We start from the raw sequence: 288,358 nt of genomic DNA, 5'->3' as shown, positions 1-288,358 counted from the left end.
CCTCTAAAGCCCTCATTGTGATATTACATATAAAATATTTCAAAGAAGGGAAATTATGCTGCAGGCAGTTGAACAGTAACAATATAATGTAGGTTGCCAATACCATGTAGTCTGTTATTACTTAAACTTACCATTGCTGTCTGTGTGCCTTTATGTCCTGCACGGGGACTACAAAGTGTTTATGTGCTGACGCTTTTGTATTTCCCACATTATGACACAAAAGGGTGCTTTTGTGGTGTTATACTGCAGTCCCTCCACAAATGGTAATATCCTCTTACAAGTTTTTACTTACCTCAGCAACTGAGCAACAGCTGTTATATTATAGACTGCTGAATAAGAAAGTAGAAGGTGGAACTGCAGCGTTGCTGTCGACTGCACCCTGCTGACTTCTTGGTATTAATGCTGACTATAAATTGAACATTAAAAACATCAGGTGCATTTACTCTGTCTAGTGATGGCCCTTTAACAGATATATTGTGTATGAATTATAAAGAAGAACGTGATGTGTGTACATAGACAGAAACTGATAAGATGTGCTGCTGCTGTTGTTCCTCTGGGGTTACCAATATTTATTTATTTGTAGTTTTTCTACAGAATTTACCACGTACAGCCATGTTTTGAACTGTATGATCTTCATCTCAGGAAATGATTTGTCCTGCAATGGTCCCAGTGAGCAATTATTAATTTGAATGCAAATCCTTCTTTATGCAAATAGGATTTGCATTAAAATTAAATAGACTGAAACATTCTTTGGATTTGGTTGCATGGCGTTCCTGCATATACTACAGTCCTTACTCACTAGACAAGTGATACATTTATCAAACATAATTGGTTTTCTTTATGGGAGTGGAGAAAAAAGAGCGACCACAGGCCGGTGAACTGTCACATTTATTATATTATTCTCAGAAACTGTACAGGTTTCATTAATATTTTATTATTTTGATATGATAGCAGAATATTTGACAAGAGGTGAGCTCAAGCATGGAATTTATTCTCAGTTATGAGAAAGTGGTTATCATTCACATCCCTGTTTTAAAATGATCATTATATCATTATTATCATCATTAACTTTTTTCTCTCTCTTTCTTTCCCACCTTCATCTGGTCACGTCTTCTAGTTCTCCAATCAGACGTCATCACACCTCGTGCTGCTGAGCTCACATCACACTGCGAATACTTTGTTGCCCAGTTTAAATCAGGGTTAATCTCAAAGCAGGATATTTTGCGTTAATGAAAGTGGTTAAATATAGCAAGATTTCAGCCCCACTTGAATAGCGCCCATTGTCTGTGAATTTATGTAATCGCCCCACTCATGTTAAACTCTTCTTTGAAAATTAACAGCAGGAAAAAATACTCAATTTTAAGTAAATAAAGCTGTGGTAGGCTGTGACACAAAACATCTAATGTATTAAATTACAAATATTAACCTGAAATGTTATATTTGTAAACAGTTTATTTTCCTTTTTTACTGCGTGTGATTTCTTTGTGTTTTAAAGAAACAGTTGTGTCACTTTTGCTGCTTGTTGACATTTTCTTGTTCTAATTTTGCAACCAGAAATGCTATTCAGAAAAAAACACAGTTGGCCTTTTTACTACTGAATTATGTGTAATATAATATAATGATTTAATGTGTGACACACAGCAAGCTCATTAAAATACAGTCTTTTCACTGAGCCCAACACACGCTTTTATTGACATACAGCATAATCCACTTAAGACCACATAAGCCGGGCATGTTTCACGTGCTGCTGTGACGTCAGGCAGAGTGAGTGAGATGGCAGATGTCTGGCTCTTTTCCCAGGTCTACTATAGTAAAGCGGCTGAGGGCCTTAAAGAATTTAGCAATCCAGCTTAATACACACATGACATATATTTCAGAAAGAGTTCCTCACTGCAGACAGGGTTTCAATCAATCATTTGTCAAACTGGTTATGAGATCACGTATGCATGCACACAGACACTCCCATGTGCAGGTGGAAATATGCATGCAAGTGCCAAAGCCATACACACACACGCACATACACACGCAAACACACACACAAACACACACACACACAAACACACACACACACACACACACACACACACACACACACACACACACACACACACACACACACAAACTCATATATAAGCAGTTAGATAACACAAACAAGTTTTGCAGTTTTCCCTAACTCACATACTGTATATTGTCTATTAAAGGTTTTCACATCAACTGAAAGATTTAATGCTTGATGAAGGGTGCAGATAATTATCTAATGTGTAAGGCTAATATACCCTCTAACGAGAATCAACACCCATGCAGCAGCTCTGTGAGGCTTTGCTTATGGTGCTTTGAGCTAAATGTCAGCTTTAGCAGGTTCAGTGTTAGCTTGTATTAATATTGTAATATTTGGAAATGAGCACTAAACACAAAGTGCAGCTGAGGCTGATGGGAATGCCATTTGTTTTTGCTGATATTTAGTCATAAACAAAAGTACAAACTGAAATTTAAACCATGCTGGATAAAATGTAACCAGAATCAAAGATTACCCCCCTTCTTCTGCTGCCTTTGCTCAGGCCACACTTATCTTTGAGCCTGGCCTTCATTTTGATCTCAACTACACACCTGTAAAGTTTCATGACTGTATCGTGCACAGATGCACCACTAATGCAGCAACCACAGACTGTCATATCCACGCCTGGCAAAAACATTCAAAACTGCTTCTGTGGTAGTTCCCACTACAGTTTACCGTGATGACACAACACACACACACATACACGCACACGTACACACACACACACACACACACACACACACACACACACAGACTCACAAAATGAAAACAATATGAGCGTCATTGTCGCAGCTGAAAATTACAGTTTATCCCAAGGGGGACATGTATGTCTGAACCTATTTTCATGGCAATCCAGATGTTGAGACATTACATTGGACAGCAAAAATACATGAAACCACTCAAGTAATGGGGGAAACAACATTTCTATAACTTCTATGAGGAAGTTAAAACACTCAAAAGGGAATGCAGGAGTGCTGAGAGGAGATGGAGGAAATCAAAGTTAACAGTTCACTTTAAAAAGTGTGAAAAGTGCCATATAAATAAAGATAGATGTGATTAGATTTGATTTGATTTGATATAACATTTCTTAAGTGACACCACACATGAATTTTCTCCTTGTTTCTCTCTCAACAATCAGAATATCAGGTGGTGCTGTATTATTGCCTCCATGAATGCCTTTCAGCAGGGGATGCAATCATCTGCAGGCATATTCTTTGTCTCCATGGAAATGCAGAGCAGCTGTAGGAGGAGTAGGCCAACGGGAGGGGGAGCAAACTGATGTCTAGGAGGCACAGCCTAGCCGAGCCTCATGTGGGTCCCCGAGATGAAACAATCACAGGAAGAGAGTCGGCTGCTTTACAGGCCCTCTGTGCACTCTATCGCTGTGTCTCTCTGTCTTTTGTTTTTTCTGTCTTTTTTTTGGTCTGTGTGTGTTTCCTCCTCACATTCTCTCTCTCACTCGCCCACACACACACTTACACAAACAAACACACATATCCACACACCCCTGGAATGAACTGGACTGCCTGCAAGAGAGTTGAGAGGACAATGAAAACAAAAACAGGATGCCAGAGGGAATGTATCTGTCCAGGAGGAATGATCTTTCAACCTGAAAGCTGCAACTAGACACACTGTAGGGGTGGAGTGAATGAGTCAGGCTGCGTTTACAGTAGGAATAGGACAGCTACAAATGAATAACTCCTGCTGCAGTGCTGTATTAGCAGCGTGAGTTACTTATTTCTGCAAGTGATGTGAGAGCCGCGAGAAGGCAGAAGTAGATTATGTGTGCGATACATACACATTGATTATAGACACTCCTTATATTAATGTCTTAAGGTTCCCATATCGTAAAAAGTGAGATTTCCATGTCTTTTTTAATTATAAAGCAGTCCGAGGTACTATATAAATACTGTGAAACTAAAAAGACAACATTCAATCCACAGAGAAATGCACACAGCCTGTTTTCAGAAAATGGCCCTTTAAACGAGTCGTCAGGACTTCTATATAGCTGTGATGTCACAATTATACTGTATATAGGTAGAACATGTTGCTGCAGTCTACATCCGGCTGCAATGACAGTACAGAGAAGCAGAAAGCGCAGATGCTGAAGACCCAGAAACGGTGACCAATGCGATCTGACTGGGTGTTCATTCATATGAATGTTGCTCAGTGGCGCATGAAGCCAAAAAGGTTCCACTGCCACATCTAAAAATATCTGAATGATCATCACTGTTGAGTGGCCCATAGAGGAGGCGCTCTGGAGACTTCCACCAGCCGAGCCGACTAGTCCCGCTTTAGCGCTCCAGCTAACTTGAATGGGGATTCAATTATTTAATCTTAAACTCTTCTAGAGAACATGGTTATGGGTACATTAAGAAAGACAGTATGAGAGGAAATTATGTGTTTTTTTTCTTTTACATTTAAAGCATGTAATTATATAGTACAAACCCAAAAATGGAACGAATCTACTGTTTCGACCTGACAGTTTTTTTAGATGAAACGTTGAGGATCATGTAAGTAATGACATTTCTTCCTGAGGGGGACATAAATGTCTGACATAGCAATCTAAGCAAACATACAAAAAATTGTGCATTTATTTTTATAAGATGAGATATTTCACAGGATAAGTGGCATTTTTGACCCGCTGGTGGAGTTACATATTTCATCCTCTGGGGACCATGAATATGTGTACAAAATGAAATCTTAGTCCATCCAGCAGGTGTTGAGATATTTAAGGGTGAACCAACTGACTGCATGATTGACATTGCCAACCCTGGAGCCCTGCTGCTACTAGCATGGCTAAAAATAACCAATAATATTGCATTCTGCACAGCTGTGACTGTGTTTAAGGAAGCTGTAGTCCAAACTTGAGTCAACTGGGGCTCTGCATGGGCATGCACCATTTTAAATAGTTCATACATTGTTGATTGTGAGCTTGAAGATTCTTTATTGACCTTGGAAAAAAACAATCTGACTGTCAGACTCTGACTGTGCCAAGAATTTTGTCACATTGTTTTGTTATTGACTCATTTAAGATTTGAGACATTTAGTTCTGTGTCCAGCCACACCCTGACTGTCTGACACCAAGACGCCGGATACCGAAGCACAGGTCCAAAAGGTCTGATCAGTATCCATCCTGTCCTGCTTCATATTTAGAAAGATATTCATATTTACACTTGCTTTCCACCACAACCACAGCAGAATAAGCTCAGTGGTATCGTATTTTATATTTATTTTTAATGAGATCGAATGCATAATGGAACATGTGCAGAATAGAAGGTAGCTTACATATCTATATAAAACTTTTTATACTTCAGAAATATTCAATATAAGAGACAAATCAAGCAGAAATAATACATAAAGTAAGTTTGCACACAATCAGTAGCCTACAGAAGAAGAAAGAAGATAAACTGGCCTAGATGAAAAAAAGCAGTTGAGAACAGGCTTTAAAAAATGAAATCATAGGTTGCAAATGGGAGGATGGTTTAGTTGGGGATCCTCTTAATCCCAAATTATTATTGTTTTTAAGTATCAGGAATGACAAGCAATCATATAACAAGGGTGTGCATGTAGTTGGAGCTGGGGATTTTCATTGAAGCTCCTGTAGACAATTAAAGGACGAGGCTGCTTGTTTATGTGAAATATATATATATACATATGATACTGCAGTCATTTTTCCTTTCCCTGAACATTGCAATATTAAATTATGATAGAGTCTAAAAAGAAAGAGCACTTAAATAGGCTACACAGTTAGAGGAATCAAAAAATAAAGCACCAAATAAAAAGTGAATAAATAAATACAAAAAGAATAATTGAAAGGTAGGCTGTAAAAATACGTTTCTTATTATAAATGATTTGGATATACATTACATAAATTATTTCGAAATTCAGTTTTGGGAGGATTAAAAGGTTGGTCGAGATTTTGAAAATGTAGATTTATGGATGTGACATTAATAAACTGACAATCACTGTTGTTGTTGTTGTTGATGATGATGATGAGGCCCGGCGTGCTGACGTCAGCCGCAAGGTGTGACGGGTACCGAGGACGGTTATCGGAGGAGAGCAGCAGCCTCTCTCATCTCATGAGTGAAGGCAGGGAGCTTTTCTCCCGCCATCTGTTTGCTGTAACCGTTCACAGCACGTCTCATCACTGCTGAACTTCATGGAAAAATCCTCTTTTCACGCTCAGTCGGGTCCTTCTCGTACCGGGGGTGTCGACGGACCTTTCTCAGGTAGGAAGTCAAGTGGTTCGGTCTTTGTTTCCGTTAGTTAACTAACCTTTTACAATGTATTAAAAAAAATATCTGATGAAAAACACCCATGTTATCTTAAACATGAGGTTGTGTGCATTAGAAACAGTGGTAATATGATTTACTTTATGCGGTTTTCTGTTTTGAGTTTCTCCGGGGGGGAAGCGTTTCTGGTTGCTATGGGTGTCCGGACCTGTTGCTATGGGCGTTTTTCTCTCTTCCTGTGTTCACGGTGTTGTCTGCGACCATTTTCATTTAAAATTAATTTAAAGCAAGTGTTTCAGTGAATTCCATTGCAGTTCATTGCTGTAAAATAAATATATATTTCTCTTAAATGATGGATTGTTTTTAACAATCCTCACACTATGGCCCGACCAAACTGACCTTTTGAGGCCCATACTGATATTTGAGATAAAAAGGAAATTTGATATAGGCCTACCAATCCATATTTTTTAATATAACATAAACAAACACTTTAAATCCCTAACATTTGGTTAGGAAAGAACTGTGACCAAAACTGTTCTGGGCAGGACACCATGAAGTGGAGACACTATTTCTAAATAAGCTCAAACATATCTATGGCATTTCTGCACTTGTACATTCTTGTTACTTACCAGATGATGTATGTCGATACCTGCAATTAGTCAATATATCAGCCTGGCTGATGTATTGGTCTACCTCACCTCACACAGAAGGTTTAAATACTTTGTCAGTGAGGAATTAATTAAGGCGATTTCAGCTGCACAAAGTCAGGTAATTAAATTGTCAGTGACTTATATATAAGATTATACCATTGTGTACTATTAGCGGACAGAACGGATATATTTACAGCAGTAATTTGCCTAATATTATATAATGCATAGTTGTTTGCCTTTGTTAAGATATGTCTGACTGTTACTGTTGAGTACTGTAAATTTCATAAAATGAATACATTTCATTTAATGTTGAGTGTTTTCCATGTCAAGAGCCTGCAGAGTTCAATCTTTGAGGAATTATTATAGTATTGCTGAGTTTAACCTGATTTTCTTCTGTTCACTGTCAGTATGTACATTGACAAGAGGCACACAGCTAATATAAATGTCATAGGTAAATTATACAACTATATGCTACCCTGTTATACTAATATAAGCCCTTAAGAGAAAGGGCAATGGTTGTGTGCTTTTAAGTCCAGCTAGCGAATGTCAGTGTAAGTACTGGCCTACTGTTCTTGTAATCCACTTTTGCTCCATATGGCGAGAGAAGAGAAGGTATTCCAGCTGTCACTACTGGTAGTTTAAGCCCTGCACAGCTCAGGTAGACAGCTGCATTGAGTCACGTTCTGTTTACGTGAGGACACATTGTTTGCTTTGGTTGACGCAATATGACATCTGCTTCCAAAAGAGACAATACGGGTTCACACAAAGCTATAATTATGTCATAAATATGAGGAAATCACAAAATAATTGCTGCCACTGGTATGTTTGTAGGATTGCTCTGTGAAGGAGATGTGGTCAAGAAAGTTAGTTTAATTTGATCATCAGGAGAGACATTGTGACATGCTACAGATCATGTTTCAATCATTTATCCTGGTTTTCACAATCATTTAAGTTTAAGTCAGTTCAGTTATAGCTCGTCGGGGAAGAACATGCTCTCTGCCTGTTTTATTGCCTGCTTTCCATTCTCAGTAAGTAATAAAAGTATACAGTGCTGATAATGTTGAGTAAGGCGTGACAGTACTTCTAGGAGTTCATATGTCTGTATGTCTTTTTAGACAGCATGAGTTGTTGCCATCAGACCAATGGTGCTTATTATGATGCTAACTAAACTCACCAGGCGGGTATATTTTTCATACCAACATTAGTGTTATATAGGAGCTGGAGGTTTTAGTCGACAGCTGGTGTCACTGTTGAATGCCGAGCAGTGAATACTTTTGTTTAATTTTTTTAATTAAAACTTTCCACAGTCCTTAAAAAGCTAATTTGGTAACAAGTTATAGACCCAGCCCACTGAATACGATTTCAGTATCTCAAAGCATGCCATTAGAACATTTCTGACGGAAAGAAAAATCAGTGATGCACAGTTATGGAATAGCAAGTTATTTTACCCTTTGCACCCATTGTAGCCATATTTTGATGATACATCAGTATGTTTATATGACCAAAAGCTATTTTCGAGTCACTTCCCATTTGTGCTTTCAGAACAAGTTCAGCTACACCACCCAGATGGATTAATGTGCCAAACTTTGCAGCCATAAAAAAATGATGAGCAGAAACACCCACATTGCTGTGGGTGTGATGTAAGCCTTCGATCGCAAAAGAACAGCCCTGCTTATGTGTATGTATAAGATCAAAATCCCATGCGCATGACCTGTTTTTTTATTGTGTCCCATAAAAAATGTTTGTCTTCCGGACAAAACAGTTTATCACAAATTTACATTTAACTATATTTTCGTTGGTTTGCATGTGATTGTGTGTGGGTCATTGGGTTGAAAACAAACTTGCATCAGATGAACTTCAGCGTCTAATGACAGTTCATCGCACTCACTCATCACTGTGTCGTGCAAGCATATACAGCGTGCTGGCATGCAACCATTTTGCATATTGTGTGTGTTGCGAGTTATTGGCATGAGTGACAAGCTACATCATTCTGGCTCTGTCGCCATTTGCTTGTTAGTCAAACCATCTGGAGGTGTCAGTGAGTCTGCCTCAGCCTTGGACACATTTTCACATTTTTTCCTCGATTCATATTCACATTTTAAACATTTATAATAAATGTGCTGTAATGAATTATGGTGTTGGGGTTTCTTGTCCATGTTCATCCATTCCTCTCACCTCCTGTCCTGTATTATCCCCCTCTGTCTTTTTTTCTCTCTCCTCTATTCTACTCCTCTTTACCTTCCTCCTCTCCCCTCCCCACACCTCGCCTTCACTTTTGCTGCTGTACTTGCTAAGAGGTGGATGAGCTGGCCGTCACAAGCCATCTGTAGGGTCACAGGGTGACATGCCATCACATTCTCAACTCTCCTTTTCCTCTAGGCAAATCTGTGTGAGCTAAGGAGGATTGTCAGTGAAGGAGAGAAAAGGCTTGACTTACCAGGAACAACAGTCAGAGTTGATTTTAAAGATAGGAAACAAACATTTTAAGGAAGGATGTGGCAAGAGGGAAGTAACAGGAGAAGATTGAAGAGGGTTCTACAAAGGGTTCTCCATTGTTTAAGACTATGGAGAAGTCTCAAAGAGAAGTGAGAAATAAGTTGTTGTGAGTAAAGAAAGAGAGCGGTGAAGAAGGCCAAATCCCTGTGGTCCCCTTAATCTGTGTTGATCTGGTTAGAGACAAACTGAGTGTAAGACGTGACTGGGCAAACTGCCAGAGATCTGAGACAGACTACTTATCCCAACAGATAGTTTACAGCGTACAACAGAGAGGATTCCCATCGGATTTCAGCCAGTCCAAATGAAAATGACAGTTGATTCTGTGTTCAGTTTACTAGTTATAAACTGGACAACTCGATTTGTTTTCAAGTTTTTGTTTTGAGATTTTATAGAGGAACACTTTTCTGCAGAAAAACTTACCCAAGAGCTGAATAGATTGTCTTAAAAAGTTAATTGAGGAGGGTTTTATTCTAGTCAGAATGTTTGTTTAAAATACAATTACGTGGGCGTGTTTGTTTTTGACTGATGAGTGAAGATGCTTAACTGGATCAGTGCAGTATTGAAGGACAGTGGATATATATTTCACAAATATATTATTACCTAAAATATTTTATCCTGTCTGCAAATCTGCAAGTAGCTACATGAGGTACGTGTTACCTTTTAAAACCATGCCATTAGTAAGAGTACATACAGTACGTCATAGCAGGACGCCACCCTCATTCATGGCCCTGCAGCATCTAGTTTTTGTGGACGCAGTGAGTAAGGGTAGCAGATATTCTCAATGCCCCAATGGTTTTAAAAAGTTTTTGTACCTAACAAAGTCTGAAATGTCACATAATCAGATTGAACCATTGAGTAGCTTTCACATATATTCCTAGAAACATAGACCTTTTTAAAGATGTAAACATAAACATTCCAAAACTCTCCTAGTTTATTTCCTGTTGCAGTGTATGTGAATGACATCAGCTGACAGGAAGTTACCAAGGACCAAGGCTGTAGCCTAGCAATGGATTTCTGTTGAAAAGGTCTATAAATGTATTATAATGTTAAGATTACCCAACTCCGCTGTGGTACAAAGTCCAATCCTTAGTGCTGAGTTCTCAAGGCTCTCTCTTAATGAGATGCATTTAGTAAATTTCTTTGAAATGTTACTTTGAGGTTGATTATGACGTCATGATGAACCCATCATCTGTCTTAGCTCAGTTCAGCACCGAGTAACTTTTTGTGCACCAACCGACAAGTGCAGAAATTTGGCTAAAGGACCGGTTGACCTTCTCTGCCTCTATCATCTTCAGTAAAAGTGCCCTTTTCAAATGGCAAATCAAAAGGATTTTTCGGGACATATTTGCTGTGTTTGTCAAGTGTTGCTGAAAAAAAAGGCAAGACAATGCAGGGTAAATTTCTTTGTATAGCACATTTGATGCATACAGGAACTTTTATATATTTTATTTAAGGCATATAAAGGCAAAACAGTACATATAATTGCATCCATTCAGTAAAGTTCAACAGCAATGTTAAGGTTAGGTGGGAGATAAGATTTGTGGGTTATCTGGAGGGCTCATATTAAAAAGCCAGTCTGGTCTTAAACTATGTCAAACCAAGTGTGGCCGCCCTACTTCCCCCATGTATTCTTCCTTCTTTAGGCCGAGTCCAAAGTTCCAGAGCCACGGTTACTTCATTCCTACCTTAAAAAAATAGTCTGTGGACAAGCTGAGATCATCTAAAGAGTCACTGATATTCAACCCTGCAGTAAATAAGTGACAGTAAATTGGATCATGGCCTCCGGTTACTGATGACAACCATAAAGACAAAAGACCAGAGGTCAATCAGATTCCTGTGTTTGAGTTTGGGTAAATCAGTAAATGAACAAGTGAGCATGTTGCCACTAACACAGAGGATTTTTTCTACTTTTCTTTGTCCCACTGGTGGAAATGATGAAGCCCCAGCATAACTTAATCCAAACAGTAAGTCAAGATGTCTAGCCAGCCGTCCAGTCAGTCACTCATGCAGCTGTTGGGTCCCTCCAACCAGCCATTCAGACAGTCGCTTCCTTCTGTCTGTGTCCCAGCCCCAGTAAGCTATTCAGCCAGTCAGCTCCACTCTTTCCCAACCCCCCACCCCCCCCAATGCAGGCCTCCTTTCCTGCCCCAGGATGCGATGTAGTGAAGTGCCTACCAGCGCAGTGAGGTTGTCCTTGTTCTAATGTGTTTGTGCACTGAAGAGATTGCAAGGAAACAGCTTGCCGGGGGCAGGCAGCTGCTGTTTCCTACAGCTCGCAGTAGTTTGGGGGGACAACAGCAGGATGCCGTGGGGGAGAAGTGGCCCGGCAGCCCTGCTGCTGCTCTCGGGTAGAGCCATCGCGCGGGCCAAGGCCAGGTAGGATCAGGCCTCTGCTGCCGCTGTCAGACGCAGGGGCTGTTGTGACGTGACACTCATGTATGGATTAAGCTACGCCATGCACTACTATTAGGCGAAACTGGGTTTGGGTGCTGAGCAAGGTTGTTAAAGCTGTTTTCTTCTGTGACTCCACACTTTGGTTTGATTATCATTTTTAGTATCCATGGTGCCTTTTTTTTCTTTTTACATTTTTAAGGGATTTTGTAGGCTGTAGATCTCTTGGTGTTAGGAATTGGACAGATCCTACATGCTGTGACAGGAATTTGACAAGAAACACTCAAGGCTGTGTGAGCAAACTGTTGCATTCTCTGCAAGCTAAGAGGCTTGCCTTGGATTTCAGCCACAAGGATTAAACACTGTTGCTTCAACACGGGCTGCTTTTTCAAGTGGATTACCGTATTTCAGAGTTTTTTGGTTGGGGTTACTTTGTCTTGTTTCCCACAGAGTATCAACGTAAGACAACAGTTTTGTCCATTCTTCTCTCAGAGTGAATGGTTTCCTGTTGATATTCTGTGTTAGTTTGGGACCCATTCAACAAGAATCAATCCCAACAGCTTGACATTTTCTGTAGTCCCTGTTTCAATTGTCTAATTACAAAGTAGCATGGAGCATGCATGTGTTTTGCTTTGGGGCTGAGCTTTATAATGTGTTGGCATTGTTAGAATTATTATTAGCAGGTTTAAAAATAGAACAATGCTGCTTTTCCTCTTGGTTCTTGAGGCTAAACAAGGGCTCTTCCTTGTTGCTGCACAGCAGGTTTCTTTTTAATTTTCATGGAAATGCATTCCCCTTAATTGTCCATCAAGCAGACAAATAGAAAAAAATTAAGTCATGCACTGGCAAGGATGTGTGTCATCCTTGTTGAGGTGAAATGTGTGAAAATGGTGTAGGTTTCACTGAAATGACCCGTGTGTCAAAGCCACTGGAATGTTTTTCTCCGACCTTCACCAGGCAATGGGTTCTGTCTGTTTACATCCTCAGCTGATGTAGGCTGACATCAGCATGACAGGAATGAATGAAAAAATCAGTGGTGAGTCATCGATTTGTTGAGGAGTTGAGTTGAGGGGTTACGTTGCTGCTCACAAACAATCTTGAAAGACCAGTTGCACTTGAGGAACTTGAGACACTTTCTCTCGCACTGCCTTGTGCTCATACACATGCATCACGTCCACAATCACCTGAATTATGTCAACAGTTTAAGTCGAGAGCTCAGGTATGAGGTTGGACAGGCATGAATGTTGCAATAAGTAACTATCATCTGCATATAAGGCATGGTTTGATTTAACATACCACATCATTGTCTGTCACACCAAACCATGTATGTGCTTTTTAATTTTTGATGACTTGATTGTATTGCAAGCTCAACCACAGAGTTTAAAAATGGAAAAAAAAAACATCTTCAGCCTTTGACGATCCGTTTGATTAACTTAATTCTCACAGTAACAGTAAAGCAGAGAGGTGATAACATGCCTCATCTTTTCAACAAAGAACCCTTGATTAATTAGCTCTAGGTTGATTTAGCGTTCACTAAAACGCCAATAAAGTGCCAATAAGTGAGGTATAAGTGTGAGTGTAGTCAACCCTCACCTGTGTGGCTAAAGGCTTCTCTATTTACATTCATTACACCTTTACCTGGACTAGAACAAGTGTCATTTTCACGTTGCATCCCAAAGTGTTTTTAAAAACATTCTTGTTTGAACCAGATTTGATGGCCATCAGGCATGAGGGCAGGGCGTGTCACCTCAGGGTAGTGAGGGAGGGGACAGGTGTGAATTTTGTGTTGATGTTCGGGGAGTCGTCACTCCCGCCTGCATTCCAGTTCCAGTTCCACTCAGCTCTCAAACACACCACACAGCCTCGAGCCTCAGTGAAGTCTTAACACTTCCTGTCACCACAGAGAAACTGGAGCAGCGAACAGATTTACGCTACACTCACATGGTGTCCAACCAACAAGACTGCATAAAGCTAGGTTTTGTGCTGGATTGTAATTCCTGGATTCCTTCAGCATTGTGGATATGGGAGGCAGAGAGGAGGTCTTGGTGAGCAGGCTTGGGTCCACCATGCAGTTTCCACACACCAGGTTGAACCAGTTCAGGCTCCGTCCAGTGAGGAGCAAACGTGTGAAGATATCAAAAAAGAAAAAAGCCAGGTATGTGGGGTGAGATGGGGTTAGAGCAGGATCCAATTCTTATATGTTTAGGTCAAAGTCTGGGTGTTGTTGTATGTGATAAGTCAAAAAAAAACTTGACAGTGAATTGTGACAGCATTACAAGCTACGGGAAGTTTATGTTGTGGAGACTGTTTCCCAACTTTCTTAGTTAGTCACTCTGTTTTGACATTTGTACTCACATTTAAAACATGATAAATGTACGGTGGTTTGCAGGCAAATCTTCATTTGTGGGCTAGAAAAAAAATCTGGAGAACTTTAAAATCATTTTGTAGTGGACCCAGAGTGCACGGCTGTGAGTCAGCTGTCTACCTCTGATCTCTCAGGCTTGATGCATTTAATCCATAAGGGTAGCAGATTGTGTGCACATGTAATGGCTTTGGACAGCTGGGTGTAAGGGATAAAATGAGCAAGATGCTGTATGAAAATAACATTTATTAAGTCTATAGGAATGCATCAATACTTAATTTTCTCTCCCCATACTGATCGCCATATCTATTCTCAAATTATCAGATAATGTTGAGTATTGATCATATACTGTAATAGTTGTTGTCTGATGTTCTTCCACATCACTTCTCATTCATATGTGGAGACATTCATACTACAACATCATATAGGTTTGTCCAGATTTTAATTAAAGATGGTTTATACAAATGAACATAATTAGAGGTGTAACAGTACCGTTTTTTATCTTGTTACTGATTGAATACTGGAACTTGCATAACGGCTGATACCAAGTATTGATCGGCTGATACCAAGATCGGATACCAGTGCGTTACAACTAATACTGTATGTGTAATACTACCATCACTGTTTTATTGATGGGACTTTCCTGTTTAAAATATTGACAAATTGCTAATTTTTTGCCAGCTCTGACTAAAGTTACTCTCTGTTGGCACCGAATATTATTGTTGTTTCCCTGTGTAGCGTAAATGAGCTATCATCGCGTGATCAAACAGACGAAAACCAGTTCTCCTTCGTCGCTCTAACTTGTTGTGTTGGCTACTGTTTTAAAGCTGCAAAGAAGAACTGATTTTTGAAACTTTTTTTCAGGTCTAATAAATTACATTGTATCAGAAGTGCCTTTGATACCGCCTAAAATGCCTGATCAGTGCATTGATTTGCGTACTTGCAGAAACCCGATCTGGCCTTTTAGGCAGTATCAAAAACCCTAATCTTAATGTGACTAAAAACGGTATTTAAATTTTCAGAAAACTTGTCAACAACAATTTGGTAATTTTTCATGCATATATGCCAAACGTGCTGGTTTTAGCTTCACAGTTGTCGGGATTTGCTGCTTTCCTCTATTTTACATCGTTGTAAATAGAATATCTTTGAGTTTTGAGAGTTGAAAACTGAACGAAAGATTGGATTTTCCACTTCTGACATGTTAGAGACTAATCACTTGATAGATTAACTGGAAACCTTACTGGCAGATCTGTCTTGTCTGGCCAATATCTGATGCAGTCAGTAATGTCAGTATCATTGCTGATGCCAATCCAGGAGGTTGGATGTGTGGTCTTTTTTCTTAATTCTATAAATATTTAAGGTCTGGTTTAGTTAAGTAATTTTAAGGTCTTGATATGTTGAAAAAGATGTTGAAAGTCTTTCCACGTAAAGGAAAGGTGGAACTCAACTGTCAAATTTTATCAAATACTATGATATACTGTATGTTGGAATGAAGCCATACTGGTTTAGAGACCAGTAAAACAATAGCACGACCCATTTTACTTTGACAACATTTGACACTTTATGATTAATGCAAAAACTTAAATTAGGATATTAGGGATAGTGGCACAGCTACATCGTGGTCTAAAGACAGCTGTGTCACTGTACCCATTTTTCTTCCTCCAGTCACTTAACTGACATTGTTTCTTGCTTTATATTCTTGCCAAGCCTTCCTAGCATAAGACCCTACAAGAAAATGACAATTACTATTTCCTATCTGTCTTTATTTCTATTCTGTCCTTGCAAAGAGGCTTTTGATGAAAAAAGTATCTATTGAAACTCACAACTCCTGACAGCACCAACCCCCGTCTCCACGCTGAGATGCCATTGAAACTGGAACAAATCTCATCTGGCTACAACTGAGGTGCAGTTGTTGCGGGTATCTGTCAGAAACTTCTCTATAAACTCATTGCATCACACCTGAAAGTATGACAGGTATCTCTGATACATCAGATAGCTATCGTTTTTGTTGTCTCTCCTCGCTCATGTTGGCATGATGATAGCCCTCTGGCATTCCTCAGAAATGAACTAGTGCGGTTTGGTATGTCACTTGAGATTTGCTGACTAGAGGAATGTGACTGAACCGCACACCGATGGAGTGAGTCAGCTGCCCACTTCCTGTGTCTGTGATCACCAAGTTACATTTTAGTGCCTGAGGGAGCAAGCTGAGTGTGTCCCATTGTTGTTAGAGATCAGTACCATCTGTTGTTGAGTCCTGCAGGAAACACAGGATGCATTGTTCCTGCTTGTTTTTGGAAAAGAATCTGAGGTGATTTATGAATTTTTTTTTTTTTTAATTGTTCATTGCATGTTTTGTCTTCTATTGTCAGCGGGTTACATTTGTGTTTCAGTATATGAAGGGGTGTGACCCACAGGAAAACAGAACTTACACTGTTACAGTGACATCTAGTGGATCTACAGGGTACTATGCCTCCAGGCCACATTTTTCAGGAACAATAGAGACCCCCCCCTTTGTGTCCGCTCTCGCCATCTCTCTCCTCACTCCGGCCCTCCCTCCATCCCGCTTCTTTTGTCTCTCCATCTCTCTGGGTTCTCCTGGCTGATTCATCCTCCTTGCATCGCTTCAGTCTTCATTCCTCTTGTGTTTGTACGTGTCTTTGTGTTTTCTGCTCGTTGGTTTGCATGCATGCGTGCAATTTCTTTACATGTGTGTATGTCTGTACCAGAAATCCCAGCCCCACCGAGATGAGCGTGGAGCCCTGGGCCAGCCCGCAGGACCAGGCAGCCGCTGAGCACGCACACAGCACGCACACGCCATCCTCCCAGGATCAGGAGCAACACCCAGATAAACTCTGCCTGGACTCATTTTGGAGTGAGGTGGAGACCATCCGACAGGGGAGTGGCTACACAGACCTGGACTGCGCCAGGAGAGACTCCAGACAGTCAGAAGGTAAATACTGCAAATCCTGCGATGATAGATTAGGAATGGATAGAAAGAGCTTAGCTAGAAGTCACCATGAGTTTATGTGGTAGAATTACAAACCATCGGTGTTTAACAAAGCTGCTACTGAGATCCTTCATGGCAGCTTATCGGACTTCGTTCATGCAGCAAAGAAGCACTCATCTCCATGACAACACTATCAAACACTTTGTGGCAGGGAGTGTTTCATGTGCACAAGCCACATTGTCATACATGCTCTTTAATTATGTCCATTAGATCCCTCTTCTGTTTTAATTCTAATAGATCCTTTTGATGGTATGTTAAACAGAAACAGTAAACACTCTTTTAAATAATCTTTTCTACTGGTTAGTTAAACATATGGAGTCTGGATTTAAGTGTGTTGATGCATCATTATTATTTAGAGAGAGTAAACAATTTTATGTCCTTCCTTATTGCATTTAAATAACCCAATAACTAATGCATTAACAGAAGTCTTTACAAATAATGTTTGTTAGCTAATGTCTTACCTATGTAGAGTGAACCGGTAAAGACATAAGAAGGAATATGGTTGACACATCTGCCACTTGATAAAAATGCTGTTTGATTATCAATCACAGTTCACAAAAGGAACACTTTAACACCTCAAATAACAATAAGCTACATTTTGCTTAATGACTTAATTACATTACTAATTTCATACTACTCACTTTGAAACATATATAAATAAAACAAAATAATATCCACTTTTACTTAAAGACTGGCAGTGAAGTGGAATTTATAAGGTTACAGCCTGTGATGCTACAGTGACTTCCTGTTTGCACAGTTGATCGGAGTGCTGCAGATGTTTCCAAGCAACCAATTTACACATTGCTTAGGCTTTACTAGCTACGGCATTTCTTGAGTTTTATTTTATAAATGAGAGAGGGAGGAGGGGCTTTATGCACAAACATGAGTCATCTAGTCAAAATTGTATATACATTATATAAAAAAATATAATTTAATAATATAATAAATTAATATTGTGCATTTTAAATTGCAATACATATGCATTTTGTGCTGTCATTATTGTGTTTTTAAATGTTGCCTGATGCTTCACTGTCTGTTGTATGTTTGTGTCTCAGAAGGCGAACAGGAGGAGCAGTGGTTGGCCGATGCTGGTTTGTCGACCCTCATCAGTGAGGACAGTGAGGAGGATGTAGACAACGTGGTGCTGCTGTCCACTCTGACCCGGACCCAGGCCGAGGCCGTCCAACGTCGACTGGATTCTTACACGCTGTCGCTGCGCAAGAGGAACAAATCTGCACCGCGTGACGTTCGTGACATCTTCAACTCCCCTATCACTCAGGTCAGGAAATACCCTTTTGAACTGTTTAAATCCCAGAATCAATGCTGGTCTAAAGGAATGTGTCGTGTAACTCACCATGACCTCTGGCATCCTGCTGGAGCAGGAAACATTAGCTGTCCATGCCTCAAAATGATCTACAAATAGAGAAAAAGAAAAAAATATTTACACATTTCAAAACAAACAAAATTATTATTCTGTTAAAGAAGTTTACAACATGTAGTGGCTGTCTGAATCAAAGCTGCATGCACTGAAATATAAATTATATTCAGTGAGGGACTTTCTATTGTTCCAGTGTCCTGTGTAGTCTTGTTCCATGCAGAACAAGGGCTGACCTGTGACAATAAAAGCAAATCACATGTAAAGGCCATGCTTTGTCCGTCCTGTCTGAGAGGGGAATAGAGACACAGCTCCTCTGATCCTAATCAGTCCTTTATCAAAGGAAACACTCTTTGTGTCCATCTCCATCTGCTCTCTGGACAATATAAAACACTACTTCTATTCCCAGTGATGGAGAAGAAAAATGTCAGGACTGATATGTTTAGCTAAAGCATTTTTTGAAGAAGTTTCTCCTCATGCGAAAGGCTATAAATAAAAATGGACTCGACTGGACTTTGATGTGTGTTTGTGTCTCTGTAACCAGACCCTTCTACCTGACTCCCAGCATAGTGAAGACTCTGCCCAACACAGCATGACATCAGTTGGCAAAACACCACTATCAGGTAAGAGCTACATACAGCAGTACTATTACAGCAAACCTAGCAAGTACAGGGAATAAGAGGTGAGAGTACGCTCGTGGCACAAAAAGCAATGGCTTCAATTGCTTTAATAGTCTATTGAGTTAAAACCAGACTTGAGTTAAGTAACCACTTGTGTACTTGAATCATTGTATTAACTGTTTAACTGCAAATTAACTGCTACATGTCGTCATATTTTAAAAAAGACAATACTGAAGAAGAAGTCAGGTGAGCAGCAGATTTGTGAGGTCCTGAAGAGGTCACAGCCCTGGCATCTATCTTCTAATTGGTTCAGATTAATCCCCGGATAATTTGTCGTCTCTGCATGCAGCTGCTGGACAAAGTCCCTGTCCTCACGGTGTTGGGTTCGCTCGCCAAATCTCAGTGTTTTTGAATAGTATTAAGCATTTTGTACTGAGGAAAGATAAACAGGAAATGGTCCGTACAGGGAAACCGTGCAGCAGATCATCTGTAGACAAACAAAAGTGAAATTCACACATCTTAGATACAGTAAAGTGCCGTGCAGTTACTGTTATAGTGACATGTAGTAATGGTGGTAGCATTGACTCTAAGCACTTCCTCTGTTTTGGGAGATAAGAGATAAAGAGAGCGTGTGGGTACATTTCCTCGTATCACACCTTCCCCTTGTTCCCTTATATAACGTGCATTCAAATTTTATTTTTTGTGATATCACTGCAGTTGACCTCAAGTGAACTAATAGATTGAAGCTTGTGTGTGTGCGTGTGTCTATGTGTGTGTTTGTCCCGCTCAGCAATGATGCCGGAGCATCAGCGAGGCGCTCCAAAAGAGGAATTCCTAATCACCGATGTGGCTTACTGCGAACAGGCCGTCATCTTCCTCAAACAGGCCAAACTGCCGCAGAACAACAGCCAACGCAGAAAAGAAGACGGCACTCTGCCTGTAAGCACCAAAACACTTTCCCCTCTCCTCCCCACAACTGTAGCAGTTTTCCACTGCCTTCAGGAGAACTGTGGAAGGTTTTAAATGTTATTTCAAATGGGGACCTTGTTTGATATCCCAGTGATTTGATAAAATGGGAAGACAATTTTCAAATGGGGCATAAAAGGGAAGCCCTGAGTTTAACTGTGTGTATCTCCTACATTTATTTCTTTTTGTGAGTGTGAAAGTACATCTGAAATGTACACAGGACATGCAAATAATCATAGCTTTTGGGAAGGCAAGGTAACAGTCCGGCCCAGAGGAAGGAAATCCATCTCAGTAATTTGGAGCTTTAGGGCTTTAGATATATTCACCAAACTTGACTGTACATTTCAGTCTTTGAATGTTTTTTTTTGTGAGGACACATAAATGTTATTGTAAGCTGATTCTAATCGGCCCCGCTGTTGGTTAGATAACAGGCTTAAGCTCAATAAAAGAATGAGAGAATAAGCTCAAAACAATAGAAGAGCTGTTGTGTCATAGAGTGGAGAGCGGGTTTATTTTTTCTATTACAGGCTAAATACATTTCCTCAGCAACAGTGTTCTTTTAATGTCTTAATTATAAGTGCATGGATCCAGTCTCCAATTTTACTTAGAGACACTGCTTTAAGATTATTAAGCAAGGGAATGATGCACATTATATTACAATGTGTATGTAAATGATTTGACACTGTCGCCATTCTCTCTTCCTCTGCTATTTTTCTTTGGTTTGTATACCATCTCTCAACTCCAATCCTCCCTTTTCTCTACCTCTCCTTCTCAGCGGGTGATCTGCCCCAAGTGCCGTCTGGGAGTGACTCGTATTCAGGACCTCTCCCACAGTGACATGAAGAAGGTGCGTCAGTTGGCTCTCATCGACATGACGGCGCTGTGCGACCTCTTAGAGCTGGAGGTCAAAAGGCACAAATCCGGCAAAAGGAAAATCCCAGGTACGGCAGTGCTCACTCACGAAGGGCACTTTACAAACCCACAACCACTCACACATATGGAAATAGGCTGTGGATGTCTTGTTCATACAATAACATTTGAACCATGTGCAGTGTTTATTTCTTGTCTGTTCTCATACTTTGTCCCTGAATGTGAGCCAATCAAATCAAAGGAAAACAATGGTCTAGCTGGCTCATAACTGGTTGTCTGACTCTAGTTATGCACAAACTGTCAGCTTTCTAATGTCTGCAGCGACTTCCTTATGTTTCCCTGCAGTTTAGAATTTAAATGTATTTACTAAATATTTGACATCGTACTTGCCTCTCTAGACTCAGCTATGGTGACAGTCTTTAGTAATACATTTATCAGCCATTACTGTTTTTGGTTAGTCAAAGTCACACTGCAGTTACTGTATCTGTATCAGCAAACAGAATTACTCGAGCTGTGAACTGGCACTATGGTGTAGGTGCACACACACACACACACAACACAGGAAAATGTCTCCCTTTGCAACTTATGAGTTATGAAACGTAAGGCAGAAAACAACACTTTTGTGTCTTTCACAGAGAGCACGCTCTATGGTGTGCCGCTAGCCACGCAGTTGGAGAACGATCAGAAAATTAAGCCGAACACCTCGATTCCTCTCTTCATGCAGACGGTAAGAACCTGAAATACATCTGTTATAGGACTTTGAAATCTATGAAAGAAGTGTATGAAGAAGTTAATTCCAAGTGCCTTTTATACTTATATATATATATATATATATAAATTTAACTGTTTCAGATACTTGCTCATCTCCCCTGGTCTGACAGGAGATGACAGTGTGCATCTTTTTCACCATATTTTTCACAGCATGTGTTTATCACAGTTTTGCCTTTGTTGAACGTACATATGGTGTCTTCAGATAAAACAACCTCAGTGTTCTCTGTATGTGTAGAAAGCTTTGACCACACCCTTGTATGTAGCAGCAGTTACTGAGAACAACCAGCAGAGGTGTGCAAGAGATTCTTATCTACTGATGCTTGACTCTCTGCTAATGTCTCTCTCTCTCTCTCTCGCTCTCTCTCTCTCTCGCTCTCGCTCTCGCTCTGCAGTTGTTGTCATTTTTGGAGAAGAAAGGTGTTGATTCAGAGGGGATCCTGCGGGTTCCAGGATCTCAGTCCAGACTCAAGGTACAATAATGGATCCACACATTATTTCTGTCACACAAAGCTGACACTGCACCAAATTATTCTACCACAAAATGCGCCCTTTCTCGTAATTCTATGTCTAAAGCAAATAAATATTTCATTAGCTAAAGGGCAGCCAAACTATTGACACTTTAAAATGTCACAAGTGCCTGAACAGCAGTAACTACAATTGACATTTAGAAAAGTCCAATGAAACAAAATCAATAATGTTGTTTGTTTCATCTGCAGTCACAAGAGGGCGCCATCTAGCATCAGGACAGATTACTAGGATTGATGAATAAAGTACCTGCGACTGATAATGGCTTTTAAAACAAAGACCATATAGAGATGATAACCATAACAGTTTAGCATTTATTGTTCCCAAAACTATTTTATAATAAATCCAAATATAAATATCATAAAAATGTTTACTGATTTGATAAAAGTCAAACTATCGATATCAATCAGTATTTTCTGTCCCAAGAAGGATCTACCAAACTTCTTCTATGGCTCTATGGCTCTATGGCTGCCTGAAATAAAACAAGATGATTGTGCTTATAGACTATTTTATACTTTTATAAGGCACAAATAGAGACTGATAATATCACCATGTAATTAGTTGTGACCTAGTGCCTGTGTTTATTAAGAGTTAATTTGATACTAATGAGTTTTAAATAGCCTCTCTGGAGTCATGTCAGCTCTGTGACTGACAAAAACTCTCTATATCTTTACAATTCAAAATAAAGGTAACATTTATGAACACTGGACACTGTATATATAGACTCAGGAAAGCCATTATTCATCATTCTAATTTCTGTGTCAATAAGTCATTTGACTACAATAAAATGACCGAAGGAGGTGGAACTGGTAATCTGTGCCCATGCAGTTCTGAAAGCGTGTCATTGCTTTCTACCAACAGCTGCTGCAGCAGAACTTGGAGACCAACTTCTACTCAGGGCAGGTCAGCTGGGACGAGGTGAGTCCAAACGACGCTGCCGCGCTGCTCAAGAAGTTCATCAGGGAACTGCCCGCTCCTCTACTCACCGCCGAGTACCTCAACACCTTCAGCGCCGTCAGAGGTCAGTGTGCAACATTTTAAATCTTGTGGTGTGAGCATTGAATGGAGAGTGCAAACAGCCTTGTGTCATATTTACACACCCATTGCATTTCAGAAGAACAAATGTCTGTTGTCTGGGTGATTTACTGTATAAATCAGGCTCTTCTTTTCCTTTACACTACTTCAACAATCTGCTGCCCACTTTTCCAGAAAGCTCGGCAGAGTTCACATCATAATTACCTGAGTGTCTTCACCGTGATGCTTACCTTTTCTGCTCTAGCACATTAAGATGAACAAGTTGATAGCCTTTTAAGAGGCATCTCAGCACTGTGACAAAGCAGCTGTAAAAGATCTCCTGTTGTTCACATTAGTCTCACCTTAATAAAAGAACAGACTGATATTAATATGATCTGATTGATGACTCACTGATGTTTAGTTTGTGAGGAGAATCAGTGCAAAATGATAAATGACGTTTGACTACAGAGACATAAGCTAACAAACCTAATGGCCACCTGTCACAATGTCATTAATCTTTAGATATCCCATTATTCTTAGCCAAATGCAGAGGAAATTAAGAATGTGTGTGTGTGTGTGTGTGTGTGTGTGTGTGTGTGTGTGTGTGTGTGTGTGTGTGTGTGTGTGTGTGTGTGTGTGTGTGTGTGTGTGTGTGTGTGTGTGTGTGTGTGTGTGTGTCTGTCTGTCTGTGTGTGTGTGTGTGTCTGTGTCTGTGTGTGTGTTAAACTTGTCTTACCTATTCTCCTTCCTCCTTCAGACATCACAGAGCTGAGGCAGAAACTCCACATGTTGAACCTGCTCATCTTGCTGCTGCCTGAGCCCAACAGAAACACACTGAAGGTACACACGCACGCACACACACACACTCACACACACACACACACACACACACACACACACACAAACACACACACACACAATAACACTTCAACAGTGTACTTATGCAGTAGAGACAAAGACAGTTATCACTTTCTATAGATGAATATACACCTTTCATTTCATCACATTTGGAATAGACACGCTAATGCTTTTTTTTGCATGACTCTTAACCACTGTGTTGGCATGCATTTAATCGTAAAACTTTAGTCGTAAAACTTTGTGTTAACATACACCAACTTTCCTCTATCAGGATAAAAGAAATATGCTTGATTTCTGCAGAATAAATCTGCTGTGGCCACATAAACACTTTGTTTTGACAGTATTCCTTCCAGGTTTTTAAATGCATGTTCAGAGATGGAATATAACTCAAGTACTAGTACTTGACGTACTTGAATATTTTCATTTCATGTGGCACTTTATACTTCTACTCCACTTCATTTCAGAGGGAAATATTGAACTTTTTACTCCACTGTGTTCACTTGCCAGTTAGTTACCACTTTAAAATTTTAGATTCTACACAAAACTAATAATGAGCATTGAATGATTTAACTACCCAGCAATATATAAAATATTTAAAATAAGCTCCACCTTCACTACAACAGCAAAATTCTCCTTTGCACATTAATCCATGAGTCATAATATTATAATATATGATGTATATGCACAATATATTTGATATTTCAAGTACATTTGTTAATATAACTTAATAATACTTGTACTTTAATATTGCAAACATAATCAAAATTAAAGAGTCGAGTTTAAAATGTTAAAAACAGGAATTTTACAGAGTCCATAAATTAACCCAAAAGTGTCAAAGGCCATACATTTTTATTTGACATTTTCTACAGGACCCTTCATGCCTGCCTTAAGGTTGTCATAAATTAATTTACACCTTCATGAAACTCGACATACCAAAGCACTGTTTCATAGTGCATTACCATATTGTTCTGTAACACTCAGCTCTGATATATAACGGCTTGCATTAACCATGACTCACTTTTCACAGACACAAGTGTGCAGTCAGCTCCATTTATAGTATCCAGGAGCATAAAACCCACCTGAACTAATTACTTTTACTCCAGTGGAGGCAGCTGAAACTTGCTGTGCATTAGCATACTTTTCACTAGAGGTTTTACAGATGATACAGTCACTGTGATGATTGACTTTACCCCATTTTGTGCTTCAGTGTAAGTGGCCTCTCAACGTTTACACATTGTTCAGTTGAAGGTGAGCAAATGTCTTTCAACATGTTTCATGTAATCTCAAAGAAAATCGCATTTGATCTGTGTATCCGCCAGGCCCTCCTCGAGTTCCTCAGTAAGGTGGTTTCCAGGGAGAAGAGGAACAGGATGAACCTGTGGGCCGTAGCAACCATCATGGCTCCCAACCTCTTCCTCCATAAGGCCGTCCCCAGCAGACTGACTGAAGGGGCGGAGAAAGGACATGCGGAGAAGGCAGCTGATGTCATGAGGCTCCTCATCCGCTACCAGGACCTGCTCTGGACGGTAGGATCATGCACCTTTTCTACATACAGACATTCTCATAACCAAGTTTTTAAACAGTTTTCTTACTTAGCACCGAAGCTTTTTTCTGGCTGAGAGCTCTGCATAAATCAAGTAAGTTGTAATTATGCACATATGATCACAAATGTGGTGTTGCTTTCCCTTTTTCTTCAGATCCCTAATTTCCTCATGAGCCAGGTGCGTAAGCTGAATGAGAACAGTAACCGGCGTTACCAGTTCTACGATCGCCGCATCAAGAACCTGTTGAGGAAGATCCACGCAGACAGCCGTGACAAACCTGAAAAAAACACTTCAGAGGTGAGCTGGTTTTCTGCTCACAGTACACCTGACCATCAGTAATGTCCAACAAAATATACAATATAGTTACAGACATAAATAACCGTTTTCTTTTGTTGTGCAGACGTGCCGTACGGTGAAAATCCAGGTTGGGGATCAGGTGAGCGGCACCATGGAGTTCCAGCTCAACATCAACTCTCGAGCCTCAGACCTCCTTGCTCAATTTCAGCGCCAGTCGGTCCGCAGCCCCGACAGTGGAAAGGGAAAAATGCGAAGGTGCAGTACTGCAGACTTCAAATGAATACATGCTGATGACAACTCTTTATTTTTATTTTGTAATGTGCACAGCAGTTAAGCTTTCTCTCTTGTAGTAGTAATAGTGTCGCTTTTGAATATTGCCTTTCAGAAAGACATATTATGTGTTTTATTTATCTTTATGGAAAGAAAGGATGCTTCATAGGTGTTTGATGTCTCAACAGAAACGGCTCTGTGGTGTATCCGGACTGTGCCCTGTACGAAGTGGGAGGGAATATTGGTAAGTTGGAAGTGACTGCAGTGTTTTCTGTGATTGGAGCGGCACTGACATTTGCATGTCTTTCTGCTCATTGAGCTGATGAAGGGAGCGAGGTCTTACGTAATGTGCTGTGCGAGCGCCAAAGAGACACGAGCGGTGCATCTGCAGTTATCAGAGCAGACAAATGCTTATTACACACATGTCTGTTCGCTCACAGGAGAGCTCACTCAGTGGACAGTTAAAAGAAAACTTCAGTCAGTTCATCTTTGTGATGTAAAACTTCTGAATCGGCACATTAGTACCTGATATTATTGACTGATAATTTCTGCTTTTTAGTTTAGAATATTTGCTGCTTTTCTGTTTTATACAACCGTAATCTAAATATATTTGACTTCTTATATTCAATAGGTCAGAGAATGATTTGACTAATTGAGACAATAATCAGCAGATGAATCGATAATGACAATAATCCATGGTTGCACTCCTAACTTATATGAAAAATCAGTTCTACATTTATGATTTCGCTCAGCTGCAAAACAATTCCAAAAACGAGGGCTTTTATTGTGTGCTTTCTGCAGGTGAGCACTGCCTGGATCCCGACACACACCTCCTGGATTTGTACAACAGCAACTCTGGAGGAGAGTGGGTCATAAAGCTGAAACCCAACGCCAGCAGAGTGCTGTGAAGGATGGACGAACAGATCGGGGAACAGCTCGGCAAAGAAAGGGAGAGCCTTAAAAAAAAAGATCAAATCCATGCAGCCCTCTCTTCTTGTCCTTTTCATCCTTGGAGCAACAAGAGAGAAGGAGACAGATGGAGGAAGCAGAAACAGATAGACGGAGAATCTGCCAGGAGCAGAGCCTAAGAACTGTCTACAGATTAACACACTTTGCCCTTTTTCTCTTTTACTCTCTCTCTCTCTCCATCTTCTTCCTCTTTTTCTCCCTTCACTCCATCATTCCTCTCCTGCGTTACCACCAGACTGCGACGCTGCAAGCTGCTGATGTGACGCATTACTTCCGACAGAGAACCTGCTGCATAGAAAAGAGGAGAGAGAGAGAGAGAGAGAGAGAGAGAGAGAGAGAGGTTGTCATAATCTCCAGCCATGAGTGAGCAGATGGGGATGCAGAGCACCTCTGGCTATAGTCCACCCCCTTCTCAGGCAACCTGGGCGATCATTTCAAATCATGGGTTGCATTTATCAGTCTTTTGCATGAAGCTGAAACATGATTCAGGTGTCTTATGACCATGTTTTGAATTTTAAATTAATGTCAGGACATTTTGAACACATTCTTATACAAGAGAGGTTCATTCTTGGCCTCAGAAAGTTAGTTCTGGGGCGGCCGGTGGCTCAGTGGTTAGAGAATGTGATGAGGTTGAAGGTCCTTGACACAGCGGTTTCAACTGCTGCATGTCTCCCCCTCTCTCTCTTACCCCATTTCCTGTCTGTCCTACAAATTAAAGGCTTGAAAAACTGCTTTAAAAAGTCTTTAAAAAAAGAAAGGCAGTTCTTGAAATTTTTTAGATCCCTAGAACTGCATCGAAGCCCCCCACATCTCTAGACCTCCACCGGCCAGTAGTTTTTGTGTAATCCTGCTGACTAACACACAAATAAACCAAACTGAAAACATAACGTCTTGGCAGAGAAAATAAATCAGCTGCATGTAAAGAACTCTAGAACCATGTCCTGCTTTTTCAATTACTGATGATTGAAAACCTCGGAAAAACTTAAAATATAATAATTTAAATTTAAAACTAAAAGCTATAGGAACAGAAGCTTACCTGGAAACAGAGGGGGACTCCGACTCTTTGTAAGCATGCAAACAGATCCATCAGTTGATCAACTGACTGATCGCTCTCGTCTATTCTTTCTCTCTCCGCTGACCGTTTTTCCAGCGCAGACAATTTGGTCATGAAGTAAACAAAGACGGAGGATTCTTCTCTGTATCTACTCCGTCTGTGCCATTCAAAGAGGGAAAGACCCAGATGAACTGATATCGTCTTATCTGTGAAACCCTGCGATCTCCTGGGCCTTATAAAAATCCATGGACTTCCAAGGACCCCTGACCCGTACAGAACAGTGCTCAAAGAGACTTTTCTTCTTTTTTTTTGACACCAAGGGATTTGGTGTCACAACCTCAGTGACAGGTATTGCACCTCTAAAGGGAGTTGTTAAGGACACACGGTGAAGCTGGTCTTCAGTTCTCATTTTTAATCACATGAATGGAGCCGAAAGTGCTGAAGTGACTCTTGGGGGTAAACTGGAATTGTTGTTGTTATTTATATGAATGTAATGCCATTGTTGCTTGTTGAGTATCCTGTATGTTAGAGAGACTTTAGGATTATGTGGAGTAGCTGCACTCAGTGTAACCGTATGTTGTGTTAAGTCACCCATACTCAGTGTGGGATTTGCAGTGTTGTTGTACATATTTCTTGATGCGAAGTTGTCTTTTTGATCTCTTTACATCCTAAAACAGTACAGTAAGATAAACGTCATGTGTAAATATCCATTCATATAATCTGATGTGAAGAACATTGCAGTTTGACTGTTTCTCGGGGTATTCCAAACACACGAAGGCAGCAAATGAATGTGCTTAACATTTTTGCGCAGATCGTCAGATGCGAGTCATTTACTCCTCGCAGTCGGAGCCATGTTGGTGCTTCGCGGCCATTTTGTGGGAAGTGTCTCGCACTCTCCACTCAATAGATGGGATAATGACAGCCGGCCCAGCACCAACATCCATCAACTTCTCCATCTCTGTCACCTCCTAATGATGGACCATAATGGCGGTGGGGTGCATGCATCAGAAACATGCCGAGGAATCACATTTCTTTGATAAAGGAGGAGGTAATAAATGGCTGTTATAAATTCTGCTGCCCTGAACCTGACGACAGCAGCAGTGTGTGTGTGTGTGTGTGTGTGTGTGTGTGTGTGTGCATGCAAGTGTGTGATGAGCTTCATTACACAAGTCCAATTGGCCTGTCCCAGGGTCCCAGGCACAGTTCAGTGCCTCGGCACAAAGCGAGCTGATGAAACCGCCTTCTGCTGACAATCAGGAGAACTAGGTCACCTCTGAAGCAGCATCCCAGAGGGCGAGCAGTCTGAGCGCAGGGACAAGTATTGTGTAAACACACATGACAACACACAACATGATGTGGAGTCACCAAAACGGGGACACACTGCGCCGGTTTTCTGTTGTTTGTACATATGTGAATGTTTTTGTGTGGCGTAGATATCTCTGAAACAGTGTTATCTATATAATCACCCAGGGACACTAAGCGACGGTTACAGGAACGTTTGTTTCCAGTTGGGATCAACGTGTGGCTGTGGACCTTTTATTGTCTTCATCAGCCTTTCTTGTGGTGAAGATTTCAGACATCAGTCAGCAGACGTCAGAATGTATATTTATGCCCTTTACACAAGTCATTGTTTTTAATACTTCTGTGAAACTAGTATTTGCTCTAGAGAGACAAACTTTTAAAGAATGTTTTTGTCAATAAATGTGAATCTAATGTTGTGCTAAATGTGATTTATTTGTCCAATATGGCGTAATGGGTGTGTTAGAAAGATGGTATCAACAGAAGCATCGTTCATCATTCTTGTGAATCTTCAACAGCATCACACAAAGCAGCAAACAGACATACACATATGTGAAAACAGAAAAAATCTGTAGTGAAGTATTGGTTTATTCTGCTGCTGTAATCAATAGAGAGATTAACCTTATAATGTGTGCGGGTGAAGAGGCCAGCGCTGCTCAGTTCCTTGATTAATCATCGCCACTGTTCCTGGAAAAACCATTCTCAACTAACTGCCTCATCAACTTTGATTATTCAAGGTCTCAGCGTGTCCAAATGGCTGCTTGAAATACAAAAGGAAGAAAACCGATGTGTGGTACAGCTTTCATTGAGTTTCAAGCTATGCGTTTTAAAATTTTAGAATTCTGGTTGTGAATATTAAAGTTATTGTTAATTTAAGTGTAACTGTTTGAAAATTAGATGATTACAAAATTAATGTGGGTTGTATTTAATATTTTCAGACTTAAAAACAAATGTAATGATCTGTATTTTTTAGATATTGACATAGTGCATGGTGATTATTTATCTAAATTGACAATAACAAGAACATTACCTCAAAATATTACCTGAAATACTATAATATAATATAATCTGAAAATTGCAGTTTTGATTTTCTAATCAAAATCTTCATATTGTCCCGTAGGACTCCCAGATATCTACTATATAGCCGCAACGATATAAAAATGTCTGTATATATTGCAAAAAAACATCAGCCAAACCGTTACAGCGATATTTACGCCATCTGGATGACGCTTTACATTCTGCTCCTTACACATTATGTTCATTTTGTACTAAAGTTCTTCATACAATGAGAAAATCTCTTAAATACTTTTCATTTGTAAATTATTTAATTCATGATTGAACTATTTATTTTTTGAATTATCAGAAAAGTTCTTATATTGTGATATACCTGTATATCCTTATCACGATAAAAATATTATATATCGGGATAGAGGATATTGGCCATATCGCCCAGCCCTCTATTGACAGATGATTTGAAAATGAAAATTCAGAGAATGAATCACATCTATTTTCAAAACGGCTGTTTGTTTCTGAGTAACTACTGTATGTTTGGATCTTTTCCAGCCTAATTCACTCATTTCTGACAATAAAATAAAAAAATCACAAAGCAAACCAAACTGCAGCCCCCCAGACGGAGCAGCAGCAGCAGCAGTCTGCCAGACGCAGGCCCCTTCGGCCTGCTGCAGAGCTAAATTACTGTAATCAGTGGATGAAAAGCAATCAGCAGCCTTATATGAGCTGCTGGCAGAACGCCTGACCCCGGCTCTCTCCACCAATCAGACCTCTGCATCCCATTCACAACTAATCACGACGTGCACTCAGAGCTCACCGCCTCCCTCACATTTGATGGAGGAAGCTCTCGTCTCCTGCTTTTGTCTTTTTGTGCCAGGCTGACCGGAGTCGACCGGCTTGATGAAGGATGACGCTGTGAGCTGAAGCTTTTTCCGGTGCTCTCATGGTGGCAGCCATGGTTTCCCTGCTGGCACCAGCCAAAGAGGCTCCACCACTGATGAAACAGTTTGCACAAAAGCAAAGTTTCGCTTTCAAATTTAGACCCTAATCTTTGCTGCTAATGATGTGTTCAAGTGAGGCAGGAAACGTTTAGAAAGAAAGAAAAACATGATCTGGTATAAAGTGAGCGGATTTACAGGACTGTACTGAGGTAATCACTGATGAACTGTCTGAGTGATTGGAGAGATGGTGCTAGAAGTAAAGCTCACAGGCTTGAATACCAGGTTCACCAGTTCATGTCAATGTGTAATTTACTTTGAGTATAGTCTCTGGAAAAGTGGGCTTTAGTGAGCTGAGGAGGACTAATCTCATCAAATAAGAAGGGAAAAAAAAGAATACAGAAATTTCTCATGTGAAATAACTAAACCTGTTTTAACTTTGGCAGAAAATGTTTCCAGGGCCTCAGACCTCCCACAGGAGAGCCCCAGTGGAGCGATAACTTAGTGTGTCAAGAGCCATTCCTTTATTGACGAAAAGTGTGGGATGGCAGCGCGAAGAACTGATTATTTTTACTTTATTATTCATAAATTACACAATAAATCTGAGATGGACAGTAATTCAAAGGCCTGGAGCCAGGCAGCTGAATACTTTGAAAGAGCCCTGAAACACCTTAAAAGGAACACTCCACCCTCAAAATGATTATTTCTGAATCAATTACTCACCCCATGTTACCTTAAATTCCTGAAGAGAAATGTGTTTTTCCTCCATGGTGAACTAAGAATGTGTCACACGGCCCCTTATTACTTAAATTCATCTTCCATTTTTGGATTCTTCAGAGGCATGCAAACATTTTTCTTCATTATGTCTGGGTGGGATCTTTAAATAGGTGAATGTAAGAATATCTTTATTACAAATAACCTCTTGAGATGTACCATCTCATTTTCAAGGGTATCCACACAATACAAGCTCAACTACACAAAACATTTAACAAGAAACAAAAGTAACAACACAATCAAACAAGACCAAATGTGACAAAACAAACAAAAAATAAATAAAGATGAATGAATATCAAATAAAAAGCCACACAGTGCTGCAGAGATTATGTATTTTTGTCGGCCTGAAAAATGTATCTCCCTGGTCGTTGGAAGTAAAAAGCTAACATTAGGCAATGAATGAACTTCACCGCGCCATGCTTCTGACTGATTGACTACACTTTTGTAGTCTCATTAAGTCTCTTGTTAGCAATAGCCTTTCTAAAGATGCGTACAAGCCTCAGAATTCACTTTTGTCCTTGTAGAACAAGACATTAGTCTTAAGTCTAAGTCTTAAGCTTGTTTTAATCACAGACCTTATTTAAGTCGTCTAATCAAGACACATCCAAAAATCCTTGACTACGAAACTCACTTCTGGATTTAGGACTCATTCCTGCAGCACTCAGTATAAATGTATTACTGCCAGTGATAGCATGAGGTATAAAAGGCATAAAACGTAAATTTAGAGGTGACTAAAATGCGTAAAAACCGGACTAAAGAAGGATGGCGGACAACTGACCAACTTTTGTGAATAACAGACGAGGAGACAAGAAGGATAATGGGGGGTGGACAGAGAAAGGAAAGCTTATCTGCCATGAACGAGGATGCCTCTGTCTTTGTCACACGACCGACCCCCCCCCCCCCCACCCCCTTATCTAGACTCTCCCTTTCGCCCCCCCCCCCCCTCACTCTTTTCCACCCTGCGCTCGCCGCCACGGGTGGATCCCAGTGTTTATCTCAACACCCAGCCCTGGTGTCTCCTAGCAACGGCACACGGCTCATTTAACTGCCCCTGCATCCTCTGTTTTATCCACCCAGTTACATACAATATGCCAACTGCCTTTATTCACATTTTCTGTGCTTTTAAGGTCCTGAAACGAGCCTCTGAGCCTGGTTGTTGGTGTGTATACATGTGTGTAGTACTTGTCTCTCTGGCTTGAAGCACTCAAACCATATCAGTGCCACACTTGAGGCAGACAGACAGGCCGGAGAGGCGGTTCTGTCAGGACGTGTCACTCCAGGATCCAGCAGGTGCACAAAACACACACACACACACACACACACACACACGCACACAATCAATGGGGGAAGACAGGATTTGGCCCTCAGTCTCAAAGGCCCTCACAGAATCAATTAGCATTTAAATTAATGAAGCGCGTAATGAAGAGAGCGCTATCTCTCCTGCAGAAATCTGACAGACAGGCTGATTGTGAATCTGCATCAGGAAAACACACTGAAAGGAACATCAAAGATATTTAAATAGCCACTCCTTTCCTTGCCAATTTAATAGCAGAGCTGCTTTAAATAAACCTACAATGCGCATGTCGTGTTAATGCAATCGAATTTCCATATAAAAAGTGACATTAATAAAGCACATAATTAAAGATAAAATGATTGCATGGAATAGGCCATCTTTATCTTTCAAGATCCATCAGTGCAAATATGCTTAAAGGAGGCTGCTTCCGGTGCAGATAACCCTAAACTGATTTACTCAGGCAGATGTGAATTTGTGCTCATTTCAACCATTCAGGATGGATTTCTAAATTTAGAATAGACTTTATTTGATTTTTTACTAATTAATATGGTGGAGATGAGGCAGACTGGAAGCTCCATTGTATTTTACTCTCAGATCAGTCTGGTAACCTGCGGCAGAGAAAATTTGGAGAAGGTAGCCCAAGCAACAGAACGTTTGTCAGCGTTGGTTTTGAGGCAAGTAGAGGCGTGACGCAACAAGAAGTGCCTGTTCAGTGCAAACAACATGGCGGATGAGATGAGCGCAGCTATTGAGCAAGCTGCTCGCTAACACTTTCTTTTTTGGATCCTACTGTTGGAATATGGACCGGGCACCTGAAACTGTGCCTTTTATCCGTAAATTCACGTTACACATGTTGTTGACTTTGCCTAGGCGCTCTGTTAGTACGCCATATGCTTTGTTGAACTGATTGATTTGGCCCGTCTATCACAAACATAGGTGGTGATAGACAGATGATTTATCCAATCAGCAACCAGTATTTCCGCCTCTTCCCAAAAGCTCTCCAACTGAGACTTCCCAGATGGATATGCAGAGCAAATGAGAATCAATCTATCTGGCGGAGCCAGGTTAACAGAGCCCTAAAACCGACAGATAGAAAACAGATTATCAGAGGAGAAGAAAGTTACCATCAAGAAACCAGACGTTTTCCCCTGTAAATATTGCATGTAACTCATTCTAAACTGTCTCTGAATTGTGTCTGAACCTTCAGTGCAGCGTTTCACTCGACGGACAACGAGCAAGATAGCGCAAGTACTGCTCATCCATCCTGCACTGAAGGTTCAGACACATGCGCAGCTGGTTTCCAAAGTGTTTTAAGAGACAGACGTCTGTTGCAAAGTCTCCCAAATAAAAATAACATAAACAGAAAAATATGTTGATGTTTCGATATTCTGTTTTTATGTGTGCAGTGTTTCACTGGAAAGTGTTGAGGCAAGACTCCAGCCTTCCCGAATCTTATGATGAGAAGAGATTCAACCAAGACGGAAATTCAATCAATCAGAGTTTTATTTAACAAGTGCAGATATATCTGGAGATTCAACAATGCAGAAGCACACAAACCTGTGTCCAGCTGAATCTAACTCAAAAAAGTGTTTCTCTAATTATATGTGAAGCGAATCCCTCCCTTTCTGTGCTCAGTCTTCTCCATCAAACAGGTGTGGGCTTGCATAATCAAGGTCATACAACAATGGTTACCCAAGGTCAGTAAGGCATGAGTGAATCCAAGGCATAAAACAATGTGACACTTTGTAACTGAGTAACATATTGAATTATAAGTGTCTATATATCAACAACAGACAACGTCTGAAAATAGAATTGAATTGAATTGAATGTGCAAGCAGCAGGATGTGAGGTAGTACTCATGCCACAACAACCCGCGCAATTTTTGAAAGTAGTTGGTTTGCTTCTTCCATCTGGGCGTCTCTTCCTTATTGGTCATTGTGCACACTAACACTGATCAGCTCATCGCCGGCTATCAAAACCCATTCAAAGTGCTACGTCACCTCTGGAGACTCGTAAATCCCTCTCAGGCCTTTTTTGTGTAATGGAAACACGGCGAGTGAACGGCCATTTTAGAGGGGGCGGGCCCTGAAACTTCTGAGCAGCCACTCTATGGGGCTGCAGGGGAAGAAGGAGGCGGGACAAAAGCACGGTACGAATGGACAGTGTGAATGCGCCCTTAGTGTTTTCAGGTAAACTAGCTGGACACACTAGTGACAACCCTTGGACCAGTCACTGCTCTGAACATAAACACACCCACCTCATTTTCATATTATATGCTTGTGGAACAATTGGAAATGTGGGGAAGAAAATAAAGATTATGCACCAAAAACAAATATATAATAAATTAAAAAGCACAAAATATATTTATATATATTTATTTATTCATACACATTTTAATTTTGTAATATTTACTGACATATTCACTTTTTTTTCTGACATATTTTGATCTTTTACTGCCTTTTGTCAGTTGCTCTACTGTATTGTAGCAGAAAAATGTTGTTGGTTTGTTTTCTTTTGTGTTTGTGACAGCTGATGATGTTTGTGACACACAAACACACACACCTCTGGCAGCGCTGCCTAACTGCCAACAACCAACACTTCATCCCCTGGGTCCCTACCCACCCATACACACACACACACACACACACACACACAGACACACACAGTGACAGCATGTCTCACACTGAACAAATCTGAATGTAGCACAAACTGATGCTTAAGAAAAGGGGAGTGTGTGTGCGTGTGTGTGTGTGTGTGTGTGTGTGTGTGTGTGTGTGTGTGTGTGTGTGTGTGTGTGTGTCTGTGTGTGTGTGTGTGTGTGTGTGTGTGTGTGTGTGTGAGTGTGTGTGTGTGTGTGTGTGTGTCTGTGTGTGTCTGTATGATGTCTGTGTACATACGCTGACAGCAGCACACAAACCTTATCAGGACGACACACTGACAATAGAGAGCTGTTAGCCTGGAGTGTAAAAAAAAACAGTGAGGGAGGGAGGAAGGCTGTGCTTCACTCTCCATGACTCATGGATCAAGACCCCCACCAACACCCTTATACACACACACACACACACACACACACACATTAAACACCCCCATTTACTGTACATCATTATATAAGATGCCGTTTGTTTTCTTTGAATTGTTTGATACCATGGAATCTTTTTTGTCACCTCTATCCCGACTTTCTGTGCTCTCAACATCTGATGGGTGAGAGGATGAAAGGAGAGGTAGAGAGGGGAGGAGGAAAAGGAGGGGGAATGTAGAGGAGAGAAGAGGAGAGGAGAGGAGAGGAGAGGAGAGGAGGGGAAAAAGGACAAGAGGAGAAAAGTTGTACAGGACGCTTTGTCCTTCACATGTCTCACAGCTCCTTTGCACCAGTGTGATATTTGTTCCAACGTCCAATACAGAGCCAAAAACTCGGCACACACCCTCCGAAACACCACGCCATCACTGCATTGTCCCGGCTGCTTCACTGTACAGCATGCGTAGTAAAGAGAAACACCCACGCTGCACCACTCCCTCCAGGGGGCTTTTCCTGACCGCAGCATGAGGAAGGAGAAGAGAGAGAGAGAGATGTGGGTAGACAGTAGTAATGATGACAGTGGGACGCCGGAGGTTAGCATTAGACAGTCACTAATGTGTGTGTCTCAGTCAGGGTGCAGGACACCCCTGTGATCTCAGTGTGTCAGAGGATGATGATGCTGCTGTGTTGTGACAGAGAGACGAGACAGAGCGCTTCATTCAGCCTCAGGCAGACTGCGACAGGGCCGACAGCAGACGTATACAGAGGGTTACACAGAGCGCTGGGAGACGCAGGGATAAAACACAACTGAGCCACAGGATCTTTTAAAAATAAAGGTATTTATGACTAGTGTGAAAATGGGAAGAAGTGTGTTTTATCCAGCTTAAAGGAAAAGTCTGGTGATTTTCCATATTTTTTTGAGTTTTCAGCGAATCTCACAAATAAAACAACAGTTAACTGATTTGACTGTATCCTCTCTGAATATCAGTCATACCCTGTATGTAAAAATGTGCCTCAACTTTCTCCCACTGTACAAAAGTGAAGCCAAACCACCCCGGATATGGGCGCTGCCATCTTGCATTGGTGACATCCCATGATTAAGAACTACCTGAAATAACAGAAACTGTATTTGGGGGAAAAAAATAGATTGGCCCATGTCTCATCAGCTAACATAAATAATCAGAATTTGATCCTTTCCTTTCAATAAAATTATGAATGTTGGAGCTGCATCATTAAAGGGTATCTTAACACCGCCTGCTGACCTCCAGTAGTTTCATTTCTCACCTGGAGGCAGAGATGTAAAGGTGATATTAACGCAACATTTCTGAAGTAAAACAGCTTTACAGATTGGTGTTAAGTTACTTTTTAAATGTTATGCTTTATATTTTATACCATTTGTGTGTGGAGCAAACAAAAACGCCAAAGCCAGCTGAGATTTCTTTTCAGCAGCTTTGATCGGACAGAATGAACACTTGGAGCACAATATCCTTTTTTTTTTTAACAAATCCATGATGCAGATAAGAGAGTGGTATTGCTTATGACCATTTGGCATGGTGGATTACAGTTGTGCAGTATTGCATCACAACACAGCACAGTGTTTCTATTATTCTGTCCATCTTTTGCACATTGTGTCTTTGTGAACAGTGAGCATTCGCCAGCAGCTGGTAATGTAGTACCGCTTCCTGCTGCTAGTCTGCAGTGTTGCCTCAAGCCTCCTTTTCTCAGAGTCAATCATTGTCTCCCTCTCTTTCTTTGTCTCTGTCTCTGACACACAGAAACACACACACACTTCTCTATCTCTCTCCCTGTGCTGCCTCACGATTATTGTGACCCACAACTACATTTGAATATGGCCTGTGGATAAATTCAGTATTACCAGGTCACTGCCTTGCAGCATACCCCCCCTTAACACCGACACACACTCTCAATCTCACACACACACACTCTCACTCTCTCACACACACACTCTCACACACACACACACACACACAGTCTACCCAGACTCTTTCTAGCTGCTGTCGACTCTAATCATCGGCCGCCAAGGGGGCACAAAGCTTAAAAAAGAGAGGAAAAAAATAACCATGGCAACAAATTTGAGGCAATTTCAGTAATGATAGGAATTAGGTGGCGAGCGGGCAGGGAAGAAAAAGCTCTCAGCTCTGCTTTTGAATTGACAGGAATAAGAAGATGCTGCAGTTTGTGTTTACATTTACAGCAAAAAACAAAGTGAGTTTTATTCTGTTTCGAAGAACTCTGACGCTCATGCTTTGCTACGATGACACTGTTTCTATTTTAAGCAGGATGCCACATTATGCTGGCCAAAATAGGACACACAGTCACTCACACAGAATGAATGTCTGAGCATAAATGGCAGCTGGCAAAACAGGCTTAGCCAAGCATGAAAATCAACATGAATTCCCACTCGGCTGGAACTCGATGCCCTGATGCGGTGCTGCCTGCGACTCGTGTCCACGTCCCCGGACACCCCTTCACACAGTGGAGTGGAGAGCCATGCCACTCCAGGAGGCGGAAATAATGTCAGAGTGTTTGAGAGCGGATCACAGATACGACAGTTTATTGGACAGAGAGATACTGAGATAATCTGAGATCATCTGTTGGGTGTGTCTTTTACCTGAAATATGTTTTTTTTTCTTCTTTTGTTTTATCAATGAATTTGTCCGGACGAGTAGATTACCTGCACAAACTTCTCAGACGAGCAGCGGTTTATTAGTTTTGCTGTTGAACACGGACAACTCCGTGGAGGCCTGTAAAAATACAGGTCAAGTATTCCTTTCAACAACATGGAGAAGTCTATGTCGTTGGAAGGAATACATGAAACATTATGGAGGTACATGGTTTCTGCAAGTGAGCAATGATATGCTGGAGATTTGAAGTTATAAGTGTTATATTGTGTTATTTAAAAGCACTCTACACACATTACTTTCAAGCCAAAGCAAATCTCAAAACTAAAATAGTTATTAAAGCAATTGAAATCAGTTTCTTTCCCTCAGTTTTAATTCAACACCAAAAAGAGAGACTTCTTCCTGTTTGATGTTTGCAGAAAAGGACAGGGAGTCAGTACAGGTTATAGCCTGGATCAGTCTTGTTCCCCTTTCTTGTCTAGGTCAAAGTAAAGTGTTTTTGTTTGTTCTGCCAGTGTGCCATTTTACACAGAGCCCTGCCAACCACTGCTCCCCTTTGCCATTTAAAGCACGCTGTGAGCTGTGCTGCCTTGGGGTTAAAATTGTCCTTTTTTTAATTGCAAGAGCGGTTGTTTTTAATAGCACCTCGCTTTCTCATTGTCTGTTAAAGTGGCTTGAAATACACAGAGGTTTAATTTAGTCTATAAACAACTTGTCTGAAAGCAGTTTTACAAGTTTGTGTTAAAATGTTAGAAATAGCCTCGTAGAACTCTAAAGCCCATTTCAAGACCAAATTAATGTGTAAAAAATTAACAATAACATGGGGACATTTTTTGAGCCAGTGCGCATTTTCATGTCTAACATGATCACCTTCTCTTCCTAAAACATCCTATAATTTCCAGCTGCTGTTCAGAAAATTCAAAATGGGGCATTCAAATGGAGCTGGGTCTTTTCACCGCTCAGAAAGCACCAGCTGTAGGAGGCAGCATTGACAGAAAGTGGAGGAAAGGAAAAAAGAAGAGGAGAGAGTGAGGGGTGCTATTAATCTCTCCCATTCATTCACCACTCTACAATGAATTGCAGCTGTGGCTGCAGATAAAACTTGAGCTTTTTTTTTCTTTCTTCTCGGGTGATTATCTGCAGTCAGGTGCCCGGGTGGAGGTATGATCACAGCAGAGCAGAGGGAGAGAGGACACAGCCAGGGAGGGGAAGAAGAAGAAGAGAAGGACTGAGACAGCAAGGGGAGGAGTAGAGGGGCAAGTAAGAGAGGATGAAGATGGACGAAGGAAGAAGAAAGGATAGTGAGGAAAGAGAAGATATGAAGGAGACAAAGAGCGTCAGAAAAGGACACAACGGGCAGAATTGTTAATGACTGCCGATGGAAGTGAGGGTATACCTGAACTACTAGAAGGACAATTAGGTCACTGAACTAAATACAGCTTTAACAATTTTTTTCGTTGTTGATTAATCTAAAACGAATAAAAAAATAAATAAACATATCATCATTTGGTCTGTAAAACATTAGAAAATTAGAAAATCACAATTCCCTCAAGCCAACAACAAAAGATATTACATTTTCTATAATGTAAAACAATACAATTGACTTTAATCTTTAAGCAGTTTAATTTTCTGTTAATATCTGTTAACTAAAACTAGTTGAGTATAAAAAACACAACAAGACAAAAAGAGTCTCCAGCCAAGCTAACAGATCTGTGAGGCTGCACAGCGATGCTTTGAGCTAAATGTTAATGTCAGCATGCTATCATGCTCACAATTACAATGCTAACATGCTGATGTTTAACAGGTATAACGTTTACCATGACAATTGTCTTAGTTTAGCGTGCTAGCATGCTAACATTGAATAATTAGCACTGAACACAAAGTAAAGCTGAGGCTGATAGGAATGTCATTAACTTTGTAAATATTCTGTCACAAACTGAGGTATTAAACAGATCAAAATGTTTACCAGATGATGGCGCTGGATGAAAAAGTGAAAAGATCCCCAAAGTTATTACAATTCCGCCTAAGGAGAACATGAACATGTTGAATAAAATGTCTTGGCAATCCATTTAAAAACACAAATATCAGCCAAAAGTAGATAAAAAGTCAGGCCCACATGAAAGTCATTAGAACGTATCCACTGACCATGAATGTCTCAAACAAAATTTCATGGCAATCCATCCAATACTTGTTGAGATATTTCAGTGTTGACCAAAGGGGTGGACCAATCAACCATCCCAAGACGACGTCCCCATAGCATAGGAAATACAAATTACAGCAAGCCGCTGGGAGACACCACCACACACAGGGGGGAGGAGGGGCGGCATTACAGGAAAAAATACACAGAGCTGTGAGACTGAAATGCAATAAGGCAGATGTAAGAGTGAGAACTGGATTGTGCACCGGGAGAGGAGGTGCAGATATGGAGGTGTTTAATATTGTTTGCTGTTTATCTTAACTAAACACAAGCACACAATAGAGATGATATCTCGCCCACCTAAAGGGGGGGAGAAACATTTCAGATCATGGTGGAAACGTGATAAGCGAGGTGCAATCTAATAGCTTGACTTCTGTTGCAGCAGATATGACCAGAAGAATATTTCCTTATGTTTACAGGAATGTCAAAGACTGAACGGATTGGATGTAAGAGGAATATTCTGAACAGTGAATTAATGTCAACACACACAAAGCGGATTATAAAGCAGACCACTGTTTAGCACACATTGACCAAGAGCTTTGGATGTACTACAGTTGGGTATTGTGTGCAAGAAAAAAAGAAAATCAGTCGCTTTAGAAAATCCCCAAAAAAGACGTTTTTATGTTAAGTGATAAAGCCTTTCAAGAAATTATGACTCAAGTCCGTTGGAAGCATAGAAGGAAGTTGTATGATGTTGCTATAGAACCGCAAAGTCCACGGAGAGAGGTTAAGGTGGATGGACGTGTCAACAAAACGTGTCTCAGGACTGTGTGGGTGTGTCTACTGTGAATGAATGACGTCTTCCTTAGTCTGCTGTTAGCTTTGCCTCACCTGTTAAGGCTGGACAACGTACACCTGTATCATTCTTGTTGGTAGACGGACATTAATGACCTCATAAATTACCATCAAATTCTCATCAAAGCCCCGCCCACCTTCCACCCAAGCAGAGGTCTAATCAGCCAGAATAACTGAAAACACCTGTGTGGGTGTTCAGGGGCTTTAACACAAGAGGTTGCTGTTTGTTTCAAGTCAGCGTTGGTTTCTTTTAACCACAAATGTTCTAAAAATGTTACAAATGTGTTACCAAGTACTTATTTTTCATATCCTGACCCTGCCAACACAGACACCCAACCCTTTCCTGATATGTATCCAGGAAATGTTTGTGCCTAAACATAACCAAACCGTAGCTTTTTGATGGCATAAAAATGATATCTTAACAGTGATTTGTAAGAGATTTCAAAGGCATAAACAAATGACGTCATCCTGTCAATAGGGGCCCGCAGGGGAGGAAGCTGCAGTCAAAGGACCACATTTCTACAGCCGCAGTCACCAATCGAAACTGGAATACTGCAAAAGCACTTAAGTTAGCAGCTCGGATTTTCATACCATGAACTTGAAAATAATGGCTCCCTGAGTGTTAGGAAATTAGTATGCAAAAGTATGCAAATTCTAGTTAATGGACTAAAATGTGCAAACTTGCTTGCATGGTACTTCAAGTTTTGTTTAATTCGGCCCTCAACACTCACGTGATACTTAAACCTTCACCCCACCAAAACCACATTCAAGGGAAAATGTGGGTGAATGCAGTTCTGTAGCTTCTCACCTTTGTTAACCGTGAACATGGTGCCCACTGGAGAACAAAGCAAGAGGCTGTGGTCAGAAAGCAGGGAGGCTGCTGATTTGTGTTTCTGTCAAACGCAAAAAGATAGAGGCGGCGAAGAAAAATGAGCATGAAACAGAGACGTCCTGCTTTGCATATCACAGGTTGCAGTTATTTTGAGGCAAAGGCTCTCTCTACATATCTAATATTTGCCGGTGGCCATTTCATTGTTAATTTCAGCTGGCTGCAGTGTAAAATGTTTACAATCAAAGTATTAATCAAATGCTGCCATAATAACCTGGCAAACATAAGGCCTATATATCGCATGATAAATCTAGTAAATCACTAGAAGCACTAAAACTCTCAAAGTATAAAGAAAATGCGTCCAACACTCCTGTTTAATTAACTTACATCTTATAATCATGGAAATTTGACCTTGAAAGGACTCTTCTGCAATGTAAAAATAAAAATCCCTGAATATCTGTGTGTTTCCTGTCTGGCCAGCTTGCCCTCTGCAGTCATGCATGTGTTCCTCAATGTTCTGCTTAAAGAGGACAAGGGGGAGATCGGAAAGCAATCAGTGGTACACACAGGGAGACCGCCCGAGGGCCGCCGGCGTTGAAAGGAGTGAGAGTTGAGGTATATTGACAGGTTTGTATGAGATGTGTTACCGTAGTGGCCCTCGGGGACTAAACGCAGTGTAGCACAACTCAAACACCAGCCTACATTAATAACCTCGAGTCTGTGAATAAAAGAAGCGTTTGAGAAACAGAAAACATGTGAGTGATGCGTGGGACATGACTCTGTACTGTTTTAATTTTATTTGAAAGGCTCTGAAACACTATTTTCTCAATTAGATTCTAACAAGGGGTAATGTTATTCTACATTTGAATCCGAACCTGATTGGTCTCTATCAATGAAATCGGATCAAATCTGCGCCCACACACTGATGAAGCAGATTGAGTTTTACCTAAAGATATATATGATTTTCACTTTGATTACTGGTTACTTAGTCATGAATAGTTCCTGTTTTAGAGAAATAGTTGAGATTTGAAGTTTTCAGGAGCTTTAAAAAATGTACATAAAAATAAATCTTTGGTCCCGTCAAAGTGGATGAAAACAAATTGAAACATCTATTGTGTGTGCAAAAAATAGTTGGCGTGACTCTCTGCAGCTTTTTTTTTTTTTATCCTTTAGATAAATATCATTAATCAGGACAGACATAAAGCTTAGGAGGTGTAAAATGATTAAATGAGTGAAATTCAAAGAAAGACCATAAATACAAAGTACATTAAGACATTTTTCTGCTGTTTGGTGTTTGGTGATTTGTCAGGATTAATTTGGAAGAAATGTGTATAAAATTATACGTAATACGAGTCAAATATTTACATTTGGTGGATCTTGTGCAGCATTAATGTTTGACTGGGTGTAATCATAGAGTTTCAATAAATATACTTCAGAATATATTGTATAAGAGATGTTGTAAGAGAGAGTGGAACAAGATAAGGTTCACCATATTCTATGGCTTGTAAAAGCAATAATGGTTAGCCCGTCTCTCCATACTTTCTGACTTCTCTGTTACTCATGCCGATTGCTTCTCACTGAAGACAGGAATCTTTAAATACAGGTCAGGAAAACAGCTTGGCACTGCAAGTTTTAGCAAACTCACACAAGTACATTTATTGGGATTATTTTCATCTACAGATTTATGCACTTATGTGCTGCATTGGTGAGTGTTTAACGAACTACGAGGTGTGTGTGGCATTGACTATAAATAAACTACAGTGCCCTTGTTATTTGCAATGACGGTAAAATATCACCCAGTGCAAGGTTGTGTTTTTAATTGTTTTTGGACAACAATGGCAACAAAAGAACAATTTATAACAGACTCTGGATGCACAGACATTGATCCTACTTGTTTTTCAAGTATTTTCATCGGATTTGTTACAAAACCCTACAGTATGTGACACTGCTTGAGAACACAAACACCTCAGAACATTGCCTTTGTCACATTATTTAATTACATATTATGTATACATTACATCTAAAGGAGTAGGCTCCTATTAGAATATTTGCAGGTGCGAGTGGCTCAGACTAAACTGAAGATTGGAGCGATGCAGCATTTCTGTCTGTTCCACAGTTGACCTGCGGTCTAAATATAGAGGCAGTTATTGGCCTGGTGTGGCAGAACGATTATAGCTCTTGAAAGACAAAAACACCTTTTGTAGCCAGGCTTCTGTATTTGTGCAACGTCTTGCACATCAGCCCAGAAATCAATAGTAACATCCATTCTCCTCGTGTGTATTGTATTGGTGTGTGTTCCTGTGTGTCTGTGTGTATATGTGGGCCCCCGTGGTTGAGCTCATGATAAGTGCTAGAGTATTTTTTCCCCCTGCTCTTGATTGTGCCACTGACAATAGCAGTTAATGACAGCCCAGAGTGGCTGCACAGTTCGACTGTGGGGGGATGGGAGGACGCGGAGGCAAAAACCCATTTTCAAAAGCATACATGTTTTTTTTATTCATAAACCTGTATGCAACATGGCCAACGGTTGCCTTTATTAAGCTCCAAGCACTTTCCATGAGCGCTGCGAGTTTCAATTAAATCAAAGCTGTTTGAAGGCCTGCCGACATCACAGGGACAGAACAAAAAGCTTTCAGCAGGTTGTGAATGTAGTCAATTGCAAACAAGATGTGCATTTCAATGAATCATTCAGGCTGGATAGGGAGAGGAAATGAATGGGTTATACTAATAAAAACATAGGGATACATTGGTAGAAAAAACAAAGCATCAATGCTAATTTGAAAAAAGGGATTCCCTGACTGCAGCTTTTGATCCAGCATCTACTTCAAAGAAATACATCAATTTATGCTCCTAGAATGAATGCAAACAATTCAAGGAGATTATAAATGGGCTTTTGAGAGATGTAAAAAGATATCCTCACATATATCTTTGCGGATATATTGCTGTATTTTGACTGAAGTTTTGCCTGATCTTTGAGTTCAAATATTCCTGTTTGATGTAACAGATGAACGTAGACTTCAGTAGCTACACAAGGTTGGAATTAGCTCATGCTGTTAAAGAAACATCACAAATAGACATTTGGATAATACGCTTATTTGCTTTTTTAGTGAGCTTTAAATGTAAAGATTTATAACTTTCAAATTTGTCTGATAATTATGAAACTGTAGCCGGTTAGCATAGTTTAGGGTAGCGTAGCGTAAAGACTGGAAACAAGGGTAACAAGCCGCCTCTGTTAAAAGACAAACAAACAAAATCCGACTACCAGCGAATCTAAAGCTTAGTAAAGATGTTTTTACACTTCAGTTCAGTTTCAGTTATTGTACTCATTAAACTAATGAGATATGAGTGGTACATTCAGAGGTGCTGGTACACAGCTTTTCCCTTGACAGAGCCAAACTAGCTTTTTACCTTTTCCAGCCTAAGCTAAGCTAACAAGCTGCAGCTTCATTTTTATGTCAGACATTAGAGTGATCTTAATGTTGCAAAGAAAGTAAATAAGCATATTTCACAAAACATAAAAATACTCCTTTTAAGATCTCACCATCAATGTACAGCATGAGACTTCTGTATGTTTAGTCTGTTACGTAATTCTGGTATTATCAGCAAAATACACTTAAAGTATTAAAAGCAGAAGTACTCATGATGCAGAATGGCTCCTTTCAAAGTGTAATGTTATGATGGATTATTATATTATTCTGTTTTATCACTAACAAATACATGTAAGAGCATTGTAATGTTGTAGTGCATCAATGTGGAGCCAATTTTAGATAGGCTACTTTGTATAACTGAGTCTCAGTATATCAGATGTTTTTTATTTAAAAATGACTTGTTGCTAATGTCATATACATTTATTGGTACATTACTTCCCTCTGAAATGTAGAAGTAAGTACCTGAGTAAATGTGCTTAGTTACTTTCCATCACTGCATATCTGATGCATAACCACATGTTTTGTTTGCTTTGTTTGTTTGTTCCCTCTTGTCTCTAGTGTCCTGCACAACTTTGAGTGTATGATACAAAATCAAATATGTAATACATTAATTGAGATTTAAAGTTCACTATTGACCTTGAAACAGAGATCACCCAAAAGGTAAGACTGATTTACAAACATATATAAATTGAAGTGTATTAGAGTGAAATTAGATGGGTTGAAAACATGACTGACTTTTGCATGACACTGTCCACAAACTATAAGCTCATCAGGCAGGTTGTCCTGATGTGTTATTGTGACTGTGTCAAGTGCTGCAGGACAAAACACTGTGGACCTTTAAGCTCTCTCAGTCAAAGTGCAGTCTGATTCAAACATTGGGGGAATGCCTGTGAGAGCTGACACGATGCCCCTGCTCTCATGACATAAAACTTTAATGAGAACAAAACTATTACACATGGGTTAAACAGCCACTGAGGTCTGCTCCTTTATTGACTTGGCTCTGGGTGACAAGACCACACACACACACACACACACACACACACACACACACACACACTACTGTACCACACACATATCAATACTACCAATGAAAGGTACTACTTACTGTAGTAGTGTAGCAGATTAGGCGTGATAGATATTGATGATTTCCCAACATTTTAAATGTTGATCCATACAGAAGACATGTTCCTTGCTTTGCTACTCACTTGCACTTATAAATGATTTCAGACAAAATAACAACTGAGAATAACAGCGTTTCAAGTCATTAGATGCTCATTTAAAACAATAATTAGCTTTAATATCCAATCATTTATCTCATTCGCCTTGAGGCAAGTGTCAGATGTGCGCACATACATCATTTGCAGAATAACAAAGAAAAGTGCACGTCCAGGTCCATGTTTGTTGGTGGCTCCAGGTTTATTTATTTATTTTATATAGTCGTGTGTGTGTGTGTGTGTGTGTGTGTGTGTGTGTGTGTGTGTGTGTGTGTGTGTGTGTGTGTGTGTGTGTGTGTGTGTGTGTGTGTGTGTGTGTGTGTGTGTGTGTGTGAAAAATCGAAGGCATAGCTTTTGTGCCAGCCCCGGGCCGTGCAGGTCCCCGCGGACTGGCTCAGTTTATTGTGCTCAAAAAAAGGCAATTACAATGTTAATGTGTCGCAGCAGGAGAGTGGACCCGGGGAGCAGGACGTCAAAAGGTTGATGGAGAGAGCGCAGTCATCGTGGGTTAACAGCAAAACGGCGTCTGGGGAGCGTTTTATATCAAACACACACGCACATAGGAATGAACTCACCTATAGATACAGTTTAGAGGATTTTGAGGTATAAAACTGGCTTATAATGTTACTAATTCATGGATAGATGATAGATATTTGTCACTTTTGTCCTAAGACAGAGGCCATCATGCAGTACTAATACAAACCCCTCTCTCAGGAAGTCTCTCGGGAGCCCATAATAAGCCATTAAACAGGCGCATTAGGAGTAATGAAAAGGCTCTTAGTGGTTTACCACTGCGGGCCACCTGGATTCTTCTGTGTGTGTGTGTGTGTGTGTGTGTGTGTGTGTGTGTGTGTGTGTGTGTGTGTGTGTGTGTGTGTGTGTGTGTGTGTGTGAGTGTGTGTGTGTGTGTGTGTGTGTGTGTATGTGTGTGTGTGTGTGTGTGTGTGTGTGTGTGTGTGTGTGTGTGTGTGTGTGTGTGTGTGTGTGTGTGTGTGTGTGTGTGTGTGTGTGTGTGTGTGTGTGTGTGTGTGTGTGTGGAAGTGGGCGGCGGCTGTGATGTTGCTGATGTTCTCGGAGTCGGACTGCAGCTCCGCAGTAAGAGGAAGAAGACACTGGAGATGAATTTGATAATGTTTGTATGTACAACAGGCTGTTTTCAGTTATAATTTCCGAGCACGATGGTCTTTGTTCCACTCTAAGTCTAAAATTGGACAATAACAGTCGCTAAAATGCAGCCTGTCTATTGTGGTCTTAGTCAGTGTTTATAGGACTTTTAAATGAGTAAATGAAAGGTAGGCCTATGTCACTTATTTACAATCTTACACGGGATACGCTTGTTGTGTTCCAGTCATCGTGACATACAGTAAAATTGCAGCATTAATGTAGCCCCGTTTTGATAAAGACTTCCATCCAGAAATATTTCTGGACGCACTAAAGCTTCACTTTTGGTAACAACCTTTTATTGTTGGTGTTAAACTCATCATTGAAAGTTTCATTGGACATGTGTGTGATGCTGTTCTCTCTCGCAAAACAGATCTTGATCTCAGTGAGATTACCCGATTAAATAAAGGTTATATTGGATATGATTTTTCGCTTTTAAATGGATTTAAATGGGAAGCCACTCTTAAGTCTGATTCACTGTGTATATCTGTAATTTTACGGTATTGCAGCGCAGTTTTGATTCCACGTTGAAGCAGTTTCTCCTCAAGAACAGCAGAAACATCAATTGAGGTGATAATCCTTTATCTACAGACAGTAAATAATGACACATCTGAGAGCATGACGAGGTCAGTCGGAAAAAAAGTTTCAGAATTACAGACAGAAGCTCCGCATTCACATTAAACTCACTCTAGTTTATTCAGTCGTGTGCTATGCCTCAACATTTCTAAGCCTAAGTCAGTCACCATCGTCTCTCCTGAACTTTTTTCTAAAATGTCTCATCTAATTGTATCACAAACACCAAGTAAGTGGACTTTGTGTGTTGATTATTTTCTTGTTTTCCAAGGTCACGAATGAACCTCATTACGCAGTAGAAATGTTGTTTAGGGTGGATTTCCTCTTTAAAGCTGCTGAATAGAAACAAACGCTGTCCGTGGTGCTGAAACCTGCGCAGCCTCTGAAATGTTTCTCTTTCTCTCTCTCTGTCTCTCTCTGTCTCTCTCTGTCTCTCTCTCTCTCTCTCTCTCTCTCTCTCTCTCTCTCTCTCTCTCTCTCTCTCTCTCTCTCTCTCTCAGCTTTCAAAAACGATTCGCACAAAACTGTTCAGCGCAGACACCACATAATCCAGTCGATAACACACACAGGGCTACCTGTGATTGTGATGCAAATGTTAATGGACTCTGAGGTCCTCTGATTAGCCTGATGTGGGCTAATTCCCCTCCTCTACAGTCCCCAGAGAGCCCAGAGTGCCTTTTCACTGTCCCTTATTAATTGCGGTGTGTTGGGAGGTATTTTTCTGCCTCGCTGGGCTGGCAGACGGAGGCAGCAGCTAGGCAATCATGGGTTAAAAGACAGGTGATGTCGCACAGGATGGATGCTTCGGTTTCCATAATTGTGTTATATGTTCTTTACTAAAAATCCTTTTGAAACATCGCAGCATTCGCACCCCTTTCCCTCCCTCAAATGCTCTTATGTTGGCGCAATGGGTCGTGCGTAAAATGAGTCATGTAACACACACACCCACACATCCACATCCACACACACACACACACACAGTCATTACCCTGTCTCACTGAAACCATTTAATGGATGAGGTAATGATAACCTACATTGAAAGTCATTGTAGACCTACATGATTGCAGTTAGCGCCATGGAAACATAAAATCAGAATTACCCTGTTTAGGTGTAGTGAAATATAGCCTGGATATAATACACATATTGCAACATAAAAAGCAACAGCAACATCAGTATGTGTGGATCAGATATATTTTAATTTGTATGTGTATTGGCCTATTTATTTGGTTGACTGGTGGTAGTTCAAATTTTAGATGGTATGTGTTATCAAAATGCTCTTTCCAGGAGGAATCATCCGCCATAATGACGAAAATTTGGCTTTTATTTGAGTTATTCGAGGAAAATATGGGGGGTTGGGTTGGTATCGGTGGAGGGAGGGGTTACATGAAGGCGGACAACCTCGTGCCAGCTCACCCATGTGTGTAATGTGAAAAGGAGAGCCGGGGGTGAAATACTGAGGGGGGGGGGGGGGGGGGGGTGTGCGTGGGGGGGGGGGTACACTGGAGGAAATGAATTTGAGGGACATAGTGAGATCACAATGCCATTTTTGGCTTTGACTTTCTATCACCAAGAAAGAAAAGGAAAAAAAAGTCTCAGCGGTGGATATCGAACATGCGAATCACAAACACAAAGCAGTGCGAACTCGGTAAACACAGATAAAGAGCTTTGATTGGTCATATCGACAGAGACGAGCATCCTCCTGGGACGTGGCACCTTGAACCCTCATGATGGGTGATAAACTGGAAAATCACTTTCCTCCTCTTTGCAGACGGATGCAGCTCAGAGATCAGAGATACACCGCGCACGTGGATGAAGTAACTGTGATCAAACAAATCATTTAGGCCTGGGAAGAATCTGAAAATACACTTTAATATCGTATGTGTGTGTGTGTGTGTGTGTGTGTGTGTGTGTGTGTGTGTGTGTGTGTGTGTGTGTGTGTGTGTGTGTGTGTGTGTGTGTGTGTGTGTGTGTGTGTGTGAAGTGTCTGAAACCTCCAAACCTGATGAATCCATCACTATGGCACACTTTTTCCAGTATAATATTGGGCAAAAGTAGCGCGTGACATGGTGTAACAGAGGCCTCAAAACGAGCACTTTAAGAGATTGCGTTGTCCTCGTGAACGAGGATGTGTACACGCGCAAGTCTGGGACTCATCCTATTATGATAAACCTAAATAGTATAGTAAACTTCACCGTAATACATTTACACTGATGACAAACAAATGATTTCCTATAAAAACAATTATTGCTGTTATTATCTGAACAGCAGGTCGTGAGAAGGTCCGGGTCGTTGTAACCTGCTGGCTGGTGGTGTCACGGCTGCTCTTTTCATCTTGCAGCACACTCCATCAGACAGCGCAGATCAGAGGAGGGCTGCAGCCCGCTGATAACAGCCTCTGTCATTAACCCTTTCATTCAGGGCTGAAGGAAAGCAGCCATTTTCGTTCCCTACAACTGAAAATTACAACAAAAAACACGCGCGCGGCAGGAGCGAGACAGGGCGTTTTTTTTTTTCTATTTTATGGCTCAAACCCTGTCGTTTAAATAAGGCTTGAGGTTCAACAGAGATGCACAGGCCCGATACAACTCGGCCTGCACTCCCCCAGCTGTAAGAGAAACCATCGTGATGCAGCTTTGTTTCATTAAGATTATTAAATTCATTAACAAAAACATTGAAGTAAACAATTGTTCTTTTATCGCATTTTTACCTGTCTGCATTGAATGAATAATAGCTCTAAAGAGGCTTATTATTATACTTCTTAACAGGATTTTTGTAATAATTATAAGATTTTTTATCAACATTACAGGCAGGCATATATGTGGTGTTTTATCCTCCCTTAAATATCTGACACACAGAGCAAAAAACAACAGACTTTTGTTCCTTGTTTTGTGATGGTCACCAGTTTACTCTTCTGCGTCACTGCTCTTATCAGGTTACAGTCCTTTCAAAGAAACCAGGTTCAGAGCTTTTAATAGGTCATAGTATCATTTTAATCTCAAGTACAAAGCAAATAGCCTGGATGTATATTATACAACATGCAACAGACCGGGTTACAGTATACTCACTGTCTGTTAGTACAGGCTGTTTCAGTGCGCAGAACAAGGCCGCTGCTTTGATGAGTTGTGATACTGCAGCCTGAGGAAACACTGAACATGGTGGACACAAAGCACTAGTGACAAGGTAATGTCAACAAACTGTTTACAGCGCGTTGGGCATCGTTTGCTAAATCACTTGGCTACATTTGTGACTTTTTAGAATGTGTAAACAAGACAAATAAATGGTGACAGTGAACTTAGAAAACGGTTTAACCATCGTTAGCTACTTAGATATATGAGGTTATTCTTCAGTCATGCTCGATTTTTAAAGGATGTTTATGAAGCAGGAAATTCCGCTTACAATATTGCACAAATTGGAAAAAAAATCTTCAGTACCCTCGACTTCCAAATAATAAAATCAAATGCAAAATAAATGTTAGCACATATTCTCTGTCAACAGTTATTTTCAACCAGGCATTCCCAGATTTTTAACTAACAAATCTAGTATCATATACTAATTGTTTTTCTCAAAGGAAACACCGTCGTGGCTCATACTGTTACATCATCACAGACACCGAATGAGTGTATGAGTGATTAATGAATGGATGGATGAGCTCCTGAATGAAGACTTCCGCATGAAAAAAGAGCCGGTGCAATACAAGTAGTTCTTCACGTTTCGATTTATGAAAAAATAAAACAGAGACAACTTTAAAAAGCTAAGATATGTGCAGTCTCACCATTACTTAGCAAAAGAAAAATTCACAAATATACTGTATATATATATATACACAGTATATGTGTGCATATATATTTCATCCTGAACAAGCGCAACGCGGTCTTTAAACCCGATCCATGTACTCCAAGAGCCAACTTGGGTTACTATGTTGATGCTCCGTAATACATAAAAAGAATTAGATTAAATCCTAGTTTTGCATTTTATATAATCTGGTCCAAAGAGTTAAGGTTTTCGTCAATTTCCAGCCTCCTTTTATATGCGTAAAGTTATGCAGGATTTAAGACCCCCGGAATGTCATTGGATGTCAGGGTGAGGTATTATAGATTATGGGTTGGGGAAGGGACGGTGGGGGTACCGCAAGCACCTCCCCTAGAAATGCAGCAAATCTCTCCCGTTTTCTCCTGATGGGGCACTGGGAGGGCTGGAGACGTGCTTGGCATTGGCAGGCTGATGCGGACACGTGTCTCCTCCCTCCCTCCCCCCCGGGCTCCACGGTACCGCATTGGCATCAGTAAAGGCACCTGAAAACCGACAACCAACTCTTGGAAACGCTGCCTGTCACCTTATAACCCAAAAGAAAACGATATTAAAAGCCCTAAAGAAACCTGTGGCTCGCCTTTCTTCGTGCGTAAAGCTTTTGCGCACACCGCCGAACTGCCTCACAGACTGAATAGGTGCGCTAGTCGTCGAGCATCAGAGCGCAGTGCCAAGATGCAGAAACGGAGCAGCGACGTCTGAAGGTGACATGAACCTGGGGATAATCAAGAGCAGCAGGCGTACACTGAACAAGAAGTGGAGATAGCAACTGAAAACCGTTAGTGTCTTGAAACAAAACGTGCGCTTTTCCTCGTGGCTCTATCTAATGCGAGGAACCAAGAGCTGTCATCCAAAGTAGCCTCACATTTTTACTGACTGGAGAGGAAAGACCCTAATTGAGCTGCAGAAAGTTGCGATTTAGGAGAGTAGCGAAAAATGGCGACGTTAATCAGAAGTAAGCTTTCTAATAAACTGTCGAATGCAGCCACCACGGTCTCCAACAAATCCCAGGCGAAGGTGAGCGGGATGTTCGCGAGGATGGGGTTCCAGGCTGCCACCGACGAGGAGGGTCTGGGCTTCGCCGCCTGCGATGACCTGGACTACGACCACCGGCAAGGCATGCAAATGGATATTTTGACAACCGATGAGATGGGAGGAGAGGGGAGCGGAGACGGAGGAGGGCTGGATGGGGACAGCCACTACCAGAGGGACGGCACCGGTCCACCGCACTCAGCCTCAAAAGACGGAGAACCAGCGAACGAGTTGAGCGAAGCAAGACCAAAAATCACCGCTTGGGAGGCAGGCTGGAACGTCACGAACGCAATCCAGGTAAAGACGCGCTTTGTACACGGGCGGTTCCGGCTCTTGGTTTTAATTGGCTGAATAGCCTCCAGAGCATTTGTGAAATTTGAGATAAACACACACCTGCGAGCGCATAAAAAGGTTGATGAAAATGATTCATCTTCAACCACCAGATTCGTCAAGTTGCTGTTTTTTAATGCTGTTAAAAAAAACTTTTAGCTTAAGAATGGAAGACTTATTTAACTCCAACTCATTTGTAATAATAAATATTTCTATTGGAGCAATGAAGAGATTTCAGAACAACTAAGGCTGAAAAAAGGGAGGTAGTTGATGCCCTGTGCATCCCTCCTCCTCTTCCTCCCCTCCTCACACACATTCTTTGTCTGTGATGTCCAGTGTCACAGATGCACGCGCCTGATAACTGCTCACCTAAGACTCCGCATGGCAATGAGTAAATGCATCTATAAAGAAAAACACCTTCATTTGTAGACTTTGAGCATAGAGATATCTAAAGGCTATTTTTTTTTTATTTTCACCATGTTTTGGGTTCTTTTGGGACAATTATGACTATAAGACTATGTGCGGATATGGGTTACGGTATCTGACATGCAGGCCTACTTTTTTATGCAACATATAAAGTGTAATGAGTCACCGTTGTATTTGCAGAAAGAAACAGGTGGTAGAAAATGTGCTGAGATTATTTGATATGAGAGAAAAAAACTGAATGTAAAGTGCGAAGATTTACTCGAGTCCGCGTGTGTGTAGGCTATGCGACAAAAATCCCTAGATGCAATCCTTTTCATGCCTTATCACGGCTGTGGTCAAGGCGGTCACCGTGACGTCAGAGAGTGTCTCCGTGTTGACGTCAGAGGCGGGATGATGCGCTCAAAGCGAAGTGGAAAACCCACAACATGAAAACGGGAGTCAAATCCACTGAAGAGTCAGGCCGACCAAAGCCAAGGCCCACGTTATAAAAAGATGTGCTTCATTAAAATAAATAATGAGTTCAGAAAAGCAGAAATTATTCATATTGAATGCCCCAAACCAGGTTACCCCAATCATAATGTTTTATGCCCTTCTTTTTATGCTCATAGGGGATGTTCGTTCTTGGGTTGCCCTACGCCATTCTGCACGGAGGATACCTCGGACTCTTTCTCATTATTTTCGCCGCCGTGGTGTGCTGTTACACGGGGAAAATCCTAATTGCCTGCCTGTACGAGGAGGACGAAGACGGGCAGCTCGTTCGTGTGAGGGACTCCTATGTGGACATTGCCAACGCCTGCTGCGCGCCCAGATTCCCGTCTTTAGGTGGCCATATCGTGAATGTAGCCCAAATCATAGAGCTAGTGATGACTTGCATCCTGTATGTGGTGGTCAGCGGTAATCTAATGTATAACAGCTTCCCCAGCATGCCAATTTCCCAGAAGTCGTGGGCCATCATCGCCACCGCAGCTCTCCTCCCCTGCGCCTTCCTGAAGAACCTGAAAGCCGTCTCCAAGTTCAGCTTGCTGTGCACAATGGCCCACTTTGTCATCAACATCCTGGTGATAGCTTACTGCCTCTCCAGAGCGAGGGACTGGGCATGGGACAAGGTCAAGTTTTACATCGATGTCAAGAAGTTCCCCATCTCCATTGGGATTATCGTGTTCAGCTACACCTCGCAGATCTTCCTGCCGTCTCTGGAGGGCAACATGCAGAAACCGAGCGAGTTCCACTGCATGATGAACTGGACTCACATCGCTGCCTGCATCCTCAAGGGCCTATTCGCCCTAGTGGCCTACTTGACCTGGGCTGATGCAACCAAGGAGGTCATCACAGACAACCTGCCCCCAACCATAAGAGCTGTCGTCAACCTCTTTCTAGTGTCCAAAGCTTTGCTGTCTTATCCGCTGCCGTTTTTCGCTGCTGTCGAGGTATTAGAGAAATCTTTTTTCCAGGACGGAGGACGCGCGGTCTTTCCAGATTGCTACGGAGGCGATGGACGCCTAAAATCCTGGGGACTCTCTCTCCGATGTCTCCTTGTTGTGTTCACCTTGCTCATGGCGATCTACGTGCCACATTTCGCCCTCCTCATGGGTCTCACTGGCAGTCTGACAGGTGCAGGCCTGTGCTTTCTGCTTCCCAGTCTCTTCCACCTCAGGCTTTTATGGAGAAAGCTGCTATGGCACCAGGTTTTCTTTGATGTCGCCATCTTTGTAATAGGAGGTATATGCAGCGTATCTGGTTTTATCCACTCAATGGAAGGGCTCATAGAGGCTTACAAATATAACATTCACGAGTAGAAACCATTGCTGGAACTAGATGTTAACTGCAAATCCCCATTTAGTGAAAAAAATAAAACACAGGACTTCCCGGAAGCCCCTCTGCTTAATCCATGCGTAAAAGCGCGCACACAACACGCGGACATTTTCGCACTCTCATACAGTCTTGCATCAATTCAGAAAAAAAAATTCGCGCACACGCACACACACACACACAGAGAGAGAGAGAGAGAGAGAGAGAGAGAGAGAGAGAGAGAGAGAGAGAGAGAGAGAGAGAGAGAGAGAGAGAGAGAGAGAGAGAGAGAGAGAGAGAGAGAGAGAGAGAGAGAGAGAGAGAGAGAGAGAGAGAGAGAGAGAGAGAGAGAGAGAGCCGTGGTAGTGAGGGAATCCAATGCATCCACAGCACATTATATGGACAATACATGTTGTATAAATATGCGAACAAACGTACATATACATATTTTCCAGTGGAGTGAACGTTTACAATATTGACCTTAAAATAAAATTGCAAAAAGGGCAGTTTGTCTTTTGTCGCTCTTGTGGTGCTTCCCCACATGAGTCTTCACTTCATATAACGCTAGAGTTTGTGATGGACCGACTTGCGACAGCATAATGTGATTTAAGTTGACTAAACATTTAAAAGTTTAAAAAAAACATTAAGAAATGCCACTTTTATAGGTTATTTGCAAATGATTACAGGCAGTGAATGTGGTATTAAATTAAAAAAAAAAAAAGCCTGCAGAAACACAAGACGGAAAAAGAACACAATGGCAATAACCACTAGAAGAAACACAAGAATGCATAAAGAAATATGTAAAAGAATAGCGAAGTTTCGTTAGATATGAGGAAATTGGACCTTCACCCGAGCAATTTAAAATACTGGAAATGCAAAATATCAAAGTACACAGCAGCTATACAAACTATGCATTGAATGTATGATATTTAAGACACAAAATATAATGAAACTGGGAAGTGGAAATGAAAAATCCTCCTAACTTCGATTCTTCAGCGTGAAGATGTTTAATGCTTTGATATTTTTTCTCCAATTGTTGACATTTATTTTATCAAGCTTTTAAACAATATTCACCTGACCTGAGCTACACGTTCAAAGCCCAAATTTTAGCTAGAAGGGGACCCCAAATTGAAACCCTGCACACTCAATTTACCATAATGCCCCCCCCCCCCCCCATTACATTTGAATACACATGGCCTGTTCTGAAATTAATTTGAAAGAATCGCGTCTCGGAAAAAAAAATCGGTGTCTGAAAATCTAATAGAGAAAAAGAGATCATTAAAGAGGAAAATGTTCATACAAACATTTTTCATTCTGTGCAATCCAATGGGTCCTGTGGAAATGTTATAAAACCGTATGTGTAGTGTGTTATTGTGGTTTCAAAAAGATGGAATGTATATCTCAAAGTCGTTATCATATATCGTGAAATTAATATTAAAGAATAAAGAAATAAGTGAAATTATATTGTAAAAGTGTGTGGTTTAATGTAAAACGAAAAACGTTCAGAACATGTATTTTTTTCTCTATAATAAAAGGCAGAAAATGATTAAGAAAATAGTTGCATTCATATTTTTTTGTTTTGTTAATAGAACTGAGGTTAATTGACACCGTGTAAAGGCTGCGCTGGCCCAGGGGCTGGAAGAAAACCATAGTGTGTGTGTGTGTGTGTGTGTGTGTGTGTGTGTGTGTGTGTGTGTGTGTGTGTGTGTGTGTGTGTGCATGCGTGCGCGCGAGAAGGGGGCTTGGGTCGATACAGGCCTATTCTAAGCCCCTCTACAAATCCTACCATATTGTTTTCTAGATCTTTCTTTATATTTTCAAGTTTTGTCAATTGAAAACATGCATGCTTTCCACCGGGCCCTGCACGCTCAAATTACATCTTGACAGGTGTTCTGCTGCAGGCATGGATCCAGCCTTATAGTGGACCTGTTCATTTCTCTGCGGAAACATCTGGGCAAACCGTTTATTCCCTGAGTGTGCTTATTCCCAGCTGTTGGAACATGAAACTACCTGGTGCATATGAATGCCCGGATGGAGTATTCACCTATAGCAGCTTTAAAGGGCCATTTCCCATGCAACAGCTGAGAAGCACAATCAGATGCATCTCAAACATACATGACTCTGCATGTAGTTCGGCATCTTTAATTAATTTGGACTTTACGCAAAATAAAGCTTACATGGAATAATTCTTCCATATTCCTGATGACACGCATCAGTAATCAGTATTTTCTATCACCCAGTAAGAAAAAGACAATTTATAGTCATCACCGAAAAAACGTACAGCACAGAAAAACAGAGGCCCATACAAGTCCAATCAGGACCTAAATAAAGGAATTCTAACATTACCAGAAAGTAATTAGACGGATGTTCTCATACAATCAACTCCAAGATCGTTTTACAAAATATCATCATGCCTGGAGGGCCACCTAGTGGACAGGAGAGTAAAGATCGCAGGCCTTTTCTTTTAGTACAGCCGCCCTTACAGTGTATGCTGTTCTATACAGCATACATACAAGGGGGAATTCTTCTTAATAACTTTGCACCTTGGACTTTGTGGGTCAGAGTAGTCAGAAAATCATGCTGGCCTGCATACTTCAAATAGGACATCCTGGTATTTTTGGCATACTGCATTTGACATTATTTTTCTGGCATAATAGTAGGGTAATATTTAGATTGTAACATGAAATATGACCTGCAGGTGTACCGTCTAGCCGTTTTAATTGACTTTTGGATGATCTTTTTTGCGTAATTTTACTTGCATAATAGTTGTGATTCATATTGACAGATAGTTGTGTCACTGTTACGCAACAGGTCGGAAAAAAAAGATTCCCTTCAACTTATTTAAAGGGCACTGGCTTGAAGTTGTACTTGTCGATTTGCCAAGAATAATGTCCGTTTCCACACTTATTTGTAATGCAATCTTGATTTAAAGTACTTTAAAATAAATAAAAAAACATGATAAAAAACCACAACGCTAACTTCTTCGCATTTCAACATTTTATTGCAGAAGAAATGAACTCTGTGGAGTAGGTTTATTAACAGTGGATTTAATATCTGTAACAATCTCCCAATCTAACGCTATGGTATGCTGGCTCCCTCTGCTGGCCATTCCATAAAAAGGTTGGTGGAAGTATCTACAGTAGCTCATTGGATATAGTGCCACGTCTTGTTTACCAAGAACTTAAGACGATTAACTGGGAGCTTGAAATGTACAGAAGAAAAACATAAAATAATTTTAACTGACAGACATAGCTAAAATTCCAAAGTTCTTTTATTTCAAGTAATGGCATTTTAGAAAAGCTTAATAAAAATTTCATAATTACACAATAAAACAAATATTTACAGGCGATATAATGCCATTGGTGGGATGAGGAAAGGATGTGGTTATTAAGAAAGGAAAAAAAACATATACAAGTGGCTCAAGATGCCTACAGACAAAAAGATCTGCATGCAGCGATTTCGAAGTCAATATAGTAGTGGCCTACAAGCAGACTGTGATAAACCAGCTGCACACTGGGGTTCATGTTTCACACTCTTCTACAGCCTGTGTTCTGAACTACTTTGCCCTCATCAAATACAGAACTCAGGTGTTGAGTTAAGGGGAACAAGGAGCATCACTGTGCGGACACTTGATTGTTCAGGGTTGTGGGTTTCTTGGTGGCGTTCTCAACCACCCAGGGGTGGGACAGGACTCCCTGGATGGGCAGTCTGTGCATTGGGTTGTGCTTCAGCAAGCTGGAAATCAAGTCTTTGGCTCCAGCACTGATATTGGCCTCTGCAGGGTAAGTGTGCTGCGCCTGGATGACAAAGACAGAAAACCGTTACAAATATTCAACATCAATTATAGACTAAACTGTAGTGCAGGCCCGTAAACTCAAGTGGGGTGTAAAGGGTGACAGTTCTCAAACTACACAGCTCTACAATATAACATGCCAGTTTCTGGGGTGTCTAACTATCTGGGCTTTACCCTCGTTATCTTGCGGAAGGTCTCCTCATGAGTTTTTGTTTCAAAGGGGGGTTTTCCAACCAGGAACTCATAGCAAAGGACGCCCAGACTCCACAGATCCACCTTTTCGTCATGAGTTTTCCCCTCAATCATCTCTGGAGGCAAGTAGTCTAGTGTTCCACACAGTGTTGTTCTCCTGAGCAAGAAAAGAGAAATTGATACAATTAGTTTGAAAGTTCCCAGTGATTTAGAGCAAAAACATCAAAAAGGACAAAAAAAATACTAATAATTCTCAGCAGACACTGAAGGGAATCGCAAGTGCGACAGAAAAAGTGTTTGTGAAAGGACATGTGTGCATACCTGGAGGAGGGTGTGTGAACAGCCCAGCCAAAATCAGCAATCTTCAGCTCCCCGTTGGCCCCGAGTAACAGGTTCTCTGGTTTGATATCCCTGTGGATCACCTTCTTGGAGTGGCAGTAGTTGAGGGCATCTGCCAGCTCTATAATGTACTAGTACAGAGCATGAAGCATGGTGAATACAACATGCCTCACATGTTTCAGGTTTGACATAATCCCCTGACTATTTTGAATGTTCAATAGCGCATTTCAGAATATCCCCAAAGCAATTTCAATCAAAAGCAACTGGACTTGGTTTTTTGTCTAGGAAGATGTTTCCCCTCTCATCCAAGAGGCTTCATCAGTTCATGTACCCATCTGACCAGGCTGGGACTGGTCCAACTATCTGGTGTAACCTCTCACAAGGCCGATAATGTCACTGGTACCCTTTGTGCTCCAAGTGCCATTTGTGAACAGTTGTTCTTTGAGGTTAGATTGTTGAATCTCCTGGGAAGGGATGAAAGGGCAGCACTGTAAATTGGAGTTAAGTGGTGTCTCAGACCTCCTCCTCTGTTTAGCAGGGGTTTCTCTACTTTTGCACAGATGGCTTCTTTTACTTCTCTTTCAAACCATCTGTCCTCCCTGTTCAGGATTTGGACATTGTTGTAATCAAAGGAGTGGGCTTTCTCCTTGAGATGTAAGTGGACAGCGGAGTCCAGGCCTGAGGAGTTAGCTCTCCTGTGTTGGGCCATGCGTTTATGCAGTGGTTGTTTTGTTTCCCCAATGTAGAGATCTTTGCATTCCTTGTTGCATTGGACAGCATAAACGAAATTGCTTTTGTGGGTGTGTGGTGTTCTGTCCTTGGGATGTACTAGTCTCTGTCTGAGTGAGTTACTGGGTTTGAAATAAACAGGGATGAAGTGTTTGTTGAAGCAGTTTCTCTGATAACCGAGCCACATACGGGATGACTGTTGTTTCTCTTGTTTTCTTTCTGTAAGCAGCGGCTGTTTTCACTAAGGTCCAGCTGGGGTAGCCGCAAGTTGTGAGGGCACCTCACAGATGCTTGCGTTCACCCACTTGGGCCTGTGAGCTGGTGGGTACGTTATCAGCTCTGTGTTGCAGTGTTCTGATAACTCCAAGCTTGTGTTCCAGAGGGTGGTGGGAGTGAAACAGTAGATATTGATCTGTGCGAGTGTGTTTTCTGTATACCCCAATGTGGAGGCTCCTGTCATTCTCCATATGGACGTCACAGTCTAAGAAAGACAAACTATTGTCCTTGACTTCTTCTCTGGTGAACTTCTTTTTCTGTTCACAGAGTTTATATGTTTGGTAAAAGTTTGCACCTCTTTGGATTTGATTTTAACCCATGTGTCGTCCACATATCTGAACCAATGGCTCTGTGTTATTCCTTTGACTGAGTTCAAAACCTTGTACTCTACCTCCTCCATGTATAGATTTGCCACAATAGGAGATACTGGTGAACCCATGGCACAGCCGTGTTTCTGTCTGTAAAAAGTGCCATTTAACTGGAAATATGTGGTGTTCAGACACAAATCCGGAAGATGGCAAATGTGGTCTAGTTTGAGATTTGTCCGGTTGTGTAAGGAGTTTACCTGTGTGAGCCACTCTCTTACTGTGGCCAAAGCCTCCATGATTGGAATACAGGGGAACAAGGAAGTCACGTCGTAGGATACCATGGTTTCATCTGGATCCGTTTTTAAGTCTCAGACTTTGTTCAAAGTCTATGAAGGCTCTACCCCCAGGACTCAACCCCCTTAAATGGACTCCCAAAAATCCATAAAGAAGGGGCCCCGCTCAGGCCCATTGCAAGCAGCATAAACTCGGTCACTTATAACATTGCCAAGCACATTGCCAATAGAATCTGTGGTGAACTTGAATACAAGCACCTGAGAATGCAATGCAACGAGGATTGCAAAGATCCCTACATTGAAAATACAAAACAAACCTTTGATGACAACAATGTCCATATCCTGGACAGAGAGGACATATAGTAGAGAAACCATCGCTAAACAGAGGAGGAGGTCTGAGACACCACTTATCTCCAATTTACAATGCTGCCCTTTCATCCCTTCCCAGGAGATTCAACAATCTAACCTCAAAGAACAACTGTTCACAAATAACCTCAAGTCTCTCCAACGACAGTCGTTGGCACACAGTCACATCATCGGCCTTGTGAAAGTTTAAATACCTGGATCTCCACACCAGTTAGTTGGACCAGTCCCAGCCTGGTCAGATGCGTACATGAACTGATGAAGCCTCTTGGATGAGAGGGGAAACATCTTCCTAGTCAAATAACCAAGTCCAGTTGCTTTTGACTGAAATTGCTTTTGGGGATAACAATGACCTGGTCAAATGAGAACTTTCACAGGCGGCATATTTCAGAAGGTTTTTAAATAACAGGCGTCAAAAATACTGAGCACCTTCCACTGACCTTAAGTGATCCAGCTTCTACTGTAAACAGTGTTATAGTTAAAAAGAAAATGTATTGTATTGTGGTTTGCGAGTAGCTTCTTCTAACAGGGCAGACTGGGGACCAAATCTCCATCATCGTGTTTGTGGAGACATTTTCTCACAGATAACAGATCTTTGTCACCAGTAGGACAATTTTTGACTAAATTCTATCAAACTTTCTGGTTAAGCTACAAAAATATAAATGATGATATATCGTTTTAACAGCCTAATGTAGCTTTGCGTTTTCACGAGTCGTCAAAAGGACGTCAACACCGGTGAATTAGCAGTGTGCTCCTCTTGGCCCTAGTTGGACACCCCGATCTCTTGGCTGAACACTGGGAGCTGCTGGTCGTCCAAATTAACATCAATGTTGTCAAAACATCTTAGAACATACTTCAGTCCTTCACAATAAAATGACATGCTTTAACAGCTCCAAAATATACCGTAAAGTCTTAATCTAATTTTTAATGTGAACCGACACTTGAGTCGGTCAGGCTGAGCATCGTCCAAAAGTTCTTACAGGTTTCACTGATCAACGTCACTCTAGTTTACTAGTTTGACATGTAAACGCTCATGTACAAATATGAAATTCCACTTGTAGATTCTCAGGTGTGTAAATAAATTGTACTTCTACTTCGGTGCAGATCACCCCCTAATTCAAGCCATTTACTCTTGTTAAATGACACGGAAGGGCTTGTTTACTAATGGTGCCATCTGAGAACGCGTCGGCTTTTGGAACTACCGGTAATATACATCTTAGGGCGCACTCACACTGTCCATCCGTACCTTGCCCAAACAGGTTTTACAGCTACAGTCTAGTTAGTTTGACCAGTGTGAGTCTAACCGTACCGCGCCTAGCTGCGGCCCGCTTGCCGGCCACGGACCGTTTAAGAGGTGGGCTTTTGTAAAGCACGTTTGCACATGTACGAGCACGCGAACGTGTACGAGGCCTACAGCGGCTCTGACGTCATTTTATGTGTGCCTGTTTGGACAGAGAAAAAAAGGACAGACCATGCAGACATTGCCGGCAAAAGGTTCACGTTGGTGTGATGCAGAGGTTGGCGTGTTTATTGCAGATTTGGTCGGATGAAAATATTCATCAAGCAGGGGCAGCAATAGCTCAGTCCATAGGTGACTTGGCTAGGAACCGGAGGGTCTCCGGTTCGAGTCCCTGTGTGGACCATGAATGGGGCGTGGACTCATGGCTGGAAAGGTGCCAGTTCATCTCACTGCCGAGGTGCTGTTTCTGCTCGGGGCGCTGGTCACTGGCAGCCCCCTCGCTCTAACATCTCTCCATTAATTGCATGTACAGTGGTATGCAAAAGTTTGGGCACCCCTCTAAGATTCCACGATAATTTGTTCTAACTTTATAAGAGAAGATCACAGCAACAAGATTTGATTTCCTAAGATGTAGACATTTCAGTATTTTCCAGACCAAAATTCTTAGAGTAGCATTACATAGTTTTATTATGATAAAATAAAATGTATAAAATGGTATGTGCAAAAGTTTGGGCACCCTTTTAATCGCATTCATTTCAAGACCTGTAGAGATTCATAGCTGACAGGTTGCAGCACAAAATTGCTTGGATTAGCTCATGAGACCTTCAATTACAAAGACAGGTGAAACCAATCATGAATAAGGCTATTTAACAGAGGTAATTTCTGGCTGTGCTTGTCCTAGGTTCTTTCTTAGAGTGTGGCAACATGGGGGCATCTAAACAACTCTCCACGGACCTAAAAACTAAGATAATTCATTATCATGAATTAGGAGAAGGGTACAAGAAATTATCAAGAAGGTTTGGACTGTCTGTCTCCACAGTCAGAAATGTTGTGCAGAAATAGAAGGCCACAGGAACAGTCCTTGTGAAGGAAAGATGTGGTAGGCCAAGAAAAATACAAGAAAGGCACAGGCAGGGATGGTTAGAATGGTCACAGACAAGCCACAGACCGCCTCCAGAGAACTACAAGAACACCTGGCTACTGATGGTGTAGTTGTTCATCGTTCCACAACCCAGCGTACTTTGCACCAGGAAAAGCTCATTGGAAGGGTGATGCGCAAAAAGCCTTTCCTGAGTGTTCGTCACAAGAAGAGTCGCATGGGTTATGCTAAAGCACATCTGGACAAGCCAGAAGCATTTTGGAAAAAAATACTGTGGTCAGATGAGACTAAGATAGAGTTATTTGGTCAGAACAGGAGGAGATATGCGGGGTGAAGAAAACACACTGCATTCCATGAGAAGAACGTATTGCCTACTGTGAAATTTGGCGGAGGGTCCATCATGTTATGGGGCTGTGTGGCTAGCACAGGGACTGGAAACCTTGTTAAAGTTGAGGGCCACATGAATTCCTCTCAGTATCAGCAGATTCTTGACAAGAATGTTCAAGAATCTGTCACAAAGTTGAAGCTACTGTCACAGCTATTTTCAGCAGGACAATGATCCTAAGCACTGTTCAAAATCCACCAAGGAATTCATGCAGAAGCACAAGTACAATCTTCTGGAATGGCCATCCCAGTCCCCAGACCTTAATATCATTGAAAATGTATGAATTTGATATGAAGCAGGCTGTGTACGCACGGAAGCCAAGAAACCTGACTGAACTGGAGGCCTTTTGTAAGGAGGAATGGGCCAAAATACCACCTGCCAGACTTCAGGGACTTGTCTGTGGCTATAGGAGGCGTCTGCAGGCTGTTCTAGCAGCAAAAGGAGGCTCGACTAAATATTAATGGAATTATTTCTTTGGGGTGTCCAAATTTATGCACATGCCTATTTTTGTTTAAATGCACATAGAAACATCTCAGTAGTGACACCATTTTTATTGTTCCAACAGAATATTTTTTGTTTCCATGAGGTATAACATATGTTAAAATGAAGTTGCTGCTTCAAAAGCTCACCAAGTGACAAACGGATGTAATGATTTTCCTAAGGGGTGCCCAAACTTTTGCATACCACTGTATATAGGTCCTGCCTGTGCATGTGTGTATTTCGGGCCTGTGTGTGTGTGTGTAACATGAATAACAATAATAGAGTGAAAAAATCGAATTTCCCCGTTGCGGGACTAATAAAGGAATTCTTCTTCAAAATCTAAGAGGTCTACGGAAAGATTTGTAAAGAAAGCGACATCGCAATGACGTCAATCAATACGTGTTACGGCGTGATGACGTATAGACAGGCAAGAAGCATTTGTGCGAGGCCCAGGCAGTGTGAGTAAAAACGGGCCTGGCCAGCGGGAGGGGGGGACAAGTACCCTAAAGCACGGGGCACGGTACGGATGGACAGTGTGAGTACGCCCTTATACGGATAATTACTTTCACTATTAAAAATTATATATGTGTTTAAGTTGATGAGGTCTATTGCTCATTTGATTCTCAGGAGTTGTCAGGCCTCTTACGCAATCTATATTGCAAGAGCACTGTTGACCAAGTGCATACTAAAGGCGAGTGTGATTTATTTAAAGAAACACAACAAGCCAGAGTGTTTTTTTTACCCTATCCCATAAAGATAAGCTGGTGCAGTCAGTCTAAACTCCAGTGCTGCAGTGATAGAATCGGTAATGCGAGACTACTTGTGTGATAGCAAAGTATACATTTTACAAAAAGGTCTTAAATTGGTACTTACTGTGGCACTAGTGGCCTCAGAAAAACATCCACAACGCTGCAGCTCACTGTACAGTTCACCCTTGGGTGCAAACTCGAGGAGGAGATACACACGAGCTGAATCATGGAAGTAACCGTAGAGTCGCAGGATGTTCGGGTGCCTGCAGGATGGTGAGGCAGAGAAGCATTATGAGAAATGTTGCTGAAATCCGGTAATATATATATTTTTTTAAAAGCAAATGCTAAATGAATAAACGAAGCAAACAATTTAGCGGAATCTGAATCTACACTTAACTATCCCAAAAGGCCAATTTAATTTTGTCCAGTGTGCCCTCTTGATCACCGTTTTTAAAAACACGAGTTAGAAGATATTTAAATGTACGGGTTTATTACTGCCCTGGCTACTGTTTATACTGTGTTTCTGTTGCATTGAAACTGTGAGCAGCAGGTTTGTGTTGCCGGTGATTTGGAAATCAGGTCAGCAGCAACCAAAGTCTCGGAGCCCTTTGATTTTTACTCATTAGGATGACCACTGCCCAGAAGGTTAGCACAGCTACATGCAGGATTCATATTTGGCATATATTTGTATTGCATAATTTGAACAACCCATTACCTGAGGTGGGCCTGGATCTCCACTTCCCTCCTCAGCTGATGCTCCACCCCGGCCTTCTCCAGCTGCTTCTTGAAGAGCACCTTCAGGGCCAAAATGAACTTGCTTTTCCGCTCTCTGGCCTGGTAGACGTTGCCAAATTTACCCTTTCCCAATGGACGGCCAATGTCAAAATTCTCCAGGGTCCAGCGCTTGCCCTCTGGTCTAAAACATGTATAGAGAGACAACAGTTTTTAATCTTACCAAAGGCTATAAGGAAAAAAAGCTATTATTAATCAAATTTTAGCATTAAACATACTTTGATGCAGTGGAGCTTGCAGGATCATTCACGGCAGGTTCACCTAAAAAGAAGGAAAAAAATGCAATTAAGAACACAAGAACACAAACACACAAAATTAGTTTGTCCAATATTTTATCATGCTCACTCTCTGGAAGCTCAGCCTCTGCTGGTTCTGATGGTGTCTCGGCTGGCTCCGCCGTGGGCACTTTTGTCTTTGGTTGGATTTGTTGAGAACCCTGTTTGGGCTGTGTTGCACGAGTTCCTTTATGATCCGCGGGGTGTGAGGACTTGACAGCAACAGAGACATGAGATGCTGATTTCTGGTGGCTCATAGGCCGCGGAATACGCTGTGGTCCATTTGACACACACAGACCGCGCTGATGCGGTTGTGGAGTACCTACAGCCATCTTTGACTGCTGTGACGCCGGAATCCGCTTTGGCCCATCAACTTTTGTCTGCAACTAGAGGAAATCACCAAACATTGAATTTGAAGTTTGAAGGCTTCATCTTTTCTCTATGTGATTTGATGAACTATTTACCCTAATTCTGCAATTGCCTCCCAAGTTATTAACTCAAATCCTGTTGTTCTACTCAACTGGGAGCATGTCTGGGTTTTATACTGCATTTTAAACATGTAAAGTGTGCAGAGACTCTGATGTGCACTTTAAATTTGAAAGCTCAACACATCCACAATCAGTATACAGTAACAAAAGTCAGAAAACTAAGCCCAGAGACAGCAGTTATTTTAGATTTATCAGTTTTATGATCCGGGTAATATTGTGCATTACCATCCCTTCGGTCCTTTGAAGTTTGTCAGTTTGCAGTTTGCATCTGGCAGAATAGTCCATATTCTGAGAAAAGGTAAAGTGTAGGGTTTTTTTTCATAATCAAACAAATCAAACAGTTACAGCAGAAATCTTCAACAGGGGTAAATGCACTTAAAAAACCTTGATAACATGCTTACTGGCTTATAGGCAAGGTAGCCACTAAGGTAGCCATGCACAGATACAATTGAGCTGAATGATTCAGTGTGCCGTCATAATGTATGATTAAAATAAGATGCATAGATATATAAATATGTTAATAATGATCACTGTAATGTCTTAGTATTGTATGCTCCGTAAAAAGCTGTGTGTATAGGCTTTGGGCCACCGTGGTGTTAAGGGTCCTCTTTCAGCTGAGGGGTCCTTGCTGTAAAAAACGTTCAAGACAACTGAGGTAACGCAAAGAGTTAAAAGCAACGACAACAAAGGGTCTTTAAGCTACAAAGACGAAAGTTATATGAATGAGAATGAGCGGACACGCGACAATTTGGGAGAGGACTGAGCACATCCGCCATGTTGGAACCCTATGTTACTAGTTTCCTTTTTTTAAGTTCTTTATTCAAGTTAACACACACACACACACACACACACACATTTGACCCATACGAGCTGACTGACATATTTTGCAACTTGTAATGCTTATTAATGTAAAGTTATTTGTTTTAGCCCAGTAGGTGTCTGTTGTGGACTTTGAAGTGGACAAATCAGGCTAGGCTAGGACCACGAACTGTGTGAGACAGAGCAAGAAGTAAATGTTCTTGTGAGGCTAAAACATTAACGTTGTGAATGCAAGGTGAATGAATTCTGCCTCTGCAAACAGAAACAAAGAAGGCGTTTGACGGGACAATACCAAGATGGCGAATACCATGATATAGGGAGCGGGCGCTGTGTCGTGACATTCTCATATTCAGGTTCATTTTCGTTTATCATCACCTCACCAGCGGTGTAAATTATCTCACACTGATCGCCTTCACTTGGAAAACAAACAATAACTGTAGAGGCTAACACGCGGCTGGTCTTAAAATTAGATTATACGTTATCATTCGCTATCGTGTCGCTAACCGAGAGCGTTAAGTTAAGAGCTACCGTTCATTTTTTTGGTAACCATGGCGTCCAAAACACCCAACGCTTACTGAAACGTATTACTTACCTGAACGTGTTACTGCACGACGACAGAGAGCAGCTGACCGATAATGTATCCGGTAATGAAACTCAGAGCGGCTCTACCTCCTTTTAAGGGTGTGAGAAAGTACAGAACAGATAAATAACTATTCAAAACGAACCATTAAGTCCTGCGAGTTCTGCTGCAAACGTATCCGGTTAACACTTCTCCATCACTGCTTGTGTGATTTCAAACGTCCCTCCGGTTTAAATGCGCCGCCTCCAATTGGCTCTCGGCTCGTTGACCTCTGACGTGTCCGTGACGTCAGAGTGAGTGACTTTTATGTGTTGAAAAAATAAATGGTGGCAGTTAAGACAATTACTTCATCAAAAATCCAAAAGCCATTAAAACTGTAAGATTGTGCGACAGTCTACTGTATGTTGTGCTCCCTATCTAATGTTTTCAACTCATTTATTTCCTTATATCCCCTCGCATCTTTTTTGTTTCTTTGTTTGCTTTTCTATTTTATTTTATTTTTCTATTTTTTTGTGTTTATATATATATATATATATGTATATTTATATATATTATATTTCTGTATATTTTGTTATCCTACTTTGAAATAAATGATGTATTATCGTTTTTTTCTCATATTTGTAATGAATACCAAGTTTAAAGAATATAATAATATAAGTACAAAAAATGGGCAGCAGCAGCACAGCTCTATATTTTGTTAATTACTGTTATTATTTTTTTGCGTTTTGTAAATGTGGTTGAAAGAAAGGCATATTTTGTAAAGTACTGCTATTTATTTAATTTTGTGGCACATGTTCGATCTTTTATTTTTTTCTTCTAAATTTGAACCAGGCCGCTTACTTCATAGGTAGGCAGATAGGAAATTGTAAGAAATCGCTGTCTTCCATAAACAACACTTTTATATACATTTGCCATATATATGACTGAAAGAAAGTTGTGCTCTGTAAATAGATGATATAATAGTAAGGACATTATCAAGTAATTTCAATGACAAAGCAACACGTTTTAAATACAGGAAAGTGACATGGTTTAATCGAAATATATACTGTAGTTATATAATTAATGTGATGAAAAATACTTTTAAGTGGAATTGAACAGACCTAATTACAACATGCCTTATTACCGGTAACTAGAAAGTTGGTACTAACATTTTGTAAGCAATTAAAGAGAAACACAGTCTACTGAAATGGTCACAATGGACAAAATACACATTATAACCTTCTGTCATATACATAGACATAGAAAAATAAAAAGGAAGACCATATAGTTAATCATTTATATAACTTTATTTTCAACCATTCATTTCAATTTTTTTCCAGCCAGTAATTTTAAAATAGCAACATATAATTGAGTTTGGCCCAACCTTTTTTCCTAGATGGCATTACATAAAAAACATTTTTTATTTTATTTCTTAAGAAATTAGAAATTAAAAGCCTAGCATTTGGCCACAGTGAGGCAGCATGTAACATTTGCATTTCATATCATCTAACAAGTGACCAATGTTAGAAGAGTGCAGTTTTACTGGCCTACACCTACTTTAGGTGTTTCAGTGTGTAGACGGGGGAGGGATTGCACAAATATACCTTCACACCTTCAGCTATCCATGACTTCTGGAATGCATTTATTGAGTTTCTCTTCCAATGGCTCCTAAAGGCAGCTGCTATAGCTACTACTATTTTGGCAGAATCACATGCACTGGGCACTCTAAGTTCTCATATAGGCCATATTGCTACTTGAACATAATTCATTTGAATAAATACCCACCCCATGCTAAATATTGCATAACTCATTAAATGCAAACTCAGAAACATTAACTTTTCTGCATTGATACCTTTTTCTTTTTTTTATTATTTTTGGACCTAATTTGAAAATACACTGGCAAATTTCTTCTATTGAACAGCTTAAAATGTTGGATTTTAATGCCACATTCTGCAGATGATGAAACATGTTTTTCAGAGGCACCCAAGCAAAATGCACAGATTACTATTTCTGATAACTACGCATGTTATATCACATTTTTCGATGTTAAACACAGGTTGCGACTCACTACTTCTTTAAATAAATATCCCTATTACATGTAAAAAAACAAAACATATGAAGGTAAATATTTCACCATCACCACGCTGCTGTGAGTTATATAAAGAAAGACCATCTCAAATACAAATTTTCTCTCAAACAATGTCAAAACATTCACAGATTATCAGCATCTTCAGCATGTGTAGCAGCTTTTCTTTGTTAAAATGCATTATTTTGTGCAAATAAAAGTGCAAATATTGTTTTGTAACTGAGGAACTGTTGTCCTATGTAGTCTGTAGTCTACGTATTGATAAAACCGTTTAAGTTCAACAAACCTGTTCAGGTACAGTGAAACTTGAAATCTTACTGAAAGTCTTTACTGTTTTGTTTAGTGTCTACAAATCGGACTGATTAATATCAACATAATACTAACGTAGCATTTGAGAAGGTCTTCTACTTCACTTCAAAAACATAAATATGGCAAATACCTTGATCCCTTCATTTCGCTTAAACACCTTAATGACAATATTAGTTATCACATAATAACAAAATAGTTCATTTTCAGACTTATATACGTTGTCTGGTGCAATGTCTTATTACCGAGGTCCCGCATGAACCGGAGATTGTGTTGTTAAAGTTCTCATACACAATTGAACTTGATGGTGAAATATTTCACTGTCTGTTAACCAGGTTACTCTGACACACAAAACCTGTTCCACGTACCCTCTACTTGTTTTGCGCTCTACTCCTGCCTCAACAAGGCTTTGTTTTTCTGCCATTGTGTCTCAACAGGAGTTTTCTTCACAGCCACTTCTATTCATCATAACATAACTGTTTTTCTTATGCTGCTGTTGCTGTAAAAACTTTGGAGGTCTTTTGCCAGATGAAAAGACAGCTGGCAACGGTGCTTGACCAAAAGCGATATGTCTGCTTTTGGCATTTTTCAGTTTATCCAGTGCATCGGATACCTCTCTGCTACAGGTGTCCAAACCCACAGATAACAGTGGTGTTTTGTAAGTCTCTCATCACTACAGTCCTGCCAGGCAGCATCAGCACAGAATCCCTTTATGCTGCAGTCTGCTGTTAAAAATATATCTAATATAGATAGTAAAATATGAGAACCAAAGCACCAAAACAGCATCATAAAGGGAGGCTGGTTGTACTGGTGTGCAGTTTCTCTCACTCTCCTTGTAAAAAGAGGCAGGTATCATTTCTCAGTGACTGCAGCAGCAGCCATGGGGGTCCGTATGGTCCCGCGTGCTGTGGCGGCCAGCTCCTCGATTTCTGCATTCAGTTTCCTGATTACCCACTCCATGGCTTCACGGCCCTGATCAGAACAAATAAATAGATAAATATAGCATTAGAAGAAAGGACGCAATGGTTAGCACTGTCGCCTCACAGCGAGAAGGTTCCAGGTTCGCAACCCGGCTCGGGCCTTTCTGTGTGGAGTTTGCATGTTCTCCCCGTGTCTGCATGGGTTTTCTCCGGGTGCTCCGGTTTCCTCCCACAATCCAAAGACATGCACATGTTAGGTTAATTGATGACTCTAAATTGCCCGTAGGTGTGAAAGGTTGTCTGTCTCTGTTCGTCTATATGTGCCCTGCGATTTACTGGCGTCCTGTCCAGGGTGTACCCCGCCTCACGCCCGATGGTAGCTGGGATCATCTCCAGGCCCCCGCGACCCCGACAGGGGTAAGTGTTTGAAAATGAATGAATGAATATTATAAGAAAAGAGAGTAGTGGTTCCCAACTTTCCGACAAAATGAAATTTGTGAACTCACTGCCTGTCAGATTGTCAAACAGCATTAACAGACCACGGGCAAAATCTCTAGTGCACCTGTTCTATTGGCCCAACAGTGACGAAACAGTGCAGATCATCGGAGAATTTTAGATGCAGAAGTTCTGTTTTTGGCTTCATGCGCCACTGAGCAACTTTTATAGTAATGAACGGGGCCCTGCCTTAAACAGTGTATCTAGTATCTCAGCCTTTGGTAATTCATATAAAGTGTTAAGAATAAATAAATGATGCTTCGTGATAAGAGAACCTGCTTATAGCGATCAGCCCCAAAAATCTTTGACTTTATGTTTTTTCATGTGAAATATTAGACATTTTTCACTGTTTCAGGGCCCAAACAAATCCATCAAATTAATCAATCTTGCTAAACCACTCACAACATATGTCTACATTAATAAGGGCCACAAGTAGACATACATGCTTCTTTTTAAGAAATCATACTCTAAAAAGGTTGGGAACCACTCAAATAGTCTAAAAGCAAAGTTTGATTATTTTTTAAGTATTAAAAAATATATATCATAAGCTACATTTGACAATTCGGCAGGAATAAGATTATTAATGTTGTCGTTTTTAAGTGCAGAATCCAAAGAATAATCAGTTTAGATATTTCACATTTGTCATATTGGGGACGTCCAGAACTGGGCCTCACACATGTTTTGTCCTAAAAGACACTTCTGACGGACATCTTACCTTTCCAGCATTAGCAGAGATGGTGGACGCCATAACTCCCTCGAGGTAACTGCTGAGACTGACTCCTTTCACAGAGATGATCGCCTCCTGGGTCAGTATCGTTCTAGAGGTAAAAGAAAAAATCATGATCAAATGGCTTCTGAAAGTAACGATTCATCATTGTTATGTAGTAATCCCTGCTATGTATAAAAAAAAAAAACCTACTTGTCTTTATCCTCAGGGTGTGGTTTGTACGTTAACTTTTCATCCACAGACACCATGTTTGTGAAAGTGATCTGCAGAGGAAATATCACAAGAGACTAATCAGTTAAGATGCAGTAAGAAATGTCTTGCACAGTATCGTAGCCAACAGTGAGAGTTGTCAGACGAGTCTTGAAACCACATTATGAACTTTCATTGTTGAAATGTGAGCTATCCAACTGCAGAACAACCAAGACTTCATTCCAGAGATGTTTCACTATTAACATACTGAGCTTATGTGTTCAGACAAAGCCATGAAAAGGGAATCTAGATGGGTTAGCCATGTTTTAGGTTGACACATCCAAAATAAAACACACTACCACGCTGATTGTTAAATCTCAACATTAGCCCGAGGAGGGTGTTGTGACACAAGTACTCACATTTGAGGACCGAAGCTCGAAAGTCTTCTCTTTGGGATCCACAACCGATTGCTCCTGAATATATGTGTATGTTCGTGAGTTACCAATGATCTGAAGACAAAATCAGAAACATGCTTTACTACAAACTGAAACTGACTAATTTATTCAGCCTTTTTACCTTTGAAATGGTGACTTTGTTTATCGATGGATTTACTTATTTGGTTAGCCCAACCACAGGGGGCAATAAGTAAATAAGTAAATCCATCATGTAAAGTTTAAATTTCTTTAAAAAAACAAAAATGAAAATCACTTCTATACTAAAATTTACTTAATTAGCGTTTTCAGTGGAAACACACCAGAGGAGATTAGACTTTATTGTTGCATGGAAAAATACATTTCTACAGCACTGTAAACATCAGACAACAGTGCGTACATGACACCAACACATAGTATACAACAAACAATGGCAGACAACAGCACACACACTCTGACCTGAGGTCTATTATTTAGGGTGGCTATGGCTGCAGGGATTGGGCTTTTTCCAATACAAGTATCTGTTCTAGTAGCCCAAGATGCAATGTAATACAGAGGTATTCTGTCATTTATCAAAGATGAAAGCGTATTAGTTTAGTAGTAGAAACACACACACACACACACACACACACACACACACACACACACACACACACACACACACACACACACACACACACACACACACACACACACACACACACACACACACACACACACACACACACACACACACACACACACACACACACACACACACACACACACACACACACACACACACACACACACACACACACACACACACACACGATTGGCTTTGAGACAATCTGATTAAGGGTTAGGTTAATATGCTATCAATCACTGGGACAGTCTGTGTCATAGACTGTCCTTGGAATTAAAGAGGCTATTCATAGATGTCGTCACCGACTACAACCACATCCTCAGACACCTAAGCAAAGGTCAATGCTAAAGCACAGCAGCGGATTAACCACTGTTTACAGAGGCTAAAAAGTGATACGATCTTTTCCAACCTTATTGTTACTTAATTAAGAAAGTCAAAAGGATCAGGGGGGAAAGTTCAAATGAAATGCTGAATAAATGACGGAGGCCACTACTTATATTCTTGTGACCTCTAGTTGTAACCCAGCAGACAGAGATGGAAAGTTACATCACATGCTGTCATGGGTTACAACTCAGCAATGACAGAAATGGCACTACGGTGTCCTGTACAACACGAGCTATGGCACACAGCCATGGGTTCGAATCTGGGCTTCAGTCAGCAACCAGGTCTGCTGCTGCTGGCCCTGGACAGAAATAGCCTCAAGGGTTAAGGTCATGCTCAGTGGCTGGAAAGCATTAACCTATACGCCATCACCAGTACATAACTGAGTCAAGCTACAACTGGATTATAGTGTCATGTTTTATCATCTGACGTTTAAAGTAATTTTAAGTCAAAGAGAAGCCCCCAGACCACGAGTACAAACTCTGTCAAGTCATGATTTGTCCATTCAGAGTCATGTGTACATTATAAGTGTGACCAAAGTAGCTCAACTACAACGTTACCGCCACTAGACTGCAGAACAAATACTGCGCACAGTTTAGGATTTGAAACTCACAGATTTCACTATGGATGGAAGACCCCACTCTGTGCTGAGCAGTCTTGTACTGTGGAGGCATCCCTGTGTGTCGACACTTCTGTCCAAAACATCCACTCCGATCACACTGGGGTTCATGGGGTTGGGATACTTCTGCATAGCAGCCTTGGTCACTGTCTCCCATGGATGGCTGTGGAAGGAAACACAAAAAAAAAAATATATATATATATATTATTGAGGCACTATATGCACACATGACTAACTATATATTCAGATTAAAAGTGACAAGAAACAGAGCTATGATAAGCAGCTGGACTTATTTGTCATATGTTCATGATAAATGAAAAATACCCTATATTTTTATTGTTTTAACAAATTTCTTCTTCTGTGCAGTGTGGGACTGTACATCTACTAAAGTACGTAAATGCAGTTTTCTTGTCCTTGTCGTCTTCTAATAGCTTCTTTGAACTTCTCCACTACATTTCAGAGAGACATATTGTACTATTTGCTCCATTACATTAACTGAAATCTGGATTTACTGGTGACCTTACACATCGAAATTTTACAAACAACATATGATAATTTTATAAAATATAATTTATTGATACAGATAAAATTATCTTACTACAGTATAAATTTGACCAACTACAACAAACACATGCATCACCATTAATATAATATTAAATATGGTACCATTTCCAGGGGCCACTTTTCTGCACTGAGGGTACCAACAATTTATTAAATTGTTGTGTTGAAAATGTAGCAAAAATAACATGGCAGCATCTTATCTAGAGTTATGTTAATTTAATTTTGTCTGGTTTCAGATTGGGCCACATCTTCAAAATGTTAAGAGATTAAGGCACAGTGAACAAGGTTAAACAAAATGATATTCAGTCAGTGAAATTCATATATGGTAAATTTTATTTTTAAAGATAAAAATGGATTGCCTTTGATTTTGGAGCTCCCAAGTAGAAATATATCTACTCTAGCTAGCAAAAGGTTATATAACATTCATACACTTGCTGCTAGAAAAATATATTGTTACAGTGGATCAATGATGAGGGTCCTTCTCTTAAGGGTTGGAGTTAAGATGTATTTGAGCTGGTTCTTTTGGAATATCTTACAAATATATCAATAAATATATATACTGTAAAAAAACAAAAAAAACAAACAAAAATAAGATAAATCGAACTTTGTGGTGGGTGGTTGCCACGGAAACACCCAAACGCGCCGACGTAACAAAGTGACGCAAGCTAAAAAAAAAAAAGAAATGTAGGGGAAAGGTCGCGCGCTGGGGGCTGGTCCTGACCGGCTGATTACGCAATTTGACAGCTTTTTTTGCAACCAGACATTAGTGTTTTCACATTTTATACTTTAACGTTTGTTTTTTTTAAACACGACGTTGTTGTTCGTTTGGGGTTTTTTACCTTCCACATACAAACCAAGCGTGTGTTAGTCGCTGGATTAAATACGAAGCAAGCTGGCGTTACTTAGCGACACGGCGAACCATCTCTGAACATACCGGATATAAAAAACGAGTTACCACGCTAAACAGGATACTCACTTGAATATGTGCTCGGATGCCCAGATCTTCATGGTTTTGACTGGCCGACGGATGCTGCTGGTGCCGGAGTGGATGCGCGGATAAGCCGGTAGGTAGACACACACTGGCTGAAATCAGTGAAGCACGTTCAAACACAACTGCCAAGTCCCCTCCCTCCGTCCACAGCGGTCACATGAGCTGGATCAGTCAACTACGCACTTCCGCTCATCCACATGCGGCATTTAGCACGAGTCCAATACTGAAATACTTTGTATATATTTAAACTCGACAATTAACAGAAAACCCCATATGAATATCGCTCCCCACTTTAACCTGCAGCGTGCATTATATCTGTCCGGCTGTGTAACCCACAGTGTGGCGATATATCAGCAGTTTAACCTCTGTGATGTTACACAATTCAACTCGGTGAAGGTTGAAGGTTCTCTGCAACCTTGGATGAAGGAGACACAGTGGGCTGTTCACGAAACATCATCAGCTCAATGGTCAAATCTGCATGCACCATTTATTAAGTAAACATCATAGGCATTGCTATTATTAATTTGCTTCCTATTTTTCTTTTCTTTTTTAACTCTTTGCAGCTGTTAACACCTGCCAGAAGAGTGATTTCTATGACATAACAGCCAACCCACCAGCCGAGATGAAATGGACAGGTCAGGACATAATGTATCTGAGTGGTGGAAGAAGTACTCAGAGCTTTGACTTAAGTGAAAGTATTAACACCTCACTGTAATACCAACTGAAATACTTACTGTAAATTATTGGCATCAACATGTACATAAAAGTACAAAAAGTACTCATTATTCAGAATGGCCTGTTTCAGAATATTCCATTATTGATTATAGGCTTAATTATTGAGAGTTTCATGTAAATGTCACTTTAATGTTGCAGCTGTTAAAGGCCGGGCTAATTTTGAATTTATTAAAGTCACTTGTAGCGAAAGTTACCAAATAAATGTAGTGGAGTAGAAGTATAATGTAGTGTAAAATGGAATTACTCAAGCAAAGTACCAATATCTCAAAGTTGTATGTAAGTACAGTACTTGAGTAAATGTACTTAGTTACTTTCCACCACTGTTAATAGGATAAGAAAAGCAGTTTCTGTTTATTTTCTTAGATTTTTAGTAGGGTTTTTTTTCTTGTGAAGATTTCTTAAAATAGAAATAAAAGCAAGATAGTATAGATGTATCTATGATCTAAGAATGGCAGCTCGTATGTAATAGATTATCCATTACACTTGACAGCCTTGTTAATGCTGCCTGTTAGGATCAAGTGAGCATGCAAATGTAATAGCACATTTTCTGGTCATGTTTTGTTGCATATAGAACCAGAACCAGATATAGAACCAGATCCATGCAGTAAGAAAGCCGAGAACTTCTTTCCTTCTTGACCTCATTGCCACCTTTAAACAGATTGGCTTCAGTGAGGCAATAGGCCGTAACCTATATTCACATGTGAGTTACATGTAGCCTATTATCTCCTTTATCCATGTGTTTGTGTGGGTCCATAGTTGACTTTGGTGCAATGCACGTCATGTGTGCTTATCTCAGTGCAGACACTCTGGCCAAGTTATGTGTAATCTCGATGTCCCAGACTCGTAACAGTTGAAGGAAATTGTGTGACAGCCTTGAACGGTGTCACTGTGCTGTCAGAATACTGTCCATCACTGCGGCTGAGGTCTCTTACTCTTAGTCCACTTTAAATTCAAATGATAAAGCTGAATGAAAATTAAAACTTGTTTTTTAAGTACTGTTTTGTAATGAATGTACTCTCAATGAGAATGAATCACTCGTTGGTGTGTCTGTTTTTAATCATTTTCATAACTTAGATACAAAACACTCAATGCAACATGTACTGTAAGTACATTTTAAAAATGGACAAACAGTGTTAGCATAGAAAATAGTTTTTTTATAACTGGATTATACAGAGCTGCTGTAACATAAACTTTTCCATACCATATGCAAACATTTCCATATTTTTTTCTTCTCAAAAATATTAGCAACAGCTATTTGAAATAATTCATAAAACACAATAAGCACTATTGTTCAAATATATCACGGCACATATGATCAAGTATTGGCCAATTTAAATTAACCATAGGCATACATTATACTAAAAAATAAGAGTTCCTTTTCAAACCCACAGTTTCCAAACTTTTTCAAACTTACACACCACACAATCTACGTCTTTGACTCCAGTGATTATCAAAGTGGGGTCCGTGGCACTTTGCCAGTGGGTCTGTGACAAGTTTCAGGTTAATTCCTTTAAATGATCATAAACCTTTTTTTTTTCCAAAGGCTTCTGTTAAATTAATAATATTTTAATACTTAAATATATAATAGTTCTTAGCTTTAATTTTAATCTAACAAATCTATAAGTCTTAGAAACTGCAAACATGTTTAATACATATCTAATATATTTTATAATACAGTTCTTTAAAATAACTGAGAATTGTAAAAAAATAAACAAGGCTACGTCAAATTATTCTACGAGACATGCATTAGCTGGTCCGCGTGGGCCAGGGCCTGCTCCTGCTCCTGTACAGCTAAAGCCCTGCATGTTTTAGGTTTCTCCCCGCTCCAACACACCTGAGTCTAATGATCTGCTCATTATTGAGCAGCTGAAGCTCGGCACAGGTTTGAAATCGTTAAAAACAGGTGTGTCAGAGCAGGCAGAAACCTTAAACATGCAGGACATTAGCTCTCCAGGAGCAGAGTTGGACATCCCTGCTGAGGGCTATATCTTGTCCGTGGTCCTTGGCTTAAAAAAAAAATGGAGAAATTCTAAACTACCATATAATCCTTTTAAGAACAGTCACACATACTGTATGTTATCTACACTCTTCCAACAAGGTTTCAAACCTACACACTGTATGACATACATTCGCTACTCATCCACAGTGTCTTTGCCCGTTTCAGTCACTGTTTCCAGTTTAACTTCCATCCCAGACTGAACCTTTGGTGTGGATGGTAATGTGGGTCCCTCCTCTTCTTCCTCCTCTGCTTCCCAATCTGCCTCAGCGGTGGCGTCTTGGTACTGCTGGTACTCCGACACCAGGTCGTTGAGGTTGCTCTCTGACTCACTGAACTCCATTTCATCCATACCCTCCCCTGTATACCAATGGAGGAAAGCCTTCCGTCTGAACATCAGGGAGAACTGCTCGCCCACACGACGGAATATCTCCTGAATGGCTGTGTTGTTGCCAATGAAGGTGGAGGACATTTTGAGGCCTCTGGGTGGGATGTCACACACGGCAACCTTGACGTTATGGGGGATCCAGTCCACAAAGTAGTTGCTGTTTTTCTGCTGCATTGCAAGCATCTGTTCTTCTACCTGTTTGGTGGACATCATTCCACGGAAGATGCCAGCAACAGTGAGATAGCGTCCCCTCCTTGGGTCGCACGCTGTCATCATGTTGCGGGCATCAAAGATCTGCTGGGTGAGCTCAGGCACCGTGAGGGCACTATACTGTTGGTTACCACGGGCTGTCAGGGGGGCAAAGCCTGACATGAAGAAGTGGAGGCGCGGGAAAGGCACCATGTTGACAGCCAGCTTCCTCAGGTCTGCGTTGAGCTGTCCGGGGAATCTCAGAGAGGTCGTGACCCCACTCATGGTCATGCAGACCAAGTGGTTGAGATCCCCGTAAGTCGGCGTGGTCAGTTTCAGTGTGCGGAAGCAGATGTCGTAGAGGGCCTCGTTGTCTATGCAGAAGGTCTCGTCCGTGTTTTCCAGGAGTTGGTGGACTGACAAGGTGGCATTGTAGGGCTCCACCACAGTGTCAGAGACTTTAGGGGAGGGCATGATGCTGAAGCTGTTCATGATGCGGTCGGGGTACTCCTCTTTGATCTTGTTGATGATGAGGGTTCCCATGCCAGAGCCAGTGCCACCCCCGAGTGAGTGAACCAGCTGAAATCCCTGCAGGCAATCACAGCTTTCACTCTCGTGCCTCACTCTGTCAATCACCTGCTCCACCAGCTCCGCCCCCTCTGTGTAGTGGCCCTTCGCCCAGTTATTCCCAGCTCCTGAGTTACCTGCAGCACCAAAATAATTAAATCCCATCACTTGTCAAAAGAATAAGTAGATGGAATCTATTGCCATAATGAAAATGTAAAAAATAAAAAAACATAAAGCACAAAAATGTTGCCACTTGTCTAAATCAGGACCACTGTGCTGCATTTTAGATTCTCAGTTCTAAGTTGACACCGAATCTGTTTCCACTTTTCTAAGGTTAAATTCTCGCAACTCCAATTCAGGTGATATGTTTTTTTTCTTCAATTCGACATAAAACATGTTGTGAAAAGTACCGCCTGTTTATTTAGTGTTAGTGTCTGTGTTACGTCAGTTATTTGCTTAGCGTAGTACGTAGTTACGTAACTAGCGTAAATGTCCGCACCACCAGTTCCGTTCATTCTCCGTTGATGTTGGAAGTCACTGACAATGTGAGTTATTAATCCGATGTTTATCTCTTAATATGCACTAGCTTGGATAGCTGTATGTTAAAACTGACTTATTTGTTTGTTATGTTGTTGTGTGTGTTAACTGGGATAAGCTAATTGAATCAGCATGATGTCTATGAGGCTAATGTATACTGTGTGTAACAAGCTAACTGTGTTCATGTGGTAGTACTAGCAACTATGTTTGCTTGCTTACGTGTTAATACCTGCATGTGTATTTTATTTGCATGTGGAGAGTCATGTACCACTTTTCCTTTTCTTTATTTAATTACAGAAACTTCCACCATTGTACTCTAGTCCGATTGAATGAGTAAAATCAGTCAACTCTCACTGGTGACTCAGTCCTTCCTGACCGAAACCCTGAAGCAGCGTGAATATTACTCTGCCAGCTCATCTCAAACAAAATCAATCATCCTCCCATCCGGTCGCCATTGGACCAGAGGAGCATTAAGGAGCAGCAGCCGCAGTGAACCAAGGCCAAAGGGTTACGTCCCCAAATCAGAGTATGTATACAGTCATGCAGAGCCCAGACCCAACCGAGCTGATGATTATGGAATCATTGACCAAGCTAATGGAGTCCATCTCAGAGAGCGAAAGGGAGTAAGCTATCAAAATAGCTGAACTCACCAGCAAACTAGCCCAGTATGAAAGACGACGGCAGTGGCGGCAGGAGTTAATGGGAGGTATTACGTATTTCCTACAAGGGGAAGAGGCCAAAGAAATGGAGGGCAAGACAGCAGGACCATCACTTATGGAGCTATCCACTGGTCCCCGTCTAAGCAGCTTGTCTCCAATAGGTCAAGTAAATACACGGAGCCTAACACTGGTCAACAGTCAGCCAACTTCCCATCTCCCAAAACAGTTGTCAGAGCGAAAATGGGACAGAGGGAAGGAGAAAGGAAGCAGGCCAGTGAAGCCAGCAGTGAATTTTCATTATTGTCCAACTCTTCAGTAGGCAGCTCAGAATTCATTCCCATCTATTTAGCTCCACAGTAACGGGTGAGTGCATTCAGTTCACCAGTTTCATCTCGCTTGATAACCCCACTGTCTCATCTGCATAACCCTAGTGCTATACCAGCGGCACCAGTAGAGGCAACCAGCCCAATGCACCAATCAGTTGTTTCTTACACAACAGCTATCAGCACGTCCAGTCCCTGCCTACCAGTATCCTACCACTGCTCCAGCACCGGCCTACCAACACCCTGCTCAGGCTGCTAGTCACCTAACCATGGGCTATCCTCAACTGCACGCTGCCACCTCAGAGTCCACTCTCCCTTGAGTGGCTCCAATCCAACTCCTGTGTCCTGTCCAACTCCTGGGAACACGCGTGTCTGAAATCCAGGAGTTGACAGACTATCTAGCCTGGCGTTATGTGGACTCCCAGAAGGACCCAGCTGATGACATAACGAGAGGCAAGACACTCTTGGAACTAGTGCAGCCTGGTTGGTGGAATCAAGGGCCACCTTTTCTTCGACAGACCACACACCAATGGCCCAAGAAACCAGACTATGCAGCTCCGGCAGAGCCTTCAGAATTGAAGAGCGTCACATTCTGTTGTATAACCGCAGTCGACGTAAGTTCTACTGTCCCAGATGCCACCCAGTTCAGTTGATGGACAGAGTTAGTGGAAGCGGCAAAGAGGGGATTTCAGGGGGCGGCAGAAAATCCTGCTAAGGACCAGACGATAACCCTTCGAGAAGCAGAGCTCATGCTGCTAAGAACCTGCCAAGCCCAGAGTTTCTCTGACAAGGTCACTGCCCTCCAAGCACATAGGCCTGCAACGCCTCATAGTCGGTTGGCCAGTCTTGCTCCAGAATGGGATCCTACTACAGGGTTGATCCGAATCGGTGGCAGGCTTCGGAAACTACAAGATGCAGAGCCTGAAGAGATTCATCCCATTGTCCTGGACTCACGACACCCAGCAATCAAGCTCCTGATTAAGAGGTTCAATGAGAGTTTGTTGCACCCAGGCTCAGAACGAGTGTATGCAGAAATCCGTAGACATTTGGATTCTGCGAAGACGCCAGGCGGTGAAGCATCACCAACTCCACTACTCAGCATGTCAACGATGGAGGGCTCAACCGAAGGTCCCCCAAATGGCAGATCTACCTTCAGCACACCTCAAACTCCTCTGCCCACCATTCTACTCGACAGGTGTTGACTGCTACAGGCCTTACCTGGTGAAGATTGGTAGGAGGAACGAGAAGTGCTGGGGTTTGATCTTCAAATGCTTGACCACCCGGGCAGTCCACCTCCTTTCTCCTTGCCCTACACCGCTTTATCGTGAGAAGAGGCCGTGCGAAAGAAATACTGTCAGATTGTAGTACCAACTTTCGTGGTGCAGAGCGAGAACTTTATGAGGCCTTTGAGGCTCTTGAGCCACAACTGAAGACCAGTCTGGCTGATTACCAAATCCAGTTTAAGTTCAATCCACCTAACGCTCCCCACTTTGGTGGGAAGTGGGAAAGGGAAGTGCGCTCGATTGAGAACGCTCTGCCTCAGAAGATGTCCTGCGAAGGGTTTTGGTTGAAGTGGAGGGGATTATGAACTCTAAGCCACTGGGTTATGCCTCGGCAGATATGGCTAACCTTGACCCCATCACTCCTAACATGCTTCTGATGGGGCGGCGGGATGCAACATTGCCTCAAGCTGTCTATGTCCCGAGTGCCCTGGGGCGGCGAAGGTGGCGCCACTGCCAGAATCTAGTGGACCAGTTCTGGATCCACTTCACACGCAACTACCTACCCACACTTCAGACATGTCAGAAGTGGCAGAGATCTTCGGTAAAGTTGGCTGTGGACTCCATCGTCATGATAGTTGATCCACAACTTCCCAGAGCTAAGTGGCCGGTGGGAAGAGTCACAAAGACTGTGCTTAGCCAAGACGGATGTGTCAGAGTAGCAGAGGTCCTTGTTGAGGGGAAGGTCTACATCAGACCTGTTGCCCGCCTGATTCAGCTACCCACACTTGGAGACTATGACGAGGACACTTGATGAATTCCTTTTATTGCACATTCGCTGCTCGAATGTGGGGGCGGCTGTTGTGAATTCTCCAAGTACCGTCTGTTTATTTAGTGTTAGTGTCTGTGTTACGTCAGTTATTTGCTTAGCTTACGTAACTAGCGTAAATGTCCGCACCATCAGTTCCGTTCATTCTCCGGTGATGTTGGAAGTCACTGTCGATGTGAGTTATTAATCCGATGTTTATCTCTTAATATGCACTAGCTTGGATAGCTGTATGTTAAAACTGACTTATTTGTTTGTTATGTTGTTGTGTGTGTTAACTGGGATAAGCTAATTGAATCAGCATGATGTCTATGAGGCTAATGTATACTGTGTGTAACTAGCTAACTGTGTTCATGTGGTAATAAACTAGCAACTATGTTTGCTTGCTTACGTGTTAATACCTGCATGTGTATTTTATTTGCATGTGGAGAGTCATGTACCACTCTTCCTTTTCTTTATTTAATTACAGAAACTTCTACCATTGTACTCTACAACTTGTGTTCATTGTACTCTAGTCCGATTGAATGAATAAAATCAGTCAACTCTCAGTGGTGACTCTGTCCTTTCTGACCGAAGCCCTGAAGCAGCGTAAATATTACTCTGCCAGCTCATCTCAAACAAAATCAATCTTAACAATACATATTTGTCTATGTGATGAAATTATCCTCCACTTTCTCAGATTCATGAAACATTTTCAATATATAGAAATAGAAAGTTGAAATTGCAAGATTTATTCACACACCAGTTGGGAGGCACGAAAGCATATGAAGCTATACAAGTGTTTATAGTTTAGTTATGTCGTTCCTCGACATAATAATAAAAATGGTCTTTATATAACCAAATTAAAGCAACAGTTTTTCCCCAGTATGACTGTTTCCTTATTTGTCTCACCGTGGATGAAGTTATCTGGCCTAAAAAGAGCTCCGATGCGACTCCCTCTTATACTGTCCATCGTACCGGGCTCTAGGTCAACCAGCAGAGCCCTGGGGACGTATTTACCACCTGCAAACAAAATGTAAATGAATATCCGGCATCCTGACATAATATGTGTCTTCACTTTGTGTCAGAGTTTAAGAACAGTATTATTTAAACATAAAAAGTGGTGAGGGTTTGGTAAACAACTATGCTGAATTATAGTCGACTGTTAAATAAACCTCCATATTACCATGCGCCTCATTGAAGTAGACATTGACCCTCTCCAGTTGGAGGTTGCTGTCTCCCTCATAGATGCCCGTTGCATTGAGACCATGTTCTTCACTGATCACTTCCCAAAACTTAGAAAGACAAAAAGAGAAATTATAATTACAATCTCAACAGAGTTAAAGTGTTTACTGGAACGACACGTTAGTTTTATACCTTTCACCTTTATCTCATCTGGTACAATAGTGTAGAACTATTACACTATTATCTCGTCTAGTATAATAGTTGTATTCTTGCATTCCCCGTCAGTCAGTGTATGACTGCCAAAACTACTCTGACTCTTTCCCAGATGGGCTCATGTAAAAATGCATCCCTGTTTATTAATCTCTGTGGCAACTCATCATAGCTGACCAGATGAAGAATCTCTGCTGCACACGATAAAATGATGAATAAACATGACAGAATATAACTCAGAATGCCACTTTCTCTAACGTAAAACAGCATGACGTGTTCAGCCGTATTATCTTGTAGTTCCTCTTTCTTGTTTCGTGTTAGCTATGATAAAAAAAAAAAAAAATGTCACACCCATACTAGTTTTGCTTCTGCTCTTATCTTTCCCCTGAATGCTTGACAGGGAACACCCTGTGTCACTCACGACTGTTGGTGGCAACATGCAAAGAAACATAATTAAAATTAACAGCAAAAAAACATATTAATTTATAAAAGTCTAATCTTAAATATTTACGTTAAAACAGTTCCTCATTTTATCTCAGCTAGCATGACAAAATTCAGTGACTTCAGTCGTCCACATTGTAACTTTCAGTTTTTCTTTTCTTTTCTTTTCTTTTTTTTTGTTTACCTTTGAGCCGATCTGGTTTCCACATTGTCCAATTTGAAGATGTACAATTTCACGCATGATGATCGGGCTATAGTACACAGAGTAGCTGAGGGTCTCAGATAGGCGCCAGACCTCTAACCAGTCTTTTATACAGCACCAGAAATGACGTCACCAGTGATGTCAGGGAGTCACCCCAGTCAGTAATATCTGAGGGGGCCTAATACACTACGTGAAAGCTCTTAGCAGAATAGTTATGAACAGGGATCATTATTATTATTCTTTACATGGAGGTGTCTGCCATACTCTTAGACTCTAGGTCTTAGGTCTATTATGTTTAATATTCTGCCTTATTTTGTTGTATATATGTACGTGTCATTTTGTTTGTTTTGTTTGTAAATTATATTATTAATAAAAACAGCTTTAAAAAGCAATTAACGGAAAAAATGCATGTGGCAATACTTATTGTGTAGACTGTGCAAACTTCATACAATTTCTTTTTCAACATATAATAAATTATAAATAAAATTATTAAAGTGTTGCAGAAGAAAAAGGTTTGGTGCCAAAACAACATGGTTATATTTTCTCTATGTGGCTGAAACACATCTGTGAGCTGTAGGATGGACCAAAAACAGGAAGGAAGTGAAGAGAAGATGAATGGAAGTAGTGCGTTATTCTGTCCAGTGTCAGATAACACCCATTTGATTAACTACATTAATATCATACAGACACACACACTAATAATACCAAAAGTTGTTCCCAACAGGAAGGAATAGTTTTATATTACAAACTTGCAGAAACATTTGTTGGTGATTTTTGATAATGCATCCCAGTTTTCATTTGCTAAAGGACTCCTCCTTCTACGTCTTTATCTGTGTAATAATAATTAATTAAAATGTGCTGGGAGAGATTATGTATGTATGATAGATGCTACCATCTAGAGGGCTATTACAGGCATAACAATATGTCACTGGAGCAGTTGTCTAATGTTAATTTAATTTGTAAATTTAAGCGTTTCTCATGTCAGAGATTCAGACTCACTTATTCATTTTAGAGCAAATGTGAATACAGGTTCTGAAAACAATTGTCACATTAATGATTCAGCGTGTGGCTCAAATAGTTGTAGTTTAAAAACTTATCATAAGAATATAAATGAACCTTAGCCGAAATTAGACAGTTAATTATGATACCTGTGTTTTTAAGAAGCATTGTTGTGTTTTTCAAGATATTTTTTGACATGTTGCCATATAAAGCACAGGTTTATCATGATGCCAATCCCAGATGGCTTTGGGCGTGAGGCGGACAGGACGCCAGTCTATCGCAGGGCACAGAGACAGACAACCCTACACACTCACATTCACACCTACGGACTAATTTAGAGTCATCAATCAACCTGGTGCATGTCTTTGGACTGTGGGAGGAAGCCGGAGAACCTGGAGAGAACCCACGCAGACACGAGGAGACCATGCAAACTCCACACAGAAGATCACCAATCTAAAGCAGACAATGTATAATGATACCTGACCAAGTATATAATTCTAAGTAGGATAACAATAAAGATAAAGAACATCCGAAAACTCTCTCCTAGAATACTTTCATCCATCCAAAATATTTATTTTACATATTCATTTCATTCGAATCTTGACTTTTGCAGAAGGCTTATTGTCTTATCTCTTCTCTTACTATATTTATATTTATATAACCCTCATGTACCAATGGCAATAATCCTGTTTATTCAGTGTATTTTTCAAAAAATAAGACTAACTTCCTGATCTGAATATAAAAACTTTGCAGAGTAGAACCACTTTAACTAGTTGCTAAGATTTAAGTCATTACTTCTTTGGTTGTCTGGTGGGGTTCATTAGAGAGCCACAGTAGCATTTAGTTGACATTGATGACCTTTATGTGTTTTGCCCTGAGCTGCTTTCCCTTGCCATTTGACGTAGAGGGTGGTGTGTGTGTGTGTGTGTGTGTGTGTGTGTGTGTGTGTGTGTGTGTGTGTGTGTGTGTGTGTGTGTTTGTGTGTGTGTGTGTGTGTGTGTGTGTGTGTGTGTGTGTGTGTGTGTGTGTGTGTGTGTTTGTGTGTGTGTGTGTGTGTGTGTGTGTGTGTGTGTGTGTGTGTGTGTGTGTGTGTGTGTGTGTGACTGTGTGTGTGTGTGTGTGTGTGTGTGTGTGTGTGTGTGTGTGTGTGTGTGTGTGTGTGTGTGTGTGTGTGTCTGTGATGCACTGTGTTTGCATGCATGTGAGAGCTAAAGGGGGATAGAAATCCAGGGTGCGATTTAAAAAATCCGACCACACTGTAAATTTTAACAAGTTGAGTTTACTTAAAGAAATTTAGGAAACCGATTACCTTGGGAAAAGTAAGTAAACAAACTTAATTGTGTGAAGTACTGTAAAATTATTATATTCAAGTGAGCTTTACTTTGTTTTGAAGTTGTGAGAACTTAATGTATCTTACTATAGTTAAATTCAAATCAAGCTGTTACAACTCAAATACTTTGAGTCATATTAACTTAGTATATTCTGCCAAAACAAGTGGGCATCACTTGAAATTTGTACTACACTTTACTTGAGGTATCTTAGTGTAATCCACTTCAATAAAGTTGACAGGAACTCAATAAAGATGAGTCACATTAAGTTAATATTACTGTGCCATATTAAGTGGACAGTACTTAAATTTAAATAAATGCACTTAACATACCTTAGTTAAGCTAACTTTAAAATAAGGATTCACAAAATGGCATTATGAAAATGTTTTTTTTTTTAATTTCAGTATTTGTAAACAACAATAAGAACAATCAACATGCTGTTAATTCTGAAACTTCTCTAGACAGAGACCATTCAAACGTCAAGTTTGGCTGAACAATTTACAGGTGATAGATGGAAAGTCAGACCATCGCTTTAGCACCACACACACTTTAAACTTTTTAAATGGGGTTTACCTAATTTGACCTTTATCAAAACATTACATATACTGTACTGTAATTACATATGGCGATTTTTGCTAATACTGCGATTAATTGTTGAGCCTTAGTCCAAACCCTTCTGTTAGCAGAAAACCAGGCCAGTCAATGCAGGGGAGAGAAAACGGAGAATAAATGATGCTAACCAGTTAGAGGCTAATCCTTCTTTGCAGTTTGCTGAATAATTCCTGCTAAATTATGTCTTTCTCTAAATTATTTCTTCAATATTATGTGTTTGTGAGAGAGACTGAGTATAAGAGCATGCATGTGTGCGAGTGAGTGTGTGTGTGAGTGAGACAGAAAGTGAAAATCAGTATGTGATGTATGACAGAATGAGTGAGACTTAAGAGTGAGAATGAGTGTGAGTGAGGTGTAATGATTGGTCTGGATGTAAGCTAACAGAAGGCTCTTGATTCACAATGGACACTTTCCTGAATGTCTCACAACAACAAACAGACTTGGCAACATTTAGTCTGTAAAAGTTTAAAACCTGAGTAAAACCCGATAATTAAAACTGTATTACATAGAACTGCACTTATACACACATCTTCAAAGCAGCTTAATTAAGTCAGCTCTTTAACAACTTTGATATATTCAACCTGTGTTACAGAGGCACACTACATTTTAATACTAAACATCACAAAATGTACGCCCTATATAACAGTTTTAACTCACTGGAAATTACAACACCTGCACTGATGGCAGGGTCATGTGGCCTGCATAAGGATGTCTTCTGCTGCCTTTAAACAAAACAGCAAACAAATACAACAAGCAGGTATCTCAACAGATACTTACAGGTTTACTTTTGGTCTCTATTAACCTTTTTTTTATACTGTGGGCTCCCCAAGTACCTGCTCCCTTTCTGAAATTATGAGGTAGCAGTAACTTAACACCCATAACATAATACTGAACCAGATCAGTACGGAATGAAATGAGGCTGAACCAAAAAAACAAACAAAATCAAAACACTGCCATTCTTTTGACAGTTACTGTGACGATTATACATTTTTGTTAGAGGGAACACTGTGTTGTGTATTAAACATCTTTTGTTATTTCTTTAAAAAAACAACATTGATACCTCTGCAGCTCCACAAAAAGAGGCTTTCACGGTTTCATTATCAAAACATAAAAAAAAAATGCAAGTGAAACATAATATTCAGTACAATAAAAATAAAAGTACGAAGTATTCAATAATGTTTTGTTTCAGCCCCATCAAACCAACACTCATTCACACACCACACTTATGTAGACAACTAGTATAGCTATCCCTAGCCACAACATCTAGCCCGAAAGAGCATTTTTTAATGTTTGCAGTCTTGGGCTGAGCTTTTGAGGTCCGAGGTTCAACAATATCTTCTGGATGAACTCAAATGTGTTCTTCATACCTTTGGGGTAATCCAGATGGAGTGCATATATTAAGCCGAACAGAAGACAAAGTGCTTGAGAGGTTGTGGGAATCTCATCCATGATGATGTTTCCTTCAAGGATGATTGCAATGCTGTTAATCACTGGTGGCGTGTCCTCAGTCATGACTCTAAGAACCCCAACAGGCACCTGGGTGAAGTCATCTGTAGTGTTCGAATCCTTCATTAAAAATAAGAGAACACAAATAAATTCAGGTAGGATGCTAAGACTCACAGTTATAGTGTGTTCACTTTGATGATTAAAGTGTCTGCACAAAATCACATAGAACAAACACCAACATCTGTCAGATCCTCTTCTTCTAAACTAGTGACATCTTCAGCTGGGACTGGTTCAGCTGGGACAGAGGTGCTCTCCTCAGTGTCACAGAGCTGCACAGCTATTCCTGGTTTGAACTGAAGACTAGATGCAGAATACTTTGGGTCATGATTCCTATTTTTGTGTGTATTAAAAGTAGAGTAGACATTTGTCTCAAAGTCACAGTCCAGATAGGGGCACTGCACTTTCTGCATCAACTTCAGATGCTTGCGTAAATGAGTAAAAAATTCATTTTCACTGCAAGGTTCGTTAAACTCACACACTTGACAATTAAATGTTTGCACATAATCTTTTTCACTGACCACCTGTGAGTGAAATCTGGATACGTGAACCTTCAGGGCATTAAATGATTTGAAAGTGCAAATACACTGCTGATAAAGACATGGTATTGGGGAGGTTCTTGTGAAGCCACCATGCTTTAATCTATAATGCTTCAATAGCTGGCCTCTTTTTGGAGTGACAAAAGTGCAGAACTTACACGTCCACTGCATCCCTCTTCCAGTAGACACTTGAAAGATGGGTAAGATGGTTATCTGGTACCCTGGTGGCCAACACAGTCTTGGTGACTGAGGGAACCTTTTTTCTAACTGCCAACAACTTCACTGCCAGAGACACCACCTAAGGTACACTATATGGAGAGAAAAAAATAAATGTAAAAAAATGTATTAAATAGTACAATTTTAAAAAGTCATTTTTAACAGCCATGTGTATTCACATATCCTTCATATCTAAGCAAGATTAAATGATGAACAGATTAATATTATTTCAATAATGTTTACAATGTTGTGTATTAAAACAGATGACAGGTACTATGAAAAACTCCTTCCAACAAAATGTATTACTTAAGCATTATTAATCTGACCTGCATTTTGAATTTCTTTATGAAAGCGGTGCCCACCCTGTCTCCTTTTCTTCTGTGTTGGTTTGTTGGTTTTAGTATGTATCAGGGTCTCATACCACCTGCATGAAATAAACAAAACTGGGTAAAATCACTAGTCAGTGCCAAGTGACACCATTAATCAAAAACAATGTAGTTATTCAATGAGAGTCAAACTATGTTTTATCTAGGTGTATTCAACATATCCGTGTCCATAATTTCATTTGAATGTGCCCCCCCCCCCCCCCCCCGCACCCACCCACATACACATAACGCTTCTCTCCCACCACAGCCCGTTAAGCTAAGCTTATTAGCTAACTCACAAACAACAGCAGCTAACAGACAGGACTCGGCGGAGACATGTTACATATTAGCACTACACTGGGGCTCAAGGCCGAGTCAAAGTACTTTTATTCAGATTCGCTCATGTTGAGCTGCTACTAACGTCTGCTCTGTGAACGCGCGGGCAGACACACACATAGGCTAACATGCCAACAAGAAGTCGAAGAATGGGCTTTAGTCCAACAACTCTCATTCCAAACATTAAATCATATTGACAAGATTACGAACAAAAGCTTTACACTTACCGAAACCACCGTAAGAGCCAACGTTCCGTGAGAGCACCGGGGCCGTGTGCATGGCTGGCTTTGACCGCTTGCTTGAGTTTACCGCCAGTAGTAGATGCGCGCTAACCGGAAATGGACATGCGCACTGGGTGTAACTGACGTCTCATACCACAAACCATGCTACTCACTCAGAAAAATCCAGTTCATATTACTTAATGAAACAAGTATGCAGTTAAAAAGTGCAGAAAACTCGGTGTAAGAAAGTAAACTTTAAAAACTAGCATGTATTAAGTTAAATGCACTATTTATTCTTAAGTCAGGACATTGTTTGCATTTACAGTGCACCATTAAGTGAATTAGGTTGACAAACACATCTTGATTTCATTCTAAATATTTCTCAAACTGTATCGATCCATTTAATGCAGTCACATTTAATGCTGTGACTGCTTTGAATAGCAGTGTTGCCATGGTGTTTAAAAGGAAGTTCATGGAAGCTCTCCAGTCATTTAAATCCATATATATCTTGCAGTGTAATATAATGCCAAATATTAATAGGACTGAGACATCAAGGTTTATCACAAGAAAATATATTGTTGGGAGTCCAGATCTCAAATCTGAGTTTTAGTTATTTTTTAAAGTTGAATTAAAACCAGATTCAGATCAAATGCTATCAAACCCCAATAATAACATAAAATATATTATATTTACTGTTTTTATACAAATTTTCTGTCTTAATTAAAGGTTTTCAGTGTTATTGATTAGTGCCTTTTGGGTGTATAGGTTGATTATCATCTTGCTTCAAAGAGGGCGCCTCTCCCCTTCTGTACCTCTGCTTCATGACGCTCCGGGCAATCATGTGATCCGACCCTGCTTCACTCCAGATGCGTCAAGCGACAGTAAGGAGGAAACAGGAAGTACGTCCATCTTGATTTCAAACTAAAAAAAGATTTGATTGTTATATATGTTTACATTTACTCAAGTACTAAGTGCAGTTTCATTTTATGCTAGCCCTAACTTAAATTCTACTATATTTCGGCAAGAGATATTTTAGTTTTTACTCCACTACATTTATTCAACAGCTTTAGTTACTTTTTACTTTTCAGATTAAGTTCTTACAAACAAAACAAATGATAAGATTATAAAACGCTATGAGCGATATATTACTAAAGATTAAATCAGTGGTTCCCAACCTTTCTGACTTTTGACTTCTTACTCCTTAATCTAAGGATCACTGCAAATTTGAGCTGCAATGATCGATTATTAAATTAATCGACACCTATTCTGGTAATCGATCCATTGGTTTGACTAATTTTTTTTAAGAAAGAAAGTTAAAATTCTCAGATGTCAGCTTCTTAAATGTGAATACTTTTTGGTTTCTTTACTCCTCTTTGACAGTAAGCTAAATATCTTTGGGTTTTGAGTAAAACAAGACATTCAAGGATGTAATCTTAGGCTCTGGGAAACATTTTTCACTATTTTCTGACATTTTAAAACAAACAACTATTAATCAATTAATCAAGAAAATAATAATAATAATAATCTACAGATTAATTAATTGTGAAAACAATTGTAAGTTGCAGGCCTACTGCAAATCAATGAAAAGTTATTCTGAAGTAAGGTATCAGCATTCAGTTGCCTTTTACTTGTACTGTATGTACACTACAGTATGCATCCAGAAAACCAATCAAACCATCGACATATTTAGGCAGAATACTTCAAGGTAACATACATTTTTTTTAACATATTTAGACAGAATATCAAGGAAACAAACAGTCTATCATCAACTCAATATGTGTCAAGAACTTGATGGTCTAACTCATTTCCAGGATTGAGCAGACTTCATTCATTGTCAACTGTGACATGGTAAACATGGAAATTATTATCATAAGAGCAAAGACATAACAGATTCCCACCAAACACCCCAAAAGTCAAAACGTTCAGAATCTACTTGATGTTCATTTTGAACACTGATGCAATCCAGGCATGTTCAGTAAAGATGGTTTACCACCAGAGTTACAGTTACCGGCAGGGGTTTGTCTCCATCCGTGATGATGTTTGTGATGCACCTCTGGAGAAAAGTCAGTGTCTATTTTGCGATTGACAGCTACTTATCACAGGTAACCGGCGCAACTTCCTTCTCATTCATCCCCACAGCGCCACTGCGCTTTACACAGTCGGACGCTCAGCTTCTACTGACTTCAATGGGGAAGCGTAGAGCGGGTTGTTCCACTGCAGCCAAACTAGACGCTCATTGGATAAATGCTGGGCTTTGTCCCGCCCATCGGACGCTCAGCGTCTCTGATGATTGGATGAGCTGTCTGATCAGTCTGTCTGTCACGATCACTCACACTCACAGGTGGTCACACTTCACAGTAGCCTGGCGCAGCAGCTCCAGCTGGGCCAAGGCCGTTTAAGCAGCCTAGCTCTGCTGCCATTGAGAGGACACTGGTCAAGTCCCTGGAAAAGACGCCTAGTTGGTACGACAAGGTCACAGATAATTTTCTTGAAAAGAAACGAAGGGAAGAATTTACATATAAATAAACAAACACATTTATTATGTAGGCCGGAAAAATGAGCTTCCCCTCCTTGAAAGCCCAGTAGCTGCCACTGTTTTAAACACTGAAGCTCTGGACATGCAAGGCAACCAAAATAAACCAAATAAAACAAAGCATTTTATCTTCAAAAAGTATGCTACTAGTGATGCAGGAGTCCTGAGTCCATTTCTCTGCTTAATACTAATTATTTTAACTATCCAACTATATTTTAGAATAAAATAAAACAAATATCTGTACTTATTATCTTTATCAACTTTAAAAGCAACCAAAAGCTACATCCGTCAGGAAAAGAAAAATGTACCAATTTTTGTCAATTTTGCATTAACATATGATATGTGTGAAAATAATTGATGTTATTTGACTAAAAAAGTGCCAGAGCACTATGTCCTTAAGTCATACTAATTCAGAAGAGGATTAGAATCGATTTATATTTTATATATAACTCAATATTGTTTTGAGTGCAGCCACAGTGATGTTTACAACAGCAAAGTCACCTTGTAAACTTAATAATATCTCGCTGAAACAAATCTAAAATGTCAATAAATATTAGGTAAGGTAATTTAGCATTACAGTGACTTTAGAACAACTTAACTGAACTCAACTTCACTTATGTAGCATCTTGCATACAAACATGCAGCCCAAAGTGCTGCAAAAAGTAAATAAAAGTAAATAAAAAGAAATAATATACACACAAGGAATACATTTTTTAATGTAAAACCAGTACTTAAAACTAGTTTTTTAAAGGGCCTGTGAAATTTATCATTTGTCCAGGTCATTGTTATCCCCAAAGCAATTTCAGTCAAAAGCAACTGGACTTATTTGTGTAGGAAGACGTTTCACCTCTCATCCAAGAGGCTTCATCAGTTCATGTACGCATCTGACCAGGCTGGGACTGTTCCAACTAACTGGTGTGGAGATCCAGGCATTTAACCTTTCACAAGGCAGATGATGTCACTGGAACCCTTTGTGCTTCAAGTGCCAACGACCGTCGTTAGAGTGACAGTCGCAGGTGCTTGCGTTCAAGTTCACCAGAGAAGAAATCAAGGACAATAGTTTGCCTTTCTTAGACTGTGACGTCCATATGGAGAATGACAGAAGCCCCCACATTGGGGTATACAGAAAACTCACTCACACAGATCAATATCTATTGTTTGACTCCAACCACCCCCTGGAACACAAGCTTGGAGTTATCAGAACACTGCAACACAGAGCTGATAACGTACCCACCAGCTCACAGGCCCAAGGGGAAGAACGCAAACAAACAAACACCTGAGAGGCACCCTCCCAACTTGTGGCTACCCCTGCTGGACCTTTGTGAAAACAGCAGCTGCTTCCAGAAAGAAAACCAAAGTGTAAAAAAAGAAAAAGAAAACAAGAGAAACAACATAGTCATTCCGTATGTGTCTGGGGTATCAGAGAAACTCAGGAGGATCTTCAACAAACACTGCATCCCTGTTTATTTCAAACCCAGTAACACACTCAGACAGATACTAGTACATCCCAAGGACAGAAACCCACACACTCACAAAAGCATCTGATTTATGCTGTCCAATGCAACGAGGAATGCAAAGATCTCTACATTGGAGAAACAAAACAACCACTGCATAAACGCATGGCCCAATACAGGAGAGCTAACTCCTCAGGCCTGGACTCCGCTGTCCACTTACACCTCAAGGAGAAAGCCCACTCCTTTGATGACAACAATGTCCATATCCTAGACAGAGAGGACAGATGGTTTTAAAGAGAAGTAAAAGAAGCCATCTATGCAAAAGTAGAGAAACCATCGCTAAACAGAGGAGGAGGTCTGAGACACCACTTATCTCCAATTTACAATGCTGCCCTTTCATCCCTTCCCAGGAGATTCAACAATCTAACCTCAAAGAACAACTGTTCACAAATGGCCTCATGTGACTCCAACGACTGTCGTTAAGACTCAATAAAGCCCTAAAAAGGTCGAAACTTACTTCCCACCAACGACTGCCACTCCAACGACGGTCATTGGCAACAAAGAGTTCCAGTGACATCATCGGCCTTGTGAGAGGTTAAATACCTGGATCTCCGCACCGGTTAGTTGGACCAGTCCCAGCCTGGTCAGATGCGTACATGAACTGACGAAGCCTCTTGGATGAGAGGTGAAACGTCTTCCCTGACAAATAACCAAGTCCAGTTGTTTTTGACTGAAATTGCTTTGGGGATAGTTTTTTAAAGCTTTTCCAAACTGACTGAGACAAAACAAAACACTGTGTTCAGATTGAAGATGCACTGAGGCTGTATTTATCCAAAACTGAGCCGAGAATTAAACTTCTTTGCAGTACAAAGCAGTCTTGTGTTTCACATTGAACTGAGAATTAGCAACCTTTGTAGAAATGATGACAATGGTCATAGAGACTAACAACAATAAAATTAATAATTATGATAGCTCATAATATGTAACTATAATTATACTACTAGTCTACCATTAGTACTTATAATAAAGCTACACACGTTATCCGATGCTACAGGTACCCTTAGGGTTGAACTGGTACAAATGTGGACTTTCTTTTGTTTTAAATCACTTTGTACCCTTTTTTGTTCGTCAAAAGCTAGCCTCTTAAAGACCAATATTGTACTTTTGAGGGAACATTCTTAAAAAGTTTACCTGTAAGAAAAGAAATGTTCTCGTCCTGTACCTCCATTTTTGAGTGTGTACAGACCAAAGCTTGCAGGCGTCGTGTAATTGTGGCTTGTGAAGTTTTGTATGTAAAACATCTGCTTTGACAGCACTGATTAGGTTGTAGCTTGTGTACACTAGCCTATACAGCCAAAAACATGTTGATGTCCCAGTTCAGTTTTGTGTACTTTTGAGCTGTTCGTGTGGCTCGGGTAAAGCCCCTTTAATTTTCATTAAGGGAAGTCTCAATGCTACCACACATGATGGTATTTTAGACAAAAGTGTGATTCCAACTTTGTGAATAGCCGTTCTTGTTCCAACATGACAATGCACAAAGTGACTTTCATATTCAAATGGTTTTCCCAGTTTGGTGTGGGAGAAGTTGCAGAGCCTTCACGGAAACCTGACCTCTGCTCCATCCAACACCTTTGGGCTCATCGCCTAACATCAGTGTGGTCAGCCTCCATGGTAGCAGCCAGCCTCCAAAATACTTTGGAAAGCCTTCCCAGAAGAGTGGAGGTTGTTGTAGCAGCATATTAAGGCCAGTGGTTTGGGAATGAGATGTTCAACAATCAAACGTTCAGGCGTCCACATACCTTTAGCTCTGTAGTGTATTTTAGAGTTTAAATCAGCAGAAAACAATGCAGAGACAGTTTTCTACCCTGTGTGATGGAGTCCTTTTTTCCCTAAGTGGCTTTAGCTGAAAGCGTCTCCTACACACAGTGCGTGGTGCAATGCTGTGCACAATAACTAGTTGCAACGCTTGCCAGCTGCAGCAGGTTGTAAAACCTCCCTGCATCTTATTAACAGGTGTAGTCTCACCTGAGCTTTACTTTCATTACAGTTTTCACTTCTCTGTTCCCCACATAGAAAACAGAAATATTAAACTCCAGTGAAACAGCAGTGATGGGAAAAGGGTCGACATGTTATTGTTGGTTATATGTGAGAACTCTGGCTGTATTGTTTTGTGTTTCACGGTGAGAACAGTGACCTTTTCTCACACTGTGGCGCAGAGTCGGCAGAAGGGTCAGCGATTGCTATGGGAAAAGCTTCCTATGTTTTCTAAAAGCTTCCTATGTTTTGGTCAGTAAAGACCCCACGCCACAAGAACAGCTTCAAGACCCGGGTCCCCCCACCCAACCCCTTGCTACCCCCTACCATTACACATTATATTATTATTTATATTATTATTTAGTTTTTATTGCTAAATTCTGTGTATTCTTTCCGTGTTTTTATGTGTATATTTGTATCCGCTCAGCACAAATCACCAGGTGTGTAATTTGTTTACATACTACATAGTTGATTCTGATTCTTAACATATCACCATGACTGTTCGACTGCATGTTGAAGTGACGTGGACTGACGTGGACTGCCCTCAGAGCATGTGGAGACACTGGTGTTAAGTTCACTATTTGCTCCCTTCTTGTACAAGAATACATTTTGTTTTATTATACCTTGATTCTGGTTCTGAACTGCTCCTTGTGTCGGAAGTTTTTCTAACAAACAGTGTGATTCTTTGTGAGGCGTGAACAAACTCTAGAGGTGACAAGGGGTCTTGTTACTGAAGGAGCAATATCCAGCTTCACCTCATAATCCTGTTGCTCCCACAAGGAAACAGACGATTTCCATGAATATGAGATGAGCAAGTTACACACTGTTTCCTCTTGAACCTCCACGATTTGGACTTCTCTGGATCTCTACATCTTCTTCTCAGGTGTTAAATTTCAGCACCCAGGAATTGTGTGGTATAGTTTGGAAGGCTTGTGAATAACATCTTATGTAATGTTACTTCTTTTGCAAAGCAGTGTGCCGTAAACAAGCAGTACATGCACAGGGCTGTAGGACTATTGTTTCCTATACATCTTAAATAACCAGTCAAATGAGCTATATGACTGAACTAATTGTCACTTTAACTGTATCTCAAAACTTGTGGCCGGATATTTATGTACCTGTGTCTCTCAGGGTGTTTTTTACTCAGAGTTACATGTCAAACATCTAGTATTTGTACAAAATATGCAGGAAAATTATACATATGGAAACCCAACAATTACTGAAAACACAATGACAAAATGGGGAAAAATCCAAGTGGTGTTTCTTCTTCTTAAGCTTAAAGTAAACCTTGTTATTGCTGCAGCCTGTGTGATCTTTGAACTCCTTCAAATGAGTAACCCCGAGCCATTGGTTCAGAAATGTGGACGACATATGGGTTAAAATCAAATCCAAAGAGGAGCAAACTTTTACCAAATATATAAACCTCCATTTTTGAGTGTGTGTGTATATATATATATATATATATATATATATATATATATATATATATATATATATGTATGTATGTATATTGCCATATTCCCATGGATATACAATCCACAGTACAACATATAGTTACATCCATAGATGCCTAGCTCCAGAATGAATCTAACAAATACATTTACAACTTTATTATGTTAGTTATGACAGCATGAAATACAAAGTATTACATACGAGGAATCATCTGTAAGTCCACTGTTTTCCTAGGAAGCAAGCTTGATAGTCCATACCGCTATATGAGAGTTGGGATTTTGTGTTTTTTTATGCCAAGATAAAGAGAGTATGTACTGTATATTAGGCATGAAGCTTTCATGAGAGCTTTATTGTGAAAGTTTTGACCGGAAGTTGACACACTCGTCACGTGAAGCTTGACCACCGTTCCCAGGGTTTCCGTGAGAGCCGTTTGCCCCACCCCACCTCTTCAGCGCTATCTATCTCAATGTGCAATTCTCAGAGAAAAAGGGGGCAAAAATGATTCAGAGTAACAACCGCAAAGAAACGATTCTCATTTCCCCCGACCGGTTCACCTGAGCAGACGCGTCCTGTCGGCGGTGAAACAAACAAACAACCAAAACAAACATAAATGTCTCGCCTGCTGGACCAGTGATTGAAAACACCGCGGTATGTTCATGTATCATGCACATGTAACCATATAATCTACCATACGGATTCAAAGGGAATACTAAAAAGCTGAGAGACTTGACAGCGGGCTGTTACCTGCGCCAAACGGGGAAATAACGGGAGGATTTTACCACGAATATCACCTGGACACCGCGTCATATTCAAGGACATACAACTGCCCAAAAGCTGCCGTGGCTCGCTCCGAAGAAGCTTTCCCGATGTGAGGAGAAATGACAAATTAACGTTTCAGAGAGAAAAGGACGGAGAGAAGAGGCCTTTTGGGGGTCTGGTGGTCAAACCTTTCCGAGAAAAAGCAAGCACCAGCATCTGTTAACGGGGAGAGGAAATCATTTTGACATCGGCTAAAAACAGGATATTCACCTATTGATAAGGTTGCATCAACGACGACAACCCCCCCTCAAAACGGTGTATAATGTGACGGGTGTGAGAGAAAGAAGCCCCGGTGTAGCCTGGTGATTCACATGCCGTCGTTTTAAGAGGAGATTTTTACTTTTTTTTTTTTTTGTCCTCTGATGCGCTTTGGTTTAGGTGGATTTCCCCTCAAATAATAACCAATAATTTATATTTGAAGGGTAAAACATTTTTTTTTTAAAGGGCCGCGAAAGAAAGAAATTAGGGTTGAAATGAATTGAATGGCAGTGCGAGATATCTGCCAAAGATGGGCTCCAGGGATGACATTTGCTGAAGAATATTGATACATGGGCCTTATAACGTAAAAAAAAAGATGTCAAAAAGCCAAAATTGAAAATACCTTTAAAGGAAACATGACCCAGCGAGGTCCATTCATGTAACATTGCAAAGGCTCTTATCAATGTTAGTGACTTCATTGCGGATTTACAGTGAAAAACACGAGAATCAAGCGTCTGAGAGGGCGGCATCGTTGCTCTGCTCCTTTTTTTTTGAGTGATCTCTTGTTGACAAATTGCCAGTAAATAGCCACATACATCCATATTGTGCCAAAAGCCTGGTGAGGCTCACCATCTACTGCCAAACATCTTGTTTCATCTGGCAACATAAATGTCACACATTTTTAGCCAGGTGTTCCTCTGTTGGGCCAGTCTAGGAATTTAGGAGTGATTGATTTTCCTCTGATTATTACCCTCCCTCCCTCCTTCCCCACTACACCTACCTACCTATCTACCTACCTACCCAACCAACCACCCACCCTGCCTCCCCCTGAACCTGGGTTTTTGGGAAGATGGGCTGTCTTGGCAATAGTAAGACTGAAGACCAACGAAATGAGGAGAAGGCACAGAGGGAAGCCAACAAAAAGATAGAGAAGCAGCTCCAAAAAGACAAACAGATATACCGGGCGACTCACCGGCTACTACTATTAGGTAGGTTTTTGTGAAATTCATTATTTGTGTGTGTGTGTGTGTGTGTGTGTGTGTGTTCACTGTATAGGCCCATTGTGTGCTAAGTTGTTGTGCACCCACAAAAACAGTGTATTTATTTTTCGTTTCTACAAACGTAATAGCTGTTGTTTCAGACTGCACTTGTGAAAAATGTTTTATAACAGTGGAGCATCAATATATGATGCAATGACATGATGTCACTACACCACCAGGTTTTACGGTGTCTTGACACAGGACAGTTGAAAAGCAGGCCCATGTCTACAGTATTCATGGGTTATTACGGACCATGGTTACAGAACATGTGAGAGGTGGTGGACAGACAGACGAACAGCATGCAGAGGCTGGAAAGGCCACACAAATAGGCGCTTTTAGACGTACAGGACAGCACACAGCAAAATTTGTGTGTGCAGTGCAGATCCACGTCGATGTTTGATGCTATGTTTGTGACTCCACGTTTGCCTCTCCACACCAGCTACTCTGGAAATGGATATTCTAATCAGTCATTGAAAAAACTCTTTCTATTTTTATTTGAAGAAGCTATTTCTGGCTTTATCATCCATGTTATGATACAGTCTGAACTTCAAGGCCAGGGCTAGTATCCTGCCAAGCCTCTTGGAGTACGGAGAGTAAATTGGGATTACTATAAGGAGTCAGCTTCCCTTTAAAGACTGTCCTGTTGTTTCTAATCTGAAAATGATGCTAGATTAATACACTTACACTCCGGGCTCTAAATGGCAGACCTGTCACCTAGCTCCTTGTGTTTAGCTTAAGAGATGTTATGGCCTGGCTTCTTTCATTTTCAGTTTGCAAGGATACAAAGAGAACTATTTGTCTTTTTCTGTTCCTGTCATTTGACGTTATCATTTCAGAATTATGGAGGAATTCTTTAAAGTATATATCAGGACATCTCACTTTTAATCAAAGACACAAAAGACTTAGACACTATTGTGAGCTGATTCTGTCTGCCAGTTAGACGATTCTTCCTCATCGCTGATGCTGAGAGCCGCGCTCACATCTGAAAGCAGTGGTGGAAGAAGATCCTTCACTTCAGTAAAATAACTAATTGAACCATGTACAAGTCAAAGTCTTGCATTCAACATCCTAACAGAAAGTATAAAGACGTATTATCAGCAACATGTGCCTGAAGTACAAACTCATTGTACTGAAAATGTATTACATTATTAGATTGTTAGCACAGATGCAACAAAGTAGCATTTCACTGTTGTTTCTGGCTGAAGTAGTTTCATTTTTTTTTTTACTTATCTCTTGTCTTTGTTAATTTGTGAAATAATGAATAATTTTCCTCTCCAAACATCAGTTTAGAGGAGAAATCTCTTAATAGACATGTAAAATGGGACAAAGGAACCGGATTAAAAACACTTTGCAAGTGGTTACAAGCTCAAAAGGTCGATAATTTCTGGTTCAGTCTTTAACAATGCGTTGTATTTTATGAGTTTGTAAAAAATGTAAAATCTTAATCTGAAGAGTGGGCTTTATACAAGTTACCAGTGGCCTGATCCTTCACATATCCAGTATACATTAACAAGCTTTGAACCATGAAACACAAGTTTCAGATGGATTCCCAGTCTTGATGATTTAGTCTGTGCCTTTTAAAGCAGTTTTGTTCAACTCTTAATAAACATTTATTTTCCTCCCTCTGCTTTCAGGGGCCGGTGAATCCGGGAAAAGCACGATAGTCAAACAGATGCGAATACTGCACGTTAATGGCTTCAACGCAGAGTAAGTGTTGGTTACCCTCCATGAATCACATTCACACACACACACACACACACACACACACACACACACACACACACACACACACACACACACACACACACACACACACACACACACACACACACACACACACACACACACACACACACACACACACACACACACACACACGGCACATTTCATCTTTAAACCACCACAGAGAGTTCTGGAGGTTTTATTTACAGAATTTAGTGAGAAACTAATTTCTTAGATTGATTGGGTGACAAGATCAGATATGAAAATATGTGTTGACCAGACCCTTGAGAATGTGATGCTGTTTTGTGGAGGACCAATGGTGCAGTCACAAGATACAAACGATAGGAATGACCTTTAGTAAGTTTTATGGCATGCAGGTACATTTCAGTTAGCTAGAACAGTAAAATGAGATGGTTAGTTTGGAACTTTATCGTCAAAAAGGTGGAACGTTATCCAAAAAATCTGGATAAAGCATTTAAATACTGTTATACATCATTGGATAAAAAATGTATTGCAGACTGGTTTGATAATAAAATCTCTTGAGTCCTTTCTCCAGCAAAAAACTTTAAATATTTTCTGGTTTCAGCTTCTCAAATTTGAAGATTTTCTTTCTTCATGATGAAATAATCAATTGAGAAAATAATCATCAGATGAATAAAGAAATAGAAATATCACAATAATCAAATCCTAGACAATATTCATCATTTCCTCAACACTTAACACATAACAATTCTTGAAAATGTACCGTATTGTTTGTATAACATCAGTTTGTTAACTAACAAAATATTTTGTAGCTTTGGAGGTGCTTTTAGTTGTCTTGTATCTTCTTGTTCTGAATGTTTGATCCGTGTGATATAAATCAGCAACTGTCCTCCTCAGCCAGAGAGATGAAAAGTAGGTTTTTTCTCTCATTTTGTCCCTTGACATTGACGTAAAAGTGTACTGATCAGGGCCTCCGGACGGGAGCCTGGTGCGGACCAGGGACAGATTGATGGCAGCGTTAATGTAGAGCCCTGCAATTTCTTTGATAATGAAATCACAGAATTGCAAAATTGAGAATTTAAAAAAAGCTAGATGAATTTCTACACATCAAAAGGATCTTAATCGACTGAAAGGTTCACCTGGCTAGTAAACAAATTGTTATTTTTGTCTGTTTTTGGAGGGATAGACTCTTGTCATTGTTTTTTCAATGTTTCGGAGGAAGTACTCAAAGTGTGTGTGACACAAGAAGAAAGCGTTTTCTGTTCAGGTTTTCATGAAAACATTGCCCCGGGGGTTTTCAAACCATCCTGTCTTGTGAATTTCCAAAAACTCAATCCAAAGTTGATGCAATGGAACATTTGTCACATTTTTCTATTCTTAATCATCTGATTCCTAGAAAGGGGTTTTAGGGTAGGAGCATCATCATGTGCTTATTTTTGGGTCATGTCGAACAGATGCTCCTCACAGACCCAGACGCTCTGGTGTAATGACAAATCCACAGTCGGCTGTCACTCCACAGTTTAGCTCTGGGGGTTTTCCGCTCTCTTTGGGCCCCAGAGGAGTTCACCTTGTTGGTTTTCCCCTCTGGGTGCAGGGCTGCGCCAATCAGCGCAAAGTGCTGGGAGGATGAGGACAGGAGGAGATGAGGGGTAGTGACACCGATTATAGGAGAGATGAGGGTGAGGCGGACAGTGTTTTTCCCAGCGTTTTTTGTGTGTGTTTTCTTGTGAGGAATGCTGTGAAATAAAGGAACAAGGAGCACACATGTTTTGCTGTGGGTCACTCAGTAGAATTCACACCATGCGGGTACCTGATTGTGTAAGCAGCTCTACAGTTGTTTCATTTTTAGGAATGCCAGTATCAAATCTGATATTCGGTTGCCAAACTTATGTTTTGTCTGGTTTCTGAAAGACCCGTGTGACATCGGACCTCTACTACTGGTATCAGTGAAGCCCACAGATTGCATAAACATGGGCCACGCTGTGTGTGTGTTTGTCTTAACAACAGTAAACTGACAAAATATGGAGAATATCATTGCATTTGCACACAACACTTTGGACCGACTCTGTGCTCACGGTAGGCTGTAGTTAATATTGGACCACTATTGGACTATGGTTAATATTGAAAAACAATGTACATTAACAGTCCGTGTTGTCCTCCACACCCCCACTCTGCTGTTTTTTGTTTAATTAATATCATTGTCAAAACGAAGACACGCTCTGCTGTTTTCATTTGGTATCAGCAAGTACACAAAATTCAAGTGTTACACTTGGTCAGCAAATTAAAGGTATCTGTGCATCTGGAGAAGCCATAATACGGATGCCTGATATAATTCACCTCCAGGCTGACAAAGAGAAGTTTAAGTTACACAGCAAGACCTACTGGTGTTAACACAGAAGAGACAAAGCATGTATTTACATTTACTTTGAAAATATCAAGCAAGTTTCTTTTATATTTTAGATTCAAAACATATGTTTGCCTGTATAGCTACATCCGATATAAATCACCATGGAGCCATAGTTTAAAAATTAAAATACCATGTTTTTTTTAGGATTTAAGCGAAGGCAAGGACTGTATTTACAACATTCATGACTCAAGTAATAACTGATGATAATCTTCCAATTTATGCTTTTGTGTACAAAAAATAACATGAACCTTCCTTTGTTCTTCACAGGGAGAAAAAACTGAAAATTCACGATATCAAAAACAACATTAAAGAAGCGATAGAGGTAAGAAATTGTTCATTTTTAATTATTTGTAAGACCGTTACTTCTATATTGGGAGCAGTTCATTTCAGATTTGTTCATTTGCTCATCGTTGTTAGGGCTTGGGAAACATGTGGCAAAACTGAGCATTAAGAAAAAACAGTTAAAACCTGAGGTCTGTTTGCCTCAAAGTCAAAACAAAATGTTACTGCAAGAGCAATAAAAAAACAGATTTTCTGAATGCTTTTAGAATATGATGATGATATAGGTTTTTCATATGAATTATTGTAGTGAGTTTTCTTCTTCTGTTCCCTCCATCCAGACAATTGTGGCTGCCATGACGACGCTCTCACCGCCATGCAAGTTAGCCTGTCCTGCAAACCAATGCAGAATCGATTATGTCATGAACCAAGTACACCAGAAGGATTTTGAGTTTCCTTCAGTAAGTTGCTCCTTTACCTCCCCAGGATCTATTGAGGCAGTATTTGGCAACACTTTTCCAAATAATTTCATTATTTAAGTTGTGTTTTTTCTCTGGTTTCATCTATGGCATTAAACTCAACGGTTGTCAGTTGGACAAAACAAGGCATTTTTTCACAATTTCTTTGACACTGAACACACAATTCAACCTATTTGTTGAAATAATCAGTAGATTAATATATAAGTTGCAGTCAAAACTTAGAATCAACACTTTGTTGCAAATCCTCATCACAGTCTGGTTTGTCTGTGTACTCATTTTCTTGCAAGGTATCAAGCTGAAATTGCAAATCGGCTTAAATTTTTACGTGTTGGAGGTTGTTTAGTTGTGACATTGGTCCCAACGTCTTATTATAACTGCTATCAAGCGTCCTCAAGTATCAGATCAAGCCTGCCTAGCAAAGTCCCCTGTCAGTGTGTGCTGTAGATGAGTATGGTACCTCCCACAGCAGCCTTTATGAGTTTGCCTGTTGTGTATTTAGCAGAATTTTTTCCGCTAGGGAGGCTGTCAATTCAATGAGCTCCTCACCTGAGAGATCCACACCGCCTATTAACACTGATTGTCTGTAATAACCCTAAATGTGTCTAGAGGGACCTGTCCTCCAGAAACTCAGAGCCTCAGAGGGATTCCCCCCTGAGCTGCAGTGCGCTCCCGGTGGCCTCTCAGAGACTCACTACAGTGTCACGAATGGTAATAAGACCATAACCGATTATGATGAAGCTTTTCGATTGAGAAAAAACAATCAGAAGAGTAATCGATAAGTTGATTGACAGCAAAAATAATCAGTGACAAGTATGATAATCGATTGATTGTTTAAGTAATTTCAAGCAAAAATGCTTAAAAGTCCCATTTTCCAGCTTTTCTCTGTTATATTTTGGGGCATTTCAATATGTCACGCTGTGAAATGGTGAAACCAGATAATCAGCAGATTAATTGAAATGATCTGTAGTTGCAGCTTTTTTTTTCAAAGATAAAGCATTGCCCTTTTCTGTATATCAATAAAAGGTCATGACGAGGAGTCCAAAATCCCACTAAATCAAACTGCTGATTTCATTTTAAATTCTAATCAAGATCAAATAGTATTAAAAAATACTTTGTTTGATTTAGTGTGAAATGTGTTTTGTATTATAATATAATAATGCAAAGTACTTCTAGATTTATATATATATATATATATATATATATTGATATGATGATCTAAAGAAGTGTTTGTACATTTAAATATTTCATAAATTAAAAAAGGTACGTAGCTTTAATCTATCAGTGGGGCAACATTTCGATAATACATGTGTGTTGTCAAACTGGGAAAAATGATAAATCCCGCTACTAAGTTAGACAGTAAGTGGCTATTTGTTAATTATGTCAGCTGTTTAAAAAAAAATATACAGTATGGAAAAGGTTACGTATAGAGTAAGAAGAACACTGTGTCCTCCCTGTTTTTTTCCAGCACGATAGCTTCAGTGTTTAAACTGGTCTTTTCCACTGTGTAGATGTGTTTTTAGCAGCTGAGTTTCCAGTGAAGAGTGGCTGTATTTGTGTGTAAGCAAAAGAAAGTCTCCTGATATTGTCTCTGTAACTTCATGGCAAATTTATTATGCGGGCCTATCTCAAGATGACCCTTCCCTCAGGCTGTCAGTCACTATAGACTTCCACTGAAGAGGGAAAGACCAGCACTCACTTTTATCTGCTTCAGAGTTTTTCATGTGTGGCATGGAGGGCTACAGCAGGGTTACGGTTGTTATTTTAAATAAGTGATTTCAGCACAATGGTAGCCGGTAAATCAACGTTTAATGAAGCATCAGTTCCTAGAAGCAAAATGTTTGGCTTTCGATCATGCCCGTTGAAGGGAATGAGTGGTTGTTCAGGAAAGAGAATAAGGTAGAAAACTATTTTATAGGTTCAGCCTCTCCTCCAACTCCTTCACCCGGCCGCCGCCTCCTCCTCCTCAGCACCTTCCCCCTCTCCTGGCCTTAGGGCCTACTGGAAACCAGTTGGACTGGTTGACTCTGCCTTCAGCAGTTGAGGAAGAGAGGGAGAGAAAATAAGCACACGGCCTGAATTGAATCTCCAAAGTCTTGATTTCCTTTTGAGCTTCATTTCAAGACAGTAATGCTTGTTGCTATTATTCATAAAAATAATATTTTTTCTCCTAAAATGTCTAGAAAAAGTGTTGCTGTCCACCTAAGCCTCCCAAGTCATTGTAGTCAAGTCAGTTTTATTAACCGTAAATACTTCTAAATCTCAAATTTGCCTTACAATATATGAAATCCTCGGACTAGGAGGAACTCTAAAAAAAAAACCTTGAGAGGAAAAAAAGGGAGAAACCTCATTAAGCAACAACCGACATGAACGGAAAGACACAAAGTAGATGTTTGTATGAGCAGAGAGACTGTGAACACACTTCATACTGTAGCATAGTCTTGAATGTCGCTTCAAGACTAACATGGAAGTTTTAAAATGTGTTTCTTTGGTCTGAAAGAGTTGAGAAGAGTGAGATTTGCCCGAAAACATTTGAAAACTCACAAAAACAACGTGACAATATTTTAAATTTGAACATATCAGGTCCTACATTTGGTATAAGTGAGGATACCTCTGATATGTGACATTACCAAGAATATGTTTAATTCAAAGTGAATCATATAATTCTGCAGCGCGTCTTTAGAGCGACGGCTGTTTTCACACATGATCCGAAAGTAGGTCTACACAGGGTTACAGCCATTCCTATTCTTAAATTCTTCACAAAGCTGCACAACCACTGATAGGCATCGTGAAATGTCTTTTTATTTTTCTCTCAAACTCTACATTTAACATGTAGCCACGGATAAACGTTACGATAAAAAAACACCTTCAGAGAGAAACTGATGATGTTGACCACGTTGACCTTTGATCCTGACACTGTATGTCTGTCGGTCAATGGTCTCTTTTTCTAATAAGCTGAAATAGACAAGCCAATCTATTGTTACCTACCTGTTAAATCAAAGCCCTTCACTTACAGGATAATGTCATTGGTTTGCTGTATTTCTTATTGTTTTTTATTCTTATTTTATATTTTTTTTAATTGGGTCTCGACAAAAGGTTTCACTGTTTAAAGCTGCACATGAAACATTTACCTGTTTCTCTCATACTGGCTGCCTCAAAGAGCTATTTGTTTATTTGTTTTACTCGACAGTTGACTACTGTGTTCATGAACTGATCATTTGAACTTTATTTTTATTCCGCTGCAATGTTGTTATCGTAGCTACTGTTATTTATAACTAAAGGTGCAGAACCCAGCGTGCTGTCTGGTTGACAGTCCGACAACTGAAAGATATTCAGTTTATTATGATACAAAACAGAGGAAAGTTTGAACCACCCAACTCACTATTATCATGTGTTCTGTTGATTAATTTATCGACAAAACATTTGAGCCCTAAATAGAACTGTAACAATGAATTGAATACCCAATTAGTCGATCGATAGAAAATTAATCTGCAACTATTCTTGATTAAAAGTTCAGCAAAAATGGCAAACGTGCATTGCTTCCAGGTCAGTTGTACCTGATTTTCTGCCTTTCTTTGTCTTTGTAATTTAACCTGAATGCATTTGAGATTTGGACAAAGAAAGCAACTTTAATAAGTCACCTTGGGCCCTCTAAAATTGTGTACTTTCTCTATTTTCTCACTTTTTTTAGACTAAACAATAAATTTAGGGGGGAAATAATCAGATTAATCGATGATGAAAATAATTGTTAGTTGCAGCCCTGTTTCCAAACAGTGCTCACAGAATGAAGTTTACTACTTTCTATTTCTTAACCCAAAAACCTTTTGTCTGATTTGAAGTCTTTGAGGCCTCCTAATATTAGCTAGAAACTGACTAAACTCTAAACTGAAAGAAACTAAATAAAAGCAAAGGACAACAAAGAGGACACAAATGAGGACTAATTTAGATAAGAAAATTTAACTGACAGACAACACTGCTCGTTTTAAACGGACCTCGTCCCATATTTAACCGTCTCTGCCATCATCTAATTTTACAAACGTGTGTGTATATCTGTCAGTAACATGGTGGTCACTGTGAAACCTGCCTACTCTCAGCTACATCAAGTATTTTAAGAGTATACAATAAAACTCTATGACTCATAATGGCTTATTTGTGCTTGGACGCGTTGTATGTGACCCACTGCAGATCATAGAGAAGAGATAGGCCCCTGTGTAGTGACAGCCAAGCCTTGTGTCCGTACAAAGCTCTCCATTTCTGCATGAACTTGGTGAACTGTTCTGTTTCCTGCCTCTGTCAGAGCCCGCTCATCTGCTGCGGCCTTCAACTGCAAACTTAGTCAGGGAGTATCATTGCCTCCCTCCATCTGTCCTTAAGTGTTTTCACCCATCCAAACTCAGGGTGGAGTTGGGTCTTAAGCCAGGGACACAGATATCATCAAAATATACCAACCAGCAACAACCTTTTCCTGTATTACCATCCACAATATGTGAGGTTGATCATTTGGTGTGTGTTGCGTTCAGTGTAGTCTGACTGATCATTTTGAACACTATTCTTCCCTTTTCTTCTCTTTAAGACTGCAACTGCTGACTATTTTCCTCATCAACTAACATCTGCCCCATTGTTTTCTTATATTTTTCTCTAAGAAATTAGAAAATAGCGAAAAATGCCTGTTATCAGTTCCCACAGCCCAATGTAAAACAAATAAAATAATTATATCTTAATCTTAACATTTGATAAACTGCAACCACAACATTTTTGCTTAAAAAACAACTCAACTATCAAAATAGTTTCTAATTAATTTTCTGTTGATCGACTCATCGATTAAACCTACCTGTGAGTAGCTTGTTCATTAGAAAACATAGTGTAAATAAGCAACTTGCACTTTCTCCGACAATATAAATGGCATTGTGCAAAGTAACACTTTGTTTTTATTCGTTTGTGTAATTTTGGAGGCCAGGGAGAGTGGGCGAACTTTGCGTCATGGTCCGAGGGCCTTCACTGTAACAGCTGTTTAAAATTGCTATATTAGATCCTTGTTTTACACACACACACACACACACACACACACACACACACACACACACACACACACACACACACACACACACACACACACACACACACACACACACACACACACACACACACACACACACACACACACACCTTACTTTTCCTTAAGCCCTTCTTGTGATATCATATCCTTATGTCAGGTATCCTAAAACAAGAGTCTGACCTGCAGGTATTACTAGTTGTGGTATGCCGTTGATCCAGACCCATCTTTCTCTTTCCAGGAGTTTTATGACCATGCAAAGATCCTCTGGCAAGACGAGGGGGTACGAGCCTGCTGGGAAAGGTCCAACGAATATCAGCTCATCGACTGCGCACAGTAGTAAGTCTTTTTCCCACCGTCATACGTACACTTGCAATTAAACATACATGTAATTCTAAGTCGAGGCAGGCACAAAGCCATGCTATTTCGTTCTCTCTGTGACTCTTCAGCTCATACATCAAAGAATTCTACCCACACTGTGGGGTGTTTGGTCGTTTTGGCATGTAGTTACTGTGAGTGCAAAGGTCAACATTCACGAGGTGACAATAAACGCTGCGCTACCTACACAGTGTGTGCGTTCTAACTACTGAATAGTGCGTTACAGGATGGAGAATAGTGTTCATGTACATTGTAATGCAGAAACATGTCATCCAGTGCAAACATGTGGCCCATTGAGCTTTCAATAGTTTTTAGCCATGCTTACGGCACTAGGGATGGTTTGACAGTCGGTCCACCACTTTGGTCCAGACGGAAAGATCTAACTATTGGATGGATTGCCATGGAGTTTGGTACACAAGTTGTGTGGCACACAGGATCTTTTCAGCGGAAAAATATAGATTATAACCAGACACATCCTTTAAGGTTTTGTGGTGTTTGATTGTAGATCGTTTGTTTCTGCAGACATTTCTGTGAATCAACCTTGTGAGTGCAGACATCGGCCAGTGACGATTATATCAAAATGGCATTAATTGGGTCGATTCATGCCATTTACCTGTTTTTTGTAAGTCTTTGGTTGTTGAAAGGGACCCAGATTTCGTCCTAGCTCTGCTGACTCTTGTCATTGCCTGCGTTTTACCCATCAAAATTATTTGTTAGTCTGGCTGAGGCTTGTTATTAACTTCCCTAAAAACCCTTAACTACCCCCCTTGCCTCTGCTGCTTCCAAACTCTTTCTTTTTCTTATCTGTCTTTTGATCTGTCAGGCCTGCCTCTGTTATGAGGCATGCAGTGGTCACATGAAGCCAGAGCTCTTGTAGGGCGGATGCTGGAGTTTGTGTACAGTATGTGCTGGTGCATCGACATGCATGTGTGAGGTAGTTTTTTTTTTATATGTTACTTTACGCAGTGGTTGGAGAACTACCATTTGCAAGTAAAAGTCATGCACCCCCCCCCCCCCCCGACACACGCACACACACACGCACACACACACAAACACACAGACAGTTTAGTCACAAGATAAATCTGGGCGGTGAAAAAATAAAACAAAGTTCTGCCACATAAATTTGTTTTCTTATTTACTATTTACTTACTTTTCTCTAGTATTTAGAGATAAAGTAGAGATATCTAGTAAATCTCTCCTTGGTGAACCAGCCAGCTAGAGGTCACAAGTCAAAAACGGGACCACTGGTTTAATTTTTAACAATATATTGCATTTTCTAAGATTTACAAGCTTATATGTGTAATCTTAATCTGAAAACGAACTCGTAGCTACAGCGATCAAATCAATGTAGAGGAATTAAAAGTATAATATTTCCCAAAATGTAGCAGTGCTGTGTAAAGTAGCAGAAAAAAGAAACACATACCTGGGTATGTATGTGTGTTCTTCTCATTTAAACGGCCACACGTGACGTCACTTTTATGTATGGTACTGTGTGTTTTTAAGGGATGTCAGTGGAGACAGTAGAGGCAAGTTGATCTCGACAAACATTCCTGGCCAGAAATGTGATTGTGGACAGAGATGAACAGAGAAAGAACGATTGGGAAAAAAAGAGAACGAGAGGGCTTCCCTGCATTGTGGGATCTCTCCTCTCTCCTCTCTCCTCCTCTCTCTTCTCTCCTCTCCTCTCTCCTCTCCTCTTTCCTCCCTCCTCTCCTCTCCTCTCCTCTCCTCTCCTCTCCTCTCCTCTCCTCTCCTTTCCTCTCTCCTCCCTCCTCTCCTCTCTCCTCTCCTCTCTCCTCTCCTCTCTCCTCTCTCTTCTCCTCTCGCCTCCCTCCTCTCCTCTCCTCTCCTCTCCTCTCCTCCCTCCTCTCCTCTCCTCTCGCCTCCCTCCTCTCCTCTCCTCTCGCCTCCCTCCTCTCCTCTCCTCTCTCCTCCCTCCTCTCCTCTCCTCTCTCCTCCCTCCTCTCATCTCCTCTCTCCTCTCCTCCCCTCTCCTCTCTCCTCTCCTCTCCTCTCCTCTCCTCTCTCCTCTCCCAGCAGCTCCAGTGTTATGGATCAGATGCTGGGCTGGGTGGCCAGACCGGAAGTGCTCCCCTCCCCCCTCTGTGTGCTTATGTAAACGGAGAAGCAGAGAAAGAGAGAGGGGCGAGCTATTTTTAACCCAGGCAGGCTGCAGAAGAAGAAAGAATGAGCGAGTGTGTTAGGACAGAGACAAGTATAATTGATGAAGGTTGTTGGCATTAAATGAAAATGTCAACCCTGGACAGCGCAGGAAAAGTCAGGGCTACCCCATACAACCACACGTCCCCCTTTTTAAAAGAACAGCACAGAATTATATCATCGGATTAATTTTGTGATGGAAATAAAAAAGGGAAGAAGAAGTTGACGGGGTGGTGATGCTCTGTTGTCTGTGCCTAAAGAGAAGGAAGTCACAAAAGCTTCCCCGACTTTCCTCAAAGCAATTTCAGTCAAAAACAACTGGACTGGTTGTTTGTCTAGGAAGACGTTTCACCTCTCATCCAAGAGGCTTCATCAGTTCATGTACACATCTGACCAGGCTGGGACTGGTCCAGTCCCAGCCTTGTCAGCCCCTGTTAGTCCAGTTGTTTTTGACTGAAATTGCTTTGAGGATAACGATGACCTGGACGAATGAGAACATTCACAGGCTTCCCCGACTTTGTTTTTGCTCCGTCATGCTCCTCTATGTTTTAGTTGTTTTGAATCAGCACTTCCTCACACTTTATATGGTTGGTCACACACTTTGTTTGCAAAGATGTTGTTGTCCTTGATTACATGTGGATGTGTTGTGCTCAGTCAACTGTCGGCAATACAGTTAATAACGTCCAAACAACGTGACTGTGTTCCCTATCCGGACGGAGGCGAAAGGGTTTGTTTTGTCTTATAAGAGGAGGCCTGTTTGTCAGGTTTCTGTTGTTTCATTAGTACTAAGATCATAGAGTTGTGTAAATATTCTGGCTTTTGCCCCTGATCGTAAATCACTTCTACGATCCTGAGAAGAACTAGTTTCTTTTCAAGGAGTCATCGGATACGAAATAACATTTACACCGGTAAATTAAAGTCTTAAAAACAAGCACATACTGTAGAGCTGTAGATATGATCAGGATCTTCAAAAATGGATTTAAAATGGATGATTACATATTATGCATGAAAATACTTATGACTCTAGATCATGTGATTTTATATAATTGGTATAGTAATTTGTAATTTTTAATGTTGTAGATATGCAACACACTTTTCAGTACAATACTGTTTTTGTCTTAAAGATATTTTATGATAAAGAAAATTAACTGGCAACTATTTTGATGATGAATTGTTGAAGTAGTTTTTTCTAGCACAAATGCAAAACAGTCCCTTGTTCCAACTTCTTGGACTCCTGTTGTCTGTGTGAGGTCGCCAGGCGACCAGCGGAAGCTTCAGCAAGTTGCAGGGTGCGGCTAAAATCAGGCCGGGCGATAACCCCCCGAAAAATCAAAACTACACTTTTGTCTTTGTAAGAATTAAACAAATGAGAGATGATATGTTCTTTAGTGAGCTTCAGAGGTGATGGTGGGCAGATTTTGTACCTTTGGTCAGAGCCAGGCTAGCTGTTCCCTTCTGTTTCCAGTCTTTATGCTAAGCTATGCTAAGCCGCGGGCTGTACAGACAAGAGAGTGGTATGATGCTTAAGAAGCAAACGCAACACATCCTTTTTCCCTTTTGAACTGTCCATAGGCTCTTGAAAATGCAGTAAACAGAGACATATATTGTATTTGTGTAATATGCAGGGTATATGCCGTTTAATGTGTTATAGCAACGTATTATTTTGTTTGATTACATGAATAAGGACTTATTGACTACAGCCAGTAGCTGTGTTTTCCATTAAACTGTCAAGCGAGTGCTTAAAAATGTTGACATGTTATTGTTGGTTATATGTGAGAACTCTGGCTGTATTAATTGTTTTGTGTTTCACGCTGAGAACAGTGACCTTTTCTTACACTGTGTTGCAGAGTCAGCAAAAGGGTCAGCGATTGCTATGGAAGAAACCGAGATAAACAAATATGTTTTCTAAAAATATCACCATGACAACCATTACTGTTAAAATGACTTTGCTCTGAGGACTTCATGTTGAGACGTGTTTTAGTGTACTATACGATTATTTGATAATACTCGGGATGAAACATTTACTCAGATACTCGATTACAAAAATTAATCGAGGCAAAATCTCTGCCTTGATGATTCGTTTAATTCCTATCTCACGCGTTATGCGACCTGTTTAGTGCAGGAATCATTGTTCCACACGGACCATTTTTACGGATGCACATCAATACACCCAAAAAGGCAGAGGATCATTTCACACTTAAAAAGAAGCCAAAAAGGTGCAATATGTCCACTGTTAACTAGAACTCCTATTCTCATTTTCTTTTATCTGTTTACTCGATTAATCGATGGAATAACCGGTAGAATACTCGATTACAAAAATATTCAATAGCTGCAGCCCTAGATAATACAAACAACCATTAGTTGTCAGTTATTTGGGTACTTTTTCTCTTCTCTTATTAAAATCCCAGCATTTCGGAAACAGGCTGTGGAATTTCTTGATACTCACTTTCAGGCCGTACACTAAACCAGCTTTATCAGAACTAATATATAAGAAGATTACGTTTGGCAGAACTCTCCCTATACAGATGTTTAGAGAAGATCGAGTATCTTGTATAACACAAGTGTAGGAATGCGACTGGACTTTCCCATACGTTCAGTATCTCTGTCTGTTTGTGTTATGTGTCACCTGGCTGTGATACCAGCCAGCGTTTATCATCCGTCAATTCTCTGAAGTCTTGTCCCAGCGATAATGTACCATCATGTACCGGAGTCCCCCTAATTTACTTCTGCGGCATCCTCCCTTGTCTTTCTCCCCCTCTCTACTCTCCCTTCCCCCCTTCTCTCTTTCTGTAATGTGTTGTTGTGTTTCTGCAGGGACAGAAAATGTCTCGGATTGAGTCTGTGACTCATGGCGAGGATGTAGGGAGTGAAGAGGAGAGAGAGAGCAGGGAGAAATATGAGGGATAGGCGAAGATGGTATTATTTTTGGGGAGTTGTAGTGTTAATACTTTAGTGTGGTGTCATATGTTTCGATGTGTTTAAAGCAGCAGATGTTAAACATGCTCTTGCTGTGCTGATGTGTAGCATGAGTTGGGCACATTTTAAAGTGTTTAAGGTGGGAGAGATGTCTTAAATGAATTAATTAATTCCTCTGTATTGTGATTTTGTGAATGCTGTGTGTACTCAGTGATTGTGCCGCTCCCAATGTTCAGCTGTGGTTTGACAGGCCCGTGTTCCCAGTACAAGCTTTATTCTTTTTTCTTCAAGTTTAAGGTTTCATATCTTTCTTTCCCTTCTTTTTTGTGGTCATGTGTTCTTTCCTTATTTCTTTGTCTTTTTGCCTCTGTTTCATTCCCCGACTTTTCTCTCCGTCTTGTAACTTTTTGTTGATTATTATTTGTCATTTTTTGGCTCTTTTTTCTTTCTTTGGATATCATGTTCTTCCCTTATTTCAGTGTTTCTGTCGCTCTTTCTTTTCTGAATTTTCTCTTCGGTGACTTTCATAACCTGGTCATTATTTTTATTGTTTCCTTTCTGTTTTGCGTTCTTTTTTTTCCGTCCTGACTTTTCTTTCGTTAAGTCTTTGATTCTTACTTTGTTCATGGATTTTCTTTTCTTAACTTCTTTAACTTGTTCTTTTCGTTCTTTGTTCCTCTCTCTCCCTCTCTCTGTAACCCACTCCATTCCCTGCATTTCTCTCTCTCTGTATCTCTTTGTTGCTCGCTCTGTTTCTCTCCCCCTTTTTATCATTCCATCTTTTCCTTTACTCTTTGTATCTGTCGTCTGTTCTTTCTTCTTCTCCTCCTCTCTCCCTGTCTGTCTCTCCCTCTTTCTGGCCTCACTCCAGTCAGCACAAGATTTGGAGCCGATTGTCTATTTATAGCGCCTGTGGTTCTGTCGCCATGACAACCAAGCTGGAGGCCAGGGCGCCAGGGAGCTATTTTTGGAGCAGCGCTGTAATGTTAGACATAGCCTTCTCTCTCTTTTATTTCCTCCTCTTTCTCTCTCGCTCTCTCGCTCTCTCTCCCTGGACGTGTGTGTTTGATTAAGGATCGGCTGGTGAAGCCTTTGGTTTGGTCGCCTCGCAATATGAAGCGTTAATGTACAAAGAGGCAGTAAAGCCCCTCGAATCGTTCCACTTGGCGGGCCTTGCACATCTTTTCCCCCTCTCGAGGAACCGCCAAGACTATTTTCTGACTTGTCTGACTCGGTTTTGGGAAGCTTGTGAAGCTTGAGTTTTCTCTTGTGCACACTCATGTCAGAATGAAAAGATGAATTAAAGTGTTTTTAAAGTCCGTGTTTGCAGCGCTTAAACCTGGAATTTGCTTGAACTTCCAAGTTGTGAATTTAGCTTGAATCTGTCTTGATAAAGCTGCATTTGTATGAACTTCTTACTGAGAAAGATTTAGTAATTGCTGCTCTTTTTATAGGGCTTATGGTCTAGACAATAAATAGGCTCTGAGTAGAGAGACATTAGTTTTGAGCTATTTTTAATGAAATAGTGACTCATCTCAGTTATAGCTGGGGGGGGGGGGTCTGTATTTTCTGCTTCTATTTTTAAACCTCCTACCTGTTGCTAAGTTGTTTTTATGTAACATGAACAATTTAACTTTTTATGCTGAGAGTTTTAACCAATTTTACTGGACAGAAATATTCAATGTTTTCCTTGTAAATGAACAAGCCTTTGTGTTTCTGAGATGGTTTTAGTTTTGTTCTTTTAAAAGAAGATGATGTGAACATGATAAAATATTTCATTTGAAAATTTGGGAGATATAAATTGATTTTGGAAAGAGACACTTTTTAGGGACGTAATCATGCTGGCCCATCAGTGTGTGTGTGTGTGTGTGCGTCACACAGCCGATGTTGTACGTTTCATATCACATTAAAGCACATACTTAAACTAAATGCTGTTAGTCTTGTCATTACAGTTAATTTATTTTTTAGCGATAAAGGGCATCTGTTTTAAATAAACATAAGACAGTGCCAACTATTAAGTGAATAATAAATTATAAAGTTAGCAACTTGAAACATTCCTCTTAAACCTGCTCATGTTTTCTTATTTATGAAGTTTATGAATATTTTTGTATCCAATTAAATTAAGCTGATAATTCAACATATATCCAGTTCAGCTGTACGTGTTCAGTAATCAGAGTAATCCGGGGTACTGCTGAAGATTTATACTCGCTCATATTCTGGGTAATCCTCTGTCCTAGTGCTGCCACTTTAACAAGATGAATGTGTTATCGGACGGAGAGTTATCAGCTTTGTTGCACGCTGCTGTTGATACTGTAGCCTCTGAGTCCTTCAGGAGATCTCAGTTTGAATTACTGCCACAGACGAAGTCGTGGATGTGAAGACTGCTTGTTTCAGCACCTAAATTCCTCTTTTTAATAATGCAAAGGGATATAATTTAAACATGTTGCTGTTTGTCAAAGTATTTCTATTCTAGGAAGACACTTTAGATTTTAATCTCAGTTAAATAATAAAGATTAAGAATAAAGTTGTAAAAGTACATGTTGTAGCCTCTTTTTGGGGGGAAATTGATTAATCAGAATATCAAGTTAAATTTCAAGTTTAAAGTCTAGACGGGTGCATTTATTGTCTCCTTAATTTAAATAGTTTTGTGATGAAATATGTTGAGATATTATGATGACGTAATTATACATGATACGTAATTGTATATATTATAGATTATTATATATAGATATTGAGATATGTAAATTGATAATAATAAGCACATACATACTCAAAAATCTCAATGATGTGAAATATTGTTCAGTTCCTAATAAAATGATAATGAAAATGATTTAATTTGTTACGTATAAAATATGCGCAGGAGTATACAAGAATATGCTTTACCACCAATTAATATGTTCATGATACATACCATTATCCAGATATGATATTACATATATGAGGATAGAAGATTTTTGTCTTATCATCCAGGCCTAATTTATTGTAAATTTTGCAAAAAAATATTTTAAAAAAAGTATATAAACAGTGTGTTCATTTCAGTTTGCCCTTTAAACTCCCCAACTATTTTTGTACCTACAAACCAGCAGAAATGATACCAAAGTTAAATATGGAGTATAAAGTTAAACATGTACTTTATCTTTTCTTGTATATACTGGGTTATTTTCACTCACCAGACAAGAGTCCTGTGTGTATTTCCAGAGTATAAGTCGGCCTGTCTGCTACCTCAAAATAACCCTGACAGGTTATTCATAACACCGCAGCCCTCTCTGTTACTGGGGCAGCCACTATTATTTAGTTCAACTTACTAGGCACGGTTATTATTGGCACTTCTTCTATTAATAGGGAGAACTGCTAAAAATCGAGCAGTGTGTTTGTCCCGGGCGTGTCGCCACCTCAGACCGGAGCTGTAGATAAACAAGAGTTTGGCCTCGGCAGATGTCGGTGGCAGCCATGTGCTTTTAGATTCTGTCAATTCTAAGTTATTTATGTTCTCGGGATGTTACGGTAGGCTGAAGTAAGATGCATGCAGGGTCTGAGCTGTGGATAAGGGGCAGTAACGGGCTGAACAGTAGGGCTCTGGGTGTGCTGGCACAGCAGAGGCGCTGTGGTGTGGGAACAGCTGAGACGCTCGGCCCCTGCAGAGAGTCGATGATACCAGACTGCTTGGCTCCTTAATTGCTTCTGTGTGTGTTTTTATATGAATATCTGTGTCAGTGTGCGTTTCTGCAGAACTATGCACACGGGTGTCTCTTTGTTCCCCAAACTGTTTGTCCTCTTCTGTTTCAGCCTTGCACCGATGCTCTCTTCTTCCTGATTTAGTGTCTTATCCCTTCGTCTCTGTGTCCAGTGCTGTAGTTTCCGCAGACCCAGCCCCTGTTCCTCTCAGTGTGTTACCTGCAGCCCCCCTGTCACATTTCACCCCTGCATGCTACATTCCTAGTTATCTCAGAGGGGGTTACATACCTTTGCCCTCGAGAGGCAGCTACTAGCAATCGTCTTGCCTTTCTAGTTGTAAGAACGGTGGGCTGACGATCAGTCAAAACAGACGGCCGTGCAGGAATCAAACAGGGTGGGAAATTAGTATGTTTGTCTACATTAGCAGCCAACGGAAACAGTGGTTCCCAACCTGTGTAGTTTGTGATTCTCCAGGAAATTAATTGTCTTGTTGTCAGTTTAGTTGTTACCACGTAAACAATCACCTCACTCATTAAATGTGTCCTTTTCTGTGCAAATTAGTGTTTAAAGTTTAATATTATATTTCATAAAAATGAAACAAAAATGATAAATAGACTGCGGGAAACCTTTCCTTAAAGATAAAGCCATTTTGCCGTTTGTATACATCTCCTGTTGATCCAAAGGGTGTTTTACCATTTACCTGTTTATTTGAATAATTTTTAGAGGCCCGGATTTTTTTGATACCTAGTAATTCACAAGGAAACAGCAAAGACACTGTAAATATCATTTCGTATTTGTACTTTTCTATCAATGTAATTATGTTGCAACCCATCAAACAGTGGTGACCCTATCGGAAAATTAACTGTTAAATAGTTCAATTACCATAAATAAATGTATCTCAAACGTGCTTTTGACACAAAAATCCACCATGGCCTCCTAATCTGCCCATCATAGTTTATGTTCCTGCTATCGCTAATTGCTTTTTGGGGCTTTATATGACAAAAGTTGGGGACCTGTGATAAGACATGACCAAACTGCGTTCATGGTCTTCAGAGGAGCTTTCTCTGTTTAAGAGGAGACAGTTCAGTGACTTAAATGCAGTGAATGGTATTAACAATGAAACATGCCCTCCAAGTGCTTCTGTAGATGAAACCTCTGCTGTTGACGTGTTGTTGCCTCATCCTTCAGAGGGATTGTTGTGTCTGATCGATGCAGGCTTGTGGGACACTTTAGCTTAAAGATAAAGTTACGTCTTTCCACTGTCGGAGCGGAGCAACTACTCCTGTTCTTCTTCCTACTGTGCATAATGTTTATTCTATACATCAGAAAGGACTGTCCGGAGAGCAGACATTTACAACTCTGTGTTTGTCTGAATGTGAAACCCTGTAAAATCATCAGGCAGTCTGCTTGTCTGAGTCTGCACATATTGTACGTGTTTAATCAGTTGGTTTAACACACAAAGACTCGTAAACATCTTCTGCCGGGGATGCATAAGAGCAATGTTGTTGTGTTTCTTTGACAGGTGCTTGTGTTAAAGTTTCTTTCTTTAAGTCTGTTCTTTAGTCCTGGCTTGCACACCGCTCGAGCAGGTGAGCCTGATACAGTCATCTGAAAAGCATCAGGGCAGCTCACACACCTTGAAAAGCAGCTGTTATGTAGGCCAGTTCATCTGAACAATAAACACTCATTTGGGTAGGCGCTCTGCAAATCTGATCTTAACGTAGGCCTGCATTCCCCTCACGCACATACACACCAATGTGCCCACACACACACACACACACACACACACACACACACCTCTCCTACTGTACGAGTATTACTACAGCGGCTTCATTGACGAGGATCCTCTGGTCTGTCAAAGCAAACGGCTGCTGGTGACTAAGACTGGCTGCTTCTGAGCTTACTGTGAATTAAAACACACGCCCCCTGGTGGCCGCACAGGGAACGCCATCCTCCATCATCTTGCTCTCACTAATGTACTGGGATATACCTGTGTGTGTGCGTGCGTGCGTGCATGCATGCGTGTGTGTGTGCATGTGTGTGTGTGTGTGTGTGTGTGTGTGCGTGCGTGCGTGCATTGTTCTCACCATGAACATTACCACAGTTAGAAGTTAGGATTTTAAAACTAGCCAGTGTAGATGCCTCCTCAGCTGGTAAATGTATTGAAAGTTGCATTTAGCCAGTGGAAATGTTTACTGTGTTATAAAATATTATTGTTTTATTGTATCATCATATTGTTATGTGTCTGCAGCACAGCAGCTAAGAGCCAACCGGCTGTATGTTTCTATTCTTTTTGCAGCTTCTTAGACAGGATCGATGTGGTCAGGCAGAATGACTACACACCGACTGATCAGGTGAGATGTTGGACACACAAACACTCGCACTGTTACATTGAAGCACTCTGGTTGCATCTGTAGTGCTACAACATTTAGTCAGTTAAATGTTGAGTTGATTGACAGAAAATTTAACGTCAGCAATTATTTGAATCGATTTATCATGTAATTCATTTATCAAGAAGAAATAAGGCCTTTTTTCGCAGCACGCAGAGCAAAGGTGTTGATGACAAAATGAAGGATGGCTGAATTCTGTTTACTGCTTCAGTTTCAGGGTCACACTGCCATGGCTCATTAATGTTATTACAACATTTGTACTTTCCTACTATGACAAGTCAAAATGTCTGTATCCGTTTTCCTATCTATATTTATCGTTCACTATCTAACACTGTCGCGTTCCCTCTCTATTTTTCAGGACCTGTTAAGATGCAGAGTCCTGACATCTGGGATCTTCGAGACACGATTTCAAATAGACAAAGTCAATTTCCAGTGAGTTAAAGTTTATTTATCACGTTTTTATTATCAGAATCATAAATACTTTAATAATCCCAGGGGGGTATTATTTTCATTGCAAACTCCAACACAGCTTTACAAACGACATATTTAACAACAACAATATTATGCAGTTATTATGTCCAGTGAGAAGGTAACAGTCAAAGAAGAAGCTGAAGTTTTTCTACATGTTATGAAGAAGAACCACACTTGAGTGTTTTTAAGCACAACAAGCCATTTTTGTTGATTTTGAATAATAATCATGAATTCAAGTTTGTTTATTTGATTGAGAAGGTCTTGTTTCTCATCATTATACATCATTGTCATGTGATCCACATCCCTGTTTCAGTATATAAAGTACTTTCTTTACAATGCAGATGAAACGTTTTAACTCTGTCTCACAGTATGTTCGACGTTGGAGGTCAGAGGGATGAACGTCGGAAATGGATCCAGTGTTTTAATGGTACAGTGTTTGTAGCTTGGACTGCATTAAAGTTATTGATTAATTTTTTATTATTAGTTTCTGTCCGTTTGTTTTCTAGTTTTGCCAGATGCATGTCTCTGTTTATTCAAATCTAAAGGTAATCAAGAGTGTTTGCTACTTGTCCTCTTCTTGGGTGTATTAATCGTCTTGGTGTGTGTGACACAGATGTGACAGCCATCATCTTTGTGGTGGCGAGTAGCAGCTACAACATGGTGATCAGAGAAGACAATCAGACCAACAGACTACAGGAAGCCCTCAACCTTTTCAAGAACATCTGGAACAACAGGTGGGAGTCGTAGAAACTGAGATGTACTGATGGAAACAGAATTACTGTCACTTTGGTCTTTGATGCTGTGGGGGATGACACATGACAAACTCATGTAGATTGTCCGATGTCAATATAAGACATAAGCATTCTCACACAGCTGAACGTAATAATGGTACTTATCAGTCAAATTGTTCAGAGGTTAAATTAAGCTGTTTTTGCAGGAAAGTCTCCTAACACAAGTTGGTGCAGTTTTATATCTTTTTGGTTATAGATAACGACATATTTCCCAGACCTAATTCAATGCCTTGTTGTCTTGAGCCACATATGCCGCTCTTTATTTGTACAACTGGGATCTTTTCATTTCCCTCTGCTTGGACAGACTTCAAAAGTCTGTTTCTTTGGTCACAGATTCTTGTTCAGTTTTAATACCACAGTATCACGTCAGTGCTATTCACCAAAGGTTCTTCACTGACAGACAAACTATGAGGGACACTTTAAACAAGTACTTAATACAACACGCTGCATGTATGAATAGTAGGCAGAGTCCTTCCTCCACTCTTCTCTCCCTGTGGGAGCATATGGGCTGTTTATGGCAGGAGCTCTAAGACCTTTTCAGCCCAGAGCTCCAGAGAGTATACTCTTCCCTTGTTCTTCAGCCAAAGCATTTTGAACATAATGCCACTTAAAAAAGTCTGGACTCTGCAGCAACAGACCTGTAACGTATTTTAGGTCCCTAAACGAAAGTCCAAAGAAATCTGGCACTGAACTCGCTCCTCATTTCCCTCCACAGGTGGCTTCGGACCATTTCGGTAATCCTCTTCCTGAACAAACAGGACCTGCTCGCTGAGAAGGTTCTGGCAGGGAAATCTAAAATTGAGGAGTATTTCCCGGAGTTTGCACGCTACACTACACCTGATGATGGTAAGAGGTTTACACTGATATCTGCGGGTCTCCAATACATAACACACAACATTTAAATTATTTAGTAGTGATGATGAGCCAAGTTGAGTCGGAATACAACAGTTAAGTTAAAAATATTTAAAGAGGATTAAACAACATTTAGCTCTATCTTAACCAATTAGCATTATATAACACACAACATCAGCTAACTGCACATAATATAACTGAAGGGCGGTATTTGTATAGAGAGAATACATTTTGGCTTTTTGAAACAAATAATGTTTTTTACAATATTCTATTAAGTAATCTTCTTCTTTGCAAGCTTTCCCAGTTCAGCAGGAGAAGCGATGTCTTTAATCTCTGTATTGTGACGAAATTTTTTCTTCTCCAACAGCAATACCAGAGCCCGGGGAGGATCCCCGCGTCACGAGGGCAAAATACTTCATTCGGGATGAGTTTCTGGTAAGTTCAAAGCTCATGTTCTACCTGTTTGAATTTGATCCTTTTCATCATGTGTGTTTCATATTTTGTTTGGTTAACAGAACAATGTTGGTAACGAGGTGAAGAACTAATCTGACAATTTGCTGTTTTTTTAAATCCTCGTAGATCTGTGAAACAGCTGATCCATGTGGTTTAACTTCACTCCATTTCACTGCTTTGTTTGACTCTTTCAAAAAGGAGTTATTTCTTTTCCAATTTTGTTGTAACATCAGTTAAGATGAGTTGGATGACGATTTCACCAAGAAAAGACTGAAACCATGGTTGAGGAAGTAAACCATGCTTTATCGTCAGCAGCATTCCCAAAACTACATGAAACGTGTTGTTTACCAGAAATCTATTTGAACCTTTTCATCAGTATTTGTTCCATTATCCATATATGCTGTCTGCCATCCACCACAGTCTACAGATTAATCCTATCCTAATTATACCTAATGAATTACATTTTCAAGTATTACATTTAGTTTTGCAACCTGTATCACTGATAAAACTGTATAACTCAGTGATTCATCAACAGACAGAAACAGTAACAGCAGTTCACAGAAAGTCCAAAGATGTCATCAAAATCTTGCAGATGGCCATTGATGTTCCTCGCAGTTACTGTGTACAGATATTTGCCAAAAATATCTCAGTAGATTTCAGTGGAAGGTCCAACTTATGGATAAACAGTTGATTTTGTTAAGTAAAAGTATTTGATATATGTTGAAAAAGCTCAGAGTAAAGGATACGTAGAAATAGATGACGTAAAAGTATGGATTAATGGCTGTAATAGCTAACTAAAAGTAATGGATAAATGGTTGAATTATCCACTAAATGTAATGCGCTAATAAAGTAAACTTGACCAAATGGATGGTTGAATTGTAAGAAAAAGTAACAATATTCAGTTTTATATAATCAGTAAATAACATTCAATGTAAATCCATTCAAAAGAACACATTAGGACCATGATTGGTGGTGTAATTGAAGGGGTATTTGAGTTCAGAGTTGTGGGGGAACGTGAGACAAAATATTTCCAACACTCTGTGCTTTTGCATCTTTTTCAGAGGATCAGCACAGCCAGCGGGGATGGACGGCATTACTGTTACCCCCACTTCACCTGCGCAGTCGACACAGAAAACATCCGCCGCGTCTTCAATGACTGTCGCGACATCATACAGAGGATGCACCTACGGCAGTACGAGCTCTTGTGATGGGCAGCGTCCAACCTACTTATCTACCTACCTTCCTATCTACCCCCACCCCCACCACAACCACCACCACCACCCACCACCACCAGTTAGCCAGTTGCCCCTCCACTTCCTCCAACTTCGCCAAACAACCGAGCCCTCCCCTCCCTCCCGATAAAACTCCTTCTTCTCCTGGTAACACAGCTTCAGAAAAGCAGATTAGTGGAAAGACACCGTTAAGGATACACCAACATTTTCATCAACTATTCGCCAGGACTGACTGCACTTTGACCAAGGAAAGAGGGTCAAGACTGGAATCCCTCAGTGCAGACTATCCCTCCTTTCATCTTACTCTGTCTCTCAGATATATGAACACACTCACGCTCGCAGGTACACACACACACACACACACACACACACACACACACACACACACACACACACACACACACTACAGCATAAGACATTCATAGCCCAGAGATAGGTTTCAATGTCTCATATCGCACACACAGGCCCTTTCAGAACCAAGTCCTCATGCTTTTAACAGTCGGCAGAGGCTGATTAAAATAATGCATTTTGAGAGAGAGGAGTTTATTCACCGCGTGCTGAAGATGACGGAGGAGGAGGAGAAGAAGAGAACAATGGACATGGAGGGTGGCAAACTGCTACAGAGGAGGGCTGTGAGCCTTTTTGTTGCCTGAACAGACAGACTAATTGACGGCTGTCTGTGGACGTGAGCGTGACTCGAACATAAGACCACACGGCTCACATGACACGCTCTTCAAGAAACCATTCAAGGAGGGACGACAGAAAACAACAAAAAAAAGGAGGGAAAAAAAAGAAATACCATACAGTGCATACATTCATGCATACCAGTGAACTTTATGCAGTGCAAAAAAATCCAAGCTATATATATATGTATATCTATATATATATAGATATATGTGTATATATATATATATATATATGTATACACATATATACAGATACATATATGTATACATATGTATGTGTATATATAATATTTTGATATATATATATATACATATATATTCATATATATATATAATATTTATAAATATATATATATAAATATTATATATTCCTGTAATAACACAAATCAACTTTTATGTTTTTGTTAGTTTTTACCCCATGTTGTGTGTTGGTGTGCACTGTGTGTGAGATCTGCCTTTGTGCACCATTTAACCCCCCCTACCAACACACACACTAGCACACACACACACACGCACGCGCGCGCGCACACACACACACACACACACACACACAAACACAAACATCCTCCCCCCTGCCCCTGCTGCTATTTGATAACTACTTAACATATGGAAAATACAGGAGAGATTTTATTTAATAAAGGAAAAAACAAGGCAAAAAAGAAAGCATGAAGAAAAAGAAATTACTTTTCAAGACTGGATGCAATATTTTTACTTGGGAACACACACGCACAAACACACACACACACACACACACAAACACACACACACACACACACACACACACATAAACACACACACACAATCACACACGCTCCAGCCCTCGTCAGTCCCCCCTTTCACCATCCCCCCTGCGCACACCTTTCGTCTTATTCACTCACCTCTCCCCGTCCCCACTTCCTGTCCCTCCTTGCTTTAAGTACATCTGTCTTTATTTTACTGCTGGACTATTATTCTTGTACAGACTGTAAAATGTATTATTTTGTACAACTTTATTGAAGAAAAAAATAACTTGTAGAAGATCCCTGTGCCTTGATCACGACTGTACGTGTAAAAATGAGCTAATATGTAAGTTATGTTTCACTGCGCTGTACAGCTGGACGGGTCTGTCCCACCTCGTCCGTGCTGGCTCAACCCTCCGCTGGAGGTTGGGGGGAGGGGCATCGGATCAGGGCGGAGGCCTTTCGTCTGTTGCTTAGCCCCCCCCCCACATTTGTTTGTCCGTTGATTCATTTGTTTTGCTTTAACTCTCCTATGGTTTATATAATAGGATTTGAAAAAGAAAAAGAAAAAAAAGATAATCAGACACACCACCTTAATGCTGTGTAGTGAAAGATACTGAACCCTAACACAATTTAATATATATAAAATATATTTCAGATTTTATATTTTATATATATGTACTGTACACTTATATCTATCTCCCTTGTGCGCTGTCCCCCAGGTTTCCTTTGCTTTCTGTCAGTAACATCTGCATACATTTTCAGAAGGTGGCGATTCTGGGTGCAATGGGATGGGTATTAATTTTTTGTTTTTTTATTTTTTGCTTTAACTCTTTTGAAGAAGAGGTAAATATCCAGTTGCAAAACATTGCTTGTTTCTACATAAACCAAATTGTTTTTGCTTAAACAAGAAGAAACTGTTGTTTTAGTGTTTGGTTCATTCTTAAGCTGAGTGTACTAGATCCTCTCTACCTCTACATGACATGTGCTCCGCTGCCAGTTTATTAGGTACACCTGTCTTAACGTGCAGTCTAGTACAACAGTCCTGCTGTAGATCCTTCGTTCATTTATATCACTAAGGGCAGACTAAAAATACTTTCCTCTCAGTAAAACCTGGCATAACTGATAACAGAGCTGCTGATTTATTGATTAATCGAGAAAAGAATTGTTCATTGAAAGCCCTAATTTATAATAATAAAGTTTATTTATACAGCACATCCAAACCAGAGATTACAGTGTTTCACTAGGGGATGGGGTGTGTAAACATTCAGATTGATTATTACAATCAACCTTTTCACGCCTGCATACACAATTACAGACATGCAGACAAATTACTCATATAAATCAGAAGTGATTTTCACAACTACAGTTTGCAAAATGCTTGAGTTGAATCAACATCTCTAAACCATTTTAACAAAAACTGAGCAACCTTCATGAAAGTAGAAATTATTGCCGACCTGTTGTATTAGTAAGTTTTAGCTTATGTATCTAATATACTGGCAACTGAGTGTAAACTAATCCGTGGTCCCGACACCCATCAGGATATCACTGTTGCCAAAGTTTTGACTGCACAACTCACTTTTCTCCACACGTGAGAAGTATTTAGTTATTAGTTATTGGAGCAGAAGCAGTTTTCACCATTTCTGATTATTGTTCTGTTCCCAAACTGACTGGGGATTTTTGTCAAAGACACAAACCAGGGCCTTGTTGGATTGTTTAGGATTATACACTTATTATTCACTATAATTCGAGAGACACAACTGGGTATGAGTATTGCAAATATGTAGCTTTTCGTCCTTTACTGCTTTGCAAAGGGCTGCAGAGAATACATGAGACACATGTGCACTTGCTGATACCCCATCTGTTTCCTTGTGGGAGCAACAGGATTATGAGGTGAAGCTGGATATTGCTCCTTCAGTAACAAGACCCCTTGTCACCTCTAGAGTTTGTTCACGCCTCACAAAGAATCACACTGTTTGTTAGAAAAACTTGTGACACAAGGAGCAGTTCAGAACCAGAATCAAGGTATAATAAAACAAAATGTATTCTTGTACAAGAAGGGAGCAAATAGTGAACTTAACACCAGTGTCTCCACATGCTCTGAGGGCAGTCCACGTCAGTCCACGTCACTTCAACATGCAGTCGAACAGTCATGGTGATATGTTAAGAATCAGAATCAACTATGTAGTATGTAAACAAATTACACACCTGGTGATTTGTGCTGAGCGGATACAAATATACACATAAAAACACGGAAAGAATACACAGAATTTAGCAATAAAAACTAAATAATAATATAAATAATAATATAATGTGTAATGGTAGGGGGTAGCAAGGGGTTGGGTGGGGGGACCCGGGTCTTGAAGCTGTTCTTGTGGCGTGGGGTCTTTACTGACCAAAACATAGGAAGCTTTTAGAAAACATAGGAAGCTTTTCCCATAGCAATCGCTGACCCTTCTGCAGACTCTGCGCCACAGTGTGAGAAAAGGTCACTGTTCTCACCGTGAAACACAAAACAATACAGCCAGAGTTCTCACATATAACCAACAATAACATGTCGACCCTTTTCCCATCACTGCTGTTTCACTGGAGTTTAATATTTCTGTTTTCTATGTGGGGAACAGAGAAGTGAAAACTGTAATGAAAGTAAAGCTCAGGTGAGACTACACCTGTTAATAAGATGCAGGTGGCAAGCGTTGCAACTAGTTATTGTGCACAGCATTGCACCACCCACTGTGTGTAGGAGACGCTTTCAGCTAAAGCCACTTAGGGAAAACAGGACTCCATCACACAGGGTAGAAAACTGTCTCTGCATTGTTTTCTGCTGATTTAAACTCTAAAATACACTACAGAGCTAAAGGTATGTGGACGCCTGAACGTTTGATTGTTGAACATCTCATTCCCAAACCACTGGCCTTAATATGCTGCTACAACAACCTCCACTCTTCTGGGAAGGCTTTCCAAAGTATTTTGGAGGCTGGCTGCTACCATGGAGGCTGACCACACTGATGTTAGGCGATGAGCCCAAAGGTGTTGGATGGAGCAGAGGTCAGGTTTCCGTGAAGGCTCTGCAACTTCTCCCACACCAAACTGGGAAAACCATTTGAATATGAAAGTCACTTTGTGCATTGTCATGTTGGAACAAGAACGGCTATTCACAAAGTTGGAATCACACTTTTGTCTAAAATACCATCATGTGTGGTAGCATTGAGACTTCCCTTAATGAAAATTAAAGGGGCTTTACCCGAGCCACACGAACAGCTCAAAAGTACACAAAACTGAACTGGGACATCAACATGTTTTTGGCTGTATAGGCTAGTGTACACAAGCTACAACCTAATCAGTGGTGTCAAAGCAGATGTTTTACATACAAAACTTCACAAGCCACAATTACACGACGCCTGCAAGCTTTGGTCTGTACATGTATAGAGGGTGCAGCAGCAGATTTTAACTTATGACTTGATTTACTTGTAACTTTTCCTGTTAGTATAATGCAACTGGATTTCTATACTATATATTTATCCAATGTCTTTTCTATAAGACAACAAAATAGCATTTTACTCACACTGAAAGCAGCCAGTCTCTTTCAGCCTTTGAGGTTTTAGTTATATTCCGTAATTCAGATAATTTGTTAATATCTGTTATGTATGGGAACAAATGATGGCATTTAGATATGAACTTTATCTACAAGTGAATACCCCACTTTTACCACTGTTGCTGAATACCTAATTTTGACACCACTGCATTTATCGCACTTTATTTTGACAAGTTTTAATCTAATTCAGTATACGATTTGAATGTATGTGGTCTCGAGGCAATTTGAAGTAGTGCAACTTCAAAGACATTATTAAACTAATTTCAATTCAGTTTTAGTTATAGTGCCAAATCATAACAAAAGTTATCTCAAGACACTTCACATATAGAATAGGTCCAGACCACACTCTATGACTTATTTATGATTTACAGAGACCCAACAATTCCTCCATGAGCAGCAGCAAGTTGTAATATTTATAATAATAATAACAATAATAATAATACGTATGAGCAGCAGCTAGTCGCAGTATCTATAATAATAATAATAATAATAATCAGAATCAGAAATACTTTAATTATCCCAGGGGGGATTATTTTTGTTACAAAACTCCAGATATACAAACAACAAATATTATACAGACTAAACATAAAATAACATATATTATAAAATAAAATAAATGAAAATAATAAATAATAATAACGATAATGATAATAATAACATCTACAGACAGTTTTTATCCACCAATCATGTGCACAGAGTGGCAGCTCAGTTATTTGCTCCCATAGTGACCTGGTAACATTTCAGACAGCAGTTGCAGGAATCGTTTTCCCGCCACTCCACAAGAGGGAGCCAGAGATGGACAGAAAAAAAAACACGTGGGCCGAACCGGACGATAAAAAATTGTGCTTCCTTTCGCAACCTCCAAAACCCCGCCTCCACGTTTCCATGCATTGGCGCGCTTCACCTCCGTGGCTCTCCGCTCTTCCCCAGGTGACGGACTGACTCGGGCTGAAAAACACAGCAGAAGGCATGAGTGCGGCGGGTAGTGGTCGGTCCGGTTCTGCCGCTGGCCCGGTACAGCAGGGACTTAAAGAGGCTCTAATCGAGACGCTGACGGCCATCCTGTCCCCGGTTCAAGAAGTGCGCGCCGCTGCGGAGGAACAGATCAAAGTGCTGGAAGTGACAGAGGGTGAGTGTTAGCTGCTAGTTTAGGGAGTCCACGGTGGGTAGCTCCCCGGTGCCCTCACTCTCTGACAGCATGGGCCTCTTCGGCGACATAGGGCTCCGTGCGGACCGTTGTTTTGCTGCTTTGATCAGCGCTGTCTTTAGCTGATATGAGCAGGGTTAGCTAAAAACTGTCCTGGCTTCCCCGAAGGCCACATGTCAGTGATGACCAAGTTAGCTTTTAAAGCTCATGAAAACCCCCATACCTGAGTTAAGAGGTCGTCTTTGCCGTCATCGGACAAGTCACAGCTAACCGGCGTCACAAGTGTAACATTTAGTCCGTAAATAACCTACATTAAGCACATGGGGGGCTGTGAGGACCCCGGCCTCAGGAGCACAGCAACAGGGTGGACACTGGTATGTAGTTCCGCCGAAGGGAACCCGTCCAGTTAGCGTTGAGTTACCTTCTTTTGTCCGCTATGTGGAGGAAACTGAGCTGAAATAAAGTGACCGATCTGAACCTATAGAAACAAAACCGTTACTGGCCTCGAGCGTATTGGAATCTGATAACGTCACTTGGAGACGAGGGGGACGATGGCAACATACCCACATCCGTTAGTCCACCTAAACCAACTGTTTATCAAACAATGTCTACGTTTTATGAGCGACAGCATGTCCAGCTAGATGCCAACAAGCTTCCCCGTGTCCAAGAAGTAACTTTATTCTCAAAACAGTATCGTATTCATGGAAAAAAAATTCCACGGTGGCTATGAGAAACGCAGAATGCCCGATGACAGATTTTCCCGCGAAGATGTCTCGCAGGGGCTTCTCCCGCAGCTCCATCAGGATACACATGTGAGGGAAAACAAAGAGGACCACTGTCCATGCGTACATAAAGTATATATACTACTGCATATAAAGTATTCTTTCATGCACACATGAGTGCTGTTATCAGACCACGTGCATTGCTGCTGTCCAAATGAGCTTTATTGTCCAAGTTGTGTTTCAAAATTAATCCATACATCCTTATTTTTACTAATGTATCAAGACTCAAATGTAAAAATGATGCCAGTATATTTCTTAGGTTATAGTTATTTTAAAACTATGAAACCGTTACTGTCTGAAAAATAAACCAGCTACTCTGTCGTCTGGCAGGCAAATGAACAGTTGAACAAATAGTTTTTCTGTTATATTTTTATTTAGCAGCAACATTAATGGTCTACGCCTGTTTTCATTACTGTTAAAATAGTGGATCAAAATATAGTTGATGGAATTTATAAGCACCATGCATGGATAGCACCATTATGCTTTATATAAACAATTGTTGACATAGTGGGTAGGTGAGGTGGGTGTACCATTAAGTAGGTGGGTAGCTAACCAAGGAGGAAGTGGGTGTATACAATCCTATGTATATCTACTGTAAACCACCAGAAAAGTGGGTGGGTGTACCTGCATATACCATTCCCTACACCACAAAATACAGTAGCCTACCTAGTGGGTATAGATTATACTCCACCAGACTTCTATTGTCTGTCCTGAGTCCTCGTGCCCCAGGGGAAAGACTAATTGTGCACACTGTCTGGCGGTCGCCTGTTGTAATGCAGCATCGCAGCGAGGCCGGCCCTTTCCGCTGGCCCCTCTCTAAGGCAGACGCACTGTAGGATTGTCAGCACTAACATTGTCTTCTGGCGCCTGATGTCACTCTTCGTAAAACCCAGTGAGAGAGCGCTGGATCAGAGCTGAGGTTGATGCTGATTCTGAACTGTATTTATCGCTCACACTCTGCATGCCTGGAAGGCCAGAGTCAAACCAGTATGCTCTGTTGGCCTTATGGGTTGTTGCAGTGTTGTTAGCCGTGGAACCAAATTGTATCAGTGTTGTCATTTATTGTGTTTTACAAAGAAATGACTCTTTAATGTTGAAACCAAATTATCTAAAGAACTTAAACAATAACATTTACCACTATAAAAGAACATTTCTACAACACAAAATGTATTCAAGTCTGTATTTAGTCGAGGCATCTTTTGCAACAATTAAGCCTACGGAGTCCTGTGCAAGTTTTGTGTTATCTTTGCATATCATGACACTCAATTGTAGAGATTAGTTTGAAAGACATTTTTCCTGTTTATCAGTGTCTTTACGTCCTCATTACACCCGCTGTAATTGTGTTATGATTCATCCCAGTAGCTTCCTGATGCCTCCGTTCTGAGCTCTCTGATTGTTTTGTTGCATTTATTAATTTTTTTTTTGGTCTCGTCCTTGATGCGTTCTTGTTGTAGAGTTTGGCGTCCATCTGGCAGAACTCACGGTTGATGCTCAGGGAGCACTCGCAATTCGCCAGGTGAGCGTAAAAAATAGACATTTTTGCAAAGAAGCAAAGGAGGTCCAGCCCCCACACACGCCTGTCAAAGAAAGGCCTCAGTTATTGATTTGGTTTTGTTCACTTATGTGTAACATCACAAATATCTTGTCTTGTTGTCTGTGTTCGCAGCTAGCATCAGTCATCCTGAAGCAGTATGTGGAGACTCACTGGTGTTCCCAGTCAGAGAAATTCAGGCCTCCTGAAACTACAGATCAGGTAAACCATACTTCACCTTCAATACATGTCTTTTGTCTGCTGCTGGCACGAGTTTTATCTTTGCAGAAGTGTTCTTGCACACAATTTTTAGATTCCCAGAGGACTTTTTTTCTTCTTTTTTTTAAACTAATCTCTTGTCGTGCCCTTCCAGGCTAAAGCCGCCATCAGGGAGCTGCTGCCAAGCGGTTTACGGGAGGCGATCAGCAAAGTCCGCTCCAGTGTGGCATACGCTGTGTCGGCCATTGCCCACTGGGACTGGCCTGAGGCCTGGCCACAGCTGTTCACCCTGCTAATGGAGATGCTGGTCAGCGGAGACGTCAATGCTGTGCACGGGGCCATGAGGGTCCTCACAGGTATGTGATTAAGATACACATAAACACACTCAATCTGTACATGTTTGCCCGCTAAAACGCGATGCCAAACCCCCAGAAATTAATATTAACCTTTTTTTGCACCAGCTTTAATGCCAAAAACGTAACATACAAGTTGCATCCATTTAATTTTTACATTTCAACTCTTGCATGGCACAGCATAACGTTCCTGAACTGTAAAATATAAAAACACATTTAAACATTTAATTCATTACAGATGACATTCAGACTCCAGCTCAGAATAATGTGCATGTTCCAGTATTCATGAGTGATGAATTGCTGCATCGGATGCTGACATGTTTATAAAATCGTAACAATACAATCCTAGTCCAATCTTGCATTGCCTAAAATGTTGGTGCATTTACATCTCCAATTTCCCTTTAAGTGAAAGTAATTTTTTCTACCTACACTAAGGAATGACTCTAATAAGTTTCACACAGAGTTTTAAATAGAAAAGTAATACAGAGCAATGGTGTTGGATCAGAAGTGGGTATCAACCAAAGAAAGACGAATCGTAGAAAGGACATTCCTGATCAAATCATTGTAGCAGGATGGTCAGAGTGGCAGCCATTTGCATGTACAATCGACTAACTTCCATACAAACTGATTTGCTTCAAGTCTTGTTCATGTAACAACCTGTTGTCTGTGATGTTCAGAGTTTACTCGGGAGGTGACTGATACTCAGATGCCTCTGGTGGCTCCAGTCATCTTACCTGAAATGTACAAGATCTTCACCATGGCCGAGGTATTGCTACAATTAAAATATAGTTGCCATAATGCAGTATTTCTCAGTTTGACCTTGATTATTATGAAAGGTATAATGAAGCTTAAACACTTCTTAAATTCACAGTTGGTGTTTGTAGAATTTTATATTTTCTGGAGGCACAAATTTTGTTGACCACCAGTGGGGACTGTGCTTTATATTACTGATAATATCTTTAATTGTTCTACTCTGTGTTTGACATGAAGTTTGAGCTACTTTTTAAAAAGTTCCTTAACTGTTGCAGGTGTACAGCATTCGTACTCGATCCAGAGCAGTGGAGATATTCACCACCTGTGCCAACCTCATCTGTGCTATTGAAGAGCTGGAGAAGGTGAGACGTGGTGATTTTCTCTAAGATATTATATGGTTAATAACATCATAGATTTAGTTTGAATCAGTTACATAACAAAGATTTTGACTTTTGATTAAACCTCTTTACGTGAAAAAAAGTTTCATCTTATTGAGTGGCAGCTGATAATTTACATTAAAAGAGATAATTTTTCAATAACTTAAGATAGACGTGGAAGTGACATGCATGAGTAACTAACTCAGTAGTGATTTTAATGTAAACGCACCTCCTCTGTATGTATGTATGTGTGTGTTTAGGGTGCAGCCAAAGCGTTGATCTTTCCTGTGGTGCAGCAGTTTACAGAAGCATTTGTGCAGGCTCTGCAGATGCCCGAAGGACACTTGTCTGATAGCGGTCTTAAGATGGAAGTCCTCAAGGTGAGTGACTCCACAGAGCATAGATTGTGTATATAAGAGATGGAAGTAGCTACTGTGAGGTCACCTGCTGGTTTCTGGACTACCGTTTTCGGGCCAGGAGAGACATTACTGTTTCTTAACTCTAAATCAAAATTACTGTCCACCTCTCGATGTTTAACAAACCCGACTGCCATCCTCTTTGTCATAGCTATGATAAAGCAATCATGTTTTTCCCACACCGTCCGGCAAAAAAATCTTCAGTGTGGTGGCGTTCTTTGTTAACACTTATTCAAGTTCATTTCACTCCCTGTTGTCTCTACATGAACATGATCGATCAGTCTTCCGACAAGCCGGTTAAAAACTGACAGATTCCCTTAAGTTACGTTAGCTTATGTGAGCGTTGTTATAAAGGACATGTTTGTGCGACCAGAATGTTACAATTAACTGTGAGGAAGTGAAAAGGCTATTTTAGGGCGCACACACACTGTCCATCCGTACCGGGCTTGACATAATAAATAAAATGAGAAGTAGGGTCGTTTTCCCATAGACTTCTATACAGTAAGATTTGTTTGACTGAGCCAGAATGCAGGTTTAAGGCACTTGTGCATTGGCTTCATTTATCAGACCGGAAGCTACGTCCATCTTTATTATTGCGGTCTATGATACAAACCAAAGAGTCCTTAAGTTGGTTGCATAGCAAGACCCTCAATTTTCAGTCTGCAGTTTTTGTAACAAATGATGGTGTTTAATTGTAGGGTGATTATGGCATGCAGTAGTTTGTTAGTCACATGATATTTGTCCACTCAAGATAAGATTTAAATCTGCGTGTTGTTTTTTTTTTTTAATCCTCTCTCCCAGGCAGTAACGGCGTTGGTAAAGAACTTCCCCAAACCCATGGTGTCCTCCATGCAGCAGATTTTACCCATTGTATGGAACACACTGACTGAAAGTGCAGCTTTATATCCTTCAGAATGCCAAATTGACTGATCATTTCTTGTTGGGATAACTTCTGCTGCCTGTGTTGTAAAAGACCAGTTCAAACAACTTCCATTTGGGGTGATGTATACGAAAATATGATATATAACTAGAGGTTTTACTTCTTTTTGGACATTGTGTCCTTTTTGCTGCAGAACATCCTCTCTAAACCATCAACGTCACCCGCTTAGATAAAAACATTTTACTGTTGAGTCAAAGACAGTAAATTCCATCATCTGATATTTTCAGATTGAATCAGATCGAATAATAGGAATGTGAGATTAGTACTAACAAGACATGAAAACTAAAAAGCTAAGGAGACTGAAAAGGTTTTTACAGTGGGGCATTCTTTAACCATACGTTCACTTATGTGAGAACAGAAGTCAACTACACGGAGGAGGTGGATGACCCCGTGGACTCAGATGGTGAGCAGAACGCTTTCACCGCCAACATATAACAGCGTTTTTTCAGTGTTCGAAGCACATTTTCAATCTACTGGTGTTGTTATTTTTTTTAATGGCTCATTTTTTGCAGGTGAGGTTTTGGGTTTTGAGAATCTGGTGTTCAGCATCTTTGAGTTTGTCCACACGCTGCTGGAGAACAACAAGTTCAAGAGCACAGTGAAGAAAGCCCTGCCCGAACTCATCTACTATGTCATCCTGTACATGCAGATCACTGAGGACCAGGTGAGGGTTGACCTAAACACATGAGGCTGAAATGGCTGTTTGCATAATATATTTTGGTGATGATTCACTTGTGTTTGCCCGTTTCTTCAGATCAAAGTGTGGACTGCGAACCCACAGCAGTTTGTAGAGGATGAGGATGATGACACCTTCTCCTACTCTGTCAGGATATCAGCTCAGGACCTGCTGCTGGTGAGATAAAATTATTAATGGTTATTCACAACAAATGTGAAAACTGTGACATTTTAAAGCCCAAATTAAACACCTTCAGTACAGCGTGGCCTTTCTGTTATTTTTGTGTGAAATCACTTCTTGTATAGGATGATTAAACAGTTTGGTTCAGTTCAATCAAATATTGGTGTGTTTGCCTGTTTAGTTCTGTTTGTTTGACATGGTGTGAACGCAGTTTACCAGCTACAGGACAGTGTGGTATTAGAACTGTGATTCTGTAGTGTTATTAAATCTGCCCGTTGATAGTGAAGGAGCCTCAATCTGTATAAGCAGCATTGTATAGCCTATGTTTATACAAAAGGATTTTGTAGGCATAGTAAAACGTTGCCAATGCGTGTCTTTGTGAGTGCATAGAGGTGTGTTGAGCCTGTATCCTACTCCATGTATTGCAGCAGTTGTAACAATCATGTGACAGAAACTATTTTCAGGTACAAAAGGCCTTTTTTTAAAAGAAGTTCCAGTTACCGCCTGATCTAAAAATGCTCACCGTTTCTACACACTTCCAGAGAATCACCTTCTTGCTCTCCTTTTTCCTCATACAGCCTCCACAAACACTCCAGGTGTCTGTTGAACTACGTTGCCATATTACTTGAAAAAGACTGGAAATGGTTGTTTACTTTATGACAGGGACCTCTCAATGAATAATAAACACTGAGCAGTGCAGGTGCAGAGTAAAATGGGTCGGAAATATCCAGCATTTATAAATTTCGCAGTGGTGCCATAGCAACTCTCAACTTCTCTTCAGCTCACTTTGTGGGCCTCTGGTCCACCCTGACAGTGTGTATAATGATGGGGACCTTTGGCCTCTGCTTGCAGGCTGTCGCTGCAGAGTTTCAGAATGAAAGCGCAGCAGCGTTGGCAGCGGCAGCGACCAGACACCTCCAAGAGGCAGAGCAGGCCAAAAACAGTGGCAATGAGCACTGGTGAGGAGAGACTCTGCAGTAACACTCCTGACGCTCTGTCTGAAAACATCTGTGTGTTTGAGCCACATTCCTGCTGTAGTTTCACCTGTGCTTTTAAGTCAGAAAAGTAATTAAAAAAACAATATATTTAACCAGGTGGAAGATCCATGAGGCCTGCATGTTGGCCTTGGGCTCTGTCAAAACTATCATCACAGAGAATGTGAAGAATGGTCGTATCCAGTTTGACATGCACGGTTTCCTGGCCAGTGTTATCCTCGCTGATCTCAACTTGCCAGGTGAGTCCTGAACTGACCCCTAGAAGTGATCAATAACCCTTAAAGTACGAACTGCAAGTGCCTCAACTCCTCATAAGAAAGACATTTGATTACATTTTCATTATTTAATTAAAAGACACCATATTAAACTGCAAAATGAACTCCTTACTTGTGGTTTCTCTCTCTTACTCGTCTTCTCTTGTGTTGTTCTTTACGGCCATCTCTTGTTTACGTCTCCTCTTGACCAGCGGCGTCTCCGTTCTTGCTCGGCCGGGCTCTGTGGGCAGCCAGTCGCTTCACAGCAGCCATGTCTCCGGAGCTCATCCAGCAGTTCCTCCAGGCCACCGTCAGCGGCCTCCACGACAGCCAGCCGCCCTCCGTCCGCATCTCCGCTGTCAGGGCCATCTGGGGGTGAGCAAGCAGTGTTTTTAACTTTGCTGCCGCCCAAACAGAGAACAGTGTTATTTTTGTGATCCAACACCGCGAGTTGTAGCTTCATGTTTACCGTCCAGACATCAGAGTTGATCTTCTCTGATGTAATTCTCAGCATGAAAGGAAACAAATCCCAAAGTTGCAATCTCTTCTCTAAAATAGAAAATGTTTATTGTTGTTTTTGTATCTAGAGAAGATGTGTGATTTCTATTCTCTTAACCTCAGTTGTAGTTTATGGCAACCTATGAGCCAAAAAAGGGGGTCGAACAAACAGGCAGGCAGACAATAATGTAATTTTAAACTTCCAGTAAACATTTTAATAGTTTGAAATGGTCACTAACTGATCATGAAGATGTTCATGTCATTTTCCAGGTATTGTGATCAGCTGAAGCTGTCGGAGAGCACTCATGTCCTTCAGCCCTTCCTCCCCAGCATCCTTGAGGGACTGGTCCAACTGGCCGCCCAGTTCAGCTCAGAGGTGCTCACCCTCGTCATGGAGACTCTGTGCATCGTCTGTACCGTTGACCCGGCCTTTACCACCAGCGCCGAGAACAAGATCTGCCCCCTCACCATTGCTATTTTCCTTAAATATAACAATGGTACTGCTATAGCTCCTCTAAACACAGCCTCTACCGGACTTAAAGTACTTTCTCACCTTCCTCCAAATTTTTCTCATCTGACACACATTGTCGAGATTTGGCAATTAAGATGGATTAAAATGCTACCTGAAATCAGTATCTCTTAGCAAAGTGAAGCACTTTTTCAGACTTTTGTCTCTTTTCTTAGGCCCTGTCTCCTCTCTTCTCCTCAGACCCTGTGGTGGCGTCCCTGGCTCAGGACATTTTTAAGGAACTGGCACAGATCGAAGGCTGCCAGGGCCCCATGCAGATGCGTCTCATCCCCACGCTGGTCAGCATCATGCAGGCTCCCTCTGATAAGATCCCTTCGGGACTCTGTGCTGTAAGTAGAAAGTGCTACATTGACATTAATCATTTGAAATTTGAATTTCGACTAAATATGGCATCTCTGAAAATGTTACAGGGCCAAACTCAAATGATCAGTTCTGCTTTGTGATGCAATCATCAGATTTTTCCTGAGATTTATAACAGAATTTGACCGCTTCTCCTCCCCCTCTGTCTGCACTACAGACGTCTATTGACATCCTGACCACAGTTGTCCGAAACACCAAACCCCCTCTCTCAGAGATTCTGGTGTGCCAGGCATTTCCTGTGGTGGCACAGTGCACCTTACGCACGGACGACAACACGATAATGCAGGTAAACTCAACAAAATTCAACTTAATTTTTGCATCTGTGTCCCGGCTGCCATTGTTTTCCACTGACCAAGCATCGCCGTTTTGTTTCTGCGGTTGATTGTAGGTCACGTTTCATGGCTCTGGTTGGTTATAGGTCTATCGAATTGCGTCCAGAAGCATTTCGCTCTAATTTTACTAATAAGCATTTAGGATTAGTCTGGTTTTAAGATGTTTTTAAACTAAAATATGTTATACAAGGCACAAACTAACCTTTAAAGGTGGAACAGCTATTCTTATTTTTATGACAAGCTTTTGATTAGCATCACCTTCTCCACCTTAAGGCTCAGTTGAGGTGGACTAACCTACCAGCATTATTTTAGTGACAGCAGCTCAGCTTTTATTGTTTTTTCGTTAAATACCATTAAACACCCCGGTGAAATGTCGGGAATATATGAAAAGTATGTGGCAACATCGCTCTTTTCTCATTCTCCTGTTACTTCTGCTCTTTCACTTCTCCTCCCCTCTCCAGAACGGAGGTGAGTGTCTGCGTGCGTACGTCTCCGTCGCCCTGGAGCAGATCGCTCAGTGGAGGGATGAGCAGGGAAACAGCGGCCTCTGGTACGTCATGCAGGTGGTCAACCAGCTGCTGGACCCCCGGACCTCAGAGTTCACGGCCGCCTTCGTGGGCAGGTTGGTGTCCACCCTGATCTCTCGGGCGGGAACCCAGCTTGGGGAACAGCTGGACCAGATCCTCAGAGCGATTCTGAGCAAGATGCAGCAAGCTGAGACTCTGAGTGTCATGCAGGTAAGGGGGCACAAAGCTGATGTGAGGCTGAACCACCAAACCTGTTCCTGACGAGTTTGATAATTTGGTCTTTGTTCTCTCTTTAGTCTCTGATCATGGTGTTTGCCCACCTGGTTCACTCCCAGCTGGAGCCTCTGCTGGAGTTCTTGTGCAGTCTGCCCGGCCCGACTGGGAAACCTGCGCTGGAGTTCGTCATGACGGAGTGGATGAGCAGGCAGCACCTCTTCTACGGACAGTACGAGGGTAAAGTCAGGTCGGACACAACTTTCATGAATGTATAACTTTTAACTGTTTGTTTCTTTTTACCACCCTCGACACATATCTCACACTTCTGTCATCTTTGTTGTTTGTTTCTTCCTGCAGCACCGTGGCTCTCTGTAAGCTGCTGCAGCACGGTCTCAACACGGACGACAAAAGGCTCCAGGATATCGTGGTGAAGGGAGAAGAGATCTATAGCCCCGAAGAAGGCATCCGCACACGCTCCAAATCTGCCAAGAGTAAGACAGCAAATTTTCTAAAGATAGCTGAATAGCTATATTCTTTTTAACAAGGTTGCAACAATCGATCTCCACAGATCCCGAGCGGTGGACCAACATTCCTTTGCTCGTGAAGATCTTTAAATTGATCATCAATGAGCTTTCAACGGTAGTGGAGGCAAACGCCAGCAGAACGAATGCAGCAGACTGGACTCAAGGTGAGTGATATGTAATAAGATAATATCAGTTTGCACATGGTTTTTGAGGGACATGAACACAATTTAAGGGATTTAATCGTTGTGGCGTTGGACCTCTGTGTCTATTAAATAAAAATACATAATATTATCAGCATACATGCATACATAAATCAGCCTAAACTTCTGTTCTGGAAGCCTTTTATTTGTTTTTTATTTATCACCAAGGACTCAAAGTTTTCTGACAGGCAACAGCATTATTTGTTTCGGGCTGGTTTCAGTCTACCAACGAGCCCACCTGACTTTCATCTTTCCAAAGCTGTCACAGGCTCAGTTTTGAGGCTGGAATGAATATATTGGTATTTTAAGAACCTAGTCAACTTAAAGAGCTAACTTGTCGAGAAGGGAGCTAAATAACGATAATAATTTTGCAGCTCACTGTATAAAATGAGCTGTTGTGACCTCTAGGTTAATCACAGCCTCATGAAACTTTATAACCTCAAACTAGAGACGTAGGGCATTCAGAGGACGGATGGCTTTCTTAGTTTTATTGACAATAAGGGGGTTTTTGAATTGAGCAATCTCCTAATGTCAAAAGTTTGATCCCAAATCACAGCATGGATTTATTTTGTTCGTGTTCCTCATCTGGTTGTCTTAATGTGCTATTTTTGAGGGATTTTTTACTGTTTTTTATCAATTCTTGAGTGGTATTTTGTTTTTAAATGTAGCACCAAATATGCGGCATCAACTTATGAGACATAATAGAGCATGAGAAATGCCGTCACATACTGCAGACATAATTCTCTAAGCCCTTATACACTCTAAACCTTTGACATCTGAATGAGCTCATAACATAGCACAGGGTTTATCGCAGATTTATGACTAGAAAAACCTTACTGTGCTGAGCCAAATTGATCTTCAGGTTTCCAGCTTTCTAATGATGTTACCACTTCTGTGTGACATTGACTGCTGACTGCTATCTCCCCCTGAACAGGCCCTGTCCCCCACCCTCACTCCTTTAAAAAAAAAAAAAAAAAGTGTGAAGAGGTTAATTTTACAAAATGTTATAGATTTTTTTCGGGCTCATATGTGGCAGGTGGAGCTCTGGGCTTGCCAAAAGATAGCAGAGATGTTGTCTTTGTTGCCTGTAAACCAAAGAATAGCACAGCAGACATTTTGTAGCAACCAGCTGTTGTTTGTCTCAGATTCCAGTGGTATGTGGGAGGAAGAGGAAGAAGGGGAGGATGATGAGGATGACGAGGATGAAGGCCTCCCAGGGCAGCTACTTTCTGATCTGATCGCCTCTAACAAATACGGTAAAGTATATCCCCAGTGCTTCAGCTGTTTCTATTTTTTGTCTTCAATTCCAAAATATTTGTTTTACTGTAAGTTTTACGATCCTTGTGTGTTCCTGTCTCACAGATGATGATTATTACGAGGATGACGATGAAGATGATCCAGATGCATTGAAAGACCCCATATATCAGATTGATCTGCAGGTACACTAATTCCAACTTCACTTACGCAATTTTTACGACTACTAATGATAAACTGTTACTTGGTTGTGCAGCGTTCTTTTCCAGGGTTTGCCTGAAAGTCTTTTTTTTTTTTTTTAATAACACTAATGTCCTTGTATTTGTCCTGCGCTGTATCTTCTGTCTCATTCCAGGCTTACCTGACGGACTTCCTGACTCAGTTCGCCCAGCAGCCGTGTTACAGCATGTTCTCAGGCCACCTCAACGCTGCCGAGAGACAAACCCTGCAGTCTATAGGCCTCTAGCCCCACCGCCTGCCGCTCCAACACATCTCCTTGCATCTAAATCCTTTCCTGATGTCCCATCACTTAAGCGCTCATGATGAATTGACAACATAGCAAATAAAAAGGAGAAATGGCGTGATGGGCCTGGCAGACGAAGGAAACAGGGTAAAAAGAGATGGACACGCACTTACCCATAACTCCCCTGTTTCTACATACTCATGATGGGATAAAGGACTTTGCAGATGTCGAATTGAAGAGGATGACGAGTCGAGACTGAACGGATCCGAAGATGGTCAGAGGACTCGCCGTTCAAGAGTAATTTCAGACTGGACAAGAGGATTGAATAAAAACGTTGAGGACTCACAGTGGGACAAGTGATCCATGAAATATGAACGGACTATGTTGCCGTATCTTATCCTGTAACATGGAAAACTCCTCAAGAGAATTTACATCGATTGAAGGGAAGTCAAATGAAGAGAAATGTTTAGGGGGAGGGAGAGAAACATTGGCGGCCTTATATTCCAGAAAAATGTTGATTGTGTCTAACGAGATGAAAAGCTCTTCGACCGGGTGTCTCGGGGTACAGTGGTTTTGGGAAATTCAGTGTTATCATGGTGATTCACAGCCTTGTCATTTCCTTGTACACCCATTGACCTATGGGATGGAAACATTTCTAAATAAAAGTCCTAAAAGGACATATTCAGATGATCTAGATTCCTTTGTATAACAACAGCAACCATAATAATCAAAAATGCAGGTTCTTTGATCACATTTGCTATTGAATCTGACATTTATAATGGAAAAAATCATAAAAGTTAATTACACTCGGAGGACACATGCTGGCATCTAATACACTTTTTTTTTTTTTTTTTTACTTTATTAGGGAAATGAAAATGGTGGTGTTTTAAGCAATATATACATATTTAATAAATGGGTTATAACACTTTAATGTAGTTGTAAAAAAATTTAAAATGGGAATTAGTGTACAGTATTTGTTAGCAATTCTAACTTCTACGTATAAAGACATGTTTTATTACAAATGTGTTTTGCTGTCACTCAATATCTGTTCCTGCAGCAGCCTTATGGATGTTAGAAATGTTGACGAATACATTAATAAACGCAGATCTGCGCACAACTACATTATAGTGTGTTTTAAGCCATTTATGTTTGTCTACTACTTAAAGTCCTGGGGTGATGTATCCTTTGGACAGACGTTAACATGCACGATGGAAGCATTTTTGTTTAGAGTTGAATGATAAAACTGAAAATAATAATCCATAAGAATTGAATAGATTGTTGATACTTCTGTTTTATACAATATTAATATATTTACTGAAAGAGTTTTAAACATAATGCTACATTATGTAAGGCTGGAGATAGGGGGTATACGTTAAAGGGGACCTTTGGACATAAGTGGAATAGACTTAAAACACAAAACTACATTATACACTGAATTATGCAACTTGATCTTTATTTTGGGTATATTTGTATATCCGGTACCTGCTGGTGCGAGCTGTCAGCTGCCTGCTTCTCTTTGTATTCATCATTAATCCTGAATTCAGACATGGACTGACTTCAGCCTCATGGCCTTAAAGCTTTTGGGAAGTGTGTTTGTGCATTTATATTTTACCTATAAAAGTTGCACTTATGATGCCCAACAATACAGATGTTTTTACCATAAATATTTATAATCATAGACTTATAAAAACGTATTGTTTTCTTTATTATGTTTAATTCGCCACCACAGGAAATGCATGCACACTTTCTTCTCCCTGTGTAAGGTCATGAGGAGCTGTTTTTGTTTTCATCAGCAGCACGTTAAAATCTTTCTCCCCAGCAGGGCGGGGCGAACCGGGAAGGTGCATTCAGGGCTGCTCGTAAACATGAGTGACTGCCAGAGTGAATTTACTCTGTACACAACACGAGTACAACTTTTACATGCTTGTTCTGTACTTGTGTTTAAATTTTAAGTTATTGTATACTTAGATACTGTACTTTTTACTTCTTATTCCACACTTAATTACCTTTTACACATAAAAACACAATATGCTTTATAACACATGATGCAGTACTATACTACTAATATAACTGGTAGCATAGAGTATCGAAACAATGGCTCCACACCAATGAACTACAAATTTAAATGCTATTACATGTATTTTTTGGTGATAAAACAAGATAGTATAATATTCTAAAATAAAATAACACGTTGAAATATATGCATGTATAATGTACTGTATACTTGAAATGCTTTGCTAAAAATGTAGCTGATAATACTTACTTTTACTTGTAACAGAGTATTTTCTATACCATGGTGTTTGAACTTCTTTAAGGAAACTAAAGGACTTAGCACTTCTTCCAACACTCTTGGCTTTTTTCTAAGCCTTGTCTAAGGTTTATGGTAGGGAGGAGTAAACATGACTTAAGTCTCAACAAATAGATACAGAAATAAACGATTAAATAAATGTATGAAGACATGTATATATAATTAAATGCTTTACATTTATTTTTACATTTTCGTTGACCTACATATATTGATTTCTTTGTCCATGTGTTAATCAGATAGAATGTCCCGTTTATTCATGCATTTATTTGTGTATACTTAAATTTTTGCATTTATATAGTGAGACTTACAGTAAGTCTTGTTGAGTCCTCCATACTTGGTAGAGAGTTTTTCCGTTTCATGCAGTACGTGAAGGCATCATCCCCTTCGCCCCGGTTGAACGCCGTCACAGCCGCGGCGTGTCATCTGTTAAATCCGTCCCGTCTCCGGTGCTGTCCCCGAGCCGAGATAATGTCAGTGAACGGCCCTTAGTCCGCGTATTCCCGTCTCATTCTCACATCTTCTTTAAAAAACACCACTCGCTTGGTTTTTAAAACGAGGAGGAGGATGTTTCCAGCGGGCAACACCATGTCCCTCACCGGGCTGACTCTGGCGCTGCTCACCGTCGTCCTCTGCACTTCTCAGGGTAAGATAATACCGGTGCTCCGTCAAGGCCGCGCTCCGCTAACGGCAGCTAACGGTTTTAACGGTTCATCCGGCTAACAGTGTCTCCGCCGTCAGAAGTAGGCTGTGGCGGACCCCGCATCGGCCTTCATGCCGCTCGACAGTCCTCACGATCCCATGCTGCTTTCTGGGTCTTCAGTGACTTATAACCTCGGTGTTTATTTCAGGCCTGGATAACCGATAATTCAACAGAGGCGTTTCTAGATTCTGTTGGGGCAGAAAAGCGTTTTTTTTTTTTTTATTTCAAAAGTGCACATTTTTAGTTATTTTCAAAGTTAGTTGTTTTCAAAATATGAATAGAAACATTTATAAATGTGTAATCCAAACATATTAATATGAAGAACAATAAAAACACAGAACAATAAAAACTTGGGAGGAGCCAGGTGGGGCCCCCTTAAGGCCCCTACTCACGATTACCGGTGAAAACGGTTTGCACCTGCCTTTCCATTTTTTATTTCTTCTCCAGCCGTTAAGTCTGACTTAACACCCTTTCAAAATAAGATTTCCGGGTCCAAACGCTCCGTTGAAATAAAACAGACAGAACTCAGATCGCTTAATAGGTGAATAGGTGATTGAATGTCGAAATACGCGTCTTTCAGATCGACAGAAGTAAACCAATCGTTCTGTCTCACCAGGCGCAGCAAGGATACGTGTGTAAGCATCCTGAACGTGTATTTCCTGAGATATTGGTTCAGAGCACATAGATCAGGGATAGGGCGAATACCATTTTTCTCGCCTGGTTGCTGGCAGCTTGTGCGGGCCGTGCCGGCAAAGCTGTAGCTGGGGCCAAGGACTTCTTAAACCAGCCAGGCCGACCGGACACAGTGGGTGGAACGGGCTGGGGCTTCGATAGTTTCGGTCTCATTTTGAACTGCGAAACCTGGGAAGCAGCCTGCGCAAAGGTTTTATGCTGCGCAGGCGGGAAAGGAGCCGGGGCCTTTCGAGGGAGGCAGAGCTTGAGGGCTTCATCCTCCTTCTTTTTGGCTTCAAGATTCAATTCAATTCAATTCAAGATTCAAGAAGCTTTATTTATCCCGAGGGAAATTATTGTGCAACAGTTTCAATACAAAGATGGGAAAGGATCAGAGTAACAACAAGCTAACATAATCAAATCAAAATAAAGCTAACATCAAATAAATCAAACAATAACTAAGTGTGACAGAGTGCAACAGACATTGTGGTTAAGCATAGGTATATACAATATACAACTCTACGCACTATTCAGTTTAGCAGCAGATTGAAATAAAATAAGTACAAACTAAATAAGTGAGAAGGAGCGATAAGTGACAACAATTGTTAAAAATGTAGCAGCATTTCCTACAGAACTAAGTGACAGTATGGCACAGTGAAGTGTACTAGCATTTCATACTGAAGTAAGTTACAGTAGTTACAGTAAAGTACAGTGTAGCAGCATTTTACTGAGATACGTTACAGCAAACCGCAGTGAAATGTAGCAGCATTTCCTACAGAACTAGGTTACAGTAAAGCACAGTAAAATGTAGCAGCAGTAAGTTACAGTACCACAAAATAAAGTGATGTAGTGGTGATATAAAGTGACAGTGTAAAGTGTTGCAGCAGTAAGTTACAGTTCCACTAAATAAAGTGATGTAGTGGTGGTATAAAGTGACAGTGTCGTATAGCAGCATTACTTACTGAAGTAAGTGACAGTACAACTGAATAAAGTGGTGCAGTGATGATATAAAGTGACAAAGTGACATTTTCAGGATACAGTGTCTCCACTGTTCCTTACCTGACCAGGGGGAGATGAATTATAAAGTTTGATGGCCACCGGAAGAAAAGACTTCCTCCGGCGTTCAGTATTACACCGGGGGAGAATGAGTCTGTGGCTGAAGGTGCTTCTGCTGGAGGTCAGCAGATGGTGGAGAGGGTGAGAGTTGTTGTCCAGGATGCTGTGCAGTTTAGACAGCATCCGCCTCTCAGACACCGCCACCAAAGAGTCCAGTTTGACCCCCAGGACGGAGCCAGCCTTCCTGATGATCTTACCGATCCTCTTGGCGTCTGCTGCCCTCAGTCTGCTGCCCCAGCACACAACAGCAAAGAAGATGGCACTGGCTACCACCGACTGATAGAACATCCTCAGCATGGTGTTGCAAGCATTGAATGACCGGAGCCTCCTCAGGAAATGGAGACGACTCTGGCCCTTCTTGTAAACAGCCTCAGTGTTCTTGGACCAGTCCAGTTTGTTATCCAGGTAAACTCCAAGGTATTTGTAATCCTGGACAACATCCACAGTCACGCCGTTGATGGAGATGGGTGTGGGGGCAGATTTACTCCTGCGGAAATCCACCACTAGCTTGTTAGTCTTGGTGGCGTTTAGAATCAGGTGATTAGCTGCACACCAGTCGACGAAGGAGTCCACAACGCCCGTGTACTCCTCCTTCCCCTCACTGACACAGCCAACAATTGCAGAATCGTCAGCATCTTCTGCAGGTGACAGGACTCAGAGAGGAGCTTAAAGTCTGAGGTGTACAGGGTGAACAGAAAGGGGGAAAGAACAGTTCCCTGTGGAGCTCCAGTGCTGCTGACCACAGTGTCAGACACTCCGTCCTGCAGTCTGACATACTGTGGTCGACCCGTCAAGTAATCCGTAATCCAGGAAACCAGGGGAGGGTCCACCTGCATCGCCGTCAGCTTACGTCCCAGCAGAGCAGGCCGGATGGTATTGAACGCACTGGAGAAGTCCATGAATAAGATTCTCATTGTGGTTCCCGGTCTGTCCAGGTGGGCGCAGGCACGGTTGTGCAGGAAGATGATAGCGTCCTCCACACCTAGTCTCGGCTGGTAGGCAAACTGTAGAGGGTCCAGTGATGAGTTGACCAGAGGCTGAAGAAGTGACAGGACCAGCCTCTCCAGGGACTTCATCAGGTGCAACGTCAGCGCCACCGGTCTGTAGTCTTCCGAGGTGCTGGGACGCACCTTCTTTGGTACTGGTACCAGGCAGGATGTCTTCCACAGCACAGGGACCTTCTCGAGACTCAGGCTGAGGTTGTAGATGTACTGCAAGACTCCACACAGCTGGATCACACATCAGGGGACAGGTAGGGCAAAATCAGGAAGGAATTGAGGGGGGGTGGGTGTCAGCAGGGCTGGAGGTTTGGAGTTGGATGGTTCCTCGTAGCGTGACCGGGCGGTCTCAGCTATGACAGCAGGCCAGGGGATGTCCAAGCTGGGAGACGGAGAAGCTGGTGTGCTACTCTCGTCTCCATCCCATGAGGCGACGGAGGACGCAGGCTTTGCAGCCCGGGCTGGAGTGATGAAGATGTCGTCCTATTCTTCATCCTCTGATATGAGGAGTTCCAAGGCGCCATCGTCATCTTCCCCATAGTCCAATTCCAGGACGTCTTCCTCCAGGGGACCTGCGGCTAGCGCCAGCTGGGGCTCCATTGCCGCCCCCGCAGTGACCCCCAGCCCCTCTCCACCGCCGACAGCGGAGCCGTCGGAAGGGAGATAGGGGTCATGTCCAGACAGGCTAGCCGGGCGAGCTAGTCGTCTGCGGAGACTTTTCTTGGTGAACACAGTACTGTGTGGACACAAGTCGGGGACATCGATAGCTGCCCGGGCGTGTTCCAGCCCCAGACAGCATGAGCAGACCTGGTGTGGATCCATGCTTGATATCATATTCCTCAAGGGACAGAGTCTAGCTCCGGAGTCTCCGTGCCCTCTGGTGTGAGAGGGTTCAGCCTCCATTCCGTGCAAGCTGATGTGCAGGCGGGGAGTCGGGGCAGTTAGCTGGTGTGCTAACTGCAGAAAACCGAGAGACTAGCTGGTGTGCTAATGCTCGGCGCTCGAACAGCCGTGGTGAGGCGTCGAGAGCAGTGCTGACAAAGCTGCGGAGGGGCAGGAAAGCACCGAGTTCGATCTGGTGTGACCAACGAAGCAGAAAAATATCCAAAGCTAGCAGTGCCCGGCGACAGAAGCTAAATGAGATCTGTCTGTGGACAGTTAAGCTAGCTAGCCCTTGACGCGAGATATGCTCCGAGTGAGAAGAGGTGTTTGAATGAGGTGCTGTTTTCCGTATGAGCTATTTAAGGCAGGTGGGACTACCTGTGGCGGCTGGACACCTTTCACCAGCCAATCAGGATTGGCGTAATGAGATAAATGCTTCTGAGGGCTGTAGCGAGGTGTGCATCCCATAGTGAGACATCGTACAAAGTATTATGAAAGAGAACTTGTTGTGTGTCCGAGTTTCCTGAGCTATTTAACGTCACATTAAAGTCGTATCAGGATCTGGGGAAAAAAAGTAATGCTTGGAGGTTTATAGACAGTCATGGCAGGTTTGTGAATTGGCAACGGTTGTTACAATACAAACCTTGATTTAGCTGTTTACTGGGTCTCTGTGCCCTACCTCGCGGTGAGCCCAGTGCAAAAAGCTTTTCATGTAGAGGTCCCTTTAGGCAGGTCAGGTCTAGTACTGTCATTGTATACTTTGTGCATTGTCACTGCTGTAGTTCAAAGTTTGTCAGCCCTTGGGCCTCCCCTACTGGCCTGGGCCCCAAGCAGTCGCCTGCACCTCTGCTGTTAATGAGACTTAACCGTTTATTGTTTGTTACGTCAAACGGTAGCATCCATTTGCTTCAGTCTAACTTGGCTACATTAGGTGTGTCTTATTGTTTGTCTTTACACTTGAATAGCACAAAATAGGCAACCAGCTAATATTGTTAACATAAGTCTGGTAGTAGGTTTCCATTTAAACTAGAGATGCAACGATCCGATACACGGATCAGATAACGGCTCCGATATTTACTAATCAGCTGGATCAGATATCGATGAATGAGGCCGATGATCCAGTCATTTCTTTTTTTTTTTATATCATACACAGAAATACAGTTACAGCGATCTAGACACTTCAATGCTATGTTTGCAACACGGGTTAGGTTTTTATATCACATTTTAAAACATCTGTTTGCAGTGCACTTTACATGGAAGTGGAAATTATTTCTTTTTGCTGCTAATGTTCACTTTTTTATGTGTTTATAAATAATGTTAAGTACATTTATATCTGTGTTAATTTGCTAGCTTTTTTTAACAAGGCTAAATGTTTATGTAAAGCATGATGCCTTCACTCACATGGACAGATATACGCTTCATTCATTCAACAGTAGTACCGGATCTGTATAGGCTATCGGCCGATACGCTCAGACCAGGTATCGGTATCTGATTGGATCAGAAAAAAACTGGATCGATGCATCTCTAATTTAACATACTATTTTTGTTTTTTAGAATTAAAGTAGGGCTCCGTGATGATTAAGTATGATAATTTATCGTCTTTCAGGGGAATCGTGTCATCATGATGCAATCCTATATTGAGATGTCGTGATAGTCAATTAAGAATAGGTTGATAATAAGCACATAATGTTAGCCACTAACTCAAATTTCTCAGATCTGCTGTGAAATAATGTGAGCGAAACAGTACTTCTCATTTGTCATTTCAATTCAATTCAATTCAATTCAATTTTATTTATAGTGCCAAATCATAACAAAAGTTATCTCAGGACACTTTACAAACTAGGTAAAGACCACACTCTATGATAAACATAGACCCAACAATTCCCCCGTATGATGGGGACGGTGGCGCCGAAAACCTTCCCTATTACAGGCAGGAACGTCAGACAGACCCAGCTCTGTGGAGGACGGCCATCTGTCTTGATTGGTTGGGGAGGAAGAAAAGGAGAGAGAAAGAGAGAAAAGACGGACAGATGGACAGAGAAAGAGAAAGACAGATACAGAGACAGACACACTTCCAGTAACTATAAAAATATCTATAGTAATGTGAATATGACTTATATGTTATGTCAGTTAATACAGCAGAATAGTAGAAACAAGCACAGCTAAGGTTATAGAATATAATAGTAGCAGGAAGTGTCATGCAGGACCATGGCAGCAGGCACCACCACAATCAGCAGAGACCTGCGAGACGACAAAGCACAAACAACTCCGGGGAAGAAGTTGAATTACTAACATGTATTGATGAGACATGAATGATACAGACAGAGAGGAGAGAAGCTCAGAGTATCTGGAAAAGTATTGTCCCCCGGCAGACTAGGCCTATAGCAGCATCATTAAGCAGAACAAAATCAGCTTAAAAATAAGAACATTGCTAAGGGCTCGTAAGCCCTAGCTGTAAGCTTTATCAAAAAGGAAAGTTTTAAGTTTACTCTTAAATATGGGAACAGTGTCTGTCTTCCGAATAACACACACAGGAGTAAACAAAAACAGGCTTTACGATGTGGTTATATCACAAAGACTATTTATTTATGAAAATACTACAACACATGCTACATCGTAATATATATTATCAAGATTTTAGCCATGTCGCCTAGCCCTAGAATAACGTGACCAAAATGCTTTTATTTTCCAACGCAGTTTGGCTACACAGCTCAACTTATAATTTAAGTTTTCCATCAATCAGTCAAACTTTATTGATGTAGCACTTTCTTTACAGGTTATTTATAATGTGTTTTTTGTCTGACAAGCTGGTGATAAGTTAACAGATGAACAATTAGGGATTAATGCACACAATATTATATAAAATATATTATAAATGTGAGGCATATATTTTATAGTATTGCTTTGTTATTGATATTTAGGCTTTCCCCAAAGCTGCAGGGATTTTGCTGTTATTTAACTATTACTCAACAATTTTAAGACAAACATTAGATTTAAGACAGTGGTGTAAACAACCAGACAATACTTAAAATACTACACAGAAATAGATTTTGTAAAATCAAGGCTTATATCAAATAGCAGCATAAGTATTCTCGATGCAGGTCATCGTCCAAAATTAGTCCAGGCCGTTTCAGGAGCCGAGACGATATATTCATTGGCTCAGCAGCTTACTGTGGACGTCCCCAATGGAGTTTCCATGAGTTTAATGGAAGGAAGAGCAGCTCTCTAAGGATAAATATGTTGTTTAATTTACAGTTTTCAGTCAGATTGTATAGTCAGAGATACTGTATGTGTCACTGTTCTCCCTCATGTAAAATGTACAAGTCGGTGAGACTTAAAGCAGCCTGGTCCTGCACACGTGTGGCTGTTGAGAGCAGGCTGTATTTCTATTTTGTGGGAAACATAATCTTACCAGCTCCTTCCAACTCAATTTGCTACTTACTGTGTGTTTATTCTCATGAAAGACAATATGTTGATTATTTCTCAGTCAGTATGTGAGCTTTAGTCTCCAAACCACATGACTGAAACATCATAGATCTGAGTTTTGTTTGATTTCTGGCTTTTAAAAAGAGTTGATCATGTGCACGCGTGTTTATTAAATTGTCCCTTACAGTGGTAAAAAATCTGAAACTTTTTTGATAATGGATTTGATTGTTAAGGTCATTTTTAAAGGAAAAATACCAAATATTGATTAATTCGGGTTTTCAAATGTGAGAATTGTGCTACTTTGCCTCATCTTACATCATAGTAAATTTAAAAAATGGGGGGTTTTGTACTTTCAAACAAAAAATGATTAGTTGGTTCATAGAAAAAATGATTGTCGTAGAATTGATAATGAATATAATCCTGAATTACATCATATTATTAACTGACTTCTATTTATGACAGTCCTTTAAATCCGAGGTACCCTCCTTGAGCCCTAATCAGTTTGCAACCTCTGCATAAACCATTGAATAATTCATTATGACTGTGTTTGGCTTGGAAAAAGAAAACTGTAAAGAAAGAAGAGTCAAAACAAATAATAATTTTCTCCTGAAGGCAGAACAAAGAATCTGTAACTGAACAATCAAGAATTGTCTCACTTCTTACTCAAATGTGCGATAAAACAGAAACAACTCATAATGAGGACAATTAATTATTTAAAGGACAAATGAAGTTTGACCTGTTGCTTCAGTCATTCTTTCTCTCTAGTTCCTTGTTCCTTTTTTGATCATCTTCCCTTGCATGTCATCCCGCCTCACACTTTGTTTTTTCTTTTGCAGTCAGTGGGAACGAGGACTGTCTGTGGTACGTGGATAAAAACGGGACCTGGCACAACGGCTTTGACTGCCCTCTCATCACCTTCTGTTGTGGGAACTGCCACCGGCGCTACTGCTGCCTGGACGCCTTCAAGATGATCACAGAGAGGGAGCAGAAACGCTGCATGCTCTTCCAGTTCAGGTAGGGACAAACAGCAGCAGGGTTTTAATTTATCATGATTTATTTATGAATTTACTCGACACCAAGAGTCAGCGCTTCTGTTCACAATTCAAGACTATCACTGCAGGATCACATATCCTTTGTTTTCTGAAGGCAGAAAGATAATGAACATCCTGCCAGAGGACATTTGTTGCCACAATCTGCACAATGAGATGTGTCCTCCAACATCTATGAACATAAATCCATCCATACAAAGTACACACTATACTAGCAAATGAAAAAGCAAGGCATTCAATTACATCATTGTAATTGAATGTATAGACTCTCTCTTAATGTAATGGTTACGCATGCCTATTTATGTGCGGTAGGGACATTATACTAGAGTTGAAACAATAAGTTACTCATTTAGTCTACAGGTCGATCTACAGACAATTAAACCTTCAATGATTCTGATAATTGATTTATTTACCGTATTTTTCGGATTAAAAGTCACTCTGGAGTATAAGTCTCACCAGACGAAAATGCATAATAAAGAAGGAAAAAAACATATATAAGTCGCATTTTTTGGGGAAATGTATTTGATAAAATCCAACACCAAGAATAGAAATTTCATCTTGAAAGGCAATTTAAAATAAAAATAGAATAGAGAACAACAGGCTGAATAAGTGTACGTTATATGACGCATAAACAATGAACTGAGAACGTGCCTGGTATGTTAACGTAACATATTACGGTAAGAGTCATTCAAATAACGATTGCTGATATACGCCTCGTCTCTTACGTGACTGAGATAAATAATAGCCCGGGCTATTATTTGATATTTTACGGTAATGTGTTTATAACTTTTAATAAGTCGCTCCAGAGTATAAGTCGCACCCCCGGCCAAACTATGAAAAAAAATGCGACGTATAATACGAAAAATACGGTAAGTCAGTTTTCAAATAAAAGGCCTGTCTGGGTGCGTGCTATCACCACACCAAACTGCTCTTCACAACGGCATGAATCCACCGCACTGTACTTAAAAGAAAATATGTCACTTTGACTGCTGGTTCGCCTGTTACTCCCGTTATTTCTTTCTTCTAAAACAGTGGTGAAAACGGACCAACGCCACTTTACATCACTTCCATCAGACTTGAGGGCACGAGAGCAAAACATCATCACAGATCTGCTTTAACTGGATATTCTCTGGTCTAACTCTAAAAACACAAAAACACTCATACCTAACAACTGAGTATTTTCTCATTTCATCAAGATTTTAGTGCAAAATATAAACTTTAAATATTTCACATCGGATTTTCTGAATAGTTTGAGTCAGCATGTGTTTGTCATTATCAATTTAGACGACGTAATTGTGTATCACGATATCTCGACATAGGATTTCATCACAATAAAATTCCATTGAAAGACTGTAAACGTTCATATCGAATCATCGCCCAGACCTACCACAGTCAGTTACCACATACATGGACTCACAGTGGTGCGTCGCTGCAGTTTGCGGCTGTATGCTGCCGAGCAAATATAGGGGGATTTCTTCTGACCTGCGGCGGTTTCTGATTATATAGCTGGCCTGTTCTCATATCCCATTGGCGGAATTTGACGTAAGTGATATTCCGGTGTAAAATCATCCCGGGCTCTTTTTAGGCAAATACACTCATCAAAGAAGCCATTGTGACCATTTTTTTCGTGCACGAACAACTAACGGAGAAATCCTGGACAATCACTAACAGCCAAATGCTTCTAACACGGATTAGTTTGGGGCGGCACAGTAAAGGCCTTCAAACGTCTATTTTAACCACTAACACTGGTCCAAATAACACCAAACCTCTGCATGAGAAGAGTCCCTACACATAAACCGAAGCACCAACAACGTAGTTAGAGACATCGGAGTTTGTTAAAAGAGTGTTTTGAAAGATTTACCTACTCGACCGGTACCAGCTCCTCTCGTAATAAAGTCCATTCAAGTCGATTACAAATACAATCCAAAGGGGAGGAGCCCATTGATGAATTATTCCAGCAAAACACGTAAACGTTGTGGTTTGATAGTTTGGTGAAATATAAGTTAATAACAAATGGTAAAAGGTTTAGAAAAGTCCCACACAGCTTTCCCTGCAGCACCGAAACATTACGCAGATCTCAGGGGGCAAAGGGCGTGTGTTGCCGGAAGACGCACAATGAGTGCAGGCACGGGTAAAGCCGACTAGCCTGCAACTTGAAGTGAAGAGAGACAGATTCAGGTTTGTGTTTGTATCTTTCCAGGCTATGAAACAAAAATGAAAGCTTTTAACCCAGAAACTTTTCATAGGCTGCCATCGCGGTACGATGACCGTGCTCTGATAAACCAGTGGATTATTGTTTTGAATCTGGACATTGAGATGCCAATCAAGAGGCTTAGGCAGAGGGATTACCGTGTCTGCAGCAAACATTTCGAAAAGAACGACTTCATAGTTCCTAGGAGAGCTTCTGACCCAAAGAAGACGTACTTGAAGAAGAATGCACGAGTGCAGCAACTGACTACGGATAGACTGGAGGTAAAGATATTTCACCAAACTGCCAGAAACCACAACGTTTACGTGTTTTGCTGGAATAAATCATCAATGGGCTCCTTCCCTTTGGATTGCATTTGTAATTGACTTGAATGGACTTTATTACAAGAGCAGCTGGTACCGGTCAAGTAGGTAAATCTTTTAAAACACTCTTTTAACTTTATTGATCCTGCTTTGGTCCCCACAGTATATTCTGTTCTCATTAGTTGTTCTATCACTATCAGCTATTCCCTTTAAGGGATTGGGATCATGCTGAACCAAGCAAGCTTGTACCTGAGAGACATGCAACATGGCACTTTCCCTCAACAGCACTGGAAACCATCCGTCACTATCCAGTAGCGAGCAGAAAACCTGCAGCTTATTAAGCCCTGTGGGAGATCAGAGCAGGGGGCGGTGGCGCTGAGCTGAAATGGAGGGCTTTGTTGCTTCGCTGAGACTTTTAGGTGATGGAATCTGGTAGAGACAGAGAGATGCAGGGACATCATTACCTCTGATGTGATTTCAGGGTCAGTCTGTGGTAAACGGTGTGTCTGAATCAAAAGCTTCCCATCACAGCCATCTCTACTTTAATCCTCTCTAAAGTGAGTCGTAATTAGCGAGGTAGAGGGGGTAAGAATGACAAGAGACTTGACGATCAAATTGAGAGAGGAAATGCTTTGTAACTTAAGTCCTCTTCTATCTCTCTTCTCAGCCCAACCACTTTAGCGGGCATTGCCTCTTCCATCCTCCTGTTCGTGGCGATCATCGCAACCATGGTCTGCTGCTTCATGTGCTCCTGCTGTTACCTCTACCAGAGAAGGCAGCAGAGGGGCAGGACACCTTATGATGGTGAGACCTCTACTCTGAATGTCTTTGTGCAGACAACCATGAGATCGCAGTTTCCTTTACAGCAGTCGGTACTTTTTTTGACCCACAGTCCAACAGATCCCAATGGCCAGCTATCCAGTGGAGCCCATGTATGATGCTTATGGAAAACCTCTGGGACCCTCTGAGTATCCACATGTAGCTTATCCAATGGCGCCCCAGTACCCTGGCATGCCTCCACAGTACCCGATGATGCAGCCTGGACCCTATCCACCACACCTGATGGATCCTGTATACAGCCAGGGTAAGAGAAGCATTAAATATTACGACCATATTTTGTTGGTCTGCTCCAACAGGAAAAAAAAAAAATCTTAAAAAAAACTCAACAAAGACTTTTTTGCACAGAAATCAATGAAAACTAATAATGTGCTTGTATAATTTTGGGGAAATTAAATGTCACTGTTGGTTATGGGTAAAGGGTGTATTGGTCTGACTGTCATGGGTTCTCTGTCCACAGGCTGAGTTAAAAAAAATAAGGAGCCAGTCGGCCCAGTCACTTCACGCGCTGTCTCCCCAAAGCTCCGTCATGCTGCCACACACACACACACACACACACACACACACACACACACACACACACACACACACACACACACAGTATAGCCTGCAGTGTGACACTCCTCTGCTCTAGCCTTATCTGGCCCTGTTTGCTCCAACTCTCATTTTTGTAGTGTGATGAGGAGTTGTTATTGTGCTGCATTTCAAAATGTTTTACAAAATCCTGTTTCCTCATTAACCCTTGAGGTCACACACTCTCAGCCGTCCCTACTATTAATGTTAAATTACACATTGGACATGACACATCTCTTACTGGAGCCATGGGGGAAAGACAAATGGTGATTCTTGTGATTATTGCCCTGATAACAGCAGATACGTTGTTTTTTTAGGGTCTTTTAAACAAGATATTTCAACTAATAAACAAAATAACCAAAAAGAGTAATTAGTTGATGTTTCTTAAAGTGAAATAATGCAAATGAAATGCATAGCGTAATCCCCACCTCCTGCCAACATGAGTGAATACAGTGCTGTTCCTGTGAGTGTATGTTAGAGATGGAAATGAAAACTAAATTAGTTGAATAAAAAAATACAATGATGTCTTAATGTGGGAGTAGGATTTTTCTTAGGATTTTTTTTTTTTTTTTTTTTAAGGAGCATTCTGAGATTTCTGGGAGCATTATTGCCCTGCCATCCTTAATTTGTGACACTGCCTGTAGCGCCAACATCAGGTCAACATTTTCACAAGAATTTTTTTTTTTAAATACTCAGTAATTTGCCATGAAATGTACTGATAAAGAGGTGGAAGGCTTTCCATTGAAAGGCAGACTGCCATCACATTTGGTGACATTTTCACATTTCATGTTATCAAGGGCATAAGGGTAACGTCAGTCACCACTTTTTGAGGATGAATCCTACTGAATTTGGTGATTCTTTTAGTAAACTATTCTTAATGTAGTCATGTGTGAAGTTCTGACTCTTTTTTTTAATGTTTCTACCTACTTCTTTTTCAGCCCCACCACCGTACTCTCCACCTCAGTATCCTGGTCATTGATGGGCTCGACTACACACACACACACACACACACACACACACAATGGGAAACAACAGCAGCTGAGAGAAAGGACTGTCTCAAGGAGTAGGCAGCAACATTCTCAATATCAAACGCACACGCACACGCACACACACACACACACACACACACTCAGATAAATGCTGCAGCTCGACTAGCAGTGGTTTGTCTGTGAAAGGGAACAGGAGGCACTTTAAGGTTTTTTTTTCTATGTTTATTTACAATGTTGTCCTACTTTTCTGGAGTATTTACGTTAGAAAAATTATTTTCTGCAACCTGACACCTGATTGCTCCCGCCGGGTTTCACAAAGGCCGTCACACCATCCCAAAAGTGAGGAGGTATCTGGCTCAACTCTGCGCTTGTTCCCTGAGCATGTTCCCTGACACGCGCACCTCAATGACAGGGTGTCACCTACAGACAGGGCTCATTACCTTACAGAAGAGGGGTCAGAAGGGATTTACAGAAATGATAATGCACACCCTCTTTAATTATTAAAGGGAAACTTTGATTCCTCACGTTTGTTAAATTTGAATAATTGATTACTGCCTAAGTCTACATTCCAGGTCACACACTGCCCAAATTTGATTACATAATGTCTTCATTTATGTATTGGATGCTTTTTTCGTAATGTGGTGGAGGCTGAAGCGAAAAACAAACTGCATGTTTGATGAAAAGGCTTTAAGGCAGTGTGGTGCAGATGGGCATAAAGGATTTTCTGGTACTCCTATTTCTGTGAGAAGCCTTTAGTCACCTGTTAGTTTCAATTCGTCTCTTCTTTTTTTATATCTGACTCAAATAATTTACTTCATGGTAGTATATTAGCTGAACCATTCTAATGTAACATCTTGACATCAGCATGCTACCCCAGTCCAAGTTATCTTTCCCATCATGCTTTTTTCCTGGTTTTAAATTAATTAGACATATTTAGATAATAATGCTGGTAGGATGTTTTCCAGTGACATTCGTGTTAAATGTATATTTCTTGTAACATATCAGGTCAGGGGAGTTGCTGAAAGGTCACGCTGCTTGGTTAAAACGAAATGTCCCGCCTTACAATAACTTACCGTGAAAGGGGGAAAAAGAGATTAACTATTTAAATACATATTTTGTAAATCTGTTCTTCAGCTGAATATTTTATGATATTGTAACAGGTTATTTTAAACATAATTTATTGTTATTGTAACATAAGATATGATGTTTTAGCATTTTTTGGCATCTTTCCATTTGGGTATTTATTATAATTGAGGTTACCTTTTACTGTGAATGGGGTCTTACCTCGTGGACGAGCTACGAAGCCAAAAAAAACCCTACTGTTTTAAAGAAAAAGCAGATTTTGTTGAAAGTCATAGTTTGACATTTTGAGAAATAGTTTTGCTTTCTTGCTGAGAGTTAGATGAGAAGATCAATACCAATCGAGTGTCTGTAGATTAAATTTGTCACAATACCAGAATTGTCTATTACAATTTTAGTATTTAAAAAGTTTTACTCGACATCGCAGGATAAAGTACTAAGCACACAAAATAGGATATATTTTTTATTCTATTAATAACCTTCACACGTTGTTAGTACAGAACAAGTCACTGAACACATAGCAATACATTTGTAATAATGTGATTGACGGAATTTTTTTATAGCTGTGGTAATTTAGATATTATTAACTGTTGTAAATCAAAGTATGGATACTTTTGACGACCTTACTGTATGGTAAATATGTAGCTAGCTTGAGTTAGCAACCGGCTTAGATAGACTGGAAACAGTTCAGCTAACAAAACATAAGCCACTTACTAAAGATAACTAATTAACATCATTATGAATCAAAAAGCCTACGAGCAAAAACCTCAATTTGCAGGGTTTTCATTTATTTATTATTTGCTGTTTTATGGGAGGTTATGTGGCAGGACAGGCTGTTTTCTCCAGGAATAGCCCTTTGTTTACAGTCTTTGTGTTAAGCAGCAGGCGAAACCAGATATTATATAGCTACATTTACTGCACAGACATTGGAAGTGGCATCAGTCTTCTTATCTGGCGTTACTCGAGTAGAAAACCGACAAATTGTGGGTGTATTTCACAAAATGTCAAACTATTCCTTTAAATTTACAGATGTGGGCTCCAGTGAGGTCAGGGCCTGTAACCTGTAATTATTCTGGTCTAGTTTAGCATCTTGGACAGCCCTGGGCCCTGTGTAAGGTGTGTGAACTGTAAAACATGGCGTCTCAAGCATGTGTTGTACAGTTAGCTGTCTGACGTCTAATAAGTGATAATTATCTTTATTCGGGTGTAATGTATCTCAACCTCGAAGTCAAATGAGACATTAAAAACTCTGTTATGCTGATTGATCAGAGAAGCCTGGGCTTTTCATTCCTGCTGTATCTCTTCTCTAAACAACAATTACTGTTTACAGCATAAATTGTTTCCTCCAATGGCGACGTCCATTTGTACAGATTTGTTGAGCCTTTGTAAAGCACAAAGAGAACACTGGACTTTGTGAGATGCTTTCATATGTAGTTTGACACAACATTTGCTTAATTACGTTTCTGTTTATTTGTGCTTCTAAACCAACTCCACGAGTGTGTTTACTGAGACTGACATCAGTTGGCAAAATAACTTGTCTAGCTATATGGCTTTTTGTTTTATTGTTATATGGATGGTATGACATTGTAATATAAAGTGATTGAAAAGTTTTTATTTCTATTAACATAAAATTTATCTTTGGAATGTAATAACACAACTGTCTTTGTCTTTGTTATCAAGAAATCTGATTATAAAACATATGAAAAGGGGGTCAGTATGTGTTTACATTAATTCGACCACTAGGTGTCCATATTTACCTGCAAACAATGTTTAATATGTTCACGTTTGGCAGGTTTAATTTAATTGTCATCACAAGAAACATCTAATCCAAAAGAAATTTGTGCTCCTAAAACACTGATGACTATTAACAGATTCTTATTTGTCATTCACATGTTGCTCACTTAATCTATGCAAGATTCTATTGTATAGTTTGATTTACAACTCGGACATATGTATGTTTTACATATTAAAAAAATTCACAACCCACCTACACACCAGGCCAATATAGAGTACATTTAGCATTATTTTCATATATATTAAACATTTTTTTTATCTTTGAATTCTGTTCTTTTGCTAATTCTGATTGATACCCACACTCTATTAAATTTTTTTATTCAACAGGATATTCTTAGCATTTTAATACTTACATACCTACATGTTTATGTTTTATCTTTGGATTTGTTTCCATCATCTTTGTTATGAACGGTGCAGGGAATAACTCTGAGGAGCGGGACCCAAATGCAGACAAGGACACAGAGGAAGGTTTAAACAAATATTTGATGAAAAAACAAGAAACAAACATAAACCAGGGAACGGGGAACGCAGGTACAGGATCCGGGAGGAGACGAGGGGAAACCAACGTGGGGATAAGGAGACAAAACACAAACGGGTGGCGGAAAACAGGAACTCGGGGAACTATAACAAAAGAAACGATTAACAAAGAACAGCGCCACACGGATAGAAAACACGATCATAAAGATTAGGTAGCCAACCAAGAGAGAGACACGAACCACGAAAATGTGAGCCACATCCGGCTTTTTATCCCTCCAGTGCTGACAAGCTGCTGGACGGGACCACGCCTACCAGCAACAACAGACAAACACAAGCAGGACACCCCACCACCACCACCACCACCACCAATGGCCGCTCCAACGGGCCTCTCAGGATGAGCCCAGCATGAGCCCGGGCAACGGTAGGCGGGCAAAGCGTGCTGGTGGGATGAATCTTGAGGGAAGCAGGGAGCTTTAGGCAAACGGCACTGGGGTTGATGATTGCCTCAATCTCAAAGGGACCAATGAACCGGGGAGAAAGCTTCTTAGAGGTGACATTCAGGGGAATGTCACGAGAGTTCAGTCAAACCTTCTGACCAGGTTTGTACTTGGGAGCCGGGATGCAACACCGATCCGTCTTGCTAAACACCGCAGCGAGGTCATGATACACTGGTGGCAGGGAAGACAGATCAGGAGGTTCAGGCAACGAGGGACTCGGGTCACTGATGCATCTAGCTGGGGCCGAGCGAAGACAAGATGAATGACAACTGCTACTCCAACTCACAACCCTGCCTGTAACCCAGTCGATTACAGGATTGTGAGTTATAAGCCAAGGAAGTCCAAGAACTACGGGGACATTAGCGGAGGGCATGATGTGAAAGGCTAAGGTCTCAGTATGATTACCAGCTAGCAACAGAGTCATGGGAATCGTCTCGACAGACATCTGGGCTAGCTCCTCACCACTGAGACCATTAGCCCCTAGCGGAGAATCTAAAGGTACGGTCGGGAACTAGCTATTACCTACCAACTCGGAATCCAGAATATTAGTAACCGCCCCTGAATCGATTAAGGCTTGAAGAGGGTAATCTCTGTCCTCACAGCTCAAAACAATGTCCAGGTCAATACTTTTCGGAGGAAGAGCAGGGATCGACTCACCAGAACCCTGTCTGCGACTGGTGAGCCTGGGAGTTTAACCGGACAGGGCAGGAGGCCAGTTGATGGTTAGGTGCCCCACAATAAAATCACAACCTCCCTCTGAAACAACGTTGGCGTTCTGCCGAAGTTAGACGACTACGACCCAGCTACATAGGTTCCTTCCTGGAAAGAGTGGAGGACTGAAGAACACTGGAGTTAACTGGGTTGTGAGGGAGACTAATAACGGGGTCGAGCGGTACTGCGAGTGGGATATGAGATACGGAAGGTAATGGCCAACACTCACGGTGTCTCTCACGGAGACGGTTGTCTATTTTAATGGCTAACCCGATGAGCTCCGGGAAGCTACTGGTCTCAGATCTACCCACTAAGCAGTCCTTTACCTCCTCATTAAGACCCTTGAAGAAAATGCTTTGTAGTGCTCTTTCATCCCACCTTAACTCTGCCGCCAGGGTACGAAAGTCGACGGAATAATCCGCTGCACTGGCGGAGCCCTGGCGCAGGTTGAGCAACTGGTTGCTGGTATCACAGTTCGAAACAGGATGATCAAACACTGAAAGCATCTCACTAGAAAATTGCCGAAAGGTATCATATTGTGTCTGAGGGTTATGCCAGAAAGCTGCTCCCCAGGCACGGGCCCTACCTGTAAGCAAACCTAACGAATAGGCTATCTTAGAGCTATCGTTAGAGTAAGTGAGGGGCTGTTGACCGAACACTAGTGAGCACTGAAACAGGAAATCACTGCACTCACCCAACTTTCCATCATAACTCTAGGGCGTAGGTACATAAGGTTTGCAGGGCAGAGGAATATTCACGGGGATTCACGGTGCGGGGAATAATTCCGAGGATCGGGACCCAAATGCAGACAAGGACATCGAGGAAGGTTTAAACAAATATTTAATGAAAAAACAAGAAACAAACATAAACCAGGGAACGGGGAAAACAGGTACAGGATCTGGGTGAAGACAAGGGGAAACCAACGTGGGGATAAGGAGACAAAACACGAACGGGTGGTGGAAAACAGGAACTCGGGGAACTATAACAAAAGAAACAAAGAAACGATTAACAAAGAACAGCGCTACACAGATAGAGAACACGATCATAAAGATTAGGTAGCCAACCAAGAGAGAGACACGAACCACGAAATTGTGATGTGAGCCACATCCTGCTTTTTATCCCTCCAGTGCTGACGAGCTGATGAGCCACAGCTGGGCGGGACCACGCCTACCAGCAACAACAGACAAACACAAAGGGAAAGACACAAGCAGGGGAAAACAGACAGAGGGAGACAAACTCACACAAAAGGAAGAGGGCCTGACAGGACAGGAATCCTGACAATCTTACTTCATCTAATATTTCTATTTTTTATTTAAATGATTTTGTTATTTATTTCAGTCCCTTTAACAGAATATTCTTCTCAAATCATCTTGACTTTCTGTCATTTTAAACAGCTTTTCGATACTTTCGAGTAGTCATTTATTTTTTAATATCAAACATGATTTGAATCTGCTTTAAAATGTATCATTTTATTGCCTTTGGGATGATAAACAGCAGGACCTTAATCTTAATTGCGCACCAGCCTTTTAGCACAGCCCGCAGGAATAGAATAGAACAATTTTTTTTTCTATGACACAGCCCCAAGAGCAACCTGTATTTCACTGCATATATTTATTGACCAACACATAATGCATCTGTTTTCCTCTTAATCATTGCCCTATGTTGTATTAAGCTCTGAACGGAAACATTGATGTGAAACTCTAAACCAAAAAAATTAGGAACTGACATAAACATAAAATGTGTAATAGGAAGTCTGTATAACTCTGCTCTGGCATCAATATAAACTTCAGCCCTTCCCATTACCTTTAAAGGAGTGTGTACCCTGAACTAAATATGGACATGCACTTTCACAGGATTTCGAAGAATGTCCCAGCCTCATAGTCCGCTTTGATGATGCAAGGCTTTTGCAGTTCATCACTGGTACCCCTCGTTGCAAGACTGAGAGTCCAGCCTCTTTGCCCCAGGATTGATGCCTCTGGTGGCTTTTCCATGAGCAGAACGCAACGGGACAGCAGGACACCAGCTTTGGCCTATGGGAATACTCAGCTTCTCACCATAGGAGAGAAATTACACATACATAATAAGATTTTTTTTAAAGGGATTTAATGTACTAATACCATCAGCACCTCCAAAGAATTTTTTTTCTGTTCTTTTCCAAGGGCTTAGCCTTTTACCCCCAGATTTTTTTTTTGTCAACCATGTCCAGGAGTAAGGTGAAACCCTTGACCTGTATGGGCCGCCAGGTCAGTGAGGACCCAGACCTGGACACCCTGCTGTCCACCCTCTCCCCTGAGGAGATGGAGGAGCTGGGGAAGGACATGTTGCCAGACGTCAAGCCAGAGGATGGGAAGAACATCGTCCAAGGGGAGAGCCAGGCTATGGGCAACAATGTCCGAGACGCTAAACTGGACAGCAGACGGGAGATTGACCGTAAAGGGAGGCTCAGTGAGAGGGAACAGTCACTTGAGGTTTGTGAATGCTTCATTTGAATCTTTATCTGGTGGCAAGTTGTGTTGAATTTGACTTATGACCCATTACTGTCTTAAGATGTTTGTATTTGAGCCGTTTTTAATAAAAAATGACTAGCAGATGGGTGACTTTAGATGAGTTTATCATATCAAAGGGCAGTGTATACACTTATGACCGATTACTGATTACTGTCCCTGAAGTATTCTAATGATAGCTTTCATGTGCTATCTTTCATTTTGCTTGAAGCAAAGCGCCATCTGGACCCTGTGCACCCTGAGTCCATCAGCTCATAAATAGTGTAGTTGGCTTCTGTGCCAGGAAAAATATTTTTTCCCCCTCTGAGGCTTGTTGAATTTCCCATTCTTAATCATCTTCTCAGAAGTGGAGAAACAGCATAAGTCCTGTGACATGCTATAAAGAAATGTTCCTTATTTAAGTGTCAGGGAGCCAGGTTTCATGCAGTTTGTGTGTTTAAAGGAGAGGCACTTCAGTCGATGGAGCAGAGGCCCGGTGGAGCTTCTTAATCCAGGCCTGATGGAATTCCTTGGTTGATTGCTCCTACGCTCACTGCCTTTTAAGGATACATCTGCCAAGGCCACAGCCTCACACGGCAAAACAGATGGAGACTCACAAATCAAACACTTTGCAAGTTACTCGCCCACAAATGTATCCATGCACTATTTAAAAACAAAAATGTCCATCCATCTCCATCTTGTCCTTTTGCTGACTGTAAACACACATGCCATATTGTGTCATGGAGTATGTGTGTGTGTGTGTGTGTGTGTGTGTGTGTGTGTGTGTGTGTGTGTGTGTGTGTGTGTGTGTGTGTGTGTGTGTGTGTGTGTGTGTGTGTGTGTGTGTGTGTGTGTGTGTTGTGAGCAGATGGATGAGGAGCTGGTTGACAGTAAAGGAATACGGTGTTTTCATGGGTATTAGGTATTACATCATACAATTCATGTCATGCATTATATACTGTCTATAAAAACTATTTTTGTTCGATCTAGCCAATTAATATTTTTAATTGACACTTAAGAGGCGTCTGTAAAGGTCCCACATATTGCTCATTTTCAGGTTCATACTTGTATATTGGGTTTCTACTAAACCATGTTGACATGCTTTAATATTCACAAAGTACATTCTTTTTCTTATACTGTCAATCTTTGTTTTAGCGTCTGCCTCTTTAAACCCCCTCCCGATAAAAAACCCCAGCCTGCTCTGATTGGTCAGCGTTTCCAGGTCTTCCGCATTTGGGCTCTTGATAACAGCACTGTAGTGTCCCTTTCAATCGTAATATAGTATAGTTGTAACATCAGAACCTTACAGAAGTCCTGGCCTGAATACAGGCTGTGTGCACCTGCTTTATAATAAAAAACAAAACATGGAAACCTCACTTCTTCCAATATAGGACCTTTAAATTCTGCAAAATGACAGCCTGATTCTGTATTGGCTGTGATTTGTTTTAAATTTTGCCACACTCTTTTGATTGAACCCTTTAACTGTTTGGTTTTGGCATATATTTACCTGCTTTACTCTGACATAACACTAATATAACTTTCAACATCACACTCTTCATGTTTGTCCTCCTTCAGGGTGAGACAAAGAAGGAGAGCCGGAAGCAGGAATATCTGAGGAAGATGGGCCTGAGCCAGGAGGGGAACGACGATGTGACAGTAGGGCTACGAAGACAAGCTAGTGTCTTGAATGAAAAAGATATTAAGGTGGAAGACAGAAACAGCAAAGGAACAGAAAGTTCGAAAGAGGAGCGAAGTCGGCTTTCGGGTAGATACAGGAAGCAGGAAAGCAGAGAGAGCGACGTCAAAGAGGAAACCAAAGAGAAACATGAGGACAATAAAATAAGAGACAAAAGAGAAAACAGAGAGAGCACAGGTAGCAAAACAAAGGATATGATCTCTAAGTTGCAGGAAAAAAAGAATGACAGCAAAGATAGGAAAGAAGACTGCAGGAGAAGAGATGAGAGCAAAACCAAAGACATTATCTCAAAGCTACGAGAAAAACAAGAAAAGGATGTGAGCAAGGAAAAGGAGAGGAAATCTGAGAGTTTCAAGACACAAGGACTTGTCTCTAAAATGTTAGAGAAGCAGAGCAAGGCACAAGAAAGCCTGGCTCTGGAGAGTAAATCCGAAGAGAAGAAGACTAAAGCAGAAGAGAGAAAAGCTGAAGATAAAAACAAGCCTGATGTCAAACTTGAGAAACAACCATCAGAGAGGGGCGAGGTGCAGGTGAAACATGACAAGGCAGAGAAAAGAACGGACAGAGAAGAGCTGGTTAACCACAGTGACCATGTGAAAGAGAAGGAGAAAAAGATTAGCACAGAGAAGAAAGTAGAGGAGAAAAAGGAAAAGGAGGATAGTAAAGGAAAAGTTAAAAAAGCTGAGGAAACTGAGAAACTTGGCAACTGTGTGGCCATAGACACCCCAAACAGCAAGGTGAAAAAGGAAGAGGAGGAGGATGAAGACTCGAGCATGTTCGATGAGCTGATGGAGCAGGTTCGAAGCAACGACCCCTGCCTCACTGAGCTCAACGTCAACAACTCAGAGGTCATCAAGACGAAAACGCTCATCGAGTTTGCAGAGGCTTTGCGCAAGAACACCAACGTTAAGAAGTTTGCTTTGGCTAACTGCCGTGCAGACGACCATGTGGCTTATGCCATTGCGGGCACACTTCGCAACAACAAGACTATCACCAGCATCAACGTGGACTCGAACCATCTCACTGGCAAGGGCATCCTGTCTCTGATCCAGGCGCTGCCACACAACTCCACACTGACTGAGCTTCGCTTTCAAAACCAGCGTCACATCTGTGGCGGAAAGACCGAGATGGAGATGACCAAGATCCTGAAAGAAAACACGACCCTGCTCAAACTGGGCTACCACTTTGAGTTAGCCGGACCCAGAATGACTACGACAAACATACTGAGTCGCAACATGGACAGACAGAGGCAGAAGCGCCTTCAGGAGCAGAAGCAGGCCCAAGCCAACGGGGAGAAAAAGGGGACACTGGAGGTACCCAAGGTGGGTGGTGGAGGATCTCTGAGAAGCTCACCCAAACCTTCTCCTGTACCGTCACCAATGCCATCACCAATGCCATCACCAAAGCTGACTCCTAAAAGAGGAGCTGGAAGTCTGGCTCCACCACCTCCGCCACCTCCTCCTGGGGGTGGACCTCCGCCTCCTCCACCCCCTATGCTGGATGTAGACGCCCTGAGGAACTCTCTGACCCCGGTGTCGCAGAGGAAGCTGGATGGAAAAAGCCCAGGTGGTTGTAAGAACTCAAGGGACCAACTGCTCGCCTCAATCAGAGGAAGCGATAAGAAAACACTCAAGAAGGTACGCAAGATGGGTTTATGGGTTCATTGAAAGGTTTAGGCTGCTTTCATTCACTGTTTGTACTTACAACCTACGAAAACATATAGACTTTTTAATTTGTATATAACCCACGTAATCTTAAGCCCAATTGTGCAGGGCTACCTCGAAGGAGGAAGTATAAAGAGCCATTAAGTCCCATGTGAAAGCAACAGTCAACATTTACTTCTCCTTACTTATTTTTGTTATGTCACTTACCAACTTTACTTACGCCACATACGTAAGTTACGTAACACACATACTTATTTTAACCCAAACCACGTTCTTTGCCGTCACATAACCAAGTAGTTAGTAGGGCTTGCACAGAGTCACTGATTGCTTGTGTTGCTGGACATTTGTAGGATAACACGTGAAAAAAAGTGCATAACCTTTCATAAGATATCATAAAAATCGTTTTATGACGATACGTCACTCCTGCCATGATTTATCCCCACATACTTACATTTTATTTTTCCCACAGGTGCCGGTGCCAAAGTGGCTGCAGTAATGTTTCCTGTTGGAAGATGAAGTGAAAAAAGGAAAGAGAGGGAGAAGAGACATTTAAGGAGATAAACTCTACACTCCCTGGATGCAATCGAAGAACTGCACTGCGGGACGGATGGAGAAAGTGAAACATGAGATGCCCATCAGTTGGATGACTAGCCCTCACTATGAGTTCTCCCCTGAAACACTGGACCAAAATGACTCTGTGGAGAATGAGTGATGCAATGCTCTCTATTAGCCGACCGCAGAATGCCACAAGTTTTGGGTTGTGTGTCTTCAGTACATATTGACGCTTTGCTGGTTATTTGCACTAGATAATATGAAGCCGATCATATAACATGTTGGCTTGTGTATGCATCTGAATGTGAGCGTGGTGGGAGTGTGTGATGAGCTTATTAAGAGATTCAACTATAAAATTCTAATATACAAAAAGTTTATCAGTGATATAGTGGACATTCATTTTAAATGGACATTTATTTCTTTTTGTGGAAACGGAATCCACCATACTTGTAAGTTTTGAATCTGTTCAAACTTCGAATTCTGAAATGGTGAAAATATCAGGGAATTGGCAAACATGGCGGCCTGACTTAAGAAAATCTGGGTAAGAAAAAATAGATTAAATGTCGTGGTGGTCTTTCATTGTGTGTGTCATTGCCAAATCTCAAGACATCTCAGGCAGGGTTTAATGGATTGGAAAGTGGAATCCTGGTGCATGACTAAAGAGTTTCAGCACGAAAATAATTACATAATGCATTTTTGTCAGGAAGTGCAAATGGCTGTCCTTCAGTATCTGATGTTATATTTTGTACAGAACCATTCTAGCCTGGGTGTGTTTGAATACCTTACATAACTTATAATGTATTACATCCACGTGTCTTAACCTTAGAGAGGAGATATTTAAAACCATTACTGTTTTATATCAATCCTCCTGTTGATGTATACAAAACTCTTTAAGTGAATGTCATTTCTAAAGGAATGTAATGTGATGAAAAAAAGAGTGCCACTTATATGTGCACTGTGTAATGAATGATTATCTCTGTCATATCTGATTACACATCTTTCTTACAGAGCCTGTATGTCTTCAATAAAAGATTCTGGTATGACAGAAAATCTTGCAATGACAAGTCACAGATGTAATGCCTGGCTGATATGGAGAATATACTGTATGCTGTAGAGCAGGGGTGTCAAACTCCAATTTATGGGCCAAATTTAAAAACTGGGACAAAGTTGCGGGCCAAACTCAATATTTACAAAAAAAAAAGACTGCAAATGTGCATGTTTTCCCTTCTCTCCAGATATGTAACGTTGAACCTTTTCAGTGCAGGTCCTTGAACTTGTCGTGGTGTTTCTTATGTTCCGTTCTTTTGTTACAGCCACGGTGGCTCTGCGGACGAGACACACAGGTCTTTACCTTCATAAACAGATAATCTGCCTCCCACCTGTGTTGAAAGCTCCTGTTTTCCATCTTTCATTTGGCTGTTTTTGGGGAGGGTAGGATTAAGTTTGTCTGAAGAGACTGGTAGCATGGATGCTCATGCTTGTCAACAGAAGAGTGTATGTGCTTTATACTCGCGGGCCAGCTCTCATAGAACCTTGATATGATCTTGCGGGCCAAATATAATTACACCGCCGGCCAGATTTAGTTGCATTTAGTGCAATATTTTTCAGAGTATACAATTAGTATAAATCAAGGTGTGTGTGTGTGTGTGTATGTATGTGTGTGTGTGTGTGTATGAATGTATGTATGTATATATATTTACATATATATATATATATATATATGTATATATATATATATATATACATACACACACACATATATATACACATACATATATATATATATACACACATATATACATACATATATATATGTGTGTATATATATATATATATATATATATATATATATATATATATATATATATATATATAGAGAGAGAGAGAGAGAGAGAGAGAGAGAGAGAGAGAGAGAGCTGTCATTTCTGGACTATAGGAAATCGTTCACTGTTAATGATATACTCAAGTATTTCCATTTTTACTGTGTACATTTCACTTCAGATCTAGCTGTTGCTGAGATATGCAGAGTATATACACAGCCATATATACAGTAGATCTGTACCCATAGCTAACAACTTACCTGCAGCATAAATAATAGATTTAAAGGACTCTTGTAATACTGCATGGGAATCCTAACAACTGAGTTACTGAAGTTAATTTGAAGATCCTCTCCATCATCATGCACTCATTTAAATGTCTGCATGTGCTTCTGCAATCATAAATTACAAACATTTCATTACAAAGCTGCAGGGAACCAGCAGGAGCTGTGTCGTCTCTACCCTCCAGCTGGCGAGGAAGTCATCATCCTAAGAACAGCAGCAGCAGGCCAGTTTGTGTCTCTATTGCCCTGCCTCGGTCTCTGCGTCCTTGAAATGCCTATATTTGGGCATTTCTCAGTGAAAGCTTTGCTCTGCAATTCATTCCTTTCTCATTCCTAATAATGGGCTGCAGGCCAGCGGTCTGTCTCTCGGCTGGAGCTGCTCCCCTGACCAGCCGCACTGATCTTAGATGGAGGAAAAACAGGGGAAGGAATGAAAATGTTGTGATTATCGTTGTTCAGCACCAACAAAGTTGATCTAGGGAGAACTTGGTGATCATTTGTATGCAGAAAGTAGCTCAGTGGACATATATACATCGTGTATACCGTAGTTTAGTTTAGTCTTCAAGTTGTATTATATTAAGGTTCCTTACTCTCTGTAGTATAGCCGAAATAACCTGCTCGGGGGCCCAGGGGCGAAAGAGATATGGTGGACCTCTATTGAACCCCCTTTCATGGAATATCATAATCACTTGTGATCACTATTCACAGGAATTTGACTTGATACAGTGCAGTAAAACAATACGTTGTTTGGCATTGTATGCAAGCAAATATTCTCTATACTAAAGAAGAGGCATTTCAAGCCGCACTGTGGAATGAAATGGTATGTATACACTTCCGGTCTCCTAAGTTGGTGTAGTCTTGTTTGAAAGTAGTCTGTAGTAGTTGTAGTGTGTTGGGAATCATGTGGCGGGATGGAAAGTTATATGGGCAGTAGAGATCAGAATTAGAGAACAACTAATAAATATTTAATTTATTCTGACCATTATTTTGTGAAAGAAGCAGTGAGCAAAATTAGAGAACAGTAAATATTTTGTACATCTGTCTCTCTCTTTCTCTCTCTCTCTATATATATATATATATATATTTAATCGGATTGACAAGCTGTCTTTTTTATTCCCCTCCTATGTTTTTCCTCCTTTTGAAATTCTCCTTCAAAGGTGCTACTTATAAATCTACAATAACAGGAGACATTGTACAATGGCTTGTTTAACTGCATTGCTGCGAAACGTGCCTTTTTCTTCCCCAATACTGAACGTTTGTCTACTTTGATTGCATCCCCAGGATCAACTGTCAATAGAGAACTACTGAAAAGAAAAAATAAACAACAGGTGACTATGGGGTCCCTGAAGTCCCAAAAAACGTGTTTCCCTTTCCAATCCAAACTCACATGATGACAAAACATCAAGCTACAATGTTGATTTTCCTACCAGATAATAATAACCTGTTCCCACAATGTAACATATTACCAGAGGCGTTTTTTTAACTCCCTCAAGCCAAACTATTTTGCATGAAGGTGGCGCTTTGCCTGTAAACACGTGGACTCCTCCTTTGAGCGATCACGTTGCGTCGTCACGTCACATGTTTGATAAGCGTCACTGTGACGTCACAGGGAACACCAAAAGAACAAGATGGAGGAGTACGCCAGAGAACCATGGTGAGTCTTTATAACCAGATAAAATATAGTTTTTACACCTTTTCAAGCAACTACCACTTCAAATGCGTGTACTTATTTTGATGGTACAGCATGTGGCATAACCCTAAAACATCTCAAATCCGGCTCGTTATCTAGCGTTAGCACAGATGCTAACTGTACATAGAACAGTATGGGCTTTGGTGCTAGCATCAGACCGTCGTTGCTAAATCACGTTGTTAGTGACCTTGTCAGTTTACTCGCCCACATGTCATTACATTTACTTTATTGACGCCAGTTATTGACTGAGTGTACACGGTCGATACATTGACTGCAGTGACAGTCAAGTGACACTGTGATGATTGTATATATTCAGTATCAGTTAAGGATGTTGCTTTAGCGTATTGGGGAGCTAGCTCAGTTAGCCACCTGTGTTCTATCGTTACCTGTTGGGGGGCAGGATTGCACAACAGCTGCAGATGGGTGCCTGGAAACATGTCCAATTCATATGGAAACGCATTAACTGAAAGCAATAGTGTCGCTGTTGGGTGAAGCTAATATATTTTCTAGTGTTTACTGTTTAGCCTTAGAATTTGTTTTGCTTTTTAATTGTAATATTCATTAATTATTGTATTGTAAAGTATGTTCTCTGTGTTGTTGACAGCATATTTAAGGTCAGAGAGATTAATCTAATGATGCTTACATTAAGATTTACCAGTTCTGCTTAAGAATTTAAAGGAAAGGACCCCCTTTGGCCTTCAGAACTGCTTTAATCCTTCGTGGCATAGATTCAACAAGGTACTGGAAACATTCCTCAGAGAGTTTGGTCCATATTGACATGATAGCATCACGCAGTTGCTGCAGATTTGTCAGCTGCACATCCATTCCTCCCGTTCCACCACATCCCAAAGGTACTCTATTGGATTGGGATCTGGTGACTGTGGTGGCCATTTGATTACAGTGAACTCATTGTCATGTTCAAGAAACCAGTCTAAGATGATTTGCGCTTTATGACATGGCGCCTTATCCTGTTGGAAGTAGCCACCAGAAGATGGGTACACTGGTCATAAAGGGATGGACATGGTCAGCAACAATACTCTGGTAGACTGTAGCGTTGACACAATACTCAGTTGGTACTAATGGGCCAAAAGTTGCCAAGAAAATATCCCCCACACCATTACACCACCAGCACCAGCCTGAACCGTTGATACAAGGCAACATTTTCCCAGTCTTCTGTTGTCCAGTTTTGGTGAGCCTGTGCAAATTTTAGCCTCAGTTTCCTGTTCTTAGCTGACAGAAGTTGCACCGATGTGGTCTTCTGCTGCTGTAGCCCATCCGCCTGAAGGTCTGACGTGTTGTGCGTAGAGATGCTCATCTGCATACCTCGGTTGCAACAAGTGGTTATTTGAGTTACTGTTGCCTTTCTATCAGACCGTAATCAGTCTGGCCATTCTCCTCTGACCTCTGGCATCAACACGAGATTTGCGCCCACAGAACTGCCGCTCACTGGATCTTTTCTCTTTTTTGGATCATTCTCTGTAAACCCTAGAGATGGTTGTGTGTTAAAATCCCAGTAGATCAACAGTTTCTGAAATACTCAGACCAGCCGTCTGGCACCAACAACCATGTCACGTTCAAAGTCACTTCTTCCCCATTCTGATGCTCGGTTTCAACTGCAGCACATCCTCTCCCCCATGTCAACATGCCTAAATGCACTGAGTTGCTGATTAGAAATTTCATTTCTACGAGCAGTTGGACAGGTGTACCTAATAAAGTGGCCGGTGAGTTTGTATCTTGGATAGATTATAATAGCAGCAGGAAGCGTCATGCAGGACCACGGCAGAAAGCACCACCACGATCAGCAGAGACCTGCGAGACGACAAAGTAAAAACAACTCAGGGGAAGGAGTTCAATTAGTAACATTTATTGATGAGACATGAATGATACAGACAGAGAGGAGAGAAGCTCAGAGTATCTGGAAAAGTATTATCCCCCGGCAGACTAGGCCTATAGCAGCATCATTAAGCAGAACAAAATTAGCTTAAAACTAACAACATTGCTAAGGGCTCGTAAGCTTTATCAAAAAGGAAAGTTTTAAGTTTACTCTTAATTATAGGGACAGTGTCTGCCTCCCGTATAACACTTGGGAGTCGGTTCCAGAGCAGAGGAGCTTGGTAGCTGAAGGCTCTGCCTCCCATTCTACTTTTGGAGACTCTAGGAACGACAAGTAACCCTGCATTCTCAGAGCGCTGCGATCTAGTCGGGTAATACGGTACTATGAGCTCTTTAAGATACGATGGAGCCTGACCAATAACAGCTTTGTAGGTAAGGAGAAGGATTTTAAATTATTTTCTATATTTAACAAGTAGCCAGTGCAAAGAAGCTAAAACAGGAGAAATATGTTCTCTTTGATTTGTTTTAGTAAGTACACGAGCTGCAGCATTTTGGACCAACTGGAGACTCTTAACAGACTTAATGGAGCAGCCTGATAATAAGGAGTTGCAGTAGTCCAGTCTAGAAGTAACAAATGCATGGACTAGTTTCTCTGCAACTTTCTGAGACACAATGTTCCCAATTTTCGCAATATTACGCAGGGTAAAATATGCATTCCTTGTCGTTAGTTTTATGTGAGAATCAAAGGACATATCCTGATAAAAAATAACACCCAGATTCCTTATTGTGGTGCTGGAGGACAACACAACATCATCCAGAGTAACAATATCTTTAGCTATTGAGTTTCGGAGGCCTTTGGGGCCATTTACAATAACTTCAGTTTTATCTGAGTTTAACATCAGAAAATTGCAGCTCATCCAGCTTTTTATTTCATTAATGTACATTTGAAGTTTATCCAACTGATCGGTTTCTTCTGGTTTGATCGACAAATATAATTGGGTATCATCAGCATAACAATGAAAGTGTATGGAGTGCTTCCTTATAATATTTCCTAAGGGAAGCATATATAAGGTGAATAGAATCGGTCCAAGAACAGAACTCTGTGGGACTCTGTGACTAACTTAAGTGTGAATGGAGGATTTGTCGTTAACATGTACAAACTGAGATCTATATTTGATAAATACGACTTAAACCAGCTTAATGCGGTTCCCTTAATGCTAGTTAGATGCTCCAGTCTCTGTAGCAGGATGCGATGGTGAATAGTGTCTAATAGTTATAATTTTGTCATTGAAGAAGGTCATGAAGTCGTTACTACTGAGGGTTATAGGAATACATGGCTCAGTAGAGCTGTGGCTCTCTGTCAGCCTGGCTACAGTGCTGAAAAGAAATCTAGGATTGTTCTTATTCTCCTCTATTAAAGACGAGTAATAGGCCTTCCTATATGTTTTAAGACTTTCTTGCCAAACCGAGCGAGATTCCTCCAATTTAGTAGAACGCCACTTACTTTCCAATTTTCGCAATCTTTGTTTTAATTCAAAAGTTTGTGAGTTGTACCATGGGGCTAACTTCCTCTGTTTCATTATCTTGTTTTTTAACGGAGCAACAGAGTCGAGTGTTGTTCGTAGTGAGCCTGCAACACTTTCAACAAGGTGATCAATTTCAGAAAATTTTCAGAGAAACAAACGTTAGTACAGGAATCTTGAATATTAGGATAAGGCATAAAATTAAATTTAGTTACAGCACTATCAGATAAACATCTACTGTAGAAACTTTTGCCCAGAGGTGAGTAGTCCTGTAATGTGAATTGTATTGTTGGGTGATAACATGTGTTTTTCTTGACTTCCAAATTAATTGTAATATGATCATATTGTATATAGAAATTGCATTGTCCAAATTAAACACTAAAAGTAAACTGTAAAAGAATTTAACCCATTTAGATTTACTTTATTTTATAACCATATTAATAATAAGAGTGCTTGTTTTTCAACAATTACCCTCCCAATCTATACGAATTGGGAACATAAAAACTGAATCTGCAATCAGAGATCAATGAGCTAATTATATTGGCCCATGTAATTGCAACTTCACACCATGTACTTGTATGAACGTGACCTTCACTTATGTCTGTCTTATGCTTTTAGTCCCTGGAGGATTGTGGACGACTGTGGGGGAGCCTTCACCATGGGAGCTATTGGAGGGGGAATATTTCAGGCAGTAAAAGGCTTCAGAAATGCACCCTCTGTAAGTTCTGTCATGTAACATCTTAACATGGATCCTTGCTGTATTGTCTCAATCAAATACATCATTTATGACATTCTTATGCAGACCAAACTTCATACATCACGAGACTGATGTTACAGTAATGACACTGTAAACTCTCTATAGAGATGTTGTACAACACAATATAGTAGGATTTGTACTATTAACAAGTTCCGAACGAAAAACAAGAGTGCACTTAATGCTAAAAGGCTTAATGTTGAGCTAGAAGAAATCACACAAGAAACAGATGAATTGTATTATGTAAAATGTATTTTTGATGAGGGTCTAATCAGGTAGCACACATAGGAATATATCTGCCATCTTGGGAATAGGTTAAATAGCATAATTTAGAATAATATAAACACAAGCCTAAAAACAAATTGCTTCCACCTGTGATTTTAATAGACTTCAGGTTTTCTGTGTATGTTATAATCACTCAACCACAGGCGTACCCTCCAAAAGCCTATGCGTAGCATTATGTTACAGCAATCACAGTAGTCAGTGTTTGTATTAACACAGATGTAATTAGAATATACAGTACGTATTTAAAATATGTTTTTTGGTGTAGTACATATTTCTAAACAGAGTGATATCCTCTCTCTGACACTACAAGGGAACATGATTTTTGAATGTCAATCCTCATCTGTATTTTTGGCAATCATCAAGAAGTTAGATGTCATGAATTTACAAGGAATTTAAATTGATCTGTGTTTTGCTGTTGCTCTCGTAGGGCATGAACCACAGAATGAGAGGTAGCTTGACTGCCATCAAGACCAGAGCCCCACAGCTTGGAGGTAAAAATAAGATGCTTATTTTTAATGTGAAAATACTCTCACTTTGTTGTCTGGAAATGTCACTCTTTTTTCCCTTTGCAAAGAACAAGGGCTGTAGTTAGCTTGGTATGATGTTGATCACAGTTCAAGCCTGGCGTTAGGGCTGCAGCTATCGGATATTTTTGTAATCGAGTATTCTGCCGAGTATTCCATTGATTAATCGATTAATTGTATAAAAACAATCTGCAAAAAAAGATATATATAATAATTTTATATAACCAACAGTGGTGGTGTGAACGCGTGCATGAGGGAGAGTGAGGGAGACGAGGTGTTTGTTTTGTAGACAATACTCACAATTTACCATGCATAAATTTACTATTCAAACAATTTAAAGTGGTATAAGCATAGCATAAAAGCATAGCATAAAATTCTATGTTACACACGTGTTTACTCAAACCGGTTTCACTGAGCAATATATTTATTTAGAAGATTAATTAGAGATAGATATTATTAGGAAGAGCAACTCGCTCTCTTGTTAACTGTAACAACAACAAGCAACGTACAAAGCGTGACTGTCACCTTTCCTCAAATAAAATTATAAAGACTGATCAGGTAGGTAACGTTCTCTTCCTGTTTTTAACATCTGCAGTCACTACGGCAACCGTAGACGCACTTGCCAGTTAACAGGGTCACTCGTTAAACCTAATCAGCGGCGCTCTGTGAAGGGGCGTTAACAATATGATGCTTTCGGCTCAGGCGCTAAATCGTCGATATCCTGCTATTTTGGTATGCCAGTTCTAGTTTGCAGTGGACACAATGAACCTTGTTGGCTTCTTTTTTAAGTGTGAAATGATCCCAAACATTGGACATTGTTTGCTTCCTGGGCCATTTCTTCACCCTCCGCCATCGCGCTAACTGAAATCCGGATGTAGTGGTGTGCATCCACAAAAACGGTCCGGATGGCACAATGATCCTTGCACTGAGCAGGCCGAATAACGCGAAAGATAGGAATTAAATGAATACTCGGGGCAGTGTTTTTGACTCAAGGATTTTTTGTAATTTAGTAATTTTACATAATTGTTTCAGCCCAACTTGCAGTTTGTACTTAGTATTTGAGACTAAAGAAATACATTCTCAGTCTAATATAACAGTAACGGAAAAATAAGCCGGACACAGTGTGAAACTTCTCCTGTTTCTTCTTGAACTTGTGTGAATCTTTTTTGGGTTACAGGAAGCTTTGCAGTATGGGGAGGCCTCTTCTCCATGATTGACTGTGGTTTAGTAAAAGTAAGGGGGAAGGAGGATCCCTGGAACTCAATCACAAGTGGGGCCATGACAGGAGCTATCCTCGCTGCAAGAAGTGAGTAAGCTTCAAAGAAACTTGCAGTATTGGCAAACAGTGATGTTGCTGCTATACACTAAACACAGAGTTTAAAAGCAGACCTTTTACACTGTCCATTTTACAGTTATCCCTGTTACATCTACTTCTTATGTGAAATGTGGAGACTAATGTACTGGCTGAGTTTAATATATTAACGTTCCCTGTTCCTCTGTAGATGGACCAGTAGCCATGGTAGGCTCTGCAGCCATGGGAGGCATCCTGCTGGCATTGATAGAAGGTGCTGGAATCTTGCTTACTAGGTTTGCCTCTTCACAGTTCCCAACTGGTGAGTAATTTGTCTGTTCATGGACGTTTGTGTCATTGAATGATGGACAGAGACGTAAAGGGTATTGCATAGATGGAGAACACAGTCTGATGATTTTGAATGTTATAAAGCTACCTACTACACACCAGCAATTTAACCCCTAAGATCAGACCTCAGTAAGTCAGCCAGGTATAACTGCCTCCGGAGTTGTGGACGATTACTTCTGCTGTGGCAAAGACATAGCACTGGGCACAAAGCTATTTTACCTCTGGTTGCCTCGACACATTAGTCAACGCTCCACCTGCTAGCAGGATTTACACAAAAGTGCTTCCAATCCTAATGCACAATATAACATGGGATATAAGTGTAATACAGGTAAGCTATATGATATCTATAGCATGACCACCATGTATTTTCTGTTTAAACAGTGGATTTTCTTATTGAACATTGTGACATAGATGTTTCCTTTCCCACAGAACATAATTTGACAGTTTGTAAACAATAATGACGTACTTAAGACTGCACATGCAGTTTGTAGGGTGGAGTGCAATAGCTAGTCAAGCTATGCAAGAACATTAGCCACCAAAGATTGTAAATGATGCCTAAACAAATTGACTTTGACAAACAGTGAATGACTTCCAGCAAGTGGTCCAATTTTCATCCAAATATTCAGTGATCACATATATACACTTTTTTGGTGGAAAAACCTAGCGCATACACCAGAAATTACAAGTATACACGTCACTAGATGGTGTGTAGAACGTCAGATACCATGACGTAGACGTTAGACCTCCATGCTGGAGTATGGTCTGACTGTACGAGTTAACACTTTACAGGGGAAAAAAACACCTTTAATCCGCTTAGCCCAAAATTCAGCAACGGTGCCCATGCAAAACAGATAGCCGACATAGCGAAAGGGACCTGACATCACACAACGGATCTCAGCTTTTTACTCACTGTGTACATCCGGGACCCCAGGCTAGGTCTGGGGTATTGCCCACTTAGTTAACTGCTACCAGCTCATAGACCCCTGAAGTTTTCTCTTTCTTTCTCTCCAGGGCCCCAGTTCGCAGAGGAACCCGCCCCTGCTCCCATGCCATCCCCTTCCTTTGGAGACTACAGACAATACCAGTGAGAGTACTCCCCCACTACTCATCCACTAGGCCTTTTTTTTGAATTCCTTGCTGAAGTTACAAAGAAGAAATGGAGATGCAAAATACCACACATAAAGCAATTGCAACTGCGCCCGACTTTATGGACCGTGTCAGAGATGTGAAGGACAAAGTACATCTTCCTTTCTCTTCTTTCAGGAGCCATGTACAGATCTGCCTTTTGCCGTTCTCAGCCTTGTCCTGTGCAGCTGTTTCACCTAACATTAGTTAAATACAGACATGTGGTGAGATTTGTTGTTTGATGTTTTGTGGGGACAAGGTGTGTTTATCTGTTTTGCTCATTATGTACTGCATGTTGCCCAACAAGCGGGAGGTCAAAACTTACAAGTAAGGCATTGTGCTAATATTCACTTATGTTAGTCTTTATTTGCCTTAATTTTTGTCTTCTGCTTGCGCTGGCCACTGACATTTTGGCTGGCCTTTTTAAAATTTAATTTCCATCAGAGTTTTGAATGCAAACACCAATCCCATACAATGCTATTCCTGCTATATTAGTTTGATTTAAAGTGATTTATTTATTTTAGATTGTAACAAAATTGTACCACATTGTTCTATCGTATGTGACAGTACTTTTACATTCAACACAAAGGTGTGGAAAAGGCTGCAAATGACAAAGGATGGGCTAGGCAGGACAAATAAATGGTGAAACTCAAGCAAGGGATTGATGCATACTGTATTTAATCTGTATGCTAGATTGTACCATGGTATAATAAAGAAATACGTTGTTAAGTGTGTCTGTTGTAGTCTTATGGATATATTTGTGCCATTTGTTCTGCACTGGCTTGTGAAAAGTGTAGATAATGTGTACTGTGCTTGTGCTACAATCTCCCATAATCCATGCTGCCCGGGCAGGATGGCTCCTTCACCACTAGAGGGTAGTCCTCCCAAACAAACCCAGACCAGCAGGGCTTTTTCTTTGCTTGGCCAGAATTGTGTAACTGACTCTTTAAGGATGTGTTTACAAGAACCACACAAGGGAGCACTTTCCTCTCACATTCTTGTATATCTGCGTCACACAGACACTCACACACCTGTTATCAGTTTGAAACTCGCTCTGTGTGGTGACAGGTGAAGGACGCTGGATGAATAAGGCCATGGGGAAGAGACGTTTGATGCAACTTTGACGTCACCAGCTTGATATGTGGGGTCAAGGATTGTTCATTTCATGGCAGAACTGTACACTTGAGACTGAAGTTGAGCATAAATAACAAAAAATAAGATGTGACTGCAAGATGATTCAAGTCTCAAGTTTTAAAAATCCAGAACTATGAGGAATAAATACAGTAAGACTTTGTAAATGGCACATACTTTATGTATTACGGTCTGGGACTGCAACTAACCATTAAAAGATTTTAGCGATAAATCTGGATATGTTTGCTTGAATGATCAAGTAATCGTCTGATCTATAAAAAGTCAGAAAAGTGCATTTTTATGGGCTTGTTTTGTCCAACCAACTATCCACAAACCCAAAATATTCAGTATGCTGTTGTAGAAGGCTTAGAGGACCAGCAAATATTCCCTTTTTTAAAAAGTGAAAATGATCTTTCTCTGTATTTCTACTAAAGAATTAAAAGATCAATTGATCAAAAATGTTGAGTTGATTCGTCGTCCAGTTATGGCATTTCTAAGTAGGTCAATACACTGAAATGACTTAGTCTCAGGTATGTAATAAGTACTAGGGAAATGTTCATACGGTTTTTAATTTTAATGTTCAGTATTCAGAGACCTTATGTGAAGACTTTGAAATGTACTTGTAAAAACTTCCGACTTGACTCTTGTGGACCTTAGTCTTGATTTGAGATTTTACTTGGACTTTTCCCAAAGGATTAAATTAATCTGGTGTATTTAAACAGCTAATTTTGGCAGACCAACACTCCAAGAACCCAAAATTGATTATCATAGTGGACAGAAACCAAAAAATTGTCAGATTGTTGAAGCTGGAATCTAAGACTATTGGGGAAATTTCCAGTTTGGTGATTCATTTTCTATCAATGTATCAGTTTTTTTTTGTCTCTAATTTTGCCTAAAACAGCTTTTTAAAGGAAGTTATCATATGGTGTATCCGTGTGAAACCTGAAATTGACTTCACTGACGAATATGACACATTTAAATAGCTAATTCAGTCTAACCAACACTCCAAAACCCTGAAATAATTAATAGCCTAATTTGCCATCATAGACAACTGTTAATGTACTATTTGAGTGATAGAAAAATGTTTCCGCTCTAATTTAATGACACTCAAGGGTGTGATCATACTCAGTAACATATTTAATAACCTGAAGTGTGCTTTGTTTATATGTTTTATGTGTTGTCATCCTTGTTTTAAAGTGTTTTATGTGTTGTGATGAAATATGCAATGTGTACAGCATTGCTGTTCTTGTTTTAATTGTATGTGTCTTCTAAAGCAAAATGTTCAAATGTGTGAAACCGGAAAAAATGACTAGAAGAGGCCTTATGATTTTGGTTTTACTGGGACTTGAGACTTGATTTTGACTGTAATCTTTATCTTGAGCAATTAAATGATAATTAGTAAGATCACTTCACACACTTCTTCTTTTATAGCGTATACTTTTTTGGTTACTCCCTGGCAGATTTCACTCCCAGAAAGTAACTCATCCTTCAAGAATGGGCAATGTTTACAATTGGAGGAAATTGCAATATATTGGTAAAGATGAATAAAATCAGTGTGTATTTATACTGGCACTCATTGCTGTGCAGTCCCGTTATCATGCAAATGATGTGGGGACGAGTGGCCATTGTGTCATGCCCTTTTAAGAAAAATGAGAAATAGTCGGGAGTGACGTCTGCTGCGCACAGAGGCCGGAGGCAAACTGACACTTGCGGAGCGGCGAGAGACAGCGAGAGAGAAACGGTGAGTGCAGAACGCCTTTACTACAACTTTACTACATGCTAAACACCGTCAAATAAGTCATTTAGCGCGGCAGCATGTCGCGTCGACACATGCGGGGTGATAAACAGATAACAGCAGGGGTGCACGGCTGTGTGTTTGTATGTGTCGGGTACATGAAAAAGAATTGTCTCCGCAAGTACAAAAACGGGAGTGTGCACTAACCATTTTAGTCAAGGCCAGGCGGAAGGGCAGGTAACGATAGCCGTCGGTCTTTGCCGAACAAAGTAGACCGTGATGCTGCTTGAATTAAAGCGTGCCAAGCCTGGTTGACGTTTGTACCTATGAAACGCGCCCCATTGCAGCGTGTTTCTGACAACATAACTGGTCTTTTTGCTTGTGTGGCCGATAAGAGAAATGTGTCGGCTAGCTTAGCTCTGTTGCTAACGAGTCGTTGCTAACGAGCCGTTGCTAGCGAGCCGTTGCTAACGGCTGTGAAGGTTCGGCGGCCCGTTGCAGCCAGTTAAAGCTAATAGCTAGTTAGCGGCATTCTGCTAACAAGCTTGATAACGGGACTTAGTGTAGTTGCTGGTAATGAAACTAGATTGTCTACGGACAGATGCTGGCCTCGGTTGCCTGGATTAAAGATTACGGGCATTTTAAGTGTCTATCTGTAAGCTGATTTATGATTTGAATGGAATTTGATGAATGCTATTTAAACTAAAGGGTGTAATAATCACGCAACGGGAGTGTTAGTTACTGTGGTTTACAGTCACAGCCACAGATTGCAGGGACTTAGCAGGACCTGGAGTGATATAAGCATATGCTACTGCTGTAAGCAAATAAGGTAGATTCACACAGTGAGATAACCCTCTCTTGTCTGGGGGCCAAGCTTTATGTCTTTGTGGAGGTAAATTTGGTACATAACTTATTTCTAGTTGTAGAAAAGAGTCACATTTGTAGTGGTGAGGAAAAATGTTTCAGGAGTTGCAAACACATTCCACAAACACAAAACTACAGTTACCTCTTTTCAGACACTTTAATCACAGGTGCACAAATCCTATTCTATGATTTACAAATGATTAAAGTCAAACACTGACATTTTGCTTAATTTGCCGTGAATGTGGTCCAAAACACATTCAGCCGCCCATATCAAATAATGTGAGGTCATGGACAAAATGTGCACATCTGCAAATGAGTAGGCCTATGTGAATGCGTACAGTGAGAGTTGCACACCTGTAGATTATTTTCTAACAGATGTATATATTTTTTCTTGGATATTTTCTAGTACAAATACCAGTCAATAGGTACATCTGTTTGAATCTGTCACAGATGTTTTTTCGCTCGCAAAGACACAAATTACTATGACCAAATATCTTGTTAAGAGTCTGCCTGTTGCAGGTTATTTCCTCAGTAGGGACTTTTGTGTGTACTCCATCCTCAAATTATGAAAACAAAGCAGGTCTGCTTTTATTAATAAGAGATTATTACAGTATCCAAGTGAAGTAGACATTTCTGCAAGCAGGCTAAATGTCACTTTTTCACCCTACATCTGCCTCATCCTGTGCCCTGAATCTCTCTTCAGAGCCCAGGTTCGATAATGAGATACAGGCTATAAAACCAACTTCCTCCCCCTCTCTCAGCCAGCTTGCTGTCTGGAGTTTTGAACAGGAACAGAGACTGGAAGAGGCTATTTTAGTAGGTAGCTACTCCTTTTCCATCCTATCAGCGTGAAGCCTTCTTGTGCTCTGGAAAGAGGATGTGGTTACAGGTCAAGGCCCCAGCAGCGACACACAGATGTATTCTGCTGATGGTATTTGTCAGTTACAGATCTTTGTCATAATGAAGTCACAGCAAGGTTGTTTTTTCGTCCTAGCCTGCAGTTTTGTTTCGACTCATGTGGGGGCTTTCAGGGTTGTAGTGGACCTGAAAAGAAATCTAAGAACTATGCATCTAGATAACGTGAGCTTTCGGTTCTTTTCTCTTTCGCTTTTGATAGATTTTGCACAAAGTTTGTCTTTAGAGAGATGAATAAAAGTCAAAAGGGTTAATCAGAAACATCCTTTTTACTCACAAGTCGTGATTACCTGAATGATAATGCAGTGTTATCTATCACTCATGATGACTTTTTTTTTTAAGTAATTGCTGCTGTGAAAACGCAGGATTTTTTTCTTTTTTTGAAGCTCTGGTGGTAACGTTTTATTTTATAGGCTTGTAAATTCCTAATTTGCTAGGACGTTTCTTAGAAAGAACTATGTAATGTGGCACTAATTATAGGTTAAATAAAAGGCAGAGTTCAGTTGGTAAACGTCCAATTAATTTATTCTGATAAACTGCTAATCTAGTTAGTCTTTTAGCTGGGACACATCAAGACAGCTCATGCAAAATTGTGCAGTTTGACATATATGAAGAATAAAGGTCCTAATAATAATAATAAAATACATTGAATACATTTCACATAGCATTTAAATAGAGCAGGGAAATTCCTCTGGATTTCAACAGCTGTTTTTGAACGCAACATAAGTAGGGTTGGGCCCCGAAAAGCGGTTCTAAGTAGGAACCGGTTCCTAACGTCCGGTTCCGGAACCGTTCAGAAGCTGTTTGAATTTCAATCTACTACTTTGCTTATAATACTCCGCCCGGCGTGCAGAGACTCCGCGCTCGAAGGATGAATGTCACTCACTCAACATGGATGGCAGAAAACGCCGCTGGAAAGTCTGACTTCATTTTATTTTGAAAAAAAATGGATTAGCACAGTGCAACATATGTGGAAAACTAGTCACTGCCAAAGGAGGGTGCACGACAAACATGGCAAAACACCTTCGCCTGCATGGCATCATAATGAATGAGGAGTGTACTGTGTTTGAGTCGTTGCGTAGATCTCCTGCTCCAGCCGCCTCCTCTACTATGGACAGTCAACCTTCCTCATTTCAAACGAAATCAGGTACGTGACAATGATGGTTGTCCTATATTTTTAACAGACTAGCTGAAGTTGTAGTCTAAGTTTTGCTTTTGCTAAAATTGTGTCAAATCTGTTAACAGTTGTCAAACGCTTGCTCAGGCTAACGTTAGCCAGCCTGCTGCTGCTAACAGTACTGGTCAGCGAGCAGAGTTGTTGCTGCAACAAGCGGCGCCAGGCAAACGAAGTGACACCGTGTCCGTGATTCCATTCAACCCAGTGAGCGTGTGTTCTCCACAGCAGTGAACACAATCTGTGCCGAACGGTCACGCTTGCAGCCTGAGAAGGCATACATGATTTTTTTCTTAAACAAAAACTGTTTTTGATTGGTCGTCATTAATGCTCCAGTCCAGTGTTTGTTTTATTTTGTTGCATATACATTCACCTGTTCTGCAGCTCTTTGTTTGTTAGACTGCTTGCCAAGAAGTTTAAGTTTTAGTTGCAGTTCGGGACCCTTCCTTTTAACTGAATGCCATAGTTGGCTAAATCTATTTTTGGAGGTCTCACGTACATACACAGACAGACTTCAAACATACAGCTTGTAACATATGCAAAAATGGCCTGTGTGAAGAGTTGTCAAATAAAAAAAATAATCTTGTGAAATTCCTGGTCTGTCCAGAATCTTCCCCCATCCTCTGATCCAACTCATCACCAGATGGTGATCAGTTGACAGCTCTGCCCCTCTCTTCACCCGAGTGTCCAAAACATACGGCCTCAGATCAGATGATACGATCAAAAAATCGATCATCAACCTTTGGTACCACGTACACTTATGAGCATCCTTATGTTCAAACATGGTGTTAGTTATAGATAATCCGTGACTAGCACACAAGTCTAATAACTGACGACCACTCGGATTTAGATCAGGAAGGCCGTTCCTCCCAATCACGCCTCTCCAGGTGTCTCCATCATTGCCCACGTGGGCGTTGAAGTCTCCCAGCAGAACTATGGAGTCCCCTACCGGAGCCCCATGCAGGACTCCATTCAGGGTCTCCAAGAAGGCTGAATACTCTGAACTGCTGTTTGGTGCATATGCACAAACAACAGTCAGAGTTTCCCCCCCTACCACCCGCAGGCGTAAGGAGGCGAACCTCTCGTCCACCGGGGTGAACTCCAACACCGCGGCGCTCAGTCGGGGGTTTGTAAGTATACCCACACCCGCCCGGCGGCTCACACCCTGGGCAACTCCAGAGAAGAATAGGATCCAACCCCTATCCAGGAGTATGGTTCCAGAACCGAGACTGTGTGTGGAGGTAAGCCCCACCAGATCTAACTGGTAGCGCTCCACCTCCCTCACAAGCTCTGGCTCCTTCCCCGACAGAGAGGTGACATTCCACGTCCCAAGAGCCAGCTTCTGCTGCCTGTGTCTGGTCCGTCGAGGCCCCTCACCTTCACTGCCACCCGTGCAGCAGCGCACCCGACCCAAGTGGTTCCTCCTGCGAGTGGTGGGCCCACAGGATGGAGAGGAGGGAGGTGCCACGTCACTTTTTCGGGCTGTGCTCGGCCGGGCTCCGTGGCAAACCTGGCCACCAGGCGCTCGCCGGCGAGCCCTCTGTCTGGGCCTGGCTCCAGACGGGGGCCCCGGGCTTCCTCCGGGCAGGGTCTGTCTTCCTCTTAGTTGTTTGTCCATTGAGTCTTTGTGAACCATTCTTAGTCCAGCCCCTCGCCTGAGACCACTTTGCCATGGGAGACCCTACCAGGAGCACTAGGCTCCCGACAACACAGCCCTCAGGTTCACAGGGACACACAAACCTCTCCACCACGATAAGGTGATGGTTCCCGGAGAAAGCTGGGTCATGACCGAAAGAACGAGGTCGCGGGTACAAGCGGCCGAAATGGGTTTTCTCAGGAGGGTGGCTGGAGTCTCCCTTAGAGATAGGGTGAGAAGTTCAGCCATCTGTGAGGAACTCGGAGTAGAGCAGCTGCTCCTTAGCGTTGAAAGGAGCCAGTTGAGGTGGTTCGGGCATCTAGTAAGGATGCCCCCTGGGCGCCTCCCTAGGGAGGTGTTCCAGGCACGTCCAGCTGGGAGGAGGCCTCGGGGAAGACCCAGGACTAGGTGGAGAGATTATATCTCCACACTGGCCTGGGAACGCCTCGGGATCCCCCAGTTAGAGCTGGTTAATGTGGCTTGGGAAAGGGAAGTTTGGGGTCCCCTGCTAAAGCTGCTGCCCCTGCGACCCGACCCCGGATAAGCGGATGAAGATAAGATGAGATGAGATGAGATCTTGTGAAATAAAGTTGTGACCCGTTGACCTGCACCTCAAAGAATCGGAATCGAGAATCGTTTAGAACAGGAATCGAAATAGAGAATCTGAATCTGAATCGTTAAAATCCAAACGATGCCCAACCCTAAACATAAGAGTCTATTTTATTCCATATAAATAGTGATAAATAAAATCTTCCATTAAATTTTCAAGACCTTAGCATATTGATAAATAAATTAGCTGTAAAATAAAGGGGCCTGTCTTCTTCACTCAAGCTCTTTCCTTGACAGGTTATTTTTTGTTGCTCTCAGTACTTTCTGGGTTATTCCTCTAAAGTTAGTGGGTTTCTTATGCTATGCTTGGTGTGAACAAGTGTTGTGAACTGTGGTTGTGGTGGAGGCAATGAGTAACTAGGAGTGTATCTACATTAAAAAACGCTTCACCACCAACAACTATTATCTCACCCTACATTTAAACATCAAGGGGATGTGAAGCAGTGAGCACACATGAAGATGCTACATGGGTGAGTATCATGCCGCTTGCCTAACCAACGGATGTGTGCATTTTCACCATCCGGACTGAGTAGGAAGATACAGAGGGCAGCTGTCAATCATACCACCCTGCTGAGTCAGGCGCTGTGACAGCTTGATTGCTGTTGGATTAGCGTCACTACAGCAGGAAATAGTGCATCCTGAATGTTATAGTTTAGCTGTGAAGCCTCCTGCTTTCTAATTTCAGTTTCCTCTAGTTCAGGACGCAGTTTATCCAGACACATTCGCTGCATATTCCTTCTAGCAGCACCACCTCGTCCAATTTTCAGCCTTAGATGGATACATACCTTTGGCTTTAGAGGGTGAGTGATGCAGTGATGTCATAGCAGAGCATGTTTTCTGTGGCATGTGGCTTTCCCTCGCTCCTTATTTGCTGGGGTTACTACGAGAGCAGAGGAACTACAGCGGCGTGTTTGTTTTGTTGGGAATGACAGTGTGTAGTTGCGGGCAGTGGAAAGAGGGAGAGGTTTGGTTTTTAAAGGGAGATGTCCTTAAATGGCCGTGTGTGTGTGTGTGTGTGTGTGTGTGTGTGTGTGTGTGTGTGTGTGTGTCATGAGCGTGTAGGAAGAACTTCAGCGAGTGCAGCATTGGGTGTAGTTTTCCTGGTATGAATGTTTGTAAGAAAAGGTGTCAAGATCGGCAAGATTATCGTTTTCGGCCTTTTGTAGAAACTACTTCAGTTATGAGTGGGAAGCTTAATAAGAAAAGGTAGACAGGTGTTTCTCACTGCAGAATTTCCTTGAGCTTTGATTAGTAATGTCATTTGAGTTTGGGAGAGTGATATTTGTGTCTTGCAGGCATCAAGCACAGCTACTTTGCCATTCTTGAGAACACAAAGTAACACACTTGAGCTGAGAAATGTTGGCTTTCTCTTCTACTTGAGCTCAGTAAGACACACTTACAGTCTTGCCTTTTTAAATGGTTTAATGCTCAATGATGCATTTTAGCTTCAAATCTTGACTGTCTTTATTTGTAGGCAGTCGCTTATTCGTCAGCTTACCAGCACATTACCTGGCTGCAAATCTTCATACACTCATATGACATACAGGGGATGACATAATTATGTAAAAAGTTAATAGCAAAAGACTAACTAACTAATATCTATGAGAAGCTGCAGCCTTTCTTTTCTGCAGCAAAGCATTGCCAAACTAGAGAGGTTAAATGAGCCGTACACACAAGCGGCGAGTTACCTCCTCCTCTGCTCAGGATGCCATTACTCTATTAGTATTTTTACATAGAAAATATTTGTTTACTGCTGTATTAATGTTCTGAATGTCAATTACAAAGTATTTTTTCCCACCTGAAACGCATGTAAAAGCCTCCTGGCTGCAGAGAATTGCAATTACTACAGAAAGCCGCAATTTGCCACTGCTTGGTTTGTTTGCAGTGTAATAGATAGGTTTGATGTGCTTGCTCATCCTTCGTGGATTTTTTGCATGGGAGGGAACCGATAGACGTCTTCCCTTTAACGACCTTTAAAGCAGTCACTGTCATAGAGCGGGTTCCTGGCGTCATCTGTCTTTGCTGGGGTCAGTCAGTCCAAGTGTCCATACCAGAACCATGACGTGCGTATAGCTGAGTGAGGCCTAGCCTAAATCTATGTGTGACATTGTCTGTATGACATCGCATGTGTGACACAATGCACACACTTGACTCTCTACCTGAATTTCTACAGGAGACTGTTTGCATAGCTCTTGTGAAGCTCTGATCCTTTTCTTGTTTCTTGTAATGGTCCCTACCCAATAATGCAAGGAGAACTTCTCTTTGTTGTAGGGGATAAGTGAGTATGAATTATTCAAAGTCCAGGCTTGATATCCCACATGGTCACTGCTTGTGATTGAAGCTGGAGGTCCTTGGTTCCTTTGTCCACTCCTCTGAGTATTTTGATGGTGTGCTGTAAAAAGAGCAGTGTAGGCGGCGATCATCTGCTTCTCAGAATGGCTGACGATTAGCTTTTCAATGGTTTGCTAAAAGCATTATCAAGCAAGGCTTTACTTTCTCCCTTGAGACCTGATTTGAACTTGAAGCCACTTTCAGATTTTTTATCACAGCCTTGTTGCCAACATGCTGCACTTTTCAACCCATGAAAAGATGTATCGTCTGGTTTGCAGATCATAGGCTACTTAGTCCTCTGATGTGCAGTCAAAGAAACCTGTTAGATGTTTTTCCCTCAGAAAGTTTGGGTACAGCCACTCTTCCATCTTAAGTAATACAGTTGGGCATAATGATGGTGATAACTAAATATACTATACTGGTAGCTCCTAAAAAGATGGTGTCACCTTACTGGAGTCTACATTGTGATTTATTATTACACTTCATTTTGAGCTGCAAATCTTTATTTTCAGTGCAAAATAGACTTTACCATCTGGTTATGTCATGTATACTATTTATTAAACTAACAGAAAACATGCTATATTGTTATCAAGATATGAAATTACCTATATCAGGAGGATGGAAGAGTTTACCCATATCACCCAGCCCTAGTTTAATCAAACCTTTGCCGACTGTTGAACATCAGCTTTTACAAAACTATAATTTGATATGAAGCCAGAAATCCCCCTTTTTGCCCACTCACAACCAACCCTCAGTGTAGCAGTCTTTCCATCTCTGTAGCCCAACTTGTAGTGACCCAGTTGGCTAGCCAGACGGACTTTACGCCACATTGTGTGGCAATGATCCGAAGCCTCCGCATCCCTTAACGGGATATTCCAGTGATTTCACAATTTCCTCCCCTTCGCAGTTTCCACTTCCCTCAGCTGTTTTTTTTGTCATTTGTCGAAAACACTGACACCATGTTGCTGTTTTACAACACCAAAATGAGTGAGTGACTAAAACATCTGACAGCAGGGTGTGTTTTTGTGTGTGAAGGCCAGACGATTGTGTCATTAGGAGGAATATCTGCCAAATCCATGTATCATCTCCCCTCCAGTTCCCCCTACACTCGTACACACCACAGCTGGTTTGTGTTAGAGAGGGGTCACATAGTCTTCACCTCCTCCACCCTGAAGCAGCTCCGCTTATGGGTGTTCCCTCCATTGTTGTGCTGCTTCTTGTCCATAACCTCCAGGAATGACTAGAATCCGTCCTTTCTGGAGTGGAAAAACTCAAGAGACCAGTCTTGGGAAATTCCTTTGTTTTGCTTGAAAAAGTAGATCTTGTTTATTTGTTTTGTTTTTATCCATTTTTGCACTTTCTCATTTTTGTCTCTCCCATTTTTCTTTTCCCCATTCGTCCAGTGCAGACTGTTGGCTGTCCGGTGAAGCAAACCCGCCATGCGTGAATACAAGCTAGTGGTGTTAGGCTCTGGAGGTGTGGGCAAGTCCGCTCTGGTGAGTATTCCCTCCTGAGCCCCTTGCTGCCCCTGCTCACTCTGCAGTGTGTTTCCTTAAGAGTTTGTAGGACCATCATTTAAACTGCAAAACATTTTGCTTGAGAAAGCTAAGTTGCAAATAATTGAAGGCATTTTAGTCACAGGGAGTCACAAGCCCACATATGAAACTGTCTGTGTTCCTCTTTCCTCATTCATAAACTTCTATTTAGCTTTTACTGTAACTGTTTATAGGTAACATGCTTGTGTTTCCTGCTACATTTCTGTAGCCCTGTGCAATCCAGTATTGTTCTTTTATTTTAAATCCATTTTTCAAGGAGTGCAAGATTTTCCAATTTCAGGTTTGCCATTGGTTATATGTGGAGATCATTTTCTTGTTTTACCATTTTTATAAAGAACAGACAACACCCCTTGAACTTTTATGCATTTTGTTGTCATTACAAGGTTGTAAGGAGACCATGAATGTCTGTGAAATGTTGCATGTCCTGCTTAGCTAACTTGGACCAAGTGTCGAAGTCGGGTTAATCTCTCAAACTGGCAGACTGACATGTTTTGACCTTAAGACATTATAAGGTGAAGTGTGTGTACGTGTACACTGGAGATCAGCATCAGAGAACATTACTAGTGGATTTATTCTAAAAAATTGTTATTTTTGGTTTTTCAAAACTTGATAGATTATCCATCTATAGCAGTCCTAGCATGTTTTTTTTTTTAAATAATCAAGGCACTTCAACAAAAACCTTTATTTTGTGAAAAAGACATTGCTCAAAATTAGAGAACAATAACTGTTGTGAAGTGTAGAGGCCCTTGCTTTGAATGACTTCAGCACATCTGCGCCCACAGGACATCTCTAGTTTCTCACACTGCTCTGGTTTGATCTTGGTCCATTCTTCTTCAGTCTCTTTCACAGTTCGGTAACTGTAGTGGGTTTCTTAGGGCACACTCACACTGTCTATTCATACTGTTCCCCGTGCTTTAGGGTACTTGTCCCCCCGCGCCCCAGGCTTGCACTCACACTACCTGGGCCTTGCACGAATGCTTTGTTGCTTGCCTATACGTCATCACGCCGTCACACGCATTGATTGACGTCATCCCGATGCATCGCTTTGTTTACAAATCTTTCCATAGACCTCGGAGTCTTGTCCAACTGTTTTGAATATTTTCATCTGACCAAATCTGCAGTAAACATTCCACCTTCGCATCAAACCAACGTGAGCCTTTTGCCGCCATTGTTTTAAATGTCCGTGCATGGTCCGTCCTTTTTTTCTCTGTCCGAACAGGCGCACATAAAATGACGTCCGAACCGCCGTAGGCCTCGTGCTCGTACATGTACAAAAGTGCTTTACAAAAGCCCACCTCTTCCAAACGGGCCGTGACCAGCACGCGTTCACACTGGTCAAACAAACTACACTTTAGCCGTGAAACATGCTTGGGCACGGTACGGATGGACAGTGTGAGTGCTCCCTTAGACATTACGTTGTCGCCAGGGATTTTCCAGGGATTCTCTATGGGGTTTAGATCTGGACTCTGGGCTGGCCATTTCATTGTTTCATTATTCTTTGCTTCAAGGAACTGCTTAACCTGTTTTGCAGTCTGACAGGGGGCATTATCTTGCATGAAAATTGCAGCTGATTTGGAGAGAATTGCAGTGAAGCCCCCAAAGCAATTTCAGTCAACGCAACTGGACGTCATTTTTCTAGGAAGATGTTTTCCCTCTCATCCAAGAGGCTTCATCAGTTCATGTACGCATCTGACCAGGCTGGGACTGGTCCAACTAACTGGTGTGGAGATCCAGTTATTTAACCTCTCACAAGGCCGATGATGTCACTGGAACCCTTTGTGCTCCTAGTGCCAACGACCGCAGTTAGAGTTGCAGTCATTGGTGGGAAGTTGGTTTGGACTTTGTTAGTGCTTTATTGAGTCTTAACGACAGTTGTTGGAGTCACAGGAGGCCATGTGTGAACAGTTGTTGTTTGAGGTTAGATTGTTGAATCTCCTGGGAAGGGATGAAAGGGCAGCACTGTAAATTGGAGATAAGTTGTGTCTCAGACCTCCTACTCTGTTTAGTTTTCAATTCAAGATTCAAGATTCAAGAAGCTTTATTTATCCAGAGGGAAATTATTTTGCAACAGTTTCAATACAAAGGTGGGAAAGGATCAGAGTAACAATAAGCATAAACGTAAATCAAAACAAAGCTAACATCAGATAAATCAAGCAATGAACTAAGTGTGACAGAGTGCAACAGACATCGTGGTTAAGCGTAGGTATATACAATATACAACAATACGCACTGTTCAGTTTAGCAGCAGATTGAAATGAAATAAGTACAAACTAAATAAGTGAGAAGGAGCGATAAGTTATAAGTGTTAAAAATGTTAAAAATGTAGCAGCATTTCCTACAGAACTAAGTGACAGTATGGCACAGTGGAGTGTAGCAGCATTTCGAACTTAAGTAAATTACAGTAAACCACAGTGAAATGTAGCAGCATGTCCTAAAGCACAGTAAGTGTATCAGCAGATAGTTACAGTACCATTAATAAATAAATAAAGTGATGGAGTGGTGATATAAAGAGACAGTCTAGTATAGCAGCATTATTTACTGAAGTAAGTGACAGTACAACTGAATAAAGTGGTGCAGTGATGGTATAAAGTGACAAAGTGACATTTTCTCAGGATACAGTGTCTCTACTGTTCCTTACCTGACCGGGGGGAGATGAATTATAAAGTTTGATGGCCGCCGGAAGAAAAGACTTCCTCCGGCGTTCAGTATTACACCGGGGGAGAATGAGTCTGTGGCTGAATGTGCTTCTGCTGGAGGTCAGCAGATGGTGGAGAGGGTGAGAGTTGTTGTCCAGGATGCTGTGCAGTTTAGACAGCATCCGCCTCTCAGACACCGCCACCAAAGAGTCCAGTGTGACCCCAGGACGGAGCCATCCTTCCTGATGATCTTACTGATCCTCTTTGCGTCTGCTGCCCTCAGTCTGCGGCCCCAGCACACAACAGCAAAGAAGATGGCACTGGCTACCACCGACTGATAGAACATCCTCAGCATGGTGTTACAAGCATTGAATGACCGGAGCCTCCTCAGGAAATAGAGACGACTCTGGCCCTTCTTGTAAACAGCCTCAGTGTTCTTGGAAAAGTCCAGTTTGTTGTCCAGGTAAACTCCAAGATATTTGTAATCCTGGACAACATCCACAGTCACGCCGTTGATGAAGATGGGTGTGGGGGCAGATTTACTCCTGCGGAAATCCACCACTAGCTCCTTAGTCTTGGTGGCGTTTAGAATCAGGTGATTAGCTGCACACCAGTCGACAAAGGAGTCCACAACGCCCGTGTACTCCTCCTCCTTCCCCTCACTGACACAGCCAACAATTGCAGAATCGTCAGCAAACTTCTGCAGGTGGCAGGACTCAGAGAGGAACTGAAAGTCTGAGGTGTACAGGGTGAACAGAAATGGGGAAAGAACAGTACCCTGTGGAGCTCCAGTGCTGCTGACCACAGTGTCAGACACTCCGTCCTGCAGTCTGACATACTGTGGTCGACCCGTCAAGTAATCCGTAATCCAGGAAACCAGGGGAGGGTCCATCTGCATCGTCGTCAGCTTCCGTCCCAGCAGAGCAGGCCGGATTGTATTGAATGCACTGGAGAAGTCCATGAACAAGATTCTCAGTGTGGTCCCCGCTCTGTCCAGGTGGGCGCAGGCATGGTTGAGCAGGAAGATGATAGCATCCTCCACACCTAGTCTCGGCTGGTAGGCAAACTGTAGAGGGTCCAGTGATGAGCTGACCAGGGGCAGAAGAAGTGAAAGGACCAGCCTCTCCAGGGACTTCATCAGGTGCGACGTCAGCGCCAACGGTCTGTAGTCTTCAGAGCTGCTGGGACGCACCTTCTTTGGTACTGGTACCAGGCAGGATGTCTTCCACAGCACAGGGACCTTCTCGAGACTCAGGCTGAGGTTATAGATGTACTGCAGGACTCCACACAGCTGGATCGCACATGTTTTGAGTACCCTCGGGCTGACACCGTTGGGACCTGCTGCCTTGCCTGGGCGGAGTCTGCACAGCTCCTTCCTCACCTGCTCTGCAGTGAAGGTCTGTCTGCTGTGTGTGTTGGTGGGGGTGGAGAGAGGTGATGGCGGGGGGGAGGGGACAGGTATGGCAAAATCAGGAAGGAATTGAGGGGGAGGTGTCAGCAGGGTTGGAGGTTTGGAGGTGGGTGGTTGTGGAGGAGCCGTGGGGGGGTGGTCCAGAGCCCTTTCATCAAATCTGTTGAAGAACAGATTTAGCTCATTGGCACGTTCAGTACCACCTCCTACTGTCTGGCTACCAGATGGTTTGTAGCCAGTGATGCTCCTCATGCCGCTCCACACGTCCTTTAAGTTGTTCTGCTGGAGTTTGTGCTCCAGCTTCCTCCTGTAGGTGTCTTTGCCCTGTTGGATCCTCTCCTTCAGCTCCCTCTGGACATGCCTCATCTGCTCTCTGTCCCCTTCTCTGAAGGCCCTCTTCTTCGCATTCAGCAGGACCTTGATGTCTCTGGTGACCCACAGCTTGTTATTTGGGAAACAGCGTACAGTCACTGTAGAAACAACGCTGTCCACACAGAAATTGATGTATCCTGTTATGCAGTCCGTGAGATCATCAAGGTCCTCCCCACGTGAATTACAGAGCAAATCCCAGTCTGTGAGTTCAAAGCAGCCCTGTAGAGCTTCATCAGTCTCCTGTGACCATCTCCTCACAGTCCTGGTGGTCACAGGAAGCCGCTGGACTTGGGGCTTATAAAGGGGCTGCAGGTGGATGATGTTGTGGTCTGATCTTCCAAGAGGAGGAAGGGCAGTGGAGCTGTAAGCCTCCTTAACATTAGCATACAGCAGGTCCAGTGTCTTGTTTTCCCTGGTGGGACAGTCCACAAACTATTTGAAAGTGGGCAGTGTTGCAGCCAGAGTGATGTGGCTGAAGTCCCCAGATATTGCAATGAATGCATCTGGGTGTGTGAAGTCCCGCGATGACGGTGTGGATGACGTCACTTGCGCGCGCCGCGTTTGCAGTCGGAGGAATGTAAATAACCAGAACGATCACGTGTGAAAACTCCCTCGGCAGGTAGTATGGCCGAAGACTCACGGCAAGCAGCTCAATGTCCGGGCTACACACACGCTCCTTTACAGTAACGTGTCCAGGATGACACCACTTGTTGTTAATAAGAATAGCAAGTCCCCCACCTTTCCTCTTGCCACTCTCACGGTGACTCCTCTCCGCCCGAACAGTCTGAAAGCCGTCCACAGTTACGTTAGAGTCTGGGATGTCCTCGTGGAGCCACGTCTCCGTGAAACACAGCACACTGCTCACACGATACATCCACTGAGTCTTCACCAGGCCCGCCAGCTCGTCCATCTTATTAGCCAGCGACCTCACGTTCCCCATGGTGATGGAAGGGAGAGATGGTTTATATCTCCTCTTCTTTTCCCGTTGTTTACGTCCAGCCTTACATCCCCTGTACTTTCTCCTCAGTTCTGTGGGGATTTCAGGCCTCTCCCGCCATTAGCGCCGTTGGTGCTAGCGACAACAGCTGTTCACGGGTGTAAACAATGGAGCCGCCGCATTGTTGTGTCCAGACGGAGACGCGGTCGGCAAAAATAGTCCCAAGAATGAGACAAACGGACAAAAAAAGTGTAAGAAAGTTGGCGAACATAGTTGGCTAAGGTTAGCACGACGACTTACAGGAATGTGATGGTTTCTCTACTTTTGCATAGATGGCTTCTTTTACTCCTTTCTTACCATCTGTCCTCTCTATCCAGGATTTGGACATTGTTGTCATCAAAGGAGTGGGCTTTCTCCTTGAGATGTTAGTGGACAGCAGAGTCCAGGCCTGAGGAGTTAGCTCTCCTGTGTTGGGCCATGCGTTAATGTTAGTGGTTGTTTTGTTTCTCCAATGTAGAGATCTTTGTATTCCTTGTTGCATTGGACAGCATAAACCAGATGGCTTTTGTGGGTGTGTGGTGTTCTGTTCTTGGGATGTACTAGTATCTGTCTGAGTGTGTAACTGGTTTTGAAGCACACAGGGATGCAGTGTTTATTGAAGACCCTCCTGAGTTTCTCTGATACCTCAGCCACATACGGAATGACTATGTTGTTTCTCTTGTTTTCTTTTTCTTTCTCAACCACTTTGGTTTTCTTTCTGGAAGCAGCTGCCGTTTTCACAAAGGTCCAGTTGGGGTAGCTACAAGTTGGGAGGGTGCCTCTAAGGTGTTTCCGTTCTTCCCCTTGGGCCTGTGAGCTGGTGGGTACGTTATCAGCTCTGTGTTGCAGTGTTCTGATAACTCCAAGCTTGTGTTCCAGGGGGTGGTTGGAGTCAAACAGTAGATATTGATCTGTGTGAGTGGGTTTTCTGTATACCCCAATGTGGAGGCTCCTTCTCCATATGGACGTCACAGTCTAAGAAAGGCAACTGTTGTGCTTGACTTCATCTCTGGTGAACTTGATGCTTCTGTCCACAGAGTTTATATGTTTGTTGAAAGTTTTTACCTCTTTGGATTTGATTTTAACCCATGTGTCATCCACATATCTGAACCAATGGCTCGGGGTTACTGCTTTGAAGGAGTTCAAAACCTTGTACTCTACCTCCTCCATGTATAGATTTGCCACAGTAGGGGATACTGGTGAACCCATGGCACAGCTATGTTTCTGTCTGTCACAAGTGCCAAAGAAAAAGAAAACAAGAGAAACAACATAGTCATTCCGTTTGTGGCTGAGGTATCAGAGAAACTCAGGAGGATCTTCAACAAACACTGCATCCCTGATTATTTCAAACCCAGTAACACACTCAGACAGATACTAGTACATCTCCAGGACAGAACACCACACACACACAAAAGCAATCTGGTTTATGCTGTCCAATGCAACGAGGAATGCAAAGATCTCTAAATTGGAAAAACAAAACAACCACTGCATAAACACATGGCCAGACACAGGAGAGCTAACTCCTCAGGCCTGGACTCTGCTGTCCACTTACATCTCAAGGAGAAAGCCCACTCCTTTGATGACAGCAATGTCCAAATCCTGAACAGGGAGGACAGATGGTTTGAAAGAGAAGTAAAAGAAGCCATCTATGCAAAAGTAGAGAAACCATTGCTAAACAGAGGAGGAGGTCTGAGACACCACTTATCTCCAATTTATAATGCTGCCCTTTCATCCCTTCCCAGGAGATTCAACAATCTAACCTCAAAGAACAACTGTTCACAAATGGCCTCCTGTGACTCCAACAACTGTCGTTAAGACTCAATAGAGCACTAACAAAGTCCAAACCAACTTCCCATCAATGACTGCCACTCTAACGACGGTCGTTGGCACTTGGAGCACAAAGGGTTCCAGTGACATCATCTGCCTTGTGAGAGGTTAAATAACTGGATCTCCACACCAGTTAGTTGGACCAGTCCCAGCCTGGTCAGATGCGTACATGAACTGATGAAGCCTCTTTTATGAGAGGTGAAACGTCTTCCTAGACAAATAACCAAGTCCAGTTGCTTTTGACTGAAATTGCTTTGGGGATAACGATGACCTGGACAAATGAGAACATTCACAGGCTATTGCAGACAAGGTATTACATGTTGCTGAAGGAGGTTTACAGAAACATTTGCATTCACCCTGCCATGTAGCTGAACAAGAGGCCCAACTCCTGCTGCAGAAAACATCCCCCCAACCGTGATGCTTCCTTGTCCAAATTTAACTGACTTCTTTATACACTTTGTGTTCAGTCTTTTCCCAGTCCTAGGCCGAACATAATGTTTCCCATCAGACACAAATAAATTGAATCTACTCTCATCACTGAAGTCACTCTGGACCAGTTCTCCTCTGTCCACACAACATTCTTCAAAGTCTTAAACGGTGAGACACAGAGACAGATTCTTGCCTTGTTCAGAACTGAACCGGTGAGCAACTCCAGCAGTGTTGAACTGATTCCCCATTGAGAAACTTTGCATAATCCTCTCGTACACTTGTTTTACGTGGACAACCGGCCTTTTCAGGGGACCTAAATTAATCTGTTTCTTTGGTAAAGTTTCAATATTCTTGAAATCACATGTGGACAACCTGCTGTCTCAGGGTTTCAGCCACCTTAGAGCAGCTCGCTATATTTGAAAGTAACCAGGAGAGCTGCAGATAAATAGGGTGTCCAATAATTACGTAAATTGTCACCAAATACCAGATTAACACGAATAACTTGGAGGTAACTGAAAGTGTTCTTTAATTTTGCTCACTCCTTTTTTCACAAATAAAGGTTTTTGTTGAGGTGCTTTTGTTATTTAAAAAAAAAATCAATATTTCAGAATAATTCAAGTATTAATAGTTTGTTTTCTAATTTTGATATCAAGTGTAAGTTTTCTTGCATCCTGATCTGACTGGCAACATCATGAACATCCTCTTCTTCAATGCCCCAGCCGAGTTCTTATGAGAACACAACCAGGACACATGCTGCTTTTGCCACTCTGGATGTTTTGTTCTTGTGGCCTGGAGGTCACATTGGTCTGACGTTGGCTTGCCCTGTGTTTTCTCTTACAGACAGTTCAGTTTGTACAGGGAATCTTTGTGGAAAAATATGACCCTACAATAGAAGACTCATACAGAAAGGTGAGTGTCCCTTGAGGTGGGAGAGGGGGAGGCAGAGTGCTGGATAGGAATGAGCTGATTGTTAGCAGCTGCTCTGCAGGTTCACGTCATGATATTGTGCTCTTCATTTGTTCTCATCTAACTCCCTTCATCTTTGTTTCTCTTTCCCTCTGGCTTGTTTTTCATTTCTTTCCTTTCCTTCTCTGTCTTTTCATTGTATGCAGTATTTTAAATATGGAGCATGACATGCCTGTTGACCTGAAATTAAGTTTTACATTATCTGATGCTTTTTTCTCTCTTACAGCAAGTGGAGGTAGATGGACAGCAATGTATGCTTGAAATTCTCGACACAGCAGGCACAGTAAGTGAACTCTATACCACTAGGGTCTCTGTTGATACCATGTATAAGGACCCTTGAGTCACTGTATTTAACACATTTTTGGTGGTGGAAAACTTATCTCACGCCACCATGAGGTTTACATTTGTGGTTTTGAATTAAATGTCTCAAGTCGGCAAATGTTGCAAGGATTGACCTATTTGGTGCAGACCTTCCTGTTTCTGTTTATGGATCAACTTATAATTTAACTGATTCCTTAACATTCCTTCTAGCGTCATAAGTTTCAAGTAAATATTCTCATATGCACAACAATTACAGTGGAGCAGTTTTTGCAATGAAATTCTTGTTCTCACAGCCCCTACAGCAGTGCTACTTGAAAATGGCATAAGACAAAATAGTGTAGAAGTTAGAATATAGAAATAAAACAAAATCTAATACTGGGGTTAAAAGAAGTTCAAACTTTGGTTTGTAACCAGATAACGACAGAAAAGATGTTGGCGTGCTAACACGCTAAACTAAGATGGTGAAAACAGTAAATATATAGTACCTGCTAAATTTCAGCATGTTAGCATAATGACATTGGCATTTAGCTCAAAGCGAAGTACAGCATGCTTTAGGACGCACTCACGACGGACAGTGTAAAGTAAAGTAGTCCGTGCTTTAGGGTACTTGTCCCCCCCCCCCCCCTGGCCAGGCCCGTTTGCACTCATACTGCCTGGGCCTCGCGCGAATGCTTCTTGCCTGTCCATACGTCATCACGCTGTAACACGTCACACGCATTGATCGTCGTCATCCCGATGCGTCGCTTTGTTTACAAATCTTTCCATAGACCTCGTAGTTTTTGTGCGTCTTGTCCGACTGTTTTTGAATATTTTCATCCGACCAAATCTGCAGTGAACACTCCACCTCCGCATCACACCAACGTAAACATTTCGCCGCCATTGTTTTAAATGTCCGCGCATGGTCTGTCCTTCTTTTTTCTATGTCCAAACAGGCACACATAAAATGACGTCAGAACCGCCGTAGGCCTCGTGCTCGTGCTCGTACACGTGCGCACGCTCATGCTCGTACATGTGCAAACGTGCTTTACAAAAGCCCACCTCTCCCAAACGGTCCGTGGCCGGCAAGTGGGCCGCAGCTAGGCGCGGTACGGTTGCACTCACACTTGTCAAATGAACTACACTTTAGACGTGAAACGTGCTTGGGCACAGTACGGATGGACAGTGTGAGTGCGCCCTCAGTCTTGTTCACGTAGGAGTAAGTAAGCCAGAAGAGTGTGTGTATGTTAATAGTGCAAAAAGCAACATGCATGTTCATGCTTGTTTTGAGTAGAAAATCAAAGGGTGCTGATAGTTCACACACTGCACAGTGTTGGGAGTGTGCTGTGGAAAGATTTGACAAAGAACCAGCAATTCCACTGCACTACATTTGTCACGGTGTGTACTGAACCTTAAAACAGGTCACAGCTAGGGCTGGGTATTGCCCTTTTACTATTGTTGTTGTTGTTATTATTATTATTATTATTATTATTATATTTATTATTATTATTATTATTATTACAACCTCACGATACAAAGGCCACCATACGATACATATTGCAATACATGTCGATTTTGAATAATGACAGTGTCCCTGGCTACTGATTTTCCCGATTCAATATCCTGTTCACAAGGTCCTGATTCAGTTTCCAATTTGATTTAATTCAGTATTGTGTTGATTAGGGATATTGCAGTTAAAAAACTTTCTCAGAGAACTAACGCTGTAAATTGTTCGAAATACCTGGTGCATTATTACAATATTAATGTTTACATTAAGAATTGACCTCATTACATCAATATAGTCTTTTGTTTAACATAAACACACTGCAATGGTCAACGCAATAAAGGGCAAACTCTACAGCCAGCGAGTATTTATCTTGAGGTCAGAGGTCAAGGGACCCCCTTTGAAATTGACCATGCCAGTTATTCTCTCTCCAAAATCTAGCCTAACTTTTGAGCGTTATTTAACCTCCTTCCCGACAAGCTAGAATGGCTGGTACCAGTGGATTCCTTAGGTCTTATATTTTCATATAATACAATAAATAAATCATTTTTAATATTTCTTTTTATGAATCCATATAGGAACATTCAAATGAAGATTGATTTTAATTGGAGAACATTGTGATTTCCTGTTATACGAAATGGACTTTTCCAATAATAGTTTATAAAATGCCAGAGAACATATGACAGAGTTCATGGACGGTCTTTCCTCTATTTATTTTTTTTCTTTATAGGAGCAGTTCACAGCAATGAGGGACTTGTACATGAAGAACGGCCAAGGGTTTGCCCTGGTATACTCCATCACAGCACAGTCCACCTTCAACGACCTCCAGGACCTGAGAGAACAGATTCTACGAGTAAAGGACACAGAGGATGTAAGTTCTCTTTTACATTTTTCACAGAACCTTTTCTCCTCTTTAATTTTTGTTTCATATCATGGTTGAATGGCTCGTAGACACACAGATAATGGAAATAGTACAGATAGGTTACAAGCTTCCCACTTCTGTGTTCTCAGTCGCCTACATTTGTTTTCGAGACCTGATTGCACTGTTGCTATGGATACCATTCAACACTGTAATCGCTGCATATTATGCCAGTAATTACAAATTTGTATTGCCTCGACATAATTCACATGGTGTCACACGGTGGTGTTGTCTGTGAAGACTATAATAAAGCATTTGTAACTTGTAACTGTATGTAGCCTTGCATTAACTAATATTAATGTCACACAGGTCTCTGTGGTTTGATTACTTGGACAACCGGGTTTAACATGGACACAGAGTCAACGTGCCCACTAATCTAAGAGACTGAAAAATGGGCGGAATGTCTTTGTCTCTCTAATGGATGTTCAACTCTGTCGTCTTGGTTTTGTACATGCATGCAATGTGGTTTTCCCTCCAAGTCTGCCCCCTCAGCTTGGCTCCGAAACCATGCAAATAAAAGAGGATGTGCCATGTCATTATTTTCCTGGTTTGCTGTTTGCTCTGAGCACATTTCAATTTTTCTGTATCTCTGGTAAATTGTGAGGCTGCAGAGTGAGTAAGCCCTCATCCCCTCTCTGGTGGGGCAGAGAGGGGATGCCCTTTTTTGGTGATCTCTGGAGGGAATGAATGTTACCATAACCCCATCTCTCTCACTCTTTCCTTCCCTCGCTCTCTCCCTGTTAACCACCTAAAGAGCCCCTCTGCAGCCTGGTGCAGTAGTTTTATTAGTCCATCTTTTTGTTAGTCTTGCTCCGCTTCTTCTATATCTGTGGCACCATACTCCTATTGCTCTGTGCCTCCCCCTTCTCTATGGTCTACCTTGTGGTCTTACTGTGGTCTGGCACACTGTTGGGGTGATTGGACTGTCAGAGATGATGTGCAAGGAAAGCCTCAGCTCATCAAAAACACACTGGATTGTAAGGCTGTGGTACCTCATTAGAGCCTATGTGGTTAGGGAACTGAGGTTAGCCTCAGGCTAACAGATGGATTGCAGGATTGGTGGCTCCTCAACGTGCAAGAAAACAGTTGACGTCTCTTTTCATCTCTATCTGTGTTTCCACTAAATATATCCCCAGTTTGTGCTTATCTGAGTATTACGGCCACTCTGTCAGCTATCAGTCTACTGGTGATTTAAGCCATTACCTATGATGACTGTGACATCTGTTTATCTCTCTTTGCCCCTTGCAAGAATGCAGGACCAAAGGAAATGTTTAACATCTTTTCTTTTCTGTTTTCCATCCAAGAGGATAGATTTTGAATTTGGAAAAAGCTTTCAAGCTATTACTAAAGAAGACATTCTAGTTGCTGCTGCAGCTGTTCTCATTCTCAGCTCTTCCATGCACCATTTACTGCAATGTCGACAAAATGTACTATGAATGTAAGTTGAACACAGTAGGGCCAATTCCATCTACTTAAAAAAGTCGTTAGGAGAGAAAAATAAAGTGGGTGAGCAGTCACCAGTGTATTAAAAGCTCACTCCCATTACTTCCTACAGTTGTTATGTAAGAGAGGTCTTATGACTTTTCCGGGCCATCTCCGTCTCTGCTTGTGTGACTCGGATGGCACTAATGCCTGACTCCATGCTTGTGACTCACTGCTCCATTTGGGACGCCTGCCTTCATTCATTTAAGCAACTCTATTCTCCCCTGTTCTGTGTTCCCCACAATCTCTAGCATGCCATTGTGGGCGGGACAGGACCTGTCTGTAGCATGTTAATGGCGTCTGAACCGATTTTCTGTGGGCTGCTGGGATTCTTAAAGTAGGCTAAAGCTGCCTTGTGTGCTGCTTACACTGAATATTTTTTCTTCCCTGCATACCTCCATCCTACCATCCCCTCTCTCCATCCTTTTTATCCCAACTTGGCTCAGAGTTTGTGTTTGGAGGGCATACCACTGGTTCTCCCAGGACCCCTGGGAGAAATGTCGTTCAGCAGTCCAGTGCGAGGGCTTGTTTGGATATCAAACATCAAGCAGCAGCCTCCATGGGGTTAATCTAAACATTGCAGTTTCCTGACGTCTGCCCCATAGCCCAGAGAGAGCAAGAGTGAGAGAAGGAAAAAAGGATCATGGAATATACAGCCTGTGCCTTCAAAAGTATTACATTTTCTGGAGTAGCGCGGCCATACTGCTGTCAAAAACGACCTCTAAACAGTAGACTTGTGGTGGAATAAGGTCTCAAGTTTGAGCAAGTTGGCACATGTCAGGGTACTACCATGTTGCTTACAAATATGCAGTTTTTCCAGATCCACAAGACATGTTTGGGAGCCTTTTCTGGACGAGGAGAAGTGGAGCTAAGGCAGGATTTCCCATGCATGGATTTATTTGTTGCAGTCCCACCACAAATAGATTTCCCCAGCTGATATATTATTGGCGCCTGTTGTGCTGCCTGCAAAATTTTCCACTAGTTGATTTTGTCTCTTGCTTGTTAAGCTGCACCACAAACACAAATATCCTGTGAACTTGTGGAAAACTGAGACAAAATAATGAACTCAAACTTGAGTCTCTGGCTTTTTTTCTCTTGTTTGTACAGTTTTGTAGTGGGTGGTATAGTAAAGTCAAGATAAAACCCAGAATGAACGCAATCCACACAAAAGCAGACACACACACACACACACACACACACACACACACACACACACACAGTCTCACACTATCATGTAATTCCAGAGACCAGCCAGAGCGTGGAATCCAGCTGAAATGTTCGAAAACATTCAGGAAGGAAAACGATGTTATCCCGGTTGGGGCGGGGCTGCCACGACTTCCTCCGGGCCAGCATGCTCCCTAGATAGATGGTCAGGAAACAGCCGGCAGGAAGAGACGCATCCCCACACCCTGACTGCCCCGACTCTGCCCACTGTGACAGTCAGGGCTGAAGTTTTGCTAAGAATATTCTCTCTTCCTCAGAGAGTTCTTGTTTTTTTGACCTTGGTTGTTTAAACATCTGACTTGGGGCACAAAAGAAGAAGTATTGGGTATTTGGTTGATTCTCCGTTCTCAGATTAGGATTTCTTTTCTAAAGAAACAAAACCAAAAGAAACTGCATTCATTGCAAATATTGATCCTTTAATCTCTTTTGTCACTGTCGTATAACCTAAATGTTTTTTTTAGCCTTCCCACAGGGATGCATTGATTTTCATGATTGTCTGTGTGATCCTGTAATCCAGGCCTCCAATTATAGACTACTTAGCTGTTCAATTCAATTTTCAATTCAATTTTATTTATAGTGCCAAATCGTAACAAAAGTTATCTCAGGACACTTTACAGCGTAGGCATAGACCCAACAATTCCCCCGTAGAGTATTGTGGCAATGAAAACCTTCCCTATAACAGGCAGGAACGTCGGACAGACCCAGCTCTGTGGAGGACGGCCATCTGTCTTGACCGTTGGGTAGGAAGAAAAGGACAGAGAAAGAGAGAAAGACAAAGACAGAGAAAAGACAGAGAGACAGACACACTTCCAGAGATGCAAGCAGCCAATGAGTAACAGTAACTATAACAATATCTATAGTAATGTGAATATGAACCACATGTTGTGGCAGTCTACACAGCAGAACAGCAGGAACACGCACATCCAAGGCGACAGAACATGAAAATGATAATAATTATGACAATCATGATCAAAGATGAGTAGGGGCAATAGCAGCTACGATACAGCAAGACATACCACTGATAATGTTAATAATCCTGTTTCCACTCTTGTACAAAAATACAAAAATTGCCCTGCTATTATTCTCACTACCTCCCAGTCCCAACGTCCACCCTCAGTAGAGGACTCTCACAGACTTCATTGTCACCAGTGTGCTCAGCAAAGATGTAGAAGAAGAGCTAGGCTTATCGAGTTAGATCTGTTGTTCTCTTAAGGGGTAGGCGACAACCTGTATTTATTATAATTTATATAATATTCCTATGCATAGGCCATTCAAAGCCGTGTATACAGATGTAAAGCAGACAACGCAACAGCGTTTTTTCAAATCTGTTTCCATTTTTTGTATTGCATCTTGTCTTTGATATACTACTTCTCCCTTCCAGCCAGCTTTGTTTATTGGCATTTCAGCTCTGTTTTTCATGCACAATATTAAAATGCACTTTAAGCGAAACTTTTTTCCTTTGCACATTTTGTGCAAACATAAACATGTTTCTCAAGTTGTGTTGTCTCAAGTGTTCAAGTCGCATCTGAAAAATATGACTTATCTTATCCGCACTTCTGACACTAGCTCTAGTGTCACACATTGAAAACTCTACCTTACATTGACTCTCACTGTCCCTCCAAAATTGTTCTCATCTCTTTAATTCCTTCTCCTATTTCACTTTCTGCTCGAAACCTTCTTCATTGTCCTTTCTGCCGTCTAACTTTTCCTTTTCCTCTTTTAAAAAATGTCCCTCTCTGTTTGCTCCCTCTTCCCTTTTTTTCTCTGTATTTATTTTTATGGACTTACTTGTGAACCGACCGGCTTACAACTCGTAAATGTCAGACACATCTGTGTTTCATTAGCATTTTTTATTGCTTCAGATCTATTTCCTCTTTTAGGTGCGGACATTGTTATATTTTTAAATGTATTCATTTTGCCACAATGTTATATGAATTAAATATTTTAAAAGAGAAAATGCAATATTTTGATTGCATATACAAAGTCTGTTTTATTTTTATGACACGAAATGAGAAACTTATATATAACTCATATTTCCCTTTTCCTTGTCCTCAGGTGCCGATGATCCTGGTGGGGAACAAGTGCGACTTGGAGGATGAGCGTGTGGTGGGGAAGGAACAGGGTCAGAACCTGGCCAGACAGTGGAACCACTGTGCCTTTTTAGAGTCCTCTGCTAAGTCAAAGATCAACGTCCTCGATGTGAGTACACACAGAAACAAACCACTAGTAAAACTGCCCTTGTTGTAAACAACTAGTTTTTTACCAGCCACAATATTACATCTATTTTTATTTAAAAAAAAATAAAGACCAGTATGAGTTACTCAGTGCTACACCCTTGTTTAACCTACCTCTGTATAAAACAGCTGCATCAATCCATAATGATAAGGCTTCACATGATTGCTTATACGTGTCACCATGTGACCTGCCTTGTGTGAAAGAGAGATGATTTTACCACTGTTAAATCACTGACAGTTTTCTCTTTGTCTCTTTGCATCTTTCTAAGATCTTCTATGACCTGGTCAGACAGATAAATAGGAAAACACCAGTGGAAAAGAAGAAGGCGAAAAAGAAATCCAATTGTGTCCTGCTTTAAAGACCCCCCTCCAGCCCCTGCAGCAGCTCTGAGCCAGGTGTGTGTGTCTAACATTTCACAGTACATAGTGTAAGTCATAAAGGCCCAGCAGCTTACCTATTCATAAGGTTATTTTGCACAGACAGACTGTCAGGTTAATTAGTGTTACATAATAGCTTTCTGTGTCACCTTAGATGATGCTGCTTACATTAGTTATAGTTTATCATCCATCACAGTCTATTCTGTGTTTGTTTGCCTGCAGTGAAGTAAAGTCAAATTAATGTGTGTAACATGATTCATTGTCAGCAATGGTTACTGTCCCCTTTTGAGCTGTCTAAAGACCAGTTAAGACCAAAGATTTATCATGAGATGAGTTGAAACTTCCAACTGTTTGGATAAAGCCTGCCATTGGCCACCTATATCAGTTCACCTTCCCCTCCCCTTCTGCTATCTATTTTGCATGGGCACCACCCCTGAATACGGTGCTCAGCGTTGCACAAGACGATTGTGATTGGTTTAAAGAAATATAAACAGGCCACAATGATTCTACACAATTGAGTTTAAAGCAAGTAAGGAAACGTTTGTGAGGTGCAATTCAGAGAGAGACAGAGGTTCCCTCCAGAAAGATGGGGATGCATCAGATATAAGTGTGAAAATGTTACAAAAAATAAAGTTAATTTGTTTGGTCAATTTATTCCTAATGAAATTACTTCACATTAACACCTGTCTGTGATTCTTCTAACTGGACCCAGTATATGTTAATATGTTTTTTGTGTGTGTTGTTTTCCCATGTATTGGTGTTGAGCAGTGTATCTGTTCCCTCTGCTGGGTTAAGCATGTTGTCATAGGGGAATTATTCTGTGTCAACAGATCAGACATCTTTTTTTATAATTTATACATGTGGGACATGTCTTGTCACTTTCTAAAAATGACTGCAGTTGTCAACCGGTGACAACAAATAGAATTTTTTGATGGTGATTAGTTACAGATCCAGTAAATGTTTCGGGGCAGACTAAGGGCGCACTCACACTGTCCTTCCACACCGGGCTAAAACAGGTTTTACGGGTAAAGCCTGGTTCGTTTGACCATTGTGAGTGCAACTGCTCCGCGCCTAGCTGTGGCCATCTGGCCGTCCACTTCCCGTTTGAGAGAGGTGGGCTTTTGTAAAGCGTGTTTGCACATTTACGAGCACGAGCGTGCGCACGTGTACGAGCACGAGGCCTGAGGCGGCTCATTTTATGTGCGCCTGTTCAGACAAAAAAAAAAAAAAAAAGAAGACGGACCATGCGCGGACATTTAACAACAACAACAATGGCGGCGAAAGGTTCACGTTGTTGTGATGCGGAGGTGGAGTGTTTACTGCAGATATGGTCGGATGAAAATATTTAAAACAGTCGACAAGACGCACAAAAACTACGAGGTCTATGGAAAGATTTGTAAACAAAGCGACACATCGCGATGACGTCAATCAATGCGTGTGACGTGCTACGGCGTGATGACGTATGGACAGGCAAGAAGCATTTGCGCGAGGCCCTGGCATTGTGAGTACAAACGGGCTGGCCAGCGGGGGGAGAGGGAGGGGGGACAAGTACCCTAAAGCCCGGGTCGCGGTACGGGCGGACAGTGTGAGTGAGCCCTAACATCCCATGAGTCGGTCTTCAAAAGTGTGTAGTGCTTTCATTAGCATTTTTCTCGCATCCTTGTTGCTGTTGAATGAATGAGTCACTATGTGAGGGCTGGATTTAAACATGGACCTCAGCAGACTGCAGCAGCTGCAGAATACTGAGGAAATCTGGATCTGTCATCAGGTTGTTTCCCAGGAAAATCAGAATCGCTTCTTCTTTTTCATATGTTTTTCGCAGCGTTTTTTACAGTTTGGCCGGATACTAGTAATGAGGAAGTCTGAAAACAGGCACGCTCTGTAAACCAGGCTGCTTATTCTCGTCAATCCTCCTAAACCGAGAAGCTAGTCTGTTTATTTTGGACTGATATTTATTGTATGTGATGCAAAAATGAATCTTCATCCATACTAGGTGTTGGATGATTTTTAACAGTTTTTTTTTTTTTTTTTGCGCTACCATCCTAGCAGCCCTTTATGTAAACATTGGTAGATGCATTTTTTTTCGACAGTTGCAGTTTAAGATGATGCATTATATTTTAGCTGGAGGTTGGCAATGTGACCAAGATCTTCTGTCAAGATACAATACATCTACTTATATTTAAGGGGTCGGCTGATATGGGTTTTTCATTGGCTGAAGCTGATATTGAGAGAGCTGGGCTGCCAATGGCTGGTACATTATGATATCATATGGTTAAAAAAACACTTTTAAATTATATCTTGTGTAGATGAAATGAGACCAAATATTTCTACAGCATTTGTTTCGGTTTTCTAAGAAAAAATCTGCTAAGTCTGCCTTTGTAGTTATTATATTTACTCTCGGTAACAGAAGTGCTGCTTTGTTTGAAAGCAACAACACTCGTGTGTGTGTCAGTGTGTGTGTGTATAGTATCAATTCCTGGTACCTAAGCCCACGTTTCGTAGAAAGATGTTTCAACATGATATTTGTGTTTCCACTCTTACTTGAAGTGATCATTACGCAGACACTAGAAGCAGCACTGTTGTCATCTTTCTTCATGAAATAAAGCCACGCTTTGGACCGTTTCTTCCTCTCTGCCAGGACTCCTTTTTTTCCAGAGCGGAAACACATGAAATTGACATCATAGCAATGTGCAACTGTCAGAAAAACATGCCACCATAGATTAAAGGAATTGTTAAGCATGGAGGCATACAGTTCTTTAGCTAATTAATTATTGATCTGTAACAATGACCGTAGTAACTTTTAACAGATAAAGCAGTATGGAAAAATCTCAACAGGGAGACAAATTTGTTACCTCACTATTATACTCACTGTAATATTGTAAAATTTGGCCACGTGTAATTTTAGCTGCTGGTCAGGGATCACTGTGAACTCCTGATGATAAGATCTAACCCCAGTTAACCCATGCTCAACGACTTATAAAGTCACAGTAATAGTGTTTCCACCCTGACGTGGAAAGTTTCCTGTGAAAGATGAGTTTAGGTTCAGTCAGTTGAGCAAATCTTGTGAGATCTCATGATGTGTCTCCAGCCTCACATGGAGATTACAAAGCTGGGCCTCACTATTTCTAAACATTGAAGGTATAAGCCTAAAGAGGTCAGTGTCTCCTCAAAGGCATTCATGGGTTTGCACTCACATGTACACATGCACTAAAATACAGGAAGTAGTTGTGTGAAGGATAGAACCAACTTGACAGAGAAGGTGTGCCTAAGGGTTGTCATTGTCACATGTTAATATTTTAACTAAGGCCTCCACAACACTTTTTTTCTGTGGTAGTTGGCTCGTGTGTGTTGATGATATAGAAGCCTCTGTGCACAATGTTGCTGCCTGAATTTTTTAGAAGCTTCCTGATTTAGGAGGACTTCAGTAAGAGCTGTCATTTCAATGCCTGTCAACCATGTTGAAGTGTCCTAGTTGCTGACTCTTTACCATGTTTAGAGCCTGTAGCTGACCCTTTTTTATTAGAATATTTAGATATTTCTTAACAAGGATCTCAGTATCACATTGTCACATAATAATAACTATATACTCCTCTGGCAGTATATATATACACATACAGTATATATAAACAAAAAAAACCTGCAACAACCACACATGACGACATATAATATAACAAAACACGAGCATCATAAAAACATTATTCGGGAAATCGATTAAGGACGTCAAGTGCACGTTTGAGAAAGGTGTCCAGTTCAGACCATGTGGTCAGAGCTTGTTAAGCAGCTGAATGCTGCACTGGACAAAGGATGTGATGCCTCTTTTAGTCGGTATTGTGGGCATGCCTTCGAGGGTGCAGTTGATTCCCATTAAATCTGGTGTCCCTAAAGCATACAGGGCAGTTAATATCAAAACAGATGAGAAATGCATTCCATTCTAGACTGAAAGCATTAATTGTTCATTAAAAGTGTACAGATGTACCATAAGAAAGTGTGTGTTTGGTGTCTTTGTTGTTGGAAAATAAAATGGGTGTAGCTGAAAAGCTCACATTTTAAAACAGTTTTGGTCATCATACAGTCTCTTTTAACGCCGTATAACAACAGTTAACACATTTTGGGCGGTGATTCAGAGATTTTATATCTGTCTACACTTTTCATTTGCAGGGCAGGGGGAATAAAACTTTGATAATGCAGATAAAACAAGATTAGTGAAACAGACAGTACCATTGTGCTCAGGCCAGACATCAGGGTCACTAAACCACCCACTGCGTATCTCGTCTGACTCCATCTGTGTTGGTCAGTTAGAGGTCCAGTGTGTGAGAGTGGGGCCTCTGTCAGCAGGCCCTAGGGCGGTTTCTGTACCCCCCCTCCCCAGCCCTCCCTCTTTCACACGCTGGTCGGCCCAATGAACCAACACTAATGGGATTACAGACCCACTGTTCCACTGCTCACAACACACAAGCTCATACAGTGTAAGGGGGGTTACGGTGCCAGCCTCGGACAGGACATAGAGAGAGCATTAATGGGACGTTTCACTTTGTACAACATGGGCATTTTCCAGCTCGCCTGTGCCAGTTTCCATTTTGCTGACCTCATGAGCCATCTCTATGTTCACTGACAGAAATTGACAGGGAGGTGATATCTGATACTATGGTAAATTGATTCTTAAAGGCAAATTGAGTAGGATTTTCCCTAAAAATAATGTACAGTGCTCCAGACTAACTTTTTTCACTAGGAGCACTGTAACCCCCAACAGAAAATTTTAGGGACACAAGCAGAAATTTTAGGGGCACACACTGTAAATCTATAATGGATGCAGAAATTATAATGTGCGGTTTCAAATTCATTGTCACATTTTTATTGTGCACTTTTGAAGATGCAACATAGAAGGTAAAATGACAGCACCATCGCTGTCATTACAGTATAATATTAAAAAATACCGTATACTATACATTCAGAATTAGGGGTGTGGCAAGACCCTCGAGACGAGACGAGACGATACACGATATTGAGTCCACGAGAACGAGACGCAACTTAAACACTATTTTAAAACTTCAGTGTTTTCTTTACAGAGAGCTGTGGCAGTGCTGCAGGTGTCTTTGCATAGTACTTGTGTTAGCTGCGGTGTAGCTTACGGTACTCACGGAGGTAAAGTATAACTGCAGTAGTATGTATAATAGCATGGACTTGGAACATTTAATTGGAATGCTGCCATCTTTAATTGTATAACAACTTTGCTTTAACTATCACAAGTCTCAAGTCAATATGTCTGCTGTGAAAAAATCGGTTGACCTCCACCTCTGCACGCAACCTGTCAGCTGCTCTCACTGTCCACTCAAGGAGCCAGCTGGGTATGCACTTACAGGACTGTTGTCCGTGCTCTGCCCTCCTCCCCTTTACTATTGGTTAAAAAAAACCTGACGCTATTAGATCTACCTAAAAACAAAGCATTTTAATCAATTCGTTAATGCTTTTAGAATCAGTTTAATCATTAATTAGTGCACATTTTGTAATTGATTAAGATAAGGGCAGTTGATATGAACGTTAGAAAGAATCACACTAATATATTTACACACTGATCCATCATGTCATTCATGTTTTTTATGGTCATGGGTAGTGTATCTAGTTAGTTAGTAGTAGTTGCAGCCCAATTTCGGAGTATTAGCACAGACCATGTCTTTTTATACACTTATCATATAATCCCAAAATATGGAACGTGTAGCTGCTGCCTCTTGCTGGTAACAGACTCGAGGGACTCCTCCAAATCCAAGTCTTTACATTGGGGAACATTTATGCATGGCACCTAATTCTTCCATTGTTCATACATGTTTACAATTATTACTATGTCACATTGAGTGTCAATACTGCATTTTTACTACAGTCGATTGCACGTCTGTGTGTACTGGCAGAGACATCCCTCCTCTGTTGCGTGTCCTGTTTTTTGGGATTTCTTTTTAAGGGTAGTTTTTTTTTCTTATCTGAATGAAGGATGTAAGGATAGAAGGTTTTGTACACTGTACAGATTGCAAAGCCTCCTGAGGCTAATTTGTGATCTTGGGCCATATAAATACCCTCCTCCTACAGTTGTAATGTTATTCACTAGCCACTAGATAGCACTGATGGCTTGTAGAAGATGTTTTGGAAAGGCTGAACTGAGGACTTAACCACTGTGCTCTCTTTGCAGAATGCTGTAATGAAGAACTGTTGCCCTGATTGGAACGTGCCAGCATTCCAGCAGACCTACCCCACCCCCTCCCTCCATCAGCCATAAACAGTGAATCAGCTGACTGAACTGCTCCTATCAAAGACGAGGATGATCTACACCAGAGAGAGCGAGAAAGAGAGAAAGATGGAGAGAGTAAAGAGAGAGAAAAAAAGACAGTAAGAGAGAGAGACTCTGGTCTCTCACCTTCGAGGACCTTCCCCTGTCTCAGTTTCGGTGTGAACCCTGAACGGACAGTCATTTTTTGCACCAACAAACACCACAAACTTGATGATGATGATGATGATATTAATAATAATAATAATGATGATGATGATGAAGATGATAAAAGCCTCTGAAAGTTTAAAAAAAAAAAGTGTCCATGAGCTGCCTACATGGCCAGAGAGTAGGCCCCCTGATTTATAATTTTTGACAATTTAACCCAGAAAATAATGTCTAAAAAGGAAGAAAGACAAAAGTTAGAACTTGGATTCAGTATTTTTCATCTTTTGCAATATCAATATCGTATTTGAAAGACATCGAAGTTGACCTATTTTTAGTTGTATGATTATAAATATTCTTCAAAAACGAGCATGAAAAAAAATGCATCAGTTATTAAGTGTAGATGTTTTCAAGTGGAAAAGTGAGAATTTTTTTATAGCCATACACCTATTCTCCATGCCTGTCATGTCAGTGATGATAGATCAAGGTCTATAATATGTATTATTATTTTTATTATATATATTTTTTTCTTTGTTCGCCCTGTTGTTCATGGACTTCTCTTCTGCGAATATCTCTCTCTGATGTGACTTAATTTTATACTCAGTCACTGGGATTTCATAGCTCCCATAATATATTCTAATGCCATTTTTTGCATAATAATGCTTCAGAAAAAAAATGGGTCTTTTATAGAAGAAATATGGGGAAAAATAAGGATTGATTTCTATGTCTCTTGAAGCTGAAATATATTATACTAAACCAACTCTAATAATGCTTCTTGTGTTTTTCTGTCAATGATGTTCCAGCTTTTATGGATTATTAAAGTACATTTTAGTACATTTTCATTATATTGGTCAATGTATTTTTGTGAATTAAACTTTTATCCAAAGTGGATTTGACTTATTTGAGAAGCTTGAAATTAAAGGGTGTTTATTTTAAAGGGTCGCAAACATTATATGAAACAAAAATAGGAATTGCTTGAGGACATTTTCTTGGTTATGCATTGGATGACAGTATATGTAATGACCACTAGGTGTCAGTATACGAACAGGAATGTTTCAGACATTAAGTGACTGCATCCCAACAGTTGGTTGTATAATGGGACAATCAGTCACAATTAAATTAGTGTGTCTCTTTAATAAATCTTGACATTAAAACACTGGGGGTGTTCATAAGGATGGCATATAGTATGGGCTGCAGCCCCCCCAGCCTGGATTAATTGTAGTTTCTCACCTGAAAGACAGGATTTTCCATAATCTTCTCTGAGGGATTTCCTGTGCAAAGGAAAGCTTTGGGTGGGATTTAAAAACCAGAATAGATATATACCGTAGGTCGAAGGCTACATTGAAGGAATTAAAAAAGATTTTGGTGGTGATATAACAGAATAGTTTTTCTTGAATATTAACGCGCAAAAGATAAAATGTCCACTCCGCTCAAACATGAATTTTGAGTTTGAGTTTAAAATGCAAATGTGATTACAGTTAGACTTAAAGCAGGACTGTACATTTTGAAAGAAGAAAATCACATTATTCCTCTGACAAATGAAAACTTGAGTTCAAAAGCAGTAAAACAACCTTATTCATACAGTCTGAGGTTTTGTTGCTTATGTTGGAAACAGCATTTACACTGCTTAAGATTATAACATGGCTAATTTCGCTTTAAAGGTTATTTTTCTTAATTATTGATTGATGGGTGCAATTAATGCCAGTTAGGGATGGGTGATTTGAATAATATCTATAGCGCTATTTGTTATTAAATTATATATATTGAAGGGCTACATTGTTGATTCATTTTACTATTTCTTTGATTAATTGCTTGGTCTATAGAATCAAAGAATACTGAGAAGCTTTAAGATCTGTTGTTTTTGTCCAATCAAAAATCTAAAACCAATAGATATTAAATCTACAAATTCTAAAACGTTAGAAGCTGCATCTTTGGCATTTTTAATTAAAAATAGTTGGTTGCAGCTCCAATGTTGTGTCATAGCCTAGTAAGATATGTTTTCTGGCATTTTTAAACCCTTTCTTCTGACCCAGTGAAATAAATAGCCTACCTGACAAATCAAGACACTTTATCTTAAAATTTGTGCTCAATGACTCACAGCATTGCATTAATACAGTCAGAGATAGTACAGTGATAGCTACCCCAATATAAATAATAACCGCATCTCTAAATATCGAATCAAGCAATTTGATTGGTTCATAGCCATAGTATAATAACCACATATATCTATTACTTTGCACAAAGAGCGATGCAGAGATGATGTTTTTTTGTAGGCTAACCCGGAAGTTAGCATCCCTGATTCCCTTTGACAAAGAAAAACAATGAGATTTTTGCAGAAAATAAGCTCTGTGGTGAAGAATTAAAAAGCCAACGTTAGCTTATAAACAAACCCACTCTTCTCACTGAATCTCGCTTGTATTGCATGATGCCGTTTGTAGTCTTGTATAGTCAATTGATAGCAATCACCTTTTTAAAGAAACGTACAACATTCAAATTTGACGAGCTCCGTAATGACGTATTTCATCTCGTAGAACATTTTGAAAAACAAAATCTCTTAATCTCTTAAGTCTGTGTTAAGTGCAGACTTTATTTAAGGCATTTAATCAAATACTAATTGACTTTGAGACAAGGGGACCGGGAATGCAAAAATACTAACTCATTTCCAGATTTTAGGACGTATTCCTGCAGCACTCTATCACAATTTCATATAGGCCATGTCTAGATGGTAACCCTAGATTTGTAAAAACTCTTGACACTCACTTCCTGACCACCTATACTAACCTTAACCATCTTGTGATTAAGGTAAAATATTAGGTTGGCATCAAGACAACAGACATGACTCTCTGCATATGAGAAAATAACATTATCTTACTTGCTAATGGGGAACTGTTGCAGTTATCTGTGCTCTCTTCAAAGCGACCAGACTCCTTTGACAAAAACAGTAATTTCTCCTCGCTGAAGAGGGGAGCTGATGGTCTACCGCTTGTTTGTGGTATTGTATGACTGAAGTGAATGCTAGCTGCTAGTGAAGACTTTGTTTAATAGCAACTGCCTCGGTTTGTGCAGTACAGTAGGAGGACCTACTGTATTTTAGTGTGAACATTATCATTTATTAATAAAAATCCTATTTACATTGGAATGTGTCTATAAAGTTCACATTGCCATACTTGATGGTTGTTTTGAAAAAGCAATAGCTCACTTCAAGTTGTGGTATGTTGTGATTATATCATAATGAAAGTAGCCTGAAGTGAGCTGTTGCTTATACAGTATATGTATCATAATATGTCACAGATATATATGTATGTTATATTCTGAAACCCGGTGTCTGTTTTGTCAAGAGTCAAAAGTGCAATGCAGGTCATGAGCATGAGCACTTTGTAAAGTTTTTTAAAAACCTTTTTTTTTCTAGAGGAGAAAAAATGCTGCATCATCTAAGCTCCTTATGTCTCAGAGGGGGATGTGTCAAGCAGAGGAGGATGCTAAATGGTGCTGGTGAGAACGGATTAGAGCGTGTGACTCACTTCTTTTTCTTGTTTTTTTACTCTTATCACCTACACTGCAGCCTTGATCAGGCCCTTAATCCCTTTAGTGGATGAGAAGCGGAGTAATACCAAAACACTTTTGCATTCATTATCCTCTCTGTGAAAAAATACCTGCTGTCATCCTCCAGACTCCCCCGGTCTGAGGTTTCTTCAGCTTCCCCGGGTCCCCTTGGAAAAGTAGGAAGGCTGTTTGGTAACAGGTGGGCTTCAGTCAAATCAAAGCACTCTTTTTCTGGCTTACAAAATGTGATCCTCACTAGTATACATATATTAGAGCTCATATAAAACATGGTATAATAAGCTTAATATTTTATATACACGGTATGGCTAAAAGTAAATGGGCATGCCTTCATACTTCTGTGGCCTCTGAAATGGGACTGTTCTCATGATTTGGACTGAAGCTACTCGAAATAGGACAGCGGCATTGTTGCAGTTTCAAGCTTTTTGCTACCAAATTGTTCCAAGAGACAACATCATGAAATGGACATTTATTGATGGATAATATACAAAAACACATAATTTACCAAGGAACGTATTGGGACTTACTGCTTCTTACAGAAGCATTTGCCATCAGCAGATATAACTATTTTCTAGATAAAACATATTTTTGAAGCCTTCACTCCTCACTCTTCATTGCAGAGTTGTGCTGGTGAAGCCAAGGATGAAATATGCCTGGTCTCTTCTTGTCCTTGTTTTGGTAGGTGTGATGTCAATGCTTTGATGGCTACATTAATATTTAGCCTTGCCGTTGCACCCCTCTTCCACCATGACCCCTCCTTCAATAACTCCAGGCCCGTAGATTGGGAACCACTGCCAACCTTTGGTGATTCTCTGGCTTTTTGTGTGAAATGTCATGTTGCCATGAAATGTAATACAGATACTCCCTCATGATGTCATTTTGTCCAATTTGTCCAATATGTCCAGTTCTTTAGTTTATGACTAAATACCTGCAAAACTGATGACATTCCCAACCTTTAAGCATCCGACTTACATCCTCAGCACAGCTTTAGATCTTTATTGTACAATGGCAGCATAAAACACTCTCAGAGTGCAACAATAAACTGGGACTGATAAATGCTTAAAGAGGAACTCAAAACAACAGCCCGCTTTCATCCACTCAAGGTCCCTGAACCTATTATAAAAGATTAAATATTTCTGTAATACCCCCCCCCCCCCCCCACACACACACACACACACACATGCTCACACGCACACTCTTTCTCTCCTTCCCCTCGCCAGATCAATTACCAGATTAGTGGTTGTGTGGAATAGATTGGGCTCAGGATATCATCTGGGTCTAATGCATTTTCTGGAGAGGGAGTGAACATGAGCTTCACTGTCAGGGGAATATTGACAGTTTGGAGTGCAAGGTTATGTTTGCCCTCCGAGGATTCATCATCTGCCATTTCCTGTCTGTAATTTATTTATTTTGATGATATATATTGCATAATTGACTTCAATGAACCTAATTTGATGTAAATGTGTATTTTCAGTGCAAGATGGTATACTTCTGGGCTACATTTTCGTCTTTTCCAATACAAAATGCTTCTTATATCTTTGTTTTTTCCTCCACACAGTGAATGTCTAATTTTCTATTAACCTGGACAGTCTGCCTGTCTATGATTGCACAGTCTTGTAATTTAAATGAAGGGCTTCAGTTCTCATTAGCAGTGTCACCTAATTAAGATTGGATGATGTTTTTTCCCTTCTGGTAGTCCTTCATGTTTGTATAAAGAACAAGAGGTGATATGTTCACAGCAAATTGCACCTGTATTTACACAGGCAGTCTGTGGCTTTGTTTACACTCATATATAGCTGCACAGGTTTGTGGCTTTACTGTTTAGACAGCAGTGGGACTCTTAAATTCTGGCAGCCAGTGTACAGAAAACTGGAGGCTCTATAGTTCAGTCTTGATTTTATTTTTATATATTTAAAATCAGCTATACTTCTTGCAGTTTTAGTGGTTGATGATATTGTCTCGATTCTTGTGCTTCTCTCTTTATTGAAATCTCAAACACATTTGATACTACCGTTCCTTAAATGACAACAGTGTGAATGGAAAGTCTACTTTAAAACAATTGTAGAGTAAACCTGATGGGGCTAAGGTGTGGGGTACGATCAAGGCACGGAGCCTTGCTCCAGGAGATGGAGAGAGAGAGGCCTGCACAGCCGGATAACCAAGTCACGCCTGAGCCTCCTACAAAAAAAAACAACTCTCATGCTTGCACATGTAGTCGTAGTCTTTATTGAGTCTTCATCTGATGAAGAGGAAGACAGTATTGAGCAATGCCTAGAGCGCTACAAGGCAAAGCCTCTTATTGGCATGGATGACTGTCCCCAGGAAAGGTGGTCCACACACGAGGGGGCACACAGGGAAATGACACGCCTTGCACGCAAGTACTTAGCAGCACCAGCAACATCAGTACCTTCTGAAAGGTTGTTTTCAGTGTCTGGGTATGTTGTGCAAAAGAAGAGAGCTGTTGTCTGAAAATGTCAACCGGCTTTTTCTGTTTGAGTAACTGGCTCAAAGCAAATAAGTAGTAGGCTTAACTTTTATAACCTGACTGTTACTGTTCATTCTTTCTGAAATAAGAGGCTGGGTTGATGAGCCTCTGGTTGATAATGCAGTAGCCTGACTGCTACGTTCAAAGCAAACTTGAGAAAAAGAAAGTATTAAGCCATGGTTTAGTTTCCTTGACTTGTGCACTTTCAAATTTAATTATTTGTATCCCCCTGTTTGCCAATGTTGTCTTTCAATGAAAAAAGAACATTTGCATAAAGCAAGCCAATCCACTCTTCCTTGTTGATAAGAGCGTTAAAATGAGAAAAAATAACGGGACAAAAAGAAATCAAGGGACATTTAGAAAAGATAAAAATATGTGATTAATTGTGAGTTAACTATGACATTGATGCGATTAATCGTGATTGAATATTCTAATCATTTGACAGCACTACTATTTCAATTATACAAAATAACATTATTCTTCCTAACACGTAATTCAAAAATCAATTTCTTTGCAGATGATACAGTTTTATGTGACTCTGACTTCACTTCACCCAGACTCTGACACATCCTCAAGTTTCATCTTCAGTTTTGTCTCTTTATTGTTGGGTGTCTGGATTTGTTTTTTCTTGCATGCTGGTTGGGTGATTTAGTGACTATGAATGTTGTAGATCCTTCTTAGAAAAATAGAAATTGAACTACTAATTACTTTTATTATTATTGCACTGTGCTGCATTATAGGGTTAGTAAATCATCTATCCCTCCAAATGCTGTACACTTGAAGTGGTCTTTTAGATAAATGAAACATCACAGTATTTCACCCGTAAAGGAAGCTTTATTCAATATGATATCACAATGCATGGCCCGTACAGTTTGTGATGACAAGAGAACATTGAAAAATCAATGAAAATGAGTTTAAAAACCAAAGTGGCAGCTGCTCTTCGGGGACCTTCCTGTGTCTGTTGGCTTGAGTTCCAGTCCATTACTTTTAGTGATAAGTCTCAGCAACACTGGCTTTTTAGAGATTGTGCTAATGCATCACAGCCTCTGACAGTGAATGAAAAATGTCTTCCATTTTCTCACCTTTAAATAGTGGTTTCATCAGACATGCGGCTATTGTTGAGAAGAAAAGCCTGTAAAATAGATATTCATGTTAAGATGTTTACCCCAAAACTGCTCATAACTGGGGGGGAAAAAATTAAGAAGTCAGAAAGCCACTGTGAATATCAACAAATGGTTAATGTTTATTTAGCTTCCTAAGGAGTCATTTCTTTCTTTCAAGACTGTTTGTACAGATATTCAACTAACATAGTTTCAATCCATCATAAAAGAGGACCCTTGTTTTCCACCTACAGAAATGTAATATGTAAGGATAATGTGGAGGCCATTATTCCAAAATTGAACCTGCGGTTTAGTTATTATAGTTCAAGGCTTGCAAAACTGATAAAGGCCATGTGATAGATGCACCAAGAGATAAAAATTACAGCACAAGACCGAAAAAACTCACCGCAAATGTCTATGGCCGTAGCTGCACATTCAACCCATAACAATGCTAAAAGAGTGTACAGCCACGCTACTGTCTCTGTAGGGGTGTACTTAGGTACAGTTTAACATTTAAGCCTGCTAACATTTGCTAATCAGCAGTAAAAACAAAGTGCAGCTGACGCTGATGAGAATGTCATTTACAAATAACAATTCTTACCTCATGATGACAACACATGACCTGACTACCCCAGATGAATTGATTTGCATTTGGTCAGCAGATCCGTCTGGGAACTCTCATTTGGAGTTCTTTTTCTAACTTCGTTCGGTGTTTCACTATGGGAATCGCCTTGGTGTGACCAACTATGGAAGCTCCAATGACAACGTCTGTCTGTGACAGACAGGTCAAACTGTGCAGGGGTCACGCCCCCTCATACTACCACAGATGACCGGCCCTTCCTAAATCATTCTCGCTTTCTTCCCGTGAAGAATCTGGGTAAGCTCCCTCAGCTTATCTAGGCTAGCTTGGATATCTGCTCAACTGTTCATAGACGAACCGTAAAGGATAGCGTAGTCGAACGCAGTTCCTGGCGTAAGTCTGGATTTGCTGAGTAAGTACTTCGTAAGAAGTTTACTTGCCGTTACACAGGTTAGTTCGAGCAGTGACCGCGTTAAGGCGAACTGCTCCTTTAGCTGCCTTGTATTTGTTTACCGGAGAGGTTTGTGACAGTGTAACGATAGCATACCCGCCGGCTAACGCGCTACGGCGAGCCGACCGGTCTCAGTTAGCATTAGCTTGTTAGCTGAGCCGAATACCGAAAGTTAAGCTAACATGTTATGACGAGCTTACTCTTACGGTATGCAGGTAGCTCGGGCTAAACCCGTCTGCTAGCGCTACTGACCGACAGGCCACCGTGTTACGACGCGGCTTGTACGGCTGAATATTTATACAATATCCCCCTTTCCAGGCACTATGTCTTTGGCTACTACCCCCGCCAAAGGGTCGGAGCCGAAGACTAAGGAGGCTGCATCCCGCCTGTGCCCTGCGTCATGCAGGGCGTCTATCTCGGGCAGGGACCCTCACCCGATGTGAATATGCTGCATGGGCGCTAAACACGCTCAGGTAACTTTGGCTGACCCCCAGTCATGCTCTCACTGTGCGTCGATGCCAGGGAAAGTATTGGAAAGTTGGCTGAGAGTGGCTGTGTCCAACAACCAGGACCCCTGTCTGTCAGGAGCCACAACCAGCTCCCATCTGCCGCGAGCCACAACGAGCTGGGCGGACATGATGGACGCTGAATCCCCGCTTTTCGAGGAGCTCCTCGAAGTGGGACCGGGCTGTGAGGACGCAGAGGGCGACACCAACTCTGACATCCTCAGCTTGGATGAAATGGAAGAGGAGGAGGACGACTCCACTTTTCCTGTTCAACAGTCCAGACCCCCCAGTGCGTCCGACGCTGTTCCCACAGTGGACGGCAACCTGTACGAGGTCTACAGACGGGCCGCATCCAAATTAGGGATTCAGTGGCCTGCAGCCCAGGACGCTGAGGGGGCAGAGAGACTTATATGACAGTAAGAGGCTCCCACCAGCCCAACCGCCATCAAAGCAACTCCTGCCAGCAGTGCCTGCCTGCATGAAAGAAATTAGCAGGTACTGGTCCAGTCCTTTTAAGAGTAAGCTCCCCACCAAAGGCTACTCTAAGCTAGAGATCCATGGAATGGGGGCTCTGGGGTTGGCCAAACCCCCAGTGGTGGAGCCTTCAGTGGCTTATCACCTCCACCCTAAACGTCGCTCTCTCTCAGCTTCATCCAGCATCTCTCTGCCCAGTAAGATGGAGCGCCTCACCGCCTCCACCTTTCAGAGGATGTACAGGTATGCAGCGCAATTAGTGTGCTCTCTGAATGCTATGACCTTGCTGTCTGCGTACCAGGCGGAAATCCTGGAGGAAATGGGCCAGCAGCTGGATGCTGGGGCACCTAACCCAGCCCTCTGGGATGAGATCTGTGTAGTGAATGACCTCATCCTGCGCTCCTCACGTGGCGCAGTACAAGGCTGTGATCGTGTTATGGGACTGGCAGTCTCAGGTGAGAGAGCCATGTGGCTGAACCACTCAGGCTTGAGTGATACACAGAAGGCAGAGGTTATGGACGCAGCATACGACCCCACCAAAGGTCTTTTTGGTCCAGCTCTGGAAAAGATGAGGGAAACTAGCACCCTCAGAAAACAAGAAGGTGAAGCCTTTGACCTCTGCCTCCCCCTGAAACAAATCCCTAACACCCCCTCTGTTCCAAGGGCGGGTTATGCCGCTGCGGCCGCAGCAGCAAGGGGGAGACAGGGTGGTGCCAGACCACAGAGACAGGCAGCTGGTAAGCAGTCTAACCAACAGCCTCGCTCAGAAAACCCTAGACCATGGGGCAAACACTCATTCGCTGCAGTAGCAGCAGGGACGCGTCCGTCGTCATGGCCGGAGGGAGCGCGCTCCTCAGGAGGGAGAAATCTCCCTCCGGCTGCCGGGCATGACGTCACTGCAGTGCGACTACAGGGGCCAGCTTCCCGTCCGCGCAGACCGCTGGCGCGCATGCGCAGTTCACCCATGGGTCCTGTCTACTATCTCACAAGGGTACAGGCTTCAGTTTGCCATGAAACCACCCAGATTCAACGGTGTGTTAGTTTCAGTGGCCAGGGGAGAATCAGCACGTGTCCTAGAGGACGAAATAACGTCCCTGTTACACAAACAAGCCATCAGAGCGGTCCTGAGCGCGGAGGCTCAGTGAGGGTTTTACTCCCGTTACTTCTTCATTCCGAAGAAGGGGAGCTCATCCCTCCGTCCCATTCTAGATCTCTGTGTGTTAAACAGACACCTATGAAAATACACATTCAGGATGTTGACACACAGGGTGCTTTGTCGATCTATTCGTCCGGGAGACTGGTTTGTAACGATCGATCTCTCGGACGCGTATTTTCACATAGCCATTTATCCCGCACACAGGGAGTTTCTTAGGTTTGCTTATCAGGGCAAAACCTACGAATACCAGGCAATCCCGTTCAGGCTGTCATTAGCCCCGAGGGTGTTTAGCAAGTGTGTGGAGGCGGCTCTGTCTCCGTTACGGAACAGCGGCATCAGAATATTTTCGTACATAGACGACTATCTAATATGCTCTCACTCTCGAGAGCAGGCAGTCAAAGATTCCGCTACGGTGATAAATCATCCTGTGGACCTGGGGTTCAATATAAACTGGGCAAAGAGCCGAGTGGAACCCATGCAATGTACGGAGTATTTGGGTCTCACTATAAAGTCCCTCTCTTACAGAGTCACGCTGTCAGAAGGGAGGTTAGCGTCTATCGCGCAGTGTCTCTCCCTCTTTCAGCGGGGCAAAGTAGTGTCGTTCAGGACGTGCCTGCGCCTGCTCGGTCTCATGGCTTCAACAATATCTGTTGTACATTTGGGGCTTCTGATGATGAGGGATTTTCAGCGCTGGGTCGCAGCGCTGGGTGGCAGCGAGAGTAACCATGACGACGGACACGTCCCTGTCAGGATGGGGTGCGACCATGCTGGGCAGGGCAGTGAATGGCACGTGGAGCCCGAGGCTGGCTCTAGCTCACATAAATCTCCTGGAGCTTTGGGCTGTGTTTTTTACACTGAAGCATTTTCACCAATTTGCCCAAGGCCGCCATGTCTTGGTGAAAACCGACAACTCCACAGTTGTGGCATACATCAACCGTCAGGGCGGCACTAGCTCTCTGAAGCTGCACAAGTTAGCTCGGGAGATCATACTGTGGAGCAGCACCAGGTTCATGTCCCTTCGAGCAACCCACGTTCCGGGCGTTTTGAACAGGGGTGCAGATCTTCTGTCCCGAGGGAACCCCCTGTACGGAGAATGGACTCTCCACCCACAGGTGGTAGAGCAGCTCTGGCAGAAATACGGCCAGGCAGCCGTAGATCTCTTCGCCTCGCAGGAGTGTCCACTGTTTTTCTCCCTGTCGGACGTAAATGCACCTCTGGGTGTGGACGCTCTGGCCCACCCGTGGCCGAGAGGGCTGCTCTATGCATTCCCCCCCCTCAGCCTGATCTCCCCCACTCTAGCCAGGGTGAGGGAGCAGGGCTTGTCGCTAATCCTGATAGCACCACGATGGTCGTCCTAACATTGGGTAGCGGAAATAATTCAGCTACTAGCGGGTGAGCCATGGCCTCTCCCCATACACAGGGACCTTCTATCCCAGGCATGCGGAGAGATCTACCACCCTCATCCAGATCGCATAGCTCTTTGGGCTTGGCCCGTGAGAGGTGGAACCTGAACATTGCAGGCCTGCCTGCACAGGTCATTGACACCATTCAGAGTGCAAGGGCCCCGTCCACTCACTCTCTTTACAGTGGTAAGTGGCGGGTTTTTGAGGAATGGTGCGTCTCTAAACACACCATTCCTTTTTAGTGCTCGGTGGTGGACCTGTTGTGTTTCCTGCAGGAATTAGTAGATAAGGGGAAGGCCTTCTCTACGATTAAAGTATACCTAGCGGTCATCTCAGCTTGTCATGTGGGCTTCGGAGATAAGCCGGTGGGGCAGCATCCTTTAGTTGGTCGCTTCATGAAGGGTGCGCGACGCAAGCTTCCAGTTTCCAGGCCCCTGGTTCCTTTGTGGGACCTGTCAGTTGTGTTGGATGCCCTCTCTCATCACCCATTTGAGCCCATAGAGGCGTGGGAGATGAAGTTTGTATCTCTCAAAACAGTGTTGCTCTTAGCTTTGACCACAGCGAAGCGTGTGAGTGATTTGCAGGCTTTTTCCATCCGCCCGTCCTGCCTACAGTTTGCACCAGGCCTCACCAGGGCCTGCATGCGGCCCAATCCAGCATTTGTGCCTAAGGTGGTGGTGTCTGCCTACACATGTCCCACAGTAGAGCTTTTCATCCTCCTCCCAGGAGAGGCTTAACACATTATGCCCGGTCCGGGCCCTACATGTGTATGTGAACAGGTCAGCTGGATTCAGGAGAACGGATCAGCTGTTTGTGTCTTGGGCTACTTCCCATAGAGGAAGGCCATTGTCCCGCCAGAGGCTGTCACACTGGATTGTGGAGGCCATATCTCTGGCTTATAGTTGTAAAGGTCTGCAGCCACCCCAGGGGTTGAGGGCTCACTCTACAAGAGGTGTGGCCACTTCCTGGGCCTTATTCAGGGGAGTGTCTGTAGGGGACATTTGTGCTGTGGCGAGCTGGGCTACGCCTCACACTTTTGTGAAGTTTTACAGGCTGGATGTCACTGGACCTTCTTTGGCACAGGCAGTGCTAAGGGCTAACACGCCAGGGTCCCTGTGGTAGTAACTTTCCAGCTCTGCTTTATTATGGCTGCAGGAGATTGAATGCAATCCGGGAGGCGTCTATATCTCCCATAGTGAAACACCGAACGAAGTTAGAAAAAGAACTTTGGGTTACTTAAGGTAACCTCGGTTCTTTGATAACAGAGTGAGGTGTTTCACCATCATTTCCCTCCTTGCATAGACACGGAAAGAAACCAGTGTTGAATGATTTAGGAAGGGCCGGTCATCTGTGGTAATATGAGGGGGCGTGACCCCTGCACAGTTTGACCTGTCTGTCACAGACAGACGTTGTGTCATTGGAGCTTCCATAGTTGGTCACACCAAGGCGATTCCCATAGTGAAACACCTCACTCTGTTATCAAAGAACCGAGGTTACGTTAAGTAACCCAAAGATCTTTTGGGAAGAGGCGAAAATACTGGTTGTAATTGGCTTAATCATCGGTCTATCACCAACCTACGGGCCAAATCAACCAATCGGATTAACGAAGAGTACGATGTACTAACAGCGTCGAGGCACAGCTCAGCAAGTAAACAACATGTCGGTAAAGGATATTTGTTTGTGTAACGTGAATTTACTGATAAAAGGCACAGTTTCAGGTGCCCGGCCCATATTCCAACAGAAGTATCCAAGAAAAAGCAGCTTGCTCGATAGCGGCGCTCATCTCCTCCGTGGAAGCCATCATGTTGTTTTTACTGAACAGTTGCTTCTTGTTGCATCACACTTCGACACAAAACAAAAACACAAAACACCACAAAAATATATTATAACAACAATCTGATATTAGCATAAGCCATGTTTATCTCTACAAATCAAAATACACATATAAAACTTTTCAAAGATCTTAAAAAAGCAAATAATTTTATACAGTAATTAATAAGGTTTGTAATCAGGCTCAACTTCACACAAACAACACAAATTGCAGCAATAATTATAGGAAAATGCTTATATAATGCTCTGTGGTACATTCCATGTGCAAATTTTTTTCTTCTTCTTCATTAAATTAGAGCATTTTACAACAAGAAAATAATGAAAATTAATGAAAAATACAGCATGTGCAGTGTTTTATATGCGTACATCCTCATGCTCGTACTGGTAGAGACAAAAATGGACATTTTTGGATTCAAATCACATCTTGCACATCCTAACACCATCTGATCGAGCCTCTCCTCCTGCATGATGCATGGTTTTTTTATTGATTCATCCATCATTGGATGTTTGCAACCTGATCTTCTGCTTTTGTGATCTTTTTAATTTCTCATCTTCATTTCAGTCATCTGTAACTTCCCAACGTCTTTTTCAATTTTTTTTCTGCTCTATTTGCATGCCAATGTTTAGAGCACCTTTTTCAGTTTTAAATGCAAATTGTTCAGAGGACTGATGTTTTTCAATCCAGCTGCAAAGCATGCCTCCTCTAAAAATGTCAATAGCTCATTAGAAGAGGACTCTCCTCTCTAGTTGTCACAGGGCTTTTTATCATCATTACCTCATTCCCTCCCTCCTGGTCGCCAGCTCCCACATGTCTGTTGCACACCACAATAAGTGTGTATGTGTGTGTCCATGTAAGATTGATGCTGTATCTGTGTGCCTTGTCATTAGAGAGGAGGCGATGGCTGCAGTGGTGTTGGTGACGTTTCAATATCAATTCCCTCCTATATATCAATATCAATATCAATATCAATATCAATATCAATATCAATATCAATATCAAGGCCCTAACATTCCCACCTCTTTGCCAATCTAACCTTGTCCTCACCCCCCTGTGCTATAGTAGCAGGTCATTGTCCTGCATAGTTATTCATGCTATTGGAAGAGACTTAATGTATATCCTCTGTAACCACATTTATTCAAGGATTTAATCAGTAGCTTGAGTTGTATCTTAATAAGTCAGTGAGATTAATTGGGTTCAGATCTGTTTTATTGTTCTTTATTATATTGTTCTCTATTTATATTTATGTTCTTTTCTGTAATCTCCAAGATATTCTTTATTATATAATGGGTAAGGGAATTGCGTACTGTAAATGAAAATTGGTCGTGTCTCCATCAGATGCCATATCAAGTCGTATCAAGGCAAAAATAATTGCAGTCATTAGATTGATGTTACACAAGTTGATGTAGTCATTTCGTTTCTGGTTTTCAATGCATTATATGTATTTTATCTTGCAGAACATATGTATTACCACCCAGTTACTACTGTAAATGAGCTTTGACCCTGAGGTGATCCTCAAAGATAGAAACACATTCTTCATGAGGCAGCTGCTGACATCTGTTCATTTGCAGACAGAGAGTCTGAACATGGAGTCTTTCTGTCTTTCAAATAATATTTTCTCCTATTAATCATATAGTCTTGTATATGGAGAACACAGCCAATAAAGCTTCATGAGATTTGAACAAAACGAGATAAAACATTAAGTGACACATGCTCAAATGACAATCCAACAATGAATGTTTTATGAGTATTAATAGACAATTGGCTGTGCGTGTTGAATCTCTGTGCCATTATCCACCTTGACCTGGAGTCAAGACTGCAGAGCACTCTGCCATTGATTTTAAACCCTAACAAAGTAGTAGAGTCAACCTTGTATTATTATATGGCTTTATATTATTGAGATACAGGAGCTTTTTTACTCATGGATGAAACCAAATTAAGGGCACACACACTCTGGCAAATGGAGCTCTTGGCGGGCGATGAAATTCTAGCCCAGCAGCTCATGGAGGAGAGGTTCATCCTCCTGACTGTGATGGCCACTCTCTGCATGCAGTCACGTTTGCTGGCTAACATTGACTGGAAAAACGACTGAAACAATGGAAAATACAAGGGTGGGGGTTTGGAGAGGGGGATGGTTTTTCGCAACCAGGGAAATGCGGCTTGGAGCATGAAATCAGAGCCACTGGAGATGGCTGTTCTCTCATTGAATCCTGCTCTCCTGTTCTGCTGACTTGGAGGTTTGTGGCTGTAATGAATATCTTGCCAGGGATTGTGAAGGCTTCCCTGGGCTGCTCTGTATTCAGCTGCAACTCAACCCAAGGTAGACTCCATGACTCTACAGATGGATGGTTGGATCTCTTTTTTTTCTTCTGCTCTACTCCTTGATGAAATTCATTGCTTGTGTAATAGGGGTTTTATTGTACACTGCTGACTGGGTTTCATAATCTGCTCTCAGTGCACAGCGGAGATAAATCAACCAGAAAATCGTTTTGAGGTATAATTGCTTACATATCAAGGCAATCTCCAGGTGAGGACATCGGGTTTGCCATTTAGTTACACCTTGGCTTTGGTGAAATAAGAAAAACACCAGAAATCCTGCTCTACCCTTGGCTTCACGACACCTTTAACGTGAAGTCTTGATGGAGTCTAAATGCCAAAGACTCTCATTCAATCATATTTGTCATGCATTGTTAGATAAAATCTTACTTTCACATCTAAAAAGGAATCATTAAGTCTTCCTGATTGAAATGTGTGCTGCATTGAAAAAAAACATTACATTATGAGAAACTTGATTAAAGAATGTTTGTACTTCAGGGTGTTAAGTTAGAGGTTTTAAAAGGCTTTTCTTGTTTTGTAATACGTGTCTCTTTAATATCTAACACTAATAAATGTATTCTGAATTTTTTCAGATATTGCTTTTTTCTGTCAGGATCCACCACATATTCCATCTTAATTTGCAAATGGGATTAAAATGGCTAACTGGCCTTTCGCTAAACTCTTGTTTTGGAGGGTGTCATCGTTCCAAAAACACAAGATCCAAACTGAAAGGAATGTGCTAACTAGCATTACCACCTACAGTTGTAAATTATCATTACTTCCAAAGGGTTTTATGTTCCAAGCAACAAAATATGTGATACAGAATTTCACAATATTAAACTGACAGTAGAACAACATTTTTTTTGTATTGCTTTTTTGTCAAAATCAGACTAACTAAATCCACTCATATTATATCCCTCACTGGACTCTACCATGTGCCAGAGGGTGGGAGGAAGAGGAAGGTTTCGGCCAACTGGCTCCACGCACGCACGCACGCATGCACGCACACACACACACACACACACACACACACACACACACACACACACACACACACACACACACACACACACACACACACACACACACACACACACACACACACACACACACACACACACACACACAATAACGAGAATATCATCTCCTTGTCCCCATGTGCTTCTCTGCGACACAACCAGAGATGACTGAACTGAATACTGAGCTGCTTATTGGAGCATGATTAGAGACCAAAGGACCCACAGCTAAATATCAGATGAACAGCCATTTCCCCACAACAATAGCTAATTGAACACAGCACCTTGTCTCTCGAAGGCTGTGTTGGGGCCTATTGAAATGGTGCAGGTTGATATTTCTTTCAAAAGGGGCTCTCAAGAACTGAGTATCCACAGCTGCTGTCTGCGTTAAGAGGCCTGAGTGACCCTAGTTTCCTGCAGTGTATCAAAGACTGAATAAAATGCTGCTGGATAGTCACTTAGGAGCTATGAAGTGCGTGTGATTTTGATAGTTGATCCTGCAGAGTCAGCTCACAAGGATACACAATACGTGCAAAGCAAGCAAGTCCAAAATGACGATATTTGATTAGTATTTGTTTCCTACTATGTGAATGGCAGTACATGTTTAGAGCTGTTGCCTCCCAAAGACCACACACAGGCCAACGTACGAGTAAATAAAAAAGGACTTTATATGAGAATGCATGAGTGAGTTACTATCTGGATCTACAAAACACCCTTTTTTAAATGTGGGTTGTAATGTTTTGCGATGTTTTTGACCTCTGTTGGTCACAAATGACACTGTGTGCAAAGAGTACTGTAACAAATATAAAGTCACTGTGTAAGTGTAAGTGTAAATGAGATGGCATTTTGAACACATGGATGTCTCATAGAAGCCTTTACAACCTATGGTAATTTGCCCTTGACAGGCCTTTAAAAACACACATATAGTGCAATTAAAATGCATGTAAAATTAAGTCAGACACTGACAATAAATAGAAAATACATTAAGGTAATTTAAACAATGATTTTGAGTTTTGTGTGTTAAGAATTCCAAATGTTGACCCCTAAACAGAAAAGCTATTTGTATAAAGTAAGAAATTACATTCTTTCTTTCTTTCATGACCGAAAGAACGAGGTCACGGGTACAAGCGGCCGAAATGGGTTTTCTCAGGAGGGTGGCTGGAGTCTCCCTTAGAGATAGGGTGAGAAGTTCAGCCATCCGTGAGGAACTCGGAGTAGAGCAGCTGCTCCTTTGCGTTGAAAGGAGCCAGTTGAGGTGGTTCGGGCATCTAGTAAGGATGCCCCCTGGGCGCCTCCCTAGGGAGGTGTTCCAGGCACGTCCAGCTGGGAGGAGGCCTCGGGGAAGACCCAGGACTAGGTGGAGAGATTATATCTCCACACTGGCCTGGGAACGCCTTGGGATCCCCCAGTTAGAGCTGGTTAATGTGGCCCGGGAAAGGGAAGTTTGGGGTCCCCTGCTAAAGCTGCTGCTGCCCCCGCGACCCGACCCCGGGTAAGCGGATGAAGATGAGATGAGGTGAAGATGAAAAAATTACATTTTACTGACACATTGAAATATGCTAATGTCTGGAAAAAGACATTGTCTGATATTCAGGTCAATACGGTATTTGAGAACTTTGCTATAATGAGAGCAACTCTGCCTTTATGACCACCCTTGGTGCAGTCCACCCTGTTGGTGTGTTTTTTACTATATTTTTGGTTTGTTTGTTGTATTTTCTCTTTGAGGTAAAAACACACAACTTCCATCCCAAACTGTAGGAGTCTGAGACTGTGATGTGGCACAATAACTTTAATGTGTGAAAAAATCACGAGTGATGCCGGTCCATTGCTCATAGTGTAGAAGCTAGCAGTGCATAAAACCCTCACGTCTATAAACACCAGGGAAAAGAAAGCTTAAGTTGTGGGCTGGAAATGAATTTTTTAAAGCTGTAAATCTCAACACCTGGAAAAGAAATCGCTGGGCTGAGCCACTGGACTTGATTAAATTTTTTTTACATGTTTAATATGAAAGTCTAAGTTGATTTTGAACCAACATACCCAGTATACCCAGTGTTTCTCCAAATGTACCAGTGATGCTGCTTCTATTCAGGGCGCACATGAAGAAATGGGTGGACAAGATAAAATGAATATCTGTTAAATGTATAATATTTTCCAATGCAACCAGATCACCAGTAGAATCAGATCCTCTCTGACACGACAAATCTTCAAAATGATAATCCGCACAGTTTAACTTGTTGCAGTACTTGTTGCAGGACTGTTGCACTGGATTGCATAACACTGTTGATGCTGTCCTGCTGTGGCTCAGTTACTAATAAAGGCCCAGCTTTGATATCAACGCAGCATGTTGTCTGAATGTTTGGACATGTTGCATTGAGGTGCAGCAAATCTGCTTCCATTGGAGCCACCCTGCCAACATCAGGTCCTCTCCTTTCCTGAGTGTGTAATAACTCTGGAGATCCCTGCTGTGTAGTGTGTGTGTGTGTGTGTGTGTGTGTGTGTGTGTGTGTGTATGTCTCCAGGTAAAATAGCAGTGAGCACTCATGCATACTGATTAGTGTGACGTGTGTGTGTGTGTGTGTGTGTGTGTGTGTGTGTGTGTATTTTAGGTTTAATAACTGCTAGTAACACATAGACAAGCTTGGAATATATGATCCCTGCCTCTCATGAATATATATATGAATACAGAGGAACCCAAAAAAACAATGATTATATCTCATTTTTATATATATATATATATATAAATATATATTTGGCTTAGATGGAGTAGACACTCGTCTTGCTCCCGCAACTTTTGATGATTTCACATTTCACGTCAGGACCCCGAAAGTCACTACAAAAAGTAATATTGTCTAGTTAGACGGATACACCACCAGAATATGCCAATGTATGTGACCAGACCGTCACTAAAAGATCAGGGGGCGAAGGCTAGCACCGCAGACGAGGCAGGCGGCGAGATTAGCATGGCGGCCCACCATACAGCCCTCTCCGCCTAGTTCAAAGCCCTCTCCGCCGATCTCAAAGCCTCCGAAGTAAAGCTGGACCACGTCCATGCCACAGTGTCCGACCATGCTCAGATGATAGGCTCCCTCAAGGTAAATGCAAATCTACATTTGCCTGAGGCCTCCTGTGCCATACTAACAGAGCAACGCTAAACTGCTGGCTAAAGTCAGCGACCTGGAGTCCCGCAGCCGGCGGAATAATCTCTGTGCCATTGGCGTACCTGAATCAGTGGAAGGGCCGCGGCCGACAGCCTTCTTCGCAGAGCTGCTCATGGAGGTTTTCAGTGAAGGTTTTCTGGAATCACTGCCAGAATGTGACAGGGCTCACCACACGCTAGCTGAGAAGCCAAAGCCAGGGCAGAGAGCATGGACAGTCATCATCAGACTGCACAGGTACCAGGTGAAGAAGAAAATCATACGCAAAGCCCACGCCAGGAGAGGCAAACTACGATACAGAAGCTCCCCCATCGCCATATACAAGGTTTATGCACCGGAGGTGGTGGAAATGTGCCAGATGTTCCGAGAGGTGATGTCGGAGCTTTATAACTTGGGCTTCAGACCTGCACTGTTGTTCTCTGCCAGGCTGGTCATCACAATGAAGCACAGAGAGACTCGCTTCGGTTACTGAGGCGAAAACCTTCATAACATCCACCGTGCGGAGGAGACCTGATGACCGCAAAGGGTTGTTGATTTCATCACAGACGAGCCATTGGTGCTGTATAACCGTGCTTTAGCCAGCCTTCGTCTGGCCAGGGTTTATTTTTAAAATGCAGTGAAAGTAGATACAGTCCTAATGGACTGCTGATATTCTGTCTGTTAAAGAGTTTGAACAGAAATCGCTAAATGGACATTTTAACACACTGTGGACATGTTGACTCAAGATCCGGTGTTTTCTGATATTTTTTGAATTCCTGTTTTGTAATTGTTCTTTCTGTGCCTGCTCACACTATTATGGGAATTCAGATTATCTTTAATCGGCCTTCGTGCCAAGTACTGGAAGCACGTCCACATATGGATGTCAGTTCTTTATGTGGCGGCTGGGGGGGACGAGACCCCAGTGGAACTACGAGTGGCAGATCTAGAGAATCAATACATCGACAACGCCACCTTAGGACTTGCACCTAAAGAGTATACTTTAACTTTATTTCTCTGAGGGTTTCCCAAAAACCACCCATACACAGGTCCCTACACAAATGAATACAGGCACAGTGTAAAATTATTTAACAACCTTTATCAGAAACAATAAAACAATTTCATTTATCAAGTTCTGTCTAAAACATTTATATCATTATTTAATTTAATCTTTAACACCAGTGATGTTCCGCCTACACCAATACAGTCAGTCAGGAAGTGGAAGGCAGTACACCCCAGCTAGCTCTGGCAGAGGTCCCTGCACTCAAATAATTCAAAAGAGAAACAAAACAATATATTAAACAAATCACTGCAACTCCACTGGCTGGGGCTGTGTGCACTTCACCAGGATACAGCACTCACACTGTTGACACCAGTTCCTGATGTCTTGATCCATCCTTGGCCAGTAACACCGCTACCTCACCAGCTGAGATGTCCGCTCAATCCCCTGGTGCCCATGGTTTTGATGAAGCTGTTGGAGTATTTCCTCTTTCAGACACTCAGGAAGGAGAAGCTAGAGGGTCTCTTCCCCACCATCAGGACGGAAGAGCCGGCGATACAGCAAGCCACCTCTCTGAACAATACGGTCCCACTGCCGCACCAGACCACGCACCTAAGGGCTTAGATTTTCTTTTTCTGCGCGACTCGGCACCCGCTTGTCACTCCAGAAATGGTGGAAGGCCCCAATAGCTGCATCGCCTGCTTGGAGTGCCTGGAGATCAGCTGGAGTCTGTGAGGGGAGGGCAACGACCGCTGCCTGCATACCTATATGCTGATGCTCTCCAGCGGCTCCCTGGATATCCGGTGGTACAGTGGTACCAGGCAGCATCTGCTCGAAGATCTGGACCCCAGCGGCTGGCTTCCTGGAGAGGGCATCGGCATTCTTGTTAGTGCGACCTGGTCGGTACCGGACACAATAGTCAAATGCCGATAGCTCGGCCACCCAGCGCTGCTCTGTACGACTAGTTTAGCTGTCTCTAGATGGCTCAAGGGGTTATTATCAGTCCACACAACACACTTGTGACCGCACAGATATTCCTTGAACTTCTCCACCATCGCCCATTTCATGGCGAGGAATTCCAGTTTCATGGAGCTATAGTTCTTCTCAGCTGGGTGCAGGCTGCGGCTGGCGTAGGCAACTGGCCTCACTCGTCCCTCCTGCTCCTGTGACAGGACAGCTCCCAACCCAATGGGACTGGCATCGACTTCTAAAATAAAAGGCAGGGAAAAATTAGCAAAGGCCAAGATGGGTGCATTTACTAGGCGCGCCTTTAATTCGGTAAAGCTCCCCTCACAGTCCACCGACCATGCCTCTCCACATAGCGGCCCCTGTCCTCTTCGTGGCTTACTCCCAGCCAACTCAGCAACCAGTCTGTGCAGCAGGGCAGCCAGCTTAGCAAAACCCTTGATGAATCGTCGATAATAACTTGCAAAGCCGATGAATGACCTCAGCTCCGTGACAGTGGTGGGACGTGGCCAGTCAGCCACAGCAGAGACCTTACTGGGTTCGGTGGACACTCCCTCTCGAGAGATGAGGTGGCCCAGGTATTGCACCTCCTTCTTGAAGAACCTACATTTCTCCAGTTTCACTTTGAGCCCTTCCTGGCCCAGACGGCTCAGCACAACATCCATTCGGCTCAGGTGCTCCTCTATAGAGGAAGAGAAGACAATTATATCGTCCGACGCTTCAACCTACAATCGGCCCGACGCTTCAACCTACAACAGAGGACTGTCAGCACAGCATCGTATTACCTCTTCACATCATGAGACTACACTACATACCTGTATGATGCAAACGGCACACACACCACCCTGGCCCGATGCGTCAACCCGCAGGACGCACAGCGCATACACCCGCGGACGCTACGGCGTGTTGGAGCTGCGAGCTGGCCGCGCTTGCTTCGGCAGAGGAAAGAGAGACTAAATAATATAAACCCCCCCGCATTAGCGGGTGAGGACTCAGCTGCACTACAGGTGCCGGTACGGGGCGTGTCACACACCTGCCGCGATTGCCATGCCAGCTGTAAAACAGACAGACTGCGGGACACCAGATAACTAAAATGCAAACAGAATATAAACCATCCGGTTACATTCACTATATATTTTCTTCACAGCTCTATTTTATTTTATTGCATCACCCACCGCCACAGGGTTATCTGAAGTATTCTTGTTCTCTGTTTGGTCAAAGGGCTTTACTGAAGCATGACAATTATCATAGACTGATGTACAGAGGTGATCTGTATCAATACAGCATGCACATTCTAACCCAGGGTAAACCTGGGGTTTCATACATGTGTCTTATGGCCTGCCTGCCCTAAGGCATCTTGGCACCCTCTGCTGGCTAATTTAATTTAATTTACATGTTTTTTTATCTGTCTACTCTGGAATTTACATCTTTCATTTTATTATGTTTTCTCTTTACTTGTAGTGACTTAATGGGTCAAAAACTGTTAGTTAAGGGAGGAGACCCCGGAGCTCAGTTTAGCTGTTAGTTGCAAGCTGGAGAGCTCAGAAGGTGTTTTTTTCTATGTTAGTAGCCCTCAGATTTGTCACAATGTTATTGTCTTGTTTTATGTTGTTTTGTTCTGCTTTATGTGTATTTGTTTTTTTGTTTTGTTTTTGTTTGTTTTACCTTCCTCTCCACTCTCTTTCTCCACTACTACAGAATACTTTAACGTCATGCAGTATCATTCTAACTTCTTAGAGTTAGACTATAACTCATTATTATTCTTCCTATGGCTAATGCTGTAAAGACAGATACTGGAGTGCGTCTTATTTCTTGGAATACTAAGGGAATGAACAACACAGTCAAAATAGGTAAGGTCTTGACACAGTTACAGCACCTTCAGGAGGATGTGATGTTTCTGCAGGAAACACATCTCAAATCAGCCGACACCTCACGTATTAAGAGGGCGTGGATCAGCCACTTCATTTCATTCAAAATTTTCAGATAGAGTTAGAGGGGCAGCCATCATCATTCATAAAATGGTCCTGTTTGAGCAAAATAATGTAATCCTAGATACTGACGGCCACTGTGTCATAGTTTTGGGCACACCAGTGGTTTTAGGTCGCACTCACACTGTCCATCCGTACCGTGCCCAAACAGGTTTTACGGGGAAAAGTCTAGGCGGTGGTCTTTTGTAAAGCACGTTTGCACATGTACAAGCATGAGCGTGCGCACGTGTATGAGCACGAGGCCTACGGCGGCTCTGACTTCATTTTATGTGCGCCTGTTCGGACATAGAAAAAAAAACACTGAGGTCTATGGAAAGATTTGTAAACAAAGCGACGCATCGCAATGATGTCAATCAATGTGTGTGACGTGTTACAGCATGATGATGTATAGACAGGCAAGAATCATTCGTGCGAGGCCTATGCAGTGTGAGTACAAACGAGCCTGGCCCCGCGGGGGGAGAGGGAGGGGGGGCAATCTCAATCAGATGGAATTACTGGTAACGACTCAAGCAAACGGACAACAGATTACGAGTGCAGTCTGCATATGCGGCAAGGTCTACAAGAACTCAAGAGGTCTGAAGATCCTCCAGACTAGGATAGCCTGCCTTTGGAGGGGACAAGTGATGCAACGCTCGGGAACAGCAGCTGATGCAGCAGGTTTTGCTGTGCCAGATGCAGAACCTGGTCTGTCGGATGAGGATCCAGGTCCGGAATTCCCCCACAGTACCCGGAATCTCCAAGCAACACAAATCCCCCCACAAAGCAGGAAATCGCATCATCATCAGGTGAAGTGGCCTGTCGCTAACAGCAAGGAGTGGTCCAAGCTGGACAAGGATGTAGACAAAACCCTGGAAGCCATTTCAAAAGGTGATGATGACCAGAAACTCCAAACCATGTGCTCCCTCATTATGAGCATAGGAGCTGAACGTTTTGGAGTGGAACAGAAGCAAGGGGCAAGAAACTCAGCAAAGCCCAATTGGCGAGAAGTCAAGATAAGCCAGCTGAGGCATGATCTGAAATCCTTGGGGCGCCAGTTCAAGGCAGCCAGGGATGAGGAGAGACCAGCCCTGTCAGACCTCACTAATATCATGAGGAAGAAGGTCATCACATTGAGGAAGGCAGGATGGCACAGAAGGAAGACCCATCATCTCAATGCCACCTTCAGTGACACTTCAAGAGACCAAGAGCTTGGCCCTTGCAAGGCACTGTTAACTCCTCTGGAACCAGTGTCCCACTTCAACAGTGATGAGCCCACCCTGTCAGAGGTAAAGGAAGCTGTCAAAGCTGCAAGATCTAGTTTGGTTACCGGTTCCCAGTGGCACTCCCTACAAGGTTTACAAGCAGGAGACGCGTCAACTGATCCAGGACGAGATTAATGCAGAGGTGGAGGAAGAATGCTGCAGCAAGATGGTCGGAATGTCAAAGCAAGGGGCATGGACAAGATGGGAGCACGCTGAACCTTGCAAGCTCACCTGGGCAGAGCTCTGGAGAGCTGAGCCTATGCGCATTAAATTCCTCATACAATCTGTGTATGACGTGCTCCAAAGCCCGGCCAATCTGCACTCCTGGGGCTTCGCAGACACTCCAGAGTACAAGCTGTGCCAGAGGAGGGGCACTATGAAGCACATTCTGAGTTGTGCCCAAAAGCTCCAGAGGAGGGACGGTATCGTTGGCGCCACGACAAAGGAGGATTCAGACATGGTGTTAACATCGGAGTCAACTAAGCAAGTGGTGCTCATGGAACTGGGAGGACAGGATTGATGAAGCGAATGAGCGCAAGAGGGCCAAATACTCGGAGCTCACCACAGAGGTGTGAGGTGTATTCAAGGTCTTCTAAGTTTGTCCCAGTCTATATGCATGTATCATTCAATCATACAGTATATTATCACTGAGGATCTTATTTTAACACATTATCAAAATATTTTTAGACTACTATCAAAGAATAAGTATTTTAACATATGAAAATGGTATAATTTGAAAATGGTATTATTGAGTCACTGACATTTTCCCAGGACTAATAACTAAGAGGAACGTTCAATAATGTGTGTGTATTCACTGTTAAATTCATACTCTGCCTGATTTGAATATTTATATAGAAAATGATCTCTTGTCTTTGGAGGCAAAGGAAAGAGGGAGTTTCTTCCAGCTTAAGCAGGTAAATTAATGCATCTCATTATCCATGCCCCACCTTTGCACTTGATAGTAGTAGACCCAACTGTCTCCTCAGATTTCTTGAGAAGATTTCTAGAAGATCTCCTCAGATGATTTCCTCAAACCTCTCACTTCTTCCTACTTGGTCTTGTCTATTGTACAGTCTTTTATTTTCTAACATCTATCTAGTTTATTTTTTGTCTTTAGTTTTATAAGTAACTTTGTTATATTATGTATATAAATATATTCATACTTTTGTACTTAAACCCCCCAAACCCCAGACGGTGTCTGTGAGCTTTCATTTTGTTTTGCAAAGTTTTGAGGTTACTGTTTTTACAAGAACAAACTTTTTCAGATTAACATTGATAGAAATTGATTAATACAATTAATTGATTAATTTAATTGACAAGAGAAACTGGTAGGAAAGTATTCTTTTAATTCTTGCAGGTGACTAGGTTTCCATCGGGCTTAGTCCACAATGTGGAATCCACATTACCTGTCTATACGGTGGTGGTGCCCCCTTTTTGATGAAGAATAATTAATTAGCCTAATTTATACTTAATAAGGTTATTAATCAATTTATTATAATACGTGTAGTTTTCTCGTCTTACCCTACATTAGTATCCTTATCCTGAGTTTGATCATATTCAGGATACGGTGGATTAGCTGTTTACATGTCACAATATCACATTTTATATCAGAGTGCAACAGAGTTTTGTTGTTGAGTCCACATGCCAAGATAATCACCAGTCACATTTTGTTTTACGTATCTCCTTGGCATATACATTTCAGCTGTCAGCGCTGTGCCAGTATGAGAAGTACGACGGCGTATAAGGGCGAAGTATGAAAAAAAAAAAAAATTAAGGGCCCAAGGGGGTAATATTTCAAGAAAAATGTTGCAGATTTATGAGATTAAAGTGGCAAATCTATGGGAAAAAAGTAAAAAATGTATTAGATTCAAAGTCAGAAAAATAGTGTTTTATTTTTCTCCTCCAGTGTTTTGTTTTATGGTACGTATATCTTTTGGGTCCATGTATACTGATCACAAAAATTAAAATCACTAAAAGAAAAACCAACAGTTTTTTTCATATTCTCCAACCTGAAGTTTCCATTTCCGTAGTAAAGCAGCTGTGAGGACGGTGCTGTGTCGTGCTGTGTAATTAAAACCTTTTTTTCATACTTGGCCCTAATACGCTGAAGAGTATGCTGAGCACAGCATTATATTAAATTTGTCAAAAATGTTATCTAATTGTAGTCGGACTGGATGACAGAATTTGGTGATTCATTTCACCTTTTCAGATGTGCTGAATTGGTTATATTTTGTTAAAGTATTTATCACTAACTTTTGCCAGGTATTCTGTGTTTGTTGTGCCCGCTGTACCTACTTGACTGACCAATGGGTTTACGTGTTTACTGATCAGACAATAAAGGTCCACACAGAAATCCACGTAAGTGTCGGTCCTTGTTTCACACAACACAACGCAGACTGAGGTGGCACAAGAACTGCAGCTAGCTTATCCAGGTTCCTAAAAACTTTAATATGATGTTTACATGTGCAAAACAAAACTGGGATATCCCAACAAGTCTAAAGGTTTACAGCCATGTTTGCAGCTCCGTGAGCTAACACAACACGAAAAAAAAAACTGATCATAACAAAGATACTACTGTGCATGTAAAGAACCATTCATTTTCTTAATACTATAACAGCTCAGTCATACTGTGTCTCCTGTTTTGGAGTGAAGTTTAAGACTTAAAAAAAAATACTTTGACAAAAAACATTACATTTAAATTTGTGAAACCGTGAGCACTTTTCTCCTGAAGCTGAAACTAAGACTCATTTAATAATATGAAAACCAGAGACGAACCCTGCTGCTTGTCCACAGACACTAAATGTTAGTGGGATTTTATGCACAGTGGACATGCTGAGGGGGATTTTTAAGGGGAAATGGACTTTCTGGTTCAGGCGGTTGAGTTGTAAGCTCATTTGAATGTTAAAGCATGAAGAAGCTCTTCCTCTGTCGGGGGAAATCCTTGATTGGTGTCTGTTCTCATGAGAGGGTTTGTTCATGTTTGCAAATGCAAATTGGCTTCGATGGGCGTGAAAGAAGAAACTTGATTTCTTTCCCTTTTTGGGCTTTAGTGGCCCACATAAGCATATGAATGCTTCTCCGCCGTTCAGTGTGTGCACGTGCGTCTCTACTGAAGATGCACTGATGTTTAAAACTGTGTCATCTGGTAAAATCATCAGAGCACAGCGAAACGCCACTGGGATATCACCAATCACAAGCTCAACACTCTAAAGACAGAGCAATGCACAATCAAGTTCCTCCTAAATGAGAAATTCTTTCTTTGCCTTAATTACCACCTTCATTTGGTATTTCCCTCGTTAAAGACGAATACAAGTGAACATGAAAGAGGTTTGGATGAAAAACAAGAGGTACACAGACCCCTCATCATTTCTCTGGGCCTCTGGGCTTTGAGTTTATGGCCCGAGTTCCTGCTTTGTAAATAAACAACAAACAACCGCTGCTCTGCTTTTACTTCACCAAAGGGAATATCTCAGCATGTGTGTTTAATGAATGTGGATCTGTCCTTGTGTATCTGCATGAGAGTGGAGTTTGAGAGTTTTTGTGTGTCTAATGAATGTTTTAGTTGACGTATGTGTCTATTAGTATGTTTGTGTGCATGTAAGCGTTTTGGGTTTGATGTGTGTGTGTGTTTGTGTGTGTGTGTGTGTGTGTGTGTGTGTGTTGTGTGTGTGTGTGTGTGTGTGTGTGTGTGTGTGTGTGTGTGTGTGTGTGTGTGTGTGTGTGTGTGTGTGTGTGTGTGTGTGTGTGTGTGTGTGTGTGTGTCCTTGCCAAAGAATGGAAATCAGGCACCAACAAAGCGTCAGTGTATCCAGTCAAAGCGAACTTGTCATGTTTAACACACTCTGTGCCTCCATTTCAAAACAAGAAATGTTAATAACAACAATTACACATGTCAGGGTGCTGTTATTATTAACATGTATGCTCTTGCTAAGCAATTGTTTTTGGACCCAAAATGACAAAATGACACAACATTTTTGCAAGAGTTGTCTGCACAACGGGGAGCTCTCACATTTAGGAACAATGTTTCTATCATTCATTTAACAGAGTTATAGCTCAGCTACAGTGAGGAAGAAGACAGGCCCCATTTAATTCAGACAGCTAGGCTGAAGGAGTGTTGAGGGGGGAAGGGAGCAGCCATAGGGTTTTTTTTACACTCTGTCACATGTCCTCCCTGCACCTTGTGCTGCAATCGCCTCTCTCTCCTCCAGTGTTGCTGGAGACGATGAGCACTGAAAACACCCCATCTGCCATCGCATCCAAATATGATGGATAAATGGTATCATGGATGAAAAACAGCAAAGGTGTGAGGAAGGATAACAAACAAAAGCATCAACAATTATAGATAAGGATGCCTTTGTTTTCAGCACTCAGGTGTCCTATTTAGTGAATAACATAAAGGAAGATCAGGAGCAGAAGAGCAGAAGCAAAAATGCTTTTTAAATTAACCCAATACTCCATATTAGAAGTCCTGCTTTTAAGTATTATCAGCGTTCTTAAAGATAAAGTACTTATTTATCAGATGTTCCCTTTCATACTGTACTTCATGCATTATAATATTATTTATTCTTACTGATGGCTTCACATGTAAGCAGCACGTAAAGGTTGCAGCTGGTCAAGATGGAACATTTATTTATTTTTAGTAGACTGACTGTTTAATCAAAGCTTAAAAAATGTTATATTGCATATTTTCTTTCAATATGACAAAACCCCGAGCCCTGCCAATGATTTTACTGGTCTTAACTATTTTCCTGTTTGTAATTCATGTTGATTGTTGTGAAGCCAAAGACAAGTTTCCAACCTAATTAGGCCTACTTAATATACTGTTGAGTAATTCATTATTAAAAAAGTTTATCATACTTGGGACTAAGCTAAACATATGTTTCATATGTAATAACTAGCTATCAAATACATTAATTGAAGTAAAAAGTAAAATATTGACATTACAGTATAAAGTGGCCTAAAATCGAAATGCTAGAAAAGTAGTAATAGAAATACCTCAAAATGTACTTAATAACAGTATTTGAGTAAATACTCTCCACTACTGAAGGCTACTGAAAATTACAATGTAAATATGAATACTTGACTTTGGGTATGGATGATTTGAAGTGGCGAGACCCGTGAGAGTCGGTGCCTCAGTGACGCTCTGTCTGCAGAAAACAAGCTGAACTGTGTTTTCATGTTGCCCCCGAGGAGCAACTGGTTAATAAAAGCAGCGGGACAGTCTGTAACACCACGAGCCCCCTGGGGACCGGCTGCCTCCATTGACACACACACACACACACACACACACACACACACACACACACACACACACACACACACACACACACACACACACACACACACACACACACACACACACACATACACACACACACACGGTCATGTACTTGCACTTTCATATGGACATACAGCTGCCGGGCATATATGCAGTGAGTCAAGCTCTGTCTCTCTCTCTTTCTCTTTTACACACAGAGCAGCTGGGAGCATCTCAGGCCGGGTGAAGCTTGAATATTTCTATTTAAGCTCACAAAGGGATGCAGACACGAACCAATGAAAGTGTTGTTTAGGGAAAAAGACATCTGCAAGGGATTTGAACTTGAAAATCAAAGTGTTTGACCTCTCTAAAACAACTACTTCGAGCCCTTGGCATACAAAAATGCCTGGAGAGGATTTTATCTGATAATACACGTGCTTTAGTAGCACGATGCTGCTAATTTTAGCTTCTCAACAATCTTAGAATGACACAATTGCTTCCTAAAAGGGTGGAATTCCTTCTAATTTGAAAGTGAACCCAAATAATATATTTTAAAAGAGGAGTGTACAGCAACGCTAGTGGCTCTGAGGCACAATGGTGCTATGAGCTTATGCTAATGTCAGCAAGCTAACATTATCACAATTACGGCATTAAGACGGACATTTTTGACCATGTTCAACACCTTAGTTTAGCGTAATAGCATGCTAACACCAGCTAATCAACACTAGATTCAGACTACTTTATTTGTCCCTAGAAGGGCAATTCATTTGGAGCCTATCTAGTTCATAAACAACACAGCAACATGAAAAGTGAAGAGATCCCAAAATTATTACAGTTACATTAACAAAATGTATTATTTGTGGCACTGAGCATTAAGCTTGTTGTCATGTTGCTCTATGCTGCAGATGGCACACACACGCACACGCACGCACACACACACACACACACACACACACACACACACACACACACACACACACACACACACACACACACACACACACACACACACACACACACACACACACACATACACACACACACATACACACACACACACACACACAAACACACACACACACACACACACACACAGCCCTTTAAATTTCACATATTTAATTAAATTTAGCTACAAGCCAGAGAACACAAATGTCCTGACTCATTTTCTTGTGCAAATAGGGCAACATAAGCCTACAGGTTAGAATAGTGGGCTTGTGACAGAGATGTATATACCAACTGGAAAAACTGGGGGAGTGTATGAATGAGTAATGTTCTCCCATAGGGAATATTACTGTTGTGCCTTTGAGCAAGCCAGTATAGCACTATGATGTTGGTGGGCAGCTCCCATTGGTGAATGTTTGTAACTGAACTCAGTTTGTCCTGTGGTTTCATTTGGTTTCTGTGTCATTGCAATTTTTCAAGATCTGTGGCTCAGCGAAGCTCATTTGATTCTCCTGATCTGAATTTGTTGCTGATGGATTAGCTAAATAAACTAAATGCCATCAGTACATATATTAATCGTTAGACTCTTTTGTACTGTAAATGGGTTACACAAATATTTGTTAACATAATGTTTACATGCTTACTGCACTACTGGGCAAAGTGAATAAAAAATTTAAAAGAGATCTAAATGGTTTTAGGCATGAAGGTTAACATGAGGCTGCATTAAGTCTAAAAGTGATAGATTTGTTGTGATGTCTTTATCTTAAACTACAGTATTAGCGCCACATCGTATTGCACACAACCTCATCAAAAACATTCTGGGCTGTATGGGAGCCACAGCACTGATGTGAAAGAAAAGGACATCTTGTGTTCAGTGGGTCATTGCTACTTCACCAAGAATTGTTTGGAAATTCTTGTCACTGCTGCAAGGTGTTGGATACAGCAGTGACAGAAATATGAAAATTTCTGGATCTAAGTTGAGAGGTACACCCATCTGGGGACCATCGCATGCATTCCAGTTGCGATGACACATAAAAAGGAAGCTGTGACACAGAAAAAAGGCCAGCAGAGATTGTAGCCTAATGGGTTAGTGTTTTAGTAGTGTGTTTTTCTCACCAGGAGATGATGTGATGTAAGGCTCCACAACAGCGGCTTTCAGCCATCAGTGAAACCTTTCCCTGGTCTGCCTTCATATGCATTGACAGAGTCTCCTTGCATATTCATGTGCTGAGGGAAAAGGATTTTGTTGCTCTGAGAAACTGGTAAAAGTCAGCTGTTAAATGTTTAATGGCCGCCGCTGTGCTGAACTTTCAGGATAAAGGAATTGGACGTAGAAGAGGATGGAAGAATTTGAGGAGGAGACATGGTGGACATTTACATGACATAAATGGGCTCAGGATCTTTCTCTAAGCTGCCCAACACTACCATAAATACATATACAATGGGTATAGAAAAATAAGGCTGCAAATAAAGCTAAACCCCTTGCAGCAGGGAAGTTGATCTGAGACATGACACACTTGCCTAGTTGTCTGAAGTGAGTATAGTTATTAACTGTTCGTAGGCAGTGACGTGTTGAAGCTAATTTAAAAAAAGTTGCTTCTCATTGCAAGTGCTTCCTGAAGGATTATGCTCTTTACTGATGTCATGTTACATGATTTCTGGGTAATTGAGTCCATCAAACATTTAAAGTTTCAAAGTTATATGTTGCTACTACTTGGGGCTGCAATAGTGCAACGTTTCCTCTTGCTTTAATGTGGGGTGTGTCCTGATCTGAGATCTGAAATTATGATTTTAGAGTATATGGGAAACAGGTGACACAAATTTAAAATAAGATGCATTCATATTTTAAGCATTTAGATGAAGCTTTTATCAAAATAGCATTGTTATTTACTTTAACAGGACACATTCCTGTGAGTGGACACAAATTGGCTGTTTTGGAGATTGAAACAACGATTCTCAAATTACAGGATGGCCTCAAACCACCAAGCTTTCTGGAAGAGAAACATTTTCAAAAGAAATATTCATTCATCATAGTTAAACTTGATTCAATATAAATATATGGATATGTACAATCATCAGAGCTGCAGCTTCTGTAACAGTTCATGTACTTTATTATTTGTAAACTGAGACTTTGACAGAGCAGCTCAGAAATACAGTTTGCTTTAGCAGCCAACTTTGACTTCCAGGATATGACTTTTACAACACGTGTGCCCCCCAAAACTCCCAAAATGATGAAACGGCAGAGATCCAATAAAAACAGTACATAATTATATGACAAGCTTGCGCATCCCTGCAAATATATTAAAACTGTTGTACTGTGTGGATTTGCAAGAGTTCTGTTTCAGACCGGGTATTTTGGGGCTCTTCACCACCAGCTGTATCCTTCTCTTACTATAGTCTCAGTCTCACCACACTGGGTTTGTTTTGGACCAAATCAAAGTGCCCTCTAATCGCCAGGCTGCAACAGCTGTACTGTGCTCTGGGCAGGGCTGTGCCGTGCTGTGCTGCTCCAGGGGGGTTAAAGTTGAAACCCAAATCTTTAATTTAGGATATATCTGGGGTAGTTAATCACAGAGCTGAGAGAAGTTGAGGTAAACTGAGGGTCATTAATTACTGTACTAACACACACACACACACGCACACACACACACGCACACACACACATGCACGCACTCACGCACACACACAGTGACACAAATGCTCACACACAGTGACACACATGCTCACACACTCTGCCCTCCACTTCTCATCAGGCTTTCTCACTACTGCTGTTCCTCCTTGGGGGCAGCGCTGGATGTCTAATCTCATCCCATCACCCTTCTTCTTCCCCCTCCCCGTATTCAGACTAAAATACAGGGCAGATAAGCTTCCCTCCCTTTCCTCCCACTTCTTCTTCACCTTTGCCTACACTCTTCGTTAAAAGCTACAGCTGGCTGAAAGAGATGGTCATAAAACCTGGTGTCATTTTTAAGATAGAGTCTAAAGTTTCTGATGTTATTGCAAATTATTTCTCACCTTCTTAACTGATTCAACACATTGGTTGTGTTAGCAATATGTCAATCATACCCCGACTATGTGCACACAGCAATTAAGTCATTCTTTAACAATCACACACACACACTGAGCTATAGGTTACCATGTCCGTTACTGCTATTTTTGGACTGATGCTGCAGGTATTCCACGTGGCATCCCGATTGCAATTGTTAATTTTAATTTGATATATTTAAAAATGTGGCCCGGGAAAGGGAAGTTTGGGGTACCCTGCTAAAGCTGCTGCCCCCGCTACCCGAGATGAGAAAAAAATTATTTAAAAAAAATATATATATTTTTCAATCCAAGACAGAATGTATTTTTTAAGATTTTGGGTGTTATAGCAGCAACATACACAGAGATCTATCTTGGACTCTGTTCCTCTCTTATATCTAAGACTGTTCGTAAGCAGCCACAGCAGTAATGCTGGTATTGTTTTGTCCTTGTGTGTCTGTGTGTCATCATGGTAAAATGTAGTTCTGGAGACACAGACTGAAGCGTGAACTACCACAGAGGCAGTGTTTTATATGTTTGTCTGTCTCTAGTTGTGTAGTTGAGATAAAAATGAAGGTTGAGTTCAAAGATGAGTGTGGTCAGAGCAAAGGCGCCAGAAGAAGAGCAGTATGAAGTAGGGAAAGGGCCATGGCCCCACAATTTAAGTCCTTGGCTAGATTTGGTGTTGTGGCTGGTGTGATCCCATCGCCGGATGGTCTTTAGTTTCATTCAAACAGTTCTGACCACATTTCCTCTCTCCTTTCCCCCGTAGATGACCCTCAGATCTGCAAGCTATCAGATCCACTGTATCTATTTCCAAAAGTCCTTTTTTTTCTTTTTAGCAAATATTTGGCATTTGAAATAAAAGTTGTGTGGTTCTGACTGAACATCTATTTAGGAGTTTTACTTAAATAACCTTATTAACTCCAAGCTACCACCCAGAGTATGTTGTTAAATACAATTGACAGAAAATGAAACTAAAGTTAGTTAATAGAATAGATCCAAATCATCATACAAAGATTTTATTTTTGGCTGGAGGGTCGGGTTGTATATCTTAAATCCTTGCATCGGCCCAGGTCTTGAACATTTCTTCGTTATCCTGTTGGTGGTTTTTCTCCTTTGTTCTCTATCATTTTTAAAGATGATGTTTTAGGTTATGTACAATTGAGATGGAGAGAGACATGAAATACAGATTTTAGTTGGATTCAGACCATTGACATGGTGCACTGGACCCATACTAAGCTTTCATATCAAAATGTCTATCCAACTGGTGATTAAAATACAAACCTTTTAAAAAAGCAAGAAATCAAAAAATGTAGATGTTTTTTTCAATATCAGCATATTTATGGGCTTATGGCTTACTTACAGCAGCTCCCCTGAGAAACAACAAGAATAACTTTCTATTTAATTCTACTAAGATGCAGACAAAGAAGTCTGCTTCAGCAATAAGCGTGTAAAAAATACTTACTGGGAATATGAAATAATTTTTTCTAAAAATCCAACTTTGCAGTTTATACTAAGCCGTTCTAATTTGATGCATCATCATGAGCATGAAAATACTTGACAACTTCTCACGCTGTGCAGTGGAGGATTTGTCTCTCAATTTTACTTTTTATTCAGCATGGAGTGTGGAGGTATAGATGAGAGTTAGCAGCAGGCTCTCTCTACCCATGACATTTCAGCTGTGACTATCAGTGTTCATCAAACTTCAGCCGAGACATTTTGTGTGTGTTGTTTTGTCTCGAGGCGACTGTGTTACCAAACACAATGGTCTGCCACTGAGATGAAGAACAGAGGAGATAGTGGAGAAGGAGAAACAGAAAAAAAGTGGGAACTGCAGGAGGAAATTGAAGGGGGTTGAGATAAAGAAAAAGAGGGAGGCAGGAGCAAGTAAAAGGGTGATGAAAGAGACTTGGTGGAGGGTGTTCATATTATAGCTGGGTCGGCAGCAGGGCTTAAGAGCAAGAAAAGTTTAAAAAAACTTTAAAAAAAAGAGTAATGTTTTGTTTGAGGGTTCTTTTAAATTGGGCCACCCGTTCATTATTTAACCAAGTAAAAGCTGCAACTCGAAAACTCTTACTCATTCTTCCACCCATATGAATAATTAACCTTATGGACTAGAGGGCAGAGAAGAGGAATAACATAACTGCTGAGTCACAACGATGGTAAGAAGTAGAGTTTTCAGTTTTCAGAGAATAATTATCAAAAAACAGCTGATTCAACAATATTGGATGTCTTGGCATCACCTGGGTTTTCCAAAGAAGTCATCTATCCCTCCTCTTGTTCCCTTCGTCCTCTTTTCCTCTCTGTTCCTCATCCTTCTCTCTAAAGAAAGTCAGTGATGCAGAACACTCCAGCATACATGATGAGGACGACTTTGGCTTTTGTGGGTCACACAATCCTGGGGAAGAGGATGTGGTTGTGATACCAGACAGAATTGGGGCCATGATTGGTGAGTCCTTCCCTTAAGGCCACATGAAGGCTGAGAGAGGAGAGGATCATGGGAGAAGAGCAAAGCAGTATGAAGTTTTCCTACTTCAACTCTACTGGATATAAATTATGTTCAGATGCAACTAATCTGCATTAATAACTTAAACTGTACTTGATCATTGTATTTTAAACCACTTCATACTTCTACTTCACAACATTTCGAGAGATAGAGAGAAAACCGAAGCTCATAAAATATGATGCATTGTTGCATAATAAACTAATGTAGTAAAGTTTTATTCATGTAACGTTTTGTAACATTTATTCACTTCATATCATTTCATTCTAATGGAATAGCCACAGTGTTTTGTGTTTTTGGTGGTGTAGCACGAAGCATAGGGGAATAAGCAAACTACAGTTGCATCGTATATCCAATGCACCCTTTGATCTTAGAGGGGGGTATTTAAAGTGTCACCACCCCGCCCCGTTAACCATAGACACACCTGGGGTCCATTTCACAAAGCAGGTTCAACAAACTCTGAGTCTAACCCTGAACTCTGAGTTGATACTGTGAGATGGGAAACTCTGAGTTTTCCGTTCCAGAACAGCTGATTTGAGTTAGTTTTATTAACTCGGAGTAGTTTCACCCGGAGTTAAGCGCGTGCACCACAAGCATAAAAAGACAGCATCAATGGAGCCCCGATTCGACAAGTCACCATGGCAACGGAGAAGAGAAGGGTTACGTTTTTCACACCACTGGAATTAGAAATATTAATGCACTCAAACGGTGAGTTTAAGCACGTATTCAGACGAAAGTGTAACACCGCTGCAGCAGCAAACGAGAGGGAGACGGCGTGGGAGAACGTTGCTGCTCGGGTCAATGCGTAAGTTTAAATGTATCACAATAATATCCCAGGGGGGCACTGCTTGAGTGGTAGCCTATTCATTTATTTCATTTAGGTGCATTCCTGCGGGGGAGAAACGCACTTGGCAGCAGCTTAAGATGAAATATAAAAACATTGTTCAAACAGGTAAGACCTCGGCACAGTCTCATGGGGGCACCTCATTTTGAGTGTGTACAGTACATGTATGTCACTTATAGTAACATAATGCTGTTTTCACACACGTCTTCTCATCTATATCATGTTCTGTTAATTAATTAATCCTATTTAAACTAACAGACTTTTACTCAGCCATCAGAAAGAAAGCAGATTCCCGTAAAATGGGAGGTGGCCCAGCACCGCCACCTCTAATGAAGGCAGAGGAGCTGGGCCTAAGCCAGAATTTAGGAAGGGCCACTGGCTGAGGGAATCCCTGGAGGGAGCTTATCCTCTGAGCTCACCCCCCAAGACACAAGTGCTTTTATAAAATATAATATGCCTAGACCATGTATGTATGTAAGTATGTATGTATGTATGTATGTATGGACCTTGTAGCAGACCTTGTAACTGTAAGTAGGCAATACAATAGTTTAATTATACTGAAACCTATCACTCAGCTTCCCATACTTCCCCAGTCCGCATGTCAAAGTGTCCTTGGGCAAGACACTGAACCCGACATTGCTCCCTGTGCTGTGCATGGGTGTGTAAATGTGGTGTGAATGGTTAAATTAGATTAGATGGTATGTAGATGTCCACTGCCATCTGTGTGAATGTCTGTGTGAATGGGTGACTGTGACAAGTAGTGTGAAAGCGCTTTGAGTAGTCAGAAGACTAGAAAGGCGCTATATAAGTACCATAAATCCATTCAAGTCCATCTAGGAAGAAGAGGAAACTGTATCTGCTGCCTTTACTGAGGGGGGTCTTGATAGCCCTACAGAGGTAACATCTTGATGTGTTACTGTTCTCTTTCCATTTCCATTTCTTAATAATCTGGTGGAAAATAGAGTGACATATAGCCTACACTAAAGTATTAACACATTGTCATCCTTTTAACAGGGCATGGCTGGGCAGCAGCAGGAAGGTCCCTCAACTTCCACTGCCCAGACTGACACAGTGACATGGATGTTCATTCTGTGGCATTTATGTATTCCAAATTACCAGTCAAAGACATTTATAAAATTCACCTGCTGAAAAAAATAAAAAAACTGACAAAGAAATGCAGTACTTGGACCGACAGATTAGGGGGGCAGACCTAGAAATTGAAATACTGGAGCACAAGTTAGAGGTAGGTGCATGGTCAGAAGTGAATTTTGTTAATTATGTTAACTATTGGAACATTAACTGAACTAGCTGTTGTATTTGCAGGAAATAAAGAAGACCAAATGAAATGTGTAGAATGTCTTTATTTGACTGCTGTAGTGGTGATAATGGTGGTGATGATGGTGGTGACTCAATCACTGAAGTGATGATGGCATATGGTGTCTCTGACTGCTCTGCCGTCATAGCTGACAGGTGGATGGGGTCATCTTCAGGGCCTTTAATTTAAAGGGCAGGGTGTTGCTCTCCTCTAATAGTGGCAATATTATGAAGAACAACACATGCCACAGTAATATCACAGGCCCTCTCAGGGGTCACCCTGAGGTGATGTAGGCACTGGAAACCGGCTTTCAGCAGACCTATGGTCATCCCAACGTGGGCTCTCGTCCTGCAGTGAGCCCGGTTGAAGTTCTGTTCGGGGCCTGGTTCAGGGTCAGGGTAAGGGGTCAGCAGCCTAGGTTGGCCTCGGTAACCCCTGTCACCCAGCGGATGACCATCAAACTCTCCTGTAATGTATAATGGATACATAGTATAATAAAAGGAGAGAGACAAGTGGATTATACAGTATTGTACAAATCTTTAGACTGCTTACCATGTTGCAGTCTGTTGCTCAGGTTAGACTCCCGATACATCCTTGAGTCATGAACAGACCCAGGCCACTTGGCCTCCACACTGGAAATGATGTAAGCAGCATCACATACGATTTTGACAGCGCAGAGAATGACAGATGTTGAACTATGATGCAGTCTTTAACATTTTGAAACAGTAGTCAATCCACATGTACCTGCACATTTATGCTGTGAATGACTTTCTATTCACATAATCTACTTCATTATGTGATGGAGCCGTGATGGGGATGTGTGTGACATCTATGCAGCCAATCACACTGGGAAATCGTGAAAGAAATTCAAATTAATAATCCCAATTTTAATGAAAATGGTCACCATCTAATATAACTTCTAAAGTAGGTCTACTGACTGATTTTTGCAATGATTTTCTCAGAAAACTGACGTAACTATAGTAGAACTATACTACGCCAAAACTCGCCCGCTGACTGAATGAATGAGGAAATCAAACACCGTGTGTGGCTGAAAGAGGGCGGAGACAGAGAGAAACTTGAGGTTTGCTGAGAAAAACCTGGTCCCGACCAGGTTAGTTTCAGAGAGCATGTTACCATGGTAACTGACCGAGAGTTGAAGTTACCTCTCTCTGTGAAACAGGCTAGAGTTACCCCTCTCTCTCTGGTTTGAGTTACCTCCCTTTTTGAAACGGAAAACTCAGAGTTTCCCTCATTTCAGCGTTAACAGGCTCAGAGATTTCACTAAACCTGCTTTGTGAAACGGACCCCTGGAAACACCTGCTTCTGATGGAGCTAACTTGCTAACATATTGATAATGTAGGTCCAGGATTGGGTTGTGCAGGGATAGGTGTTTGCTGACATTAAGCTGCTTTTTTGTGCATCAACTGTTTTCATTTTAATCCAGAAGTGGTATTTTCCTGTCCTGTCTGCAGTTGTGTACCACTATGGATCTATCACTCCCTCATATCTTAAAAGTAAGAACCAAGCCCCCACAACAGTAACTCTCTGGTTGATCCAATAAGGAAGTGCCAAAATCCGCAGTTCTCCGAGCATAATTAAACCTACTTAAGACTTGTTTACAAAAAAAGAAGAAGAAGAAGAAAAAGAATTCCTTTATTTGTCCCGCAACGGGGAAATTCAATTTTCACTCTATTATTGTTATTCATTTTACACACACAGGCCCAAAATAGACACACATGCAAAGACAGGACCTATATACATGCAATTATGGAGAGATGTTAGAGCGAGGGGGCTGCCAGTGACCAGCGCCCCGAGCAGTTGGGGGTTCAGTGCCTTACTCAACAGCACCTCGGCAGTGCCCAGGAGATGAACTGAATGTACTCATCTAGCAATTGTACTTACATTACACACACACCAATGAGATGGTCGAGGTATTCTGGATCGTCATACGTGTGTGTGAGTGTGCTGTCAGCTCATTGGTCACAGAGCAGAAGACGCTGAGAAAAAGTTAATCGTAAATTTTCTTATAAGGCTTCATTAATTCATTCATTTTATTGACAGTTTACATACTATTTTTGATTCTCACAGTAATACGGGACAAAGGGCTTCCCTTTTCAGCTCAATACGGGACACATACTTTAATAATAGCTACACTTACACCATGACTTGCAGTACAGCCTGCTATCAATGACACATACACTAGATGCTAATATGGAGGATTCGGACTGTGAGGGTCAGTGTTTTACAATATATGGGCATGGTACTGTGTTGAATATCAGTTTAAATCATATATCATAAATGCTGCCTGCCTGCACTTGAGTCGCAGAGCCAGTGTAATCTTCGCTAGAGACACGGAGTGCCATGTCAGTCTCTGCCCTCTACAAAATCCTGTTCCTGTTACAAAATAATGAAAAAAAAGACTCCTGTTCACTCCAGTTCCCCAAAAATAATCTCAACACTGACTCCCACTCCCTTTTATCTGGTAACGTGTTCTGTTAGCCTAGCTCCCGGGCAGTGGAGGACGTATCTCCATCCCCCCAACATCACATCAATGCCCTTCTTTGGTAAGAGGAAATGAGGAGGAGTCACAGTCTGACAAGATGGCAGCTCCCAGAGGTGAATATGATTGGACCAAGTTGAGAGAATCGACAGAGAGGCTACGTCCATTTTTTATACAGGCTAAGAACCAGCTGTCGAGTTAACGTGCATTGTGTGAGTTTTGGTGTGTTCTTGATGATGTCCCATGTATAGTTTGCTTCAGTGTTTTATGTTTTTGTTTATGGCACAGTGAGGTATGATGCTTTTAATGTTGTCGATTTTACATAGTGGTGGAATACGAATATTCATGTTTGAGTATTGAGTGTTATGTACTAAACTGCTGCTGATGTTGAGTTGTTTTCTACTGTCACCTTGTAAGCCGGATGTACAGAAGATAATATTTTTAATCAGCTTTAGAGTAGTTTTGTTCATTTGCATTCTTATTTTTCTGTAATACTGACCACATCAACATTCAACATGGTCACGCGCACACTAAATTACTATTCACTCACTGCTTACTTTACTGTTAATTAGCCTTCATGTGAACAGCTGAATTGCATTTTTTTCCTGCTGCTACGTTCAGCTGCATCACAATATATGCATATTCTAGCCCTGATCTGCATGGATAACTCCTGAAACTTGGACATTTCAGGCACAGATCCATTCATAAAATGTGTAACAGGGAGAATAAAAACTCAGTGGATTGTGGGAAATCTTCTTTGTGATCCATAAATTGAGAAGAAATTACATCAGGTGGTTGTATAAAATCCAATTCAATTCACTTGGCTTTATTGGCATGAATGTTATATAAACAATATTGCCAAAGCATAACATATTAATACATTAACACAAAATAAAATCATCATATTAAAAATATACAATTAATTGATAAGTGGTATATAACAATAAAAATCAATTCAAATCAAGAAACATTTCACAATTAGGTGCTATATTCATGGTGGGTCCCTCAGGTTGTGGCAGGCAGAGACATATTGAGCTGCCTGGGTAGCTGCTGTCCCTTCACCTAGGAAAACAGACAGATTCTCCTCTGGGCTCAACATTTCGAAGTGCAGAAGTCTCTTCACTATTTGTAATGGAGGTCTCTCAGTGAGAGTGAACTTCTCACAGTGAAGGAAGTCTCTACCTCCTTTGTATATCCATCTGCCCATTGTCACATTTCTATGCTTCCTGTGAAAATTAAACTTAAACCCTTCAACCTTTATTAAGAATTCATGGAGCAGATTGTTGTTTATACACCCGAAAAGACCTTACAGCATTCTAAATACACCGGAAATACATTTAACTTGAGGAGTCAACGACAGGCATCTTCCCCCTCAGTGTATGCATTCCTCTTTTCTCTTTAAATCTCTTCTGGCATTGAGACAGAGTTTGGGTTTTGAGAGACTGTTTCAAATGTCAGATGTCAGATGCCAATAACAGACGATGACTTATATCGAGTAACAGGACATAGTGTTAAATAACTGTCTGTGGGCGTTAGTCAGAACGGGAGATTTGTGTTTAATCTGGATTAATGATGACGAAGAGCCCCCATTGGCTTGCAGTTTATGATTTAATGAAAGTGGGGAAGAGGCAGACCCCCTGGGCCGATGTGCGTGTGTGTGTGTGTGTGTGTGTGTGTGTGAGCACAAACAGCCACCTCATGAGAGCAACACCCTGCAGAGATAAGACTGGTTGAGTACAAGGCTCAATTATTTACTGTTTGAAGGGTTTAAGAGAATTGGAAGGGCTTCATGAAAATTAATGTTTTTGTTGAGCGGGTGGAGAAGTTTAAACGTCCTCCACTGAGCCATTAGCAGGGGTCACCTAATCTGTGTGCATGTTGGTGGTGGTAAAGTCTTCGCCTCTGACTGGGGGCGGCTGGTGGCAGCAGGAAACCATCTCCTGTTTAATGGTGACGAACGAACTGATGCTGTTGAAGGGAGGGAAAAAAACCTTCATGCTGCAGTTCTGGGGATACTGATCTGAAGCTGCTGCGATGAGATGATCTCCTAAATTATCACTGAGAAAGTGTGAATGGAAACAGGACATAATGATATGTTGTGATGCCATCTTATCCCACATTATCACTGCAGCTTTTTTTTTAAAAAAGAAAAAAAATCCCATAGAGCTGCAGCTAAAGATACTAATTCATCTGATAATTATTTCACAGGCTCATCCTTTTGGTTTAGAAAATGTGGTAAAAGTTAACCACTGCCATCATAATTCACAAGTTGACCTATTGTTCTTATACCAACATGCAAATTGTATTATTTCTCCTTTAGAAATAATTCAACTAATTGGTGTTCAAAATCATAGGCAATTATTCTTCTGTCGACAGACTAAGATTTATCTACCCACTGTTTTATCTTTACATATTTAAAATTTCCTCATGTGTGCGTTTTGATTGAAACAAAAAACTAACATTGCCTGTAGCGGTTTATAGTGATTAGCGCCTTTGCCTCACAGCAAGAAGGTTCTGGGTTCGAACCTATTGGCCGGCCGGGGCCCTTCTGTGTGGATTGCGTGGGTTTTCCCCGGGTCCTTCGGCTTCCTCCCACAGCCCAAACACATGCAGGTTAGGTTAATTGGACACTCTAAATTGCAACTTCGTTTTGAGCTTTTGCTTAAGTATATTACAGCTCATGTTAGAGTTGTTTGTTATCCAAGGTGTGTGGTGGTTATTAAAGTGGATCAAATTAGTCTAGAGCAGCTTTTTCCAGTGTTTGTACTATTATCCACCAGCTTTAATTAGCTTTAATGTGCAAATACTTAAGGTAGTCCCAAGTCACATTTTACCATGTAAGGATATGTCTTCAGACTGCTTGTTTAGTCTGACCAACAGCCTTGGTGCAAAGATACAATGATATAAAACAGAAAAGCACAAACTCCTCACATATGACAAGCTGTTCAGTGATGCTTTAATACATTACTTAAAATGATTAGTAAATAATCATGGACCCCAACTGTAAATCATCGCTGTGGTATGGGATCTCACCCCCCAAGAAGATTACACAGGTGGGACTCAGCAGGAGTTGACATCACGTCTGCAAGTCTGTGGAAGACAAAGAGCAACGTCAGACTGCATTTGTACAAATACACATCAAATTCCTCAGATTCAGAGAAGACCAGGAAGAAGATCAAAGCGTGGAAACATTCCTGTGTATTGGTTCACCTGTCAGAGCACCTAAAAACATCCATCATAGCTTCAGAGGAGGGTGGTCTGTAGGGGGCCTCATGTTGCAGTCTGACCCAAAAAAAAAAATGGTGCGGTTTTCTGTCAGGTTCAAATATTCAGCACTGCTGGGATCGATCTTTAAACACAAGTTCTATGTTCGGGAACGTTTTTCCACTCATGAAGAACAAAAGAAAGCCGTTTTGGTGCATTTTGTCATATGAAGTGAAGGTAAACGGGTGCATTCTGCTCACAAATGGCAGTCAAGCAAGGCATAATGTGTTAGGCCTTGGCAAAAGGAGGACTCAAATGCAGTCAGGGAACAATTAATGGAGCCTTTTTTCTGACACTGTGTACCCTCTTTAGACAGAGCGATAAATAAACAGGCTACCAAACTCTATAATCGTCAGCTCGGTCGATGGAATTAACAAAGAGAACAGACATGGCAAGAAACACCAAACAAACTGAAAAATCGCTCCTGAGGGAGGAAAAGACATCAGGCAATAACTACACTGATCTGAATATCTATCTATGAAAAGTTACACAAAAGAAAATCACTCACAAGGAGGAAAAGAACAAAAGGCTCCAAACAAAAAAACATGTTGCACAGAGCTAATGAAAGTACAACTTAAAAACACTCCAAAAGGAGGAAAAACAAAAGCACTATGAAATTTAACTAACTAATCAAGCTGAGCAAAAATTTAAGAAACAAAAAAATCACTCTTTTTCAGAGGTGCTCAAGGGAACAGAAATATAGGCGAGGCAATAATTCGAAACGAGACAAGGCTGTGGTAATGGCTGGCTGTACACGAGAAGCCGATGTACTCTGGCAACAAGACAGGGGAAGACGAGGACTATATACACATGAGGGAGGGTGACACGATGGACACAATCAGGGAACACAGCAGACCGGTAACACAGGAGGAAGGGCAAGTGACCTGAAATGAGGGGGAGGATTACTTTTCAAAATAAAACATGAATTTCACAAGACAAAAAAACACAAGACAGGACACCTCTCACCGTGGTGCGGCATAATGTAGATCTACTGTACTATTCACATTACTGCCTGTGTAATGTGTTTTCAGTGGTAAAAACGATGCCTGTGCACATAATATTACATTATCAGCTAAGGCTGTATAATAGTAAGAATAACCAGTTTTACCATACCACAGTGTAAATGTTACCACTAATTTTGTCACTATTCAGTGTTGACACTAGTCAGTATGCAGCTCTTGTTTCAAGCTCAGTAATGTTGACCTACAGCAATATAATATGTGCCATTAACACCTCAACATCTTTACAAACAAGCTGCTGTTTTCTGTACATTTTAACATCATGTACATCTTATATTGCATATCCTTATTAATGTACAAATACATGTATTACTCATGCATATACTATACCCTCATATATATAATATTTCAGCATCTCTGCTTTATTGGATAGTGATAACTCTCAACTCTCACTCTGATAACTCTCATCAGAAGAACACGAGGTGGCTCATGTGGGGTGTACGCTCTACCAGGTGAGCTGGAGGTCGCCCCATATCTTACAATCTTGCACATTCATTTTACAGGTGTACACACCAAACATAACTGCATGTGCAAAAATGACTTTAGAGCGTATGTTCATGCGACCATTGTTTTTAAAGCGTTATTAATGCATTTCTGGTGTAAAGCTGCACCCTTTTACCTCATTACAAGCCAGAGTTAATAATGTTTAACTTAACATCGTTTCATGTCTGTGAAGTTCCACTTTGCATGCATTAGCAGAACAAGAGAGTGTGAGACTTATCTTGTACTATAAGCATTGCACTGCAAAGAGGCCAGATGTTAAATCCCAAATAATTCGCCCTAGATTTAACTGCTGCATTTATCTCTCTGCCAAATCTGTCTCTGCTTTGTGGCTTTAAGATGTAGTCTTTAATTTCCAAAAGTGAGGGTGTTTATGTGCTACTACAAATGACCTATGGTTTAGCTCCCTTTGGCATATGTGAGTATGTGTGTGAAGAGGTCTCATGTTTCCTGTGGGAACTCCTTGCAGAAAGCTGCACTGAGTGACGATTCTGGACTATTAGTTGCTGGCGATCATAAAAAGTGAAACGTGAGCGCATTCCTGAGAGCCAAGGTAGAGCTGCGTGGCTACACAGCTGAGGGTTATTGAAAGATGAACGCTTAGCAGGAAATTAGCCTACTGTGGGATCCAGAGGGGTCACAGACACATACATGCACACACATTGATGCATACACTGCATTCCCTATTCACCTCCTCCCCCACTGATGATGATAATCACACACATCCCATCATTATGTTCAGGCAATCAGGCGCAGTTGACTGCTGAATCATGACATGACCTATCTTTGTGTTTAGTCTTAGGACTGTGATATGGACAAAATCTTCTTTCCAGAAATACTTTATTTCATATATAAAAATATATATATCACCAAGTTTTCCTGTAATTCAATAGTCCATATGAAATAACCACATGTTAAAGCCTATTTATTATCTTAAATTATTATTAATGCAGTTTAGCAGCTGTTTTTTGACAAATACCGTATATATGATTGACATTTTTATATCGTTTTGACAGTATGTATCATCATATCGCCTATTCAGTCGCCGTTTGAATCTGAGCTATGCAGACTTTCCGACTTTAAAAGTTGCACAACTGTGCTGCACGCAGGCAGTTCGTGTCCCAGATTTGGGGTGGGAGTGTTGTGAGGCTGTGAGAGAGAGACAGCTGACTAGCTGAGACCAGAGAGGAGGAGGAGGGGGTGGCAGGGATGGGGGGGGGGGGGGGGGGGTGGTCAGACAGCAGTCAGGGACCACTGTTGGGATCCCGAGGGAAACTGAACCAGAAGAGAAGGGACTACAGTGCAGCTGTTGTCACACACACACACACACACACACACACACACACACACACACACACACACACACACACACACACACACACACACACACACACACACACACACACACACACACACACACACAGATTTTTTAAATCTTGAATGCTCACTGACCTATTCGTGAATTGTTATGTGAAGTTAATGTGTTCCTTTTGAGTTGGAGTTAAAGCTGAGAGAATATTGATCTGAACATATTTGGCAGCAGATAAATGTTTTTTTAAATGTTTTACGTTGGTGAAAATATAGACGTCCTTTTATATAGATTTCGGAATAGGATGCATCTTTCCTGCTTGACTTTGGGCTCCTATTATTTTCAATATCGATTAACATGCTGATTGTTTTGAGTATTCGATGAATTATGTAGAAAAATCATAAAAAAGTGAAAACATGCTCTAGTTGCTTGTTTTGCCCAGGCCAACATATCCAAAGATATTAGATTTACAGTGATATAAAAACAACAAATATCACATTTGGGAATTGGGATAATCGACTGATTTTAACAAATGGAAATAATTATCAGCACTGAATTCTGTAGATGTTCTGCTGATTTAATAAATAATTAATAGACAGATGATGAATGTCGGTCTTATTAAAAAGTGTGATGTTAAGTAAAACCGGTTTCTCCAAGGAAGGCTTGGTTTTAGAAGCATCTTTTTTTCAGCCTAATTTTTTCAGGTTCAAGTTACTTTATTTAAGCATTTCTTTTACTGAGTAAATGACTTCACACAGAAAGAAAAGCCTACTTATGGCTAATTATCAATCATACAATAAAAAAAATGCAATGTATGCTTCATCAGGAACTACGCCTGCATCTAATGATTGTTTTCATTTATGAATAATCTAAAGACTATTTTTTCTAATAGTTGATTTAATCATTTAATTATTTTGTCTAAAACATGCTGAAACCAATCTGACATATGGCAATTTTGATAGAAATAATAACTTATGTATTATACATATTATAACAATAGTTGGTGTGTTTTCTGTTGATCAGTTAAAGCTATTCTTACCTTTCTGGTATTTGGTCTCACAGGCCCACCCTCTTTCCCCTGCTTGACCTCTGATGCTTCCTCCTCCCCCGACATGTGCAGTGACAGAGAAATGCTGCGTTCCACTGCCATGTAAAGTCCGAAGCTTTGGACCTGCAACCAGGCAATGTGCACTTTGAATTCGAGGGAGATCGACCTACCCCGAATTCGCTAGTCGGTTTCACTTTGACAGGTGTTCCAGTGCACTTTGCTTAGTTGGAGATCCGAAACTTCCGACTTCCCATGGCACTGGAACGCAGCATCAGCAGTGCAAGTGAAACTGAGACATGGAAGCTTGCCAAATCATTTTATTCGGGTGGAATAAAATGATTGGTCAGACTTTTTTAATCAGAAATATATGAGAATTTTTTTTTTTTTTTAGTTTCAACACCTGGTAGATTTCTTTTACATTTTAATGTTCCATATGCGTATAAGGAGCATTTTAAGATTACAAAAGAAAAGCGTAAAAATGCCAGAAGGGTAAGAATTGCTTTAATAGATACGTTGTTTCAGCTCTGAAAGAGGTACAGGATATCATGCTAGGGAGTTATTTTTGCACTGTAGAGCAGACATATTTTACAGCAGCAGGACCTCTGCAGTAGGTATTATATGCTTTTCTTGGTCAAAGTGCTCAGGGACAGAAAGATGAACTGGCTGAAGTGGTATGATGTGTATCTCATAAAATGCATCTCGGGGATTGAGTGTCACAAAGAGCCTTTGATGAACTGCAGGGCGGCAGAGTTCATGTTGCTTTTGTTTATTTATTGAAGACCCTGATAAAGTCTTACAGATTTAGAACCAATTTAGTGCACAGTTGGTGCCCAGGCAGTGAGTGACTGGCTGGCTCTGCCCTCAATGAACCTGTTAGTCATGCAGCAGCACTTTACTGTACTAAGGATGCAGAGCAGAGCAGAAACAAATCAGACTGAGAGCTACGGCTGAAAGCAAAATCTGGTTTGATATTTTTCCCCATTTCTTGGGAATTTGTTCACTTTATTTTTTATGCTACATATATAAATAATATAGATATATGAGCGCAGTGCTGTTTTCAATGTTTTTGATGATGTGTTTCAAACCTTGTGGTGAGTGTTGTCAACTATTCCCAAGGTCCAAAATTAACTTACAGTCTCAAAATGTTTTGTATGAGGAATGTAAAATCAGTGCACATAAAGAATCCTGACCCGACAAAGATTTTGATACTAAATAATGAAAATATCCTGCATCAGTTTGACATTTTTGGGGTATGCATATTTACTTTCTTGCAGAGAGGTATAGTGGTCAGTATGGTACATATAATGCTACTGTACCTTCAGCAGCCAGTTGGCTTAGCATAAATACTGGAAACAGGTGGAAACACCTAGCCTTTTTTTATCAGATGGAGTGGTCAAAAGAACAGATTACGTCTGTTGAAAATCTTTATACAAGCAATTTTGTGTATGTATGCCATATTGTGATATACCTACCTAGATATTGAGAAAATATTTATATTGCTATTGTGATGTTGATTTTGACCTCTTTGACCAAAAATAAATTATCAGGATGCCTTTGGTTTAATGCTTGCTGGGAAGTTTCAGCTCCACACTAATATAACTAACGACAATAACAGAATCACCATTTGACACACAAAACTAAAGTCAAGACACAGAGTAACATTTCTGAAAACAGATTTAATTTACAAAGACAGTTTTACAGTGCACATGAAACAGAATCACTACTGAAGGTCCGCAGAACCGTGATGAAAAATATCAACAGTGCTGAAAATGACACTTGGACAACTGTAAATAGGAAGAAATAAATGTTACATTTACATACACATACTGACATTTCAGACTGTGCCTCATAGCACAACCTTCTCAGCAGAAACCGTGTGTGTGTACAGTATGTGTGTGTGTGTATGTGTGTGTGCGTGCGTGTGTGTGTGTGTGTGCGTGTGTCTGTGTGTGTGTGCGTGTGTGTGTGTGTGTGTGTGTGTGTTGGACCCTTTGAGTTGACCTGAATACTGAGACAACAGCATATGGATTGAGTGGCCAAGATACTCAAAAGACCTCAGGCCTAATCCCTGCTGGCGAAATTGATTTGGTCTGGGATCCCATTTAAAACTGAGTGAAATTAACATATTTTTATAATAAAAAGAGTACCAGATTGTCCTTGCATAACAGTGGTGCTCTTTAACAACCATATTTTAAGTCAAAGCGGGCATTGTCACCTATAACCCTGAGGGAATCCTGATATTTACTGTATGTGAATTTGTGAAGGAAGCTGTAGTTTATTTTTTAACTGTTATGATGCTGCTTGAAATGAAAAACACTGATTTATGACGATACAAGAGAATAAATACCATAAGATTAACTCATCAGTTTGTGATTTAAATTCATGTGTGGTGTTTTAAATTGTAAAGTTATTGTGACATAGTTATCTGTGCAGAATAATGAAAACCATGCGATGGGATATTACAGTTTATGTTTGTTATTGCTGCTTTTTGGATGATATGTACAATGTTCTGTACATTGATAATTTCTGATAGCGATTACAGGTCTGTACAGAAGATCTGTTGATCTACCTTTCTCTGTCTGCTCCTAATGACATCTGCGAGATCCACTAGGCCTGACCATTAATCAATCAGAGCAGAGCAGTGTTAATGACTCATGAACTCCGATCAAACTGTTCGAATAGGCAGCAGTGATATGAATCAATATTCTTTTATTGTGTTGCATATTTCTGTGTACTGTTTAGCTGTAAAATGAGAGTCAGTCTGGCTGCTCGGATGGTGGGCGGGGCTTTGTTTTGCCTCGTCTGGGTCACAAACTTTCTCATTTTACATCAAAACAGTACACTGAAACAGGTTTCTGAAAACACTTTATGTGAGAAATATGTAACACAGGGACATAATCTTGATTCATATTTTATCAGCGATACCCAGTTTCACAGTCTGATCAGAGTTTAAAGCAGTCATTGACACTATGTCAGAGACTAGCTCGGCTCTAAGTGGTTGTTTTTCTTCTGGCGAAGTGGGAGCTAGCTGGTCATGTAGCAGATGCCATTAGGAGCACACAGAGAGAACAGATGGAGGAACAGATACATTATTTTTACACAGATCATCTGTCTCATTGTGTTGTCAGAATATAGTGACAGTTTCAGCAAATGTGAAAAAAAAAGATTTTTCATTGGAAGTCACTACCTTCACCTATAAAGCCCTGTGATCTATTCACCTGTGTGTGTGTGTGTGTGTGTGTGTTTGTGTGTGTTTGTGTGTGTGTGTGTGTATACAGTATGTAACACTGTCGTCATAATTCAGTTCATCCTCAAAGCTTTGGGATTAAACAAGCCTGCTTTGCATCTTCTTTGATGCTGTGGCGAGCAAACTTTACATAACGACCGGGTACCAGATGGCAGTCAATCATTCAGTCAGTCAGTACTCGTGGTTGACTGTGCCATCTTTACCCCCTCCTCTCTCTGCAGACTGACAGTTGACTCAACATGTGCCATGTCTACACAGGAGAGAAGAAAGACAAGCATTTCTAACAGCAAGTACAACAATGCTGATTAGGGATGAATCTCTAACTTTAGTGTGCAATCTTTAAACCAGTCATGCACTGTATTGCTGTTATGTCTGTCTAGGCAAGATGAGATGGAGTAAGACTCCCCTAAACCCATTTTAATGTGGCAGTGTCATAAAGTTTATACCTGTGAAACATTCATTTCCTGAGCAAATTGAATGAGAAGGACGGGTTCAGTTAAACCTGAGTTTCCAAGGCATAAGGACCTGTTGGAAACGAAAGTGAGCGTATGACTGTGTTTAGTGGCAGTGCGTTCAGTAACAGCTGTTTGAAGTATCAATTATAAAAGAAATGGTAACCATGCAATCCAACAGTTGGTGTTTCTATTCATAGATGCAAATAAGTGAGATACATCATATCAGTGAAAAAGTATGTGGATTATTTTATGAAGTTCTGTAATGATCACGACATTCTGAGACAGATGTCCAATTTAATGTACCGTCTTTAAAGTCATCCAGAGAACAGACATGCAAACACACATAATGGGAAATTTGAATAATAAAAAACTTGCAGCATTAGTCCTCAAAAAATGTTTCTCTCCAGCACGCAATCACACACTCAGACACACAAAGCGAACAAGGTTTAGGTTTTTAAGGATTGTCAAAATGTTGCCCTGGTAATCTCATTGTGGGTGTGGAGTTCATCGGTTCATTTTTGGAAGATAACTGTATCCAAGCCTCTCATTCTTTCATTCATTCATCCTCCCTCAAGCACAGCCAAAATCCCCCCAAGCACCTGTCACTCACTCAGTTTGGCATCACTGGCAGTCTGTTGGCCCGAGACTCGCTGTCAGACCCACACAGCTGTGTTGTAGTCAAACAAGGGCTGCATTTTCTCCAGACCAGTCTCTGGCTGTCTCCTGTCTAAATAAATCCCAGCAAATGGCTGCTGGTGGACCTGGGGGAAGTGGTGCTGGTGGTTCCTCTCTATTTCAGCCAGATGAGGACATGGCCTGCCTTTGCCCTGCTGTCCGTTTGCCCAAAAGGGCAGGTAGAAGCTGCCTTTTGAACTTTTGGCAGCCACTTTCTTTGGCCTTTTGAAGAGGTCGTCCTCTGGCAGCTCAGGAGCCATCCAGCCGGGCCTCTCCTTGAGCAGCTTGTCCCTGTCAGGCCGGACGCTTCGCAGGAACTTCTTGAAGATGTTTGTGGTTAAGGAGAACTTCCTGCAGATCTCCTGCGAGCGGCTTAGGCGGAGGGGGTGAGCTGGGGTATCTGGCCTCTCTACCCCTCTGTCTGCTATCCTCTCCTCTCTCCCCTTCCTCCTCTCCTCTTCTTCCCCTTCTTCCCTCTCCACCTCAGGCAGGTCCAGCCAGTTACCCACAAGGTCGGCAAAGACATTGTCGCCCAACACTAAGGGCTGACGGTTGCGGCTGCGGCTCATGAGCGAAGAAGTCCAGTCGCTGGCGTCGTCAGTGCTGTCCTGGGAGTAGTCGCTATCCAATGAAGGGCCCTCTCTGGAGAGGCTGTACAGGATCCCAGGAAGATCCACTGCCTGAGCACGATGAGGAACCTGTGGCTGAGGGAAGGGCTCCGGTGGAGGGTTCCCCACTATTGGCCCGCAGAAATCCACCTGCGGGGCGGAGTATCCTGACCACCTCTTGGGTATAAACTCAAGGTCCCTCATGCTTTGTGCGCTTCTTTCACTTTCCTCACTCTCACTCTCAAGGCTGGATGTCGAGGAAGATGAGGTTTCCATGCTGCTTCTGTCTCGAGACAGGCTCATACCATCTCGGCTGAAAGTGTTTCTGCTCTCCAGCGCAGGCCTTGGACTTGGCATTGGGCTCGGGCTGGGCTCCTCGGGTATGCTTTGACTAAAGCAGGAACCAAGATCCTTGCCTGAGAATGAAGCCACTGTAGCTGATCCTTCAAGAGGAGCTGGCAGAGCTGAATGTGGGAGTCCTCGGTTAATGGGCCGACCGGAAATGTCAAGGTTTTCTAGAGCTGTCTGAACCTGAAGGAGCTTGAGTTCCTGGAGGGCTCCCATCATTGAATTCATCTGAGCATGGAGGCCATCTCCGGCTTCTTTCATACACAGCTGCAAGGAGACAGAGAGACAGAAAGATGAATAGAGGATTATGAGAGACAAAAATCTGAAAATGTCCAGTTCAGTTAAACAGCTAAAGACCTTGTAGAGGTCATCACTTCAATAATTTGACTCCTCCGCCTCCCGCAGGATTCATCTCATACATCAGAGACTGATTTCCTCAATGCCCGTCTCATTTATCATTTATCTTTGTCTTCACTCTTACTTCCCTCTGTGCAGCAGTAATCATACACTCAGCTTTCATCCTCCTCCTCCTCCTCATCTCTCTTTCTGCTCTCCTCTGTTTGAGAGCCTGTGTCATGTGATCTGGAGAAACCGTCTTCCTCCTTAAAGCAGACAGAAAGCCCAGAGGCAGCGTCCTGACCCTTGTCTTAACTTGTAGGCTTGAATCATTTGACCCAAGCGTTTGAATCATTCTTTGGATATAACAACAGGTTTATCTACATCTAAGAACACATGCTCACGTTGACAAATGTAGCAACTGATTGAAGAGTTAACCTGCCGGAAGCCCTTCCTTTTTTTTCTCTCTCTTTTTTAAAGCATCTGTGGGACGTTGAGAGAAAGCATGCAAGGAATTTCGACAAACGTGCCAGGGTCTGTGGGAAAATGTTGGTTGTTGGCTTCTAAAGTAAACCTACAACATACAACACTGATCTTTTCCCTCCGAACCAAACTGCCTTACAGGATCTGTCAGTTAAACTACATTAGCAACAATACTGTCAACTAAACACAAATGCAGTTCGTAAAATAGGCCTCCTTCATGAGAACAAACTTTAAAATGGAAAAGCTGCAAATTATATCCAAGAACAGGATCCATTCCATTAAACAAATATTATAAATCTACAGAAACTCACACCTTACCTTCTATAAAAGGCCACAAAGCAGGAGGTATAGATATCCTTGTCTATCTTTCTGTTGTCGTCAGTCTGCACCTCTGCCAGCCTGATACTGTCTCTCAACTTTCAAACAGATCAGTCTGACAGCCCCTATATGTATCTCTCTCCAATCGGGGGACACCGCTGGGCGTGACAGCCAATCAGCGCTGCCCTTCTCGACCGTAATCCCCAAATGGTGGGGGGGGGGGGTCACTCAGGCGGAAACGGGCTGACAATGAGAGGAGCGAGAGGGGATATGGTGAGTGAGAGGATGGTGAGAGTCAGATGGATAAGTAGGGGTCGAAAGAAGGGAGGGGGAGCAAGGGTGTGTGTGTGTGTGTGTGTGTGTGTGTGTGTGTGTGTGTGTGTGTGTGTGGGGGGGGGGGTTGTGTCCCTCGCCATATGTTCATATGTCAGAGGGAAAACTGTTGATGGATTCAATTATGGATGACACCATAAGAAGACATGGGGGGCTTTGTTGTAGGTGTAACATCACCAGGCTGTGATACTTAATCTTGAGGGAGCAGCGTCTGTGCTGACCCCCCTGGGTGGGAAAGTAGCTGCGTAGGACAACTGACAGTACGGCATCACAAACAAAGCAATGCATAAGCATCGTGAGAGAAGGGACTGTTGCAGAATCTGGGTGTCTTTGGGAAAACAGGCAAAGGTAATAGATAACAAAAAGTCCTGGCCTACATTCAGAAGAAGAAGAAAGAATTCCTTTATTAGTCCCGCGGATGGGGAAATTCAATTTTCACTCTATTATTTTTTTTTTCATTTTACACACACACAGGCCCGAAATACACACACATGCTCAGACAGGACCTATATACATGCAACCAATGGAGAGATGTTAGAGCAAGGGGGGTTGCCAGTGACCGGCGCCCCGAGCAGTTGGGGGTTCGGTGCCTTCCTCAACAGCACCTCAGAAGTGCCCGGTCACCTATGGACTGAGCTACTACCGCCCCATTTAGATTAAATTAGATTATGTTCATGAGAAAACAGGGCAATGTCCTAAAACTATACAGTTCAGTCAATTCAGAGCTACCTTAAGATAATCAGCCCAATGACTTTGCTGGTCCAACACTTTGGTCCAGATTAAAACATCTTAACAATTGTTGTATGGATAGTCATATAGTTTTGCACAGATATTCATGTTCCCCTGAGGATGAATTTTACAGACTTTAGTAATCCCTTGACTTTTCCTTTGGCACATGACATTTGTGTTTTTTGTTGAAATGTCTCAAAAGTTATTTGATGTATTGCCCTGACATTTGGTCCTGACATTTATATCCCCTTGAGAATGAATGGTTGTTGCTTTATTAATCGCTTGAATTTTCATGGTCGCATGCTGACGTTAGCATAGTTAGCCTAAGCATAGCCTCACAGAGCTGCTGTATGACTTTAGTCTTAATCTTGTTCTATAATAAATGAATAATATTTTATTTTCGACCAGCAGTCCAAAGCCAAATATATTCTATTTATAATTACATGAAACAGAGAGAAGCAGGAAATATTAAAAGTGGAGAGGCTGATACTAGAGAATGTTGGACATTTGTCCAAAAATGACTTAATTGGTCATCAGAATTATTGTTGATAAATTTTCTGTTAATTGATTCAGCACTTTGTACTTGCACGACACAATACCCTACCCCATTAAGATTAAACCTTTGGGATAAAACACTCTGCTCAACATATGGCTGAATAGGTGCGGGGGGGGGGGGGGGGGGGGTCTAAGATCAGATGTACATGCTGGGAACAAAAGCCTGTGAGCTTCCTGTTGGCTCGCTATATTAGGCAGTGAAGGTACGTGTAATTAGCCCAATCAGATTGTCTCTTGTCTTTGTGCCTTCCACATATGGCTGACTTCATTAGGTGTAATTGGTCCTGGGAGAGGCTGGGAGGGAGCACATAATTATGGTTTACTTTCCTCCACATCAAAGGTCAACAAGTCTGAAGACAAGATGATATGCAGTTATGTATTGTCGTTACATCCTCAGAGGCAGACGTGTGGCTTTAGTGAAGTTTATGCATGGATCAGCTGAGGGATTACCGCACTCCGAGCTGCTGCTAAAATCTAGGCCGATTAAATGTATTAAATCTGTTTTTGAAATATTATCTGCCAAGCACACCGTTCTCATCCAGTCTTGAAGGGCTGGGCCTGTTTGCACTTGCTAACCGAAACAAAGCACCCTAATATAACACTATCATGCAACTTTTCCATTATCACCAAAAACACAGGCATTTCCCCTGGTTATTTATAAAACACTGAGTAGTTTACCAGCATTTCTATTCTAAGGTAACATTAATAATTCATAATGTGCCCATGTGGAACAAACAGAAGAACAGTACTAAAGTAAACCCTATATTATTCCACCTTTACCATGCCATCTAACTCCAGGCACTCCATCACTGCCATTTCAAGGCTGGACTTTGTGGCCCAAATATGTCTTTTCATTTGGCCGTCTTCCTAGGATGCAAAAAGTGACTTCAAAATAATGTCCCGCTACGCTTTCTAGTTTAAACTACGATGTTGTTCATCCTTAGATGTGTCACTTTTACAATGTGTGAATCAGCTCAGGGCCTCATTAGGACATGGGCACAAAGAATGCAGAGTTGACAGGACCCTTAAGGTCTTAAACCAGGAAAAGAAAGTTTGTCTAATCTAATTTAATAAGAGAACTGAGATGAAATAGGGGCTGCAGGGAATTTCTGTACTGCCCAGAAACACGGGCATCATTAACCCTGTCCTGTTAAGTTTAGTGAAATCTTCTTTTTGAACTCAAGCCTCCAAACTATTTCAGCCTTATTTAATCCATCAAGCGTGTATTTCTATAAAAAGATCATTTTAAAGAGAGCAAGCTGAGTAAAAAAAATCTGCTGAACGAATGTAGGAAAGACAAACAGGGGCTGTCCAGATTCTCCTCCTTCATCCCCCCACTACTTCTTCTTTGGCTGCAGTGATGCCAGCGAACCAGATATAATTGCCAATTAAAGGCCGAATGCTTCAAAGTTTAAGAACAATGGTTGGCAGTCTTGAATTAATGTTGAATGGAAGCTTATTAAAAAGCTCTGGCCATTTTCATTTAATTGATTGGTGATTCTTTGTAATATATTCTCACTTCCAAGATCGGTCTACTGTGAAGATGCATCCAGAAACCACCCAATATGCATGCAAGTGAATTAAATACCGCAAAGTATAAAGAAATCAATGCTTCTCCTGTGCTGTCTGTTGAGATTGAGTAATCTGCCTTCACTGATATAACCTCCTTCAGTTATGGAGGGAAAAAATAAATTTGCCTTGCAAACACACTGAGCTCACACACACGTCCAGACATGCCTTGCTTGAATGAAGTCAGTGTTTTTTTTATAAGCATGTGTTGTTCACTGCTCTACGTTAATTTGATTGTTAGCTGAGAAATAAATGTACAAACTCAAAAACAAACCAGCACCCTATTCCAACTGTGAATTACAGGCTAGTCACTGTTGTTGTTTATTTGTTATTTGTAGGGGGAGGAAACAGTGAGGCCAAGGTTATCAGACCCAAAAGGTTTTCCTGTTTAGAAGGAGCTGGCCAGCAGCAGCAGCTAGCGTACTCCATCCTCCCTCCACCTCCACCCCTAATTAAAAATGAATGGTGGGCTGTGTGGGTAAAGGACAGGAATGGGGTCTCTGTCCGAACTACACAGAGAGGGTCTCTGTGACTGAGCTGCTGGACACGCCACAGGCTGCTATGGACAGCCCTGAGGTTGCGATCAAGAGGGCAATAAAAGTTGTAGAGCATTCACTGAAAGAAATATATTACTGTGCACATGGCAATGAATGCCTCTTTGTCAAAAAAGGTTATATGGTGACTCTTGTTTGGTCCGAGTGTCCTCAGGGTCATTTTACGGAGAGGAAAAAGTGTAAATAATCTTCAACAAAAGAGTGTGGGACACACATATTTCTTATATGATATCATGTTATGTCATGTCAGCATGTTTTATTTGTGCAGATTTTGAGATATTTGTCTGTCAGATTTCTACTTCCACCCAAAAACAATACCAGTACCAAGACTTTGGGAGACCTCCCAAGGAAAAGGACACGCCCTGTTGTCTGTACAAATGCTCTGATACAATGTTGAACTTAGAAAACTTCTTTGGTCACTGTGTGCATTACTGTGTGGCAAAAAGAAAGAAAGAAATGACACAGACACAGAAAGCCGTTATGATACTGATTCATACCAAGAGTCATTGTTGGTTTCTTTTAAGCATGACCATGATCGTTTCATATCGAAGATGTTTTTTGAAATCCCAAACCACACATCTGTCCCTTACGCTAGCAAGTAGTTATTTTAATCAAAACCATGGTCTTTTCCTATGTATTTTTAATGTCTACACCTTCAGCACCCTTTTAAATGTACTGGGACTGAGCGTGTTTATTCATTATCAATGTCTAGATCTAACCAAATTTTAAAGATATATTTTGCTGATATTAATCCAGCTTCCTGTCATGGCTGTGTTCGGAGATGATGATGCGTGTTTGGCCTCCCACTGTGGCCGCAACAGTTTTTGGAGGTACTGACATATGATAGTCCATCTTGCTGAAAGAGGCATTGAATCAAGTCTGTATAGATCTTTTTAAAGGGGGTTGGATAATCTATAGACCTTATTGTGAAAACTCCAGACAGCAGCAAAAAATTCAACCAGATATCCCAAATATCCCCAAAAGCCAAAGTGTAATGGAGAATTGGGTGAACTCTCCCTCTTAAAACTGATTCTATTTAAATTCAAATTTATCACTGCTTCTCTGACCTGCTGCCCAGCAAAGACTCCCTGAAGGCCTTTTCAGAGACAGGAGGGGTTTAAATAGCTTGTTTCCTGCTCGAGCTAGTTTATGCCATCACAAAAATGAGGCTGCTGTGGGAGACACAGGATGATTAGCAAGCATATCAGTGGCTTTGGCAGATGATATTTGGAGAAAATCTGGGGCCCAATCTGTTGTCTTCCTGGATGTATCATCAGTGGAAGCAATGATCGTTAGACAGATCTCTGATAACGCAGAAGTTGCCATCAGCACTTCATGTGTGGGCAGTGAAAGTGCACGGCCGACAACAACACTAGTGTGATGTTAACTGTGCAGAGACTCCAGATCCTGCACCCTCTTATTCTAACATCAAAAGCTTTCATGATGAGTGGCTTGATTTTTGTGCACCATTATGAGCATTTAAAAGCTCATTAAGTTTAGTGATTTAATGGGAGTGAATGAGCCTCAGCACAGACTTTAATGCACCATATTATGAAACACAGTCATGTGTCATGTATTGATGAACTCACAGAGAATCATCACCCAAGGCCACAGTTTCTCTCAGCTCTACATTTTAGTGGCTTTCAACTTTTTAACAATTGTTTTACGATCTGCATCATTGCAGTTATTGATTATTTCCAGCTGTGGCAGCCAGCTGATCTGGGAAAAAAAAGCTCCTGTAAACCTACTGAACACTACCTGCTCAGCACCAAACAGAAGACAGACAAAGGTAAGGATTAGCTGGTGAATGTGGAGCATTTAGCAGCTAAAAGAGACAGATATTTCTCCCAGGAGTCGGTTGAGATTGAAATGGAGCTAAATGAAGAGTGAATATTGTACCAAAACAACTCCATGTGATGATAACTCATCCATGCTGGTCTTATGGCTTGTTCCGCTGCCCCCTGAGCAATTCCAAAAAAATAAAAATGTTCTTGGCCATAGACAAAGCAATAATGTCAGACAAAATGAAATGTGAAGGCCCCAAAGACACAACACCATGAGAGAGCACAATATTGAACTAGACCTCAGTGAGAGCAAAAAAAGAGAGAACACCCACGAGAAATAACCCACATATACAGAAGATAGGAGAGAAACATCTTGATATCAGACTAGTGGGGTGCACTTGTGGTTACAGCAGCAGCAGCAGCATAATTAACCACTCAACTGTCTCTTGATACAGTAAGTCCTAAACGTCTTCAGTGGTGATTTCCATTCTGTGAACCATGATGAAGCAGGTTGTGTGCGCGCAATCTCATAATGATAAACGGGCTTTGTTAAAGGTTAGCTGTTCCATCTCAAACACAATGATCACCCATGCAAAACCCCACAGCTGCCACCAAGAGCGAGGCCAATTTTAGCCGAGGGGAAGGAAGGGCAGGTTGGAGAACAGGAGCCACGAGGCTTCAAACAAACAAGCTTAAAGTTAAACCACTACACATCTTTTGTGTTGTGTGCTGATTTCTCATCCCACACCCTAAAGGTAACAAAGAACGTGCAACTTTTGAGGCACACAAGCTTTTCAGACTACACTTTTTTTTTTTCAGACATCATGACCTCCCTCTTGCTGGCTTTGGTGTTGAATTCCTAGCTGACAGACATGTTTTGAAATGTGCCTCAGGCGTGAGACAGATAAAAGGAGTATGATGCATATGAAATCAGCTTCAGCAGTGAGAACACCAAAATGTATGGCTCATGCTTCAGTGTCTGAAATGCAGGTGTGAACCCTACATTTAGACGAGGTGACTCAAAAGCATGTCAGCATTTGCAACGTCAACTCAAAGTAGGCAGGAAGGGCTTATGTTTTTTTTTCCACGACTCTTTGTCTGAATAATGAGTCATGCATGAGCTCAAAAATATTTCATTGTTATCATAATGTCCTGAGGTTTTCTATTGAACCTTGCAATGATTTTATAGGAACAAATTGGAGCTACTGTAACAGCCTGTTAACAAACTCTGTTTTTAGTTAGTAGATTGATGAAAACTGTTCAGGTTTGAGTTTTTAACATCACTGTCATGTTGGATGTGGTCAGCAATTAGGAGAAACAGCCTCAGACCTTGTTGTGTCAAAGGTCAAATGTTCAAGTATGACCTGACACTACCCCACACAGACTGACCCTCCTGACACCTGACACAGTGCTCACACTTTTGTATGACACTTCTTTTAGAGCTGATGGTGCATTGGGTTTCAGGTCGTCTACTGTAAAGCTCTGAGCTCACATGTTTTGATTTATGTGACTTTTACAAATGCTTTGAATGCCATGCTCACATTTCTTTAATGCTACAGAAACTCTGAAGTAAACTACAATGTGAACATATAAAGGACCATAGTGTGTTTTGTGTATTTTCAAATGCTTGCTGCACAGTGGTAGTTCTTTGGATGTATTTTTCCACCTGTTCCTGGCAGCCATTAGTGTCCAACCTTTTCTCTACGGTATGGAAATCAATTAGCAGACTCTTGAAAACTTAGTCTGGGCCTTTGAGTCGCTGCCCGTATTTCTGATTTTTGTTTGAAAGAGGTTTGGAACTGAACTCATTAATATGCTCCCGGCTTTGATGATGGTTTTAAGAATGAGGACATGCCTTTTCGCAAAAAGCAGGGACTATAGTAGCAGGAAATGGATGACCTTCACACAGCAGGTCTTTATATCTCAACTTACATAGAGCTGCATACTTCTGTAATTTATGTGAAAAAATAAAGACACTTCCCAAACAGAAAACTGCTAATAACTACACAATGTGACACGGAATAATGAAGTGAAATAAAATGACGATTCAGTCTGATCATTAGGCATTTATCTGTGATTAAATGTGTATGCGACTGGTAGTAAATAGACTAAAACATGCAAAACAATTGGGACCATCCCTTCAAAACATACATCACAGTCAGATATTGAAGAGCTACTCAAACCAGCAGCAGGTGTAAGTCGTTAGATGTTTGTGATCTCTGCTTTGCAGATGGAGTCGGTTTACCGCTCTCCAATGGGCGCTGGATGGAAATCCGTCGCAGTGGAAAGAAAAGTGACAACCAATTGGCATAGACAGCCCTTGTTTCTTTGAACAACAGATTGCATCCCACATGGTCCTTTAGCAGGGGGAAACTGCCTTGGTCTTTTAACCGACATCTGCTCTACTCTGTTCTCCTGTTTGATCCCCGTCATGGCAAGGCACTTTTTCTATTATGTTTCCAAACTGCGATATGGCAGCTATAATACAACATGTCCTCCTGGCACCAAGGTCTACTCCCCTAAAATCTCAAGTGCCACTTCACAGACGTGTGGCTAATTTGGAGAAGAAAATTCACAAAGTCACTGAGCAGATCATGTTGCAAAACATGCGGCCATGCCAGGCTTTTCTGTAGGCCAGTAGCTGGATTGAGAGAAGAAAAAAAAATCTGTGTTTGCTTTGAAGATGATTCCAAATGAAATCTGTGCCAGTTAAGGCTCCTTTGGAAATGGGTCTACAGTGTGTCACTGCCAACCGATTTGGGTGTGAGAGTGCAGATTACAGATTTAGTTTTTACATCTCAAGGATGGTTGAAGATAGCACTCTAAATATGCCACCATCAAACACATTTGTTTATTAGAGGAGAGGAGATGTTAACATATTAATTGAGAGCATAATAATGTGAGGAATGAAATGTTTCCTAGAGTTAAATGGTGAGGTCTTCAGATGTCTTATTTTGTTCGATCAACAGTACAGATACCACATTTTCAGTTTACAATGATATTAAACTGATAAAAGCAACAAATCCTCACATTTAATGAGCCAGAACCAGCAAGCTCTTGTCTGCTTTAAAAGTAAATGAAACGATTTTTTTGACTATCAAAATAGTTGCTAAATCCTTGATCAATTACTCGACTTTTAGCTCCAGTCTATTGCAAAACCTGATTAAATTGACTTTGAATCAACAACTATTACTTTTAGAAACCATCCGACAAAGAGCAGTCCGAGAAGAAACTGTCTTAAGCTCAATACGCTTAAAACGTGTCACAGATACATGGACAGAGACACATGCCTCTGGTGTGCTCGAAGCTTTAAACCTACACAGATGAGATCCAAAAAATACACATGCACCCCCAACTGAAGCTAAAAAATTACATGAGAGCGCTGCCAGGACATATAATATGCGAAGAAAGCGCCACATCTGATGGTGTTTCACTTATTTATTTTACATAAATGTATTCATATTTTTTTTGTTGGTGCGCTCATAGACGTGCATAACAATGCTACATGTTTAATATGCACTCTAATAAAGTAGAACAACACAATTAAGAGCTGATTGTAGTAGTAGAGGTACAGTAGATCTAACAGAACATACCAGTTCTTGCTTCAGTCGCCTCAGACACGAATCCATGTTCTTGCATCCTGGTTTGGAGAGCTGTTGTTCCATTTTTTGAAATACAAGAATTTCAGATGAAACGCTTCGACGGTCGCCTCTCGAGCATGACCATGAGAGCTTTCTACTGGGCTGGGGAATTAAAACACTCTCTCGGAGAGCAGAAAACAATTTGCCATTGGAGATGCGCAAATCCTGCTGAGGAATGCGCGCACGGCTGGCAATGACGCGAAAAAAACAACTCTGATGACGAAAATGCTTTTACTCCAAATAATGACAACGAGGTCCTTCTTGTTGCTGCATCAAGAGTGTTTGTGTGTGTGTATGGATGTGTGTATGTGTGTGTGTGTGTGTGTGTGTGTGTGTCAGCGGTTGCTGCTTGGCTTTTGTCAGCCTGCTGTGTGTGAGTGAGTGTGTGTATTGCTCAGCCCGTTTCTTTCCCCTCCGCTATTTTCCCATTCAAGAGGAGCGCTTACGTTGCCTATCCAATTTCCTCCAATGAGTGAGCCTCTCAGGACAGACTGAATCTAATTCAAACTATGATCCGACGAGCATCCGTCCTTTATTATAGAGGAGTAGTAGATTTGTCCGCTGCAGCTTGTAGACTAATCATTTCACAGAGATATGAAAAGAGAGACGCAAACATCTGGAAATACTTCAACCAAGGCTGAAATATTAGATAGTTGGGGCCTCTGGAAAATGCATAAAAAAGTAAATATCTCTCACTGACAGACTAGTAGAGTAGAATGGGTCCTGCAGCCGCTGTGGCAGCTTATTGGACTGAAGGAGGAAGTTTAAGGAGGATGTATCTAAAAGAAACCATGTGTGTCATGAAAGGATCCATAGGGACAGTTTCCTGGCCACCTTCACTGCATTCAGAGAGGAAACACCTGAGCCACAGGCTTTTGTTATGTGACCTAGACCTAATGCTTTTTTTTCAAGGGAAGGAAAAGTTGCATATACAAGGATCCCAATGTGGAAGTTGTTTTTCACTCCCTCCCTCAATATAGATTGGACATTTCTGAAGCACATATTTGAACATTCACTGCATCTCCTTCAATCTGAAGATGTCAAGGGAACTGAGGTCTGTTTTAGATCAGGTTGCTTAAAGGAAAATGATTTTAGGGCATTTAGGGAAAACTACTACTCTTTATATTTCGGACAATAAATTATAATGTGAGAACTCTTTGAAAAAACTAAAATTCTGTTATTGAATTGACAATTTCAAAAACTCTGTGCTCTAGAGCAGAAAATAGATGGGTGAGACTGGAACAGGCAGTCCAAGGGGTTCCTCCCTGTCTAGCCAAGAGTCAGGAAACTTGATGATCTCTGACCTGTTTTGTCATCTTGAAGTTTTCATATCAAACCTGATGTTGATGATGTATCCCAGATGGATGAACAGACGCTAAGAGAGAAATAAAGAGAAGAGAGTAGATCTAATTCCAAAAGCAATGAAAAGAGAATAATGAATAATAAATCATCTTAGCATAAGAAAACTTGATACAAGAAAAGGGAAGAGACTTTACTGACTTACATGCTACTGTGGCTCAGAGGTAGAGCAGGTCGTCTTCCATTCGAGAGATTGGCGGTTTGATCCCTGGTGCCTACGGTCCACATGTTTAAGTGTCCTTGGGAAAGACACTGAACCCCAAATTTCTCCCTGTGCTATGCATGGGTGTGTATATGTGGTGTGAATGGTTAGATTAAATTAGGTGGTATGAGTCCACTGCCATCAGTACTATCAGCACTATATAAGTTCGAGACCATTTACATGCACATTTATAGCAGTCATGGCATAATTTGATGGAAATTCAGAAAAGTCATACTATATATAGAATTTCTCTTAGAGTATAACATCACAAAGTCCAAATTAAATGTAAATGCATCTTATACATATTTATAGAATGAAATCAGCCCATTTGAGCTTGGAGATGCTGCACTTTTTATGTTTATCAGTCAGGAGTGAGATGGTGACACATGGGTCTAATTTTATGTTCACAGGGCTGCGTTCACAGGGCTGCTTTAACAATTTCATCCCAAATGTGACCTCCAACCTGCAGCTGCTTCTCCTGCATGTGTGCACTTCCTCCCAGCTGTCAGCGTGCATACATACTGGATAAGGAAGTGTCTCCTCAGATCACTCAGCACTAAAACACACAAGCAACACATGCAGTGCAGTAGCAGCAACTGTCTAACTATACATCTGCATACTTATTCATATACAGAACTGTGACTGTGAGTGTTATTACTTGTTTGGTTATCCTCTTTTTCAGTGTTCATGCCAAAAATGAATCAAACTACTAAGAAAACACTAAACATAATTGTCCCTGCAATGAAACCACTCCGTATGATGTTATGACTTGTGCTGCATGCTTATCATAGTTGTCACTCCAACACACTGCCAGTGTTTTGACTGTAAACAGAAACTGCTACAGATCCCTGCTGTCTGGGAAAAATTATAGAAGAGATTTAACCTTAATTATGAGATTTGGGAAACAATGGGTTTACTCATTTTGTCCATCAACAGAAGATGTATCCTCTACTTTGCTTTGTCAACACCCCCAATGATACTCTGGGATGGAAAACATAAAATGGGCTGTTCTTTGTCAAAACTAGTTATGCATGTGGGTCCTGTGCACCAAATTTGCAACATGTAAGATTGGATTTTTTAATTTGAGATGTTTCCGCCCACTGCTGGTGTTGTTATCGACTGTGGGATATTTTCATCAATCGTTCATAAACAAAAAAAAATCTCTTGATGGCTTATTTGATGACCCAATTTGCTGAAAAAGGCCCTGGGATAATTTTCCACCTGAAATACGCTTTCAGGACGAGTCAACCCTGTTTAAAGTTCATTATGCATCAGGTCTATTCTTGTCACTTCTCTGTGTTAAGAATAATTGAATAGATGATGATATGCTTTAATGTTTTTAGTTTTAAAAAGAAACAAGAGCAGGCACTGTGATGATGTAATGTCTTAATGCATTTATTGTCATTCCTAAACTGTTAAATATGTAATAAAACCACATCAGTCTCCTGAACTGTCAGGTAATATCTTTAAATTATCCTGTTACGTAAAACCAGCAACTGTTCTCACTTCACACAAGGAGACTGATAAAAGACATGATAATGAGGAGAATAAGACAAAGCTTTATTGCTTTATTACCCCATTCCTTTTGTATTCTATCTTCAGTCAGACATATTAGATTCATTATGAGGGGGCCATAGCTTAAGGAAGAGTAAGCT

At 41.3% G+C, this 288,358-nt stretch overlaps 12 protein-coding genes across 20 annotated transcripts; 8 read left to right on the top strand and 4 right to left on the bottom strand.

Moving 5' to 3' along the window:
• Nucleotides 1-13,834: 13,834 nt before the first annotated feature.
• Nucleotides 13,835-29,938, top strand: arhgap40 (Rho GTPase activating protein 40). Its single transcript, XM_083939201.1, has 15 exons — nt 13,835-13,983; nt 16,917-17,140; nt 18,253-18,476; nt 19,117-19,195; nt 19,983-20,131; nt 20,934-21,099; nt 21,664-21,755; nt 22,192-22,269; nt 23,186-23,345; nt 24,096-24,178; nt 25,516-25,722; nt 25,894-26,037; nt 26,141-26,292; nt 26,496-26,551; nt 27,109-29,938. Exons 1-15 carry the CDS (start codon nt 13,850-13,852, stop codon nt 27,213-27,215), a joined length of 2,055 nt encoding a protein of 684 aa, XP_083795327.1. The 5' UTR covers nt 13,835-13,849; the 3' UTR covers nt 27,216-29,938.
• A 24,306-nt stretch (nt 29,939-54,244) lies between these two features.
• Nucleotides 54,245-56,892, top strand: slc32a1 (solute carrier family 32 member 1; the record flags this gene model as incomplete). The annotated part of the gene is made up of 2 exons (XM_083939854.1): nt 54,245-54,637; nt 55,705-56,892. The coding sequence occupies 2 exons, from the start codon at nt 54,245-54,247 to the stop codon at nt 56,890-56,892; spliced, it is 1,581 nt and encodes a 526-aa protein (XP_083795980.1).
• A 3,476-nt stretch (nt 56,893-60,368) lies between these two features.
• Nucleotides 60,369-70,164, bottom strand: aurka (aurora kinase A). Its single transcript, XM_083939543.1, has 9 exons — nt 70,097-70,164; nt 68,911-68,973; nt 68,268-68,583; nt 68,141-68,183; nt 67,846-68,046; nt 67,255-67,393; nt 61,191-61,339; nt 60,852-61,026; nt 60,369-60,681 (listed from the first exon to the last, which is right to left on the bottom strand). The coding sequence occupies exons 2-9, from the start codon at nt 68,968-68,970 to the stop codon at nt 60,499-60,501; spliced, it is 1,266 nt and encodes a 421-aa protein (XP_083795669.1). The 5' UTR covers nt 68,971-68,973; nt 70,097-70,164; the 3' UTR covers nt 60,369-60,498.
• A 1,187-nt stretch (nt 70,165-71,351) lies between these two features.
• prelid3b (PRELI domain containing 3) lies at nt 71,352-78,517 on the bottom strand. The gene is made up of 6 exons (XM_083939907.1): nt 78,380-78,517; nt 76,837-77,005; nt 75,206-75,295; nt 74,790-74,860; nt 74,586-74,688; nt 71,352-73,427 (listed from the first exon to the last, which is right to left on the bottom strand). The coding sequence occupies exons 1-6, from the start codon at nt 78,409-78,411 to the stop codon at nt 73,308-73,310; spliced, it is 585 nt and encodes a 194-aa protein (XP_083796033.1). The 5' UTR covers nt 78,412-78,517; the 3' UTR covers nt 71,352-73,307.
• Nucleotides 78,518-80,953: 2,436 nt separating this feature from the next.
• tubb1 (tubulin, beta 1 class VI) lies at nt 80,954-87,890 on the bottom strand (the record flags this gene model as incomplete). 7 transcript variants are annotated; one of them, XM_083939432.1, is made up of 5 exons in its annotated part: nt 80,954-81,704; nt 82,314-82,406; nt 86,726-86,836; nt 87,000-87,108; nt 87,834-87,890. In XM_083939432.1, the coding sequence occupies 5 exons, from the start codon at nt 87,888-87,890 to the stop codon at nt 81,262-81,264; spliced, it is 813 nt and encodes a 270-aa protein (XP_083795558.1). In that variant the 3' UTR covers nt 80,954-81,261. The 7 variants fall into 7 exon arrangements, with proteins under 7 accessions (XP_083795558.1, XP_083795552.1, XP_083795553.1 ...); XM_083939426.1 differs by having other exon boundaries at nt 80,954-82,406; nt 86,726-86,885; nt 86,977-87,108; XM_083939427.1 differs by having other exon boundaries at nt 80,954-82,406; nt 86,726-86,885; nt 86,989-87,108.
• A 14,041-nt stretch (nt 87,891-101,931) lies between these two features.
• Nucleotides 101,932-131,163, top strand: LOC310965465 (guanine nucleotide-binding protein G(s) subunit alpha-like). Of its 2 annotated transcripts, XM_083939077.1 has the most exons (13): nt 101,932-103,449; nt 105,135-105,207; nt 107,879-107,933; nt 108,232-108,351; nt 108,976-109,077; nt 113,661-113,758; nt 124,848-124,902; nt 125,297-125,370; nt 125,778-125,836; nt 126,023-126,143; nt 126,916-127,046; nt 127,420-127,487; nt 128,567-131,163. In XM_083939077.1, the coding sequence occupies exons 1-13, from the start codon at nt 103,311-103,313 to the stop codon at nt 128,711-128,713; spliced, it is 1,242 nt and encodes a 413-aa protein (XP_083795203.1). In that variant the 5' UTR covers nt 101,932-103,310; the 3' UTR covers nt 128,714-131,163. The 2 variants fall into 2 exon arrangements, with proteins under 2 accessions (XP_083795203.1, XP_083795204.1); XM_083939078.1 differs by lacking the exon at nt 108,976-109,077.
• Nucleotides 131,164-134,675: 3,512 nt separating this feature from the next.
• On the top strand, nt 134,676-148,165 carry ipo9 (importin 9). Of its 2 annotated transcripts, XM_083939763.1 has the most exons (24): nt 134,676-134,866; nt 137,121-137,182; nt 137,333-137,419; nt 137,571-137,772; nt 138,447-138,535; nt 138,798-138,884; nt 139,160-139,279; nt 140,117-140,217; nt 140,600-140,658; nt 140,768-140,919; nt 141,010-141,108; nt 141,964-142,070; nt 142,206-142,345; nt 142,573-142,735; nt 143,129-143,355; nt 143,568-143,716; nt 143,905-144,033; nt 144,541-144,816; nt 144,903-145,069; nt 145,180-145,313; nt 145,391-145,510; nt 146,692-146,802; nt 146,909-146,985; nt 147,156-148,165. In XM_083939763.1, the coding sequence occupies exons 1-24, from the start codon at nt 134,707-134,709 to the stop codon at nt 147,264-147,266; spliced, it is 3,129 nt and encodes a 1,042-aa protein (XP_083795889.1). In that variant the 5' UTR covers nt 134,676-134,706; the 3' UTR covers nt 147,267-148,165. The 2 variants fall into 2 exon arrangements, 1 of the variants encoding a protein (XP_083795889.1); XR_014593793.1 differs by lacking the exons at nt 146,692-146,802; nt 146,909-146,985; nt 147,156-148,165 and having other exon boundaries at nt 144,903-145,059.
• Nucleotides 148,166-149,976: 1,811 nt separating this feature from the next.
• Nucleotides 149,977-166,047, top strand: shisa4 (shisa family member 4). The gene is made up of 5 exons (XM_083939407.1): nt 149,977-150,214; nt 158,202-158,379; nt 161,593-161,729; nt 161,818-162,009; nt 163,274-166,047. Exons 1-5 carry the CDS (start codon nt 150,136-150,138, stop codon nt 163,312-163,314), a joined length of 627 nt encoding a protein of 208 aa, XP_083795533.1. The 5' UTR covers nt 149,977-150,135; the 3' UTR covers nt 163,315-166,047.
• A 4,034-nt stretch (nt 166,048-170,081) lies between these two features.
• On the top strand, nt 170,082-175,285 carry lmod1b (leiomodin 1b (smooth muscle); the record flags this gene model as incomplete). Its single annotated transcript, XM_083938754.1, has 3 exons — nt 170,082-170,351; nt 171,942-173,699; nt 174,196-175,285. The coding sequence occupies 3 exons, from the start codon at nt 170,082-170,084 to the stop codon at nt 174,220-174,222; spliced, it is 2,055 nt and encodes a 684-aa protein (XP_083794880.1). The 3' UTR covers nt 174,223-175,285.
• A 2,697-nt stretch (nt 175,286-177,982) lies between these two features.
• Nucleotides 177,983-186,440, top strand: timm17a (translocase of inner mitochondrial membrane 17 homolog A (yeast)). The gene is made up of 6 exons (XM_083939023.1): nt 177,983-178,033; nt 182,044-182,143; nt 182,892-182,955; nt 184,166-184,294; nt 184,491-184,601; nt 185,639-186,440. The coding sequence occupies exons 1-6, from the start codon at nt 178,008-178,010 to the stop codon at nt 185,713-185,715; spliced, it is 507 nt and encodes a 168-aa protein (XP_083795149.1). The 5' UTR covers nt 177,983-178,007; the 3' UTR covers nt 185,716-186,440.
• Nucleotides 186,441-188,572: 2,132 nt separating this feature from the next.
• LOC310965081 (ras-related protein Rap-1A-like) lies at nt 188,573-220,596 on the top strand. The gene is made up of 8 exons (XM_083938489.1): nt 188,573-188,624; nt 197,556-197,643; nt 206,195-206,263; nt 206,547-206,603; nt 208,852-208,992; nt 213,802-213,945; nt 214,250-214,376; nt 220,537-220,596. Exons 2-7 carry the CDS (start codon nt 197,587-197,589, stop codon nt 214,337-214,339), a joined length of 558 nt encoding a protein of 185 aa, XP_083794615.1. The 5' UTR covers nt 188,573-188,624; nt 197,556-197,586; the 3' UTR covers nt 214,340-214,376; nt 220,537-220,596.
• Nucleotides 220,597-272,045: 51,449 nt separating this feature from the next.
• inka2 (inka box actin regulator 2) lies at nt 272,046-285,445 on the bottom strand. Its single transcript, XM_083939951.1, has 2 exons — nt 285,095-285,445; nt 272,046-275,107 (listed from the first exon to the last, which is right to left on the bottom strand). The coding sequence occupies exons 1-2, from the start codon at nt 285,164-285,166 to the stop codon at nt 273,863-273,865; spliced, it is 1,317 nt and encodes a 438-aa protein (XP_083796077.1). The 5' UTR covers nt 285,167-285,445; the 3' UTR covers nt 272,046-273,862.
• Between the last annotated feature and the right edge of the window lie 2,913 nt (nt 285,446-288,358).

Source organism: Echiichthys vipera (genome assembly GCF_963691815.1).
Source record: "Echiichthys vipera genome assembly, chromosome: X".
Taxonomy (NCBI): Eukaryota; Metazoa; Chordata; class Actinopteri; order Perciformes; family Trachinidae; genus Echiichthys; species Echiichthys vipera.
The sequence above is the reverse complement of the archived record's forward strand: the minus strand, read 5'-3'. Positions and strand labels throughout refer to the sequence as shown.

Excerpts from the sequence above, each read along its gene's own strand:
- prelid3b (XM_083939907.1), bottom strand. The coding sequence starts at position 78,411 with ATGAAGATCTGGGCATCCGAGCACATATTCAA. Across the intron at positions 77,006-78,379 it reads GCATCCGAGCACATATTCAA|CCATCCATGGGAGACAGTGA; the intron begins GTGAGTATCCTG and ends TTCCTTCCACAG. Across the intron at positions 73,428-74,585 it reads TCTCTGCTAATGCTGGAAAG|GGCCGTGAAGCCATGGAGTG; the intron begins GTAAGATGTCCG and ends TGTTCTGATCAG.
- arhgap40 (XM_083939201.1), top strand. The coding sequence starts at position 13,850 with ATGGGAGGCAGAGAGGAGGTCTTGGTGAGCAGGCTTGGGTCCACCATG. Across the intron at positions 24,179-25,515 it reads CCAACAGAAACACACTGAAG|GCCCTCCTCGAGTTCCTCAG; the intron begins GTACACACGCAC and ends TGTATCCGCCAG. Across the intron at positions 26,038-26,140 it reads CTGAAAAAAACACTTCAGAG|ACGTGCCGTACGGTGAAAAT; the intron begins GTGAGCTGGTTT and ends TTTGTTGTGCAG.
- shisa4 (XM_083939407.1), top strand. The coding sequence starts at position 150,136 with ATGTTTCCAGCGGGCAACACCATGTCCCTCACCGGGCTGACTCTGGCG. Across the intron at positions 150,215-158,201 it reads CGTCCTCTGCACTTCTCAGG|TCAGTGGGAACGAGGACTGT; the intron begins GTAAGATAATAC and ends TTTCTTTTGCAG. Across the intron at positions 162,010-163,273 it reads GGATCCTGTATACAGCCAGG|CCCCACCACCGTACTCTCCA; the intron begins GTAAGAGAAGCA and ends CTTCTTTTTCAG.
- aurka (XM_083939543.1), bottom strand. The coding sequence starts at position 68,970 with ATGGACTATTCTGCCAGATGCAAACTGCAAACTGACAAACTTCAAAGG. Across the intron at positions 68,184-68,267 it reads AGAGGCTGAGCTTCCAGAGA|GTGAACCTGCCGTGAATGAT; the intron begins GTGAGCATGATA and ends CCTTCTTTTTAG. Across the intron at positions 61,340-67,254 it reads CTGAGGCCACTAGTGCCACA|TACATTATAGAGCTGGCAGA; the intron begins GTAAGTACCAAT and ends GCTCTGTACTAG.
- LOC310965465 (XM_083939077.1), top strand. The coding sequence starts at position 103,311 with ATGGGCTGTCTTGGCAATAGTAAGACTGAAGACCAACGAAATGAGGAG. Across the intron at positions 125,371-125,777 it reads ATAGACAAAGTCAATTTCCA|TATGTTCGACGTTGGAGGTC; the intron begins GTGAGTTAAAGT and ends TCTGTCTCACAG. Across the intron at positions 127,047-127,419 it reads CTACACTACACCTGATGATG|CAATACCAGAGCCCGGGGAG; the intron begins GTAAGAGGTTTA and ends CTTCTCCAACAG.
- timm17a (XM_083939023.1), top strand. The coding sequence starts at position 178,008 with ATGGAGGAGTACGCCAGAGAACCATG. Across the intron at positions 182,144-182,891 it reads GCTTCAGAAATGCACCCTCT|GGCATGAACCACAGAATGAG; the intron begins GTAAGTTCTGTC and ends TTGCTCTCGTAG. Across the intron at positions 182,956-184,165 it reads CAGAGCCCCACAGCTTGGAG|GAAGCTTTGCAGTATGGGGA; the intron begins GTAAAAATAAGA and ends TTTGGGTTACAG.
- ipo9 (XM_083939763.1), top strand. The coding sequence starts at position 134,707 with ATGAGTGCGGCGGGTAGTGGTCGGTCCGGTTCTGCCGCTGGCCCGGTA. Across the intron at positions 137,773-138,446 it reads GGCCATGAGGGTCCTCACAG|AGTTTACTCGGGAGGTGACT; the intron begins GTATGTGATTAA and ends TGTGATGTTCAG. Across the intron at positions 140,920-141,009 it reads TGCAGATCACTGAGGACCAG|ATCAAAGTGTGGACTGCGAA; the intron begins GTGAGGGTTGAC and ends CCGTTTCTTCAG.
- LOC310965081 (XM_083938489.1), top strand. The coding sequence starts at position 197,587 with ATGCGTGAATACAAGCTAGTGGTGTTAGGCTCTGGAGGTGTGGGCAAG. Across the intron at positions 197,644-206,194 it reads GTGTGGGCAAGTCCGCTCTG|ACAGTTCAGTTTGTACAGGG; the intron begins GTGAGTATTCCC and ends TTTCTCTTACAG. Across the intron at positions 213,946-214,249 it reads CAAAGATCAACGTCCTCGAT|ATCTTCTATGACCTGGTCAG; the intron begins GTGAGTACACAC and ends CATCTTTCTAAG.
- inka2 (XM_083939951.1), bottom strand. The coding sequence starts at position 285,166 with ATGGAACAACAGCTCTCCAAACCAGGATGCAAGAACATGGATTCGTGT. Across the intron at positions 275,108-285,094 it reads GGCGACTGAAGCAAGAACTG|CTGTGTATGAAAGAAGCCGG; the intron begins GTATGTTCTGTT and ends GTCTCCTTGCAG.